A 288,358-nucleotide genomic window follows, 5' to 3' on the forward strand; every position below is an offset into this window, starting at 1 on the left:
CCACCTGCAGCCAGACATCCTTGAGCACTGAACCACCAATCAGCACCTGCCAAATACCCTAAGCCCCCAGTTCCTAAGTCCCTAGGTCCCTAATCATATGCCTTACATGAAACGACCAATCAACCTGTGCTGAGTGCCCTAAGTCTTGCCCTCTCTCTTTCCTCCCCTTAAAAGGTGCCTGCACCCCTGCCCTCACTCTTTCTCCTCTGGAAAGCAGCCAGCAGTGGTACTTTTCTCTTCAATAAAGCCTGTATCCTGGTCCCGATCTCCGGCCTCTGTTTCATCTTTCAGTTTGTAATTAACACAAAGCATATTTTAAAAAATATATATTTTATTGATTTTTTACAGAGAGGAAGGGAGAGGGATAGAGAGCTAGAAACATCGATGAGAGAGAAACATCGACCAGCTGCCTTCTGCACACCCCCCACTGGAGATGTGCCCGCAACCAAGGTACATGCCCTTGACCGGAATCGAACCTGGGACCCTTCAGTCTGCAGGCTGACACTCTATCCACTGAGCTAAACCGGTTTTGGCAACACAAAGCATTTTTGAAATTAAATGATTCATCTCACAGTGCTTTTGCAGGGTGGGAGTAGGGCAAGGCTAAGGACTGACACAGAGTTGGATTGCCTCTGTAACACTTGGTCTCTCATGGTCTTTCAGAATAAAGAGTCCTATCCCAGAACCACTCCCTTTAAAACAAGTTGATGTTTTCATTATCTGAAGCTTTTCTGGGAGACTGGAAATGAATTGGCAACATTTTAAAAAAGCCCAGAGCAGAAGATAAAAACTCACAGCTGGAAGAAGTGAATGACTACTATACCCAGCTGTTTCCCAAGAATCTAAAAGTATGTTGGGGATGTCAAGATGTTGCCGTAGACGTGGCTGGAAATTCCTCATTATCCCTCTGGCTCTGTGGGTTAAAATGGAAAACAATTTCAGAAGAACAAATAAATGATTTTCCAACCCAACTTTTTGGTTAAATGAGACCCACCACATTTTATTAGATGTAAAAGTTAGTCAAGAGGTGTACCACAGTTGATACACATTTAAGATTGTTATTTGATAAACTGGCTTTAAAAAAGTCATCATAAAATGTCCTTTCTCTGTATGTATTTTAGGCATTGCTTCCTTAATTTCGCTTCATTTGTCAAGGCTCTTCTATCTGCTTTTTGTAATATATATATATTTTTTTTTTTGGGGGGGATTTCTTGTGTGTTAATGGTTCTCATAATGTCTTCATTGTTATAGCTTTAGAAGTAAGTTTGTTAGGGGGCATTGCTGGTCCTTGGGGTAAAACTGAAGTTTTTAATGAATGGTGCTGGACAACTAACAGCCGTAGGGAGTGCAAGAGGAAGAGCATGGTTGAAAGACAGAAGGACTACTAGCTTGACTTCAGACATACCGTGCATAATGTGTGGTGAATATTTAGGTGGAGATGTCCATCTGGAAGTTAGATGCTGAGCCTGAGGCTCCAGTCAGGTCAGAACAAGAATTGAGATTTAGGTATCTCAGCTCACCAACTGCAGTTAAAACCATTGGTGAGAAGCAAATAACACCCGAAGAAAATGTGCAAGCTGAATATGGGAGCATCCATATTTAAGACACGTGCAGATAAAGAGAAGCTCACAAAGGAGATATAAATGGGATGACCAGAGAGGCAGGAGGACAACCAAGAGTGAGATATTGCCCAAACTGATTTTGCTTAGTGGATAGAGCATTGGCCTGTGTACTCAAGGGTCCCAGGTTTGATCCAGGTCAGAGGCATATACGTTAGTTGCAGGCACATCCCTAGTGGGGAGTGTGCAGGAGGTGGCTGATCGATGTTTCTCATTGATGTTTCTAACTTTCTATCTCTCTCCCTTCCTCTCTGTAAAAAATCAATAATATATTAAAAAAGATTGAGATATCACAGAAATAAAAAATGAGAGTGTTGGAAGAAGACGGGAGAAATCACCTGTGGCAAATCTATTAAGACTAGAGGCCCTGTGCACAATATTCGTGCACTGGAGGTGAGGGGTTCCCTCAGCCAGGCCTATGTCCTCTCATAGTCCAGGACCCCTTGGGGGATGTCAGCCTGCTGGCTTAGGCCCTGGGGAGTGGGCCTAAGCCTGCAGGCAGACAGCCCCTGAGGGGTCCTTAGCACTGCTGCAGAGGCAGGAGAGGCCCCTGCCACCACCGCTGCACTCGCCAGCCATGAGCCCAGCTTCTGGTTGAGCAGCAGTCCCCTTGTGGGAGTACACTGACCACCAGGGAGCAGCTCCTGCATTGAGCATCTGCCCCCTGGTGGTCAGTGCACATCATAGCTACCAGTCATTTTGCCATTTGGTTGATTTGCATAGTAGGGTTTTATTATGTAGGATGAGTACTGGGAAGTATTCACTGAATTGGAAATTAAGAGGTCTCTGAGTTTGGACTCCCATATTGAGAAGGTTAGAAGGAAGTTATAGATCACCTCTTGTGTGAGTGCATTGTTACACTCATGGGGCTACTTGAGAGAGATCATAAATCCCCATTCTGCCAATCACCATCCAATAAAAAGGCTGAACTTTAAAACATTTCCTGTTAGCTCTCTACCTATAAAAGATGATTCTATATTTCTTGACCATGTACATGTGTCTGTGCTCTTTTAAAATGGTAGATTAGTTCTACAATTGCTGACCATATGAAATACATTTCCCATCACTAATCTCATATATATTCAACTATCGTACCTTTCCCCAAACAGCCAGAGATTTATTCATTATATTGAATTGCAATCTCACCCTTTCTCTCTGGTCTTTTGTAAACAGGAAGATAATATTTCGGCAGTTTTTGCAACGCCTCAGCCTCGAGGGAGTGTAAATATAAGCATAATTGATTTTCTGAACTTGCTTCCCCCTCCCCACATCCCAGTGCTTTCTGCATTATAGGCGGAATGACTGACAAATCAGTCCTGATTGCGGATTAGAAAGCAGGCTATATGGAAAGCATAGCACATACATCCAGTTTGCTCTCAGCACAAACTCTGACACTTCTCAAAGCTCCAGTGCTTGCTGTCTAATTACCTGCTCCTTTGCTTTGTCTTCCCCATTCAGGAATTCCGCTGGCTGTGTCTGGCAGGTCAGGGGTGATTGCTAATTAAACGGCGGAATTCACTTTGCTTCACCTTGACTCATCTTTTCTTTCCCTTCTTCCCTCGGAAGTGACACTTTTCCTCAAAAAGCATTTCTTCCCTTCAAGTCTTGGCCAGATAATGAAGGCTGGCGCTCTTATCCCTGTATGAAGCCCACATTCTCAAGGTAATTTTACTTCAAGGGTTGGTGAAATAGGAATTCCGTCCTCCCCTCTTTCTAACTTTGGTATAAAGAGGTCTTTTTGTGCCAGTGCCCTTAATGACAAGGCAAGGCCCCCAGGGTTCCTATTCTTCTGTGCATCAACTCAGCAATCAGCTAGTGGGCCTGAAAGGAGAGGCCATCTTTGCCTTTGTGTTTGAAATGAGAGTTCACTACTCGCACCAGGAAATTTGTGGGCACCTGCAGCCGGAAAAGTAAGAATTGATTTTCTTCACCCTCCCACTAATCAGAATGTCACCTCCAAAGTGCTCAGGATTTAATTGATCTGTGACAACTTCACGGCAACTCTATGAAATGATTAAGACCCTATGGGAGGATTATGAATAGTTAGGAGGTTGGAGGCGCTAGAGACACTGAGGGTAGTGGGATCTGCTTCTCTCCCTAGGACCTGGTTAGCAAGCATTTGAATACAGCTTGATTCTTACAAGTGCTTTACACTAGTTTCTCTTTATTTGAAGGTGGCTTGGGAGCATCATAGGGCACTGAACTGAGTAAAATTGTCCATATCTGCATGTTTTCCAATTTCAAAGATGGCATTTTCATTGGGCTCAGCTTAATATTAGCTACTGTCACATATGTGAAAGATTGAGCCCAGATAGACGAAATAAATTCTGAGTTCCTATCCCAAATTTTTGTTCTTATCACTAATGGATTAGCAGTGTCACTCATTTATTCATTAACAAAACGTTCATTGCATATTTATTCTTGTACTGAGCATTGAGGCAAGGATGTCAATGGTTGGGTAAGTACTGGCACTGCTTAATTACCCAGTAGGCAGATTAGGCATGCATGTAAGGCCCTGCAAAATAGGGCAATATATTGTCTGTAATTTAGTTTAAAATCATTCAGCAGGGAAAGTGTAAGACATATGTGTGTGTTTAGCTAGTTTAAACCTACCTCCAGGGGCAGCTTGCTAATATTTGAAGTACCTTAGTCAGAAATCCACATTCCAGGGAGCTAAGTTAGCATTTGAAAGACTTTAATCAGGTAGCTACTGTGAATGTTTAACTCTTACCATCGTCATTAGCACTAGAGGGTTTATTAACTAGCCTGAGGAATGCTAGCAATCATTTTAAATTAGTGGAATAAGTCGTATTCCAGATAAGCATATTGGCTGGGAATATGGCGCAGGCACTACTGCCTTGCTGGAATGAAGTGTAAGAATGTAGGGTGGTATTGACCCAGGGTTCTGACTCCCATTAGAAGATTGGCTGGATTCCTGTTACAAGCAAATGGTTGTATTTACCTTGAGTAGGCCTTTTGTGGAAGGTCTTGTTTCAGTGCTGATAGAGAGAAAGGGGAAACGCATGGGACTTATAATATTGGGTACACAATAGAACATGATTGGATTTGTTTTCAGAAGAAACATTCTGAGAGCAGTGTAGAGGATGCATGGGGGTGTTCGGGGGCTGGAGAGGGAGGGAAGAGAATGAGACCAATTAGTCGGCTATGGAAGTTACATAATGGTGAAAGCCTGAACTAAGGTTGTGGCAGTATGAGTGGATGGAGAGGACAGACTTAAATTAAATAGACTTAATGAATAATTGGATAGAAAGAGGGGGCATGCGGGTAAGAGAGAGTCATAAGGACAACCTCCAGGGTAACTGATTTGCATGATGCCATTTACTAAAATATAGAACCAAAGGTAAAGAAGAGGTTGGGGGCCAGTTGAGAATAAGCTACTTAAAAATATATATTTTTATTGATTTCAGAGAGGAAGAGAGAGAAAGAAATAGAAACATCAGTGATGAGAGAGAATAATTGATTGGCTGCCTCCTGCATGCCCCCTACTTGGGCTCGAGCCCTGACCGGAAATCGAACCTTGACTTCCTGGTTTATGAGTTGATGCTCAACCTCCGAGCCACACTGACTGGGCTTATTACTCATTTTTTATGCTCCAGGCCAAGATTGGTGTAATCCTGGCTCTCATAATTATAATACTTGGCAGACATAGTATAATGAGAACATTTGAGGTCTTAAGGATGAGGTCACCTAAGGAGAGTGTAGTTAAAAGTGCAGTAGAAGGGTTCTGAATGAGTAGTTCAGTTGGTTAGATATGCCAAGATTGCGGGTTCCATCTGTGATCAGGGCACATATATTAATCAACCAATGAATGCATCAATAAGTGGAACAACAAACAATATTTCTCTCTCTAAAGTCAATCAATCAATAAAAAATGTTAAAGTGCAGAAGTAGGATCTCATAAATAATTAACATTTAAGATGAAAGAGGCAGAAAAGGATGGATGATTTGATAGTGTACGAATGAAAATGGGAAAGAGGACTGGCCAGATAGAAGGAAATGAGAACGGAATGATACCAAGAACATCAAGGGATATAAAAGTTTCCAGGAGAGAATGTCAGATGGTATCAACTATTGCAGAGATCAAATAAATAAGGAGTGGAATCATCCACTTCACGTGAGTCTTTGGTGGCAACTGAAGGAGAAAATGAGAAGTGATAGAGTGGAAATGAATTTTTAAAAAGGTTGTTCCTAGCCCTTGCTGGTTTGGCTCAGTGGATGGAGTGTTAGCCTGCAGACTGAGGGGGTCCCGGTTTAATTTCCACAAAGGGTAAATGCCAGGGTTTCTCTCTCTCCCTCTCCCTTCCTCTTTGAAATCAATAACATTTTTTTTTAAAAGCTTGTTCTTATAGAAACTCTAGAAATTATTGGATAGGAGGTTTTGGAGAGCTTCCTGCTTAATATGATTCAGGGGCAGAACTCTATAAGAGCGATTTGCACAGAAAGGAAACAGCATACAATAATCCAAACAATGAAATGCCAAAATAGTAAAGGAGACAAAACTAGGTATGAATTCCAAACTTTGTTCATTATAAAGAAAACAAATATCCTGGTAGCTACATATTATGGGATGCAACCTGAGAAGTCTGGCTTCTCTGACACAAACCTGTCCTGTGAACATCCTGTGACAGTGTCCCATGAGCACTGGCTGCAGTAGGGGGGAGGTGCCATGATCAGAGAGGCCCTTTCTCATCTGTTGGAGCTCGGACAGGCCACTTTACGTGGGACATGGTTCCAGGAATGATATTCCATTACAAGAGAGTCAGCATTTCTGGGGCTGTCACAGTTTTACTGGAAATAAGTGCCACGTTCTCTTTTGGAGCAATTACTTTGAAGAAATATGATGGGAAAAAATGTCAAAGCTCTGACCTCTCCAAATTTACTCTTTTTTAAAGATTCTCTGTAGAGTTGTTTCTAGTTGAGAATTGTTTTCATTAGAAAGTTACCAATTAAAAGCAACCAAATCTAGCCCCAGGACCAAAGGGGGAGACACTGCCTTGTAGTCCGGAACCCACAACATGGCTTTAAGGTCACATGGGCTGTATAGTTGGGATAATAAAAACAACTTTACAGAAAAGTTGTAAAATAATGTACATTGTTTTGAAGAGGTGGTTTGTTTAATAGTATCTATATATCTATCTATCTATCTATCTATCTATCTATCTATATATATATATATATATACACTACTCTATTTATATTTGGTATATGAATCTGATCGGCATCTTTGGTTAAAATGAACAACATTTGTTCAGTCTCTATGTATGATAAGCAAAGTACTCTGTCACATACACTGCAAATCCTGGTAAATAACTCCCCCCCACCCCCATTTATACCAATACATCAAGAAAGAATGTAGAGAAATTGATGCAGGAGGGATTTAGATGAAGGTGCAGCAGAATGCAATTTCAAACCACAGTGAAATGCCACCATGCCATTATAGAAAAGTCAATAAGAAACCTTGAATGGAGATTTAAAAGAAAAAGGTGGTAATTGTTACTTTGAGATGATTTAAGTGCTAGAAAATGATGTCGTTTCCATGGTTTCATGCTATCTTTATCATCTTATACTCTCAGAAAGGGCTTGGCCATTTCCACATTTTGAGGCACAAATGGGGAAATGCTAAAATAGGGTTAAAATTGTGGGATATAAAAATAATTTATATATATATATATATATATATATATATATGCATATGTATATATGTTTGTATCTATCTAGTTATAATCAATTAATTTATTTTTTAAATCCTCACTTGGGGATATGTTTTTATTTATTTTAGAAAGAGAGGAAGGGGGACAGACACAGAGATAGAGAAACATTGATCTATTGCTTCCTATATTCATCCCAACTAGGGATAAAACCTGAAACCAGGATATGTGCTCTGACAGGGAATCGAACTTGAAACCTCTTAGTGTATGGGACAATACTCCAACCAACTGAGCCACCCGGCCAGGGCCAATTGCATCTTTTTAAAAAACATATATTTTTTTTATTGATTTCACAGAGGAAGGGAGAGGGTGAAAGAGATAAGAACATCAATGATGAGAGAGAATCATTGATTGGCTGCCTCCTGCAGGTCCCTCACTGGGGACCGAGCCCACAACCTGGGCATGTGCCCTGACCAGGAATCGAACCGTGACATTCCGGTTCATAGGTTGATGCTCAACCACTGAGCAAACACTGGCTGGGCCAATTAAATGTTTTAACACAAAAATATGATGCAACATAAACAGGCTTTTCATAAGATATCACATGACTTATAAAAACTTATTCCAAAGTCCAAAATATGAAGAACATCTTCAGTCTTGCCTGTGTTTCCTTGGGAAGATATTACAGCCTACACTGGCCTGCATGTGTGTGAGATTTGAGCCTTATACAAGCATGCAGGCCATAAACTCTTGGCAATGGACTCTAAGCAGTACCTCTGAAAGCTCATCTCTGGCATGACAAAGATGCTCAAGAAAAGTTTGTTGAATTAGTCAGTGAGCTCCTTTACACTGATTATCACCTAGGAAGCTTGCTAAAGATCTTTCAGCCCAGCCAGTGTGGCTCAATGCCACAGTTTGATCCCTGGTCAGGGCACATGCCTGGGTTGTGGGCTCAATCCCCAGTGGGGGCGGGCAAGAGGCAGCCAATTGATGATTCTTTCTCATCACTGATGCTTCTATCTCTCTCTACCCCTTCCTCTCTGAAATCAATAAAAATATATTTTTAAAAAAGATCTTTCAAACGGGTGTGTTGCTAGATTGGGTAAAAGCTTGAGATTCCATTTATTTTACAAAAGGAGAGAATGCATTACCTTTGCTGGACGTTTGCACTTTTTTTATGGGTTAGTTCCTCTTAATTGGAGAGTGCTTGGTGCTGAGCAGAAGACAGTGAGGGATGTGGACAAAAAATGCTCCATCAGCTTCAGTTTGCTTGGGCTGTTACTGTTCAGACCACTGAAGGATTCTGGATTTTACAAAGCACAAATGGCACCATCTCAACCTTACAGCATGCTATTAGAAGTCAGTTCTGTCAGCAGCAGCATCTGGACAGTCCTCATTTTCCTAGAAATTAAGAGAAAAACCATATGTTTTTAAATACAAGGCTTCTTTCTAATCTTTAATCCCTGTTTTTAATAATTCAAAGGTGTGCTAACTTCAGATACACAGATCCATCTTCAGACTAGGCATCTAGGATAGACCAGGCCACCTGACCTTATGCAAATGCTTGCTCTCATTGTTTGGCCTCCTTCTCATCTCCATGTGATTCACTTCTGACAAAGAGAAAGCAGGGTAGAACATTTAAATCCTCCTCAAATTGATGCGGCTTAGCAGGCTCAGTTTTGGAGCCCTCTGAGTCCCGAGGGCCTGGTGTTTCCATTCTAGATGAGCTAATGCTTCTGTTCATTTCCCCCAAGTAGGTAATTAATTCTTGCTGGTGTCCTGGAGAGAAGGGGAAGGCAGGTTGCTTTAGTTTTGAGTCTTTAAAAGACTCTAATTTTCTTTATCCATGGGATCTTCCAGCATTCCCAGGCACCAGAGGTAGAGATAGCAGTACTAGCAATAATATTGATAATAATAATAATAATAATAATAATACCAAGACCGTATAATTTTGTATTTAAAAGTTGCCCATCTACAAAAATCTGTGGGTTGTAAAAAGCATGGCTAACCTACACATCAGCCTCCCTAAAAGCGAAAGAAGAAAGCAGACTCACGTCACTGAGGACGTTTAATTTGGTGACCATTTATTGCATGTTCAGTGCATGTTTGATTCTACAATATATTAAGTATGTTGGCTGGAAGAACAGAAATATGATTGTCGATGATGGTCTTTGTTCTTAGGCCCCTAAACTAAAAGTGGAGGCAAACTTCCCAAAGTCCCATGTCCTGTCGTCTTGCTGCATCTCTGTCTCTCCTTTTTCTCCTCCCCTCATCCCTGCCTTCAACCACCATTCCCTGAGAGCCTATTTTGTGTCACGCCTAAGGCCACGTGCTGGGGAGTTGGTTTGTAACTCCACGAATTTCCCAGGTGAAACTAGCTCCTGTACACAGAAGGCACGGAGAGACCACTCCAGATTTCATAAGCAAGGAAGCTTATAGATGAGCGTTGTCTTGGACAACCAAAAGATAAGTAGATCTCCCCACCAGCCCACCAAAATCTTAAGGGTTTTTATAGAAACCTTAATTAGGTTCAACTGCATATTTAGTTCAGATGGTCTCAACAATACATTACTTGTTCAAGACTGCATTTTTAAAAATGGCTCTGGCTTTGAGAACCATTATTCTACTCTCTGCTACTATGAGTTTGTTGAATACTTTAGATTCTCTATATAAATAATATCATACAGTATTTGTCTTTCAGTATCTGGTTGATTTCAGTTAGCATAATGTCCTTAAGATTCATCCATGATCTTGCAAATGGCAGGATCTGTCTCTTTTATATAGCTGAATAATATTGCACTGTATATCTATTTTATTTATCCATTAACCCATTAATGGATACTTATGTTATTTCAACATCTTAACTATTATGAATAATGTTGTAATGAAAATGGGAGTACAGGTATCTTTCAAGATACTGATTTCATTTCTTAGGATATATGGCCAGTAGTGGGATTGCTGAATTATATGGTAGTTTCTATTGGGTCGGCAGCTAAGTAATTGCGGATTTTTTAAAGAAAATCAAAGACAATTTTTTCATGGAACTAAATAACTTTATTCTGTAATGTATTGCCCATTTTGATCAATGACCTTTTGCCATCTTTCAGGCAGCATCATAATCCCACGTTCAAAAAACTTCTGGTTTTTATTAGCAAAAAACTGAATCAGGTACGATTTGACATCATCATCATTATTGAAATTTTTACCATTCAAGGAGTTTTGTAAAGATCGAAACAAAAAGTAATCAGATGGTGCAAGGTCAGGACTATATGGTGGATGTGGCAAAACATCCCAACCAAGCTCCATTAATTTTTGCCGAGTGACCAAAGATGTGTGTGGCCTTGCATTGTCATGATGGAATACAACACCTTTTCGATTTGTCAATTCGGGCCGCTTTTCTTCAACTGCATTGTTTAATTTCGTTAGTTGTTCAATGTAGACATCAGAATTGATCGTTCGGTTGGGTGGTAAGAGTTCAAAGTAGACAATTCCTTTGTAATCCCACCAAACTGATAACAAAACCTTCTTTTGATGAATATCAGCTTTTGATGTTGTTTGAGTTGGTTCACCTGGCCTGCTCCACGATCTTTTCCGCTTGATATTGTTGTAAACAACCCATTTTTCATTGCCAGTTATCAGTCGTTTTAAAAATGGATCATTTTCATTACGTTTCTTTAGCAAATCGCAGCTGCTAATGTGTTGCGTTAACTGTGATTCTTTCAGTTCGTGAGGAACCCATGTATCGAGTTTTTGAACATAGCCAAGTTGTTTTAAGTGATTTTCAATGCATGTATGTGATACATGAAGCTTCTCTGCAATCTCACGTGTTGTACTGTGACAGTCCGAATTGATTATTGCTTTGATTAGGGCGTCATCAACTTCAACTGGACGACCAGAGCGTCTTTCATCTTTGAGTGAAAAATCACCAGAACGAAATTTGGCAAACCAATTTTGACACTGCCGTTCTTTTAAGGCTTCGTCACCATAAACAGCACATAACTTTTTATGAGCTTGCGATGCGTTTTTCCCTTTGCGGAAATAAAAAAGCAAAATATGACGAAAATGTTCCTTTTGATTTTCCATTTTTCAACGAACGCCAAACAAAAACTACAAAACAGATCAAAAAACTTTTTTTTACTGATTAACAGCTGAATAGCCAACTATCAAATACAAAATGTGTTTTACATTTGTACTACGTCTGCAAACCTAAAAATTCAACTGAAGCCATATATGTGTGAAACCCGCAATTACTTGGTTGCCGACCCAATATGATGGTATGAAGGAAAAATGAATGATCAGGAGAGATAAAATTTAGTCTTAAAAAAAGATTCTTATTCAGAATCTATAAGATGCAATATTTATATAATCTCCTTCATATTCCGAGTGGCATGGAAAAGTTAAAAGTAAAATCTAATTAATCTTTAATGTACTAATCTAAGATTATTGTATCAATTTTAAATGAACCAAAGTGAATCAGGGAGGGCAAATGTTTGGCCCAAGGCAGTTGCGTGAGTGGCACAGGCAAGGTTTAAATGGAACTTGCTCCAGTTCTCTTTTGGAAGGGCTGGTTTTTTCTTGTTTTCCACCAGCCATCCAGATGAAACTCAAAGTGAAGCTTTAAGATACAAATGGAAAGTGGCAAAAGCTGAATCTAAAAATAGATTTGAAGGTTTCCATAAATTTATAGAAGACAGACCCATAATGGTAACCAAGGGAGATAAGGATGCCTGAGGAGCATCTTTAACTATTGTACACAGTAGCAGCACCAAGAATGGCTCATGAGGGGGCCACTGACAGAGTGAGAGAACTAGGTCAGGGATGGGGGTGTGTTTCCTATCACAGTGAGTCATCCTAAAGTTTTACTATGGGTCTTCTTCCCTTATCCATTCCCTGTTCCTTCATTCTTTCTTTTCATTATTTATTTTAAATTTTCACACAGATATAAGCTATTGCTGAAAACAAAAAGGAACTGGGGCTGTATTTCCAAATACCTCAGAACTACAGAATGAATGATGGAGAGCTCTGTACCTGTCTATTTCTTGGAACATTTGTGCTGGTCCTTGCTCTTACAGTTGGGGTCTTCTTATTGGGTTGTAAAAGTAGGAAGGGCAGGCCTACTGAAATCTCAGTTTCAATTCCAGCTTTCATTTTTTCCCCCTTCATTGATTGATTGCTTTATTGATTGAGTCATTCATGCACTAGAAGTAGCACATAATTTCTGGGTAAAATATTTGACTAGGGTCTATAAAAACACATAAATCATGATTCCTAGTCTAAAAGAGTTATATACTGACAATGATGATGACAGGCTAATAAAAATAATAACAACAACGCCATATATTGAAGGCTTTATGTCAGTCTTTGAAATAATTATATTACACTCGGATATTAGAATCCTACTCACAATGCTTCTGTGAGATAGTTGTTATTATCTCTTTTTGTAGACCTAGGAACTGGAGCCTAGAGAGGGGAGGTGACTTTCTCACTACAAGGTTAATAAGAGAGGAAGGGGATGAGACATACAGACTATAAACAAGTAAGAAAGTAAGGAGGACTGAAAGAGGAGCACACTCTGAACTGAAGGGAGTTCAGACATCAAAGGAAAGATTGGCAGAGTTTTGGTAGGTTGGAATGAGCATTCCAGGCAGATATAGAGTATTGTAGATATTTGTGGCTTTCGGTTGCCCCACCTCTGCTGTTTGTTCTTTGGGTACTAAAATTCTGATTTACTTTTGGAGAATTGTCTTCTCCATTTGGACAAAGTTTAAGAAATTGTCTACTAAGGTGCTCTTATTTTCTCTAGCCAAAGCCAGGTCAGTTGCATACTCTGGAACTGGAATCTGGGTAGTCTGGCAAAAATCAAACAGAAACAAAAGTCTCAAAAATCTTGAGCTCATTTATTTACTTTAGCTGTCTCCTGAAAAGACTGTCCAAAAGTTCCTGCTATTGAGCACACCACTACCCCACAGCTCTGACTTCTGTTCTTTCTGTGCATTGCCCTTTAGCTTCTGTGAACTTTGAACATATACCCTAAGGTAGCCAAATTCAGTTTTTGTGATTTGCAACAAAGAACTCAAAGTGGCAAGAATTAAGGCACATGTAGGGGTACACTGCCGAGTGCCAAACTATCCAGAGTGTCAGTGGTGCAGAATGCATGGAAGAGGGCAGTGAGTGATACATCTGAAAATGTAATTTGAAGTCAGGTTGTATGCGGTTGAGTGCCAGGTTAAGGAGGTTGAACTTCATTTGGTGAAAAATGAAGATCCATTGGAGCATCTAAGCTGGGGCAATATTATATCTCTCCTTCAATACTAATCTGGCAGCAATGTGATTATATAAATTGGAGAATGTGAGTATTAGGGACAGGGTGACTAGTTAGGAAGTCACTGGTCTAGGTAGGGGGTCACGGAGGCCTGCCCTTGGTGTAGACATGGCAATGAAAAGGTGCACATGGATGAAAGAGCTTCTTATTCTGCTGGATGGAAGCCAAGGGGAGACAGTACTAATTTGTAACAGAGTTGGTAGGGAGCACATCCCGTAAGTATAGAGAGCTGATGAATTCTGCTGCTTTGTACCTTAAGCACCCCAGAGAAGGAGGTTGGGTGCATAAAGAGAAATGCAGAAATTCAGTCTGGAGAGCAAGTTGGTTGAATTTGGACCAAATTAATATCTCGCATTATTGATGCCAAAGCTTTGACCACTCCCCTGACAATTTTTTTTGGTTGAGGCAGCAGGCAAGAGATGTTCCCATTTGGAAGATTTGGTAATTTCTGTGGTTTCTCCTCCTGAAAAAATTAAAACACAAGCCCCATTTTTTTCTTAGTAGCTCGTAAAAAGTTGCAAAAGGGAAAACATTATTGAGCAATAAAGGGTGTGTTTATGTGTATTCATAAGAAGTGGGCTAGGGGCCAAGTCCCATAAACGTGTTCACTTGTATCTTGGGTACTGAACAATTGCAAGAGTGCTTTAAGCTCTTATTTCACTCAGAGGATGTACTAGAGGCAGCCTTTGCAGCCCTTCGAGGCTAATCAACTTGATAGACTGAAGTGGGGAGCCTGCACCTTTTAGTGTTGATAGTAAACAAAATTGTGATATTAGCAAAGATGGTCTTTGGAGCCCAGTTCTCTCTATTTTCCTCCCCGGCTTGGAAGACACCTGTGTCTACATGCATCCCCTTTGGTTTCCAGCCAGTCTTGCTGGCTCCGAGCCTATCTCATTTGGAAACATCCAATGACATCAGGTTTGGGGACACCACTTTCAAGGGACATTTGTGTTCAGGCACTATAGCAAGTTGTTTTCCATTGTGAAAACTGGACTCTCTGATCCAAAGATATAAGATTTCCCTACAGAAAGCAGGGATATTGCCCTATTCAACTGTGATATTACTTCCCCAGTTTTCAAGGCCCAGTGGGAGGCTGGAGGGACATTTTGGGGGGAAGCAGATTGGGGACCTTATTCTTCCCCGTGAAATCACTACAGAGGCAACGGCTCATTTCATGTAAAAGCAAGACCAGCTCTGCCTTCCACAAGGAATGATCACGTAAAACATACAAGGGCCTGGGAGGCCAACCATTTGCCTTATAGTTGATTTACTCCTCTTTAATCCTCATCATTTCGAACTGTTTTGTTTGTTTGTTTGTTTTTTGTCAAACAGGATTGAAGACTTTCTTGAAGGCAGAAGCTATCAGGAAGAAAATGTCTCACTATTAAACTCCTCATCAATAGTTGAGTTTTTATTTCTTATCACTTCTGTCACAAGTTTCTATAAACTTGGTGGCTTCAAACCACACAAACTTCTTATCTTACAGTTCTGAGATCAGAAGTGCATTGAATAAAAGCAGGAAATCAATAGGAGAATGTTCTTGCCTATTCCACATTCTACTGGCTGCTCGCATTCCTTGATCTATGGCCCATTTCCATCTTCAAAGCCAGCAATGGCTAGTAATCTTTCTCATGTACCATCACTGACTCGTTTTCTGCTTCCAGCTCTTACTTCCAAGGATGTTTGTGATTCTATCAACCCAAATAATCAAGGGAAAAATGTCCCCATTTAAAGTCAACTGCTTAGCAACCTTGATTCCCCCCCTTGCTGTGTAACACAACATATCCATGGATTCCGGAGATCAGGACTTGGACATTTTTGGGAATATTATCATTCTGTCTGTCATATCGAGGAAAGATGAAAAGAAAAAAATCTGCCCCCTTCTCTTTTGTGTCCTGTTTCCTTGTAACACTTAAAAAAAAAAAGTCCTAAAATATGTTGAAACTAGTTCACAGTCTTCAGAAGTAGCACACCAACATTTTTCTCTCAAATGACTTCAGGGCACAAGTCCCTGTGCTAGGAACTATGGGAGGTACAAAGGAGAGTTTACACACTCTCTGAGTGGATGAGACAGACATGCACAGATGACACAGCAGGGCAAGACTTGATAAATGTCACGGGCTGCTCTAGCCAATTGGTGCCTCGGGAGTTCAGAAGAGGGAGCGTCGCTCTGAATCCCATTGACTGAACGTTTCCCCTCCCGACCTACAGTCACTCCTACCAGCGGAGCATTTCAATAAGGCTTCGTGGGAGCAAATTTTCTCCATTATTTTTTATTGCAGCAGGTATCCTCCGGCACGGGGGAGTGGGGAGGAGGAAGGAAAGAACAAATGCCAAGTATCGGTGCAAGCTGGCCCCAGACAGCTATAACTTACACGAGCCTCCCTTGATACTAACTAACGCTGGAGAGATTTCTTCCCTCCCTTCTAAAGCAGCCAGTTCCTTCAGACAGGCGACAAGAGTCAGCTGCCATCCGAGAGGGCTGTTCCTCGGCACAGCAGCCATGGGAAACAAAGAGAGAGGATCACTTCCTGAAAGGAAAGGTGGGAAAGAAGGAGAAACCCGTGAGCATTTTCAGACGTGACCATTGGAAAGCAGTAAGCAGCTATCAATAATTTCTACCCCAAATGCTTTGGGGGGCTTTTCAGTTGCTTTTGTCATTGAGTATCTTCTGGGACTTTCTGTGGTTGGTGAGGAGATATTTGAAGAGGGGATGGAGTGAATAGAAGTGTCTTTGGGGGTAGCTCCTATAACCACTCTACAATGGAGTCTTTGGAACTTGTTTCTTGTTGGAGACAGGGTGTAAGCTGACAAGGTCCTTGCATTCGAGGGGGCTAGCAGGCCTGGCCCTTTACCCAAACAGTTTTCCCCAGACTTGTTTGGATGGCTACTATCAGTAGAATGAGAGCAACCTTTCATGGCTTGCCAAGAAGTCTGTAATTATTTTTTTATTTTTATTTTTTTAATTTTAATTTTTATTTTTTAAATCCATCTTTATTGTTCATATTGTTACAAAGGTTCCTCATTTCTTCCCCCCTCCACCAGGTTCCCACCCCACCCTCCGCCCCCTCCTCATCCCCCATTAGAAGTCTGTAATTATTTACTGAGATTTGCTATACCAAGAATTTGTCCTTCTGCTCTGTCCCTTAGAGATTAAGAGGAACAAAGAATACATTCTTCTTGACAGAGTGTTTTGTATAAAAAGCATTGCGCAGTTAATAAACTTGCTACAGTGGGTCAATGGCTACCTGTAGTCCTCCCGACCCAGCTTTCCTGTCTTTCTTTTCTCAATTCCCACCTCCCTACCTCAGCCCAGTTCAACCTGTCAGGCTGGCCCTGGCAGCTTCTGTTCCCTCTTTATTTGTAGAACAGTAGTCCTAGCAATACCAGAAGAGGCCTAAGGTCACTGTTGTGGTTTACTGATGTGGTGGCGGGAGCAAGGACATGCCTTGCTCCCAAACCTGCTCTTCTTGGACAGGTCTCTGCAGGAAGACCTTGCCCAGTGTAACAGGATGCATGAATGCTCCTCTTCCTTAATCTACCCAAAGTAACACCCCCTGGGAACGAAAGTATGAAAACATGCAGGCATTTCAACCCTCTTAACAAACACCATATGGATGTACACATGTGGCTTTAGTTCAACATTAAACATATTTTACACTGTGTATTTTTTTAAACGATATATTTTTATTGATTTCAGAGAGAAAAGGAGAGGGAGAGTTAGCAACATCGATGATGAGAGAGAGAATTATTGATGGGCTGCCTCTTGCACACGCCCTCCTAGGGATTGAGCCCGCAACCCTGGCATGTGCCCTTGACTGGAATCGAACCCAGGACCCTCCAGTCCACAGGCTGACGCTCTAACCACTGAGCAAAACCAGCTAGGGCCACACCATGTCAGTGTAATATGAAAATATAGTGAATTTTGAAAATGTGACCATTGGACAGCAGAAATTCTCTTTCATCCAAAGTGCTTCCTCAGTGTGAGAATTTTCCCGGTCCTAGTAAACACACTGCCAAAGGATGAAAAGGCATTCTTCAAGACCTGACCTCTGGCACTGCTGAGGGGAGTCAATACGAACAAAGCGAGCAGAAGAGGCAATCTCAGGACTGGCCCCCTTCCTAGTGAATGAATGGCCAAGGCCGAAGGGCTGCCCTGATGGACGCCTGTGGTCCAGAGGGAGAGCCCGCTTGTAGGTCTGCTGGAAAATGCAGTCAGCCGCAGGTCAGATTGCTGTTCCCGTGGCTGCCTTTGAATCTTCCGTGACTTCTTCCCATGGAACTGCCCCAGAGATGCTGGAAGCCAAAAATCTATTTCCTTCATTATTCAGAATGGCAGTGAACTGGATGAAGGAAGTCAGGTGCATTACCCATAACCACAGAGGTACTGATTTTCCTTTCTGCCACTAGCAGTGCTGTCTGCATTCGGAAATGTCCTACTCATCCCTCAAAATCCAACTCAAGTACTATCTCTGTGAAACTGCCCTGTTTCGGTCTTCTCACATAGAATTTCATGTACTGTATACTGAAATCCCACTGCTTACAAACAAATAGTACTGGTAATGTATCTGTTTATATTTCTTTTTTTTTCTTTTCACTAAACCATCATATACTTCTTGAGGATAGGGACTTTCTTTTTATCATTTTTATATATCCCATGACTGTTACCCTCTCACACTGTCTCCTGCATAGTAGATATAGAATTAATGCTTATGGAATATATATATGAATGGACGAACAAATGAGTTAATTTATTGTCAGAGAAGAGTAGTGATTGGTAAGTGGTTGACAACACTTCGTTTTTCTAACACTGCTGGCCAAAATTACATGCAAATGAAGACAGAGTGTATATACGTTTACATTTGTATAATGACCAAAGTTAGAATAACAAACAACAGGAGGCTGTTTATAAATTCGGTTAGAATTCCTGAGGCTTCCACATCCATCATAAAACACTGTGTAGAAATGCTTTAATGAGCTTCGAGATTTGGTGTAAAATATCCCAAGCTTTGCAGCCTCCAATGGGTAACTCCTTGTAGGTTACAAATGTCACGGGTGTATAAGCCACCCAAGGGCAGTTGGAGGATAGATAAGTGATGGAGATAGGAATGTAATTCTATAAAACCAGCTGAGCTGTGGGTATGGTACCAGTTTCTTATGCTCAATATATTTTCTGTGCTATAAAAGGCTAGGCACTCTAACTGGATCAAGTGGAAAAAATAACACTGAGAAGAAAGAGTTATTTTTCCCTTTTTAATTTATTTAGAAATTGCTGGGTTTTGATGTCATCCTAGCCTTTATCCAACGGTGGGATTTTAATAACACCTGAAAAAATACAACATAATTTATGTCTTCTTTTTTTATTTTTCTTGCATCGGTGCAGCTATAGTGTTCCAGTTGGTTGCGTATATAGCACAGTAACACAGGTAGGTGCACACCGCTCCGGTCCTACTTTAGGCCGTAACAGTTAAAAGCCAGGCTGGAGCCCAGAGGCACTGCACCCAAGACTTTTGCATTGTGTCTTTGCATACGAGCTTTGATATCTTCAAACTGCATTTCATAAACGGTAGATTTCTAGAAAAAAAAAAATAGAGAATTTTGGTTGTTCTAAAGCTTCTTATAAATTTTATAGACGTTCTTTTACTACAGGGGAAAACAGACTGAGCTGGAGAAGTCCCAGGGAAGGAATAGGGACTTTCTGTTGTCGGAGGGTGTTGTGGGGAAGGTGGGGGGGGGTGGGTGGGTAGAAATTTCCCCAAGGCTTATGGATGCATAAACGACATAGGACCTGAAAGCATTAGGAGAAGAATGTCACTTTAAAACAATCCAGGGCGAGCCTCGCTTTGTGCCATTTCTCATGATTATAGGCTGGGAACCTGGAACAAGATGTCAGAATTTAATACCCGAGTTAGTTTATGAAAAGTACTAAGCGGCAGACTATTGCATTACTTTAACCTTTTTTTAATATTCTGGAAGGTAATTGTCCACACCAGCTCCCCCTTCCGGCTTAATGAGGTGGCGAACAGCCCACAATAGAAAAACGACGGCCTCAATCAAATGATGATAAACAGCGAAGAGAGAAAGAATGAAAAAGAACGAAAGAAAAAGAGGAAGGAAGTAGAAAAGCCCACGGGAAGGTCTGAAGTTATACAGGGTTTTTATTATCTCCCATTCTGTTGTCTCCTGGTGATGGATTGCAAAAAGCATCAGAAAAGGCACAACATGAATCTGCTCTCAGGACAATGATTGTAATCAAAAATAAGGAAATGGTACCGGCACAAGCCATTCTCCTTGCAGTTTAAAGATTATAAATCCCTTATTCATCTGTTATGATCCAGGGCCTACTTGTGGTTTTTATGGTTCTTTTTTTTTACGCTCGGAATTTTAAAACTGTGATGGGAAGGGGCTACAGCTGTTCGCTTTCGGAGTGGGATGTTTAATCCCCGCTCGGAGCGTTGCGCCCCGGTCTCCCCTCCCTCTGCCCATCTGCAGCCTGAGCCAGCGCCTGGCACACGCGGCCTCCTCCCCTCCGAGGGATGAAACTCAGCACCAACCACTCCGAGGAGCGCTTGCCAAAGGGGCTGCTCTTTCTCGGAGAACCAAGCCACTCTCATAACCACGATGCAATTTCCAGTGGTAGGGGCAGATGCCGTAGCTTTGGACCGGGAAGACTTGGGATTTTTACCTGCAATGTGTCTCTTTTTGTAGGAGTATGACCTTCCATCCCTGAGCCTTCGTTTGCTCATCCGGAGAAGGATTGCGCCGCCTGCCATGGGAGGCTGTGTGTGCAAGATCAAAGGAGCTAAGGTGTTGGCAACTAAGACCAGCTCTTCCAGTGTCGAGTGTTGTCAAGTGTTGACAGCCGGCAGTGAGGTGGAAAGCCAACAGGGAGAGGCTGGCAGTGGTGATCTGTGGCCTTGTCAGTTTCCCAAGTGCATGGTAAAGCACTTAGGTGTTCCCTGCGTATGAGAGACTTAGCCAGGCCCTTGGGAGAGCCAGGCCCTTGGGAGAACTAGTCCTTCTAGGACAGTGGTCGGCAAACTCATTAGTCAACACAGCCAAATATCAACAGTACAACCATTGCCATGTCTTTTTTCTCTCTCATTTTTTTTTTTTTATTGTTTGAAGGATTACAAATAGTAGTACACATGTCTCTTTTTTTCCTCCTTAACCTCCCCTGCTCCCTCCCATGTCTTGTATAGAAATTTCTTTGGAGAGCCAAATTTTTTAAACTTAAGCTTCTTCTAACGCCACTTCTTCAAGATAGACTCGCCCAGGCTGTGGTATTTTGTGGGAGAGCCACACTCAAGGGGCCAAAGACCTGCAAGTGGCTCGCAAGCCACGGTTTGCCCACCACTGTTCTAGGCCATTGGGAGACAGTGGGTCTAAGAGAACGGATTTCCTTAGCTGTGTCCCAGGGAACAATGAAAGTGATGTGCTTTCCGAGGGCCTCAGCTTATACTCTGGAAGGAAACTTGTTTGTTGAGTATTTTGTTCCCACATACATTTTTTCTTTCTTTTTTCTTTTTTTAAACTGAAATTCCTCAAAGAATATCAAGATAAATATTCACAACATTCCCCACCCCAATATCTACAAGTGCAGTGTATGCAGCTCTATGCATATTATCTCAGTGCTTCTCAATGGGAAATGTTTTCTACTCATCACTAGTAGTGTTTTGAAAACTTGATCATTGACACTAACTCACCACAGTATCCTCTTCCTATTCTTTGTGGAGCCCACTTTTGTCTGGCTTGACCATCCTTTAAACGTGACTATATTTTAGCTTTCTGGAGCACCATCTCCTGGCCTGTCCCCTGTGGCAAGAAATTTATGTTTAGGGCGGTGCTGTGATGCCACAATCCTTGCTTTCTAGTCCCGCATTGCTCCTTCCCTCGCAGTCCTGCCTTCCTCCCTAAGCCAGGTGGTCTCTCTATGTGTGTGGAGCTTCTCACTTCCCATGCTCACCGCTGACCAAGACCCAGCACTCTTTTTTTAAAAAAATATATATTTTATTGATTTTTCTTACAGAGAGGAAGGGAGAGATATAGAGAGATAGAAATGTCGATGAGAGAGAAACATCGACTGGTTGCCTCTTGCACACCCCCTACTGGGGATGTGCCCGCAACTCAGGTACATGCCCTTGACCAGAATCGAACCTGGGACCTTTCAGCCCGCAGACCGACGCTCTACCACTGAGCCAAACCGGTTTTGGCAAGACCCAGCACTCTTCACTGTGGGCGTCTTAGAGTCCCGAAACTTCCCCAGTTGGGAGCACATTTTATCCTGTGCCTATCTTGGTTTTGAATCTTCTAATTTTATTCACTTCAGTGTTTCACTTCTAATTTCTATGGAGGCAAAAATAGTTTTATGCCTGCCTTTTACCAGGTGGTCTCGTGATTTTAAAGAATCTCCACACATTAAAATTCCATTTTTATGTAATATCATTTTAATAGAAATGCTCATTTTATGGAGGGAAAATGACTGATAAAAATTTGAGTGATTCTTAGGAGCCTCTTATACCCTTTTTATTGCCTTTTGATGAGGCTTAATTCATTAATAAAGAAGGATGAGTTGGAACAGTGACATGTTTCGTCTCCTATTATTATTCAACAAAAGGGAGTATTTTTTTTCAGTGAAAATTATGGAGCCAATTTCTAATTTTGCTTTTCTGAAAAATACTTTAAAAAATGGAATGACCTTGGAATCAATTCAAAATTGAAGTTTTACAGGTACTCTTTTAGTTCATTTACTCTTATAATAGTCCCAGGGAGGTAAGATTTATTATTATTATTATTATTATTATTATTATTATTATTATTTCTATTTTACAGACGGGTGAGTGACATTCAGAGAGACAATGTGGGCTGCCTTTGATCACAGCAACTTCATTTCTAGGAACTAGGCTAAAAACCAATTGTGCTAAATTTTAAACTCAATTGCTAAACATCTTCCTTCACTTTTACCATCCTATTTTTCTTCTTTTCTATAAATATTTCCAGAAAATTCACACTCAAAGAGGAAGGGAGAGGAAGAGAGGAACATTAATGATGACAGAGAATCATTGATTGGCTGCTTTTTGCATGCCGTCTACTGGGGATGGAGCCACATCCCCAGGCATATGTTCTGACTGGGAATCAAACTGTGACCTGGTTCAAAGGTTAATGCTCAACCACTGAGCCACACTGGGTGGCATAAGTGAATTTTTTCCTCTTTTCTTTTTTTTCCGTTTAATTCTTCCACCCCAGCCCCACCCCCAAAACAGCTGTCAGCATGCTCTTTATCTCTGATTCTGTCTCTATTTTTAAATATTTATATATTTTATTGATTTTTTACAGAGAGGAAGGGAAAGGGATAGTTAGAAACATTGATGAGAGAGAAACATAGATCAGCTGCTTCCTGCACACTCCCTACTTGGTATGTGCCCGCAACCAAGGTACATACCCTTGACTGGAATCAAACCTGGGACCTTTGAGTTCGCAAGCCAATGCTCTATCCACTGAGCCAAACCAGGTAGGGCTGATTCTGTCTCTATTTTGAGCTGAGGCTCTGAAGGCTGAGTAGAGAAGAAGGGAAAGGGTGTAGGGAAGAGTGAGAATAAGTTAAGGAAGGCAGGGGATTGTCAGGGTGTGATATCATGCCAAGTGTCAGTGAAAAAATGGGGTAGTCCGGGATAGGACTACTCACGGGATGGACAGGAAATTTAGCAAGACTGGGTCTTAAAGTCTCAGTGCATCCTAAGTGGTCTGGCCTGATCTGCAGAAATGGGTGCTGCTGATGGTGTGAAAAGCAGGGCAGTGACTGAAAGTTGTGGGATTCTGAAAGATTGCTCTGGTCACAGTGTGGCTGAGGGTTTAGAGGGAAGAGAAACTGGGAGAATGAGGTCCCTCAGGAATAATTACAACTCATAGAGGATGATGTAAAGCTTGAGCTAAGGCAGTGACCATAGGAATCAGTGGGGTGAACGCATTTGAGATTTTGAGAGAGACTAGAGAAAAGAAAAGACTCCTCATTGCAAAGTATAAGGGAGAAGGCAAGTTTCTATTTTACAAAGATCTAGAATCCTGGCAAAACACAACATATTTAATTTATAATTGTAATTATGTGAAACAGAGCTCATTAAATACCTCAAATAATTGGTTTTTCTTTGCTGAATGTTTGTGAGGAACGCAAATGGCAAGAAAACAAGCTGAAGCTGAGTATAATTTTCTTTTCAAAGAAGCAATTCCTACAGTCCCCCCCCTTCCCCCTTCCCATCAGCTCAATTTCTTACATGTTCTGTGCCACATGGCTGCCTCCTCTTCCCTCTGAATGTCTCCTTCTGGTCGTCCTGCACTCACACACACTGGCAGCCGGGGCCCCTCCTCCCTTCCTGCCCTTGCAGAGGGACAGTTCACCACTGGCTGCAGCCCTGTCCTCCGCTATCATGTCTTTCACTCTCATCTCTCAGAGGGAGGGCACTGAGATTTTATTCAAGTGTCTTATATGTACCATACACTGTACGGACAATTAACACACATGATCAACTTAAGGCTCCCCATACACAATTGAGGATTATTGTTATTGCTTCACAGATGAGGAGTCTGAGACCCAGTTCACAATGAAAACGCCAGTGCTTTTTACATTAATTCACATTACTGTCCTGTGTCTTTTTTACATCCTCGCATACAGTTGGGTGCTCTCAGTAGACGTTTAATTGAAATATACAGAGGTAGATCTTCTCAACAACAGATAGCTTTCTGTCATGCTTGCTGGTGGATAGGAAGTCCCTTGTCCCTGGAATACATGAATAGCATTGTGTTTTGGTTTTTATTCTGAGTTAAATGCAGTATTGTGAGTTATCACAAGACTTCCACTTTGCTGCCACTTACATTTTTATGGGCTAATGTGACTCAAGGGACTAACAGTGGTTACAGATGTAACTAGCATGCCCTTGGCTTCTCCTGTGGTAGTGTACCAATAAGATCACAAATCTCAGTTTTTAAAAAAATATATTTTATTGACTTTTTACAGAGAGAGAGAGAGAGAGAGAGAGAGAGAGAGAGAGAGAGAGAGAGAGAGAGAGAGAAGAGAGCTAGAAACATCGATGATGAGAGAAACATCGACCAGCTGCCTCCTGCACAACCCCTACTGGGGGTGTGCCTGCAACCAATGTACATGCCCTTGACAGGAATTGAACCTGGGACCTTTCAGTCCCCAGACCGACGCTCTATCCACTGAGCCAAACTGGTTTCGGCCTCAGTGTTTTTTTTTTTTTTTGAGTGTCTACCTTCCTATTAGCAGGACATTTAGTCTTTCCTAGGGTCCTTCTCTCTGAGTATCCCCAGAGCCCCTATTGTGCAATGTGGGTCCCTTTGTGGTCACCATCTGACCTGAATCAAGGCAAATTCCACAGCTCTAGGGGCTAAAAAAGCTCTTTTTTAAAAAGGAAATTTAAAGCAAAGTTCAGCAAGGCGTGGTGGACATAATGTCCGCAGAAAGGTGTGCTGGGAGCAGAATACTGTGCTGAACGCAGCAGGAGGTGTATGTTTCAGGAAAGCACCTGCCTCCTTGTTGATTGCTCATCTTATAGAGCAAGCAAGAGAGCAAACTCCTCCAGGGGGATATGAACAGACTCCAGGGATTGCATAGTCAATTGTGTGGGAAAGCCAATTGCCTGGCCTCTGGGGTCCTTGGGGTCCATGGTAACTTACAACCAGGGTCAGAAGGCCAAGTTCCTGTTAGCTCTGCCTGCCAGGGAGAAGGGAGAGCTCCCAGGGCCTGCTGATGTGTTTCCAGGCCAGTGCTGCTCAACAGAAATATAATGCAAACCACAAATGCAGTGTTGAGTGTTTTAATAAGTACAGTAAAAAGGTAACAAGAAACAGGTGAAATGAATTTTTTTTAACAAATGTATTTTCTTTGAAAGACTATATTTAAAATATCATTTTGACATGTAATCAATTTAAAAATTGTTATTGAACCAATACCGGTTTGGCTCAGTGGATAGAGTGTCGGCCTGCGGACTGAGAGGTTCCGGGTTTGATTCCGGTCAAGGGCATATACCTTGGTTGCGGGCACATTCCCAGTGAGGGGTGCGCAGGAGGCAGCTGGTTGATGTTCTTCTCTCATCGATGTTTCTAGCTCTCTATCCCTCTCCCTTTCTCTCTTAAAAATCAATAAAATATATTAAAAAAATAAAAATTGTTATTGAAACATTTTACATTAAAAATACTCTTTACATTATCTCTCAATTTGGGGTAGTAAATTTTCTTTGGAAATACTTGATTTATACTTAAATATCATAAAAATTGTACTTAAAAAGTAGGTTTTCATACCTGAGTTTTCCAAATATACTTTAAAGTTTTCCAATAACTGAATTGAATATCAGTTTTTAAATTTAACTTAAAAAGTTAAGTTAAAAATTTAAAGTTTAAATTAATTTAGGTCTTTGGTTGTCCTAGGCATATTTTGGCGGCTCAATAGTCCTACCTGAATGGTGGCTACTGTATTGGACACAGAAGTGAGATCCAGGAGTAATTTTTGGGTAATCCCAAGAACGTATAAAGCTAATGTTATCTGAGACCCACAAGGTCTTAAAAACAGGAATACATTGATGAAACGCAGAGAGTAAGTACCAACTCCCAACACTGGATTTGAATGTCAGCTTTCCTACTTTCTAGTTATGAGAAGCTACTTTACCTCCTGGGCCTCCAGTTATCTGTAAAAGGAGTTATATTTCCCTTCTCAGCTTTGTAGCGAGGACTAAATAAACCAATGCTTAGCTTATAATGAGTTGTCATTAAAGATAAGGTGTTGCCTGGTTGGTGAGGCTCAGCGCTTGAGAATCGACCCATGAATCGGGAGGTCACAGTTTGATTTTCCTTCTGGGTAGATGCCCAGCTGTGGGTTCGATCCCCAGAAGTGGGCGAGCAGGAGGCAGCCGATCAATGATTCTCTTTCATCATTGATGTTTCTATCCCTCTCTCCCTCTCCAGAGCTTCCTTTCTCTGAAATCAATAAAAAACAAAACAAAAACCATATACATAAAAAAAGTAAGGTGTTTTCACCTTAGAATTTAAAAATTATTTCATATTTCAGTATCTTTTTTTCTCCTTACCGGAACCTCCTTAGGTAGGGAAAGAAGTATTATCCCATTTTACAAAAGAGCTAGGACTTAAACTCAAGTCTTCAAAATCTAAGCTCATTTTGCTTTCCATTTTATGCTTACCATCATCATAAACGAACTTGAATAGAACAGTACTTGTGAGAGGTCTTGTTCTTAGGGCTTTACATTGACTACGCCAGTTTTCCCCTTCTGGTTCTAAGGAAGCAAGGCCTGCCACAGCTACTTACCACTGTAAACCTGCTGTGCAAGGCTCAGAGAAAAGGCTGGCTTCCTATCAGTATCAGAGATGCAATCTCGCCATTGCTCATTAAATATTTGCCTTTCCACTTGCCCAAACATTTATTTAAAAAGAAAGGGAAAGTCTTGATTATTAATGCATATGAGTTTTGCACATTGCCTTGGCCAAATGGATCACACAAAAAGAGCATATCAAATATTTAGTTTTCAAGTTCCCATACCATTCACTAAAGAAGGTAAGTGGAGAGTGATTTTGAGTTCTAATTATCTCACGCAGACTGTTTCTGGCTTCTTTTCTTTAAGGCACAAGCAGAATATGCTTATATTGGTAACTTTTGGGATGTGTTTTTCAGACTGTTTTCTGACTTTTCCTACCTTTGATGGCTTGTCAAAAAACAGGTGCCAGCCCCCAGGTGTCATTACATTCCATCTTGACAATCTGCTACTTGTCAAGGCAGTACAATAGTCCATTGTATCCACGTCCCAGGAGACCAGGGAACTGCTGAGTGGATCAGGCAACTTGTGAAATATCTGATTGAACTTGGACTCCATCACACTATCTCAATGAATCAAGCCACTGTAAATCAAAGCTTTGTTCTGCCAGTGGTCTCTCAACTTTCAATACATTTTGATTTAGGGGACTTTGGTCTGTGATCATCTCGTATTTTATGAGATGATATCCCATGTGTACAGGGAAAGAATGAAAAAAAACAACCAGAGGAGAAAGTTATGAGGAACAAAAGCAAGGGGGATAGAAACAAACTGAATATAGTATCATGTTATTTATAAAGGCAGATAAAACACCCTAATTGGTGTTCTGTATAATAGTTACTTAAGTGACCTTTTGGGCTGCATGTCCCGGGATGTTTGGTGGAGGTGGTCATAAAAATTTTATGCCATAAATAATTCTTTAACAAAATATATTTTATTGTTTTTTTTTTTTTACAGAGAAGGGAGAAGGATAGTTAGAAACATCAATGGAAAAGAAACATTGATCAGCTGCCTCTTGCACCCCCCCTAACTGGGGATGTGCCTGAAACTTAGGTACAGGCCCTTGACTGAAATTGTACCTGTGACCCTTGAGTCCGCAGGCCGATGCTCTATCCACTGAGCCAAACCAGTTAGGGCTATGCCATAAATAATTCTGTAAACAAATGTTTCTCCTGGCCTCTACCTATGCAATATTAATTATCTGTGATGCAAGAATCAGAATCTATATATTAATATATAAAAGGCTAATTGATTGTCCGACTGTTTGATCAGCTGATTGTCCAGTAGGTATGATGCCCACTGACCACCAGGGGGCAGATGCTCAACTCAGGAGCTGCCCAGTGACAGCAACTGTCCCCCTCTGGGACCCCTTGGGGGATGTTGGAGAGCTGGTTTCTGCCTGATCCCTGCAGGCCAGTCCAGGAGACCCCACTTGCCAGAGGGACCCCTCTCACTCACAAAATGCCCTTTGAGCCACTGCACCGCCTCAGATGTGGCTGGCTAGGGAGAGGCCACAGGAGGTTGGCCATAGGGCATGTCCAGTCCATCTCACCCAGTCCCATCCCCCTGCCCACTTTCTAATTAATTTCCTTTCAATGGAAATTAATCTGTGCACTAGGCCACTAATATATATTAAGAAAAGCTCATATGAATTGGTATTTTGCTACAATGTGATAATAAATAAGAATATTTTAAAGGATTTTTTCTAATTTATCAAGGAACATATACTTATGGCATAATATTAAGAAAAAGATAATAAAATCACCCATAACCGTCTCCACTAAAGATAATCCATTCTTAATATCTTATTGTATTCCCTTCTAGTCTTTTATATGCATATATTTTAAAACCTAGTTATAATTGTGCTGTATATAATTTTATATCTTTTTCTTTTAACATCATAAAATTTTTATGTTATTAGGTTAAGCATTGGTTAGAGATTGTCATAAGTCATTTAGTCTATTACCTATGTTGGAAAATTTTGGTTGAGTTCATTTTATTTTTCTATTTAAAATAACGTGGTGCTGAGTACCTTTTAATTTTATTTTTTAGTACATATTTGATTATTTCTTTAGCATAGTTTCCCCAAAGTAAAATTATTGGGTAAAATATATGAACACTTTTAGGGCTCATAACTAACAACAGATTGCTTTCTAGACTTAAAAAAATTTATTTCATTTTCTGTCCCATAAGATGCATAGAAATTTTTTTTTTAGAGAAACATACTGCCATGTAAATACCAAGGTACATGTGGCTCTCTTCAGAGGAGTCACCTCAGTAAGCTGTATTTGTTTTGTTGCAGTTGCCTTTGTGTGTGTCTTTACTTCAGAGATACACATGATCCTGGACACAGAATAGCATTTATTCAGGTGAGCATTTGCTCTAGTCACCAATTTGAGTTTTGAGAAGTTTCTGGCTGTTTTTTTAAAATTGCATAATCTGATCTCAAAGAATAAGGATGTGCCACCTTTGCAACTATACCAAAGTATGAATTTGCAGCTCTGAGACTATATCTTGCCTTTGCTATTTGCTTTTTCTTCTTCATGGATCCTGCCCCTGCTGACTGCTGTTGTGACCATCAAAGAAAGGCCACAGAAAGGCCAGCTGTGAAAAGGAGGAGGGGGGCAGGGTGGTGTATGCCAGCTAGAGCCTCTTCTCCCAGCAGTTTCCAAGTTATTGTGGTCACTTGGCTAATTTGATGCAGAGAACAAATTTAGACTTGCACATTGGGGATTAGCATAGTACTCATGATAAGGTAATTTCATTAAAATATACAATTTGTTTTTTTTTCTATTGAGTGTGTTATAAAGGACTTGATGAGAGAGAGAGAGAGAGAGAGAGAGAGAGAGAGAGAGAGAGAGAGAACAATGAGGCAAGATGTTAATAATCAGGGAAATTTTTATGAAGGGCATATGTATTACATTGTAGTATTCTTGCCACTTTTCCATGGATTTGAAGAGTTGGGGAGGTAAAATAATTTTTCTTCTATCCTTTAGGAATGTATGTGTCTGAGACACCCCTGTAACGGAGGGTATCTTTCATATGGGAGATTTATTTTCAGCTTTAAGAGGAAGGAATAAAGATCAGCCTGTTCTCCTTGCCTAGACTGTTTCTCAAGTAATTTTAATTAAAAAAAATAATCAACATGCCAAATATGGCATATTTTAGGGTGACATATTCTGAACCTCTACACATGCCAGCAAACACCACCAAAATGCCCTGAAGAATGCTCAGGAATGATTGAGAATGATCAAATGCCTGGCATTTATGCAGACATGGATCAGAACACATTATTGTCGCAGGGTAATGGGTGGCCTCCTTTGGGATCCCTCCTTTGGGAAGGCAGGGCTTCTGAATTTGAACTATTTCTTACAGAAGAAATACATATCGACAGTCCCTCAGTACACATTTTATAAACAGACTTTATCAGCCCAATGTAGACAAGTTGGGAAGAATCTGTTTATATAGTTTGAAAGCCAAGGTGTCCCTAGCATTTGAGATCAGCAGAGCTCTGTGCCCCTCCAGATGTGTCAGCCAATGATGGAAGGACATAGGAAGCAGTGGAAGACAAAGGAAGTGAGATTACAGAAGCCGTCTGATCATAAAGTGTATATCACTTCTTCTTTTCAGCCAACATGCCTTTCTTTTGTTGCACTTAGTGTTTCAAAAATACTACAGAATAAAATCCCACATACCTTCAAGACTACGGCAGAAAAAAGAGCTGACATCCTATTATTACTGAACTTTTAATTTTTTTGTGTGCATAAACCTTTGTGGAAATGATATTTGGATATATTCGTTTGGACCCAAACCTAATAGTAGCTACATCATCAGTTTCTAAGTCAGGTTAATTTTGAGCTGACAGGAAAATATTTTCCAATATGGGAAAGAAGCAATTCTCAAACTTTAACATGAATATAAATCACCCAGAGATCTCATTAAAAATACAGTAGATCTGGGGATGAGATTAAAATTCTGCATTTCTCACTAATTCCCAAGTGATGCTGATGTAGCTGGACCACATTTCAAATAGCAAGAGGAGGTCAGAACAAGTCTTGGAGTCAAGCAAGTTCTTTACCTTCTTTCTGCAATTGCAAAATGGAGAAAATGCATACATGAAATTCTTGAGAGGCTGATATAAAATAACCATTCTGAAAGCACTTTGTAAACTTTCCTTTCCCTAGTATTGATTTTTTCTAATACCATATTGCTTTATTAATCATTTGTAGAAATCTTATATAATAAAAGCCTAATATGCTAAATGTCCAGTCATCTGGTAGTCTATTCAACCAATCAAAGCATAATATGCTAATAACTAGAGGCCCATTGTATGAAGATTCGTGCAATAGGCCTTCCTTCCCCTGGCTGCTGGCACCGGTTTTTCTCTGGCACCCAGGAACCAGGCCTTTGCTCTGGCTGCCACCTTCCATCTTCACTTTGGCCAGAGCCTTCAGTCTTTGCTCTAGCCGGAGAGCTGCTCCTTTGGCTCCTTCTACCCCCCCCCCCCCCTTTCCCTTATAGCAGGCGTCCCACCCTGCCTGGCTGCTCCACACCTGCATGCATACTCCCCAGAGGCTAGGAGTGGCTGGTTGGCAGGACCACCATCATCTTTGTTGGATTAATTTGCATACTCAGACCTCACTGGCTGGTGGGCATTGTGAAGTGATGGTCAATTTGCATATTTCTCTTTTATTAGTGTAGATATGCTAAGATTGCTTAACTGCTCTCTGTGATGTGCACTGACCACCTACTATTAGGTTTGGGTCCAACTGGTAGGTTAGCTTGCTGCTGGCGTCTGGCTGATCAGGACTGAGCAAGATGGGCCAGACACTCCCTGGAGTCCTCCCTCAGTCTGTCCTTGGCTGGCCAACCTCCCATGTCCCTTTCTGGCCCTGATCATGCACTGGAGGGGTCCTTTGGCCTAGCATGTACCCTCTCACAATCCAGGACCCTTCAGGAGATGTTGGACAGCTGGTTTCAGGTAGAGGGACCCGATTGGTGCATGAATTTGTGCACTGGGCCTCTAGTTTAAAAATAAACAAGGGCCCTAGCTGGTTTGGTTTAGTGGACAAAATATTGGCCTGTGGACTGAAGGGTCCCAGGTTTGATTCTGATCAAGGGCACATGGCTGGGTTGCTGGCTCAAGTCTCAGTAGAAGAGAGCATGAGGCAGCTGATCAATGATTCCCTCTCTTCATTGATGTTTCTATCTCTCACTCCCTCTTCCTCTTCTCTGAAATCAATTAAAATATACCAAATAAACATAAGGGATGGGAGACCAGGTGCAGTAAATTTTGCAGTATTATTGCTCCTTAAGGAGCTTGAAACTAATGTGGAAACCACAGCAAAATTCATTCCTATGGACATTCCTATTGCACCTATTAAGAATTCTAAAGATTTGATATTTTTTTGAAGATCTACGAATGTTGATTAATTGTGTTTTTTTTCCTATAAACAAACAGGCAGTGCTAAGATTCCAACCCAATTAAAAAACAAAACAAAACACCTGTTACTCACAGAACATAAAAATCTTTTTGTAAAATAAAATTGTAAAACTAAAGTTACAATTCAAATCTGATTCATTTCCTAGAGACATTCTGAGGATTTTTTTAAAATAATGGGAAATTCCTGGGCAATGATCAGAAGTGATAACAGCCTCAATGGTCAGATAGGAGGCTTAGCCATTCACTAGACTCCCAGATTTGGCTAGATAAAAGTATCCATACAAAGAAATGATTTTTCCAGTATGTATGAGAACAGAACTGAGAAGCCAAGCTGGTATGAGTTTAGAAATAAAAAGAAGCTTTAAAAAATTCTACTGCCTTTAACTGAGTACAAGGGTATTAATAACTAACCCGAGGGAAGCTGGTGGCAATGATGGTATTCTCTGGGTGGAGCTGAATAGAAAAGAGGAGACTATTTGATAAAGGTAAGATTAAGCAAATTTTCCCCAGGGGAACCAAGATCCTGTTTTATTCCAAGATTTTAAAATATTTATATCTTGCATAATTATGATCATACAAACCTAAAATATATTAAGACTAAATTATTGATTCTTTTACAATTGTATAAAGAATCATTCAACACTAAGTATTTTATTACTTTACTTTTCATATTGTTTATTACCAATGCACTTTGAGATTCTGTTCATTTTTCCTCCAATACCTTTAAAAATTATGTTTTCTTATTTATTCCTCTGTATCTGACTTTCTCCTTCTCATTCTCTTCAAACCCCTTTTTGATGTCAGCTGAGGTCTTGAATGATGGTTCTTGGCTCATTACCTTGTCAAATATATGCATTGTGTTGAGTCATTTAAGGGGAGGAAATATAAAGAATACAGAGAACAGAACCAAGATTTTAGTGAGATAATTTAACAGATAGCATCAGCTATACTACATATGACTATCTCTATAAGAATCAAGAAAGTCTATAATCAGTTTCCCCCCCCATTTTTTTATTAAGGTATTATATGTGTACATATTTTACCATTGCCTCCCCCCCCAATCAGTTTTATAATTTAAAAAAATTGCATTTATATTCTCTGTCCACAGATCTCCACATCTTAATAACTGCACATGACTGTGTGCATACACTGTAAGCACACTTAGGTAGTCCTGGTATACCTTAGTAAATTTTAAAAATATATTTTTACTGATTTTAGAGAGGAAGGGAGAGGGAGAGAGAGAGAAATATCAGTGATGAGAGATAATCATTGATTGGCTCCCTCCTGCATGTCTCCTACCCGGGCATGTGCCCTGACTGGGAATCGCACTGTGACCTCCTGGGTCATAGGTAGATGCTCAGCCACTGAGCCACCCTGGCTGGGCTCTTAGAGTCAATTTTGAAAGAACAAGGCAAGTGAAAGAGGCAGCAATGGTGATTTTATAAACTATTTAACTAAAATAAGATGAAGTTAAACAAGAATCAAGTCAAATTTGCTGAGAACATTTATTGCTGCCAGTTGAGATTAATGAAGTATAGACCTTCTTTGCTAAAGATGAGCCAAGGGAACCACCACCTCATTCCCTTGGCAACAGGCCTTGGTCATGAGCTGTCACTGTCAGGCTGGTGGGATGCCATCATCCCTTCCTCCGGGATATCTGGTGGCAGCGCCTGCTCCTCAGTGACTAGCTTTGCTGCACGGTCTGAAGCCGCTTCATTTTTGTCTTCTGCCTTCGAGCATTTCTCAGTTTTTTAGTTTTTAAGAAATTATCTTCTAATTGGTATAGAAAGTCTTCAACTCGTCCAACCTAGGAGAAATAGATACAAGATTTGTTGTTGTTTTCCCAGGTTTTGTATATGTAGGAAAATGGTGATGTATTTAAAATTAAACAACACATATAGGTCCATGTTGGGACAGAACTGGTAGAGACAGAAACGACTAAACATAAAAGGCTTCTTCTGTCTCTATTTTGGGTTCCCCTGTGCTAAGAATGTGAAGCAGGCAGGAGGGCATTTGCTTTACCACTCAGTCCTCCCCACTGGGTGTGAGAATCACTGGCTGTCTTTAATGGTCAGTAAAACCAGGGATTTCAAATGGAAGTGAATGGTGAAAAATTAATCTATTATCAAAATGATTGAAAGAAACAAATCTACTAATCTCAAATCGGAGATTCTTGCATTTGTGTGCCCCTGGCCAATTTGGGAGGAAAATGAGTATTCCACATTGTCTTAGGAAGAACTACTTCTTTTAAATAAAAAGGAAATTTGGAAAAATAAACAAACATTTTCTTAAAAAATTGCCACACTCCAGGGAATAAGATAAAATAATGGATACAAATAAATAATTCTTAAAAATAAAGTATTCATCTTTCTTCAAAGAAAATTTCTAATTATTCAGTGATGGTTGAATGTGTTATGTGACTTGTCAAAAAAAAACACAAAAAACACACACTATAGAATAAAACCATTTACATATATTCTGAGTTGGGCCCCCAGAAGTCTGTAGATACAACAATTCATACTTAACCCTGATTGCCAGGACCCATTTATTTTATTAGCCTAAAGCCATTTGTTGAAAACCTTATTGTCATCAAGTTAGCTTAAGGTGCATGAGCAATATCACCTACTTAAGATAAAAAGCACTTACAACTTCAATTTCCCAGTTTTGAGTTCTACTTTTAAATCACTTGATTTATTATTCATTGTGATATCAAAGAGAGTTCAGATTGCCAAAAGAGAATGATAGATGGCAGCACTAATTTATCTGCTATTTTTAGGTCTTATATCACCCAGGTGATGTAAGCTGTCCATTGATTTAAAAAAAAAAAAAAAGAAGAAAATAAGATAACTTATTCATACGAAAACAGTTCATTTTGAAAATTTAAAATTACTTCAGCTAAGTTTCTCCAAAGACACATTGTAGTTTATGATGTCCGATAATTGCAGCAATCATCAAGATAATTTGACAGAATATTTTTAGATCTTGTCATGAAATCAATACACTACTTTATGTACTCCACACATTTATACTAACCATTGTATACCAAAACCATGAGTAAAAAATTAACATAGAGCACAATCACAACAAATATAATAGATGGCTTTTTATTGTAACTTCAATAGATGAGTTGATGCACTAATAATTTATCATTTAAATCAAAGCTCTTTACAATTAGAATGTTTGTAATTAGCTCAAATACAACTTAAAACCACAATCCTAAATGCAACTGTTACGCCCAGACTTCGTGATCCCCAAGGACCACCAGGGAGCCGAGTCCGATGCAATGAACAAAAGAGCCTTTTCCATGCTAGCATGGGCTCTGTCCCACTCACAACGGCAGCATGGCAGAAGAGAGAGTGAATTTCGCCCAGTCCAGGGGTTTTACTCCAGTCGGTGGTGATGTCACTGCCTCGGCTAACCCTGATTGGTTGGGTGAGGGCTAGGGTTCAGTTACAGAATGGAGGATAACTCCGCCCTGCCCCACAGTGGAGTCAGGAGCCCATCCTCGCCCCGCCCTGCCCTCTCACAACAAAAAGCTTTCTTCAATGATACAGAAAGATAATTGTTTTATACTACCCATTAGGTGATGGCGGTCATTTATTTATTTATTTATTTACTTATTTCAGTTGTGTTTATTAACAACAATGTTGCCTGGTGGACATGGCTCAGGGATTGAGCTTTGATCTATGAACCAGAAGGTAACAGTTTGAATTCCAGTCAGGGCATATGCCCAGGTTGCAGGCTCAATCTCCAGGGAGGTGAGGGGCATGCACGAAGCAGGCAATCAATGATTTTCTCTCATCATTTATGTTTCTCTCTCTCTCTCCCTCTCCATTCCTCTATCAAATCAATAAAATCAATCAATCAATAAAAAAGAATAGTGTTGACTAACTTTGTTGCTTCTCATTATAAACATTACAGACAAAAAAGAAGCACAGATGTGTTGTTGGAATAGAGTACTGCCTAATTGAGCTGGAAGGTCTAGTGTGCAAACTATGTGCATGTCTCACCTGGCCTGTGTTCACCTCCTACCTGGTCGTTTACATGCTGACATTCCAACTCATTCTAATGGTACTGGACTGATCTTTGGAAAATGTAATCCCAATCGCATTATTCTTTTGCTTTACATACTTAATTAGACTCCCACACCCTAAACATGGCTTACACTGCTCTGGGTGATCTGGATCATTTATTTCACTTTCTGTGCCTCAGTCATGGTTCATCTTTCAGTTATCTGAGCACAGCTGTGCAATGTTCTCTGCACCCTTGATCCTCCTAATGCTCTGCCCTCTGATGGAATTCTTCCATCTGAACCCTTACACATCCTTTGAATTTCAAATTCAATATCAGTGTCTCAGAGAAGTCTTTCTGGAGAGCCCAGACCAGATTGGGTCTCTCAGTAACATATTCCCATAGCAACCCATTCATTTCTTGGCATATTGTAACTTTTTTACTTAATTGTTTATAATGATTTATTTAATGTCCTCCCATCTGGGATTTAATCTCCATAAGGCAAGAAATAGGTCCATATTGTCCACTATTTCCAGCACCTAGGATATAGTAGACCCTCATTAATCCTCCTCTCTGATAATAGAGCTGACACCAATGTGTTTTCCCAAACTCAAAGTGATGCCTGGTATGGAGCAAATTAGAAGGCTTTCTTTTCTCTTACAAGTTAAATAATCACTACTTTCATATGCCATAATTCTGTTAGTATTGTTTAGCTTTGAGACTCTTAAGACAAGGTAATAACAAGGTGTGGTCTCCACACTTGAAACTAGCCAGAGGTAGAAAGGGTATCTCATAAGGAGTAGGAGTTGTTGAGTTCTGCTCTTGGCCTGTCTTATAACCCTGATCTGTTGGCATCACAGAAGTGATTTGGTCTTTCTGAGCATCAGTTTGGTGAGGAATGAGTTAGCCTGGAAATTTCCAAGGACACACCGAGCCAAAAAATGCCATGACTTATATTAATAGACCAGTTAGTCCAGTCTTCAGATGAGCCCTCACATTTTCCAGATCGGAGATTATTCTTTTAGAGCACACCATTAGATGAATGACCCAGTAAGCAGTAAAGTAAGCCCATTTTAGCTTCTATACTTACTGAAGTGTAGGAGAGTTGCAGCATGTTTTTACTAAAGCTGGTTCTTTATTTTATTTTATTTTTTTAAGACAAAGAAAGAAAAATGCTGGTTGAAGAGAAAATAGATTCATATAACTAAGACGAACAGATTGCAAATGATAGAAATTTCTATAAAGCCCTTAGGGAAATGAAACACTAAGAAATATGTAAGCATGTAAAGAAGGAAATGAGCCAGGTTTTGGAGCAGGGGCCTAATTAGACTTTCTTTTTGGTACAGAATCTACTTGCTAAACTATGTCAGATCGTCTACTTGGTCATTCTGGGTCTAATGTTCCCATTTGCAAAATGGGCAGATACCACTTCCCTGGAAAGGCAGAGATATGGGAAGCTGACCAAGTGAGCTTGCAGAGAATTTTGGGCTGTCAGATGATTGAGGGGAACTAAAGGTCTCAGTAGGAAAGCAGATTCTCAGCTCTTGTATGGCTATCAGTTATATTCACATAAAAAAGCAAGGGTTATTCACTAGTTTCTCAGGACCTTTCCATTCTTATACACAAAAATCTGTCAGAAGAAAGATGACTATGGAACTCTAAAACAGAAGACAGCCTGAGAATATAGGAGATCCCAAAATTCGAACACTACAAAAACAATATCAATTAGGAAGAAATGTGCAGGTTGACCATATTATAGAAAAATATCTAGCCAGCCCAGATTTTAAAGAAAGTACATTCATACTTTCATGCAAATATTTTTTATCTACTATATACAATATTTGGTACTGTACTAGGGCAATAAGCAAGTATGTCAAGATGTTTGTTTATGAAGAACTCATATTCATGTAGGAGAGGCAGTTAATTATTACTGTTACAATAATGCATAACTATTTATATGTGAACAATGTACAAAAAGCTCTGTTAGCAAAAATGTCATAACAGGGAATGTTATTGTAGGAATGTGGAGGTTACAGGAGCCAGGACTTTGCTAGGACAAGAAACACATTCCAGCCCAGCAGGTGTGGCTCAGTGGTTGAACTTTGGCCTAAGAACCAGGAGGTCAGGGTTCAATTCCTGGGTGGGGCACATGCCTAGGTTTTGGGCTTGATCCCCAGTAGGGGGCGTGCAGGAAGCAGCTGATCAATGATTCTTTCTCATCATTGATGTTTCTATCTCTCCCACGTTCTCCCTCCATCTCTGAAATCAATAGAAATATATTTTAAAAAATAGAAAAAGAAAAAAAAAAGAAACACATTCCAAACAGAGGAAAAGCTATCCACCCAAACAAGTTTTGAGAGAACCTGGGCCATTTGATAGGGATTAGTTGCTTATAGCATATATAGAGGCACAAAGAGGCTGGGAGTAGAGACATATACAGTAGGAACTATAGACTGGGTCAGCTTGTAAAACGTTGAACATATTTAGCTCTATGGTTAGAAAGATAAATCTGGTGTCATTGTGTGGAGTGAAATGCAATAAGGGAAACTATCAATAGAAACAGGTGGATCAATTAGGAGGCCAGTGCAATAGGATATGAAAAACACAACAAAGGCCTCATTCAAGGATTTAAGAGACATTTAGAAAGTAAGAACTATAGATTTAATGAAAAATTCTTGGTTAGAATAAGAAGGGAGGCAGAATTAGAAATGACTGTGAAATTTCTAACTTGAGATCATGATCATATCTTAATGAGGTAAAGAATACAACGCAATGAGTAGTTTTAGGGCAAAAGAATGAGTTTAATCAGTGACAAATACACAGTATGGAAAAAAGCCTACATAATTCGGAATGTTTTTATAAAAGTGGGATTATATAATAGCTTAGCCATTGGCTAAAAGCCAAAGTGGTGTAAAACTCCAATTGGAAAAGAAAAAAAACAACTCACTGTTTTATAGTTTACCACGTGAGAGTGAGAAGCATTGTAGAATGCTAAGAAAATTCTAAGTACTAAGAAAAACAAACAAAAGGATGCTTTCAGTTATTCAAAACCAAAAGGTGCTCATGATGGAGACATGACCTATTGCTGAAGACAGATACATCTAAGTGGAAATCCCAGCTCCAGCATGTTCTTGGCATGTGACTTAGGGAAAACTTAATTGAACTTCTTGGAACCTAAGTTTATCAATCTATCCATTGATTCAAAGGTCCTGGTCAGATTAAATTAAAACAATTTACATGACATGTTTGCATAGGCCTGGATTACTATTATTATGTAGTAGTACTAATACTAGAATCTGGAAGTATAAACCCCGTAAATGGGAAAAGCACAAACCCATGGAAAAATGCATAGTAAAGTGAAGTAAAATAAAAAGCTGAACAATGTCATCTAATAGTTACTGTTTTTGGTCTCTCTTCTGGGATGGATGCTGCCTCATAACCGTGCTAAGTGTAGGTGTTTGACATACGTTAGTCTTGTACTTAGATCTCAAAGTTTCACTATATAAAAGGCAGAATTAGGAGGGGGTCAAAGGAGGGGAGAGAAGTAAGTTTCTGATAGTACATATTAGCCACAAGTTCAATATAAATCAACAGAATTTCCTGGTTACCTCATCCAGAGCTGATCGGAGTATAGACTAGTGTTTACTAGTAAAATGTATCTGTCTCAAAGGAGGCAATGGTTTTCACTTTCTCTGCTCAGGTTATATCACAACTGGGTTATCATGCTGAGTCCTGGATGGGTCCAGAGTCTGGACTCCAGATTGTATAAAGGAAGTGAAGGATCTGGAAGTGCTTAATATGAAAAAAGAGAAATATAGCAGGTATCTGTGGTGTTCTGAGTTATATCAAAGTTGTTATATGGAAGAGGTGCTAGATCTGTCTTGTGTCAGCACACACATTGGAAAGAGAGTGTTATTTAGATGTAGAGGATGCACTTGACTCACAGTTCTTTGACTAGTCACATGACTTCACTTTAATTTTCTCATATCTATTATAAATAAAAATTAATAATAAACATAGTCTAGTTTACTGTTTTTTTTTTGTGAGGGTTTAATGGCTCGATGTTTGTGCAAAGCTCTTCATAAATGGCTAAACCTTCTACAGAGATTATGATAGTACCTTTTGTGGTGCTTGGAGGTTTCATAAATAGGTTTTCAATAAAACTTTGAGAACTGATGCCAACACCTGTTTGGCTCAGTGGTAGAGCGTCGGTCTGTGGACTGAAAGGTCCCGGATTCGATTCCGGTCAAGGGCATGTACCTTGGTTGTGGGCACATCCCCGGTAGGTGGTGTGCAAGAGGCAGCTGGTCAATGTTTCTCTCTCATCGACGTTTCTAGCTTTCTATCTCTCTCCCTTCCTCCCTGTAAAAAAATCAATAAAATATATTTAAAAAAACCAAAACTTTGAGAACTGAATGATTAGCAAATGAGTAAAAAAGCAGACATATCAACATTAGGTACAACTGCTTTCCACAGCTGTTTTAACATGGAAGGGACTTCAGGGTGAGGCATGGCAATCCTCATCACCAGAGGTTGGAAATAAAACATGATTGGAAATAATTTTACTGGGCATGAAGTATTCATGAGTCATGTGTGAGCTGAAGCAACTTCTAAAATCCATTCCAACTTTAAAGTACTAATTTTATGATGTTTACTTTGGCCTGGATTCACGCTACAGAAATGTGTTTAGTGGAAAGAGGACACATTGCAATTTGCCTTGTACCACATGGTGAAGTGCAGCATGGAAAAGAGAGGGACCCAGCCACTTCTGCTGTTGTGGTTTTTGTCTATAATGAACGGTACTGACCTGGTTAATAGAAACACCCCCCGGCTACCGGGATTCTTGGGCCTCCCTCATATCCTATATATCAGACGTTTATCTTGCATCCAAAGGGTCCCTCTAATGGATCAGCTTAACACCAGAATGTAGTTAACAGCCCACTTTATTTCCTTCTCATCCTATATCTGCATCACATCACTTACTGGTACTAAAATATTTTTCAACTCATGATTTTATATTTTTGGGCATATCAAAATTTAGGATTTTCTACTGGATCCTGGGATAAAAACAATAACATTGTTACAGATTGAAATAATATACCTTCCCCACATACAACCGCTTCATAAGTCACTTTTGGTATGGGTAAGCCAAAAAGTTTTTGAAATTTTCTCCAGTAATCTTTTACCATAAAATGGGATTTTATATTATATATTCAGTTTTATATGTGGGTGGAAAATCTAGTGATGGCCTGGGGTCAGGTGACCCGCTGTGCACCTGAGAGCTTCCTAGTGAAGAAGGATTGCTATTAGGTTCATTGGTGTATAGATCCAACTTATTTTCACTTGATGATTGAAGGCATGGGAGCCAGTGGTGAAAGCAACTTTGATTATTGTGTGAAGGCTGGCCATGACACCAACGACATCACTGAGGAAGAAACTGGATTTCAGGGCAAAGAGAGTTAGGAATGGGAGCATTCTAAGGAAAGAAATGACAAGAAGCTCAACATGAGCAAAGCCGGTGAGAGATGGTGACATTCAGGGGCAGCACAGCCTACCAGAGCTTTGAAAGGGGTGTCATTCCAACGAGGCGGTTGGGAAGGAGAGTCACTGTAAAGATCTGGGCAGCTCTTTTTCCTAAAGTCATTTAACATCAAACATTACTGTGATAAGTTGAATTTTATTTTCCCCAAATTTGTATGTCGAGATCTTAACTCCCAGTCTTTCCGAATGGAGTCTCTAAGGAGGTAATAAAATAAAAATGAGAGCATTAGCGTGGGCCCTAATCCAAAATGCTGGGAACCTCATAGAAAGGGGTACTTTGGACACACACAAAGGGTGATTGCATGTGAAGATGAAAGCAGAGTTACGATGAAGATTGTCAGCAGACCGTCAGCAGTTATGGGAGAGGCTGGGGACTGATTTTCCTCATGGCCCTCAGAAGAAATCAACCCTGAAGACACTGGCTTCTAGAACTGTGAGACAATACATTTTTTGTTGTTCCAGTCATTCAGCGTGTGGTACTTTATTGCAGCACCCCTAGTAAACTAATGTTGCTACTAAGCCATAAAATAAGAGGAAGTCCAATTAAGTTCTAATTTCCCCCTTAAGCATGACTGGTACTTTTTAGAATTCACTTTCTTGCTGTCTGATGCTCTCTACTTGCTGGGTGCCCACTGCACAGGCTAAGAGTGTACCTTGGGAATCAGAGTGATTTCTTTCCAGGAATGGCAGTGAGAGGAAGTTGACCTCAAACACAAATATGGGTAGGTTACCCTGAGGCGAAAGGCACTGGGTTTGAATTGGGACTTCCTCTTGGATTTCATCTAGTCTGGATCAAGGAGAGAAGATAAGGTTTGTTTACACATGTTCGAGCCTCAGGGGTTGGGTCCTCAAAGGGTTTTTCTTTTTAGTAAAGCTTTTAAAGAGGTCTCTTAAGAAAAATGATGCATGGAATAAGAATCAGATTCTTCAGGGATAAATATCAGGTTTATATGACTGCAGTGGTGGTTTGGTGGTTACAGAATGAGGGCGTGTTTCTAGCGATCAGCAGCAGTGTGGACCAAAACCCTTCATCACAGTGGATTTGATAACATTCGTTTCTCTGCTCTGTTCCAGATTAGTTTCCAGGCCAAATGCTTTTAAATATTTATCATCCAAAATGGTTTGAATTTTAATTCTAATTAGAATTACAATTGTTTTCAAACAGGCTTGAAATTAATTTCTAAAGTAAAGTTAGTTTCTGCTATTCACAATATAATATTTTTCTTTAGCTTTTGGCTACCATTCAAACAGACAAACAAGCTCCAGATTTCCTCTTTTTTTATGTAGAGAATTTGGTATGATATTGTGTTATAGTCATAAAAGAACAACACAAAATCTGAGGCACCTACTGCTGAGTTGTTACAAAGTTTGCAAAAAACTTCTTGCATTACCAACTCAATTGAAAATGCCCATAATGGTAGCACTTTTTATTATGTTTAGTATACAGTTAAAGAACATTACAAAACCTTGCTATCACTCTGTCTGGGAAAACATGTGTTATGACTATTGAAAAATTTTTGAAGTTGAGCCCTAGCTGGGTTGGCTCAGTGGATAGAGTGTCTGCCTGTGGACTGAAGAGTCTCAGGTTCCTTTCCGGTCAAGGGCACATGCCTGGTTTGTAGGCTCAGTCCCCAGTAGGAAGCATGCAGGAGGCAGCCAGTCAATTATTCTTTCTCCTCATTGATGCTTCTATCTCTCTCTTCCTTCCTCTCTGAAATCAATAAAAAAATACACACGTTAAACAAATAATTTTCAACATTTAATAGCATAACTTATTTGAAGGTTTGAATGTATTTTTTAACTTTTTACTTGGACATAATTGTAGATTCACATGCATCAGTAAGTAGTATAGGAAGAATCTTTTTACTTTAAAAAAAATTATTGAATTTTTTTGGAGAAAGGAAGAGAGAGGGATAGAGAGATAGAAACATCAATGAGAGGGAAATATCATTAATTGGCTGCCTATTGCATGCCCCCTACTGGGAATTGAGCACACAACCTGGGCATGTGTCCTGATCAGAAAACAAACTTGTGACCTCTTGGTTCATAGGTCAACACTCAACCACTGAGCAACACTAGCCAGGTGAATATTTTTACTCTCAATGTAGTTTGCCCCAGTGTAACATTTTGTAAAATCCTATATAATAAAGAGGTATTTTGCAAATTGACCATCACTCCAACATACAAGTTGGCCACCCCCATATGGTCAAAGATGGCCACCCCTCTGTAAACACAAGATGGCCACCATAAGATGGCCAACAGGGGAGGACAGTTGTGGGTGATCAGGCCAGCAGGGGAGGGCAGTTGGGAGGGACCGGGCTTGAAAGAGAGGGAGGTTGGGGGTGATCAGGCCTGCAGGGGAGCACAGTTGGGGGGAACCAAGCCTACAGGGGAGGGCAGTTGGGGGTGACCAGGCCAGCAAAGGAAAGCAGTTAAGGGCAACCAGGCCGATAGGCCAGGGTAGTTGCGGGGGGGAGGGGAGGACCAGGCCTGCAGGGGAGGACAGTTAGAGATGACCAGGCCTGCAGGGGAGGGCAGTTAGGGGCAATCTGGCCAGCAGGGGAGTAGTTAGGCGTTGATCAGGCTGGCAGGGGAATGGTTAGGGCTTGATCAGGCTAGCAGACAGAAGTGGTTAGGGGCAATCAACAAGGCAGGCAGGTGAGTGGTTGTGAGCCAGCACTCCTGGATTGTGAGAGGACTGTCTGACTGACTGTTTAGGCTCGATCCTGGTGGGTGGTGGTGGTGGTGGTGGTGGGGTGTCCTTTAGCCTGGATTGTGAGAGGGCACAGGCCAGACTGATGGACCCCACTGGTGTACGATTGGGGCTGGGGAGGAACATGGGAAGTTGGCCAGCAGGGGAGAGACCATGGGAGGGCTCCAGGGCATGTCTGGCTCATTTGGCTCAGTTCCGATTGGCTGGCCCCCAGTAGCATGTCAACCTACCGGTTGGAGCATCTTCCCCCTGGTGGTCAGTGCACATAATAGCCAGAGGTTGAGTGGCTTTAATATACCATTAGCATATTATGCTTTGATTGGTTGAACAGATGACTGGACGACCGGACACTTAGCATATTAGGCTTTTATTATATAGGATTATAAGGTACTCACACTGCCTGTGTAGTGTTATAGTATTATTTGTAAGTGGACAGGGATTAGTTATAAATGTACATTTTACACTTTAGGGCAATCACTAAAAAAGTAAAAAAGAAGTATAAAACAATCCCATCAAAAAATGGGCAAAGGACCTAAATAGACACTTTTCGAAAGAGGACATACAAAAGGCTGAGGGACATATGAAAACATGCTCAAAATCACTAATCATCTGAGAGATGCAAATCAAAACAACGAGATACCATCTCACACCTGTCAGAATGGCTATCATCATCAAATCAACACACAACAAGTGCTGGTGAGGATGTGAAGAAAAAGGAACCCTCTTGCACTGCTGGGGGGGATGCAGACTGGTGCAGCCACTTGGAAGACAGTATGGAAAGTTAAAAAGTTAAAAATGGAACTCCCATTGGACCCAGTAATCCCACTTCTAGGACTATATCCAAAGAAACCAGAAACATCAATCAGAAAGAATATATTCACCCCTATTTTCATAACAGCACAATTTACAATAGCTAAGATTTGGAAACAGCCTAAGTGCCCATCAGCAGATGAGTGGATTAAAAAACTGGTAAATCTACACAATGGAATACTATGCCGCTAAAAAAAGAAGGAACTTTTACAATTTGTAGCAGCATGGTTGGAACTGGAGAGCATTATGCTAAGTGAAACAAGCCAACCAGATAAAGATAAATATTACATGATCTCATTCATATGTGGGATATGATGATCAACATAATTCGATGAATAAGAATTGATCCAGAGACATATGACTCTATAGACCGGCCATTAATTTCCTGATTCTTTCCTCTGTCCCATTCATTCTACTGTAGAGCCCCCCCCCCAGTGGGTTTTAAAATTTGGTTTATTATATCTTTCAGTTCTAAAATTTCTATTTGGTCCTTATATAGCTTCTAGTTTTTGTTTTTTTTTTGCTGAGATTCTAATATTTCATTCGTTTTAAGGTGTTTGTAAATTTTAATTGCTCATTAGAACATTTTTTTTAATGACAGTTGCTTTAACATCTTTGTCAGTTAGTTCTCTTATCTCTAATATCTCCGGGTTAGCATCTATTGATTATCTTTCTTCACTCAGTTTGAGATATTCCTTATTCTTGGTATGATGATTGAAATATCAACATTTTGGATATTATGTTATGATACACTCAGTCTTATTAAGATCTTCTGGTTTAGCTGGACCTTTATTTAGCTGGACCTGATTTAAGAGGCTTTTAACTTTCCCAGACCTCTTAATTGGAGAGAAGATCCTTCAGCTCCCGAATAACTCTATCATTTCTTTAAAAAATATATTTTTGATTCTCATACCTTAGGAATATGTACTTTTATTTCTTAAATTCGTTTTCCCAGTTGCTTCTAAATATCTTTAACAATATGATAAAGTGAGTTATTCGGGAGCTGAAGGATCTTCTTTCCAATTAAGAGGTCTGGGGAAATTAAAAGCCTCTTAAATCAGTAATTTAATCTCTAGGCTAGAATCTCTCTCACACAGATCCAATGTCATCTCCTCAACAACCATCTCATGCTCCTCTCCACAGTCTTTTATCCAGCACAAAGTCATTTTAGCAGAGTTCACATAAGCTTTTCACTCAGTTTGGATGATGCTAAGAAAAATGTGTTTGTTTGTGCTTACAGAATTTGTAGTGTTTTATATTACGCTCTTGTTCCTCTTCTACATGCACCATTTTAAGAAAGTTATAATCAGAATAACAAGTGACTCATATATCCTTTTAGGGATGCATATAAATGCATTTTTGTTTGTGCCCTTCTCTAAAAAGATGGAAGGTATAATGAATGCACTCTAAAAGACTGAATGAGCTAAAAATCAATTGCTCTGAATTCTGTATTAATCCCACTTTCAATACAGAATGCAAGATGTCCTATGGTTCATTTAGCTACCAAGTGGTATAAGCTATTATTCTGTTATTCTCCAGAATTACTGATTGCAAAACTTAGTGTATAAAAGACATGCAACAAAGTGCTAGGCTGTCAAGCAAGAAAATACTTTTGGTATTTTGAACAGAGTAACTTTAAGAATGAGCTGCAAACTTACTCTTCAGTTCAAAATACACTTGAGATATATACTCTTCTATTGTACCTCATGCCAGAATACTTCATTGAACTTCTGAAAGATGCATTTTGATAAGTGTTTATAAAGGTAAAAACATCTATAGGTTTGGAGTAACATGAGCATTTCTAGTTTCTGGGTTAGTAGCCTCCCTATATTATCTCCTTAGTGAGACAGGCCGAAAGAGAGATCACAGGAAGTGAAGCAGGTTAACAATATGCTGTCCAATCCCAGCCCCAGGGCTCTGTGATGTGAGGTTAGAGCTTGGAAGGCTTATGCCAATATGTACTTCTGGACTTGTGTTTTCATTGAGAACCTGGTGTATTTCAGAATGCTAATTCAGATAACTCACCAGACAGTGGCCCTCAGAGTGACAGTAAGTCCACTACAGGAACAGTGAGGCTTCCAAGCTGTTTTCTTAAAGTTTTGATGTTGTAGCAGAAGTGAAAATGGTGAGGTATAAAAGCCAACCTATACATGATATGTCTACAAAGGGAGGGATGATGAGGGAGGACAGTAAGAGTAGCATGATCTAAGGAGATAGTGTGTGCCAAAGTTTGGATTTGGTCAGGGAGCTGCTGCAAAGCAGTCTGGATAAGTCCTCTGCTGGGCCAGTGAGCTGTGATCTAGAGAAAGTCAGAGAATGCCTGCAATAGTCTCTAGCGCTTTAATCCCTCTCACTGCCCATGAGCAGACTCAAAGGTGGTTTCCTTGGTTATCTTATAGCTAGGGTCAGTCCATGTTCTTTATGCCATTGACCTTTAGTATCTGCATTTGGTGGAACTTAAGCAGTATAGCTAATGATTAAGAATAGAGCCTTGAACCCAAATAATCTGACTCAAAACCAAACCCTATCAATGCAAACTTGGACTTGATTCTGTTGTTAATTCTACAATGCTCCTTTGCATCATCTTTCAGTGGAGAATTAGTGACATCTCCCTCATAGGGTTATTGCAATTATTGAAATGATAACTTGTTGAAATGCTTGGCACACACTAAAAGATCAATAGTAATCACTGATGATATTTGTCATCATTACATTATTAACTTATTTTTTGGAGATACATTTTTCTATGCCTTGTTTCAATTGCTATAGCTATTTGAAAGCAAGCTTCAAAAACTAACATAGTTTGATAATTTGTTGAGCTATAGTATTTTATTAAGTACTAGGGGCCTAGTGTATGAATTCGTGCACCTTGAAAGGAACCGTGGGCTGCAAGGCTGCAGTAGGCACAGGGGTGGATCTCAGCCCATCCTCTGAGACCCCACGTGGCCCCTCCCACTGTGACCCTGGTCCCCTGACTGCTGGCAGCCCCGTTCCCACTGCTGCCACTCTCAAAAGCTAATGGCGTCAACCCCAACCTTGCTTGCACCTGCTGATGGTGTGGAGCAATTGGGGCCGGCACCAGCAATGGGTGCAAGCAAGGCCAGTGTCGTCAGTGGGTGCAAGTGGTGGCTGCTGCCCTGATCACCCCTCAGGAGCAGGGGGAGGTGGAGAAGCCCTCAGGGGTAATCAGGGCTGGCAGCTGCTGCTTGCACCCGCTGATGGCGCTGAGGATTAGGACTGGCACCGGGCACCAGCAGCGGGTGTGAGCAGTGGCTCCAGCACAGGCTGTGGGACAGCATTTCGGCACATGGGAGCAAAAACTTTCTAGTAATCACCAGAGGCTCGCTCTGATGACAGTGACTGGTGCCCTGCCTTGCTCTGGTGCCCCTGCTCACCTGCTCCACCATTCCTCCATGGCCAACACCTGCTATGTTCCATACACACACCCTATGGTCAGCGCACATGATAGTGACCAATTGTTTGGTTGTTCAGTTGTTCCAGTTGTTCTACTGTTCAGTTTATTTGCATATTAGCCTTTTATTATATAGGACAAGAGCACAATGGCAATTAGTTTTGTCTGGCCCTTGATAAAGTCCTGGTTAAAAATGGTAAAACTTTTGGATACATGCTCCCTAGATGCAGGCCATGCTAGGATTCCACTAATACACAGAAATTTCCTGCAAAATCAACAACATTTTAGAAGATAATACTTCCTGCCAATAAAGTATGTAATAGAGGCCTTCCAAATTTTGGAGGAATGTCCATCTACAGGTGGACAGTGAGTGATTAGCAATTACACTTGTTGAAAATGTGTAACAAATTAACCATATGCTTTTTCCTTTAAGTCAAATGAGAAAGATGCTGTTTGGTTTACATAATTGAAATGTGCCATTTAGATTTGGGATATGTTCTGTAGCTGGGGGAGATGGCCAGAACCAAAGCATTTGGTTTTCTGTACTCTCCAGGCTAGACCTGGCTTTGCTGTGGGTAACATTTGAGAATGAGGTCTTCCAATTAGGTCTGACTGCCCCAGGGCTCAGCCTGTGACCACGATAGGAGGTTTGCCTGGGCTTTGGTGGAGGCCCCCCTATTACAGCTACTGACCTGGACACCTGCTGGCACAAACTCATTTATTCCAGGAAACACAGGGATTTACTAGTATTTCCTGCACGTGGCCTCTTCATCCCCTCGGGCTTTGCCTCCCTTCTCTTCCTCAGAGCTTTTCCCCACCCTGCCCCCAGCATGGTCAGAAATCAGCACTTAGATTTCCCCATGATTTGCATTTTGCTATGGATAGAACTGCTTAGCAGTGCTTGGAGCACACACTGTAAAGGAATTTGGGGATATGCAAATGCCAAAGCCCGTAACCAGAAGCTGAGAAGATTCATAATCAAATTGCAATAAATCTGCAGAGACTCTTTAAAGAACAAGACACACAGGAAAAGCCCGATTGCTGAAAAAACTTGCAAATGAGTGGTACGGCTGCTGAATCTCTGAAAAGACAGCAGTACTTTCGGAGAGACACAAATGCATGCCCTAACCACAGATTAGTCAGACCAAATGACTGGCCAGTGAATGATGGTGCCGCCTGTGCAGTCTCTCTCAGGAGGGTTTCTGGGAGGATTTCAGGTTTGAATGCTGATGTGGAAAGTAAATATAATGCTCCAATTTGCTCTTCCTCCTCCCTTCTCAACCAACTGCCCCTGGCCCATCTCCCAGATTTGTATTCTCCCCTGCTTGCTTTGCCTGTATCAGCCTGGAACAGAACAGCGTTGCTAAGTGACATACAATTCTCTCCCGTTTTCATCCCAACAGACCAAATTAGTATATCAATGAATGTCATTTCCGTGTTCGTGTGATTTATAAGTTAAGATTTTGAGATTAAAAAAGGAACATAAAAAGCTAAATAATTTAGAATAAGTTCATATGGATGATTTAAAGATATCCACCTATACTGCACTAGTAGGATTCATTGAAGATCATGATGTACTTTGTGATATTATAATATTCGATGAAATATAAAATATAAAAGTAGCATTACTTTCATAAAAATTCACAGGACCATAATTATATGCTAGGGTATTTCTATCATTACTTTTAAAATAACAGTTTCATTCTCTCATTTAGTCTCACATCAGTGATCCAGAGGCATATCAGAATAAGAAAAAAACGTTGTTGGACGAGATTAAATTCTGATCTTCTCAGTGCAAAATTTAGACTTTGTGAGTGAAGAGCAAGTAACTTTTCTTCTAAGTTGCAGCAGAGTGTGCTTAACTATTTCTCTTAACTGATTGTCTGGTGAGAAAAAATAGAAACGTTCCAACTTAACAGTTGGTGCATTTTTTAAAAATAATTTTTTTTCCTAAAGACTCCTTTTTCTATTTATTTTCAGGCCTAGTTTATAAAGCTTTAATAGACCTTTGGATTCAATGTTAAGAAACACAAAATCATAGATTCTGAAGGTGGTAAGGATACAAATACATTATGCTTCTTAAAAGGTTGTGACTTGCCTAAAGTTTCATGAATGGGAGCTGACTTAATGGTCAAAGATTTGCAGACTTAGGCTGTGTATTCTTTTTTTGTAAATATGTTTTTATTGCATTTTTTTTTTTTAGAGAGAGAGGAGGGAGAGGGAGAGAGAAGCATTGATGTGAAAGAAGCACATCAATCAGTTGCCTCCTGTATGCACTCCAGGTACTGAACCCACAACTTGGGCATGTGCCCAGACTGGAAATCTAACTGGTGACCTTTTGGTACATGGGACAATGCTCAACCAACTGAGCCACATTGGCCAGGGCTAGGCTGTATACTCTTTATGGTTATAGATTAAAAAGTAAGGAACAGAGAAGGAGAGTCCTTGATAGGTAGATTACAAAGGTATACTAAGTCAAAAATTCCTTAGAGACTTTTTTTTTTGACTCAGATTAAAATCAATTTATTTTGAGAATTGAAGACATGACAACTAGGCTAGTTTATGGCCAAATTCCATTTTGGTTAGAGGTTATTGAAATTCTCCATTGGCCTCACACCTGAATGCTCATCTATACACAAAACAATGCTGGTAAGTCAGGAATTTTTCAGGCAGAACCCAATGTGGGATTCTATCAAGGTCTAGATCAAGCACTGGCTCTACTACTTGCTGGCTGTGTGACTTTAGACGCACTGCTAAGCTTCCTGTTTAATGCATTACTTCCTGTGAGGATTAGTGAGATATGTAAAGTGAATAGAAGAGTATTGGCACTCATGAAGAGCTTAGTAAACATTAACTCTTATTCTTTCATCTTGAAAGTCTGGCTTTCAAAACAACAAACAAACAACACTTAATTCATTCAGAGTTAGGAGGAGACTTAGAATCTTCTAGTTCAATATCTTATTTTAGATAAGAAAATGGAGGCACAGAGAAAGGAAGTGGTTTCTGAGCTTATGGTGACAGGCCAGGTCTCCAAATTGCTAGTTCAGTTTTTTTTTTTGTTTTGTTTTTTTTTTCTTTCTCTCTGTAGTAGGCTCTCTCCTTTTCTTCACTTCTCACATCCACTGCCACCACCTGGCTTTAAGATTCAAGCCATCCAACCTTGGATTCAAGCCACCATAACCGCTCTCCTGTATCGTATCATTGTAATAACCTACTAGCTAGTCTCCCTGATTCTAACCTTGCTCTCTTCAATCTATTCTTTTAAAATATATATATATATATATATATATATATATATATATATATATATATTGATTTCAGAAAGAAAAGAGAGAGGGAGAGAGAAATAGAAATATCAGTGATGAGAAAAAATCATTGATTGGTTGCCTTCTGCTTGACCCACAATGGGTATCAAGCCCACAACCTGGGCATGTGCTCTGACTAAGAATACAACCTTGATCTCAACACTCAACTACTGGTATTTTAATCTATTCTAAGCAGCAGCTTAGATTGTTTTCTTATTTGACAAAGCATTACGTCCTCTGCTTGCTGGCTTCATTTCCTATTGTTCTTATTCATTCTACTCTAGTCACACTGCCCTCCTTGCAGGTCCCTATATATGCCAGGCATGTCCAATCTTCAGGTTTTGAATTTGCTGTTTCCTTTACTTGGAATGATTTTCACCAGCTATTTGCAAGGTTTGCATTTCTTTCAGCTATTTCTTTAAAGTCACCTTGGTGGATCCTGCCCTGACTATTGTATTGTAGTTGTAATCATCTGGTATTTCCCATTTTCTTTTCCTGTCTCCTCCACCCATAATATTTACTACTTATAATACATTCCAGATTTTTTAGGTGGTGTATTGCCTACTTTTATCTGGTAAAGTGAAAACATCATGAGGGCACTGCTTGTAATAGAGTTGGACCCCGAGGAGGTGCTGGGTAAATGTTTGATGAATGCATGAATGAGCTGTGTGTTAATAGGACTTGTGAGATATTTAAAAGAGTGTTTTTCTCAGGTATTTATAGACTAAAATGAAGTAAAGTGTCATAGTCTTAATTAAAGAGTTTTGCTGTGGCAAGGGACTTGCCAATACAAGAAAATTTACCCCCCCCCCTTTTTTTTAAAAAAAACATAACCTGCTTATTTTTGTGTATATATATATATATATATATATATATATATATATATATATATGTATATATAGCTAAACCAACATGAATATATCTTTCTTGAGTTAATTACCAGCAAGAAAATAATGCTCTGTAAAGCCGAACGAAAACAAAAGCAAATAGCCTAAAACTTTATAAAGAATGCACTTTAGTTCTAGTGAGTTAAAAAACAACAACTATCTCATACTTTTTCTTTCTTTCTGGGTTGTTAGTGAAATCTCAAAGAAAACAAAATATAGACAGGAGGTCAATGCTCACGGATGGGATTTCATCTTGCTAGGCTTTTTATAGACCTATAACAAAGTGGATCTCTAAACACTGTGTTAGATAATGGGGATTCTGACAGTCCCTGTAACTATGTGGAACTAGGAGGTGCTGCTATAATTCTGCTGCTTCCGATGAAAATTTCAAGTGTTTTCATTAGGTGCAACAGCTGTTTCTATTACAGATAACAGATCTCAGAGGTGGTGATGCTGATATCAACTTCTAGTGGGCTCAGAACACAGTGTAGCTTGTACAATTAGTTTTTTTTTTTTCAAATTATTTTTTTTTCTGCACACGCCAATTAACTCTGTAGCAATAAAAGGAAATTACTTACTTGCTACCGGAATTGTCTGAAAGTGATAGGATCATCCTTCGTAGAGTCACATTAACCAAATTAAAAGCCCTTGGGAAAAATTTGGCACCCTGTTCCTTCACGTTCACATATTCCTAAACACCTCTTAGGAGCTTCCATTTAGAAAGCTAGGATCATTTTCAGGGCTTTCAATTTGGAAAGATTGGCTGCTTACCAGTGGGTCTTTCTAGACACCCAGTGGTTGGGTGGAGTGGCTCTGTAGCGTTCCAATCTCAGTGGCCTTGACTTGACTATCCTCTTGCCTCCTGCTTGCTTGCTTGCAAGTTTTCCAGCCCAGAGAGTCACAGCTTTGTCTCTGGAGCTTGTCTCCAAGACAGACACTATCATTTCATTCTCTCACTGAATGTACATATCCCCCTCCAGAGAGAAGTGAAATCTATTCCTCCAACCCTGTGAATCTGGGCTTGCCTGTGACAGCTTTGACTGGTAAGTATGGTGGAAGTCACTCTGCCACTTCTGGGACTAGCCTTTGAAAGGACTGTGGTTTCTATTTTCCTTGTCATGAAATACTGCCTCTTGGAACCCTGAAGTCACATGGAAAAGGCTACATTAGGGCACTTCAGACAATGGTCTCAGCTGACTGGCGTCAACTGTCAGCCATATGAGTGAGCCATTCTGGAGTCCAGTTCATTTTAGCTTTAAAATGACCCCATGTTATTAAAACCACCTGATTGAACTGCACGGAGACACTGAGCAGGAAACACCTGGTCAGTCTATGGAATCATGAGAAAGGAGCACATTGCTGCTAAACCACTATATATTTGGGGTGACTTGTAACACAGCAAAATATAACTAAAATAGGGGCAAAGTGGAAAGCTTCAGGCTCAGTGTTTCTACAAATGGGAGTGTGAAAAAACTAGCTGAGAATGAGGTAGAATTGGTGGTTGTTTTTAAGATGTCGACAGATATAGGTAAATGTCCATCTGTCTTCCACCTTTTTGGCTGGTCATTGGAATTTCATATTTGAACTCTTCTATTGTCATGTAGATTTGTAAATATAAATATCACTGTACAAATGTTATTTATATACTGCAAAAGTATAAATATTATGACATTATTATACAAATACAAATATTTCTGTGAAGGGTAATACTCTAAACCCGGGGTTGGCAAACTGCAGTTCGTGAGCCACGTGCGGCTCTTTGGTCCCTCGGGGGTGGCTCTTCCACAAAATACCACGGCCTGGGCGAGTCTATTTTGAAGAAGTGGCGTTAGAAGAAGTTTAAGTTAAAAAAATTTGGCTCTCAAAAGAAATTTCAATTGTTGTACTGTTGATATTTGGCTCTGTTGACTAATGAGTTTGCCAACCACTGCTCTAAACCAAGGTATAGCAAACTCTTTTCTTTATAGGAACAGATAGAAAATGATTTAGGCTTTGTGAACTATACAGTTTTCGTGGTGACTACTCAACTTGACCAAGGTGACATAGATGACAGTATGTAAATTAATTGCATAAACATGTGCAATAAACTTGATTTACAAAAATTGGTGGTTGGCCAATTTTGACCTGAGAGCTAGGAGTTTGCTAACCTTTGTTCTAAATGATTATTTTTGTAGCTAACAGAAATATTTGATTATATTGTGTGACTCTCATCAGAATTGGATTTGCTTTAACCACAGCTCCCATCTCTCTTGCCATTTCTTCTTAGTCTCATTTGTAGGGTTCTCCTCTTAAGATTGAATGTGCTCCTACAGCCTCTCTTCTTACTACGTGTTCTTTCTCAGCCATGCCACTCAAATGATTTCCATTGAAAGCAATTTGGCAATGACTATTCAGTCTTTTATCCAGAACGCCAGGCTTTTGTATTCCTCTTGGATATCTTGCCAGCACTGTAAGTTCATTGTACCTTTGTGTCAGTTACTGCCTATTGTCTCTCAACTCCAAGCCCACAATTAGTTCTTTGATGCGGGGGCTAGAGCTCTGCAAACACTACTTCTATTTTGCTAGCTCTTAGTCTCTGTCAATAGGGCAAGAGAGGGACTTGCTGTTTTCTGTTTACTTGACGCTGACTTTCTGGCTAATTGGGGTTCCTGTGAGCATCTTTTCAGTAGCGCTTTTTTTTTCTTTTCTGCAGGAACATGTTCCTTCCTGTCGTATCAGAATTACCTTCATTACCACTCCTTCTCCCCTGTCCCCCCTATACAGTGGTTTAGTGTTCACTCCTCAGAAACCGGGTCTCAGCCCTTCAGGACCCCTCCTTTAAGCTCAGCGATTTCGATTCTAGCACCAGCTAGGCAGCGCCTCCCAGTGGGAGGTCTGAGTGTTAGCCCAGCAGGGTTCCTTCTTCGAGTTTCTGTTTTAGCAATTCCAACATCTTCACCTTGATCTTCTTGCACTAATGGGTGGTAGATGCCACCTCTAATGCTTTCTTTGTGATAAGTTATTGTTCTCCTTTGCTTTCTCAGGTACCTCGTTAACAATTTCATACCTAGTTAACCATTTTTTATATCAAATCCCCGTTCAAATACCGGGCATGGTTTCTGTCTCCCAGCTGGGTTCTGAAGTAGTTCAGATTCTCTGCCAAAAGCTGCTCCTCCAACAGTGTTTGCTTCCCAAGTAAATGGCACCAGCAGTTCTCTCTCCATTCCCTGCCCAGTGGTTCAGGCCAAATATGTGGGCATCATTCTTAATTCTCTATTCTCTGAATTCCCACAGGCACCCAGTGAACGGCAAGGCCTGTTGATTTGGCTTCCTGAATAGTTCTTGTATCAGTCTGCTTTGCTCTACTGTTGTATCCTCCACTGTAGATCAAGCCACCACCTGAGAACTGACCTCCCCACATTTCTGTAGCCCCTCAATCTGTTCTCCCACTACAGCCCAGGAGGTGTCTCACACGCGTAAATTATGTCTTGACATAATTTATAAGTCTTTCTGTGAGATGGTTTCTGCCTCTACTTCATTTTGAAATATGCTCCTTGTGTCTTTGCCAGTTTTGAATCTGCCGTGCTTTCTTTGCATTCTTGGTACAAACTATTCCTTTTGTTTAGAAATCTCCCTTTCATCCAATAATGACTAAGTAGACTATAAATATTGTATAAAGATCACTTTTGGCTTTTCTGAGCTATTTGTTTCTATAGATCATTGAACATTCACTTTTTCACAAGAATATTCAGTAAACTTATAAGTAATCTATAATAATAAAAGCATAATATGCAAATCAACCAAACGACCAAACAGCAGAATCACCGTAGGAACAACCATGCTATAACACACACTGGTGCTAGGCCAGCCAAGCTAGGTGTGATGCAATTGATCTGGGGGCCCACCATTGACCCATGCTTGTTCACGGAGGGACCAGGCCACTGGCCAGCAGGCCAATCAATTGGGGGGCTCCGTGATTGCCCCAAAGAGGGAGGCCCAGGCCACCCTCTTCGAGGTGATAGATAGGGGGGCTCTGTGGAAGTGGGGAAGTGGGGGTGTGTGGCATTGGACAGAGGCAGCGCTTGGCCAAGGCAGGTGCGGGTTGGGGTGGGGCTATGGGGCTGTGAGGCAGCCAGGGCCACGAGGCAGCTGGGACTGCAAAGGCCTACCCTTGCATGGATTTCGTGCATCTGGCCTCTAGTTCTTTAATAACTGTCTTCTCCAGATGGAGGACCTATATAGACAGGGACTATGTTTGTCTTTCCCAGCACAGTCTTTAACACCTACTGTTCTCTCTGGCATAGTAAATATTCAACAAATATTGGCTGAGTTCAGTGAGTTTCTGTTTTATACATTTATCATAGCACCTCTGAATGAGTTCAGAAGGCACACATTTCCTTGGATGTGCCAGAATCCCTCATGGCTGACTGCTACCTTTCAGAGTGAAGGCTTCTTTGGTTTGCTCCTCTCCCATCTCTTGGTACCAGTTCTCCCTGTGGGTTCTTATAGTGATGGGAGGAGACTGAGTGGGGAATAGATTGAACAGAATTTATTATTTTTAGCTGGACTGGAGACTCAATATTACGCACTCCTATATTGTCAGAGGGCACTGTGGTATCACATAAGCCACCTGAGCATTGGTGGCCAGGTGCATCCTGGTGGTCACTGCATTTCAACCCCATTAGCCAATGAAGGGATCTTCCTCTGCAGCTAATAACCAGTGTGTTATTTCTCTTCACAGTGTGCTAGTTTCTCTGTTGTTCCCTGAAATGTAGCCATTTTTTCCTCAAGTGATAGAAAGTGGGGGAAAGGGTTGGCAAGTGGACTGAACATGGATGGAAGGGTTTTTATTTTACTTTATTTTATTTTTAAAATATATTTTATTGATTTTTTTTACAGAGGGGAAAGGAGAGGGATAGAGAGTTAGAAACATCAATGACAGGAATAAAGAGTTAGAAACATCAATCAGCTGCCTCCTGCACACCTCCTACTGGAGATGAGTCCACAACCAAGGTACACGTCCTTGACTGGAATCGAAGCTGAGACCCTTCAATCCACAGGCCAATGCTCTATCCATCGAGCCAAACTGGTTAGAGCTGGAAGGGCTTTTAGAAAGCTATAATAGCCAAAACCCATTTGGCTCAGTGGATAGAGCAACTGTCTGTGGACTCAAAGGTCCCAGGTTCGATTCTGGTCAAGAGCATGTACATTGGTTGTGGGCACATCCTCGGTAGGGGGTGTGCAGGAGGCAGCTGGTCAATGTTTCTCTCTCATCAATGTTTCTAGCTCTCTATCCCTTTCTCTTCCTCTCTGTAAAAAAATCAATTTTATATATATATATATATATATATATATATATATATATATATGAATAAATAATATATATCATTTTCATATTCTTCTTTTATTTTCTGCTTCTTCATTATTGGTTATTATAGCTTTCTTTTATATATATAATAACCAATAATGAAGAAGCAGAAAATAAAAGAAGAATATGAAAATGACAATGGTAAGAAGGCCCATACAAACATATGACTACAGTCTGCTAGAAAAAAAGCAGACCCGAGGGAACTGGTTAAAAAATCCATCTTTGATTTTGGTTACACTTCCAGAGAGAGAGAGAGAGCTGCATTTATTTAAAAAAGAAAACAAAGACTAAAACAACCCAAAGAACTTTCTTTTTATCTTCTAAATAGACTTGACCCAAGATGGACATTTGCTTTGAGAATCATATATCTTTTTTCCTTCAGCTGAGAGTTTTACCTTTTGGATTGCATTCCACACACGTTCTTTATCGCTTCCTCTTCCTTCGAGGGTGTCCATAGCATCTGCCATTAGTGACTGCAGCTGTGGCACCAAGATAAAAATTATCAGTGTGGAATTCACACAGAAATAAGTTCCCTAAATACACAGATTAAAACCTAATTAAAAAATCATTTGAACGCTGATGATTTTATTACTCATCTTTCCGACAATGAACATTGCTACCCCATCTTTGCTTCAGTCATTACTGAGTGTTATTGCAGATATAAAATATTGAAACAATGAAAAGATGCTTCTTGAAAATGGGTAGGAAACATATAGGATTTAATGTAGTAAGCACTGACGTTTTGTAAAAACAGATTTGGGTTGTAAAGAATGAAGGCCAGTAGTTAATTCTCTCAGGAAATGGCATGTAGTACATGAATGCGTTTTAGTATTTTCTCCTGAGGCAGATATATCATGATTTCAGGCATCATGCAAAAGCTCACCAGAGGACAATTCTGAAATTGTGCTGTCTTATTGCCTCTTAAAGGATCTAGCTCACGTTAGTTCTCCTACTATTCTTTTTCTTCTCTAAAACTTCAAAATAATCACATTTTCTTTTTAGGTTCCATTCAAAGGCAAGTTTTCAGAATTCCACCATTTTCCCCAAACTGCCACATTCCAATGTGAAATAGTCCCCTATACACCTGCTGCATATGGAGCCGCAAAGCAGAGAAGCCGCCCGGAGCTATGTGACAGTCACAGCTAAAAAGGAAAGTTCTCTAAAGAACAAATGGCAGTTCAGTTCACTGTGGCTTCAAACAGTGGGGACCCTTAGAGACTCTTTCTGAACTTTAGATATTGCAGAGTGGAGGCAGAAGGGCAGAGCGGAGTCCCTCAGAACTCTTGTGCGGAGAAGTCACTGTTTAGACAGTGCCACAGAAGGCATTACCCGGATTTATTGTCATGCTTCAAAGCTGAGAAGTTAAAATCTGTTATTTACAGCAATAAAATCTTGCAAGATGCATGACTTTTAAACATTGGGCCTCCACATATACATCCATATACATTAAATTTTTTTTTCCAGTAGGCAGATAAATTATAAAAAATATCCCATTTAATCCTATTTTCCAAGGTTAGTGGAATACTGCACTAACATGTTAATAAAATATTAATAATGCTAGTTTGGGGCCCTCGTGTATATTTTGAAATGCAAGTATTTCCAGATGTGTGATGAAGAAGGCTTAGGTGCAGAAAACTCCCTTGCATTTTTCCGTGGAAATCTTGCATGTGCTTTTCAGGAAGACAGGATCAACACTGAGCCAGCTTCTCTGATGAACATGTTCTTTGCTTCCTCTTATATCCGAGGGGCATTCATCATCTGAAATGGGCTAAAACGTGTACTTTGAAAGTTCCTTGCTTACTGCATTCCTGAATGCCATACGAATGGTATTTTAAACACACCCTTCAGGAGGTGTTCTGCAGCACACAGCCCTGAAGGTTTACAAGCATGACCGCTAGTTTTGACTTAGTAAATCCTTGATTAATAGACTTTTCCCTCCTCCACCTATAGTTTTAATGGGTAGAAAGCACCGTTTTATTATTTGGCTAGTCAGACCATTTTAAATGCTTACATTGAATATCAATATTTAACACACTTTAACAGGTTCAGATGAACACTATAAATGTTGGCAGTGCATTTCTCGATGAAATTTGTTATAACTTTAAAAACTCGGAGGAAGGATTCCTTCAGTTACCTGGAAAGTTACAGGTGACCAGTTTGGGCTGTTCTCATCCTTGCTAGGTGAATTCAATCCAGGTCTGTAATTAGCTTTAGCTCCCTTCAATTAAGGGCGCAGAGGACAGAGCCTTCCCTGTCACACATTAGGATCTCTGGAGTACACCTGACCTTTCTTCGAATGGCCAGCACACGGTTAACTAATTGTTTTTCACACTAGCTGCTGTCATTTCTAATATTGATTATGGTTATAAGAAACAAATTTGTTTGAGGATTGTTTGAGCTACTCCTTCAACTAGTTTTTGACTGCCTCTGTGTTTTCTGACTTAACTGGTCGATTCATGTTAAAAAACTACAGCCAGCCGAAACCGGTTTGGCTCAGTGGATAGAGCATGGTCTTTGGACTAAAGGGTCCCAGGTTTGATTCCGATCAAGGGCATGTACCCTGTTTCTCCGAAAATAAGACGGTGTCTTATATTAATTTTTTTCTCCCAAAATTGCGCTAGGTCTTATTTTCAGAGGATGTCTTATTTTTGGGGAAACACGGTACCTTGATTTTAGGCACATCCCTGGTAGGGGGTGTGCAAGAGGCAGCTGGTCAATGTTTCTCTCTCAAAGATGTTTCTAGCTCTTTATCCCTCTCCTTTCCTCTCTGTAAAAAAGCAATACAATATATTAAACAAAACAAAACAAAAAATACCGAACAAAAAAACTACAACCATTTGACTAACTATCAATACATTTCCCCCTCAAATAAAATAATTGTTCTATCTAAATGTACCAGTGTGTGTGTGTGTGTGTGTGTGTGTGTGTGTGTGTGTGTGTTGTGTGTTTGTATTGGCACTGCCAACACATATGTGACACTAGAAGTGCATATGAAAACCCTAAAGACTGTTTTGTACTGTTGGTTTTCTGTACAGCGGTTATTCTTTTGTGTTCTCAATTTTCCATAGAAGAGAATCCTATATTAACAAGCCTTGGAGTTTAAGAAGAAATTCATTAAAACTTTACTTAAAACAAAAAGCTTGACATACAATTCAAATAATCAGCTCCTTTCCATGTTTTTCCATGTCAGACAAGTGTTGTTATTAAAAAATGGAAGCCAGACCAACTTGCATGGCTCAGTGGACTGAGCATTGTCCCATGCACCATAGAGGTCCCTGGTTTGATTCCTTCCCAGGACACATGCCCTAGATTGTGAGCTCGATCCCCAGTAGGGGGAGGAGTGCAGGAGGCAGCCGATCTATGTTTCTCTATCATCAATATTTCTATCTTCTTTCCCTCTCCCTTCCTCTCTAAAAAGATCAATACAAACATATTTTAAAAAAATGGAAGCTAGTCCATGTGAGCAAATAAAATAAGACACCTTTCTACATTTCCCAGTTTCTTCATTAGAATGCTTCATGAGGGTTGGAGAGCTGGCCCTCAGACTATATTTATTATGACAAATTTCTTTCAGACCATATCACTTTTTCTTCTGACTCAGGGCCTGAGGAAGCCTTCATCAAAGAAAAACAAACACTTACCAATTCTGCCTCCTGGGGACTGATGTCCCGTAGATAGGGAATGGTGGCTAGCTCAGCCATTGCTTGATTGATCACCTGGGACTGCTCCTTTACTCTCTGCAGCCGGCTGAGGAGGCTGGCGTACTGCAACTTCTCCATCACACCCAAGCACGCAGGGAAGCTCCCCTGGTGTCCCAGAAAAAGGAAATGCTTTAGAACAAGACCTCAGAACTAGAGCTTTCTCTGGGGATTGAAGTCAGGGTTGGTTATAGTACATTTACATCCTTTGAAGCAATGGCCTCTAGTACAAACAAACATTTCTTTCTCTATTTTAGAGAATGACCTGGACCCTTCCTTCAAACAGATGAGTGTATGTAAAAGGGAACATATTGCAGGACTGATCTGCAGGTGGCCCTGAATAAGCAAGTTGTGCCAAGGGGAGAGGAAGGGACTGACATTGAACGTGACAGCTCTACCTTCCCAGTGGCCATCAGAAAGCTGTGTCTTTTGTGTGTGTGTGTGTGGGGGGGGGGGGGGGTGGTTATTTATGTTATCCAGGTTATCATAAGAGCTAAAAGTTGCCCACTCTACCTTGTTTATAGAAAAGAATATTTTTATGCAAGTTGAATCCTGGAAAATGTGCTGCACATTGAATTCTCTTTACCCAATGGCTTACATCAAAGCTCAACTCTGCTTTTATCTTTAGTTCTTGTATGGCCTCGGACTCTGATTCTTCTTCTTGTGGTATTATAGCACTTTATTCTGACTCCCAGGGCCATCCCAGCAACCGACATGGCCCATCTTGAAACAGACTACCGTCCACATTTGTAAGGACCACCAACCCCCATGAATCTATTGGTATTTCGGGTTGTCTCAGAATAAGGCCCTTTTCTAATAAGGTGACCTACACATGTGTTTGCTATTGCCAGCCATAAAAGAGGAGATGCCACCTTTTCTAAAAAGTTTAATACAAATTATAATGCATGATAGGAGAAGCAAAGTTTATAATAAAATACCTACATTTATATTTAGAAAAAGTGTTTCTGACATAAAGGGACCTATAAGGGTTAAAAGAAAATCCTTGAGTTTCAACTATGTGTGGAGGGAAATGAGAAATTCGGAGTCACAGGGGCATTTAGTTGGCACTTTCATTCCACATCCAGGTGCTCAGAGGAGGAAAGCTGGAGGACCAGTATCTTCTGTGGCAGGGCACCACCTGCACCACCTGCACCAGAATCACTAGGTTTGTTGGTTAACTAGCCAGAGTCCTGAGCCTTACTCAATGAATCATAATCTCTGATATGTGTCTCTCTTTATATGGATTGTAGATAGGTACCTCCTCACACCCCAAATATTCAAGTATCTCAAGAAAGTTGAAGAACAGACAACTATCTTAAAACATAGTATCTGAACAAGAATGATTTTAGTTTGTGCAAACTTATAAAACAGATTTTTCCTCCAGAAATTAGAGAAGGCAGACATTTTCCCCCTTAAAATATATCTTCCAAAGAGAAAAACGATTAGAAACTAGCATTACGAAAGAGCATTGGAATTTCAGCTTGAATTTAGAAAGCAGTTCTCCCTGAAATGTCATATGCATGTTTTAATTGACAACAAACTCTAGAAGTTGGTGCTTTTCTAGAGTCTTGTGAATAAAGGAAGGTTGAGAACCACGGCACTGTATTTGCTGTATTTCTGCCTAACACCCATCTATACCCTATGACTAATGTTCCTCTATTTCAACTAATTTGTTCTTTCAGATGAACATTTGTCTAAAAATCTATAAACCTATAGGAGCAATGATTGCAAATTGTGGATTTGGGCTCCCTTCCCTGAACTGACCCAATAACTAGCCTACACTTTTATTTAATCGTGTTGCTAAACAATGGGATTCTGACAAACAGAGGAAAGCGAGTTGCAGGAGAAATTGTTTTCTTTCTGAAGAAAAATTGCTTTATTTGTTTTAAAAAACACACACCAAAAAAAAAAAAAAAAAAACCAAAACAAAACACTGTGGTTGGTTGTAGGAAAGTGGGTAGTGGTTCAATTCCAAAGAGCAGAAACAACTGCAGCCTACATGGGAACATAATCTAGCAGTGAAATTTCCTAAACATTAGGAAAATAAAAATAGTGAAAGGCAATGGTGTTTTGTTAGCCTGATTGTTGGGTACATAACAAAACAGGAAGTACTCTATACATTAAATACTAGGAAGAGAATATACAATAATTAACTATTAATAGTCAACCTTCTTCTTCCCCCTCCCCCCCCTCCCCCCCCCCGGCAGCTTAAGACAAATGCAGTTTTGATTATTAGAAAACTACAGATGCATGCATATTTCATCTATATGATAGGGGTCTTTGAGAGATAAAGTGAAAAAAAAAAAGAAATTAATATAATGCCAGCAGGAATGTTTTAATCCTGTTGCTTTAAGAAAATAAAGGAAAGGATGAAAAGCGAAGGAATTACCTTAAACATCTAATGCTAGCAAGGGCTAAATCTAAGGGGAAGTAGCCCTCCCAGTGAGACCTCAGGAGTGATTAAAGCGCTCCTTAGCTGCTGGAAAGAGTGTTAAAAAGTGGCCATGATTGAAGCTACCATGTTTCCCCGAAAATGAGACATCCTCCGAAAATAAGACCTACTTACAGGTTTCCTTCTGAGTGAAATATAAGGCATCCCCCAGAAAATAAGCCCCCCCCCCCGCCCCCCGGCTAAACATGAGAGATTTGGTCCACTGATTCTGAAAGAAATGGAGTCACAAGAAATTCACCAGGAAATTCAGGAATTGGATTGTTATGATAATGTTCCAGAAGATGATGACATGATTGTCATTGAATAAATGAGTAAATTCTTAATACTGTAGGATTCACAGTTTGTCTGGTTTGTGTTGACAACTACTGTACTACCGTACTACCGTACCGTATACAGGTAATAAATTTCCTTTATTTTCACTTAACAATAAATGTGTACCATATTCTTCTTCATGGAAAAATAAGACATCCCCTGAAAATAAGACCTAGCGCATCTTTGGGAGCAAAAATTAAAATAAGACACTGTCTTATTTTCGGGGAAACAGGGTAAAACCTCACACAGGTACAATGAAGTTAGGTAAGTAGCAAGTTTAAATGAGGGCTTCGGTCAGAATTGCCTAAATTTAATAGCAGGAATGGATTAATATTTGGCAAATAAGTGGCACTACATATAATAGTGCTGAAAAGTATTTGGAATATATTCCCACTTGACTCAAATATATAGAAACATTAATTGCAAAAAAAGGGGGGTAGAAAAATATTATTGTTCATTTCAAATGTGCATATGTAAACACTTTATATGCTTCACTTGGAGGAAATTAAAAGTAAAATTAATGAGGTATTAAAATCATGGTTAGTTAAGTCATTTTTTGGCAAGTCAGCCTGTGATGGAGGCTTCATGCATGGCAAGAGATTTTATTATTTTGACTCTTTAACATTTAGCCCAGGAAGCTCAGTACATAAGGTTCGAAACTGACAGCAGCCAATAAAGTTAATGAATGAAAAAGTGCAGTGGCATCTGATGGCATGTGAATTAATTAGGATAAAGATCCATAGAGAGAAAACTACCAGTAAAGCAGAGTTCCTGGTTGAATGGGGTTGATGTTCACTGGGATTAAAAGCCACCAGATAGGCAGGTAGGGGAATATTTTAGATTATTCCTCTTAAAATACCAGAACCATGTTGAGCCCTGTGTGGTGTGTCTAGCAAAGGAATCTATAAAGATAAGGAAACTGATGTGGCTCAGTGGTTGAGTGTTGGCCTATGAACCAGGTCAGGGTCCCATTCTTGACCAGGGCACATGCCAGGATTGTGGGCTCGATCGCCAGTAAGGTGCATGCAGAAGGCAGCCAGTCAATGATTCTCTCTCGTCATTGATGTTTCTATCTCTCTCCCTCTCCCTTCCTTTCTGAAATAAATAAAAGTATTTTTTTTTTAAAGAGAAGGAAACAGGTGTCAGAGTGTAAGGAGAATCATTGCCTGAGACACAGAAACCTCCCTCATACCAGAATGTCCTTCATCAACTGAGTCTGCCACCCCAAGGCAGGAGTGAAAGTCCATGTTCTCTGGGAAGCCCTACTGTAGATCTGCCCCAAGGCTGGAGATGACAGCTCTAATCCTGCCTTTATGACAAAGAGCACCAAAGTACCTCAACTTTGTGACACTGAGCATATCAGTGATGCAGGAAAAAAATCGAAATCCCACAGGACATTTGCACAATCTTCATTCTAGAAGAATATGTCATTTCCAAGTACACAATTTGTATACAGAAAAAGAAAGATCTATAAAATGGTCCTTTTGTCAAAGCAAACTAAAATCCATATAGATGACTAAAACTTCCAACATTTATAATACTTTGCAAAGTGCTTCAACATGGATTATGTACTTTTTGTCTCACAACTCTGTGAGGTATGAGCCTGTTTTTAAAAAAATATATTTTTATTGATTTCAGAAAGAGGAAGGGAAAAGGGAGAGAGAGATAGAAACATCAATGATGAGAGAGAATCATCAATTGGCTGCCTCCTGCACGCCCCTACTGGGGACCGAGTTCACAACCCAGCCATGTGGCCTTGATTGGAATTGAACCTGGGACCCATTTACAGGCCGACACTTTATCCACTGAGCTAAACTGGCCAGGGCGGTATCAGCCTGTTTGATAAATGAGCAAAAGCAGCTCATAGATTAAGTGACTTGTCCTAGGGTTACACAGCCAGAGCACTGCCTTGGACTAAAGTCTTTATCTACAGGTGTCACAAAGTGGGGTAACCGCTAATAAGGACAATGCAATGTCTAAGCATTCGAGTGGATGACATTTGATATCTGACAAGATAAAAACAGACCTCAGGGGATCTTAAAATCACTGTTGAGGGCTGTTTGGGTCACATTTAATGATACCATGTAGAAATAATTTCTACTCACCAACTCATTACTTGCTTCATTAAGCTAGGTTACCTTTGCAGCAATTTTATTTAGTCCTGCTTTATGAAGCTGTGATTGGCCATATAATAAGAAACCCAGAGGCCAATATTGGAATGTACTCATGGTCCCTGGGTATCTTTGGGATCACTTACTTTGATTCTATTAAAACTGTTGGAGAAAAATCTTCCAAAAACTGATATTTTCCATAGAAGCAAACATAGGAAAGCAGAAATTCCTTGCAGCTAGCAAAGTGGTGCTGACTCATTAAAAAAAAATTGAGTTATTAATTAGATGCTAAGAATCTTAATTACTGTATGGTTTTAAAATTTCTGCTATTGACACATAATTTCCAAGTAGCTAGAATGTCTTTTTAAAGGTGAGAAGAAAATGAGTTAAGAACACATAAAAGGTGCCTAATGCTTAGATAGGTCTAATCAGCATTCACAACCCACTGTGAGATCTGAGCTGGCAACAGATGATGTGGTCATTTTCCTGACAAGTAACAAGGTTGGGCAGGTATCTCTCAAAAAAGCTGGGGCACAGACAGATCACCTCTGCAACATATGTCTCACCAGCTCTGCTAGGCTGACCACGTGTGGATGAGGTGAAATCACTTCACATGGTGATGGTTCTTGCAAGCAAAACTTTCACTGCTTGCGAGGGCCTGATGATGACAATGATGATGAGTGTGGGTGTCTAATTAGGATGGAGACGACGGTAAGGATGTGTGTCTATGTGTCTGGAGGAGGTTGTGATAGAGGGTGAGTTGAAGAATAGGAACCAAAATTTGTAGTGGACCCAGTGAGAGTGCTATAAATGGAATGTTTGTGTCCATCCAAAATTCACATGTTGAAGCCCTATCTCCCAGTGTGATGGTATTTGGACAGGGGACCTTTGGGAGGTAATGGGATGAAGTCATGGGTTGGGGGCCCTCATGATAGGATTATTGCTCTTATAGGAAGATACATCAGATGCTTTGCTCTCTGCCATGTGAGGAGAGCAAAAAGTAGCCTACTGCCAAATTGGTGGGAGGGGGGCGGCTTCATCAGAATTTGACCATGCTGGCATCCTGACCTTGGATTTCTAGCCTCTGGAACTGTGAGAAAATAAATTTCTTCTGTTTAAAAGCCACCCAGTCGGTGGTATTTTGTTATGACAGCCTGAGATGACTGAGACAGAGATGGATTTGTTATTAATAGCAATAGAGGGGAGATAATTGGGTGTAACACAGTCGTGGGAGCCAGGAAAAATCAGTAAAAATGTGCTTTTGTATTTGCAATGCTTAGAATTACAAATCATGCAAATATATGAGCGATATTACAGCTTTTCTAAAATGCTGAATAATGTTATTGAGCAGATAAACTGCTGAATAGATGTGAAGTCGCTGTTTGTCATGACCCCCTTGGCTCCCTTTGCAGGAACATTGAATCAATTACATAATACAAAATTCACCAAAAAAAAATTATTTAAAATTTTCAGTGCACAGGCCTTTTGAAAAATACTGTCCCTCCTTATCTCAGGAAGATACTTTCCAAGACCTCCAATGGGTGCCTAAAACACCATGGATAACATTGAACCCCAGGTAAACTGTTTTCCCCCCTTTTATTGTTAGTAATTGTCATTAATCTCTACTGTGCCTTAAGGTTTATATATGAATTAGGCACAGTAGAGATTAATGACAATTACCAACAATAAAATAGAGCAATTATAACAACATCTTATACTAGTACAATAAAAGCTTAATATGCAAATTGTCCCCTTGGGCGGGTGGTCAACCAGGAAACCAGGAGTTCCACCACTCGCTATGACGAGCACTGAGTACCAGGGGGCAGTGCGGAACATGGGGCATCGGTGACACGGCGCTGGCAATGGGTGGCAGTGGAGGTGCTGCTGGCCCTGATAGGCCCCAACGAGAGCAGGACCACAGTGGGATGGTGGAGCAGGTGAATGGGCGGCGCCAGGCCAAGGCTGGAGCGAGCAGGAGCCTGATTGCCCCACTAATCACCCCACAGACAGAGACCAGCAGCGGCTCTGACCCTTCCATTACAGAGAAAGGGCAAATAGAAATATCAAAATATTTCTTCTAATTATTTTCATTTCAATGTGCATGAATCTATGCACTGGGCCACTAGTATGGTAATAAAAATTATGTGAATGTGATCTTTCTCAAAATATGTTATAGTATTGTACTCACCCACTTTGTAACGGCATGAGATGATACAATGCCTATGTGACGAGAGTAAGGGAGGTACTCAGAACAATGTGCAGCTTAAAACTTATGGATTGTTTATTTCCAGAATGTTCCATTTAATATTTTTTGACCACAGTTGATTAGAGCTAAACCGTGGATAACGGGGGAGGACTACTGTATTAAAAAAGAGGAACCTGCATTTACAGGGTACTAATGAGAAGTTCCTTTAATACCTTATATTTTGTAAATTACCACAGCATAATTCAGGTCTTATTTTGTTAAGGCTGGAAAATAGAAGGGGCATACTTTTCTTGGAATAGAGGAAGGAATTAGATATACAAAGGTATACAAAAAAGCAATTGGCAATATTAAGTAGCGCTGAGTTTATTACTGTGGTGTGGTGGTGCCAGCTGAATTCTTGTGTAGGTAACAAGATGGTTATATGCAATAGCCCAATATGTGAAATAGGGAAAATAACATTTTGTTATTGACTTGCAATGAGAAATTCATTGCAACCTTGAAGTAGATATGAGGAAGGCACAAGAAAGGGCTCTTTAGAGAGACATTACTTGCTAAATGTTTGAAATTGCAAAGCATAGCATTGTAAAATATCTTTAAAGATAAAAGGAATAAAATCATTAGCTAAACTTAGGTTTGTTTTGCAAATAAGATTTACTGTGAAAGTTTCTAAAATCCCTCAATACTTGCAATATTTGCAGCATAAGCTTTCCATAATTCTAGAACTGTTTAATAGTATACATTGGAAAAATATAAAAAAACTCATATACCTACATTCAATTGGGTGCTTCTAATAAAATCCAGTATTGGCAAGATTCGCTTCCCCATTGTCTCCATCTGTCTCACTGTGTCTTCTCTGGTGAGCAGACCGAAGGGAGTTTTATATTCTAAAAATTGTAACAATAAACTTTTATACTATTTTTTTCCCCAGACTTCCATTTCAAAATGCTTTCTTTAGCAAGCTATAAATAGATATCTCAATGCTAATAGATATGAAATCTTTAGTATAGAAACCAGTCCTATCCCTACACCATATGCATAATAATGAAAAATCTATGAGGAGAGAGGCAGAGGAGAAATTGCCCTTTAAAGACTATCATTTAGTCATTTTGTTGTGGTGCTGATTGAGAGATCTAAGAGACAGCCTGTAACAATTCACTTCTCTCTGCTGAGCATGTTTTTCCTGAACTGTGAAAAAAAATGCTATCATAAATGTGTCTGATTCTTGTCTTGTTCCTCCCAGGTATTATTCAAGTGTGCAGATCCCATTGACTTTGAATGTAGCTCAGGGTTGAGATAAGCCTCAGAGGATACAGTGCCAAACAAAACACAAATCCTTAATTATGTGGGTAGAGCTGAAAGAATAAATGTAACCTGGTCATGAATTCATCCCACAAGTTTGAGAACTCAACTCCCTGTGAATATTTTCTTGATTTATTTTTTTGAAAGTTTCAACTAGAATTACTGAACACCATTTAACTATAATACTCCTCAAGAGATCTAAGCTCTTGGTTAATTACCTAACAATGGTCGGCAAACTGGGGCTCATGAGCCACATGCGGCTCTTTGGCCCCTTGAGTGTGGCTCTTCCACAAAATACCACGGCCTGGGTGAGCCTATTTTGGAGAAGTGGCATTAGAAGAAGTTTAAGTTTAAAAAATTTGGCTCTCAAAAGAAATTTCAATCGTCGTACTGTTGATATTTGGCTCTGTTGACTAATGAGTTTGCCGACCACTGACCTCAGAAGAATGGAACAAATATTAATACAATAGCAGGTAATTGAAGTGATTTAAGGTTGTCACTGGCTGTATTTTTCATTTCATAAAATAATTCTGTTGCATAATTTTCTCCTACATTCGTTAACTGATGATGATAAAAATGTGTCTTTGTGGAGTGCCCTATGTTAGTGTGGTTGGGTGAGATGGTTGAGTGTGGAAGGTAGACACTCTAGGATTGTTTGGCCTTGGTGGAAGCTTTTCTGGAACCAGAATTCCAGGTATTGTTAACTGGAATCCACTGAGAAGACTGGCAGGAGTTAATTCTAACCCAACACATAGTTTGGGGTCCTACTGTATGTTAGGCCTTGTGATGAATAAGACTTGAATAATGTACAACTCCTGCCTTATAATACTATTGAAAGATAGTAAGTCCAGGTGATTTACCTGTAAATGTTGGCAGCTTCCTACTTGATACTTTTTCCAAAAATTTCCCATCTTCTTTGTTTTTGAACCCAAGAGTCAAGAGGTATTGTTGGGGAGAAAAACATGACCAGTCAACTGTCTGAGGCAACATGTGGAGTCCTTGAAGATCTAAAATACAACAGAAAGAGAACTAAAGACTTTGCTATCATATTATTATTGTCTTCAGAGTGCTTTTTCCTAGATTCCAGGAGGTATACTTTGAAAAAATAAATACAAACATTAAAGACAAAAAGTAAAAGCATGCATCAAAAGGTCAAATAGCTGATAAATCAAAATTATATTTCATTATTTAATTTTTTCTGAAAACAAACATAAGGCATAGAAATACTCCTCTTTCCCACATTCAAAATAGTAGAAATCTTAGGACCAGCTTGCAGCTTCAATATTTTCCACTGTGACTCTTTTTAAGGGAATTTCATTTTTCTGTTCATAGTTTGAGATGACAGGAAATAATGTTATATAAAAGGAAAACTAGAAATTACCAAGTGAGAATTAAAATATAAAACGAATTAATTTAGTTACCATCCCGCCTAGTTGTAGAAAGAAATTTGAAAATGATAAATGTACTGACTTTTGTAATCAGACTTGGAAATAATTCAAGTGTCATGAAAATGGTTTTAAAACAAACTCAGTTCTTAATGACTATAAAAGCTAATATTTACTGAATACGTGTTCTACCTTCCCTTGTTTGAAGGATTCTGGATGCATTGTGTTTTTCAGTCTTCTTGGAAACTTTACAAAATTGGTGATGCTGTCCGCAATAGGAAGTTGAGGCACACAAGAAGTGACTTGCCCGAGAGCACAGTCTGTATGTGGACAAAGCGGGATCTCCACCAGGCAGTCTGACTCCAGAGACCAGAGGCCTAACCGCTGCACTCTGCTCAGGGCTTGCTTAGCTCTGGATTACTCTTGGGACAGGAACAAATGTTAGCCATAGAGTCTTAGAACACAGATTCACTTAACTCATTTCCATTCTGAGTAATAAGGCTTTGGTTTGCCGAGACCGGTTTGGCTCAATCATGCAGGGGTCTTCAAACTACGGCCCGCGGGCCACATGCAGCCCCCAGGGGAGTCTGATCCTGCCCGCCAGGTTTTTTGGGCAGTGAGCGCAGCCAAGGTGTTACAGTAGGAATTAGTAGTTCATATAGTCCGGCCCTCCAGCTCTCTGAGGGACTGTGATCTGGCCCCCACTTTAAAAAGTTTGAGGACCCCTGGTAGAGCATCTGCTTGGGGACTGAAGGGTCCCGGGTTCGATTCCGGTCAAGGGCATGTACCTTGGTTGCGGGCATATCCCCAGTAGGGGGTGTGCAAGAGGCAGCTGATTGATGACTCTCTCTCATCGATGTTTCTAACTCTCTATCTCTCTCCCTTCCTCTCTGTACAAAATCAATAAAATATATTTAAAAAAAAAATAAGGCTTTGGTTTATTGCAAAAGACGTCTCAAATAAAAGATGATGGACAGAGAGGTTAATGAGCCCTCCCTACTTACCACTGCCAGAAAGGGGGAAATTCTAAAGGTCCTGCAATTAAAATTTAGTTAAAGGTCAATTTTTAGTGTTGAATAAGAATGCAAATGGTAATGGTTCAAATAGAGCCTTCAATATTTATCTGCAATATATTAAAAGAAAATGGACAGAGTAAATAAACCATGAGTTTTTATTTACTCTCCCCATCCATATTTCTTTAGCTGTAGAACCCTTTGTTAAAACTAAAGTTTACTGAGAAGCCCAGTATATAAAGCCAATAAAATTAGAGCAGTTCCCTGGTTATGGTTTGCTGGTTTTGCTCCCTAACTTAGAAGGCCCCAGGAACTCCTGGCCATGCTGTTGATGGTGTCTCGGGTTATCCTATGGAGAGGTCTTTTGCTTCCTGAGTAACTCTGGATGTCCACAAGGTCCTTGAGTGGGTGGGATAGACTTTATGGCTGTTCTGCCCTCTCAGAATACACATAGCTTGTTGAAGTCTTTACCAGAAAGGATTTATCTCAGACATGACACCTCCAAGACTTTTAGGCCTACACTGAAGTGATCGTGGAGGCCCCAGAGTCCTAGACTTCAGAAGAGATTAGGGTGTATTGTTCATGGACTGGTGTTTTTGTGGTTTGCAGGAAGCATCTCTAGATTTGGCATTTTCTGGTGTAGCTCTATTGCCAGAAACATCCAGATGTTTGAGGGATCTGTTATATATAAATAACCTAAGGCCTTTGAGACGTTGATAGCTTCCTATTCATAAATATTTGGTGGGTTAAGAGGAGACCAATGCTAATAGTGACAGTGATTAAATAGATGAGCCAAACAAATTTGAGCATTATATATAATTTTTTATAAAATATGCTTGCAAAAAATAGAAGTACTAGTATTTTCTGTTTATTTTGACCCTCTATGTTTTATCTTATGTGTTTATTATTAAAATTAATTTCTAATATAAGTTTTAAAATGTGAGAGGTCCCTACATACATTCTGTTAAACTTAGAAAATACATTTAAAAAACTATCATTCTTATTTCATTTGTATGCAGAGTAAATTGCAGTTGTGTGAACATTTAGCCTAGCAGGTGGTCTATGACCCAAAATGACGAAACACTTACCAGATGTTGAATCTCATGTAACATTAATTTGAGTGCTAATTGTTCTCAATTTTATGCTCATAAACCTCTACCTACGTCCGCAAAGCCCTGTGCCTCTGATGGATATGAAAGTTAACCAGATTATGCTGTCCTCTGACAGGAAAAGTTGAATTGATTAAAACATCTTCTTTGCTCCTGTCATGTAAGAAAGAAACTTTGGATAAATCCTTTAATGCATTCCGCTACAATTTATCACAATTGGAGATGAAATTTAGATGACTATGACCAATTTTATTATTAAAAGAGTCAGTTTGCAGGTATAATACAGTTCCAAATTTTTACCATGTGGGAAGCTGATGCGTTAGAAAAGATTATCAAAGATAGATTATGTAGATTAAACTTCCTACAGAAACATAATATTTTAATTTTTTCATCCAAATAAAAGATGTCTAACTCTCTGAAAAAGAAGTTAATGAAAGTTTGCCCTTCATTAAAATTCTTTATTGTTCCCCAGGCAGCTGAAACTGAGCCGTTTTCAGGTCCCCAAGTCATGCATGCTCTTTGACCTTCTGTACTGTTGTGTTCTCTTTCTCTATCTGTCTTTGTCTCTCTACCTCCTGTCTCTGTCTCCATCTCCTTGTCTCTCTCTGTCTCTTTTTATGTGTCTCTTTCCTGCACATGTATACATCTGGATTTTTGTTTTCTCTTGCCTTCTCATTCAGGACTCTGCCAAGCTATCTCTGGCTCACTAATATGTTTTTCAAACATACACTCTGGGGGAATTTCTCTGTACTGTGGCTTTAACTAGTACTTCTAACCAAAGGATTGGGGATCAAAGTTATAGTCCCATTTAAAAATTATTACCAAATTCCAAAACAGCATTTCCAAATGCCAACAGAACAAATATATCCCTTAAAATGACTTATGGACACATATATAATATCTTAATCAATAAAAAAATCAATTAAAAAAGTGGCTTTTAAAATCACTACAAGTCCCTTCTTCCCTACTTTTTACTAATATGCCATAAGGATAGCCAGTGTTCACCCCAATTATTCTGGCTTAAAATTTTGAAGCCACTGTTGACTTTTCTTTCCTCAATTTTCTAACATTTAGAGAGACAAAAACAAAACAAAACAAAACAAATTAAATATTACCATTGCAATACATGTCCTACTAACCCCTTTCATTGTATTATCATTGCCCATCCTGGTCAAATTTCTAATCATATAACATCTGCATTACAACCAGCCTCACTGCCTTGCCATCTGTATCACTTCATGCCAATATATCTCCACACAACCCGGGTGAGTAGCTCTGGATTACTGTCTTTGTCATCATCACATTTATCCTGGGAACTCCAGTGACTTCTTTCCTAGCATTCAAGGCTCTCAACTGTGTGCATCTCACCATCTACGCCAGTTCCCATGGTTTCTCCAGGATAAACCTTACCAGCTGCTGTGCTGATTCCCTAAGTTGTACCAGCCTTTGCTTATCCTGCTTCAGAGCTCTTTTTTGTGCCCTTTTACCCAGAAATACCTACATTTTCTCCCCATTTTGCCTGTATTCAATTGATCATTATCCTTCTAGATGCACATAATTGAAGTCCCATCTTGTCTATGAAGGGTTTCCTGAATATTTCATTATGCCCTTTAAACTCTTAAAGAACATCTTTACTGTCTATACTGTACTTTAGACTCTAGAGTGGCTCTCCTAATGTTTCATGGGCTTTATCTTATCTTATCTCCCCAAGTTTTATTTTTATTTTTAAAAAAATATATTTTATTGATTTTTCACAGAAAGGAAGAGAGAGGGATAGAGAGTTAGAAACATCGATGAGAGAGAATCATCGACCAGCTGCCTCTTGCACACCACCTACTGGGGATGTGCCCACAACCAAGGTACATGCCCTTGCCCGGAATCAAACCCGGGACCTTTCAGTCTGCAGGCCGACGCTCTATCCACTGAGCCAAACAGGTCCCGGCTCCCCAACAAGTTTTAATCTTCCTGAGGATCACATCTCCAAATTATGTTCATGTCCCAACAACTTGGTGTTTAATCAATACTTGAATGGAATCTAAAAACAAACTTTACCAAATCATTAAGTTTTAATAATCCAAATTAAAATATGACTTTAAATAAAATGAATGAAATGCCATTTTGCGATATGGTTTATTATCTGTTACTAAAGTTAGAAATAAATATCTTTGTTCTTCATTTTACCAAAACCTTAAGTAATTTCTGTTCAACTTAAAAAGGGTAAGTGAGGTAAAATAGTCTGTAACAGATAACTCAATGAAGTAGATGTTCAAATAAACAGAGTAACTTTGCCTGGATGGAAAAATTAGTTTCAGATTCAGATTGTATCCTTGCTGCAATTTGTTCTCTGGCAAATATGGACTCTTAGCCACAAAAGAGAACTGCATTATTAGAGAGAGTCTGGTCGATAATACCAGAAAAGCATCTGTAAAAACATGAGATGTTGTTTGTAGATCAGCAGACTCACCTATATATTTGAAGAATAACGTTATTTGTTACGGAGTTAAAAATCCATAAAATAAAATTTGAGCTCTCTAGAAGTAAAGTACAAAACATAGATGCCATCATTATTATTGGTATTTTCTGTTGGACACCTCATCATAACCATATCCAGCAGATTGTAAATGAACTTTATAAAACAATTTGAAAAAAGAAAAGTCATAGAGATTTTAAAACTCTTTTAGAAACACACAAATTTGTTTAGTGTTTTATCATCACCTTTCTCTAAGTTTCATTTCCTTTTCATTTTTTGGTGTCTATGTCACTTCTCTGCCCTTTGTCCATAACAAAATGTTCTGACATTTTGAGTTAAAGCAAAATTTCATTTTTAAAGGTCCCAATTGCTCAGTGTAAGTTGGGGCCATGTCAGTTTTATATGACTTCTTTTTACTGATCAGTTTCAGAGCTTAGCTTCTGCAGTGCCTTTAGAATGCCAACACTTTGTCATTACTTCTTTCCCAGTCATTCTCTGAGTTTTATCTTGTGCTACTTTTATGCCACTACTTCCATCTTAGAAGCTAGCCACCAATTCACATCAGCAAGAAAAGAGCAAAAGGCAGCAACTTTGCAACTCAGTTATCATTATTGCCCTCCCCCCACCAAATAATAAAAGTTTCTAATTTTAAAGACATTGATAGCATATTTTGATATTTTGCATTAATGTTTGAGAAAGCTATATAGATAATGGGATACATCAGTGAACAAAACAGATAAAAATTCCTGTGTTTCAGGAATTTATATACTGCCTGAAAAACTTAAGCAAGTCAGGAACTATGAAAAGACAGAGACTGACTAAATAAATAAGTAAGTAAATAAAAGTTCAGTTATGAACATAAGAGAACACCAAAGAAGGCAAAAAATGTTGAAAGTAGAAGGATGTGAAAATAAATACCAGAAATCAGAATAAAATGAGTGCTTTTATATTAATATCAGACAAATCTACTAATAAAAGAGTAACATGCTAATTGACCGTACCTTTGTGCGCCCACCAGCCAATTAGGAATGACTATGCAAATTAATCCAACAAAGATGGCAAATTAATTTGCATACACAAGCACCAAGTCGCCAGGGGCGGTGTGGGACACTTGCATCATAGCCATGGCATTCTGCACTACCCCAGCCACTCTGAGCTTCTGGGCAGTGTGGGAAGGCAGAAAGGCGGCTCTGGGCTAGAGTGGAAAGGCTGGTCCAGCCAGAACTAAGGCAGTGCCGGCAGCCAGGGGAAGGGAGGTCCATTCTTGCATGAATCTTTGTGCATTGGACCTCTAGTATACCATAATACACAAGACATTATTAAGGCCAAAGAGCATAATTATGTAATGACAATGTATAATTCATAAGGAAAGTTTAACAATATTAAAATTATATGTACTTAAAGGCAAAACTTAAAAAGTAAAAAATGGCAAAAATTATTAGAATAAATTGACAAATCCACTACCATCATTGATTATTTAAACATTTTCTATATATTAATTAATCAAGCAGATAAGAAATTAATAGCATATCCATCAAGCTTGAGCTAATGGATAAAAAATGCATTTGACAATGAGAAAGTATATTCTCCTCAAGCATCGGTGTAATATTAATGAAAGTTGACCGTATACTAGGCCAGTGGTCGTCAAACTGCGGCTCACGAACCACATGCGGCTTGTGAGCCGCGGTTTGCTGCTCTAATGAGTTTGCTGACAACTATCATATATTACCCTTTACCTCTTTGCACACAGTATGCCACACTTGCCTAACCCTCACAGCTTCCAACTACATGGTAACTTTTACCCTACCAGTGGTCGGCAAACTCATTAGTCAACAGAGCAGCAATTCACAACTCGTGAACTGCATGCGGCTCATGAGCTGCAGTTTGCTGACCACTGTACTAGGCCTTAGGATTTTTTATAATTATATTAAATTTAGGAATTATTATAATTTAGATTATATTTTAAAATATGATAAAATGAGGTTAAAATAAATAACAATGATAAGTATACATTTCCTAACATGTAGGCGTTAAGAATGACATATGTAAATAAGCCCATGGCTCAGAGAAAATTTCATTTTGAAGGTTAGGAGATATATATATATATATATATCTCCTAACCTTCAAAAATAATATATATATATTTGAAAGTTTTACATATGTCTCCTTAGAAAATATTTTAAAATAAAATATAGTAATATTTTTTCCAAATATGTGGGATGCAACCAAAACCATTCTTGAAATTTTTTGAATCTTTACTAAAATTAATGTGTTCAGAATCCAATGAAGGAAACTAGATAACAGAATAAGTATCTAAAATCTGAAATAATGGAAAAAATAAATATAAGAACAGAAGGGAATGAAATAAGAAAACAAACAAGCAAATACACAATAGAGAGGATAAACAGTGCAAAAACATCTAGCAAAATAGTGACTTCCTTAACCTGATAAAGAATATTTTAAAAGACCTAAAGTAAATATTATATTAAATGGTAAAACTTTAAAAATCTTTTGCTTTAGAATCTGGAACAACATGTGGATATTTGCATTCACTTCTTTTATTTAAAATTGTGTTGTGGTCCTAGCCAGAACAACAAAACAAGAAAAGAGAATGAATGAGTATATATACTTGAGTAGGGTGCTATTCTTAAATGAGACAAAGGCATAAGTCATTAAAAATTTAAAAAATAACATTAAAATTTAAACTTTAACTCACCAAAAGACAACATAGAAAAGACACGCCTTTGATTGAAATAAGATATAAAGTTCTAAAAAAAAATCAATAATAAAACTATTCAGAAACAAAATGACTAAAGGATATAAACATGTCACTTACAGAAATATATAAATAGTAAAAATGCCATTTTAGTAAATTTTCAAACTTTTGAGAATAATTTTGTATACCATTTAAGGAAACACAACCATAGGTCAATGAATGACACAACATATTCAACTTGATTAACAGTCAAGGAAATATTTGCCTTTTAAAAATGTATGACACCATTTCCCATTCATGGATTGGCAAAATTAAAAACATATGACATTTTAGATTGATGATGATATATATCAATAGGCACTCTTGTACTTGTATTTGGATGGTGAAACAAAAAACCACTCTAATAAGGAATTTGGCAATGTATAAGTTGAAGATGCTTATGCTTTATGACTCAGAAATTAATTCTACTCCTTAGTAAATGCTTCAGAGAATTTCTTGACTACGTGTACAAGAAAACCATACAAAAAATGTTCATACCACTTTTGTTTGTCATAACAAAATATTGGAAACAACTTAAATGACTAGTAATATTAGATTTCATATATAAATTTTAGGTAGATCACACAAACACTGGAGATAAATGAAGTAGAGTATATTGTATAAAAAGGGACTGATCTTATAAGTATAATACTGAATAAAAGAAACTTGCAGAAATATGCAAATAGGGAAAATAGCACTTATATGAATTTTAGAAAACCTGGAGGACAATTCTACATATATTTTAAGGATATATACAGGGTGAGGCAAAAGTAGGTTTGCAGTTACACATATGGAAAATGATACAATCTACCTATAATAATAATAAAAGGGTAATATGCTAATCAGACCAGAGGTCATTCTGGATGTCCTTCCTGATGAAGCTAGGGCTGGAGGGAAGCCAGCCTGGGTCTCAGGTGCCTATGTGTGGCCTGAGAGAAGCCAGCCCGGGTCCTGGGTGACTGTGGGTGGCTGGAGGGAAGCCAGCCCAAGTCCCAGTGCTTGCTGGTGGCCGGATGAGGGAAGCCTGGGTCTGGGTGCCGGAGGAAAGCCTGTGCTGGCAGTCTGGGTTCTGGTTGTAGGAGGGAAGCTGGTGCCGGCAGCCGGGGGAAGGAAGGCCTACTCTTGCACAAATTTTCATACATCTGACCTCTAGTCTATATATATATATAAAAGCTTAAGCCACCATTCGACCATTTGACTGCTAGCTATGACATGTACTGACCACCAGTGGGCAGATGCTCAATGCACAGGCTTGGAAACATGGAATAGACAAATGAATCTCAGAGGGAAGCGGGGAAGGAAGGGGGTGGGAAGAGATTAACCAAAAATATTACATGCATACTAGAGTCCCAGTGCATGGATTTGTGCACCATTGGGGCCCCTTGGCCTGGCCTGCGGGGATCAGGTGGAATCTGTGCACTGGGGTTCTGATATAACCCGAGGGGTCCTGGATTGTGAGAGGGCACAGGCCAGGCCGAGAGACCCCACCAGTGCATAATTCCATGCACTGGGTCTCTAGTAATTTATAAATAATAATAGAAGAATAAACTCTGTGTTTCATGTTCTCATAACTATAAACCTACTTTTGCCCCAACCTATATTTCTATATAATAAAAATATAATATGCAAATTGACCAAACAGTGGAATGACTGGTCAGCAGGTGGCGGGGCCAGCGAGCAGGTGGTGCCAGGACAGCCAAGGCGTGTGCCAGCAGGAAGAGAGAGAGGACAGTGATGGGGTGTGTGGGTGGTGGCTACCAGCAGTGGGGCAATGGGGGCCAGTGCCATCCCCTGATCACCCGCTCAGTTGCTTCCCACAGAGAGAGGCCACTGGCCACCACAGGGGGGTGATTTGGGATGGGGCTGGCTGCTGGCTGTCCTGAGATTGTCGCCTCCCACAGAGGAAGGCCAGACTGTAGTTTAAGTCTTTGGGGAATAGGCCTAAGCTAGCAGTTGGATATCCCCTGAGGGCTCCTGGACTGTGAGAGGGCGCAGGCCGGGCTGAGGGGAAGGTCCTCCCCTCTGGACAGAGTGCACAAATTTTCATGCACCAGGTATAAATGTCATTTGTAAGAGTGATAAACATTGAAAAAAGTGTTGCATCTATAATAGCATAAAAAATAATACAACCGTTAGAAATAAACTTAACTTAGCACATTAAAGACTATACACTGAAATTTATAAAACATTGCTGTAAGAAATTAAAGAATAGGTGGAAAGACATCTTATTTATGTTTTGGAAGACTTTGATAATCAGATGTCAATAATACCTAAAGCAATCTAGAAATTCAATTCAATCCCTATCAAAATCCTGAGGTTTTTTTTTTTGTTTTTTTTTTTTGTTTTTTTTTCAGAAATAGGAAAGTCCATTTTAAAATTCATAGGGAATCTTAATGAACCCAGAAGAGCCAAAACAATCTTGAAAGAACAAAATTGGAAGTCTCACACTTTCTGATTTCAAAACTGACTACAAAGCAACATCAAGGAAAAAACACACACATATAAACCAATGAAATAGATTAGATATCTCCAAAATCAACCTTATATATATGGTCAAATGATTTTTGACATGGTTGTCAAGATCATTCAGTAGGGAAAGGGCAGTCTTTGTAATAACTGATTCTGGGAAAACTGGATATCCACATGTAAAACAATGGAGTTGGATACTTACCTTACACTATATACAAAAATTAATGCAAAGAGAACCAAGGACTGAATGTAAAAGCTAAAACTATTAAACATTTAGAAGAATACACAGGTGAAAAGCTCCATGACATTGGAATCGGCATTGATTTTAGCACAGATTGGAATCTGTGCTTCCTGTGTCATTCGATGACAACAAAAGAAAAAAGTAGATATATTGAAGGTCATAAACATTTAAAACGTGTTCATCAAAGGACACTATCAACAGAGTGAGAAGTCAATCCATGAAATGGGAGAAAATACTTGCAAATAATATATCTGATAAAGGGTTAATATCCAGAATATATAAAGAATTCCAAGAACTCAACAACAACAAAAACATGGGAAAAAATTTGAATAGATATTTCTCCAAAAAGGATATGCAAATGGCGAATAAGCACATAAAAAGATATTCAACATTACTAATAATTAAGAAATGTGAATCAAAAAACCACAATGAGACACTACTTCTCACCCATTAGGATTGCTATTAAAAATTAAATAAAACAAGTGTAGACAAAACGTATATACCATATGATTCAGCAATTCTACTTCCAGGCCTGTTGTTTAATATATATATGAATGTCGACATAATAGCTTTTTTGGTAATATTCACAAACAACTCAAATGTCCATCATTAGCAGAATATATATATATATATATATATATATATATATATATATAAATTTGGACTATTCACATAATGGAATATTATAAACCAATAAAAATGAACCAACTAAAGCCTTTTGCAACATAGATAAATTTCATAAAATATTGAGCAAGAAGAGTTAAATATAAAAAAAATCTACTTTATGATTTCATATTTACAATGTTTCAAAGCAGGCAAATTAAAGTTTAGGGTTTAGAAATGCATAGTTAGGTGTTAACTCCATAAAGAAAAGTAAGAAATCAGTATTCTAAGACTCAGTACAGTAGTTACCTTGGTGAAGAGTAGGGAGTGGTTTCGGATCGGGAGAGGCCAGTTGAGGCTACAGGGATAGCTGGCAATGTTTTATTTTTTGATTTTATGCTCATTCTGTAATAATTAGCTAAACTGCTTATTTGTTTTATGGTTTTTTTTAATATATGTGTAATGTCTCACAATAAAAATGCTTTTAAGAATAAATAAAAGAAAAAATACAAATGCTTTGATGAGGCTCTGTTTTAGGTGTGAAATGCAGTGATTATTTGTGGAGCCCAAGAAATACTACTAGAGTGTAAGTTAACTGTGAGTCAGTATTAAAGCAGAAAAAAATAGGACTCAAATGCTGAATATGCAAAACTAAATTTAAAAAAGGATCACACTACAAAATGAAAACTTCTAATTTTGTGCAAAATCCACATGTGGAATTTAAAACTGAGAAAGTAGAGTCATTGTTTTATATGATTGGGAGCTCAGTCTTTAGGGATTTTAATGCTCAGCTGCATGATTTATAAGATGGCAGTGCCTAATGATTGGCGATAATATTACAGAGTGGCTGATTAGACAGAATAAGTCAGTGTTTCAGAAAAAAATAAAGTCTTAATATATTTATCTTCCTGCTTCCTGAAATTAGCTCAGTCTATTTTGAAATGGTTATGAAGTTATTGTTTTTTTCCTGACTGGTATAACTGTTGATCGATAATAAGAACTTGAGAAACTGGCAAAGTGACCAAGTCCAACATTTTAATATTTTAAGATTAGAGACTTTAGATTCATATATGAGGATTTTGTTACTTTGAGAATGATTCTCTGTTTCTAACAAAAATTCTGTGGTGCAAATATGAGATGATTTATCATCTTTATAACCAATCTGACTGTAACCCTTCATAATAATATTGGGAATGTAGTTTCTTGAATTCCATAACCACTTCTATTTGAGAAAGCAACTCACAAAGAGAAAAATAGTCTTATCTTAAAAACTCTTGATCATGATAAAATTATAATATTTTAGAGAAGAAAGAATAAAATGAGAAAATTTAACTTCATGTTTTAGAGAGTATGATAATGTATTATCTTTACTGGTAAATGATGAATGTACAAGCACAAGGTTATACATTTCAGTGAAAAGCAATTTTTAAAAGTCTATTTTAAAACAATATATTTCTCTGAACATACATATTTACTCTTGGGAGTTAAATTACATTGAAAAGACAAAATATAACTCCATCCATCTAAGTGTTAAAGTAATTGATATCTTATCCTGAAAACTTTTCTATTAGATATTACTAACCACAAATCCATTACTGAATATTTATTTATTTAGCAAATAAATCTTGATACTTTCATCAAGAAAAGACAGCATATGCTTATTGTATTACTTTATTATTATTAAAATACAACCGCGCGAGAATAGGAATTACATAGAATTGCATCATTTCATTGGCATATATGAATAAAAATCTCAAGAAAAATCTTTATAAGTGAAACATAATAATTCTGGGGCTGGTGAATTATTATTTGTTTTATATGCCCTGACTATTCTGCATGAATCAAACTGGATTTTTCTTTAAATAAAAAAAAAATGGATAGCTACACTGCTAAAAAAAAAATGCAGTAATCTTTTCTCTATGAAACATAATAAAATACAATGCTACTATAATGTGGATTTAAGATTTTGGTAGGTCTCACCATATTGCCACAATAGCAAAAGACGCACAGTGAGTACCTGAGGATGCATAAGGCTGGTTGTCACACAAGGCAGATTTGAATTTTAACTTTCCTTCATCACTCTTATAGAGCGTATCAGGACAATATAGTGGGTTTTCCTCACCATAAATCACTAATTTATTTGCTCTATTCAATAACAATAAATTAAAAATATTTAGGTCTACATACATTTTTAAAAGACTTTATTTTTATTGTTTTTCCCTTTGAATCTGTTTTTCATATGGAAATCCCTGACAAGGGGGGCTGTGAGTTGGGAGCTGGCTAGAGAGAATACACTGCCTGGGGGATCTCTATCGTAGGTTCCCTTCCTGCTCATCACCACCACCTCTGCCAGCTATTGCTGGGCTCACGGCACTGTCACGAGATCAAGGAGTAATGAATCAATACTATCTAGGCTCCATGAAGGTGACCTGGAGTTGGGCAGAATTTCTGAGTCGGAGGTTCGTCTGCCAGCCCCTGCTGGAGGAATTAAATGTGTTCGTGTCCAAGTTTTAATGACAATAACTACTTATCCAGGAAATCTTTGATAGGTAGAATCCTCATCCAAGATCTTTGAGGTACAGATATTATGACCTTCATTGTTGATTGTTTATTTAAATGATCTCTATAATTTAGAAATTCTTACTACGACTTTGATTTCTCTGGCTGCAATGAAAACTTCCTAATTGTGTTCTACCTCTCATGGAGGACCACGGTCTCTTCTGAAATGATATCTTTCTGGGTGGGTCCAAACAAATGTGCATGAGGCATCCACCTGTAGTTGTCTGCAGAAGGATGAGTGAATGTGAGGGAGAAGAGAATGTGTACAGGCTCTCAATGCTCCTGAGGATGGAGTTGATTGCATCTGGAGGAGTGTTTTTAAGTTCACATGAATTCATTGTGTACATTGTATTGGAGTAGTAAGCGGCTTGCTTATTTTGATGTAAGGCAGGGAATTAGTTAGAATAAAGTTAATTGATTCAACAAACAACAACCCCCCAAGTCTCAGTGATCTGCAGCAAGAGAATTTTGATGTTTGCTACTGTGGGTATTCAATGGGTGACCTTCCACATGTTCATTCAGGGATCCAAGCCTCTTCTGTTTTGTGGCTTCTTTAGATTCATGGTCCTATCCACTTAGTCAGTGGCTAAGGAAAGAGAGCTCTGTATGGTAGGGTATTATGGGCCTGGACTGGAAGTGGCATACATTATTTCTGTCCATATTCCATTGGCCATTATTTAGTCACAAGCCTCACATAACTGTAAGGAAGGCTGAAATATAGTCTAGTTGCATGCATGAGGGGGAAAACAGTTTGGTAAACACCTGGCCAGTCTTTGCCATTTTTGGTTGCAAGGATTCTATTCCCAAATTGCTCCCTTATCTGTTTTCTCCTCTATCATTCATTAGAGTCAGCCTTCCATTGCACAATTAGAACTTAGGTTTTAATTGAAAATATTCTTTAGAAGAAAGGAAAGATATAACCTCAAATATAAATGAATAAAGTCAGATCATTTCTTAGGAGCAGGAACTACCTAGAATAGTGTCTAGCATATATGTACTCAATAAGTTGTGAATATATGAGTAAATGAACAAACTACCCATCTTCATTGTAAATCTTCTTCTTGTCCTGAAGATCTTGGGATTCTGGTGTGTGACGAAAGGGAGAAGAGAAGTAGAAGAATAACATAGCAAGTCGGACAGAGGGCTAAAACTACCTCCAATATCTAAGAGAGAAGAGAGGATTTCTAGAGTTAAGACTCAAAAGATGACAGGGTTCACAAACCAGCATTCTGGCAAAGAGAAGCAATCTCATGAGAGTAGCTCTAAATCGGGCCAACGTGTATGGTAGGGATGGTTGGTGTGTGTATATAAAGAATCATGTAAACCATGAGGCAGCATGGGAAACTCATATAGGTGCCCTTGAGTGATCTAATATGCCACACAAATGAGCCCATCACTGGCTCTGCTCAAGCCAGCAGAGTTGATTTCACGTTGCATGAGTCATGCAATCAGCAGTTGTATCCACCTGCACCAGACTTCAAAAGAGGACTCTTTCCTCACATGCCCACTGACACCTTGGATACTGGGTACATCTGAGTTCTGTGGAAATTGAAACCAGACCAGAGGGAGAAGAAAATCCCATGTAAAGTTAGGGGAAGACAACCAGTGAATTTGATTAGACAGTTAACTAAAGAGACATTAAATGATTAGATGAGACTGAGACTCCCTATGATGAGATAGAATATATTTTTTATTATCGGAAGACCAAAGATTAATAGGTGCAGGTAAGAGAAAAAAAAAAAGAGTCTCATGTTTGAAACATCTGCAGTGTGGTTGTCTAGTCACACTCACTACATGACGATTTATTGAAATACAATATATAACTGAATAAATTTTTTGGCAGCATAGAAGCTTCTTAAATTCTATTACAAGGTGGAAAGAAAGAGAACCCTGGTTTTTGGGCAGTGCCAGCAAAAGGTGGTAGCTACTCTTTTAGGCCCTGTCTCTCTTGTGTGACTCACTTTCTAACTTTTGCCCTTGGCTACTGAATGCCTACCATAACTGCCACTCTGCACCTCCTGCATCAGATATCCAGATGCTAAAGAAAACATTTCACCTGCTCTCTTCTAATGCTTTGTGCCTTCACTGACCTTGGAATTACCTGGGGGAAAGAAGTCATACTCCTAGGACTGTGCCCATCCAGTTAGCTAGAGTGGTTCCACCATCATTCCAGCAATGGCTTTGGGGAGGACATTTTCATCATTTGCAACAGAGAAAAGTATGTCACCAGTGCAATAGTCTTGTTAGCCCAAAGTACAGGTTTTACAGAGCAAAGGACCTAATTAGTCCCAAAGAGATGGAGAAGTCTAGACTGCCTTTTCTATCTCCTCTTCTTCCTCCAGAAGCTATGCCTTTCCTCTCTGGGATCTCATATAGTGCTGTCATGATCCAGGAATTAGTCATTATAAAGTAATAGAAACAATCATTAATAACTTATAATTATCTTCTCTTCCAAAGTATAAGTTCCTTTAGCATGAGTCATCTTGCCAATGGATCATAATTCATCTTGATAACAGGTTTGATAGAGTTACATGAAACATGAATCAGGCTCATTAATGTTATTATTGTTTTTAAGCTATCAGTGACAACAGTGCTCCCCAAGTATTAATTAATCTTCATGACTTCTCTGTGAGGCAAGTTAAATGTACCTAAATTCATTCTACCAGTAGAGGGTTGACAAACTGGTCATGAATCTCTCTCATGACCAACACAGTTGAGAATAAAATGGAAATAGCTGAATTTGATTAATTTCTATGACACTAGGTAGACATGACTTCTTTGTGCTATTAATGCTCCCCAATCCTCTGTAAGATACCCATGATAAAATAAAAAATGATTTATAGCAATTAGCAAAGAATATAAGTCCCAAAGCATTTTTTCCTCTACTTCCTGACAAAATGTTCAAGTGAAATAAATAAGCATCAATGGTCATTATTGCACACACTGTACTTTCTTCTCTTCCCTTTCTCTGCCCTCAAATTCTCATTGTTCCTTAGGAATTCACTATTTAATCATCACTGGTTAGATTATTTCCTATGCTTCTGAAGAGCTAAAGGTGTAGTAGAAAAAACAAAACAAAACAAGGACTCCATTGGATTTAAGTTAAATTCTTCCATCACTTCTCTGCTCCTATTAGATGGAAATAGTGTAACTCAATGACAAGGACATGAGTTCAAATCCAAGGCCTGCTACCACCGATTTGCTGTGCATCTTTGAAAAAGCTATTTGTTGTCTTATCTGTTGTCTCTGATTGCTGTTTTCTTGTTTCTAAATGAGAACCATTTTGCTCCATAAGTTATGGGAATAACAAGAGATATGGATGTAGAATGCCTGGCATATTAAAAGTGATCACTAATGGAATACATTATGAGTCCTATAAATCAGCAATGTTGACTCAAAGCCATGAAAAAAGGAATGAAGAGGCCTTAATAGGAGGATGTGATATTAGGTATGTGCATTTAGCGATTTTGGTTAACATGGTATTTATTATTAAGAGCTATTAATCCAGTACATGAAAATCCCTGTCTTAATTCAGAATAATCCTTGGTACATAGTCGGCAGTAAAATGTGTTTTTGGATGAATAAATAAAAGCAAGTGGCTTCCAAAAACAAAGAGAGGGAAAAGGAATTGTACCGGTGTTTTGTCCTCTGGGTACACTTGTCTGTCGACATCTCATATGGCTACCACTGATCCAAGAACACAAGACAAGGGGGAGGTTTGGCATGTGAGATGGATGGAGGAAGGAAAGTAGTAATAACAGGAACTGGCAAAAAAAATCTATCTTCAAGAAATACTATAATCATCTAGTTTATCGATGAAAGATATGGGGAAAGGATATTTTACTAACGGCTATTTTATTTTATTTTATTTTTTAAAAATCTTAGAGCTTCTAGGTTTTATTCCTCATCTTAAAATATAGAAACATGATGGCATTAGGAATATTGTGTTAGACCCATACTGTTAGCCCCACTTAAAACCCTAAAATGACTTTTCCATTTCAACTTCTCAGCTAAAAACACCACACCCCTAAAGCCGAAACAGAAATGGTTCTCTATTTTTGTTCAATCCTTACATGAGGATATACTTAGAGACAGGGAGAGGGAGTGTGTGTGTGTGTGTGTGTGTGTGTGTGTGTGTGTGTGTGTGTGTATGTGTGTGGAGAGAGAGAGAGAGAGAGAGAGAGAGAGAGAGAGAGAGAGAGAGAGAGAGAGAGAGAGAGAGACTGAGAGAGAGAGAGAGAGAGAGAGAGAGAGAGAGAGGACAAAACATTGATGTGAGAGAGAAAAATTAATTGCCCTGACTGGGAATCGAACTGACAACCTTTCAGTGCACAGGATGATACTCAACCAACTGAGCCACACCAACAGGCCTCTACTTTATTGGAAATGAAGTATCAGCTGGTAAGTCAAAGATATTGAATTTTACCTGTGTAGATATATTCCACATACGCAGGATGAGTTTTTGTGAAAACCTCTTTTACTTTTTCCACTTTATCAGCTCTGATTTTTGTTGCAAATGGCGTGTACATAACTGAGAATGACTCTGCTCTGGTGATGGCTTCTTCAATCATGGCCTGAGGAGAAGCAAACAACCCATCAATAACAACACATGACTTTTTAAGAATGTAAAATAATATAATTACCTTTATGGATGATTTAAAAATCTATATACTGTACTGCAAAGATAACATATATTGGTCTTGAATATTCATTAGAATGAAATTTTAATTAGTTCTTGAAATACTATTTCATATTAAGAAAACCAATTAAATGAAGAAAGTTTGTAAACAGACACTTCTGAACTGAGCTTGCTTTAAGATAAAAATAAAAATTCTATTTTCTAAGGTGTCATTTTTCACTGATTTAAAAAAATCAAATTCTTAAGTTTAACATAATTATCTTACAGACATTGATGAGCAATTTGTACTTTAAAAAAACTAATTGAAGTATCTGGATCTAAGTATTTTCTATAAATAACCTGACAAACTAGACACATTTTTTTTTTCTTCTTTCAATACCTGGGAAAGCCTTCTGGAATAAGAAAAGCTTTCTCAATGTGCAACCAGCAAAGTTTCCCTTCTAACCACATCACAGGAGCTGTTTGAGATGGATTTCGCTATTTAAGAATTTAATGATTTCTTTAATTTTTTTTGGTTCATATTACCATCCTATATAATAAAAGTGTAACATGCAAATTGTCCCCTAGACCGGGAGTTCTTTTGGGAGTTCAACCAGGGGGTGAGGCCGGCTGGGGGAAGGGAGGGAGTACCAGGCTGGCCATGTCAGCCCCTTAGTGACCTTACCAGTACACGAATTTCATGCACCGAGCCTCTAGTTCTTTATAAAGCCTGCCATCACCTTGAACTTCCTGTTTTAAGTAGGTCCATTATTATTTGAAACAGACCAAAAAAAAAAAAAAAAAATTATGAGTTTTTTTTTTTTTTTTTAAAGGAATTTATTCCTTTTCTACAATTGTTCCTTCTAATGAGGCTTGGACATTGAATTCAAAGTAGAAGTGTCTATAGTAATCTTATTTTTCTAAAAATAGCATAAAGGCATATTATAAAAATCTATATTCATGGATAGGAATAATTTGCCCTCCCCCCGTAGAGTGCCAACAACTGATAAGGCATAGTGATAGATCTGAATTTTCTAACAAAGAAAAAACCATTTAACAAACAGCAATTTATATTCTTACAGCATAGTATTTGTAAACAAGTTTTGTGTTAATATTAAAAGCAATGAGGAGTTGGCTTTAAGCCGGGAAGCCTAACTTAACTTGTTCATTGCCTACTCCATGGGTCAGTGACTTCAAATGGCCTCTATGGTCATCTCTATTATGTGTAGACGAGCAGCTTTGAAGGGAATTTTCTGGGTACATAACATCCTCCTTTCTGAGATTTGAACTAGAAAATGACATAAATTTATAAATTTGTATTTTAAATTTGTTGTGGGGCAAATGTCTGAACGGCTGCATAAAAGAACTCAATATTGTCCATGGCCCTGTCCTTTCCAGGCTGGAGGAACTGGAAGGAAACAAAGAATGCAGTTGTGACACCAAGCCCAGAGCCAGCACTCAGGTGGAAATAGCAGCGGGTTGTGACTGTATGGTAGGGTTGGGATGCTCAAGCCCGGATGCCAACATGAGTAATATAGGAGGCAGGTTTGGAATTCCGGGACGTGGATTAAGAACTTAAACAAGGTGTGTAGGCACCAGGTTCTGGTCCTCCAGCAAAAATAAATACTCTTTAGATTGTGTAGGAGAATAAATTCTCCAGATTGGTGTTTACATATGGTCACTGCTGGAACCAATCTTGGGATGGCCTATCCAGATAAGAAAAAAAAAAAAGCAAGCAAGTATTTGTCCCTACATGCATGTGGAGTGATGTACTAGAGAGGGAAGGTGTTCCAGATCTCAGTTCGAAGGTCACAATCTGACCTTGCCACCTTGACACCTGTGTAAACTATTAATTCCATATCAGTTTGCTGGGGCTGCTGCAACAAAATGTCATACTTATTTTTATAGTTCCAGAGGCTGGAAGTCCAAGATTAAGGTGTTTGCAAGGTCGATTTCTCAGGTCTTTCTCCTCTGCCTATAGATTGGCTGTGTAGCTTCTCCCTGTGTTCGCACATGTTTTTTTCTTTTTTTTTTCTTCTTCTTCTGTGTATCTGTACTCTAATCTCCTCTTCTTACGGTATTAGGACATCAGTCATGTTAGCTTAAGACCCCTCCAAAGATCTCAGTTTAACTGAATCATCCTATTTGAAAATACAATCCCAATCCCCCAAACAGGGTTAGGATTTAAGCATATAAATTTTGGGGGACACAATTCAGCCCATACTAGTTCCTCACACCCAAATAGTTTTTTTTCTGAATACCTCGGTGAAGGATATTTTACTTTAAATTCTGGATCAAAAATTGTAGTGAAGGGGCTTAATTTCCTAGTTTTCTCCCAGAAAGACATCAACAGTATCGCAGCAAGGCTAGGATGGAAGAAAAACAGTCGTTCCCTTTCATTTCTCTTCCAACTGCTGGCAGATTAAGTGCCTTCTGCAGAGTAGCTTTGCTAAGCCATCTCACAGCAGGGACAGTAAGACTCGTGCCGAAGAGCCTACACCAGCTTTTCTTTTGCAAGTGGCAGAAGTGTGGTTTTTGTGTGGCAGCTTGATCTGCTCCCTTAAGGCACTATAGTCTTGGCAGGATGCTCCAGGCATTGCATGGAGGTTTTCACAGGGCTTTCCATGTAGGAGGGAATGTGCTGGCGTGCAGCCTCCCTCTCTTCCACTCGGAGCCAATAGAAATGGGCTTCTTTTGTGGCTTCTGCTCTCTGTCTTGAAGATGGGTGAGGAAGTATGTGAGTGAGCAGTGTGTGTAAGTAAGGGTAAGAATTGAATTCCCCATAGAGATACTTTCTCAAAGGAAATTATTATAGCCCCAAGAAGAAGTATTGAAAAATAGAATATAAATGAGAATACAAATTACCCTTTTACCAGAACGTGTATATCCTTGTTGTGTTTTAATGTAGTATAACATTTTTTATTCTTTTGGAGAACAACGAATCTTGAGGCTTTGAACCTGGCTCACATTGCTCTGGCAAAGGAAATATATATATATATATATATATATATATATATATATATATATATGGTACATTATGGAATAACTCCTAATGAAACAACTTTGAAAAAAATGTAGCTTTATTAAAATCATGTGAATTTTTGGTTAAGGACCAAAATATCAGGTTTTCATTTTGTGATGGTAATTTTGAGTTGGGCTTGTCTTTCATGAAGTGTCTATTATATGCATATTGAAAAACTATGTCCTTCATGCTCATAAAGTCCATGCAAGTAGGTATTCCTAATAAATGAATAATGTGATTGTTTTGTTTTATTTTCAAAGTTAACATAATTAGCTTCAAAGGAAGCAGTACTATATTTGCAAGGTTCCGAGATGGGAACCTTTAATATTTAGTGGCCAATGGGTCTTTGTTATTACATTAATACTGACACAACTTTGGCCATAGTTGGTTTGGCTCAGTGGATAGAGCATTGGACTGAAGGATCCCAGGTTCGATTCCAGTCAGGAGCATAAGCCCGGGTTGCAGGCTAGATCCCCAGTAGGGGGTGTGCAGGAGGCAACCAATCAATGATTCTCTGTCATCATTGATGTTCCTTTCTCTCTTTCTTCAATCAATGATTCTTTCTCACTATTGATGTTTCTGTCCCTCTTCCCTTCCTCTCTGAAATAAATAAAAATATACTTAAAAATAAAATAAAACTGATATAATTTTGGATGATGACTAGAATTTTCTAGAAAATGGAAATAAATTTTGTGAGCAATATTTTCAAATTAATCTTTTTAAATATATGTGGGTTTAATTTGGATGACTTAATTTTTTTTTGAAATTTAGAATTAACCTGAGGAGCAGATTATTATAAAGATTATTATAAAGGAGCAGATTATTATATCTCAAGAATATCCTATCTTGAGATTTCCTTATAAGCCTGTATCATTTATGCAATAGCTAGATTGACATTTTTATGATGATTTTATTAGTATAAGTATGTCAGAATAATATATGAAATAATTGAATGCCTCCCATACCTTATGATCAACATTTTAAGGCTGAAATATTACCTTTAATTTACAGTTCTTTTATTAAGCTACCTTCATCATAAATTCTGTATTTTTCTAATGTAAGGGAATATTTGGCAATATGCCATTACATTTATCAGCCCAGTGATGTGAAAATTATATTTTTATGCAGTTTAAGTTATTTAAAATTTTATTTGCATTTATTAGCACTGTCCAGAAACAACCAAAGATTGTATAAACAGGTAACTTGTATATAGCAAAGTAAGCAAGTTTTTTCTATAGCTGTTTTGAATTCTCTATTTTGCAACCTGCCCTGTTTAAAAATAGTCATAACAATATTATTTTAAATTCTGAAGTATTTAATTTACTTTAGTTTTGCAGTATATGTGAATGCTGTATAATTTTGGACTACATATATCTCCATGGAGAGAGAGAGAGCGAGAGAGCGAGAGAGCGAGAGAGCGAGAGAGCGAGAGAGCGAGAGAGAGAGAGAGAGAGAGAGAGAGAGAGAGAGTCTATACTATTGTCCAATGTCCAATCTGGTTTTAATTATACACGATGCTTCCATTAGCTGAATAACTTCATAATTTAATGCTTAAAATTTACCCTGAATTTTTAATCACTTATATTTTGTAGCAGAATTTTATTTCCAGGTTCTTTCAGCATAGAAATAAGGATATCTGAAGTATTTAAAAATCACTCAATTTTATAACCAAGGAAGCTGAGAGTGATGAATTCTGTTGACATACCTAAAGTCACAAAATTAGAGGTGAAAGCAAGACAAGAACCCAAGTCTCCTAAACCAATGCTTTCTCTTACCCCGAGCGACTTTCCATCCTCCTAATTAAATTGTAAATTCCTGGGAGCGTAAGATAAGTTCCGCTTCTCTTTTTCTTTTTCTAGGACTATGTTCATCCTGTCTTCAAAGAAAGCAGTTTGACTCTAACACTAACAGAGAAACAAATGAATCATATCACATCAAACCTAAACCAGGTCAAGTTCCCCTTCACAAATTAATCCAAACACAAAACAGAGTATTCGTCCTTCACAGCTACTGGTCACAATAAGACTATTTAGTCCACCAGCCACTCATTAGATGTAGGATATGCTATCATTTTGCATGCCTGTCTCAAAGGGAAGCATTTATAAAAATTGAACGAGTGGCTTCTTTGATAGGGAAACTTAAATGGGCTGGTGTAGCTTAGTGGCAAAGCACATTTCATTTATAAATAGAATTTAAAGTATGCTCTTGTTCTAAAGGCCCTGAATAATTTTCTGCTTGTGCATTAGAGAAACACCAGCTGATAGAAACTCAGTTATCAGTGTGGGTTTCAGTAGCCTCCAGACTCTTCAGAATGCCACAGAGCTTTTATTCTTGATGATTTAAAATGAATCACCAAAAGGTATCACAGGAATAAATAGCCACATTACTGCAATTATTTCATAAGCACAACTGGGTATTACTAACGAGTTTTAGACCCTGTGTTTAGTGGTAAGTGTTAGCAGAGTTTAGGACCCCTTTTTGTTGTAGTGCATTCCAGCTCTCTCCTTTGTTTAGTTGTTTGAAGTTAGGCATCAATTTCTCTAACTGTGTGTTGTTTTCTGACCTCATTGTTTGACTGGTGGGTTTGGATTACGGTATGGCTTGCTGGTGTAAACAGCTGATTAACGGTAGGGTTGGGACAAGAACCTGATGATCTGGTCTCCAGACTTGTATTGCGCTTTCCACAAAGCTTCTGTTTTATCTCTTGAACTATAATGCAGATTACTGAGTGGAAAAAGCCAAAGATGACCTTGAAAAAGTGCATATTGGAGAAGTCAAAAGGATTCAAGGATGCTTTATTTGAAGACAAGACGTAGGCTGCATGGATTAATTTTCTGCCATTAGAAAACAAATCTGTCCTTGTACCCTATGTAAACTTCATTTAACTCATCGATTAATCTGTAAAGCTCATTTATTAATTATTAATTAAATGAGTGGTCACTGTGCATTGGGTAAGTACTGTGGATAAAGTATTCTGTTTAATTGTGAAGGCAATACAATACAAGAAAACAAGCACTGTTATCCCATTTTACAGATGAGAAAAACTGAGTCTTTGTATTATACAATATGCAATATTTCACATGCTACTTTGTGTCAGAGCTTTTTTCGGGATTCAGATCAGTTCTATCTTAGAGCCTCATGCTGTGAGCTATTTATGTTGTGGGGATGCAAAATGCAGTCCACAGCCCTGTCTGGCACTAAGAGAGGATTTCAAATATAGGAAGCGCTCCTTTATAAAGCATCACAAAGCAGAAGGAAAAATGTACTAAAGGAGCCTCCCAACGAGGGAACTGTTCATCTTGGAAGCCAGTAGCTCTATGGCCCTGGTGATGCATAGACCAAGGAGGGATGACTGTCTGTGTGGAACCCAGGAAGAGGCACTGCTGTGTCATGTAGAAAAGTGTCCTTAAACTGCTAGCATCTAGTGCTCAGTTTGTCTTAGGTGTATCCAAGCTCCCAAAATGACTTTTCTTCCTCAGGCTTCAGCTTTGCTTGGCAACCAGTTACCTCTTCTTTTTCTTTCTTATTTCTCTAATTTGCCTGCAGTTAAGCTCTTCCAGGCTGTGGCGCCTCCTGGAGGACTTTATATTTTAGAAGGCAACAGATTGCAGGGGGATGCCATTAGGGGGCAAGTGTCCTCCTATATCTGACTTCCCATCGTCAAGCCCCAGCCATTTCGTCTCAGTGGATAGAGCATCAGCCTGCAGTCTGAAGGATCCCAGGTTCAATTCCGGTCAAGGGCATGTACCTTGGATGCAGGCTTCTCCCTGGCCTGGGCCCTGGTTGGAGCTCGTGCAGGAGGCAACCAATCGATGAGTTGCTCTCACATCCGTATTTCTCTCTGTCTTTCTCTCTCTCTAAAAATCAATGGGAAAAATATCCTTGGGTGAGGATTAAAAACAAAAGCAAAAACAAAAACATGCCTCAGAATGGGGATAAATCAAATGGGAGAGAAATGAAATGAAGTGCTATCATCAAGAGACCTGCTACTATACTTTTAATCTACCAATTTTATATACTTCCAGTCTTTAGTTTTATCTGATTTGTATCTTATATACAAATGTTAAAGCAGGCCAAGCCCCACCTCATTAAGAATGGATAAAATGAAGAGTTGTCATGCTTTTTTAAAATTTATTTTTATTTATTTGTTTATTATTTATTCTTTATTGATTAAGGTATTATATATGTGTCCTTATCACCCTAATGCCCTCCCTTACTCACACTCATGCCCTAATTCCCCTGGTGTCCATTGGTTATGTTTATATGCATGCATACTAGTTCTTTGGTTATCTCTCCCCTGTACGCCTACCCTTCCCTACCTTCCCTCTGAGGTTTGAAAATCTGATTGATGCTTTTCTGTCTCTGAATCTGTTTTGTCCATCAGTTTATGTTGTTCATTATATTCCACAAATGACTGAGATCATGTGATGTTTGTCTTTCTCTGACTGGCTTATTTCGCTTAGCATAATGCTCTCCAGCTCCATCCATGCTGTTGCAAATGGTAGGAGCTCCATCTTTTTTTTTTTTTTTTTTACCACAGCGTAGTATTCCATTGTGTAGATGTACCACAGTTTGTTTGTTTTTTAATCGACTCATCTTCTGATGGGCACTTAGGCTGTTTCTAAATCTTAGCTATTGTAAATTGTGCTGCTATGAACATAGAGGTGCATATATCCTTTCTGATTGGTGTTTCTAGTTTTTTTTGGATATATTCCTAGAAGAGGTATCACTGGGTCAAATGGGAGTTCCATTTTTTAGTTTTTTGAGGAAACTCCATACTGCTGTCCACAGTGGCTGCGCCAGTCTGCATTCCCACCAGCAGTGCACGAGGGTTCCTTTTTCTCCACATCCTCGCCAGCATTTTTCATTTGTTAGTTTATTGATGATAGCCATCCTGACAGGTGTGAGATGGTACCTCGTTGTTTAGATTTGTATCTTTTGGATGACTAGTGACTTTGAGCATGTTTTCATATGCCTCTTGGCCTTCCTTCTGTCTTCTTTCGAAAAATATCTATTTAGGTCCATTGCCCATTTTTTGTATTGGTTTATCTTTGATTGAGTTCCCTGTCACTATTGGAGATTAAACCCTTATCGGTGATAACACTGGCAAATATGTCCTCCCATACAGTGTTTTTTTTTTTTTTAATTGTTTTGTTGATGGTTTCTTTTGATGTACAGAAGCTTTTTATTTTGATGTCCCATTTGTTTATTTTCTCTTTATTTTCCATTGCCGTAGGAGCTGTATCAGTGAATATATTGCTTCGTCATATGTATGAGATTTTGCTGCCTGTGGATACCTCTAATTTTTTTTATGGTTTCCCATCTTATGTTTAAGTCCTTTATCCATTTTGAGTTTATTTTTTGTGTATGGTGTAAATTGGTGGTCTAGTTTCATTTTTCTGCATGTATCTATCCAATTTCCCCAACACCATTTATTGAAGAAACTGTCTTGATTCCATTGTATATTCTTGCCTCCTTTGTCAAATATTGAGCATAGTGGTTTGTGTTGATTTCTGGGTTTTCTATTCTATTCCATTGATCTATATGTCTGTCCTTGTGCCAGTACCAGGCAGTTTTGAGAATAGTGGCTTTGTAATACACCTTGAAATCTGGTATTGAGATCCCTCCTACTCTGTCTTTCTTTCTCAGGATTGCTGCAGCTATTTGTGATCTTTTTTTATTCCAGATGAATTTTTGGAGAGTTCATTCTAGGTCTGAAATATGCTGTTGGTATTCGAGTGGGGAGTGGATTTAATCTATAGAATGTTTTGGGTAGTATGGACATTTTAATGATGTTGATTCTACCAATCCATGCACACCGTATATTCTTCCATTTGTTTATGTCTTCCTCTATCTCTTTTTTCAGTGTCCTGTAGTTTTCTGAGAAGAGGTCTTCTACCTCCTTAATTAAGTTTATTCCTAGGTATCTTATCTTTTTTGGTGCGATGGTAAATGGTATTTTTTTTTGATCATGCTTATATCCTGTTTGCCACACCTGTATGTTTTTTTTTTTTTTTTGATCATGCTTATATTCTGTTTGCCACACCTGTTTGTTTGGGCCTGAAATAGTCCTTGCAAGGTTTTCTGGATGTCATTGCCTCTCATTGGCTGATACTTCTGGTTTAGACTACACTTTATAAAATAGCACATACTTTCTTGGATGGAAATAGGCTAGCTCAATAGTTACTTAAGATCCTGAGAAAAGGTAATCATGCCATATGTTAAAGGTTGACATTTAAAATGCCAAAGTCTCATTATATGAAAGAGGGAAGGTTATGAAAAAGAAAATGATCCAACCAGGAACTGCAGCACAGGTAGAGCAGCAGGGAGTCTTCAATAATCAGTGACAAAAATATTTAAGTCCTTTATTGTTAAAAGTATTACATAAGTCTCCTTCACCCCCCTCCCCATTGACCTCTCTCCAACTGCTCCCATCCCCCAGCAGAAGCCCCCACCACCCCCTCCCATGTGTGTCCATTGGCTATGCTCATATGCATGGATACAAGTCCTTTGGCTGATCTCTTACCCCCTCACCCCCCGCATCCCTCATAGGTTGGACAGTTTGTTCAATGCTTCTATGACTCTGGTTCTATTTTTGTTCATCAGTTTATGTTGTTCATTATATCCCACAAATGAGTGAGATCATGTGACATTTATCTTAAAGAGAATTTGTTTTTAATTGGTGTGCAATAATGCCAAAAAACATGGCTAAATATAAATTTAAAAAAAACATTAAAAGCTTTGAGCTTTACACGTTATCTTGTACCTGGGTGAACACAGCTTAAAAATCCATAATTTCATGGAATAGTTATTCCATATCTCCAATTGCTAAAATAAGTGACTTCAATTTCGCTGCAAGCTTGTAAATCAATAACCCGTAAAAATCTATAGGAAATATAAAAGTTAACCAGAGAAACCTCTAAATCTGATTTGAATCACAACACTTCTTGATTTTCATATGAAAACAAAACAAAGAAAGAACCAACATGTTCACAAATTTAAACCGAAAGGCAAATCCTCTACCCAAACAAAATAACCTCCTGGCAACCTAGCTGAATAGCCTCAGGACTCTTGGGAATCAAATAACTATACCTGAATTCGTTCAAGTAAAAAAATGGTCTAAATTGCCTTATATCTCTGAAATCCATATCATTCTCAAATGAGAGAAAATGAAATGAAATTTAGAGGTTACTTTTATCTTCCCTTAACAATCGTCAGAAACCCGAAAAGCTTTTTAGGAGAGGCCTGGGAGGAAGAGTTGACTGTTTAAATGGGGTGGGGTTTCTCCATCACCTACTGAAAAACCAAACCAGCACCATTTAAACAAGTAAATATTTCTCAGGAGAGGTTGAGGATTAATTTTTTTGCTTGCTATGATGTTAGCGTTTTTGCTGGAGCTTGAAGGATCAATTTGCAGGTAGAGGGCTAATGTACAAGGGAAGTATGCTGCCCCCTGCAGGGCACATTCAGAGGCTTTGTCTTCAAAGTCATACATTATCTGGATACCTGTTTCAGCAGGAGACAAAGCCCTCTATTTTTGTGGCAAGTGGGACTTCAAAGCCAGACACCCTCTGCAAAGATGGCACTCTGACTGAAATTCACATGGAGGTGAAGTAGTTAAATGTTGGGCTCATTTTTGAAAGAAGGCTTTGGCCCCTGGCATGTCCATGTGGGTTGAGGAGGAGGGACAGACAGTGTGAGGAAAAGGGAGGGATGGGTCAGGTAAAAAGCAACCTCACCTACTTGACTGTCTGGGAAAATCAACATCACCAAATATACTCTGATTGGCCGGATTATTATGATCTCTGAAAGCATAATAATCTGGCCACTCAGTGTATATCCTATATAATAAAAGGCTAATATACAAATTGTCCCCTTGACCAGGAATTCGACCAGCAGGCAGGCCAGCCAACTGCCCATGATCCCTCCCCCTGGTCAGGCTGGCTGGACCCCACCCGTGCATGAATTCATGCACCAGATATATATATATATATATATATATATATATATATATATATATATATATATATATATATATACTGAAGGGTCAGATTATTTTGCATTCAGAGATCATAATAATCTGGCCACTCAGTGTATATAATAGTAGTAAAATGTACACATGAATTTAATATGATTAGGGTTCGGGTGCCTTCTTTCCTCCCTCCCTCCCTCCCTTCTTCCCTCCCTCTACATCTTTCTTTTACTCTCTTTCTGCCTTCCTAATGCCTGGAACACTCACAGCACATCAATAGAAGAACTACACAAAACTGTACAAACAGGAAATAATGTCATGGTCACTATCTCCTTCATGGGAACACTTACCCTTGGATCAAATACACGCCTACAGCTTTCACTTAAAAGTGAACCTCCCCTACTGGCATACTACCTCAAATAGCATCAAAGCAAAATGAAACATAGGCAGCATTTAACAACGCTGGTAACCATGGAAACACATCATTAAAGAACATATAAACAGAAATGAATAATTAGATGAGGAATTTATTTCTACATTTATCTTTTTTTCCAAGACCCAGGAAAAGCAGCTCTCTTTTACCTCTTATTTAAATTTGGTCTGTCTTCTAACTGAAAAGATATGAGAATTTATAGAATTTTAATAGTTTCCTAGCTTAATATACAAATCTCTTTGTAGGCAAGTAACTAAAAAATCTTGCAGTGCTCCTTGCTGTCTAGATGTAACGCTGAATGCAAGAAAGTCTCCTGAAGCAGCCACGGAGTTTGCCTAGGGGATGGGAGATGTGCAGGCAGACCTGACTCATAGCAAGGTGAGGAGGGGAGAACAGTTGTTAACTTTTAAAAATAGGAAGCACAGGTTGCCTGGGAAGGCTGAGGGAATAATCTGGGGCTTATGCATTACCTCACTTGTATTGTCAGGTAGTCAACATCACCTGTGCAGGACATCTGACACTCTACCTTTCCACCTAGGGAATGCTAAATTGATCATTAATTTTAAAATAAATTGTAATAGCCTTAGAGACCCTGTAGCCCACGACTGTGCATCAGAGTCACCTAGTTGGGGAGAAGTAGACAAACACAGTTCTCAGGACCTCACCCAACTCTGGGAACTAATATTTTAAATATTTTCCCAAGTAACTATGGTACAGTTGATCACTAGATAGTATTTGAGAACCACTGTCTGAGGCTAACTTCCCCATCATATTGAAGCAGAAACTGAAGTCTAGGGCAGTTGTAGATTGAGTTTCTGGATTCAATTTCCCCTCCTTATAGCAATGTCATATCCACATCTTTGTCATAGCTTTGCAGTGAGTAGATGAATCTTACCCCTTGCCACTGGGCTTGGTCACCGGGCTTGATTTGGCCAATGGGTTGTTAGAAAGCATAGTGTGAGGAGAGGTTGGAATGTGCTTACTAGTGTATAGTTTTGCTTTCTCTCTTAGACTCCTGTGTTTTGCCATAAGAAGAAGAGACATCAGGTAGCCATTGGTCAAAGGAGGATGAGAGGCATGTGGATCACACTTGGGCCTCTTGGTAGCTTGGAAGTAAGCTTAGTCAAGCTCAGGCAACCAACCTGTTTATTATGAGAAGTCACTGAGTTTTAGAGAGATTTGTTACACAGCATCACTGTAGCAGTATCTGACTGATACAGAAATGAAATGACTTATTCAAAATAGAATTCTAGCATAGGAATTAGAAGTTATATTTTGTGACTCTCAGGCCTGACCTCTTTCTACTGTTCATATTTATTTTGCTTCCTTTCTTTCACAGAATTAAACACAGGTAGCCATTGCTTCCATAAGATCCTTCTGCTCAAGATACATTCTCTATATCTTCAAACATTCTGTTACTGTCTCTCATTAGAGTTTGCATGAATTCTGTTACCTTCCGTCATCAGAGCTTACCTCTTCTTTGATCTTGTTCTTTCAGGATTCTGTTTTCATGTTTCCAAAGAGACTAAGAAATCTTAAATGAACTTATTCCCACAATTCTGTTCAGGGCTCACTAATGAATGAGTTAAAAGTTTCCAGATAAAATTATTTTCCTAAAACCATAGAGACTCAATGCCAAATAGTGAGAATGTAAACATGACACATGGAAATTGCTAGGGAGAGTTTTTTAGGTGAGTGTTTTGTTATTTCTCAAATCATATATAATGTAAATACTATAGATGAGGCAAAAGTAGATTTACAGTTGTTTGTATAAAAATCATACTACAAAAATAAACTGTTTCCTATACTCACAACTGTAAATATACATTTGCCACACTATGTATAATGCCTGCTTGCTTTCAGACACTCTGTGTCCAAATATTTTATAAACTCTCTGCCTGACAAGGACAAATAAATAAATAAATAGACTTTAAATATACACCATTAAGAGAAATGGCTCATATGGTATTTCTATTATGTTCCTTTTGGTGGAAAAATTTTTCATGTGAAGAAAATCTTTAGAGAGAACACATTTTTCTTCTCCAGAACATGTAGGTGTTTTATTAAAGTTAATAATTTTTTTTCTGTTTCCTTGACCTTACTTTGCCTGTCATTTCATGCTGAAGATTTTATTTTTATTCTGAGGTTGAGATATCATTAATTTTCACCATGTAAATGACTAATATTGGAATGATTTTGCAATATCAAGAAGAAAGAGCTGAAGCAAAAAATAATTAGAATTAACTATTAGTATAAAGAATCAACTTACGTTCAGTGCTAAGTTATGCTACACCATTCTCTGATTAGTGCAGAGAAATCCATTAGCTTGCTGCTGCCTTGATTGCCACATTTGAAAGAAGCTAATAACTAAGACCTTTGTATTTTCATGGAGACACTAGTGATCAATGAGACAAAAACTATTGGAACTCTATACCCTTCTTCAAATAGGCTGGTGAATCCCACACGAAACTAAAGCACAAAAAATGTCCACAATTATAAACTTAACATGCACACACACAGAAATATTTGTGGGATATATATAAGCACTGAATTTTAAAATTACAAATAAAACAACATTCCAAAATATTCTAAACATTATTGGTTTGAGTTTTATGTCAAACCAAAATTTAATGTAGTTGATTTATTCATTTAATAAATATGTATTGAGCTACTTTTTTGTAGTTCACTTTGATGGAAAAAAGTGGAGAAAAACATGTACAAAAAAAGAGGTTAAGAAGAAATAGTGTCTAATTTAAGTACCAGTTGTTTTTCTTCATAAATATTCTGTGTCAGAAAACATATATGTTCCTTCAAGACATATATCAGCGATGCCTATTTTGTTTAGTGACGCATTCCTAACACACAGCACAGTGCCTAACATATCATCACTAATAAGCTCTCAATAAATATTTGCTGAATGGGTATGATAATGAATGTAATTTGAGAGCAAAGAAAAAAGGTGTCTACTACTTTAAGAAGCATCTGGAGACACAGGATTGGAAAGGTTTCAAGTTTGAATGACTACAGTGCAGTTTCATCACATGGCACTAACATTCTGGGTGCTATTTTTTGCTTCAAGTGCTGAAAGCAGTAAATGTCTCTTGCTAGGCCCAATACCAAAGAGAAGAAGGGCTGCTGCAAAGAGAATGAGTCATGCAAGAGTCTTAACTCCTGGTTGTGAACCCCTGGAAGCCAAGTAAGGGCTTTAGGGGCCCAGAGATGGTGCCATCTTCTTTAAGGATGTGTCTGGGGAAAATCTTGTTTCTTGGTGCAGCCAACGCCTGATTTTTTCCACAGAGAATAATTACATCAAAGAAGTATTCCTTCTTGGTGAGCCCTTTTTGGAAACCATATATGCCATTGATATCTTGAAGATGGTGAACATTTCAATGCCAAGTACAACTTGGATTGGATGGGAAGTCTTGGTATTCTCTGCACAGATGGACAGCCTGTGAGGTTGGCACTGCCTCAGCCTTTGCTGCTTCACTAAGGAAAGATGCTCCACATGTCAGGCTTTCTACATGGGTCTATGTTGGTGTTAGCAACCCTTCCAACAATCCCCAAAGAGGTTTTTTACTACTGTGAAAGTCTTAAGCTTTCTGAGAGCCAAGAATTCAAATCAGTGCCACTTCAGTAGATCTTTGTCAAGGTACAAGAACACACACCATGAGGTTCTTGCCTATTAAAGAAATTTGTTGGCAATCCAGAGGGAAATTTAGAAATAATTTGGTTTGGTTAATTTTTTTATTTTAAATATGCATTTTTATTGATTTCAAAGAAGGGAGAAGAAAAGAGAGCTAGAAACATCAATGATGAGAATCATGGATCAGCTGCCTCCTGCATGTCCCTCACTGGGAATCGAGCCTGCAGTCCAAGTAGATGCCCTGACTAGGAATTCAACAGTGACCTCCTGGTTCATAGGTTAATGCTCAACCATTGAGCCATGCTGGCCTGCTGGTTAATTCTTTTAAAATGTTTAAGGGAAAAGAAAACCCATTTTAGAACAAATTCATAGTGAGTTTATTTCAGGACTAGTTTTTATTTTTTTCATGGCTGATATCTTAGATAAATTAGACAAATATTTTGATTGACACACTGAATTAGCTATTAGACATGCTGCTGAAAAAAACTATGAGCATGTTTTTGGTCAAGCTGCTTCTTCAAATGAGGTGGTTTGAGTCAAATAACAATATGAACTTTGCAATACTAAGAGAAAGGCTGACAAAGTTTGGAGAGTTTCTAGCTACAAAAATCTATAGAAGCCTAGCAAATGGCTTGTCTTATAAAGGTCCCTTTTCATTTAGATAGTGTTAACGTTGAAACACATTGCTGACATAGACAACTTTGATGATATAGAGCAAAGAAAAAAGGTAATCTACTAACAAAAATAAATCTCATTGACTTGAGGACAAAGGAATGATGTAATATAAAATTTGATATTTATTTATTTATTTATTTATTTTTGTAAATTCTTTATTTAATTTTGTTATTTTTGTTAATTGAGGGCATTCCCCCCCCCACCCCCATTATTTTTTAGAGAAAGAGGAGGAAAGGGAGGGAGGGAGGAAAAGAGGGAAGTGGAGTATTGAGGTGAGATAACACATAGATTGGTTGCCTCATGCATGCACCCTGATGGGCTGGGTATCAAACCTGCAACCCAGAAACATGCCCTTGACCAGGAATCAAACCTACCACCATTTGGTGCCAGTGCTGATGCTCTAACCATTGAGAATACCAGCCAGGCTGAATTTTGTGTTTTTTGATGCCTGCCTACCTGAGATATTGTGAACTATAGGAGTTCTGACTCCATTTGCTATTCAAAACTGTGAATCAGGGTTTTAGCTCTATAGCCATTAAAATGAAATGCTGACAGTGATGAGATGTCAAATATAATATTTCAATTTTTTTTTTATTCCAGAAAACGTGCACAACCCTCTCACAAAAGTGAGAAAGCCAGAGTAATCTGTAAGTGCTGCTTTGGTGTTCTGTGTGTAGGAGATCAATTTTCAATGCAGTGAGATAAAGGGTAAACATATTTTTCTATGTGTATGTGTTTATGAGTATTGTTTCTAGGTGGATGCCTGCAAATTGAATCAGATTCTCAGAGGGGCTTGTGATCCAAAAAAGAAAAGAAAAAATTTAACAGAACAGTTGAGGTGGGGAATGAGCTTCTCAGGCAGCTTGCCTGGGTAGAGAGAGAAAGGGAGGGAGGGAAAGACAGAGGAGTGGGGCCTGAGGTGAGACAGACACATAGATGGGTTGCCCCACGCATGCACCCTGACAGAGATGGGGCTCCTCTGCACTCATTGCATGGAGTTCTGCAACAGAATTAGCCGCTATCACCTTTTCTCACTCCACTTTGCTGAGTGGTGCAGACCAGAGTTGGCTCTGTTACTCGCATGGCAGGAGATAAAGCCACACAAAGATAACCCACGTGGCCGAGGCATGGCTGAAAGTGAAGGCTGGAAAGCAGGAAAACGAGACAGGAGTGAAAGAGCAGGAAGTCTTGTTTGTTTCCTGATGCCATTAAATCTAGCCCTGGACCGAAGGGGCAAAGGGCTTGGGAGGTGGATTAGAGTTTACTATGAAAATCTTCTTGGAATAATATTATTATTTTTAGGAGCAATATGTGAAGACATAAGGGACACTGCTTTAAAATAGCGAATTCTTAGCCTGCATAGGGCTTCCCATTTTGTGAATTAGTTCAGAATTGTGATGCGGTCTCCAGTGTGTGAGGAAAGGGTGGTTGATAACAGAAGAAGGGAATCAGTTGCAGAGGCATGTATGCAAGTACAGTCTGCTGACAAGTTATTTCTAACCCTCTCTAGCTCTGACGAGGTGACACTATTATAGAGTAACATGTGCAAACACTTTTATTCAAAGTGATATATCCCAGTGTGAGCTGTCATATAGTGTAGAGATTTATGCCCTTCTTTTCTTGCTGAGTGGATGATATGAAAATATTCTTAATACAATTTAAAGGAGTTCTTGAGCTTACCAAAGCAAAGGTCTATTCTTTTGCATATAAACTTTGTAACTCAATGGTTTGTAAGAGTGGGTATAGACGGGTTCTCAAATTTTTACATTGTGAAATTTCCCATTTCCTGCTTTACACCTCTAAAAAGAATAACTGACCAGAATAGGAGGGTTTTATGTGGTTGAATGGAAACTGCATAGTATCTTCTCCACTTTCAAAGGTAGTGAAAACACCCCTGTCTGTATTCAGCCTTAATGAATGTCTACGAATGTGCATGCAAATACAATTCCCAGTCTGTGATTTTTGGGGCATTCTTAAATTCAACAGTGTAGTTGCAGTGGTGTTGGGGTAGTGGGGCATTCCTACCTTTATAGGCATGGACTGGGCACTCTTGGGCAATGTCCTAAACCCCCTTTTGATTTAGAATAGACCAGGTTTATATTTATATTTGAATTAAGATCAAGGAGAGGCCAGCTAGCACAAGAGAGAATGTAGCAGGCAATACAATGATGTGGTGTGATGAGGCTGGGGCTAGAGGGGTTTAGGTTATGGAATTTACCTACAGGATGAAATGTCTAATTATGTTACTTTTTTTTCTTAAAATTTGTGATATCATGTTTGGATGTGCCTAAAAGTGTGAGATTTTAGTGCTCCCATGGGCTTTAAGAACAGACCTCCTCAAGCACTTTATGCTAGGCATCTCTTATTTCACAGCTGAAGCCCCTCTGGACACTACCCAGCCTCAGGTTAGGCGACTAGTGCTTGAGCTTGGACTGAATCACATGTGACTTCCAGACAAGGGTTCGTTTTCAATATGCCATGTTAGCTTCAAATTAAAGGAGAAAAGAAGAATACAAAGAGAAATACATTTTTTTAAAATCTTTCCTTACTACAGAATGGCAAAATAATAGTGTTTGTTTTGTTCTTTTTTAATATAGCAAACACGGATGTATTGCTAAGTGGAGATTATTTTCTTAGTTTGAGGTAAATAGTGATATTGGTGCTCTCTTAAAGATAAAGGAAACAAAATGATTAACCAATTTCAGGCTGTTGACCTGTCTTAGGATGAACTAATATTGGACCTCCCCCCAGCCCGCCCAGCTCAATGCAGAAAACACCATAGGTATTAAATATACCGGGTGTTTAATGAATGAATAAATTAAAACACTCATCTGGGAGCTGATATATGCCAGGCCTGCTAGCTATTGTCTCATCCTCAAGATTTAATTCCTGTCCCATCTCTCTCTAGAAGCCTTTGAAATCCTTTAATAAAGTTTCCTCTTCCTTTACTATATCTATAGCCCATATTATTTGCTTGTATTTCAAATCTAGCAATTTTTTTACAACTATTTACTAACATGTCTATAAGCAACTACTACTATTTTATATATTCTAAATTTCCTTAAAAAATTCTAAAACTTATCAGCAAATTAATAATTTTTTGAGATTAAAATTTACCTACCTAAAGGTTCACTTAAAAAAACAACCATTTATAGGACTCAACTATAATTATCCAAATATTTAGATGAAACAATATAAATTACTGAGAATTTTACATGGTATATTAATACTTTACTGTTTAATAAAGATAGCATTCTGTATTTCCTGATAGAAATACAGTAAATGAGGGGCCAAGACACAATAGTGAGAATGTGGGAAACATTAGGAAGCACTAGAAGATGGAAACAATTATTTCTCACTTTCATATTAGTGTGTTAGCAGATCTTATTCTAGTTGGCTCCAAAGGTTCATATTCAATTAAATGAAACTATCTTGAAACACAAAGGAAAAAATAGCCTCACATAGTCTGGAGGGCAGAAGCTATGGAGGAGGAAGGTGGCTTTTGTAGTTGATTTTCAAATATTTGAAAAAAAATATTTGGAAATGTGTTTGCATTTGATCATTGTGGCCGCACTGGGAACCGCTTGATCTAAGTATCAAGAGGGTTGAAATCCACTTTGAATGAAGAAAGAAGTTTACCTAATTAGCAAGTTAGATGTTGTTTCTTAAAGATAAGTGAGATCTTCATTTTGCACATATTTTAGCAGAAAGTCATTGACAATTTGTGGGGAATAGAATAGGACAAAAGTAGATTTGTGTGTCATGAAGGAGATTAACTTAGTACATTCTTAATTCTCCTATAATTCTAAGAAATTATGATTCTCTTCTTGATATCTAACTGACTTTTCTTATGACTTTTTGTTGCCATTTTGAATGACAAAAAAGATCTGCAGTTTGTTTGGTTATTGTTGCAAATCCTAAATGTTACTCAATGAATACAATTGATCTTTGTATTTCCATTTATTATGTAATTGGTATTACTTGCAGTATCTGATTTTACAAGTCATAGACCAAAAAGAATGTATGAAAATACAAAGTTAATATTTTAAAGAATCGTGTCATAATAGCAGCATGCCTGGGAAAACAATTCTGGGGTTGTCTAAAAGTTATAGTGGGTTGTAAAACTGAAGTATGGGCCAAGGGTTAACAACCTTGAATTTTGCCCTTAAAATGAGCCTCAGAAAATCTACTTAATTACAAATACATTAAATACATTACTACTGAGTAGTGTCCCTCTGATGAATATGCTCACAGCTACCTTTTTCAGCAGTCTTGTAAGTACTAACCCTTCATTTTGGTTCTAAAAATGAGTGGGCCCCTCTTTTGTAGTTGGGGCATCAATTTTTACCTGCCAATACAGTTTGATGAGCTTGCTTATACACTGTTCACTTCCTCCAAAAAGCCAGAACATGTAGTCAGCAACCATGGCACTCCTAAGAACAAGGACAGATAAAAAACAATAACAAAAAACAAATTTATAAGACAAAAGGAAAACCATACCAGGTGGTATATATAAATACCAAGGAAAAAGATTTTGTAATGTACAAGGAAGTCTTTTTCTGATAGCTACATTGAACTATAAGGGAAGCAACTAGCCATTTATCTTATATATATATATTTGATTATACAGTATAGGAATAGTATTTAAAGATGATGAGAGAATGCTTTGTTTTGGTTGCCTCTTACTAAGCTCCAAAGCATTTACAGAGTAACGCATTTTATGGAGTCTAAAATGCCTCTAAACCTAGCATAGCATTATAGCTAACTATTATATATTGGTATTTAAGCATATCTCCTGCTTTACCTGAATTAAAGATCATTCACCTCTGATTAAATTACCCTCCTTAAAATTGAAAATAAAAAATTTCCAATTCTACAAACACTCCCCTCCCTGTAAACTTGTGTTTAATTGAATTGGTTTTAGTATCTAGTGTGTACAACTACTGCATTAGTCTTATGAAGCTGAGGGGATATTAAAAAGTATTGTGCAATGGATATTAATTCATTGCTTAGCACCCTTTGGAAAAAACAGTTTACTTTTATGACTGTTTCTCTGCTAGGCTTCTCTATTTCTTTTCTCCAGAGACTCCAAATCCAATTAAATGTGACTAGAAGTAATTCCAAATTGTCACGTTAGCCAATTAAACATATAATAATCCTGTGTACCTAATCACTAGAACCAAAAGTTTATTTATTTAAGTAGAGCTATCACTGTGTACCCCTGAATGTTTTTCTTATCTTTGCCTGCAGATACGTGTTGTTTCTTGACATCATTGTAAATTGAATTAGAAATTTTACTTCCCTAAATGTGGGTTGTGTAAGACACAGCAGCTATAAACTTACTATGGTACTATGTTAAAAGTATTAAAATGTTTAGATTCTTGCGCAGAACAGAGAAAAATTGGGACTTTAAAAATTAACAATGGAAAATAATACCACCATTTGGCAGATTATTCAGCTCAATGTTTTTCTTTTCACACATGTGTTATTGAAAAGAAGCTGATCATTGACATTTCAAAATAAATGATAATAATTTAAGAATAAGTAATATTTCAAGAAGCCTTCCATATTTTCAGAGCTCTAGTTTAATAAGATAAAGGGAACTAGGAGGTTTTGATGTTGTATGAATATGTATGGGATAGCCAACAAGCTATAGAAATCATAGACAAGTAAGTGGTAAAAGTGGATTTCAAACATTTGCATTGTGAGAGAAACACCTGAAAACATTTTTTTTTTTTGCCATGACTACCTGAAAAGGCAGCCTATTGAATATAGAGGTACCTGTCCCTTAATAGGAATACATTTAATAAATTCTGAATTGAAGAAATAAATGAAAATATCAATTAAAAAATCAACCAATGGAAAATTTCACTCTCAAGGATAGCACACATTGTACAGATAGAAGCTTATGTGAGGACTGACTGCATTTTGATTCTTCCTTCCCTTGATTATATGGCTCAACTACCACTGTTTAACAGGACACCAGCCATTAGGTAAATGGGGGTGGGGGTGGGGGCAAACTTTACCTAAGTTTTGTAAAAAATCAAAATCAGATAGCAAATATTTGCGGGCCATGTGTCTCCTAACAACTGAGCTTTGTCATGAGGAAGCAGCTATAAACAATGCATAAACAAATGCCTGGGGCTGTGTTCCACTAAGACTTTATTTCCAAGAACATATGCAGGGCCAGACTTGGCACAATTTGTCTAACTCTAAGGCAGACAAATTACTAGGTTGAGCAACAGGTGGCAAGCATTGATATAACTGCCAGTCAATCGTCAGAAACCAACGTCTATACTAGGGGTGTCGAACTCAATCAGAGAAGGGGCCAAAATCTAAAATCCAGCCTAAATCGCGGGCCGAATGGTTTACTGAACAGTCATAAACTGACAATGTCATAAACTGACAGCGGAGTGCAGTGATGACAGCGCGGTGCGGGCCACATTGCAAGGCCTGGCGGGCTGGATTTGGCCCGCGGGCCTTGTGTTTGACACATGTGGTCTATACCTTCTGGCCATAGGCCTCCTGAAATATTTCAGTTTTCTGTTTTCTCTTCTGGGGCAATGTACAGGTTATACAAAAATGACTGTGCAGAGATCAGAAAAGAAACTTTATAACTTTGAAACATTTAAAAAAAATGTAAAAGATATTCTGGCTCATAGACCTAGTGTCTTGAGTTAGGTAAAAGCTAAATTGATAGTTTCTATTATGTGAATGATTGTCACCCTTATACTGGAATAATTGTGAGAGAAGAGGAGATAGATCAATATAGTGGGTTTCTGGAGATTGCATTTTTAAAGCTTCTGGTGCTTTGGTTTCGAGTTTACTGGTGTAAATTTAGAAATTTTAGTATTATTATTATTATTTTCCCAAAGTTGCTTTTTTTCTGTAATGACGTGTTGTCAAATTGCTAAATTCTTAAGTGTGATTTTATTACACCTGGGGGCTCAAGTCTTTTTTCCAAAGGAACATCTTCAAATTTATATTGAGACTGGGTAAAAAAGGTGAAGAGACTGAGAAGTACAGATTGGCAGTTAAAAATAGTCACAGGGGTGTAAAGTACAGCATAAGAAATATAGTCAGTAATATTGTAATAACTATACTAATATAGTAATATACAGTAATATTGCAGTAATTATTCCAGGAGGATCCTAGAATATGGGAAGGGGCAACACTTTGTAAAGTATATGATTATCTAATCACTATGCTCTACACCTGAAATCAGTACAAAGTGATATTGAATGTAAACTTTAATTGAAAAATGAAATTACATAAAAAAATAAGTGAAGAACTAAGATTCATTGAAATTTGTTACCTTCCCTCAGTGAAGCACAATTATTTTAATAGTAAAAAGGTATATAGGGCCTTGTTGGTGTGGCTCAGTGGTTGAGCATCAACCCAGGAACTGAGAGGTCATTGATTCTATTCCTAGTCAGGGCACATGCCCAGTTTGTGGGGCCCGATCCCCTGTGGGTGGTGTGCAGGAGGGAGCCAATCAATGATGTTTCCCTCTCATCGATATTTCTTAAAAAAATATTTTATTGATTTTCTCACAGAGAAGAAGGGAGAGGGATAGAGAGTTTGAAACAGCGATGAGAGAGAAACGTTGATCAGCTGCTTCCTGCACACCCTCTTCTGGGGATATGCCCGCAACCAACGTACATGCCCTTGACTGGAATCAAAGTTGGGATCCTTCAGTCCATAGGCCGATGCTCTATCCACTGAGCCAAACCAGTTAGGGCTCTCCTTGATATTTCTCTCTTTATCCTTCTCCCTTCTTCTTTCTCTTTAAATCGATAAAAATGTTTAAAAAAGGTATGGAGGTGCCTCAAAAAATTAAGACTGGAGCTACCATATGACCCAACAACCCATCTTCTGGGTAGCTACCTGAAACATTTGAAAACATTTATTCGCAAAGACATATGCACCCCTATGCTCATTGCAGCATTATTCGTGGTGGCCAAGACATGGAAACCACCTAAGCGTCCTTCGATAGTTTTGGATAAAGAAGATGTGTTACATATATACAATGGAATACTAGTCAGCTGTAAGAAAAGATTAAATACTGCCATTTGCTATGGTCCTTGAGAATATACTAAGCCAAATAAGTCAGACAGAAAAAGTTAAGAACCATATGATTTCACTTATATGTGGGGTATAAAACTGAAAGCAACAAATGAACAAACAAGATAAACAAAAACTCTTCAATGCAGAGAACAGTATGGTGGTTACCAGAGGGAAGTGAAGAGTAAAGGGGATCAAATATCAGGTGACAGAAAATGATTTGACTATGTAAACTTATGTAATCTTATTAGCCAATGTCACCTCAATAAATTTAGAAAAAAGGGTACCAGAAACAAAGTATGGTTTCATAAAGCTAACATGGGTGTGGAGATATTTTTCTTAAGTATCATGCATTTCCCTCAATACCTGACAGAGCTATGCTCATATGAAGAACAAAATTTAGCTTGTAGTTGCTCCAACAGCATTTTCTTCCCAATGAAAATGGGAGTTATTCCTTCACCACCACTTTTCTTTGTCAGGTTCCCTATCACCGCTCTGCCCTACAGCTTAGTCTTTATGAATCAGTATAAAAAGCAGTGGAAGAACATAAAAAGAGCACAAAAATAACATTGTACTATGCAATATTTATGAGGGAAGAGACTTTTTTTGTGTTTTTCAATCATGCTGAATTTATAATCAACTCAGAGCATCTACAAGGAGTCAAGTACCTGTGGGATCTGAGTTCTGGCTGACTTATGAGTCGATGTAAACAGTACCCTATCATTCTTTCTACTTTCCTTCAGGTGTCTCTGTTTACTCTAGGCTGATATCCCAGATGCTCATCAATGTAATTCAGTGTTGCTTCTAAGTGTCTCCGTTTCATTGTCATTATTCTAGCCAACTTACTTTCATTAATCTACTGAATTTTGTAGCTGCACTGGAACTGCATGATCATATTAGCCAGACCTTTTAAATTGACAGTTGATGTTTTAATATCTGTCAGTTTTGAGCCTTTAATAAATGCTAAGCACCATGCTAAGCTCTTTGCATAGCAGAATGTGAACCCACCCCACCCACACTGCTGCACCAGACCTCATCCTACCATGCCTACCCATGGAAACTGCTCCAGTTCTCTCTCTCTCTCTCTCTCTCTCTCTCTCTCTCTCTCTCTCTCTCTCTCTCTCTCTCTCTCTCTCTCACATTTCTATTCTTTCTTTCAAATTTTCCTTGGATGTTCCCCCCAGCACATAAAATGCTGTCTTTTTCACCTCCTTAAAACATTTCAAGACCTCTCTTAATCCACTTCCCTCCCTTAATCATTTCCTTCTCAACAAACAAACAAACAAACAAAACCTCTTTGAGAAAGCTGTGAGCAAATATCTAATTATCACTAATTTCTCTCTCCTAAATTCATTCCAGCAAGGTTTTCATTCTTGCCTCTTTATTAGAATGTGACTGCTACAGCTCTGCTATTTCTGGTTTCCCTCCTACCTCACTGGTTACTCTTTTTAGTCTCCTGTGCTGGTATCTCATCTCCCTGGATTCCTGACTTTGGGGCAAACAGGGCACAAGGCTCACACTTCTTTGCTTTCTTTCTGTCCTCAATCCCTTAGCGATGCCAACAGTTTCACGGTTTTAAGTATCATTGGCAGGTTGACAACTCTTACATTTATACTCTGAGTATAAACCTCTTTTTGGATCTCTAGACTCTTATAAAAGCTGCTTTTTTTGATATCTCTACTTAGATATGTGAAAATCAAAAAACAGAGACCAGCCTTGAAAATCCCCTGGGCACATAAACCAGGATAGTCATACACACAAAGCTTCTAAACTCATTTTGCAAGACTAACTTGACGGTGGGTGGTTTCTTGCTTATGCCTTTGGAAATCATAAGCAAAACTTCAACTGTTTTTCAGGTTGGTAAGGGATAACCACTGGCCGATTTGCTATCAACTGAAAAATTCTAAGATTATAACCAATCACTGTGAAGAATTAACAGTCACTGCTTTCTCATTATATCGGCTGCTTTATAACAATAGACCCCTGAGCCTCATTCCATGTTTTAGTTGGATGGCTCCTACTTTATGAACTATCTTTATGACATGTGCACAATAAATTTTGCTAATTACTATACTTCAGTGATTCATTGAATTTATAGTTGTGCTATTTCTGAACCTTTGGAAGATACCTAATAGATTTTTTTTTAGCATTCACTTTGTTATTATTTTAAAAATATTTTTATTAAATTCAAAGAGGGAGGGAGGGAGGAAGGGAGAGAGAGAGAGAGAGAGAGAGAGAGAGAGAGAGAGAGAAAGAGATATCACACCCCCTACTGGGAATTGAGCCCACAATCCGGACATGTGCCTTTGACCAGAATCGAACCTGGGATCCTTCAATTCAAAGGCTGACACTCTATCCACTGAGCAAAATTGGCCAGAGCCCTAATATGTATTTAAAACTTAACATTTCTTTATCAGAGATGCTGATTCTCCTTACTTCCCCTCCTTAGTCCCTAATCATCCATCCATTGATCCAATTTCTCAGGCAAAAAATCTTGAAGTCACCATTGACACCTCTCTTTATTTCCATGTTCTATCCAATCTAAGATAAAATTCTGGTCAGGTTATCTTTAACCTATGCCACTTGTCAGCACCTCCAGCATTACCATCTGGTTCATCATATCTCACCTGGATTATTGCAACAACCTAACCTTCAAACTGGATCCTCTGCTTCCCCATCTGTCTATTTTCAATGCAGCAGATGGAACAATCTCATTAAAATTGGTGAGCTGGTGCAGGTCACTGCTATGCTTAAAACTGCAAAGGCTACTTATCTTACCCATAGACTCCACCAGTCTTTAAAATGGCATTTGATATACTAAAAGCCATTGTAATAAAAACAGCCTGGTATTAGCACAAGAATAGACATATAGATCAAGAGAACAGAACAGAGACCCCAGAAACCAACCCATGTCTTTATCGTTAATTAATATTTGGCAAAGGAGGTAAGAACATTCATGGAGTTAAGAGAGTCTCTTCAATAAGTGGTGTTGAAAAAATTGGACAGGTACATGCAATAAACAAACAAACAAATAAAAGAAACTAAACCACCAATTAACACCATACACAGAATAAACTCAAAATGGATAAAAGACTTAATTTAAGTTGCAAAACCATAAAAATCCTGGGAAAAAACATAGGCAGTAAAAGTTCAGACATCTTATGTAGCAATATTTTTGCCAATACATTTCCTAAGGCAAAAGAAACAAAAGAAAAAATATAACAAATGGGACTACATCAAAAAAAGCTTCTGCACAGCAAAAGAAACCATCAACAAAATGAAAAGGGAACTGGCTGTATGAGAGAATATATTCTTCAATGATACATCTGATAAAGGGTTATTATTGAAAATATATGAAGAACTTAATTTAACTCAACACCAGAAAGACAAACAACCCAATTGAAAAAATGGGCAAAGGACCTGAACAGACACTTCTACATACAAATGGCCAACAGACATGGAAAAAGGCTCAAGGTCACTAGCCATCAGAGAGATGCAAATAAAAACTACAATAGGATCACCTCACACCTGTCAGAATGTCTACTATCAATAAATCAACACACAACAAGCGCTGGTGAAGATGTGGAGAAAAGGAAACCTGATGCATTTTTGGGAATACAGATTGGAGCAGTCACTGGGGAAAACCGTGTGGAGTTTTAAAAATAAAAAATGGGACAAGCTTATGACCCAGCAATGCCATTTTGGGAATAAAAATAAAAAATGGGACTAGCTTATGACCCAGCAATATCACTCTGGGAATTTGCCTGAAGAAACCCCAAACACTAATTAGAAAGATTATATGCACTCCTATGTTAGTGCAGCCTTATTTCTAATAGCCAAGATCTGGAAACAGACCAAGTGCCCATCAACAGATGAGTAGGTAAAAAAGTTGTGTTACATTTACTATGGAATACTATGTGGCTATAGAATAGAAGGAACTCTTAGCCTCTGCGACAACATGGATGGACCTGGAGATTATCATGCTAAGCGAAATTAGGCAGTCAGAGAAAGACAAATATCACATGATCTCACTTATATGTGGAATCTCATGAACAAAATGAACTGATGAACCAAATCCATCCAGAGGCATGGACACATGGAGCAGACTAACAGATCTCAGAGGAGAGTGCATGGAGAGGGACAATAAGAAAACGTATATGCATAAATGCATAGCCATGGACACAGACATAATGTGGTGAAGGCCTGGGGGGTAAAGTGAGACAATGAGGGGAAAATGGACAACATCCGTAATTGGTCACATGTTGCTCCTCTGATCTCATTTCTTACTCTCTCCAGACAAACAGCAAGATCCCCCTTACTGTTCCACAAGCCAAACAAGGATGCTATTGTCTCTGGGATTTTGCACTTGTCAATTCCTGTCCTAGAATGTTCTTTCCCCAGCACCCTTAACTCTCTTGATTACCTCCTTTAGGTCTGTATTGGGTGCTATTTTCTCATGGAGAACTACCCTGACACACTGCAATACTATCCATGTTTTTGCTTTTTACTTTTCCTCCCATACTCATCACCATTATTAGATTTGGTAGCATTTATTGCTGTCTTCCTCTACAGCATAGATCAGCAAACTACGACCCATAGGTCAAATCTGGTCTGCCACCTGTTTGTAAATAAAGTTTTACTGCAATATAGCAATGCACATTCATTTGTGCATTGCTTGGGCACTGTCTATGACTGGTTCTTGTGCAGTAATGGCAGAGTTGAATGGATATGAGACACCCTTTGGGCCTGCCAAGCCTAGAATATTTACTATCAGCTCTTTACTGGAATGTAAGCTCCTTGAAGGAAGGAATTTTTGGGCTAAGAACAGTGGTAGCTACATAGTAAACATTTGTTCATTTATTGACTAAACATTATCTTATTGATTTATTTAAACGGAAAAAATCAATTATTTTGTTACAAAGAAACCAAATCCTATAGAGTTACATAGCTCATTAGAATCCTAACATAAACAGTCTGGCCCTAGAGCCACTCCTGTACATATCTGACAGATGCTTTTGTAGTGGAGCTGGCATGGGAATGGAGTGACAGGGTGGGCTTTGTCAATTTAATTTCTGCAATAGAGAATACAATGCAATGGTAAGTCATATAAGAGCTTAATAAATGCTAATGTATGCTGATGTATTTATCACATAAATTAAAAAGGAAAAGTACAAAGAAGCACATTGGCCTAATATGTTGTTTCTATAATTACTTCAACATGATGTCTTCAGATTTATTAATCCTCTGCAAGCAAATCTATTCTTTTGATACTATATTTGAACTCATTTTACAAAATTGTTTCTGAAAGTCACATTTAATTTACTTAATACATCCGTTAAATATAAAAGGGTCAGAATTTGGCTTTTAAATATATATGCATCTGGAAAGATGGAGGTTAGGGAAAGGATGTGAGTGAGTGAAAGGGTGAAAGGAGAGTGTGGTGTGTGTGTGTGTGTGTGTGTGTGTGTGTGTGTGAGAGAGTGAATGAGGGACAGTTAAGTCCAGCAGGAGCAGCAGGGATTGGAAGACTAGGCTCTCTTTGACAGCGAGAACCCACGACTGCTGAGGACACTCCCCAGGTTGCGGGGCTCGGGAACAGAGCCCAGACCATCTTGAATGGGAGAGTAGCCTCTTCTAGGAACTCATCAACACTACCACTCAGACAACCCTTAGACACTGCCCGTGACCTGGTAGCCACTCCAGCCAAGATCTTGCTACCCGACCTGCAGACCTGCAGACCTGCAGACCTTAGAACCTCCACCTCCTGAGGTGCACCATTCTCACAGCAGTAAGTGCAACTCCCCTCTCCCCAACTGCAGACCTTCGGACACCACAGTCACACTTTTCCAGCGTGTTGCTCTTGGATACCACTGTGAGTCTCTGCTGGGTGCAATCTTATACATACAAGGGCACACTGCCCTAACAGTAGAAATTCTGAACTCCCTCTTCCTAGATACCTTCCCACAGACACCTTGAGCATGTGGCTTCAGCACCAGGGCTCTTTAGAGTGCATCAGTGTGCCATGCTGGCAAATGCACTGTGGGTGCCCCTGTGAGCCGCCACTGGGTGTGTGTGTGTCCAACCACAGAGGCAGCAGCAAAAACTGAGTCTTCCCACCCCACAGCTACAGAACTCTGGACACTATAGTCACATCTTACCAGAGCTCAGGCCTCCTGAGCCCTACCACCCTAACAGACCAGCTCCTGGATGCCTCTGTGAGCACCCGTTAGACATGCGTGATTTCAACCAAGGGCACAAGGCAGCAAATATTGGGACATCCTCCCTGGCTGCTGACTTCTGGAAACTGCAGTTGAGCCATTCTGGTTTGCTGGCCTACATCAAGAAAACCCAAATACCTCAAGTAGGGAGCTACACTAGATTACCAAGCCCAGGAGACTTGAGAGATTACACCAGCAGCACCCTCCCCAAAAGAACCTGGGCAGAAAGATGTTGGATCTAGGACACAGAAACAATTAAAATATTATAGTGAAACATGGTGATACAAAAAAGTAATCCCCAAAGGAAAGAAAAAGAGGAATCACCAGAAAGGGAGTTAAATGAAATAGAGGCAAGTAACATGTCAGAGAAAGAATTCAGAGTAATGGTTATAAGGATGCTCAAATGGCTGGATGACAAATACACAGAACTCAATGAGAATTATAAGGAGCTGAATGAGAATATCACCAACTTGAAAAGAAACAAAGACAAAATGAAAAACAACATAGCTGCAATAAAGAACACAATGGAAGGCTTAAACAGTAGGCTAGAAGAGGCTGAGGACTACATCAGTGAGTTAGAAGACAAGGTAGAAATAAACAAACATAGCAGCAACTGGAAAGAAAATTTAAAAAGGAAGAGGAGAGCTTAAGGAAGCTTTGGGACAATATAAAATGAAACAACATCTGCATAATAGGGGTACCAGAAGGAGAGGAAGAGAAGCAAGGGATAGAAAACCCGTTTGAAGAAATAATGGCAGAAAACATACCTGATATTGGCAAGAAAAAAACTACAAAGTCCAAGAAGCACGTAGAGTCCCAAACAAGATGAACTAAAAAAAGACCAACACCAAAACATACGTAATTAAATTGACAAACATCAGTGACAAAGTAAGAATCTTAAAAGCTTTCAGAGAGAGACATAAAGTTACCTACAAGGGATCTCCCATTACAAGATCAACTGATTTCTTTCTTTTTTCTTTCTTTCTTTCTTTCTTTCTTTCTTTCTTTCTTTCTTTCTTTCTTTCTTCCTTCCTTTATTTCTTTTTTTAATATTTTATTATTTTAAAAAATATATTTTATTGATTTTTTACAGAAAGGAAGATAGAGGGATAGAGAGTTAGAAACATCGACGAGAGAGAATCATCGATCAGCTGCCTCTTGCACATCCCCTAGTGGGGATGTGCCTGCAGCCAAGGTATATGCTCTTGACTGGAATTGAACCCGGGACCTTTCAGTCCTCAGGTTGATGCTCTATCCACTGAGCCAAACCAGTTTTGGCTCAACTGATTTCTTAACAGAAACACACCAAGCCAGAAGGGACTGGAATTAAATATATAAAGTGATGCAAAGCAAGGGACTGAATCCAAGAATACTATACTCAGAAAGGCTATCATTCAAAATTGAAGGTGGAATCAGGAGCTTCACAGATAAAAAAAAGGCTAAGAGAATTTATTACCACCAAGCCAACAATGCAAGAAATGCTAAAGATACTGCTGTAAAAAGAATTAATATAAAGGCAAGAAAAAACAAAAACATTAAGAATAAAAATGATGACAAACAAATACTTATCAATAATAACATTAAATGTAAATATAAATGGACTAAATGCTCCAATCAAAAGACATAGAGTAGCTGAATGGAAAAACAAAACAAAACAAAGCAAAAAAACAAAAACAAAAACAAACAAACAAACACACACCACTCATATATTTGCTCTCTACAAGAGACCCTCTAAGAACAAAGGATTCACAGACTGATAAGGAAGGGATAGAAAAAATTTTTCAGGCAAATGGAAATGAGAAAAAAAGCTGGGTTTGCAATACTTATATCTGACAAAATAGACCTCAAAGTAAAGGCCATAACAAGAGATAAGGAAGGCCACTACATAATTCTAAAGTGAGCAATTCAACAAGAAGATATAACTCTGGTAAACATATATGCACCCAATACAGGAGCACCCAAATACATAAAACAACTTCTGGAAGATATCAAGGGAGAGATTGATAGCAATACAGTCATAGCAAGGCACTTTCATATCCCAAAGACATCACTGGGTAAATCTTCTAAACAAAAAATCAGCAAAGAAACAGTAATCCTAAATGGCTCACTAGATCACATGGACCTAATTGACGTTTTCAGTATCTCACCCAAAAGCCACAGAATATACATTCTTCTCCAGTGCACATGGGACATTTTCAAAGATAGGCCACATATGACACAAAATTTCTTCAAATTTAAGAGGATAGAAAGCATAAAAAGCATCTTCTCAGATCACAATGGCATAAAACTATAAACCAACTACAATAAAAACAATGAAAAAAAATCAAACACCTGGAGGATACATAGCATGCTGTTAAACAAAGATCGGATTACCAAAGAGATAAAAGAAGAAATAAAAGCATCCTGGAAACAAATGACAATGAAAACACAATAATTTAAAGTCTATGGGACACAATGAAAGCAGTCCTGAGAGAGAAATTCATAGCTCTACAGGCCTACCTAAAAAAAAAAAAGAAAAAAAAAAAAGAAAAGAAAAGGTAATAAATTATCTAACCTTACAACTTAAAGAATTAGAAAGAGAGCAACAAGAAAAGCTTACAATATCCAGAAGGAAGGAGATAATAAAGATCAGAGCAGAAATAAATGACATAGAGATAAAAAAAACAAACAAACAAATCAACAATACAAAAGATCAATGAAACCAAGAGCTGGTTCTTTGACAGGATAAACAACATTGATGAACCTCTAGCCAGGCTCACCAAGAAACAATGAGAGAGGACCCAAATAAACAAAATCAGAAATGAAACAGGTGAAGTAACAACTGACCCCACTGATACAAAGGATTGTAAAAATATACTACGAACAACTCTATTGCAACCAACTGGACAACCTACACAAAAATGGACACATTCCTAGAAAAATACAAGCTTCCAAAACTCAATCAGGAAAAATAAAAAAACCTGAATAGGCCAATAACTACTGATGAAATTGTAACAGTAATAAAAAAGATTTCAGCAAACAAAAGCCCTGTACCAGATGGTTTCACAGAGGAGTTTTACTGAACATTCAAAGAACTAAAACCAATCCTCCACAGACTATTCCAAAAATATTCAAGAGAAAGGCATACTTCCAAGCTCTTTTTATAAAGCTAGAATTACCCTAATCCCAACACCAGATAAAGACATAACAAAGAAAGAGAATTACAGGCCAATATTCCTGATGAACATAGATGCTAAAATCCTCAGCAAAATTCTACCAAACTTGACCCAGCATTACATTAGAAAGGTCATACACTATGACCAAGTGGGATTTATTCCAGGGATGCAAGGCTGGTACAATATCCGCAAATCAATAAATGTGATACATCACATCAATAAATTAAGGGGGATGAAAATCACATAATCATATCAACTGATGCATAAAAGGCATTTGACAAAGTCCAACACAATTTTCTGATAAAAACGCTCAGCAAAGTGGGAATAGAAGGATTATACCTCAACATAATAAAAGCCTTCTATGACAAACCTATAGCCAAAATCATATTCAATGGGCAAAAACTAAAATCGCTTTCCTTAAAAGAATAGGAGCAAGACAGGGATACCCACTTTCAGCACTCCTGTTCAAGATAGTACTGGAAGTGCTAGCCATAGCCATTAGACAAGAAGAAGAAATAAAAGGCATCCAAATGGGAAAAGAAGTAAAATTGTTATTATTTGAAGATTACATGATACTGTACATAGAAAACTTTAAAGACTCTATAAAAAATTATTAGACTTAATAAGTGAATTTGGCAATGTAGCAGGATACAAAATTAATGCCAAGAAATCTATGGAATTTTTATAACCAATAGTGAACTTACAGAAAGAGAGATTTTTAAAAAATCTCATTTATCATTGCAACAAACAATTAAGATATCTAGAACTAAACTTAACTAAGAAGGTAAAAGACCTCTACTTAGAAAACTACAGGACACAGAAAAAAGAGATAGAGGAAAATATAAACAGATGGAAGAACATACATTGTTCATGGATTGGTAGAATCAACATCATTAAAATGTACATACTATCGAAAGCAATCTATAGAATCAATTCACTCCCCATTAAAATACCAACATCATATTTCTAAGATCTAGAACAAACTTTCCAAAAATTAATCTGGAATAAAAATAGACCCCAAAATAGCCACAGCAATCATGAGAAAGATGAACAAAGTAGGAGGGATCACAATACCAGATATCAAGCTATATTACCAAGACATAGTTCTCAAAACTGCTGCCTGGTACTGGCACAAGAACAGACAGATAGACCAATGGAACAGTACAGAGAACCCAGAAATAGACCCAAGCCATTATTCTCAATTAATATTTGACAAAGGAGGCAAGAGCATACAATGGAGTCAAGACAGTCTCTTCAATAAATGGTGCTTGGAAATTTGGTGAGATACATGCAAAAAAAAAAAAAAATGAAACTAGACCACCAATTTACACCATACACAAAGATAAAGTCAAAATGGATAAAGGATTTAAATGTAAGATGGAAAACCATAAAAATATTAGAGGAATCCAAAGGCAACAAAATCTCAGACATATGTCGAAGCAATTTCTTCACAAATACAGCTCCTAAGCAAAGGAAACTAAAGAAAAAATAAACAAATGGGACTACATAAAAATAAAATGCTTTTGTACAGCAAAAGAAATAATCAACAAAACAACAAGAAGGCCCACTGCATAAGAGAACATATTTGCCAAGGGTATCACCAAGGGAACTCATACAATTCAACAAAAGGAAGATAAACAACCTAATAAAAAAATGGGTCAGACCTAAATGGATATTTTTTTTGAAAGAAGACATAAGGAAGGCCAAGAGGCATATGAAAACATGGTCAAAGTCACTAATTATCCAAGAAATGCATATCAAAATGACAATGAGGTACCATCTCACACCTGTCAGAGTGGCTATCATCAACAAATCAACAGATGACAAGGGATGGCAAGGATGAGGAGAAAAAGGAACCCTCGTGCACTTCTGGTGGGAATGCAGACTGGTGCAGTCAGTGTGGAGAACAGTATGGAGTTTCCTCAAAAAACTAAAAATGGAACTTCCATATGACCCAGTGATTTCACTTCTAGAAATATACCCCAAGAAACTAGAAACACCAATCAGAAAGGATATATGCACCCCTAGGTTCATAGCAGCACGATTTACCATAACTAAGATTTGGAAACAGCCTAAGTGCCCGTCAGCAAATGAGTGGATTAAAAAACTGTGGTACATCTATACAATGGAATACTATGCTGCTGTAAAAAGGAAGGGAGTCCTACCGTTTGCAACAACATGGATGGAGCTGGAGAGCATAATGCTAAGTGAAATAAGTTAGTCAGAGAAAGATAAATATCACATGGTCTTACTCATTTGTGAATTATAATGAACAATATAAATTGATGAACAAAAACAGATCCAGAGACAGAGAAGCATCTATCAGATGTTCAAACCTCAGAGGGAAAGTAGGGGAATGTGGGGGAAAGGGGTAGAGATCAATCAAAGGACTTGTATGCATTCATATAAGCATAACCAATGGATTCAGAAAATGGGGGGGGGGGCAAGAGTTAGGATAGGATTGAGGGGTGGGGGGCAATGGAGGGATAAGCACACATTTGTAATACCTTAATCAATAAAAGGAAAAAAAGAATTTGACATGCTATCCTATATAATAAAAGCCTAATATGTAAATTGTCCCTTCTGGTGGTTGAACACCACAGGGAGTTCAACCAGGACATCAGGAGTTCCACCACTCTCTATGACACATGTGTCAAACACAAGGCCCGCGGGCCAAATCCAGCCCGCCAGGCCTTGCAATGTGGCCCGCACTGCGCTGTCATCACTGCACTCCGCTGTCAGTTTATGACATTGTCAGTTTATGACTGTTCAGTAAACCATTCGGCCCGGGATTTAGGCTGGATTTTAGATTTTGGCCCCTTCTCCGATTGAGTTCGACACCCCTACTCTATGACATGAGCTGACCACTAGGGAGTGGCATGGAGCATGGCAGGCATTGGTGATACGCTGACAGCAGGTGGCAGTGGAGGCACTGCAAGCCCAATGGGCCCGTGATGGGATGGTAGAACAGGTGAGAGGGACTCTAGTCCAAGGTGGGTTTGAGTAGGGGCCTGATCACCCTGGTTGCCCTGCAGGTGGCTACTAGTGACACTGGGAGGGGGGTAGTGCTGCTGCTCAGCTCCCAGGTGCTGAGGGAGCCAGGCAGGAGTCCCTGCCTCCACTGATAGTCCCAGTAGGGTGCCAGGTAGGGCTGTGGTACCGCAAGGCTGAGGGGATGTGAGCTGGAGCTCGATCCCCATAGGCCCCTCCCTAAGGGACCTCACCCATGCACAAATTCATGCACCAGGCCTCTAGTCATTAATAAGAGAGGTACTAGTTTTGCATTCCTAATTAATACCATAAAAGGATCACAATATATAAAAATATTTCATGCCAGATGATTTCACATATTGGATATTTCTAAAGACTGAAATTCTAGGGGTATGAGAATATACTATTGACATTTCTCAAAGTCTATGTTCAGGTTCTAAAATTTATAACATTCTACTCAGCATGGCCACATGGTGGTGTAAAACAATAAGATATGGGTAAACAAAAGAAAGCTATAGCACACAATTCGCTGTGTGGTCTTATCCGGCTGCTGGCTGGGACCTTGAAAAGTCATTCCGTTCATCACCTTGCCTTTAGGCAGGATCACGCTTAAACCTTTCAGATGAGACTGATGAGAATCTATTCTGTTTTAAAGATCTCCACAGAGGACATTGCTCTGCTTTCCTCCCGATTCCAGGGTTTCACAGCCATAAATAGCATCTTCTGCAGTGTTAGTCTGTGGGCTTCAGTTCTATTGTTAATACCACCCACAAAGACCTTACTCTCTGAATAGGAGTTCTACATATTCCCACAATAATTTATTAATCTTTTCTCCCCTAGGTTAATTAATTAACATTATTTTCTTTCATTTAGTCTTTTTCCAGGGCTCCTCTTTTCTAGACAGTCAGCTTCATAGTTGTATTTTCAACTTGTTTCATCTGATTTTCTTCTACAATGGGGAGTTGACCTCTTTCAAGAGTCTAAGAATAATCATATGTCTTTGCATTCATCGATTTCATTTATGTATCTAGTATAGGTACTTATTAAGAGTATGTCTATTGGGTAGTTGTAACTATAGAATCTTTCCTTATTATCAACATATTTAGGAGATTATTTCTATCTTTCTGTACTTAAAAAAAGCTCAATGATTCACATATGTCATATAGTTAATTTTAGATGAATAAATATAATACAAAGTATATATTATTTTTTAATATGGATACATACTATTGTATTATTAAAGAAATTATTTCTGACCAAGAGAGCTAAACTCAAATCCATTCAAGCAAACACACACACACACACACACACACGCACACACACACACACACAAACACACACATACTCTCTCAGACACACACACACACACACACACACACACACACACACAGCTTTTTGAAGGCTCCTATATTTTCCACACAGCAATCAGCCGCCATGATCTTTTAAAATATTTAAATGTAAATTACCTCAAATGAAATCCAAGCTCCCACTGTGGCCCACTATTTTCGGAATAGTCTGCCTTTGTTTTCCTCATTCACATGTTTTCCATCACCCTCCAGGTGAGTGTGGCTCACTCAGTTGCTAAAGCAAATACAATTCTCCTACCTTGGGGCATCTGTGTAGGTGGTTCCTCCTGCCTGGAATTTATTCCCTCAATTTTTCATCTGGCTGCTCCTTCTCAAGATTTGGGCCTTTAGGCTTTAGCTTAAATATTGATGGCCTCTGACCACTCCATCTAAATGAGTTCTGCCCTATTATCCCTCACTCGGAACTTGATCCTTTTACTGCATAAGCCTCACATTCTGTAATTACTTTTGGTTTATTTCTTTATTATCTTTTTCCCTAGACCTGTGTCATCCAATATGGTAATCACTAGCCATATATGGCTATTTATATTTAAATAAATTAAAATTAAAAACAGTTTCTCAGGTACATAAAGCCCATTTCAGGTGCTTGGTAGTGGCCAGTGGCTACTAAAATAAATGACACAGAATATCCCCATCAACACTGGAGTCCTACTGGTCGGCACTGCTCTTGACTGTAAGTCTCAGAAGCCTACCACTGAGTGCCTCATAGAAAACCTTGCATATAGTAGGTGCTTGTGATGGTGCATTTTAAGTGCCAACTTGACTGGGCTACGGTTTGCCAGGATATTTGATTAAATATTAATCTGGGTGTATCTGTGTGGGTGTTTTTAACATTTGGATTTATAGACGGAGTAAAGAAGATTGTCCTCCCCAATGTGGGTGTGACTTATCTAACCTGTTAAAGGGCTGAAGAGAACAAAAAAGCTGAGTAAGGGAGAATTTGCTTTCTGATTGTCTTTGAACTGGGACATCAGTCTTCTCCTGTCTTTGGACTCAGACTTGAACTATCAATAGAACATATACCACCAATTCTTCAGGTTCTCAGACTTTGGACTTAGACTGGAACTAGATCTCTAAATTAAAGTCTCCCGTTTCCTAACTAGAGAGTTTAGGACTTCTCAGCTCCTATAGTTGCATGAGCCAATTCCATATACAATACTATACATATATATAATTTATATATATATATATACCCTATAATTCTGTTTCTCTGGGAAACCAAGACTAATACAGTGCTCAATAACTTATATCTGCTTTTGTTTGCACTTTGTCCCAGTCATCCTCTCCCCAACTCCCTTACATCTAGTCATTTGATGTTCATTAAGAGGCTGAGCCCCTACAATGCTCTGGGCCTATCATTTCAATAGTTGATGAGCATTAAAGAAGCTCTGGTTCAGTCTCTGGACTTCTGCTACCAGTTTGTCTCTTTGCCTAATTGCCAATTCTAAGAGCTGAAAGTTATCCCTGAGACAAGTCCCTACCTTTTGCCAGCCAAGTCTAGTTAATGTGTTCTTGCCTTTATTGTATTTTCAGATTTTGACTGTTGCTGGGATGCTAGCCATGCTTGCCTTCTGCAATATTGTCCAGGAATCAAGGAGAGTTTTTCTTGAAGTTCACTGCCTACCTTTATTACTAGTCTGAAATTTCAAATATTGCCTGTCCCTATATTCTCAATTGACAACAACAAATAACAACGATAGTTTCATACTGCTTTTTGTAACAGCAGCTAATATTTACTGAGTGATTACCATATATATAGTAAGTGCTTTTACATCTCATTTAATTCTTAAAACTAAGCTATGAAATAAGAGAACGTGAGTTTCTTCAAATTGAGGAGACTAATTTTCAAAAAAAAAAAAAAAAAAAAAAAAAAAGCCAGTGGCAGGGTCAGGATTCAATCAAATATATTTGTTCCCAAATTTTGACCTTTAAACCATGCTGCTGTACTATGTACATATTGGTATTGTCTTTCTGTGCACCTTTTAGAAGACTTCATTATGTTTTGTTGAATTTCCCTGATCTAATTTCTTGCCAAACTTTGACCACAGGTGCACTATCTAAAAACTATATTCCTGTGGTTGATTAAATAGCACAGAAGGTAATTATTATTGCCTATTGATGCCTGGTCCTTTCCTCCTACCCCCATCCCATGATGTTTCACCAGCAGTCATGTCTTCTTAGTTCTGGCTCATTAAGCTGACACAGTCAACTTTTCTTTCCCTGGCTATGTAAAAAATGTGTTATTACTTCTACAGAAAGTATATTTGTGTTTGAAAAGGCCTAGATAAATAGGACTCATCTCAGATTATATACCAGTATAAAGCTTTGATTTTAATTTTGATTATTATTTTGTTTCTGTTTGGAGTCCAAAAACGAGGTTATCAAGTTTTACAAGTGTTTATGTTTATTACAATAAGCAAGGTTTGGAGCCATGGTATGATGAAAAAGCATGAGGACACGATGTTGACCTCTATGAACTGCCAAGTTTTGAGTATTGACATGATAGCTATATTTGAAAGGAGTAATCAAAATAAAAGGCAGTTTTATAGCCATAAAGAACTATGCAAATGTTAAGTACATACTGTTAACTAGAAGTACAGAACATATGTGCTATAGAATTTTAAAGAGGGAAATGATTACTTTTGGCTCTAAAGGACTGATTCAGGGCTGAGACCTGAAGCATGGCTAGTATTATTTCTAAGTGATGATGAAGAAAAAGGATTTTACTTCTTTTCTTAATATATTTTATTGATTTTGTACAGAGAGGAAGGGAGAGAGAGAGTTAGAAACATCGATGAGAGAGAGTCATCGATCAGGGGCCTCTTGCACACCTCCTACTGGGGATATGCCCGCAACCAAGGTACATGCCCTTGACCGGAATCGAACCCGGGATCCTTCAGTCCCCAAGCTGACGCTCTATCCATTGAGCCAAACCGGTCTCGACGGATTTTATTTCTTTTTACCAGAGACATAGCACATATAAAGGCATTGAAGCTGGAAAGTATCAATACAGAATCTGAGGAGAGGCAGAGTGTTTGTGTCAAAGAGGAGAATTATAAAACTTTTGTTGGTGACAAATTGCGAGAGGCCTTGGATTCGAGGCAGGTGAGTTTGGACTTTGCCTTGTGGAGGCTGGGGAGCAATGATGGATTTTTGACAGGAGGAGTAACATGGGAACTTTTAGTTTGAAGATCTCAGCTGGTCTGGATGCCATGTTGAGGAGGACCTGTCAGGGACCTCTAGGGACAGTGACAGCCTCAGGCAGTACTTGCAATGTTCTAAGGGTATCTCCTCTTGGTTTTTTAGGCATGTTCTTCAGGATGGAGAAGAAGGTCTGGGGAACATATATACATATAGAAAGGGGTCTGAGTACATGCTTTTTAGACTCATAGCTATGGACTTCATTAATTCATTTATTTTACAAAGATGGAGATTCTAAAGTAAATAAACCATTTCTTATCTTTAGATCTAATGGGGAGACAAACATACCCCAAAATAATTATATAACAATGATTAAAGTAAAATAATTAATATACTGCATGCACTAACAGCTGAGCCGGTCCTAGAGAACCTGGGTCAGCCTAAAATCATGATCAGGCTTTAGCCAAGCAATCTATAACAATAAAAGCATAATTAGACCAGACAGCCAAACAACCTTCTAGATGAAGTTGGGGCTTCGAGGACTGAGCCCCTTGCATGAATTTTGTTGGATAAAACTGATAAGAGCATTCTAGGCATAGAGCACAGCCTGCACACAGAATACCTGGAAGACCTTAGAAGCCTGATGCTAGATTCCAACAGTACAATGTTGAGGTTATAGGAAATCACTGTTCAGAGGTTAGAAAGAGGAGGAAGAAAGGGAAATCCCAACAGGACCATGTTGCTGAGTTTAGAGAGGGGAGGGAGGTAGGAAGAAGTCATGAGTAGCTAGGATTTTAAGTACAGAGTAACATGGACAGTTCCTGTGGTTTAGAGAGAGAACTGTGGTTACTCTTATTTGAGGGTGAGAAGACTGGAGGTGGGAGGTCCTTGTGAGCCTCAACTACTACGCAGTGAAAGTAGGCAAGCAGGAAATTGAGATATTGGAACTATGCCTAAGGACAATCAAATAAAGAAAACATCGGATAAGACCTTTGACTCCTTAAATACGGTAATATTCCAGACCCTTGAGACACACAAGGGGCACTTTCTGGTTATCATATCCTATTGATCCTGTGAGAAAAGAAAAACCTAAAACCGAATTCTTTCTGTTTCCAGCTGAATGAACCAATTTTCAAGGAAATTACAAATAATGAGAAAACAATAATGTATTTGACTTGACCCAACAGTATAATGTTTAGGTGAAACCTAACTGGTATCACAGAGCAACTTCAAATTAAATAATGTGCTGCCCTGACTCTGAAGAGCGTTGATGGGGCTTGTTAAACCTGAGAAGCTTTCTTAGTGTTCATTCTTGAAGGATTCTTCCTGGAGCATTCTTCCTGAGGATGCCCTGCCAGTGTCCCTGCACTCTCCTGCTCCACCATATCTCTGGGTCACTCCCACATGACCAAGACTTGAGCCCCCATTCTTGGAACATTTCTTCACCAGCAGAGGGCGCCCATCCCTTTGGTATATGTAAACATCCGGAACACATGTTTTTAATCTTTATCAGGATCCTAAAGTTTATCCAACTTCTTGTGGAATCAAAGGAAAGGAAAATATTAGAAAAAACAAAAAGTGTCATTAGGGGGAAAAAAACACCCCACAAAGAAGGTCATCCAGAAGAGGAACAAAAGCTAGAGGAGAGCCTGGCTGTGTAAAAACGGGCAATCCTGAATCTAATTTTGCTCTCAGTAGTTCATACCAGCAGTTTCTCTAGCCAATATGAAATGTAAAGCAGTTGGAAAGAAGAGACAGAGCAGAAAATAAACCCATTCACAGCAGAGGAACAGCTTACAGCAAATGTAGCCAAAACTAACTGTCTTGTTACCCCCTAGAAATAAGAAAAAAATTATGATCTTACTGCTTGCCATTCCATCTCTTGATCTACCCTGTTTCCCTGAAAATAAGACAGTGTCTTATACTATTTTTTTCTGCCAAAGTTGCGCTAGGTCTTATTTTCAGGGGATGTCTTATCTTTCCATGGGCTAGGTCTTATTTTCGGAGGATGTCTTATTTTTGGAGAAACACGGTAGGATTAGATAGGAAAAATCTTAAATTCTAAAGAGATTATACAGTAAACCATCTGATAAACCATCTTGATTATTTAGCATATCATGTAATTGGACTACAGCCATAAACTCTGCTGCCTATTTCTCAAGAGTCTGAGACCTACAGGTAATGAGGAAGAATATGAAGAAAAGAATATGAGGCAGATTCCATTATTGGAAGCTTGCCTTTTGGAACATGTAATCAATTTTCCAATAGAACCAAAGTAAGGTTTTCCAGGAAGCCTAGAGACACCCATTTAGAGCACAGTTTACTCAAGTAATATACATTTAACAGTTATGCAATGTTTTCTAATAAAATAAAACCAAATGAAAGAATAGAGTGACCTAATATGTTTGAATTTTTAACGAAATAGAAGCAGGTTTCATTTTCAGTGTGTCTCAATAGTGGTCACTCTTGGCGATTTTAGGTCATTACATTTTGTGTTGTGTGGGACTATCCTGTGCATTGTGGGCAGCTCAGCATCCTGGATATACATTTTACATTCCAGTAATGCCTGTCAGTTACTTTGACAACCTAAACACCCTCACTCACTTCCTATAAGGTGCAGAGGGCTGAGAACCACTCAGAGATGCTTACTGAAGTTCTGAAAGGGAATCATAGGCATTTTAAAGGTTGATGAAACAGATTTTAAATATTTTTTTAGGTTAAGTTTTACTCCAGAACATTTTTCAGTTGAGACCACTCATCAAGAACATTTTTCTTATCAGTCTGAGCAGGAAAATTTTTGGCCCCCAAATGGAACAAAAGGGACAAGCCAGAAGAAGACTGCCTGAAGCTGAAAGAGTATGTGGATTTTGGAAAAGGTTTCCTGAGATTTAATAATTTGAATATCAAATAGGGAAAAAGCAAAGCAAAGGGGGAAGTATGCTTGGTCCTATGAGAAGCTTCTTTATTCTTTTATTAGAGGCCCGGTGCATGAAATTTGTGCACTGGGGGAGTGTCCTTCAGCTCAGCCGCTCTGGAACCCCTCCAATCTGGAACCCCTGTGGGATTTGGCCTAAATCAGCAGTCAGACATTCCTCTCACAATCCTAATGGTTCCTAACCGCTCGCCTGCCTGCCTGCCTGATCACCCCCCAACCCAGTGGTTTTCAACCTTTCTAATGCTGCGACCCTTTAATACAGTTCCTCATGTTGTGGTGACCCCCAACATGAAGAATGTGAAGAAAAGAATATAAGGCAACCTTACTAGTGGTTTTCAACCTGTGGGTCACAATAGGTTGCAAACTGCTACCGTAGAGCCTAAGACCATCAGAAAACACAGATATTTACATTATGATTCATAACAGTAGCAAAATTACAGTTATGAAGTAGCAATGAAAATAATTTTATGGTTGGGTGTCACCACAACATGAGGAACTGTATTAAATAGTTGCGGCATTAGATAGGTTGAGAACCACTGCCCTAACCGCTCCCCTGCCAGCCTGATTGATGCCTAAATGCCCTCTCCTGCTGGTCCAATTGCCCTCTACTCCTCTCCCCTGCCAGCCATCTTGTAACAACATGGGGGTAGCCACCTTGTGATGATGTGGTGATGGCCATCTTGTGATGATGTGGGAGTAGCTATCTTGTGACAACATCACGCAATGCCACCTAGACTTTTATTATATAGTACTATTTGAAACCTATGAAATAATTTACAAACTTTAGGTTGATAGAATTATTACTAATATCATTTTTGCCAGTCTAAAAATGAAGGAAGAGATGATGAGGGTCAGAAGTTGAGTCACATGGCCTCAGCTCAAGCAAATGTGGTGTATGTACGGGAAGAATAGGAATGGTGTGGAAGAAGGTCAGAACCAGTTGAATGTAGAGCTGGGAGAGAGATCCCTTGTACCTGGGAAATGTCTTCTTATTAACATAATCAAAATTATTACATGGGACACTTGAGACCCAAGGCGAGTGGATACTTAATATGATTTTACATGTAGCACTTTCAATTTAATCCAAATAGGAGAACCACCACAACAAAACACCATTATCACCATCATTACTTACAACAAATCTTTTTTTTATGAAAATACAACGAAGATTCTGCTCTCCAAGTGTTAACAACTCACTGATAAAGGACAGGCTGACTCTCCCAAAAGCGCACAGGGCCATGAAAGCAATATTTAATCATTTGATAACTTGCTGACTTTTATGAGTGACATATATTCAGGGTGGACATTAGACATAGTTATAATGTGCTCTGATTTGTTTTTCTCACTTTCCCAGACTTCTATAAATAGTTCATGTCTCTATACTGTATACCTGGAACTAATATGAATGTAAACTGTACTTGAAAAAGAAAATAAATAGTTCATGTCTTTTGTTCTGGCATATTTTTTCTTTCCAAAATACTTGGCTTGTGTTCTGACCATCAAGATCCCGACAGTGAAACCCACCTTCACCTGGCCTCAGGTCAGAGTTACAGGATTCAACTTCTCCCTTTCTCATTACTTCCCTTCATTCAAGCATATCCATTCTGCCTCTAAATTTTTCAATGCAACAGTACATCTAGAAATAAATAGGCAATTTGTAAGGTATCAAAATATCCCCTGCCCTCAAAATGTTTCCCTCAATGACATGAAGTGTCATAAAAATGACACATCAGTCACTTCTTTAGGTTGAGGTATTAAATGGTATTGAAGGTAAAAGCATTATAGTTCACTAGAGGCCCGATGCACAAAATTTGTCTAAGGAGCTCAGCCCATGAAGCAGCCCTGGCTGCCACCTCAAACCTTGCATCCCTGCCTACTGGTTTTCTGGAAGGTTGTCCAGAAAGATCATTCTGCCATCTGATCTAATTAGCATATTAGCTCTTTATTATATAGGATTAATAATTTGTAATAAATTATTCTCATCAGATTAATAGAGAGGCAATACATTAATAGAGATGGAGAACTCAGACATCAGAACTAGACTGCCTTTATTTGAATCCTAATTGCCATTTGATATTTGTATGTATGAATTTGGACAAGTTACTTAATCTCTCTGTGCCTCAGTTTCCTAATATTACCATGCAGATAATACCAGTTGCTAACCTGATAGGACTGTCAGAAGGATGAAATGTTCTATTGTGTGGAATACACATTGAGCCATATTTGATGCATTGGAAGCACTCAGTGAGCGTTAGCTTGCAAATTATTATTCTGCCCAGGCACTAACATAGATATTTAGGAAAATGAAATGCACATTGCTTCATTGAGAAGCTTCTATTCAAACAGGCTTATTTAGATTGCCTCAAAAGTGTACTGACTTTCTCATTTTTATTAAAGTTTTTTTCTTGCATTTAAAAATGTATCAAAGCTTTAACTAATATATGTAGTGTAGTTTTGTGCGCCTAAAACAAGAATGCCACTTTCTTGGTACACATTCTTTAACCCTAATTATACTTAAACTAGAGGCCTGGTGAAAGAAATTCATGCATGGGTGAGTCCCTCCACCTGGCCGGCAATTTGGGCTAATCAGGGCCATTTCACTTAGTCTCGATAGGGGTTGATCGGGGCCAGTGGCTGCAGAGGGACTGCGGGAGGGACTGAGGGAAGGCTCCTGGGTATGTCTGGCCCTGTCTCACCCAGTCCCGATAGGCCGGATCCCAGCAGCAAGCTAATCTACCGGTCAAAGCAACTACCCCCTGGTGTTCAGTGCACATCATAGCGACTTGTCAATTGACTGATCGGTCAGACACTTAGCATATTAGGCTTTTATATATGTAGATTGTAACTCACAGCATGGAATGCTCAGCTCACACTTTCCCTCTAACCTCTGGTCTTGGAGACCTCATGTTCTTCCAATGCTCTTCTCACTCTCTTCAGCTGCCACACGAAATAAATTGCATCGTGTTAAGTGGAAGCCCTTCGCAGGCTCCATGGGTGCCTTTACTTTGCTGCAGTTCTGATTACCCCAACATAAGGAGAGACATTCTCTTTATCAGGCAACACCATTGTGGCAAGACCCCTGCTCAGCCAACTGCAGTAGTTTTTAATAGGCCATGGGTCATCCTAGATGGTTTGGCTTAGTGGAGAGCCGCGGCCTGTGGACTGAAGAGTGCTAGGTTCAATTCCGTTCAAGAGCACATTCCTAGGTTGTGGGCTCAATCCCCAGTAGGGGGTGTGTGGGAGGCAACCAATCAAAGATTCTCTCTCATTATTGATGTTTCTATCTCTCTCTCCCTCTCCTTTCCTCTCTGAAATCAATAAAAATATATTGACAAAAATAAAAAGGCCATGAATAAAATGCCACTGCTCTTCATCCATCCAGTCCCCTCACACCTTCTTTGTCTTCACCCTCCCCCCCCCCCCCCCCACACACACACTCTGCTGGGGTCTGTAGAATGGGGTCATGATTTGTACTTCAACCAAAGGTGATGCTTCCACATGGCCATCCTTCCCCATCCGTCTCTGTACCCTGTCCTGTGGGGTCTCTCCCTCTTCCTGCTCTGGGCCCTCTTCCTGTAACCTCCTGTCTGCAGCCTCCCCCTTTCTCCTCTGGGGGCAGAGCTCCCCAAAGGCTGTGTGGGGTGGGATGGGGCTGTGAGGGGTGGACGAGGCTGTGCAGGTTGTGCAGTGGTGTGGAGCTGTGCAGGCGAGCCCAGGTGGGACCTTTGAGGAGAACTGGGGTGACGGTTCATGGGGAGAAGTGAGGGTCATGGAGCCTGACCATGGGAGAGGCACCAGGCTCCTTGGCTGCCCCCACCCAGAAGCTTTTCTAGGCCCCTGCACAGCTGTCACCCTCCACCCCTCATTGCCTCCTGCTTCCTTTCAAGTTTTGGGTTTGGTTTCTCCAACTCAGCCCTGCCCCCCTCTATGCTGCATCCCCAGGAGCCCGAGGCCACCCCTTGGCCTTGGGCAGGCATGCCTGGACCGTCCCCCCCCCCCCCCATAATAGTGCTACCCACTCTTCTGGAATAGTTAGTGAAACTTAACAAGTAAAAAGAAGCAGCTCTGAAGATTGTAAATTGCACACCGAGAACACCACAGGCTGCGGAGGACTGCATAGTCTCTGGCTCTTGGATCACATGTAGCAGCCTCCCTCGCCACCCAGGACCTCCTGGCTCCCATTCACCTCTGCCCGGGGCTAGGGCCAAACCCTGGGAGCTTCCTGACAGCTCTCACCTCACACCTCACTTTCCAGTCCAGCCCACCAGTGCCCACAGAAAGCTAACCTATTGGTTGGAGAATCTGCCCCTAGTGGTTAGTGCGTGTCATAGGGACTGGTCAAGTGGTTGAACTCCCAGCAGAACTCTGGTTGAGGAGACAATTTGCATATTAGGCTTTTATTATGTAGGATGTTCTTATCTTCCACCCTACATTAACATATCTCTTGTTAAGCCTTCTCCGAGAGCTCTTTAACTCTCCACTGTATGCTAGCTTTGGTATTCTTTAAAGGCAATTTGATATAGGATCATTTTGTGGAGGGCAGGGATCACATTCATCGTTGTGAAATCACCAGAGATGTGCACAGTGTAGGCTCTTGTTACATTATTATCAAATGAATGAACAATGGAAAGATCCATAGGCACAGACATTTTTGAAGGTTTGCTCATCGCTTTATCCCAAGCATCTAGTGACTGGCACATAGTAGCTGTTAAATAAATATTTACTGATGATTTGGTTACATGGAGAGAGGCACAGATGTGCTGTTGAAGTTGAAATGAGATTCTATATATGAAACCAAAATTTCCATGAAATTACATGAAATATTTTGAGATTTATTCCTCCAGGAAAAAAAAAAAGTGCATTGGAGAAGCAAACTATGATGTATAGACTAGGACTTCTGCACTCCTTTGAAGATATTTCTCTGTAGGTAGGACAGGGTAGTAATATTTGTTACCCATTAGCTATACTTTTCTATCTCTAGCCATAGTTACCACCTCATTCATCACTTACTCATTTAACCAAAAGCTTATAACCACTTGGTTCATGAAGGACACTGTGGTATGAGGCTGCAAGGACATGCAAAGGTATTGATCAGAGTTTATGTCCAAGGAGCTGAGATAAAGTACAGTGTTGCCCATTGTGAATAAAGTGATGGAGTCCGTCAGTCTACTTGTAAGAGAAACTGCCTTGCCCATGCCTCCTGATGAAGGAGCTGGTTTAGGTTATCCTGATCCTCTATTCTATTTGGACCAGGATAGGCAGTCAAGTTTTAGGGACTGATGATATCACCCAGGACAAACATGTTGGCCAAAACATTGCACAACTAGCAATCATATATATATATATATATATATATATATATATATATGGCTAATATGCAGTGTCCCCCTAGGGAGTTCCACTGGGAGGCTGGAAGTTCGATTCCTCTCTATGATGTGTGCTGACCACCAGGGGGTGGCGCAGAACAAAGGAAGGCCCTGACAGCCAGCCAGGCCTAGGGAACCTAGCCATGCACAAATTTTGTGCACCAGGCCTCTAGAAGATACATAAGAATGAGAAATTAAAAGAGTAGGAGGAGAAGAATGAAAAAGAGGAATGCAGCAATCTCCACGTCCTCTAGGTCCCCTGTCCTTCATCATTCTCTCCACTTTAGGTCTTACAAAATAAACACCTTGAGAGTATTATTTTAAAAATATGTTTTTATTTATTTTAGAGGAAGAAAGATAAAAACATAAATAATGTGAGAAAATCATTGGTCAGCTAACTCCTACATGCCCCCTTCTGGAGATCAAGCCCAAAACCCAAGCATGTGCCCTGTCTGGGAATCAAACCCTGACTTCCTGGTTCATGGGCTGAGGCTCAAACACTCAGACACACCAGCTGGGTGAGAGAATTTTTTTTACAAATTGTTCTGGGCAGGAGAAAACCTCAGGGACAGTGGTCAGCACTGGGATGCACTTACTCTTGACTCCATGCTAAGGGTGACTGTATGCCTAGGCTTTTCCAAGGCAGTCCTTGTCTATGCCTGTTGTCCTAGGGTAATTAATAGGGCTCCTTTCACTATCAAATTGGTATGGTTTGGATGATAAATAATGTGGTTTCCTATTTTCCTCTTAGAGAACAAATGCATTCTGCACAGCCATCCTCTATGGTTAAATATACCTGCTTAATACTTTCTAAAGAGAATTGTTTATCTTATCTCTAGTAGCATTCTGAGCTCTTAAAGGGCAGGAATCTCATTTTCTGCTTCCCTTCCTTCTTTCTGGCAAGATCTGATTCTACAGTGGGCTGCAATAAATTCCCATTAAATAATATTTAACTTTCTCTCTGACAAAAGAGTCTATGGAAGAAAACACACATACTGTCCATGCACACTTTTTCCTCCTATAACCTATACATTTTCTTAGAGTGTTTATCCTTAATACTCTTGCTGGAAGCCCTGTATATCAGATTTATCAGGAGATGGAATCCATAGAAACCCTGACTTTTATGCTGAAATGGGGCTTTCCAAATGCTCATTTTATAGATTTTAATTTATAGATTAGAATCAAAAGCCAGCTTAATACACATTAAGATGTATTTTCACTACTTCACACACATACTACCAAACAACATACAGTAACATTTCTATACACTGTTCCTTAGAGAAAATAGAACACAAGCAATGTTGAAGAACAAAATAAAAGAGGGATTCCATATCTGCACAGCATAAAGAAAGCTACAGTGTTTGGAATGAAACAGTTACAGTTTTGCACCAGCTGGTGTGTCTCAATGGTTGATGAAAAGCAAACAATTATATATTTATTGAGTGCTTAATATGTGCAAGTTACAAGTAGTATTTGTATTATTAAGCTTTGGGACAGAATAGATAAAAGACAGAAATAGCTGCCAGATTCTAACAGTACAATGTCGCATTTTACAAGGCAATCACCTTTCACTCTTAAGAGAAGCTTTTGGATCCTTGGACTGGTTCCTGGTATTGATTTTAGGAAAATTTTATATTTCTTTTGAGGCACAGTACAACACCCATATGTTTGTTTAGATGTTTGCTTAAAAGGATTTAACATAGGCAGAGACAATGCTCTCCCCCCATACCCAAACTCCATTTTGCATGTTTCTCTTATTTAGTAGTGGTTTTAATTTTGCAAGCAAATAACAGCGGGCAAGTATTTTTTCATGTGAGTTGTTATTAAGAAAAGAAATAAACAGCTCTTTAGGCATGGAGAAACAAGCCATGCCAATTCACAGAAGAGTAGATTGTGCAGCAAGAACTGTAATATATATATATATATATATATATATATATATATATATATATATGAGGCCAGGTGCATGAAATTCATGCACAGGGGTGGGGGTGGGGTTGTTCATCAGCCCAGCCTGCACCCTCTCCAATCTGGGACATCCCTCTCACAATCCAGGACTGCTAGTTCCTAACTGCTCACCTGCCTGCCTTCCTGATTGCTCCCAACTTCCCTCCTTTGCCAGCCTGGTCTCCCCTAACTGCCCTCCCTTGCAGGCCTGGTCCCTCTCAACTGCCCTCCCCTGCTGGCCATCTTGTGGTGGCCATCTTATGTCCACATGGGGGCAGCCATCTTTGACCACATGGGGGAAGTATTGTGTGTTGGAGTGATGGTCAATCTGCATATTAATCTTTTATTAGATAGGTAGAGGCCTGGTGCATGGGTAGGGAACAGCTGGTTTGCCCTTAAGGGTACCCCAGATCAGGGTGGCCTGGGTGAGAGGCCTGATGTGGTTTGCAGGACAGCCACACCCTCCGGCAACCCAAGGGGAGGCCCTGGTATCTGGAATTTATTTACCTTCTACAATTGAAACTTTGTAGCCTAGAGAGGAGCCAAGCCTTCTGCATGCTCCATGGCTGCTGCCATTTCTGTTTGGATTTGTTTACCTTCTATAAATTTTAGCCTTCTAACTTTGTAGCCTTGAGTGGAAGTTTAGGCGGGCCAAGGCAGATGGGAAGCTTGGTTTCCTCCATTGCTGGGGAAACGCTTCCCTCCTGCTATCTGTGGCTGTAGCCATCTTAGTTGGACTTATTTGCATACTTGCTCTGATTGGATGGTGGGTGTGGCTTGTGGGCATTGCTTGTGGAGAGGAGTGATGGTTAATTTGCACATTACACTTTTATTAGGTAGGATATATTGATATCAGAGAAGAAGGGAAAGGGAGAGAGAGAGACAGAAACATCAATAATGAGAATCATGGATTGGCTGCTTCCTGCATGCCCTCATTGGGGATTGAGCTGCAACCTGGGCATGTGCCCTGACTGGGAATTGAACTGTGACCTCCTGGTTCATAGGTTGGCACTCAACCACTGATCCACACCAACTGGGCTGTAGCAGGAGCTTCTTAATAAAATTATAAGTGTTTCAAAAACACGAAGGGAATAAGTGTATAGCTTGAAGGAAAATGTGAGGCTTAAGGAGTGTCGAGGGTTGGTGGGAGTGAGGTCTAAGGGGACTGGATACATTGTAAGGACAAATATTCCTGATGAGCGTAGGGGAGATTCTGCTTCTTATTGCACCCATATAATCCACTTGATTCTGGATGGAGGAAATTTAATAGTAATCCTTAATGTGCTTTTACTACCCTGGGGATGATCAAATGTGAGACACAGGAAGTCTCAAGGCCCTGTACAGATCGATCCATTTCTGCCCTTCCTGACTCATCATTTCTGCCTTTCCTGACTCAGGAAACGACTCTTCCCATTGAAGGTCTGGGGCTTCATTCCTGAAGAGACAATGTGGTCATTAATGCCCCAGGGATTTAGATTTCGACTGTCATAGCCAGGACTTTACAGAACTTACTTGAAGAAACCAAGATCTTTCACACGGCAGTCAATTGATAGAGACTCATGATGTAAAGGCATTCTTTTAAGAAATTAAACTTAGAACACAACAAATCTATGAGATACCTTAGCATTCAGACTACACTTAGTGCCTCCTTGCCTGACTTGGGACATGTTCCCAGTTCCTTGCTGAGGAACCCAGAGACTGAAGGTTGAAACTAAAGCCCAGTAGCAATAAGGTCACCTTACACATGCATTTAATCTACTTGGATTTCAAAATATTAATGAAAACACCAGGGGAAGGTGGAAATTTAAATAGTGCCCAAGTGCCAGTTTTCCATTTTATTTAATAAGCTTAAACCCATGAAGAATGGAGTTAGTCAAATCGGCAATAATCATTGCAAGCATTAAATTTATCTTTAAAAGGGGGAGAAAGTTGTGAGTCAAAGTTTCCTCTGATTAAAGGCAAAGAAACAAACATCTACCAGTCAAGTGGGTGGACTTCCAGGCCTCACAGGAAAAAAACTGAGATAATTAATTAAAGTTTAAGTAAGAGTGAGCCTGATAATGTCATCTATGGGAGATAGAATGATGACAATGAGAAGGGCCAACAGAACAGAATTGTCATTAATTTGATGAATTTTTCAAAATATTGTGTAAAAGTTTACAAATATAAAATCTCCATGGAATTATATGCTAAACATTACAATTATATGTTTTTCTGAGAATATTTGTATACAGGTTGCATGCACAAAACCATGTACATTCTTTTGACGCTGATACTAAAAACTAACCTTTTCATAATATGCTTTCAAGTCTCTCCTTTTTTTGGATGTGTGAGTTTCAAATAAGTTGGAGGAAAGGTGAGGTCTTATAATTTGCAGGTGGAGATATAAGCTAATATATTGAGTTGTTGACATTATTATAATTTTATTTGTGTTCACAGATGGATAAGGCTTGAGGAAATTCAAATCAAATAAGATGTGAGTAAAAACCATAAGTTTTCATGGCAAATCTGGGTCAATTTATTTCCAATAAATCCTTTTGTTGACTTTTCTAAGATTAAAGAATAAGGAGCTCTACTGTTATTCTGTATTTGTATATATACACACCTGGTCTAAGAGGATCTTACTTTACTATTAGATTCAAGATTTGATATCTAGATTACATTAACTTAGGTAAGAAACCCCATTTTGAAAAATTTGTTCTTTTGTTGTTGTTAATCTTTGCCTGAGAATATTTTTCCATTGCTTTTTAGAGAGGGTGGAAGAGAGGAGAGACACAGAGAGGTAAACATCAGTGTGAGAGAGACACATCGATTGGTTGCCTTCTGCACATGCCCCGTCCAGGGCCTGTGATCAAGCATGCAACCAAACCCAGGCCCATGCTCTATCCATGGAGCCAAACTGGCTAGAGCAAGCATTTGTTCTTTATAATGCTGACTTAAGATATCAATGTGCTATATTATGAATTTAAATAACAATAATCTATCTTTCAAGAGTATTCTATCTGTGCTATGTCATGTGCTTTCCTGTGCATTCTAATTTCAGTTCTACAAATCATGAAGATAGGTAGTGAAGGCAAAAATGGTGAATTTGTCAGTGAGCACAAATTTTCTTCAGGAAACCCTGGTCTACTCAGATGAATTGACATTTAAGGAGATAATGATGACACAGAATATGCACTAGTATCCTGTTTCCCCGAAAATAAGACAGTGTCTTATATTAATTTTTTCTCCCAAAGTTGCACTAGGTCTTATTTTCAGGGGATGTCTTATCTTTCCATACGCTAGGTCTTATTTCCAGGGAAACACAGTAGCAGTAAAGGGAAGGCAGAGCAATAGTAGAGGAAAAGGGAGTAATTAACCCTATTGGAAGAAAATGGAGTCAGGGTGTCCTTCCTGAAGGAGGTGGGCCCAATGCTGGGCTTTAGAGATAAACAAAGAGGGAAAAGCTATTCTGAGCAGAAAAACATGGAATATGTAGATGTGCAAAAGCATGAAATAGCATCCTATGTTTGGCTTGGGTAGTATTTCAGTTTTGGAAAGCGTGGGTCTGCGGGTGAGAGAGGAGGCCAGAGAGGCAACCAGGGTCCTAATTAAGAGAGATGTTTTTACTTTTTTTTTTTTTTTTTTGCCAGGATTTATTTTGTAGATTATGGAGAGCCATTTACAGTAATCAGTCTGGAGACAGATGTGTTCAAATGTGCTCTATAAAGAAAGCATACTACACATATTGTTTTTTAACCTGCTTTTAAAGATGCTGGGTGTATTTTTCCCCTTTTGTAAATATTCATCTCCGTGTGGTATGTGCCATGGAGGTGCCTTCATACTCCTGGCAGCCCTATGAATGACTGATGCCTACAATGTCCTGTCCTCTCCAGCCCTGCTCAGCTCCTATAGACTCATGCCTATGGCTTATTTTATGGAGTCAATCCATCTCTTTTTGGTCTTCCTCTTTTCCTGCTGCCTTCTATTTTCCTCAGCATTGTTGTCTTTTCCAAAAAACCCTATCTTCTCATGATAAGAAGTAGGCTCATCTGTAGCATTGATTACAATGGTTGTTTTGTATTCTGTGGCTATTTTCTTTTGATGAAGTCCCATTTGTTTATTTTCTCCTTAGTTTTCATTGTCTTAGGATCTTCTGTATTGGTAAAGATATTGCTGTGACAAAAGTCTTCTATTTTTGCTGTGGATTTCTCTAACATTTTTTATGGTTTCCTTCTTAACTTTTAGTCCTTTATCCATTTTGAGTTTCTTTTTGTGTATGGTGTAAGATGGTGTTCTTTCTTTTTTATGTATCTGTCCAATTTTCCCAACACCATTTACTGAAGAGACGGTCTTGCCTCCTTTGTCAAATTAAGTATAATGGCTTCGGTCGATTTCTGGTTCTCTATTCTGTTCCATTGGCCTATATGTCTGTTCTTGTGCTAGTACAAGGCAGTTTTGAACACAGTGGCTTTGTAATATAGCTTGATATCTGGTATTGTGATTCTTCCAACTTTGATCTTCTTTTTCAAGATTGCTGCAGCTATTTTTTTTAAATTCCAGATGAATTTTTTGGAGAGTTTGTTCTAGGTCTGTGAAATATGTTGTTGGTATTTTAATGGGAATTGCATTGAATCTATATATAGTTTTGGGTAGTAATGACATTTTAATGATGTTGATTATACCAATCTGTGGCTATTTTCATTATTTAATTAACCCATCCATTATGTTAGACAGTTAAATTTTGGAGAGTTAGGTTTTTGAGAGCACTGAAGAATTTAACTTAGAACATTTGGTGATTGAGATGCTTATAATACAGTTACAATATTCAGAAGGGACTTAACTACACAAATGTGGAGATTGGAGGTAAGATCTGAGAAGTTAGGCACAAATTTGGGAGTCATTAGTATATTGATTAAAGCCAGAAAAGGGTATTTAATGACCAGGGAAAAGTAAATGCACAATTTTTATAAAAAGTAAAGGGGATAGAACTGCAGGAAATACTGGTTATTAAGCAGTGGATTAATAAATAAAAGACTGGGAAGAAAAAGTTAGAGAGAAGGGAAAAAATCCAGAGAGGATGATATCAGGGATCAAAAAGAAAGGAGAAAGTTGATTCTCCTATTAACTTCTGTAGAGCTGGGACTAGGCTCTACCATTATTGTTATTCCCTTTCCACAGAGGCCAAAGGTCTTGCTGAAACCAACCAAATTATAATAAAACTGGATTGCCAATCTTGATCATCTAGCCCTAATTCTAATGGAGTTAGCACCAGATTTCATGATTCAGGTAACTAAAAAGAGTATAAAAGAATAGATGAATAAGCTTCAGAGGCTAAAATTAAGATGGCTCTGTAGGAGATATAATATGTAGAAAAAGAACATGTTCTTAAATTATAGCAGGCAAAGGATATCCCAAAATAGGCTGAAAGGGAAAGATGATAAAAATGTCTTTAAAATGTTAAGACTTGGCTTTCAAATTTGGGAATATGGTAGATAAGATGATGAGAGATACCATGCCCAGAACAGCTGATACTCTTAAACAAGAAAACCAAAAACAAACATAATAAACAGGTATTGTTGTTTTTAAAACTATATTTGAAACAATTTTAAATTTACAGAAAAGCTTCAAAAATAATATAGATCATTAATGTATAACCTTACATGCATCTTCCTCCAGCTTTCTCAAATTTTGACAACTTATATATAATCACAGTACAATGAATAAAACAGGAAATTATTATTTGCACATTACTATTAAGTAAACTACAGATTTTTAAAATGTTCACTATCCCCCCCTCCCCCCCAATAATGCCATTTTTTTTTTCTGTTTCAGGATCCAATCAAGGATTCCACAATAACATTTAGTTGTGTCTCCTTTGTGACCTCCAACATTTGACATTTTCCAATTTCTTCCTTGTTTGTCATAGTCTTGACAGTTTTAATAAATACTGACTACTTATTATGTAGAATGTCTTCCAAATTGAGTTTGTTTGATGTTTTATCATGATCATACTGAACTTATTCATTTTGAGAAAAATACTATAGAAGCAATGTGGAATCCTCATTACATATTTTTTTAAGGATACATAGTGTTATTGGTTTATTACCAGTGAGATTAACCTTGACCACTTCATTAAAGTGGTATTTTCTGTATCTTCATTTTAGAGTTACTAGGTTTACCAGTATAATTTTGATATATTTTTGAGGGAGAGATTGTGAGATTATGCTGATATCATATTTCTCCTCAAAGTTTTACCTACTAATGTTAGCATTCATTAGTGGATAATTTTTTTAAATTTTATTTTTAAAAGTTAAGACATTTTTAAATTAATAAAACTTTATTTTTCAGAACAGTTATGGTGCATGCCAAAACTAAGTAGAAAGTAGGGAGATTTCCCATACCATCCTCTGTCCTTATACAATTACATGGTCCACCACTAACAGCATCCCACATCACCTGGTACAGTTGTTATAATCAATTAATGACATACACTGGCATATCCTTTCCATTCAGTCTATAGTTTACATCAGCATTAATTCTAGGTGCTGTACATTGTATGGATTTTGACAAATACATAATGACATCTATCCATCATTACACTATTATAAGAATAGTTTCACTGCTCTAAAAATCCTGTGCTTTGCCTATTCACCTGGCACCCACTAACTTTCAAAGATCAAGTCACACTATTTTTCTTTGTTTTGTTATCCTCTATGATTTTGCCTTTTCCAGAATGTCATATAGTTGGAACCATACATTATGTAGTCATTTCAAATTTACTTTTTCACTTAGGAATATGAATTTAGGTTCTTTTTATGGTTTGATAGCTCATTTATTTTGGTGCTGCATAATATTCCATTGCCTGGGTGTACCACAGTTTGTTTTTGATTCATCTACTGGAGGACATCTTAGTTGTTTCCAATTTTTGGCAATTATGAATAAAGCTGCCATACACATCTGAATACAGTTTTTTTGTGTGAGCATGCAAAAATTAATTTGTGTAAATACTACATTATATGGTAAGTGTATATTTCATTTTGTAAGAAACTGCCAAATTGTCTTCTTAAGTGGTTATACCATTTTACATTCCAATCAGCAATGGATGAAAATTCCTGTCTCTCCAAATCCTCTCCAGGCTTTGTAGTTGTTAGTGTTTTGGTCATTCTAACAGGTAGTGGTATATCATTGCTATTGTAATTTTCAGTTCCATAACAATGTTGAGTATTTTTTCATTTACTTGCTTGCCATCTGTAAATCTTCTTTGTGGGGTATTTGTTCAAGTTTTATTTTTTTCTCTCATTTTAAAATAAGATTGTTTATTTTCTTACTAGAGGCCCGGAGCATGAAGTTCATGCACAGAAGGAGTCTCTAAGCCTGGCTGGTGATCAGGGCCAATCAGGTTCCTACCTCTCTGCCTCCCCGTCTCCTCCTTCACTCACCACCAGTGTCCACTGCCATTCACCCTTGGATCCCTGTACCAGCTGGGGTCCTAGCCCCTATTGGGCAATTGGGAACTGCAAGTTGGGGAGGGGATTAGGAGGTTGGCTGGCAGGCCCCGATCAGGTGATTAGGGCCTGCCGGCTGGGGGAAAAGCCAGCTGCCACCACAGCCGGTGGGCAGCTGGCCGATCGGGGCCTGTCAGCCAGGGGAAGGAACAGGGGGATGGGCCTGGGAAGTTGGCCACTGGCCCTAAGGAAAGAACCAGCCCTTAGACCCACTGAGAAAGGGGCCACGTTCGCAGCCACCCACCCCCAGTTTTCCTTCCCAGCGGGGGCCTGGCCCCAATCGGGCAATTGGGGCCTGCCAGCCAGGGAAAGGGACTGGGAGGTTGGCCAGCAGACACCATTAGCAATCGGTGACTGCAGGCTAGGGGGCAGTTCCTGCGTTGAGCATCTGCCCCTGGTGGTCAGTGCACACCATAGCGACTGGTAGTTCCAGTCATTCTACAGTAATGGTTGCTAGGTTTTAAGTGTTTGTCATGGGGCTATAAAGTGCAGCATAGAGAGTAGAGTCAATAATAATGTAATAACTATGTATGGTGTCAGGTAGCTTCTAGGTTATTGGGGGAAATAATTTTGTAAATTAAACAGTATAACCACTAATCTATACAACTAAAACTATTATAAAACAATATTGAATGTGAACTTTAATTGAAAAAAAAAAATATCCTCCCCCCATCTCAAACACACATAAAAAGAAAAAAAATTAAAAAGTTTGAATACAATATAGAAAACTATCTTGATTTACTTGGGATAGGAGATAATTTCTTAAAACTGAAACAGTGCAAATTAAAGGAAGTTGATGATATTTAATTCAGCTAAAACTAAGTCTTTCGGCTTTTTTTTTTTTTTTTTTTAAAATCAAAAGATAACATGAAGAGAATGACTATATAAGTCATAAGTTGGAATAAATGACTTTCAACACATACTATACAAAAATTATCAGTACCCAGATATACAAGAAATCCTGATTCAATGACAACAAGGCAAATAATCCAATTAAGATAATGAGCAAAAGATAAATACACAAATGAATGTTTCACAGAAGAGGAAACATCTTTGGGCAATAAATATATTAAAGATGTTCTGGCTCATTAGAAATAAAAATAAAATGTAAACAACAAGACAATACATTTTTAAACAACCAAATGGGAAATATGAAGTCTGACAATGTTAGGTATAGACTTTTGTGCGTGAGTTAGGGTTTCAATGACAAAATTAATTTCAAATTCCAGATCTGCTACTTATCAGTGGTATCATTCAAACTCTGCCATAAGTTTCCTCACCTACAATATCTAGAATATGACTTCTCTGCAGGTTTGGGAGGAACAATGATAGTGCACAACCAGCATCTGCTATAAAGTTTGGCTAAGAGAAGAGGGTCATAGATAATGGCTTCTAAAATTGAGATAAGTTGGGTTGGTAGTCTAGGAATATAATGTTTAATCAAATTTCATTCAACAGAATTAATTCAGAGTTAATATATTAGGTTTTAAATATAATTTTCAAAGCTAATAATAACAACAACAGTAATAATTAATTGAGGGATTACTATGTGCCAGACACTAAGTATAGTGTTTTTATTAATTATTTCATTTAACCCTTATGTTTTCTTTGTGGAGTAGTATTAATCTCCATTTTGTGGCTGAAGAAATTGAAACTGAAAGAATTTACTGAATTAGCTTGCTCAAGGTTATACAGATCTAGTTATTTATAATCTTGGGAGTAGAAGACAGGCCTTTCTGGCTTGACTGTAACTCCCTAGTGTAGATGGTTCCTCTTCAGCAGTCAGATACAGAAACAGAACTTTTGACTTATAAGCAATTTTCACAATTAGTGGGATCAAGATTAATATATATGCATAGAAATGCCAGCATTTCTTTTTTAAGGGTGAAGAATTTTAAGGACAACAGGGGGGTGGGGGCCTGCATGGGGAGGGGTTTGGGATGTGAATGGGGGCATGAGGACAAATATGTGAAACCTTAATCAATAAAGAAATTTTAAAAAATAAAATGAAAAAAAAGACAATTAAAAAAAAAGAATTTCAGAGTTTCTGGCAGTGGCTGTTAGGATTTCTAGTCTAATCTTTGTCATAATATTGCTATTTTTTTTTGACGACAGAAATGAGGAAAAAATAAAAGCGAAACTTTGAGTTGAGACCAGGTTACCTGAACATTTGTCTTTCTCTGTTATTTGAAGTTCCACTGGCCCACTCTAGAGGACCCACAATTTAACTACCTTCAGGAATAACTGGAATATCATGCAGAATAAAAGAGAATGATAAAATTCATGATGTATCCATACACAAAGTTTATTTTTAAAAAGTCAGAATTTTGCCCCTTTAGCTCCTCGAACCAACCAAAATCTTGCCCTACAACCCATATCTTAGCATGGCTTTCCAAAGACAGATAGTTGACTCTCAAAGTAGTCTTATGATGCAATGTGTCCTGTTGTAGTATTTCAGCTAAATGACTGCTCAACCCGTTCTATGATAGTTTCAATTTTGAGAAACTCATTGTTTCTTAAGGGAGCTTCATCTATCTTCAAGGAGCTCTAATTGTTAACAACAAAAACAATGATAATAGCTCATTTTTTACTGAGAGTTTATGATGTGCCAAATACTGTGTGCTAAATGTACTATATAAATTGTCTCATTTATCCTCATAATAACCTCTGTGACATAGGTGCTATTATTATCTTCAATTTACAGATCAAAAACATGGAGGTTTCAATCCATTTATCATAATTATAGCACCTGCAGACTAAACTCTTATTCACTTGGCAACGCTTAGATATTAGAAAACAGCACAGAACATTCAGAGTTAAATTTTAGCTCCTTTGGATCACACTTTTTATGTTTAATTGGTTTCCTACATTCCATTATTGTAGAAAATGTGAAATAAGGTGGACATCTGATTGAATGGAAGAAGAAAGGGAAAATAAGATATTTACTTCTTTACACTTAAAATTTGACATCCTAGGACCTTTCTGTGTTCTCTTTTATGCAGTCTTCATGGCTCCACCTACTTTAAAAAAAGTCAAGATTGGCTCTATAGAAAAGAAAACCAAATTTTCTGTACTATGCCACGACTTTTTATAAACCAATCTTTGCAGAAAGTGGACTCAATCCAAGAATTGTGCACTTCTAAACTATTTTAGAAATGTTTGTAGGTAATGCAAATGCAAAAATATTTATGATGGTAAGCATCAGCAAGATGGAGGTATTCACAAAGTTGACCAATGTTTGTTTCTTTCTAACAAATTTTTGGATGTTCTTTTCAAGAGCCTGTGTTAAAATTTCTTTCTATATTTATGTAAAATTATGTATCCTTGAAATATTTTATTTATAATTTGAATCATGTCTAAAAGGTTCAACTTTTCTTAAGGCAACAGAATTACTTTTAAGCTACTAGATATTATTGCAACCTTAAAATTAATATTTTTGTTATTAGACATTTGTAAGTCTACAATTTAAAATTCTTAAGACATAAGAGATGGCTTTAGTATTTTTTAACTTTCACTCTTTTCTTTTGAAATCACAAACACTACCCCTTACATACAAAATAATCTGAGTGGCCAGATTATTATGATCTGTGAACCCATAATAATCTGGCCACTCAGTGTATATCCTATATAATAAAAGGCTAATATGCAAATTGTCCCCTCAACCAGGAGTTTGAACAGCAGACAAGCGGGCTAACCGCCATGTCACCCTCCCTCTGGCCAGGCTGGCTGGACCCCACCCATGCATGAATTCATGCACTGGGCCTCTAAAATATATATATACTGAGTAGCCAGATTATTATGCATTCAGAGATCATAATAATCTCATAATAATCTGGCCACTCAGTGTATATAAAAACTGGGTGAGCTATAGTTTTATAGTAAAATATTTAGTCTAAGCCATGTGAAATGGATAAATCTGTCTTTATTAGTGTCTATTTTAGAAATCATACCCAGAGAAGCCACATTTATACAGTGCTTCCAGTTCCTACAGCTTTTCCATGTCTAGGAAAGGGAAGGTCACTTAATGGTAGAATGATCATGCCCATTTTCTGCTATTCAGCCTTATGTTACATGTGATTGATTGATGCCAGCCCACACAGGCTGTGCTGGCACCCTGTATCCAAGAGAAAGAAAGCCCATCAGACAGATGGCCAGTGTAAGAATAAAAATTAGGCTACAGTCTTCATTTATTCTGTTCATAGGCACAAATGAAAACGTATGTTAACCAAAAAAAAGGAAAAAAAAATCTGTGATGTATTTTCAGCAACTTGCATGGTGAGTGAATGGATTTTATGCTTCCATTTGAATCAGAACTAAGTTAAAATAAACTCCCAACCCTATTATCCTCTCTTCAGAACCACTTGTCTTGAGTCTGCCTGTCAGTACATTCTCCTCCCTTGCAAGATACAGAATAATCTCACTTAAAATCACAGAGTTCCCTGACACTGAAAAAGCTGACACTACTTGCTGTTCACTATTATCATATTACTCCTGAGTGATTGCTTAGCTACAGCTATACACTGTCTTATGGTACCAGATTTCTGAACGAACATTTCAATTTGTTTTTGGATCACTCTTTTTTGTTTGTTTGTTTTTTGGCAGATTGAGATTTATATATGCATTATTTCCAATTTCCACTGATCAACTTTTACAAAAACAAAAACAAAATCAAACTCCCAAATCTTTCTCAGAAATCCACCTAACTCCCACCTCTACCAACCTGTATTATCTTGCTTGAGGGTGGGGGTAGACATGAATTAGTATATCATGACGTATTGTTTTGATTTACCTGAACAGAAAATGTTGCTTGGCAAAACCAAAAAAACACAAACACAAAAACCAAAACACAACCAAATAAACAACTCTGGGATATCTTGATGCTTATATACTCATATAGAGCACAGTCCCTAAGTGTTTGTGCTGATTTTCATTAAAAATTTGATACTCTGTCTAGTGTGTAACATCTTAGGCATGGTTGAGTAAACATTTATAAAATAATCAGTTTCTCCAGAAATTTATCATTTGAGGTTTTCATTCTGTATTCATCTAGAGAGCAGATTTCCAAAAAATTCAAATACTCTAAATAGTTTTAAACTGAGTATCAAAAATAAAATGAAACAATAGCTAATGTAATCACTGACCAGTGAAATCAATGGCAATCATCAAGGAGGACCAAGGGCTTACAGAGTAAATGAGATGCATTGAGAACTGCTTATTAACCAGAAGGAAGGGGATGCTTACAAGGAAGGGGATGCTCACAAGGAAGGGATATATTTTTAAGAAAGAGATAGGAGACAGGAAACAAGAGAAGAGACAAGGGCAGAGAAGGAGGATGAAAGTGGCAGGTAGCCAAAATGGTAAAATAGAAATAAAAAAAAGACACTGTCAGAGATCAAGAGTGAGAGAGATAAAGCTGAGGATTAGCTACGAGGGAGAAAGTTCTTAGTGCAGCCAATAAACTAATACAACTTGGTGGCATTTTAGCAATGTGTGTTAAATTTTAGCAATTTAATCCTGAAAGCTACATGTAATATAAAAAAAACCCTCTGCAATCTTGTGTGTCATTTAGTTCATTACTTTAAGAAGGATGAAGAAAATAAAATTTTAGACTGCATAGTTTATTATTTAATCTATTCATGGCAACATTACATACATGATAGTAAGTAAATTTGCAAAATAAAGGGTAGAACAGACCAGATTTGCTGCAGATAATATATTAACTAAAGCCATTGTCTCCTATAAAATATCATCTTTTTCTAATAGTGGACGGCTGGTCTTAGATGAAAATGTTCCCCCAAATGACCTAGCACAAAATTGACCTGGGGAGGGAGGAATCCTTTTGCTGGTAGAAGGAAGCTCAGTTTTTAGCTGTGAAGGATTAAACTCTAGAATTCAATGGGAACTGAAAGAGAATTTGATCCAGGCTGCAAACCTATACTGTGGCTCACAGCCTTCTGAGGGCTGTAGGTCAATTCATAAGATATGGAGTCTGTCAATGGCCAATTTATCAAATTTATAAACACACTTATTGACTAAATCTTTGTTTATTTTAGCTCTTTAGAAAAAATGTTAGTTGTCCTATAGATAAATTTTAAGGGAGCAGGACTCCAGGTGTCTGGGGCTTTGGTCACTCCCTGTTCTTCACTCCCTCCCCACTTTGGAATTTACAGCCCAGACTGTGTGTGGCTTCAGTAATGAAGCAGAGCACTGTGAAAATTGAATCACTGTAAATGCTGTAAACAGTTAAAATATATTTTATTAAACAGGCAAATTCGGTCACTCTCCAAAAACTGGGGAAAGAATCTTAAAGATGAAAAAGTGTTAAAAATAAAAATCACAAAAATATTAGATAGCGCCAAAACTGGTTTGGCTCAATGGATAGGCCTGCGGACTGAAGGGTCCCCGGTTCGATTCCAGTCAAGGGCATGTACCTCGGTTGCGGGCACTTCCCCAGTAGGAGGTGTGCAGGAGGCAGCTGATTGATGTTTCTCTCTCATTGATGTTTCTAGCTCTCTGTCCCTCTCTCTCTTCCTCTCTGTAAAAAATCAATAAAATATATTAAAAAAAATATTAGATAGCAATCCATGTAAACTGATAAACTTCCAAATTAAAATTATGCTTGTATTCCTGAAAAGAAAATAGTCATATAATAAGAGCAGTAAAACAACAATCTTACACATAAAAAGGATATATTTCATAAGAATAAACCAGTGGTCAGCAAACTGTGGCTCTTGAGCCACATGTGGTTCTTTGGCCCCTTGAATGTGGCTCGTCCACAAAATACCATGGCCTGGACAAGTCTGTTTTGAAGAAGTGGTGTTAGAAGAGGTTTAAAAAATTTGGCTCTCAAAAGTAATTTCAATCGTTGTACTATTGATATTTGACCTATTGACTAATGAGTTTGCCGACCACTGAAATAAACCATTCTATGACTGGCTTTTGAAAAATTCTCTAAAATCAAATAAAACCATTAATATTTCAGAAGAATATATACATAAAATGTACTCATATTAATTATTCAATAAGATTATTTCTCCAAATAAGTTTTTAGTGAATTTCAAATTTGGTGAAGTCTAAAAATTGGTCATTTGGAAAATTGATTCTTCAGTGAATTCCATTTTTATGGATGGGACCACTTTAGCTTTCTTAAGATGACAGTGTTTAAAAAACTCAAAATAATTGCCAACACTTAAAAGTCAAGAAATTTCTTGGAAAGCTCTGAATTTTTATACTATTTCTGTTAGAGTAAAAAATGTACAACACTGAACCTACATTCTTATACAGCTACATTAGCTGGACTGGAATATGGATACTCCCTTTGAAAAGGTTGATGGTAGGGTGATCATATCATCAGTATGCTCATTACAGTCATTGGTTTCTGCCTGTTTTCCTGGTATAAGTTTTAGTAGTGCCAACTTTCACTATGATAATGTTCAGTTTGACAGCCAAATATATGACCACTCTAGTTAGTGATCTCTAGTTCTCTATAGTGCATAAGATATCCTGAAGACACAGCATCTGCCTGGGCTTTGCAAGCATTGGAGTATGTTATTCCTGTTCTACTACATCCCTGTCTAGTTCATGTATGTAGAAACATATGGCTAATTCTTCCTCAGTGATGAACAAAAAGGCTTTGTTGTGCTCTCTTCTTTAGTGTTACCTTCTGTTTGCTACCTTTTACATAGCATGGTCTTAAATTAAAGAGTCTGTGCAATATCATCTATTTTTTGCCTTATGGATCTTCATTATCAGATGTATGATATTATAGCTTTAATTTCTATGTGCACACTTTCATATTTATCTTTCAACCAGGATTTTACTAACAAGTTCATATTATATCTTCTTACCAATAAAGTTAAATGGTATTGACTACCAACTCCAAAACTAGCTAATTTAATTGGCAAACCTCTACCTGGTGCTTGATCTGTGCCAAGCGCCACGCTAAATATTAAGCATACAAAGAAGAAAGACATTATACCATTCATGTTATTGAGTCACTAAATATAGTCAGTCTTGGCTTTTATTTGTTTCTCATCTCTGCATGCTTTTTCTTGTCTTATCTTTCTTATGAAGGTAGTGCTAAATGATGTGTGTGTGTGTGTGTGTGTGTGTGTGTGTGTGTGTGTGTGTTGGAGGAGGAGGAATAAATTTGAGCAATGACATTCTACTTGAACATGTATATTTTGTACGCATAGAAACAACGAGGTATTAAAGAGCTAGGCTACTTGCTATTTCAGGTAAAGCTTCAGAGGTTTCTTGTTTCTTGGGGGTTAGAGCAATCTCAATTTAGACTTCTGAAAATGTGATTTTCATCACTTTAACCAGTGCCAGTTGTCTCCTCAAGGGTGACTAGCATCCTTGCAGAACCTTAAACTGAAATAAAATATTCCTATTTTTGTTCTTTTTTCTATCATCTCTATATTTTTGCTCTTTCTTCCAGTAGGGTGTTACTGAAAAGATACTGGCCAATAAAAGGAGCTTCTCATTGTTGTGAAGCTGACTGATACTTTGCCTTCAAGCACAGGGGAATACCGTTTTCTCCAGTCTCTCTGGTTGAGACTCTAGGCTCTCATGAGGCTTTTTTGGGAATCTTTTCTGGTTTCACCAAAAATTCCTTATTTGGTAGAGCTGGTGAGGCTCTGAAAACCTCACGCAGCCCCATTTCTAGATATTGACTATAAGTACTCTAACTTGGAACAGATAGAATACGATCCACTTTACTGGGAACCATGGTTTTAAGGCATCCTAAGTCAGATAAAAATGACACCTTTTTATATTTGGTAGGTGCTGCTCACTCTCAGAAACATGACTATTGGCATCTTTGAGGAAATGACCTTGATGTTTTGGTTTTTCAAATGAGTTTCAATGTAATGTGCTTGAAAGAGTCCTGAACCAAACTACCCAAATCTCCTAGGACACTAATGATAAACATGAATGCTTTATATACTGATTTGTATTTATTGTTTTATATTATAACTCTGATAGCTAAGAGACACTAAGATATTCATGTTCACAGTTGATAGCATTCTTACCCTTGGGAGAGAAAAGGACAAACAATACTGTATATTGAGCAATAATACTACTACTATATTTTAAGGAAACCAAGATAAAAACACTTGTATCTAAAAGTAATTATATCTGCCTCTCTGTTGGAAAGTTTATATCAGCATAACTAATAATTTTTAGGAACTTTCTCAAGGAGCACTGTCAGGTTAGCTTTCACGTGGTATTAAAAAGTTATACTTATTTCACCACAGGGATATACATGACAAGGACAATGCATATTCAATGCCAATTTTACATGGCAAATACTAAAATTCTTAATTTTTAGAATTTTGTTTATTTGTTTTAGGACCCATAAAATTTTTTTGTCACCACTTTAACTCAGTTAGGCTTGATGCAATCTATAATAATAAAAGGGTAATATGCTAATTAGACGAGACATCCTTCCGGGTGTCATTCCGATGTCCTTTCTGACAAAGTCGGGTCCAGGGTACCTGCTGGCGGCTGGAGGGTTGCAGCCCAGGTCCCTGGTGCCGGAGGGAAGCAGGTGCCAGCAGCTGGGGGAAGGAAGGCCTACTCTTACACAAATTTCCATGCATCAGGCCTCTAAGTTAAATTATAATTAATGATGATACTGGTAGCCTGGCTCTACTTCATATCAAAAGAGTCTGTATTTGTAGCGATTGCCAATTTCCATAGTGTAAATTCTCCCAGGATTGTTAATTTCCCCTACAGCTTTCCAGAATCTGTACAAGCTGATCCCAGCTTTTTATTAGTTGCAATCTAGATCTGAAATTGTACATAATCTTTTCCTATTGATCTTCTGAATAGACTTTAAAGATATATAATATTAATAAATTGTCTCTTAAAAATTATTTTACATATACCCATAAAATTAAAAAAACTGATAGGAAGAAATTGATAAAGACTTATTTTAACTTTTAAAAATAGACATTAACACACAGGTAAATAGATGTTGTGGCATGTTGATTGAAAAGTGAGAGCAGAGGGACTAATTCTGCCTTTCATATTCATCATTTAACTAAGTTTCGGTAACTCCTACGACCATCTTACTCAGATGGAATTCATGTCAGTCTCATGATATAAGTATCATGGAACCTTTTATTATCTACTTAAATTCCTTAAACTTAACTTTCCAAGGAAGTGTTATTTGTAATTGTCCTAGAAACAATAGCCACCTGTAGCCTAGGCCCCTCCCCTTCCCCATTCATATTACTGTAAATTTAAATTTTGTCTTAGGAGTTGTGTTTGGAGTAGGTGTAGAAACCATCTACACTTTCTTGCTAAATTTCTGGGGTGGTAAAGTGGGTGAACAAAAAACAGCATTGCTTTTTATTATCCATTGGGAGATGAGGAAAGTTCTTTGACAGAATTCATAAAAGAGAAAGAATTCTGATATGATGACCATGACCTCGGGCCAGGTGGTTGAGGGAAGCCTTGGTTGTCACAAGTGAGGAGAAACTCTAAATATAGCATTGAGGCTGTTGCACAATTTTTGCAATTCTTTGCCATGTGTCTAGGTTCTGGGGATGAGAGTATTAAAAGCTCTTTCACTAAATTTTTATAAAACATATTGGATGCAACTGGCATACTTCGGGACACTTCTAACAATCGTTGGAGTTATAACTTCTGTCATCTCCTCTAGAAACAAGCTCTTGGGGTCCTTAATATGGTTGGATTTTACTTCCAGAACTGAAGAAAGAGAGCCACAGAATTGTGCCATCACAGCCAGGATCAGGAACATACTTGAGAGCAAGAGATTGAGTTCATTTTTAATCTTCCATGGAAGTTTTCCCACTGTTATTAGTGAGCTCATGGCTAGGAAATTTGAATTTCACTAAGAGCTATGAATACAAAATAGCTTTAATTAAAGAAAAAGATAGTCAATAATTGTTGGTTTGACGTTTACAAGACAATAATTCTGGTAAAATCAGATTCCAAAAGAGAAATGGAAAGTTCTATTATGCTATTACCAGTAGCTGAGAATAAAATTATCTTAATTTGAAATAAATCTTCATGGAAGTTATAACAAACATACCGGGCAGCTTCTGAATATCTCTCCAGACATCTAAACACTGTCGCCTGACGAAGATGGTTTCGGAAATAGGCTGGGTTTAAAACAATGCTCCTGTAAAAAGATAAAAGCAACGCAAATGTTATTAGGTTTTTACAAGACCATTACCAGAAGTGTATAGAAATGAAATAACATGCATCCAATTTTATATACTATGTATTTTAAAAGATACTAATGAATGAAGCCCTTTACTTCCTATAATTGTCTGTGAAGACAAATAAACAAGCACTATTGAAAAGCTAATTAAGTTTGCATAATAAAAACAATTTTATTTATAACACAGAAGATTTTCTTTTTCTTTCTTTTTTTTTTTAACTGGAGGTCTTTTTACCTATGACAATGGCAAAGAAGATGAATAATCCAACTAATATTACATCTAAGACATGACACTATTTTCTTTTCTTATGTTAATAAGTCAGGCAAAAATCACAGGTTATTTATTACATTTCTATGTATAACAAAGGAAAAAGTTGTCAGCTACTGAATTTCCATAGAAAGAAAGGGACTGGAATTTGGATGACATGTTCTTTTACACTCCATATTGGTTTCTGTATCTCCCCTCAGTTGGATGGAGTAATGGAATGAAAGGAACCCCACACTGCTTAAAGACTCTGATTTTGATTTTGACACTTTTGACAGGGCCCTTATTCACTTCCGGTTTCCATTTTCTCTTGAAATAACAAGTCTTGATGTTTTTTCCATCTTTTCATAGAGTTTTGGAATTCAATCCAAGCTAGATGAGACAATGATCATTTCCCACCTGCCTTCTTCCCTTAGAGGTAAACTGGTAGACATTTTCCTTCCTTACCAGGCATTGTCCAAAGCATCTGATAATAATGAGGTGAACTAGACAGATGTAGTCCATGACTTGGTCAAAAACAATAAATTGGAGTTCTTAAATACCCTTTATGGGTCACATGGATTCTCTAAATTTTGGCAATCACTACTGCTAGACTGGACTTGTTTCTTTTAACCATAACACCATCCTACACGGAGCCACAGGAATCACAGATTCACTGAATAAAGAGATAGCACTAGTGAAAGTTTGAAATGTAGCTTATATGTTGTGTTACTGATATGGGATAAAAAGTATCACTAAACCAACAGAAGATTGTTAAGCAACTTCTTATGAGCCTTTTTTAATGAGTTGATGAGAATCATTTGGAATTAGTTCATCATTGAAGTGGTTCTTAATCTTTTTTTTTTTTTTGAGAGATTCACAGTGCTTTTTGAGAATCAGATGAAAGTTATAGACTTTTGTCCAGAATAATACACCTAACGATAATTGCCAAAATTTAGGGGATTCACATGACCCATTAAGGCTATTTAAGAACTCCAGATTTTAAAAAACCACACACATGCAGACAAAATGATTTCATTCCCAGAAATATTGCATATGGAAAAAATAAAGTAGAAAAGAAACATCTATATGGCCCATGTAAAATATAGAATTATATGATGATGAGATAGATAAAGTAATTAAGCTTACTTTAAGCACCAGTGAACAAAAAAGTAGAGAGGTTAGGGGACATTTCTAAAATTGCATACAACTAGTTAGTTGAAGAGTTTCAAGTTTATTGTGTTTTCCATATTTAGCCATAGAATTTTGTATTATACCTTACTGCCTTTCCTATGATGATTTCTGAATAGACAGGACTGAGTTAATGAAGTTTTTCTGCTCTCTATAACTTAATGATTTATACAAATAAATACATTACTTGTTTTGGTAATTTCTTTGTTTGTTTTTTATATATATTTTTTATTGTTGATAGTATTAAAGATATCTTCCCCTCCTTTTCTCCTTCCCCCCTGTTTTGGTAATTTCTGATTGAAGTGTTGGAAATTTAAAACTATTGTTATGAGTATATTCCAAATTAATGCCAAACTTCTAATACCATTGACTAATACTTTATATTAATTAGAAAAAGAGTTTGTTTACAAATCATGCTTATATATTCTATCCCTGTAAAATTAATTTTGTAAAAGTAGATCTGTGTAAACAAGATCATAGCTCTGCCTAGTGGCCTGGGTCTTCCAACTCTAACCATAATTTTTTCTTTCACACAAAGGTAATTCTCCCTCCTTACTTTGTAATCATTTGTTCACTTATACATTTTTGGCAAGCGCCTATAAAATCCGTGCTGAATGAATGTTTTTATCTGTTATCTCTCGCCCATGATGTAGTGTCCTGGCTTTGCTAAGCTGTTTCTCAATAGTCTTGCTCTGCCAAAGTTCTTTGGTCCAAGATGGATTTACTCTCCTAGGAAAGTGCTGCATAGTGCTTTATAAATAGTTGGTCAATCTAGAGAATGCCAGGAATATGGAATATTTTAACTTCAACAAAGCATGATATCTGTAGGAATAAGACAGTGACATTAGATAATAGCACCACTCAATAGATTATGAGTGGTTGTTGTTATTGTTAATCCTCACACGAGGATATTTTTCCATTGACTTTTAGAGAGAGTGAAAGTGAGGGGGAGAGACACACAGAGAGAAACATTGAGGTGAGAGATACATTGATTGGCTGCCTCCCAATGCACCCCGACCAAGACCAGGATGGAACCTGCAACCAAGGTACATGTCCTTGACCAGATTCAAATCCAGGAACCTTCAATCTGTGGGCCAACTCTCTATCCATTGAGCCAAACCAGCTAGGGTTGATCAATACTCTTTAAATTATTATGGGTTATTATGAAAGAAGGAATTTAATGGCTTTTTTAGCCCTTTTTATGGACAACATATCTATTAGTAACTAAGATTCAGAAATTAAAAGGTTGCCTATGAAATTTTCAGATGGCATACATTTTACTTAACAAAAAACTAATATCACTGATGACACTGAAATTCAAAATTATCTGGAATGGTTAAAAATAACAGCCTTATGGCATGATTTTTTTTAATAGATATAATCACAGCTTGAGTATGGCCATGTGGAAAAAGTCTGAATATTTAAACTAATCACAGTGAAATGTGATATAACAATATGTCAGAGCTACAAAAACTGTACATAAAATTTACATGAAATTCATCAAAAGTATTATGTCTAAATAATAAGATATTTTCACTAAATTGTGCCATTACCATACAGTCTCTTAAATCCATCAGAGCATCTGTGAGAATCAGCATCATTTTGAGTGTGTCTGAATGTCCAATGGGTCTGGAGGACATTGTGTGAAGAATATGGGATGAGATTGATATGTTTAGATAGTTAAATGAGATAAGTACTTTCCAACACAAAGACCTACCACGTGAAAAATAGAAAAATTATTCTCTGTAATTCCAAATGAGACCAGGCAAAAGCCTAGTATTACCAAGTTATAAGTCGCTTAGTTCAACATAAGGAGATACTTATAAACCAGTGATGCAACAGGCACCGAGGACAGTTTCTTATTCCTGGAATCATTTAAGTGATATTTAGAATGCCATCTGTCAGGTTGTGTAAGAAATTCTTGACTAAATGGAAGATTAGACTAAATGACTTTCAAATATAATCACAAAAATCCCTTATAATATATTGCTGAGCACTGTGAAGCATCTGAGTTTTTCCTTTCCTTCAGGTTAACAAGTTAGCGTAGCAGTTTCATGGATACTCATGAAGACATGACCCTCCAGGGCCAGAGACAAAGGAGGGTTTCTTAGTCATAACAATGCCAGTAGCTAGTGTATCAGTCTTCTGTTGTACTGCCACAATTCCCAGACGGCAATGCAAAGGCCAGATGACACCTTCACATGCAGTAGGTTGCATCACATCACAGGAGAGGAATGCAAAGCTAAGGGAATGTAAATCTTTTGCAATGAGCTGTAACCATGCCTATCCTTTGCTCTAGCGGGAAACACTAACTCATCTTCCAAGGCTGAAGGCCAGAGGTCAATCAGTGTCTTTTTCAGAGGACATACAAAACAAAAAATGCAGGAGACACATGGAGAATTGTCTCCCTACATAGATAATTTTTGTTCAGCTATGCAACTGCTATTTGTCCTATTCATTCCATTAACAAATAAATAAGGGTTCATAGCAAAGTCCAAAAATTTAAAATATGCAAAAATGACAAAATGCCTAATGTTGAAAAGTAATTGCATTATTATCTATTTATATTCTGTTCTAGGAAAAGTTTAAAGCAGCTTATAGAAAACTTACATAAATTAAAGTAAAAATAACTCACAGGGAACAAAAGAAAAACTAGATGAATAGAATTACATCAAAATTAAAAACTTTTGTGCATCAAAAGACACCATCAACAGAATGAAAAGGCAGCCCATGGAATGGGAGAAAATATTTGCAAATCATATATCTGATAAGCAGTTAATATCCTATAACTCAACAATAAAAAAAAACAATTAAAAATAGGCAAAGGACTAGAATAGACATTACTTCAAAGAAGATATAGAAATGGCCAATAAGCACATGAAAAGATGCTCAAAATCACCTATAATCAAGAAAATGTAAAGCAAAACCACACTGAGATGCCACCTCATACTCACTAGATGACTATTAAAAACACACTCACACTAAATAAAACCCAAACAAACAAACAAACTAGAAAATAACCAGTGTTGGCAAGAATGTGGAGATATTAGAATCCTTGTGCATGATGTGTGGGAATGTAAAATGGTGCAGCTGCTGTGGAAAAAAGTATGGCAATTCCTAAAAATATTAAGAATAGAATTACAATATGATTCAGCAATTCCTCTTCCGTGTATGTACCCAAAATATTGAAGGCTAGGTTTTTAAAGATGTACTGCTATATTCATAGCAATATTATTTACAACTAGAGGCCCAGTGCATGAAACCATGCACAGGTAGGTTCCCTAGGCCTAGCCTGAGATCAGGGCCTTGTTCGGCCAGCTCGTCAGTCCCCAATCCTGCCCACCGCCACCCACCTCGGTTCCCCCTGGTTCCCTGTTCACCATCCTGTGATAGGAGCCTGCGGGTCAATGCACCTCATAGCAACTGCTCGAGCAGTTGTTCTGGTCATTACACCATTATGGTTGCTGGGATTTTATTGTATTATATAGGATTGTCTAAAGGTGGGAAATCACTAGTGTCTATCAACAGCTGAGTGGATAAACAATATGTGGCATATACATACATACAATGGATTATTATTAGCCTTAAAAAGGAAATTCTTATATATACTACAACATGGGTGAATCTTCAGGACAGTATGCTAGGTTAAATAAACAATCACTAAAAGACAAATACTGTGTCATTTCATTTATATACTAAGTTACTTAGAGTAGATAATAGAGACATCAGGTAGAACGCTGGCTTCCAGGGGCTAGGGTGAGAGGGGAATGGGAATGGTATGGAGTTTTAGTTCTGCAAGATGAAAAGAGTTCTGGAAATTTGTGGTACAACAATGTGAATGTCCTTAACACTACTAAACTGCATATTTAAATTATGAGTAATATGGTAAATTCTAAGTTATGTGTGTTTCACCATAATAAAAAATAAAAAATAAATTTAACTGAACATGGAAAGAAAGATTAAAAGTAGGAGAATTAAGATAAAGCCTGGATGAGGTTAGCACACAAAATAAGATCCTAAGAGTTTAGTTGAGAGGGACTATATATTTTCTTCTAGCCCATGTAAAGAAGGCATATAGTTTGTTTCAAATAAGCCATTTGCTCAGTTCAAATATTTCTTGTAGTGTAATCAGAACGATCACCTTCTCCAAAGATGCCCTGGAATGAAACAATCTGTCCTCAGTAACAGATTTTCAGAAAACTCAGAAAGTGTTCCATACGGTTGCCTTTTAGAGCTTCTTTCAGCATGGGTTGTTGGCATAATATTAAATCTCAATCTAGTAACCAAAATTCTGGGTAGGTGGAAGAAATGGGAATATAAAGGGAACTTATGCAATACTGCCGTCACTACACAAGGTTTCAGTGAAATCTTACTGTTTCCATCTTACTTGGTCACTCGGTTCACTGCAAAAGATTGATGATTGGAATTAAAAGCTAATATAAAGTATAACAGTCTTCAACTTATTGAGAATAACTGAGAAGACCATTGCTCACTTTAAATATCTTACATTGACAAGCAAGACAGAACAATAGAATGACCCGATTTAATTTACATGGGAAAAATTGAACTACTTTATAAAGTATTAGAGCATAAAATTAGAATTAAGGGCACTGGTTTTTGAAATGAGAAAATTACAGTAGATTGTTGTCGAATAAAGCATATAGCTCTGCCAAAACAGTAGCAGAGTATGTTTTTGCAAAAAGCATAAAAGTAAAACCTAGCTCTTTAGAGAAACAGCAAGAAGAAATAATTCTCACAAATTTCTTGAGATCCCAGCATGTGCATGGCACAGAAGGAAACAAGTTTAGAGAAGAAGCTACATAGGGGAGTAATTCAAATATCACCCCTGGTGTTTTGCCTCTCCCAACTACAATTAATTTTATGTGTAAAACATTAAATGTGAAAAATATGAATTATTCAATGGAACAGCAAATAGCTTATTTCTTGACATGGCCAAGAGTCAATCAGATAAATACTTTAAAAATTGCTATATTGTCACAATACTGAAAAATATGTAGAGGGGAGGTGTTATATTGTCTGTCTTCTTTAAAGAGTTAGAATAAATACACATTAGAGAATGATTAGGGTCTACGTTTAAGTATATTTTACTTTAGATTTTGAGTTTGAGATTTCTTTGTTTAGAAAAATAAAATGAAGCTTAAAATTCAAATAATAAACTTAATGGGCCATCAATACCAAGAAATAGGAAACTTGAGAAGGAAGCCACATAGTCTTCAGTATCTTCCAAAAACACTAATATCATCAGTTACTATACATAAAATAATTACCAAAAAAAGTATGACATGCTGCTGGATCTTTAGAAGTATGAAGTAGATACCTTTTAAGCAATTGGGAACATTTCATTTTCTCTACATTTCTTTTACTTTTTTTTTTTTTTACTAGCTTAATTACTCTGTATCCATTGGAGACCTCTCCATAATAGAAAGTAATGCTCAGCAAAATTATCTTTATATGTGTGCTGCACATAGCAAATACTTAACACATAATGGGCACTAAATGAATGCTTTTGGAATAAGACAATGTTACTGAGAGATGGAACACACTCTTCAAAAGGAGCCACCAGGGACCCTAATCTTATCTAAGATTCTCCATTGAGATCTACACCTATTGTGACCCGAATCTATCAAAGGCCTCTCTTCACTGATTTCTGAATCTATATCCCAGTTGGATGTCAGGTTTACATAATCTCCTAATCCCTAACTGTATGCAGATGTGGTCAGGAATGAAAGGCAGTTTATGCAACTAAAGGATGCAGAGATAGAGATCGATAAGGAGGGTCTTTGAGAAAAATTCAAAATACAAAATTGTTTTTCATACTTTGAAAACCCCACATGTTTGTAGACTCTAATTGTGTTTTCCCATGTTTTTTCTCCATCTGTCAAATGTCTGGATAAAATAAAAATGAAATGAATCCCCATTTATTTTTCATCTACATTGTAATCCAAAGGCTGTCCAGTAAAAGCTGTTAGTAAATCACTTGGTCAGTTCTCCCAACAAAACAGTCTTTAAGTAATACAATATATCAACCTATCTTTTGACATTTTCATTTTTCGTTCTTGACATTTTTCTCTTAAAAAAAATAATAGTGTTGTCTCTGTTATCTTTTCTTCAGGATCCATGAACCAAATACCAGCTATCAACTCTCTTGTAGAAAAGCTATCAAGATTCAGAAACCAAAGATCTGGATGTAAAGCCCTGTTCATCTGTCTGTGTGACACCGAGGAGGAGAAGGTGGATCAGTGATGGTTGGTGGTTCAAGAACAGCTTGACAAATATCACATTTCTTCCATTCTCTGTGTTACTTGGGTGGGATGCATTTTGGAATGATTACTTTGAAAAGCATAATTAATACATTCCCCTCTGTCCTAACCTACCAGAACTGATGATTCATTCAGCTATAATTAAGTATGACCATGTTCCAGACATTGTACAGTTTTTTAAGAGCCAGAATGGTAAATACAAACTTAAATTAGTACTTTGAGTAGCCCTATTGTGTGGAAACAAATGTCTTATTGCATTCTATTATTCTTTATGCTACCTTCAATGGGCAATTAGGTATGAACCTTTAAAGTGAATTGAAATAAATTGTAATGACTACTAGTAGATAGTTTCCTAGGACAATGAAATAAGATGCTATTTCTTTTAGAATTAAAGGAATTTTTATAGCAAAATCAAAACTATTTGTATATTATCAAGTACTAAAATTGCTCATATTAATATTATTATTATTATTTTGGTTTGGAGACTAATAAATGACATCTAGATAACAATATTTTACCTACTATGAGCTCACTGTAGTCCCTAACCAGGGAGAAATGTTAATGTAACTTAGGATTTGTGGAACATCTGGATTTCAGATAATTATCTGTGATTTCCCTTTGTTGAATAAACATAATTGGCAGGGTTATGCCACAATGGGCATTGTATTTATGTATACAGTGTCCATCCTGGCTAAACCCCTAGATTATGCACAATAGTTTGGAACTTTAAATCAAAATTTGAATTAGATAAGGACTTTAATTATGGAGAAAGCTCTCATTATTGGATTCCATGTTTAGTTATAAACCAAATTACCATTATTCAAAGTGACTCTAATTAGGAACGTCTATTAATTACAAATTGTGTAAATGAGAAGGTTAATGGTTTCCTTTTGAAACACAGGGAGTTTTTTAATGTGTTTATTAATCCTTTCTTTACTGACAAAGTTAACTCAATCTCCCATTTTGACATTCTATCCTCTTTGGCTCAAAGTATTGAGTTGCAACCTGTTGTGACTTGTACCAAATAAAGTATCTTTGCAAAGAATACATTTCCTGAATAGCTTTAAACTTCCTGCCATTTCTGTGAACATAATGGCAATAGCACATATCATACTTATTGTGTTTAAAAATCTATGTTAGACAATAAGCAGCTATCTCCCAAACAGAAGTACTAACCCAGTTGTGAAAAACCATAAAAGTCCATACATAACCAACAATAAATGCACTGAAACTGGAAACAGCTACGTTGTGAGATGCATGCAAAGGAGATGGAAAAACAAAAGATTTGGGGAAAGGGTCTGCAATGATGGGAACATATAAAACTTGGAACCAAATCAGGAGGAAGTGAATTTTGAGCTGCACTTTGAAACGGTCACAATTAGGGAAGAGTGGTAGAAAGCCCAAAATGGAAAAGTGGCCCCCAAATGACTTGGTGACAGAGGATGGCAAAACAAATTAAAAACTGTGTGCATTTGCCTGGCTAAAGTAATAGAACTGAGTAGAGGGGAAGGCAGGAGTCTACTAAGAATCTGTTCATTAGGTAAAGGATTTTTAACATTATAGAAGAAATTACTAATGCTTCAGAGCTTACTAAGCAAGCACATGATGGAAACAATTTTTTTTTTTAAAAAGATAGTCACTGCAACAATCTGAAGAAAGATGAGAAATACAAGCGATAGTAAGATACAAAGGACACTATCAACTACCGTGTTTTCCCGAAAATAAGACATCCTCAGAAAATAAGACATCTCCTGAAAATAAGACCTAGTGCAACTTTGGGAGAAAAAAATAATATAAGACACTGTCTTATTTTCGGGGAAACAGGGTAGTTGAGTGGTTTTCCAAGTGTGGCTTGCAGATTCTCAAGGTTCCTAGACACTTGCAAGGGGCTCACAATATTATTATTATTATAATGATATTAAGATATTATTTTCCTTCTTCACTGTGTTGACATTGGCACTGATGTTGAAAAAGCCATGGTGGGTAAAACTGCAGGTTCTTTCTCAGGAATCAAATCAGTTATAGCAAACTGTTTTGGAAATGTAGCGGTATATTCTTCACTAACTGGCCTTCCACCCCTCCAAAAATATATAAATCTCAACCCTTGAGTACACACATGTCTTTCTACTATTTGGCATGACTAGATGGGACATATGTATAAGGCACTTCTCTCTGGCGTAACAAAGTGTGACAGTGGGCTCGAAGAAAGCACTTGTGCCGGTGTTTGCATTTGTAAGCTGGCTTAGTCACTGTTTCCAGAGAATATCATCATGTTTTACTGGGAAGAACAACTAACAGACTCTGCTGATCAGACTTGGAATTTGGCAGACATTTCTCGAAAATAAAATAAGTGTGCCTGTCACTTAAAGGAACACAACTGGCAGTATTTATTGCCAGAGATAAAAGGTTGAACTTTCAAGTAAAATTAGAATTTTTGAACAACTTGTATCTCTCACTGTGAGTTTGACAGCCACCCAATGCTTGAAGACTTTTCTGATGAGATTGGTGAAATTAACATGCAATTTTGTAAATCTACTATTGCATAATTGAATTCTGCATAAGAGAAACCTGCAAATGATGCATTATTTTCCAAATAATAAAGATATGATGTCACTGACTCATGCATGGGTAAACAATCCATTCAAAGTGTAAGGGGACCAAAAGGCTTTTAGTGTAACGAGAGTACAAATTGGTTGATATAGTTTCAGATTCCACATTGCAATTAATCTTTAAGAAATTACCACTTGATAAATCTTGGTGTTATTATCAAAGAAGAATATTCAGAATTATTTAAAAAGTTCATTAACATCATCTTCCTCTTTCCAATGATACATTTGTGTCAGACTAGATTTTTCTTCATATTATTCAACCATTTTGCAACAGATTGAATGCAGAATCAGATATGAGAACCCAGTTTTCTTTTATAATGCCACACATGAACAAATTTACAAACATGTAAAACAATGCTACTCCTCTATGTATACTTTTTGAAAATAGTGTTATTTTTCATAAAATATATGTTTTATGTTAACATGTAATGGGCTTATTATTTTTAAATGAATAAGTATTTTAAAATTTCTACATTTTAATTTCTAATGTGATAAATATTTACAGATGTAACACACATAAAGAAAAAGCTCCTTGACATCCTCAATAATGCTTAAAAATATAATGGGGTCATAAGACCAATTTGAGGCGAAGTAAATAGTAAGACTGGTATGAAGGCTCTAACTGTATAGATGAAGATAAAGAGGCACATAAGACATGCTTGTTTAATAATTTGCATTATATCACCCCATCCTTTTGATCTCTCTCCTAAAACCAAAATACCCCTTCCCTTTTTGGGCTATATATATGATTCTCACATTATTTTCTTTCCATAAAAAGCAAGGCAGACTTCATCAGAGCCTATCTGTGTTGAACAGATTCTACATAGGAAGCTTACAGAAACTAAAAGTCTAAGAAAGCAAAAAGATTGAGGTTAAACATATAGGAATGTTATATATTAGACTTTTTTTTTTATCTGATAATCTCTTACAGCGAAATCAACTGTTTTCTGCGTGAAAGCCACATTTGTTAACAAAAGCTTAATGCTTGGTAATATTATAAGAACATTTATATCCAACTACAAAATTATTTTGCCCCAGGTAACTGGGAAGGGCACATGATCTGCATTTCCTCCAGTGAGGAAGACTCATAAGGAATGCATGTCACACTAACCTGTGAGCAAAGTTATAGGCAGTGCCATCAAGGAGGCTTTTATTTTCAAACTAAAGGTGTTACAACTTAGCATACGGCTGCTCCTCAGACTTCTGTGAAAAATAAGGAAAAGTCACAGGCCTGAAAGAGGATAAACATGAAGAATTTTTGCCATAACAACAGAAGAGGAAACGAAGGAGAGTTTAGATAAATACAGCAGTAACAGTACAAACCCAGGATTTGCAAAAATGTTAGTGTGGAGGCCAGTACTATGTTGCCAATTCTTGTAGAATCTCAGGTTGGTCACCTGAGGTCTTTGAAAATACACATACTATCGACCTTAAAGTTAAGATTTGCACAAATATTTCCCACTTGCAAAGCATTTCCCCATCTATGCTATCATTTGACCCCGTTGCAAGTGGGTCAAAATGGAAGATACTGTCATTTTCCCTTGTTCAGAAATGCAGAGCTGAAGTTAAGTGACTTGTGAAAGTCAAGGCTAATCTGTGATGTTGCAGGGATTTAAACCCAGACCTTTACTTGCTGAACTTTTATATAATCACATTACAAGGAAATTTACAGCTCCCTTTCTTTATTTGTATTTGAAGAATTAATTCTGGGAAATTTTGAACCTTACAGGAAGTAGATACAAACACATCGCTTCTCATTTGTACTTATCCCAGGCCAAGCAACTGACATATTTTAGAACATTTCAAGTGCATGAATGCTTTTACTGCCCCAGTGAGAATTTACAGAGGAAGAAGCTGCAGAAAGGCTAAGTCATTTGTTTAGTAGAATAATCTTACAATGACATAGGAATAGATCCACACTGAGGAGTGTCTGTGAAGCTAACTTGCCATCTTGAGGATTGGATCAAAATAGACATTTCCTAAAGGCATGTTAGCACCCTTTGCACTGTTTTCCAAGAAACACAGGGAAATCAAAAGCAGGGGAACAAACCAACAAGAACTAGTATATTTACCTTCTAAAGACAGACAGGTGCATTGTTGCGTAAGAATATCACTCCATTTCATCAATATACTGCTTTCTTATTTACTAGAGGCCCAGTGCATGAAATTTGTTCACAGTGTGTGTGTGTGTGTGTGTGTGTCCCTCAGCTCAGCCCAGCCTGCGCCCTTTCCAATCTGGGACCCCTTTGGGGATGTCTGATATCTCTCTCACAATCTTGGATTGCTGGCTCCCAACTACTCATCTGCCTGCGTGCCTAATTTCCCCTAACTGCTTCTGCCTGCCAGTCTGATCATCCCCTAACTACTCCACTACAGCTTGATTGACATCTAACTGATCCCCTGCTGGCCTGATTGCCCCCAACTGCCTTCTCCTGCCTACCCATTAACCCTCAACAGCCCTCCCCTGCAGGCCTGGTCACCCCCAACTGTCCTCCCCTGCCAGCCCAGTCACCCCCAACTGCCCTGTCCTGCCAGCCCAGTCACCCCTAATAGCTCTTTCTTGCCTGCCTGATCATCCTTACCTGACCTCCCCTGCCAGCCATTTTTGACCACATGGGGCGGCCATCTTGTGTGAGGGAATGAGGGCCAATTTGCATATTACCTCTTTATTATATAGGATAAATCATTTTTATATTAACAAGTTAATGGGAAGGAAAGATAAAAGCCAAATGGATACTAACCTCAGAGATAAGACTAAACTAAATTGTTAGAAGAGAAAGAGTGGAAGCTAGGATGAGACATAACACAAGCAAGATGATTATAAATTAAAATGCAGTCAATTTGAATATAAATGTTCAAGATGACATGTTTGGCTAAAAAACCATGGAATGAATGGCATTGTATAATGGAGAGAATATAAAAATCCTGTGAGTGGAATCATTTTAATCAATCTATTGCAAGCTCTGTATAATGAAAATATTAAAATATAATCATGAGCCGAAACCGGTTTGGCTCAGTGGATAGAGCGTCAGTCTGTGGACTCAAGGGTCCCAGATTCGATTCTGGTCAAGGGCATGTACATTGGTTGCAGGCACATCCCCAGTCGGGGGTGTGCAAGAGGCAGCTGGTCGATGTATCTCTCTCATCGATGTTTCTAGCTCTCTATCCCTCTCCCCTCCGCTCTGTGAAAGATAAATAAAATATATTTAAAAAATATATAATCATGAAAGTTTATATCCTAGCTAATAGAGAATATGCTAATTGACTGTCTCACTGTCACAAAGATGTCACCCACAGCCAATAAGGAGGGAATATGCTAATTGACTGCCACACCATCAAAGATGACAGCGCCCACAGCCACAAGATATTGGCGCCCAGTCCCTCAGCCCCACCAGGGTGGCAGGTGCATGCCTGACTCCAGAGTCTCCCCCCAGTCCCCCTGGCTCCCCAGCCGACCAGGGCCGGCCAAGGCACAGGCAAGCCTCAGATGGCGGCTTCCCAGCTGCCCAGGACCTACTTGAGGCACAGGAAAGCCTCGGATGGTGGCTGCCCAGATGCTCAGGGCCTCCTGAGGCACAGATAACCAGAGCCAGCCAAGGCTTGTGCGGCCAGCAGTGGCAGCAGCAGAGGTGTCACCTTCCCCTGATCGATAGATAGCCTCCTGCCCCTGAGGGCTCCTGTACTGTGAGAGGGGCTGGGCTGGGCTGAGGGATACCCCCTCCAGGGCATGAATTTTAATGCACCAGGCCTCTAGTACTTAATATAAAGAGTATGAGCTTTTTAATCACATATTTTGCTACTTGGACAGGCAACTTAAGGAATCCAATCTAGTTTTAGGATCTCTCTCCCTTCCTCTTTCTCTTTAAAATCAATTAAAAAAATACACCCAAAAAACAAATCTCACAAATATCTGTAATGTTTGAAGCTCATATCTCCCCTAAGCATTTTAATTATTCTCAAAGTTGTGGAAAATAAGGTCCCAAAAGTTGTATTTTCATAGGAGTTTTCAAATTGTCTACTTAATTGAGTATCTTTTGGGGTTCAAAAAGGATATTTTAAAAATAATAGTTTCCTCTGCCCTGGCCAGGTTGTTATCATCCATGCACCAAAGGTCACCAGTTCGATTCCTGGTCAAGGCACATGTCCAAGTTGCAGGCTTGCTCCCCTGTTAGGGTGTGTGCGGGAGGCAGCCAATCAATGTTTCTCTCCCTCATTGATGTTTCTCTTTCTTTCTCTCCCTTTCCCTTCCTCTCTCTCTAAAAATCAATAAAAACATATTTAAAAAACAAGACTAGTTTCCTCTATGCATATGTATAATTTATTGGTATTATTGCCATTGAAAAGAATCTATATTTGTTGTTGTTGGGACTGAAATAAAATACAAATCCAATATATTTTGAGATACAGGGATGGCTTTAAGCAACTTACTTAGATTTAAAGGTGAGAAAACTGAGGCAAAAGGAAGTTACTTGTGAAATTCAAGGCTAGTAAGTGATGAAGCAAGATTCAAACCCATGCCTTTGGTTATTTTAGTTTTTTTACACTTGACTCATAATTATTTTGATTCTTATCATTTAATTTCCAAGTATTTGAAAGGACTTTCTAGATATCTTTTTGGGCATTATTTTAATCTCTGATAGTACCCCTTTCCTGAGGCCCACTTTGATATTTAACATAGGCAAAACTGACATAAACACAGGTTTTAATGGTTACTGTATGGTATATAATTTTCCCCCTTAAACCTATTCTTTTTTATTATATAAATAGTTGAAAATAGTTGAATCTTTTAATGTAATCTAGATTGGCAATCCACTGACTTTTAAATGCAGTGTTTAATTAATGTATGATAAATGCAGTTATGAATATGGTTTTGTTCAACTCTATTATCTTGTTATTACATTCCAATGTCCTACTTGATTACTCCTTTCCTACTTATTTTGTTACTTATTCTTTAGTATATAATCTTAAACCAATTATTGGCTTTCTAGCTCTACTTTTTATATTTTTTAGCTATTCAAAAGATTATAACATGCATCCTTAATTTAACATAGGCCACTTAAGTTAATATTGTACGACTTCCTTTAAGAAACTTAGTAATACAATTTCATTTGTGCTCCCTCCCTTGGGCCTTTGTGGTATTGAGGTCCAATATTTCCCACTGAAATACTGTAATTATATTATTGGTTGTTTTTACTTTAGATAATATGATAAAATGCTATTATTTTCCTTTAAATAGTCATTCTTCTCTAAATACACTTTGAAAAGGAAAATTGTGTTTTATATTTACTTATTTACCATTTCTAGTGATACTCATTGCTTTTTGTAGATCCAAATTTTAATCTATTGTAATTTACTTCAGCTTGAAATATCTTTTTTAGCTTTTCTCCAAATGTAGATCTGCTTAAGGTTAATTAAAAAAACTTTTATTTATATAAAGATATATTTATCTTACTCTCATTTTTTAAAGAATATTTTTACTGAATATAGAATTCTGGCTTGACATCACTTATTTTTCTCTCATCACTTTAAAGTTGTTCTGTTGCATTTTGGTCTCCATTATTTCCAAGTAAAAATCACCTGTTATTTGTATCATTGTTCCATTGCATATAATGTGTTGCTTATATTTTACTGCCTTCAATATTTTCTCTCCATCTTTGAAAAACATCTTTTTTTCAAAGAGTTTCATTATGATGTTCCTAGATGTGTTTTTATTTTTTTATTTTTTTATTTTATTTTTTTTAATTTATTCTAGTTGAGCTAAATGTCTTTCTTTCTTTTTATTTTTTTTTAAACCAAATTTGGAAAATTTTTAGTAACTACTTTTATGACCCCTTTTCTTTTTCTTTTCCTTTGAGATTTAAATCACATGTAGACTAGATTGCTTGTTACAGTCCTTGAGAACAGGTCACTGAAGCATTGGCTAGTTTTTAAAAATCTCTTTTTACTCTTTGTTCTTCATATTGGGTAGTTTCTATTAATTTGTCTTAAGGCTCACTAAATTTATCTTTAACAATCTCCAACCTGATTTTTTAAAATTGATTTGAGAGAGAAATATAGACTTGTAGTTCTACTTATTTATGCATTCATTGGTTGATTCTTATATGTGCCCTGACTAAGGATTGAACTCACAACCTTGGCATATCAGGACGATACACTAACCAACTGAGCCATCCAGCTAAGGCTCTAAATTGATTGACATTAAGGTCAATCAGTACATTTAAAAAAAAAATTGGATATCATATTAATCTATACAAAATCTCTATTTGATTATTTTCTACAGTTTTAATTTTTCCGTTAAGAGTCTCATCCTCTATTCACTTATTATGACTACATTTGGTAGGTCTGTTTGGGCTTTAGAGCTTGATCCTAAGGTGTAGTCCTTTCTGAGGATATGGTCATTACTCTTAAAGCATGGCCTTTCTGGGGTCTCAAGTGAATGTCTGAGGTACTCAGTGAGGTCTCTGCATGGGTACTCCAACATCATCTAGCACTAAGGCTACTCTAATATTTCCATTTACCACTTAGACCTTTAGTAGGTAATCTCTGCTACATGAGTCTCACTACTCACATTGGTTAAGAATGTGTAGTAAATCCTCATGTAGATTTCTAACCATAACTTCCTTACATAGCAACCTCTTCTTTGCCAATTGCCCTATAAATTACAACTTTTTTTTGGCAGTGCAGTATCCTAACCTCTATATCTTCAACTCAGCAATACAGTAGTTTAACTTGATTTCCATCTCCCTGAATTAAAGCAGGAAATAACCCAAGTAAAAAGCTGAGAAAACTGTGGGGCTCACAATGTATATTTCCCTTCTCTCAAGGATTAGAGGACTGCTGTGATCATTGTCCAATGTCTGAACACAGTTTTCTCATATATTTTGTCTAGTTTTTTTATAGTAGGAAGGTAGGTTCAATATCAGTAACTCATTTAGGGCTGGAATAAAAAAAATACATGGGTTTGGATTTAATTTTTTGAAACCCTGTGAGATAGTATTTGTGAAGTAGATACTATTATTATAACCCAATTTTGTAAAGAATTAAATTTAGACTAATATTGAGTAGAGGAGTCAGAATTTGAATCTCAATAGTCAAATTCCAGATTTTGTGTTCTGATTCCATATATGTGCTGCCTCTGTAAAATGAAATTGTGCTTATTTCCTTCATAGTATTTATCACTTTCTTTTCTCCATATATGTATTAATATTTATTTTTTAACTTTGCTATTTTCTGCTATGTATAAATAACCTATATTTCCTGTTTAAAACTGCCTCCTCACTGCCAAGCAAGGTGCTTGGTCGCAAGTCAACAACTATTTGTTGAATGAATGAATTAATGAATTAATGAATTAATGTAGATGCTGCCATTATACATTTTCTTTGAAAATAGAATCTTTCTCACATAACTGATATTTGTATTTCATCTTGCTTGCCACATTGTGGCATCAAAATTCTGCAACAAAGAACAAACAAAAATCTAATGGTAAGGAATATTCAAAAAAGTGACATACATGATTAGCATCTTTACAATTATATACATCAAGACATAATTATATGATGGAAAAAAGTTACAGCAGAATTTTTACTCTTGATAAAACAGCAGTAATTAGAAATCAGCCTGGTATGTTCAAAAAATCTACTGATAAATAATGACACCAGTTAATGAAGTCAGTACAGTGTTGATATATTTGACTGGTGAATCTAGGTGTCACTCCGCTCCTCCCTCCACCAAGTGTCACTTTTGATTAAAGTGAAAAAAAAAAAAAAGATGCCAGGTTTGCCACTCTGAATATAAAATTAACAAAAATAAACAAAAACTATTTTTGCTAATAATTATTTCCAGAGACTTTGTATACTGTATTATATTTTACATGTCAATACTAAACTAATTATGTTTAAAATGCATCTTTGTTGAACTTAAAACTGTAAAGTTATGGTTCTCATAGTCTTCTACATGACAAAACAACATGCATTTATTCTTATCAGAAACAAAACTACATGATAGTTTTAAGCTAATTTTGTGTTAACAAATCTCTGAAAGATATGCTGTACACTTCACATTTACATAAAATTAAAGAAAGGATGCTTGAGCAAATGCAAATAAATGCACAAAGGAATATTTTGATCCATGATTAGAATCATCATCACAATATGATAATAATACAAAAGCAAAGTTTTGCATTCAGAGTATAACTGATGGTTGTAAGCTATTTATAGACTGAGTATCCTGACTAATTAATTTAGAAATACATTGATTGTATTTCAATATCTGCTTTTAAATCTGAGCTCCTTGAAAACATTTTAATATTAGAATTATATCCACTCACTTCCGCAGTTCCGCAGTACGACAAACCCAGCAAAATGATTTATTTCATTTGGTGCATTATTAATTGTATGAATTGACTGCTTAACCTCTATTGATTTATATTTCTTACTTAATGTTCAAGTTATAAACAGAAGCAGAAATTACTGTAAAACAGAAAAAAATTTACAAGAGTTAATTCTAGCAAATAGGGAAGATGATTTTACTATTCAGCATTATGTATCCTCCCTTCAGTAATTTTCAAGGTCTTGAAAAAGCACTCTTAGTTTTAAAATAAAAGTTTTTAAGTCTAAATAATAAACTTATTGAAGATAATCCTTGTATCCTCAAGAATAATAGCTTTTAACTGTTTATTTTTAAATTTATTTTTATTTTTATTAATTTCAGAGAGAAAGGGTGAAGGAGAGATAGAAACATCAATGATGAGAGAGAATCACTGATCGCCTGCTTCCTGCATTCCCCCTATTGGGGATTGAGCCTGCAACCTGGCCATGTGCCTCTAACCAGAATCAAACCTAGGACCCTTTAATCCACAGGCCAATGCTCTATCCACTGAGCCAAAACAGCTAGGGCAATTGTTTCTGTTTTTTTAAATTAAATTTTATTGAGGTGACATTGGTCAATTTGGATTTTAGTGGAATGTTTGTTCCATGTTCATTTCTTATAACACTGAATATGATTTTAACCTGACCATGCCAATTGTTACCCTTTTATTATTGTAAGTATTTTGAAAATTCATCAAATCATTCTGCTATCCAGGAGATATTTTTTCCTAAAGTGTAGGCCATGTTAGTGGTCCTGTTTATGTGTAGTGAAAGACATAGAGAAGGTGATATATAATTACTTTTAGTGCATTTCAATTAATTATTGCTTACATATGTCTACAGATTTTTATGGGCTAGTCCAAATTTCAAATATTTTCCCCAAAATGTTCACAAGTCACCCAAGTAACCCAGAAATCCTAATACTCTGACATACTAAAATACATGTTACATTTTCAATATTGGTTATTTTAAGTGGAAGTGGAATATAATTCTTGGACAGGCCATATGTCTTGATACTGGGTTTGGAAACTATAGGGAACTGAATTTTCTTTCAGTGTCAAAGAAAACATGCCTTAGGTTCTGTAGTTTATTTACTCAGAAAAATATCTTTCAAGCAGGTTATCTTGTGAATTTCAAAGCGATTTTGTTGTCTGCAGGTTCTTGATGTCAATCTTAAGCCTACAAGCTCGAGGTCTCCTCAGGGCTGTGAAGAATCTTGGGTAGAACTTTCTCATCTTTGTAGATGTGGAGTTGTAAGTGACTTTTACCAGGCTGGCAGATCTCCTGCTTACACAATAGGTCATAATATGATTGATGGTTACGTTTCCTAGTGGTTATTAACAGGGCAGGCATTTTTCTTTCATGTTGGTATTAGTTTTGCTGTTTGTATCCAAAAGAATATAGGCTGTGAGATCAGAGAATGGACAAGACAAATGTTCTAGGTAAATTGCTCTAAGTCAGGCAGGGAGGGACAGAGACATCATAATTCTAAGGAAAGAGTTATTTGAAAGGCATAACAGAATCACTTTATCTTTGATGTAGATTAAACTGATTATTACCTAGGAGAAGAAGAGCAAGGCTTTTAAGAAACAGGCCACAGAGAGGAATAATTTCATAGAAAAAAATATGCCTGGGGATTCTAAGAAGTCACAAGATAATGTAACAATACAGAGTTCCGAAGAGTAATAAAAACATATAAGAGAACAAACTTTTAAGGACATAGTAAAAAGTGTTTCATACCTTTGGACAGCTCTCATGCCCTGAATAGTGTCCTTTGAGTAGCTGTGTTATCACCAAAAAATAAGCAACAAACTTTCAAGCTTTTCTCAGGTTTCCCTTCCATCATTTTCCATACTTTGTGTAATTTTGGAAATCCTCTCATCCTTCAGTATCTCCTCCCTTAGTTACTTTATTGTCTCCCTCCTTTCTTTCTGCAAAAATTTGCTACCACAGTTATTTGTCTTTGTATTTTATCCTGCATTATGAAATAGTCATTTATGTCTATTTCTTTCATTAGGTTTTTTAAAGAAAATATATTTTATTGATTTTTTGCAGAGAGGAAGGGAGAAGGATAGAGAGTTAGAAACATCAATCAACTGCTTTCTGCACCCCCCTACTGGGGATGTGCCTACAACCAAGGTACAGCCCCTTGACCAGAATCGAACCTGGGACCCTTCAATCCGCAGGCTGATGCTCTATCCACTGAGCCAAACTGGCTACAGCTCTTTCATTAGGTTTTGAGATGTCCTTTGTGGTGTCTATGATTGTCTAGCTTAACATAACTCAAGTAATGAGGAAATGTTTTTCTGTTTTGTCTTTAAGTGGAATGGGAATTGATAATACAAGTTGACAGAATAGCCTCTGCTTGCATAGTTAGTACTTACTTGTGGTTATTAATATTTCACTTTACCTATGTGCATGATTCAAAGCAAGGTCAGGTTTCCTCATCCGTAGATAGCATATAACAAGCTTCGTCTCAATAAAACTTGCCACGCTTGCGATATCTTCAGCTGATGCTTCAAATGGTTTTCCCAGAACTGCTCCTTTGCTGCAAAGCTTAAACAACACACACAATACTTTAAATATCCTAATAATATTGGGATATAATTTATCTTTTAAATAAGCAAAACACATATATGTACACATACTTTTACCAAACTATAAGTAAAATAGTAGTGTTTTGATTATAAATTAAATAAATTGTTTCTGTTCACTATTATGTGACTATAATGGAAAATAAGTAACACATTTTATTGTAAAATGCTTCCTGTAAAATATTTCAGAAGTATGATATATTTTAAAGGAGTGTCAATTGCTAGGAATGTCTGTTTTAAAAATAAAGCACACAATAAGAAAAGACATTAACAGAAAACCAGGTATAAATCATATTAAATACTAGTGCTTTTATGAAAACCCAGCTGAGCAATGATCTAGCACACTATCAAGTTTGATTTAATATAATAAGAGGTATCGGAAGTAAACTCCTAGGAGCCATTAACATGATCAGTGATTAATTTGAGTCTGAATCATATTCTCTAGGATGTTATTGAAAGAAGAGAAGTAAAAATTTATTAGAATTTATTGGCAGAGGCCACAGTATCTGCAAAACATGGCCAGAATGTGGAATTCTTAATAAAAATTCCAGGAAGTCAATGGTTTCTGGACACTATGAATAAACTATAAAGAATAAATAAAAATTTTTGGAGAACCCCAAACACTAAGAAGTGTCAATAATATGACAAGGGTAGATCAGCACTTTCTACCCCCACCTCATAATTTTCTACTGTTCCTTCCATTCAAGGACGATGGGGAAGAAAAAATGCCACCTTCTGTGTAGGACCTTATTCAGGATATCTGCATCTTTGCTCTTTTCTATTGTGTCTTTTCGTTTGCTATTATATCACAGTATTCACTTTCTAGAACGTCTTTTAAAAATATATATATTTTATTGATTTTCCACTGAGAGGAAGGAAGAGGGATAGAGAGCTAGAAACATCAATGAGAGAGAAACATCGACCAGCTGCCTCCTGCACACCCCCTGCCGGGAATGTGCCTGCAACCAATATATATGCCCTTGACCAGAATCGAACCTTGGACCCTTCAGTCCTCAGGCCGACGCTCTATCCACTGAGCCAAACAGGTTTCGGCTAGAACTTCTTTTTTTAAAATTTTATTTTATAGTTTAAAGTATTACAAATAGTAGCACATAGGTCTCCTTTTTATCCCCATTGACCTTCCCCTAGCCTCCCCTACCCCTCCGGCACATGCCCAAATTCTAGAACTTCTTGAATGATTTTTACCTTCTAAATAAAATCAGCATGATCTTTTTCAAGTCTTAAGTCCCCAAACTTCCTGGACTCTTGATACAAAAGTTTACAGAAACAGCAAAGAAACAAACAAGCCACACATTTTATTATATATATTCTTTGCCCCTTCCTGTCTGTACTCCTCTTTAATATGGTGGAGGAGACACACGTCAGTTCCCAGTTCCCAGGCACACTTCCTGTGGGATAATGTGGACCATTTAGGGAGGAGTTGGGGAGTAGCTTCCATGAGGGCATTCAGATCCTACAGAGCAAGAGGAAGCCAACTTTCAGATTTAATAATATTGAAGGCTTTGTCTGTGACCACCAAAGCCAAGTGAAGAATTAGATGCCTTATCTTCTAATGTCTGCAGTATTTTCTACTTCTATGAGACCCAAGACCAGTAAAGAAATAAAAATAATCAATCTTAACACACTGAAGGGAGTACTTCATAAAACCCAACTGTAAGACAGCACTGAGAGACAAAGGTAATTTTTCAATTCACATTAAAATGGGAAACAGGCAGCTTGCTGGGTAGGTTTTTATGTATATTTGTAGTAATCTTGTTTTATCAATCAAGTATTGTAAGATAGAGGACTTCATTGATTTTATCAAAGATAACTTTATTTGTTTTTGACAAAGTGGTACATCTCTGAATTAAGCTTTGAAATAAGGCAAATATGTAGAGAATATGTTGAATTTAAAGATAGGATCATAGTTAAATATAGACAAAATACTGATATCATGATTATAAAAAACAGTCCAGATATTATACTGAATTTTAAAATTTCTATGCAGACATTTTGTAAAGACTCAGAAGTTAATTCCCTAGAAGATGGAGGACTTTAATATGGTCTAAATTTGCTTGAATGTAGGAAAAATGATTTTGTTAAAGTTATAGTTGTCTAAAACTATATACTAAGTATTTAATGAACTACATTCTGAAGATAAGAAAATAGACACTTTTACACCACCTGCTATGTCAGTGAGAAGACTTTGAGTTAGGAAAAATAATACTAGGTGTTAATTTTTTATGTCAAAATGAAGCCTAAAATATCTTTTAATCAAGAATGGACAAATTAAAAGCATAATATTAAAGGGAAAAAGCAGTGAAAACCCTTAGGGGTGCAGTTGTTTCGATAAGGAGCTAGATATTGAGATTTCAAAAGTAAAATAAAACCACAAGCTCAAATTTTATAAGAAAATACTTATTTTACAAACTGTATTTGATATTTTTCTGAAAACTAGGTGATAATACTTTATGAAATACTTTTTTCTTAAGTTTTTCTGTTATTTTAAGTAATAAATATCAAACCTATTTTCAGAAATTGTTGCACACAGGAATTTCAAGGTTTGTTAAAAACACAGATACAAATAACATACATCCTACTAATAAGATAAGTAACCAATTTAAATATTACATTGTGGGTCCTATTCTTAAAAATTCCAAACATTTAAAAAAATTAGGATCATCATTAGTAAGACTGATATTGCTAATAGATTCTCCCTTAATTAAATATTGTGCGGTGAATGTTTGCCAACTATATTTCTTGGACATAATTTTGAGTGATCTCTAAAAATCTCAGAGAGAACAATAAATATTTAAAAGCATAGCATCATCTGAGTTGTTAAATATTAAATATAATCAAATTAGGATATATTATACACCCAACTAGTAATTCTTAAGGTTTTTATATTGTTTTTTAAATTAAACTATGGAAGATTTTAAAAATTGAAAAGGCAGTATTCTTTTGGTTATTTTGAAAAAGTGAGATTGAGGAATAGAGGAAATGAGATTCTAAAGAAATTAAAAATTATATATGTGTAAATTTTAAATTAGAAGCAAAAAGTAAAGAATTAAGTGACAGAGTGAAATCAGAAATGTGGAGACAATCTTTAAAAATGAAAGATATTACACCCCTTTGGAGGGAGGTCTCCTGCTCCCATGGCTGCTTCGCTTCCCACGCCCAGTTCAGATTGAGACCCAGGTAACAGACAGAGACTTGGCCCAGCTCAGATGGAGACCCAGGTAACAGACGGAGACTTTGCCAACAGCAGCTGCCCTATATCAAAATCTAGCATAGTACCAGGAATGCTCAGGACCTACTCAAGAATGCAAATAATCCTTTCCACTAATATTTACAGGGTAAACTAATATTATTGTTAGAGTATTAAATTTGACAGTAAAATAGTAATCAAGTTTTCAATTTCTATTAAATTGGTTAATAGAAATTAGTGAACATCCAAGAAAAATTTAAGTGTACTGGACAAAAAGCTGTTCCTAAAGTATTAACTAAAATCTCTATTGGTAGTGCATCTCACGGTAAAATTGCTTAACATGAAATGAATGTAAATCAGTCTTATTTTTGTGCAAAAACTTAAAATATAAAGTTATCAAAACTGCATTACAAAACTTACAAAAGCATCCATTAAAAACAAAAAAGGAAGGATAATAGGGTAATATCATGTAAGGGAAAATACCTGTAAGTAAATTACATCTAGAAAATTTTTACTGTAGAAAATTAATTTTCATTTGTAATGCTAACAGAAGACACCCATGAAAATCACACATGAAAATCACCCATGGTGTCAAAACAAGCCAAAGGAAAATCGTTTGGGCAAAAATAAAAAGGATCCCAAGTCAATTTTATAAAAAAAGATTCCTTTATTAACTTTTGGTCAAGAACATGTTTATATATTTTCAGAAAACTACTCCAAGACCATGGGGATTCCTGCAACAGAGAGGAGTTGTCAGGTCTGCTCTAACCATGAAGACAAGAGGAGAAACAGCCCAGAGATGGAAGACGCTAAGGATGCCTGGCCACGCTGGCAGTCAGCAGCTGTGCGTTGCTGCAGGTTGCCCAGGACCAAACCAGAGAGGGCCAGACCTACATTGCCACCATCTGTCCATCATCCAGATATCATTGCTGGCATGTACATATAAGGAACTATTTGACATTGAAACTGGGTCTCAGAACTGTTGGACTCTGAAATTGGGACTCAAACATTTTTTTGTTAGTATATGATTATTTCTGGTCTGTAGTTGCAAGATTTTTCAAAGAAAACAATGGGGAAAAATGGTTATAGAGATAAACAACCATTGAACAGACTGTCAAACTATAGTGGGAAGGCAAGGGAGGTTGGGAGCAGGGGCTGTAAGAGATCAACCAAAGGACTTGTATGCACACATATAAACATAACCAATGGATACAAGACATGAGGGGGGGGGTAGGAAAGGCTGGGGGGAAAAGGGGGGAAAAAGGAGACATATGTACTACTATTTGTAATCCTTCAAACAATAAAAAAATTCAAAAAAATAAAAACAAAAAATAAAATAATAAAAAAGAAAGATATTAAATAATTCATTACTAATGAATTTTTATAATTTCTAAAAGATTTTCATGCACATAATTAATTTAGTATCTTAGTATCTCCATTAAGCAGATAAACAATCTGTTCCATTTGATAGGTATTAAAACCCATGCAAATAAAAGATTAGTGATTAGCCCCAGTTCATAGCAGAGGCTAGAACTATATTTTTAGTTTTGTTTTTAAAGAAATCTTTATTGTTGAAAGTATTACATATGTCTCCTTTCCCCCTAATGCCCTCTCTAACACTCTTTCCCCCCTAAACTCTCACCATTCTAACATCTGTGTCCATGGGTTATGTACATACACACATGAGTTCATTGGTTGGTCTCTCCCCCACCCTCCTCCGCCCCCCATCACTCCCTCCTCTGCATTCCCTCTGAGATTTGACAGCCTGATGGATGTTTCCATGTCTCTGGGTCTATTTTTAAAAAACATATATATTTTATTGATTTTTTACAGAGAGGAAGAGAGAGGGATAGAGAGCTAGAAACATCGATGAGAGAGAAACATCAATCAGCTGCCTCTTACCCCCTACCGGGGATGTGCCCGCAACCAAGGTACATGCCCTTGACCGGAATCGAACCTGGGACCTTTCAGTCCGCAGACTGAGCCAAACCGGTTTCGGCTGGGTCTATTTTTGTTCATCAGTTTATGTTGCTCATTAGATTCCACAAATGAGTGAGATCATGTGATATTTATCTTTTTCTGACTGGCTTACTTCACTTAGCATAAAAAGTAGATCCTCGAATTACTTTGGAAATCCATTCCTACATAATGGGATTTTCGCCATAAATCGAACCCACCTACATAAGCACCTACATCACTCATGTGGAGCACATACACAGCAATAATGAAATGAAACAGTAAAAAAAAAAAAAAGTTAAAAGATAACCATTCCTGACCTTTACTTATAAATAATAAAACACTTGTAAATAGTAAAGCATATATGTACATACATCCAAATGACAGAACTTTTTTTTTTTATAATAAATAAATGGGAGATGGCGACATAACCATGAAACGACATTGAGTCCAACATAATCTGAGGACTGTCTGTGCTCTTTCAGTCCGAAGGCCGATGCTCTATTCACTGAGCCAAACTGGTTTCAGCTAACAATTCTTTTTAGTATATGTGCTGCTGAAGCGAGCACATAACAATTCTTTTTAAATACCAAACTAAATGTTCAGACTGAAAGGATCTCAGAACTAATAATTTTCAATTTTAATAAATATCTTTTTATATTCTCTGAACAGGATGGAAAGAAGCTCTACACTGTAGAATAACACCCATTGGTTTTAAGTTTTCTATCATCTTGTTGCATGAAAGAGGAATGAATCAGAGAGCCCATCACTTGCAACTTTCTACACGGTGCCACACAGATCTACTAAAGTGTCTCCATGGGACAGACAGAGTATGTGAAGCTAAGAGATGCCGAGAATTATGTTCACACATCAGCAGACTTAAAAGTACCATCAGGGTTTCAGAAGCAAAGCTTTTCAGCCAAGTAGGCCGTGGTGTGACCTCTATTAAATTAATGGGGATTGAAGAAATGAGGTTACTCCCTGGGTGACAAGCTGTTGAATGACAGTAAAAAGTAATTAATCACTCCTACTCCTATTTGTTAAAATAACTTGCTTCAGTATTTTTTTTTTCCAGGTAGTCTTCAAATAGAGGTGTGGCCACCGTGTGTTCATTCCACTGTATTTCACCTTGATATGACCAGGCAGTAATTTGTTTATACTCTGAAGCATGTAGATGACACCCATTACCTTTAGTTGTTGTTATTGTTGTTGTTGTTGTTGTTTTTTGTTTTTTTTTTGTTTTTTGTTTTTTGTTTTTTTACTGGGATACCCCTAAACTCCATCTATCTAATATATAAAGCAGATTAGAAATGTGGCAGGAGTGAGATAAATTAATACAATAAATCTTCCTTTCTTCTTGCCCCTGCATTTTAGATTATAAAGGTAGTGATTTTAAAATAAATATAATATCAACACTAGGCTAATTTTGAGGTAATTATCTGTATGAGAAAGTAAATATATTATCACATACAAACTTATCTCTTGTACAATAATTATACTAGCTAGCACTTACTGAGTGCTGATATGTGTGTTTGGCATTGTGCTAAGCCCTTTATATTGGTATCTTATTTGATATTATCCTTTATAGATGGTATCTTCTTAAATATTATTACTTCCAATTCTCAAATGTGGAAATTGGGTTTAAGAGAGGGTACCAACTTATCAGACAGTAATTTCTAGAGCTAAGATTCAAAGCCAGATCTGCTATCTCATCCTCATCCAGATCCAATGTTCTTTAGATAGTATGTTCCTCAGCTGGCCATTAATGTTAGTCACAATGAAATCCTGGAACGATCACTGTGAATCCCAAGAGCTATTACTAACACTACCTTCTAACTGATAAACACTATATTTAGACTCATATACTGAGTGGTCTATAGTTATATATATATATATATTTCTATCACTGGACCATTATTAAGGAAAAAATAGAATAGGCAGGAAAAGAGAGAGAGAGCCAATATTTACTGAGCAACCAGGTAAGGAACTTTTACATTTACTAACCTCTTCATTTCTACAATTACCCATTTAATACAAAGAGTTGACTAATTCAAGAAGCAGAGGAGGCTAGAATATATAGAAATGGAGAACTAAATAGTGCATAGGAATGAGAAAACAAACAGATGGTGGGTGTATTATAGGGGGTAAGAGAGTAAACCCTTGTCAAGATCACAGGTGTCCTTGTCTGAGGTCCAGTAATGAAGGCCTTGGCTGGTAGCAGTGAGCAACCTGGATGATGACTCAAGCCAGAACTACCAGTTCCCTAGACTGAGGAGTTTCTGCTGGACCCGTTCATCTCCTTTGCTGAACAGCAGTAAAATGAGAATTAATATTCTGAGGGAATTTGATAATAATTGGGAATCTGTGGGACCCTTGGTTTTAATAAATTAATAGATTGCAGATTTCTTTATTTTCCAGTTGATATTCATGTTACTTGGATGTTTTTCATGCCTCATTTTGTTGAAGTGGGGAAAGCTGGGTTGTCTGAGAGGGTATGTTTTCTTTAGAAATGTTGGGGTAACAATACTAAAACATGCTTTTAACAGGCCGTATTTTTTTTTTTAAGAACTTAAGAATGAAAGGAAATAAAAATCCAATAATCCAAAATTCATTGCCTTCTGATACATCACGAGTTCCCTCCCATTCACTTGATTTCTTTTTCAGTTATCATGGACATTAATAGCAATATTAATTATTTTGTAGTAAACTCCTTTGGAGCAATACATAGTATTTTCCAGTGTATAAGACGACTTTTGAAATGAAAAAATGTCAACTGAAAATCGGGGGCAAAAGACCAAAATTGCACAAAAATTACCTGCAAACCTTGACGGCAAAGTAAGTCTTTTCTTTGAAGTGGGGGGTAGTCTTATACAGCGAATATAGGCCTAAACCTATGTTTTAACTGTAAAATTAGGGGTCGTCTTATACGCCGGAAAATACGGGTAAGTCAGCAATTACCATGAAAATATAGCAAAACAAACTATTCCCAAACTCACTGGCATATACTAATATGCAGTTATTTCTTATCTACGTAGCTGCAGGTTGTCTAAGGTTAAACAAGCCAGGTTATGTTCAGCTGAAGTTGGGCTCAAGATGATAGTTAACTCCAACTTTACTAGGACTTGAAATAGTAGCTATCCGAGACATGTTTTTGTTATAGAAAAGGCAGTAGTGGACAGGGTAACAACTGGTCAAACACATTGAAAGCCTTGCTCATTTCAGGTCCATTAACATTCCACCATAGTGGATCCCTTCTGTTTGCTTCTTGAATTTGAGGATCCAGTTATTTCCATAGGTTTAGGAAAATTTCATCCACTATTTGTTTGAATAGACTCTCCGTTACTTTCCCTCTCTCTTCTTCTGGTATACCTATTATTCTGATAATGCTTTATCTGATGGAGTCAGATAGCTCTCATAAAACGCTTTAACTTTAAAAAAAAAATGCTCAGGTCTCTTCTTCCCTCTGTGTCATTTCTATCTTTGATATCATGAATTCTTTCCTCCATCTGGTTGGCTCTGTTTTCTCTTTTCAGCAGTCCACTCTTAATCTCCTTAAATCCCGAGTTGAATGCCTCATCTCCAGGATTTATGTTTGGTTCTTATTTAAAGTTTCCATTTTCTTGGTAAAGTACTTGTCTTGTTCATTAATTTGTTTTGTTCATTAAATTGTTTGTCTGAACTTTCTTGCATCTCATTGAGTATTTTAAGAACTGAAATCTTGACTTTACTGTCATTTACATCACGTATTTCCATGTGTTACAGTTTGTTTTCTGGAGATTTTTCATTTTCTTTCTGAGTTGCCTCATTACTGTGGTTATTCATGGTATTTGCTGGGCTCCTTCTCTGCCTAGGCATCTATGTATTATTGGCTCTTTTCTAGTAACTGTATAAGAAGAGGTCTTTCTACTATTTTCCAGTAGGTGGCACTGAGTCACAATTTTAACTGTGAAATTCCAAAGCTGACTTCCACAGCTAAAGTCAATATAGCTCCCTTGCTTGGGGATGTGGCTTGTTTTGGCCTCTCAGTAATGGTGACCTGGGACCTCTAGGGGGTCCCCCCTTCATGGGGGGATCAGTCACAGAGGGAAATAGTGACACCAAAGAGACAGGAGGAAAGTTTTGAGAATCTAAGGGGTGGCAGGGCTCTGTGGCTCTGATCCTTTGTTTGGAACACCAACTGCCTGACTGAACAGCCACAGCAGAACCCAGGCACTGTGTCCTCACCTAGGTATTTCGGCTGGCTCAGCCACAGTTTGAACTACACACTGCTGAAGGTGTGCCCACTGAGATACTCTGCTCCTCCTAGCCGAAGGAAGCACTAGCTACAGCTGACTTCCTCCCCTCCCTTGGCTGAGCTGGCCACAAGTTCCTGGCTATAGGGCAGCATCTGTGGCCATCTGAGTTCTCCTCCCTTCTCACCTGCCCTGTTCCCATTTGCCCAACTTTGATGCTTCAATGTGTGGAATTCTCAGGCATGTCTCTATATTGATCAGGGAATCCTTTGTTGAGTTATAGTGGATCAACTTATATAAATTTTGGGAAGAGACCAAGGGAGTCTTTCATGCTGCCATTCCTCGGACATCACTCATCAGAAATAGCTCTGAGATTGTGTCTATAGCATGTTAAATTGTTACATCAAAAAATTTCTCAGATTAAATAAGCTTGTGGATATGCTTGACTGTGGGGCTACTAAAACTATTGAACATACTAAAATCCATATTGCAAATATCTAAGAGGAAGATATGGCATTCAATATTTTACAAACTTATTTGACCATAGAATCCTGTCCCTGCAACAAATTCTTTGTAAAAAGGATATCTCGAGGGCCTAGAGTTTTGTGAAATTCATGTTGGGAAATACTGTCCTAAGGTAAATTCTATCTTTCTTATTTCTGAGTTCAAATGGGACCTGCATCTGTTTAATACCTCAATTTTAAGGTAAATATTTCTAAAAATAATATGAGAAGAGAAAGAAGCAAACTTAGCACATCTGACCCCAAGGCTATCTAATTATATTGTTGATATCAGCTTGTATATCTATTTCAATTTATTTGTTACTTGTGTGACTTTGAGTTGGTCAAATCCAGGCATGTCTTACTGTCTTTTAAAATCCCCTTTTTAAACATTTCAGAGCTATTCAATGTGCATATTTAAAGTAAACAAGAAGTTAATGCTTGCAGATGCCAAGAAAATTCTATTTTTAGTCCAAGAAAGAATGGAGTTCTGGAGTCATTTACTCCACACTGTTTCATCAAGTATAAAATTATGGTTAAAAAAAATTTTTCTTTAAATTAGCAATACCAATAGATACTTCCTTTCTCAAAATGCATTTTTAAATTAACACTTTGATGTTGTGCTATGGAGAATAACACCTTTTAAAAAAGAAACACCCATGAGTCTGGGGCAGTTTTAGATTGGTAGAAAATACTTTTTTCACCTAAAATTTTATAGAATGTTATAAATCTGAAAAAACAATTTAAAACAGCTTTTAACAAACAGATTTTATAGCAATCAGGGATAATAAAAAGTTTAAAGAATATATCATGTGACATAGATGAGAGGAATATATTATCAATATTGTGACTTGTAAAAGTTTGTACTTCAAAATAGGTAAAGGCAAATTCTTCACTAATTTTTCAGGCAAAATATCAGTATGCTTTTTCATAATCCCTCTCTTATCAGCACATCTCAGTGTCCACAGAAGACTTCGTGGGGTTGAATGTTCAGGTAGCAGTGATCCTCAAACCCGTCAACATGGCGGGCAGTGTGTGGTCCTAATTGTAAAAGGCAGCAAGCTCTTCAGGACCTTTAAAAAGAGTTTCTGAAGAGCTGCTGAGTATTTAATTCTGCACTGTTAAATTTATTTCTATGAGGTTTTGGAATTTATATAACACTTCTATGCGTTACCATATTTTCTCTTCACAAAGCTCATAGAGGCAAGTCAGGCAGGCACTCACTCCCATCTTATGGGTAATAAATCTGAGACTGAAAGAGAGCTAGTGACCTGTCCAAGGTCACACAATCCATAAGAGCAGAGGAAGAAATGAAAAAGAATTCTTCTGATTTCAAATTCAATGCTCTCCCCATATCTTTGTATACTTATTTCTGAAATGTTTCTTCAGAAGGTTTGATTCCAAGTATATTGTTCATATTATAAATTAGACTGAAACTCTCTAATGAGTTTAGTTGAAAAATGTAAAGAAGGCGGAGTGGGAGGTGTTTTTTTTAAAAATATTTTTTTTCTGATTTAAATATTTTAGGAGAAAAGAGGTATAAAATGATCAGATGATCAAAATTCTGGAAAGGGACTTTGAAGCAATATTTCTGGACCTATGCAGAGGAAAATAAGTTTTTATAGTACATTCAAATAATTTCTTTATACAACAATAAAACTTTACTTAAAGCACAATCATTGACGTTTCAATGTAAAAGCAGGCATGCTGTTTCCAAGAACTGGTACTGAGACATAACAGAAAGGGGTATTTTTGCTAGAGAACTAATCAGGATTTTAAGGGACATGAGAACTGGTGATAACTTACTTTGATGGCTCTCTGTTCAAGTGCACAAGAAGGAAAGGATCACTTTCTCTCTCACCAGCTAATTCTTTCATATTACAGTTTCCTAAAGGCCCTGTAAAAATGTTTTTCATTTCTGAAAGAAAGAGTAAGATTCACCCAGACAAACAGAAAGTGAGTTTCTATACTGATATTGCTTAGGAAATACAGGTTTAACATGTAGCTATCACTTCCCATCTCCTGTTTGCCTACTATTGATAGTATATGCTGCTAACAGCGGCAGCCCTTAGGAAAAAACGTAGCAAGGTAAAAAAATTCTACCTTGATATTTTAGCTAGTCATTTGTGAGGGGAGAAACTCAGGAGGAAATATGATGATTGTAACACTTCCATAGTGAATTACTAGTATACTACAATGTAACTTAAACTTGTCAATATTTCTTACAATAATAATATCAATTATGCATTGAATATTTTTACATATGCCATGTATTGTGCTAAGCCCTTTACTTGTATTATCATGGGAGATAGGTACTAACATTATTTTCACTTTAAAGGAGTTAGGATTTAGGCTTAGGCAGCTTAAATAACTTTCTCAAGGTCACAAAGCTATAATAAACAGCTAATTTTGCATTCAGATTCACATAACTCAGAAGGCATTCTCTTTACCATTATACTTTTAAATAGTGGTTAAATACGGGGTACTACAGTACTGGCTCCCAGACAGGAAATGTACACATTCCTCTATAGTAATCTACCCCTTATCAGTGATGGCTATTGGTTCACAAGTTAGTACCTGTACACAAAAGTGAAGGAGAGACTGAAGAAAGACACAGGCCACTCTAGATTGGTAGGTGGCAGGTTTAACAACCAGGAAACTTACATGTGAGGTTATTTGGATGACCACAATACCTCTGTACCCACCCGCAAGAATCTTAAAAGTTTTAAAGGCTTTAACAGGGTCCAGTCACGTATTCATTCGGTCCAGATGGTTTCAACAACACGTTAATTTCTCAGGCTTGCACCCTTGAAATAGTCTTGGCTGTGAGAACAGTGGGTACAATGTACATTTCAAGGACAGGGGAAGGCGGGAGGATTTTGATTGTCTGGGTCTAGCTCCCAGATCAACTGGAGGTCATGTCTTCTTGATAACCTCCTCCAACATGAGAAAGTTAAATAACACATGTAGAGGGGGAGAAAAAAGTTTAACACATCATGTTTTTAGGCTAGGGAATTCCTTGGATAAAAACATACCAGTTGCTTAAATATATTTGAAAACTGAATCAATTAGAAACATGCATTAATTCTGACATTAGTTGCTGCCATCTCATATTTACTGCGAGCCATACTGAAGTGATTCTGACCATATAAATTATCTCAACACTGAAAATAATATTCAAAATGGCACAGAGGCCTGTTGGCCAGAAAAGAAAGGTGATATCAAGTATCCACTTTAACTCATCAACTCCCTAATTGTCAGATTTGCATATTATCTTAGTCTCTTTTTACTGCCAAGAAGTGATATCAGAACAAGCCAGATGAATGAGAATTGCTTTTCCCTTAATTAGTATTGCAGACCTTCCTTCTGGCTCCCAGCGAGCCCTGATGCCATGTCACTTTTCATAAACACCCAATGAGCTGCTGCAGATTTTCTCCATTGTCCATCCTTTAGGACTGTCTTTCCCTGTAGTCTATGGTGAGGACGAATAGAGGGAGATGGGTCTGGGGATAAACAGAAGAAAATCTCCTGCCGTTGTTTTCCACCTATTATGGTGGCATTAATTACAAGAACTAGCAAAAGTTTTCAGTATAAATCCATTTTGTAATTCTTGCCTGCATGTGATATCTGAAAGTGCCTATTGTTAATGTCACCCTGAAAATGTTTTAGTTTGTTAAGGAATTTCTCTAGGTGCCCAAATTTATAAAGTTACTGTCTGAAATATGATACTGTCAAAAGATTGACAGTGAGTTGATATAAATAGTTGATATAGTTCAGGTGCAATTCTCTGTATTTCTTGTGAGCTTGACACATCACAAATATCTTATATGCAGTCCTCATTATGACTTGAAATCACTTCTAGGTTCAAGGAGTGCATCATTGACAATGTTATGGTGAGCATAAATAAGGAAAACCATGTCCATGATGAGGTTCTCGTTTAAAATAAGCCAAAATGTTTTTTAAAATAATGAAATTAAAAAATATGCAATCCCCTTCCCAAAAATGAAACCCCAGGGCCACTGATAAAATAATATTGTTTCTTTTATAGAGGGTTACAAAAATTGTATGTGTCTTTTTTTATGCACTAGGGGAAAAAAAAAAAGCAATGATATTATTATACCTTTTCCACGTGAATTTACTGTATCTCCTCTTTATAAGCTTTAGCTGGCCAACATTTTATTTAATTTTAAATAAAAATATTTCATCACTTAGTACTCAGAGTTAACTAAAATAATTGGTATACACTGATCAATTAGTACACATTAAAGTTATAACTCTCAATCAAAAACAGCAAAATACAAATTAAAATAACTCATTTTCTTCATTAACATACTACTAGTTAATAAAGGAGACAATTTTTCCACTCAGTGCATGAGGTGCAAGATCGTGTCAATTTCCTGAGCAAAATTATTCCTGAATAGTTTTTTACTGGTTCTTAATTTTTTGAAAATGTGAGATTATTAGTGAGGGTATATGTAAAAGAAAACAAGCCTGTGAGGAATAACACTATTTTGGGGTTGCTATAATAGATTTAGAAAAGAAAAATACCCGATACCCAGTTAAATTTGAATTTTACATAAACAATAAGTAAATGTTTAGTATAATTATGTCCCATGTATTACTTATTCTATACTATACCACACCATACCATGCCATTCATATCCTAAAGTATCAACAATGTGTTTACCATTGTCCAGTCATGGGATTATTTGCAATTTTAATTTTCTTCCTTTTGATTACCACTCAGTGTGTGGGACTGTTCATGACTTGATTTTCTAGAACAGAACACAAAGTAGGAGACAGAACACAAAGTCTTGCAATTTGGCAGTGCCTTAAGGTAAGAGATTCCCCAGGCCCAGACAGGACTCCTTTTACCAGAATGTACTGAAGACCTTTCAGAAGGGAGGAGTCAGAAAAGAGGGAAGACATTCTTTAGAAGAGCAAGTGGAGAGGGCCTCCTGGGAAGGCACATGGACATCCTTTAAATTGTCAGCTGAGCCCGAGGCACTGGCAGAGTCCACGTCCCCGGTTACACTCCCCCCAAGAAGGCGGAGAGTGTTATTCAGTTTCTGACTTACCTTTGTCCAGGTGTCAGTAGGGGGGCGGGGGGTCTAGATATGTAAATCCAGTAATGCTAGGGCCTAGTTAAGAATGCAAATAAGCTCCTTTAACACTATAAAATAAACTTGCTGCGTGGCTAGGGTGATCGCTGCCTCTCCATCAGAGAGAATGGCGCCCACCTAGCACCCACCTTGATGAATCTATTTCTGCCTCTTGGTCTCTTTCTTTCTTTAATTTCTTAATACCCAGCTCCTCCACTCAGGAACCTGACTGTTTCCTTGTCCGTGATGGAGATGAATGCGGAAAAGAGAGAAACACTCACCGCAAGCAAGTAGTTAGAGACCAGCCAAAGACAGGAGAGAGTCAGAAAGCAGGCAAGCAAATCACAGAGTTAAATAAAGGGTTCTCCTTCGAGGAGAGCAAACCAGGATGGTCTTTCATGTTGAAACTCAGAGGAAGCCATCTCAGTGCCCTTTGCCTGTCATTTGTTTATCCTGTCGGAGACCTAGAGCTGTGTGTGTAATGGGGAGGGAGAAGAAAGGAGGGACTAAGGTGCTGGAAGTGAGGTCCAGTGGAGACACAGGGGTAAACCACTGTGGAGAATTTTGTTAGTTTACAGAAATAGTATCTTAAGAGATCTTTTTCATTGTCAATATTATTCTTGATGAGCAATGGAGGAATCAGTTTTAGGCAATTTCTGATCTTGCCTTGGCTTTAAATTTAAGTGACTAGGGCACCACTAGACAAATTCTGAATGAAATTCTTGATTTATGAACTTATAAAATGGTACTGCAGGGAGGATCATAAGCACACGTCTTCAAGTCCTGCCTGCCAGTTCATGGAGGAGAGCTCAGCATAAACATGCTTGATATCCAAAAATAATCACAGGTCCTAAATTGTGGGGGGAGAAGAGACACACCTATAAAAGCTTGGAATGAAATATTTTTTTTTTATTACAAAACATTCTGCGAGAACAGGCAGCATCCCAGTTCTCAAGGGTTCTATTGTAAAACTTGAGAGAACCAGAGAGCAACCTCAAAACTACTATTTCATAAAGATGTCTTACCTTTCCATTAGTCATTGTTTAATAACAGTCCTTCCTCAAATGTCAAATATCAAAACCTTATCTGGGAATTTATAGTTTAGAAATATGAGTGAGAAAGAGAAAGAGAGAGAGAGAGAGAATGAATCTGCATACACAGTAGCCAGCAGATGCCTGGCAGTGACCGGGAAAACAACTTTAAAATAGACCTGTATTCTGACTCAAATTAAAAATGTCATCTGACCTGTTTATATTCGATTAACTGCTTGTTCCTCATAGCCAGCCAGGCCAGAACTTCCACCACCACTCTCCTCCTTTGCCAAGTTCCTGATTATGTGTTAAGGCTGGAGGGTGTAGGGATTGCTATTTGTCTCCAGCTGATGCAGATTAATAATCGAGACACAGGAACCATTTGGGAGAGTAATGAGCTGCTTCCTGGTCTAAATACCAGCTCCAGGCAATGGTTGACCAAACAAATAAAAAAATCATAAAGAGGTCAAAACTGGTTTGGCTCAGTGGATAGAGCATCAGCCTGCAGACTGAAAGGTCCCAGATTCGATTCCGGTCAAGGGCATGTAACTTGGTTGCGGGCATATCCCCAGTGGGGGGTGTGCAGGAGGCAGCTGATCCATGCTTCTCTCTCATTGATGTTTCTGACTCTCTATCTCTCTTTCTTCCTCTCTGTAAAAAATCAATAAAATATATTTTTAAAAAATCATAAAGAGGGAAATCGAGGCTGCCATTGGATCTTGAAAGAAACAAATTTGAGATAAAAAAGTGCATTTTAGCAAGTAGGTAGTCATTTATGGAACTAATGTCTTCAAGACAAAGACTACCACCAACAATGACAACAAACCAGAATGAGGTAAAAGACGTTGGCTCTGGTCAGATGGCTCAGTTGGTTGGAGCCTTGGCCCATATACTAAAGAGACTGTGTGTTTGATCACCAGTTGGGGCATGTGTGGGAAGCAACTGATGGCATTTTTCTTTCTCACATTGATGTTTCTCTCTCTCTGAAAATAAACTTTAAAGAACTGATGGAGTGTCTTAGCTGGTTTGGCTCAGTGGATAGAATGTCAACCAATGGGCTGAAAGGTCCCAGGTTCAATCCAGTCTAGGGATAGAACATACCTCTATCTTGGTTGTAGGCTCAATCTTGGTGGCCATGTGTGGGTGACAATAAATAGATGTGTGTGTGTGTCTCCCCCTCCTTTCCACTTTTTCTAAAAATCAATGGAAAGCAGAGACTGGTTTGGGCTCAGTGGATAGAGTGTCGGCCTGCGGACTGAAAGGTCCCAGGTTCGATTCCTATCAAAGGGCATGTACCTTGGTTGCAGGCACATCCCCAGTAGGGGGTGTGCAAGAGGCAGCTGATCAATGACTCTCTCTCATCATTGTTTCTAACTCTCTATCCCTCTCTCTTCCTCTCTGTAAAAAATCAATAAAATATATATTTTAAAAAAAAGTTATTTAAAAAAAATAAAAAATAAAAATAAAAATCAATGGAAAAATATCATCACGTGAGGATTAATAACAACAACAAAAAGTGGTGGAGTAAATGAAAACACTACTAGAAAAAGAAAAAAAGCAATGAACATCTGCCAAAATGAAGTGGCTGAGAAGTTAAGACCCAAGTGAAATAGTTGCCTTTTTGTCTTAGGTTAAAGTTTTAGGAATGCAGATGGGTGCAGCAACTGTGGGAAACAGTACTCACTTTCCTCAAAAAGTTAAAAATGAAACTCCCTTTTGACTCAGTAGTCCCACTTCTAGGAATATATCCCAAGAAAACAGAAACATCAATCAGAAAGGATATATGCACCCCTATGTTCATAGCAGCACAATTTACAATAGCCAAGATTTGGAAACAGCCTAAGTGCCCATCAGCAGATGAGTGGATTAAAAAACAGTGATAAGTTTACACAAAGGAATATTACACTGCAGTAAAAAGGAAAGAACTCTTATTATTTGCAATGGCATGGACGGACCTGGAGAGCATTATGCTAAGCAAAATAAGCCAGGTGGAGAAGATAAATATCACATGATCTCACTCATTTGTGGAATATAATGAACAACATAAAGTGATGAACAAAAATAAATCCAGAGATAAAGAAACAACGAACAGCAGTCCAACTTCAGAGGGAAGGCAGGGGAGGGCTTGAGGTTGGGGGAGTAAGAGAACAATCAAAAGACTTGTTTGTGGGCATATTAACATAACCAATGAACAGGAACACTGGGGTGGTGGGGGCTTGTCCTGGGGGGTGGGAGTAACCAGGGAGGGGTCAATGGGGGGAAAAGAAGACATATGTAATACTTTAAGCAAAAAAGAAAAAGAAAAAGCAGAAAATAAAAAAAGTTAAAAGCAACACTGCTAGAACTTACCTTTCATGAAAGATGTCAGTATTTAGTTTCATACAAATACCATTTATTATGCTAAGTAGGTTGTTGTTATTAAGAGTTAATGAATTTTATCAAATGCATTTCTTTAGCATCTATTAAGATGAGCATATGACTTTTTCATCTTAAGCCTACAAATACAGTGTGTAACATAAGTAGAATATCTATGGCAGAGCCTACTCTGCTAAACCTACTCTGCCAAACCACGATCTACTCTGAGAGGCCTTCTACGTAACCTTGTATCAGCTTAGATCTCCCGTGAGGTGTCCCCATAGCACCTTGTACCAGGCCTGCCCCAACATTTGCAGGGCCTGGGGCAAGAATACAAATGAAGGCCCACATTCCATATGTCTAACTACTTTATAAAGCCATAAATCAAGCTAACAAACCATCAAATAAGTTCCATCCTCCTACCTTGACAAATATATCTTTAAAACCACCTGGAAAACTAGGTCCAAATTAGAATTTCCAGGATCTTTGGAGTTCTGCCCTAGAACAATGACTTTGGAAAGAAGTGGCCCCAGCTCCTTGTTCTCAGTCTGGCTACTCCTCTTTCCTCTCCTGCTTTTACCTCCATCCAGAACTGTGAGCAGCTTCTCTAAGGGAGTGGGGACAGCCCAGATGATGCATTCAAACCCTGTTCACAACCTCCCCAAGCACTGAGTTTGTGTGTCCACCAATGGACATAAATACAACCTCTATTTTCTGGAGGGTGGATCTAGAAAAGTCTGCTCTGGTCCTAGAAGTGGATTTGAACTATTTGATCAAAGAATTCTGGCATCCCTGCTACCCTGAGGGAGTCTAATGGGGATTATGGGCTCCAAAGGGGAGTACCCAGGATGCCCCACAAATTCCCACGATCTCTTTCCCTGGTGAGAAGGGGAACAGATAGAGAAGGGCCAGAGTGGAGTCCTTTGCAACCTTAGGCCAGGGGCAAGTAGTCTTTTATTGCCAGAGTCTAAGGGTAGTAGTGTCTTGGACCATCAAATCATAACACATAACAGTTTATCTTCTCTTCTTTATTCCTTATTAGACTTCAGATCCCCTAAGGGCAGAGTTGTTCATTTTTGCATCACAAGTTCCTAGCATAGTACCTAGTATCAATTAGGTATTTATAAATATTTTTGAAATGAAAAAAAAAAATACTAGTCATTTTAAAACGAAATTATGTAATTTAAAGTATACCTATGACATTTATAAAAATTGGAATGTTTTAGAGATTGATAAATAATTCTAATTAAAAGTCAAAGTTTTATAGGCTTCACTACATATAAAACTAGAAATAAATAGCGTATATATGCATAATTCATACATATGGAAACTTAAAAATCCTCTTAAATGCTAATTGAGAGAAGGAAATATGGAAAGATACTTAAATATCTATATTTTTAATAGTTTAAAATATTTTAATATTAAATCTATATGTATATAATATTCTTAAAACATTCTGTATAAGAAAAAATCTGGAAACATTTTAAATCAGTGCTAATTGGGAATGGTTAAGATATATCAAGTTGATGGTGTACTATTAAGCTCATGAAATTATAGTAATAAAGATTAGTGATAATATGAAAACCATGCACAATATAATTTTAATTGAAAAAATATAATATAAAATGTATACCATATACTTACAATAACTTAAAGTTATTTTTATATTTGAACAAGATGGGGAAAAACAGAAAAATGGTAACATGAAGAAAGATGGTAGAATTGTGATCCAAATTTTTCTTTTTTAAAATATTTTACTGATTTTTTTACAGAGAGGAAGGGAGAGGGATAGAGAGTTAGAAACATCGATGAGAGAGAAACATAGATCAACTGCCTCCTACACCCCTCCGCACTGGGGTGGTGCCTGCAGCCTGGGACCCTTCAGTCCACAGGCCAATGCTCTATCCACTGAGAAAACTGGCCAGGGCCAAATTTTTCTTTTAAAAATAGTTTAATGATATGATAACAAAGCTTCTGTCTAAAAATAAAAAATAATTTAATAGTATTAAATAAAACCACTTAATAGTGAGTAGATTTTTAGTGCCAAAGTATATTTCTTAAAAGTTAATGCCTGCCTTTAATTAGTTTGCTTACTCATGCTCTATACTTTCATGTAGCTTTATTTAGAAAAGTAGGTTAAGTGAATATATATAACTATATACATAAAATATATTTTCATATCTTTTTTTGATGTTTTGAATTTAGACATATTGTATTGAACTTTAAACTTTTCTTTATGAGAATTAAGAACTTCTGGCCTGAAGAAAATATTCATAAATGTTTTAGATACAAGGTGCTATCCTGTAGAAGAGACTTTGTTCATTCATTCATTCATTCATTCATTTAAAATATTTCTTAAGAGCCTACTGTGTTTCAGGAGCCTGTGCTGGATGCTGGAGAAGCAGTAAAATGGTCAGGCGAGAGCTGACCCCATAAGCTACTGTGACATCCTGATGGGAGAGAGTATAACAAGAGGATGGAACATTCAAGAAGGCAGATTTCAGTGAACTCAGAGATGTTTAGGGATGGACAGACTACCTATAATGAAGTGAATTTCTTTTCAGGCTGCACAACCCACTGGAGGGGATGGTACTTTAAAAAGAGATTCACCAGGGAATGTATATGCACATATGAATAGACCAGGGACACAAACAGTAGTGTGGTGAAGGTCTGGGAGCTGCCCATGTGGGGTGGAGAGAGTCAATGGGAAAAAAGGGGACATCTGTAATACTTTCAACAATAAAGATAATTTTAAAAATATATTTGAAATAGTAGATGTGTAATTGGACCAGATAACTTTTAAACTTTGAGATTTCCTCTATCTCATGCCCAAATCAGAGATAAGCTTTCCAGATTAAAAATGAGACTCAAACCAGAATGAGTTTGGACATAAGGGAAGAGCTTACTTTTGGAGCAATAATTCACTTCTGGTTGTGACTAAAAATTAGTTGAAACAGTGAAAGCGGACCTGAAAACACACAACTTGTGTGACCCCATCTCTCCTCCTCCAGAGACAGGAGGCCGCACGTTTATCTCGGCTTAGCTACTGAAATGTTATCTGTGGATAGCTGAGGAAATTAGTACCTAAAAGAAGCTTTGGGACAAAACTGGGAGGCAGAGGAAGCCATGGAGTTAACAGCAGAGATGAAGAGTGTGACCTTGGTGTCAAGGACAGCCACCAGTGAAGACAAGGGTGAAAACCCATTTGTTTCTGCAGGAAGCGAGCCAGAGGAAGTACCGGACAGGGGAGTCTCTGTGGCTTGAGGGGAGCTGAAGAAATGGTGGTGGCCCTGGCCAGTATTGCTAAATGGTTGGAGCATTGGTCTGCCCACCCAAGGGTCTTGGCTTCAATTCGCCATTAAGCTGGGTTGCAGGTTTTTATCCTCGGCCTGCTTGGGCGTGAATGGGAGGCAACCAGTCGATGTATCTCTTTCACATCAATGTTCCCTTCCCTCCCTCCTCTCTTCTTCCCTCCCACACTCTCTAAAAATCAATGGAAAAACATATCCTCAGGTGAGGACTAACAAACAAACAAACAAAATAGAAATGGCTGTGGCAGTTTGTATTGGAGTGTGAAAAGCAAGGATGAGGAGCTTTCATGGCCAGGGGTATATACAGTAAGCCTTGTGGAAATGGAGAGTGAGAAAGGCACTAAAGGGAAAATGATGAGCAAGAGGGAGGGAAGACACTGGGCAGCAGGCAGGCAGAAGGATGTGGGGAAGTGCCAATAAATTGCAGAAGTGTGGCTCCTCCTGGAGCCAGCAGTGCAGCCCTCTCTGCAGAGCAGGGCCAAAGGCTTGGCTGGGATTGCGAGACCCGTGCGGAGACTTCTGACCCAAGCAGGTCATAAATTGTGGCTCACACTCCTAGTTTCTCAACTGTGCTATGTACTAAAAAGCCTGCTGTTAACAAGTGCTACAGAATGCCTGCAAAGAACATTCCAGAACAAAAATAAAACGAAAAAGATGAAACCCAGATTTAAAAAAACCACCACCTTACATGTAGGAGTCAAGGTTGGTTTCACAGATACGTATCATGCCACCTTGAGATCAGAGACAGAGCAATACATTCTCATTCAAGAAACTGAGACTTACTAGTAGAGCTCACTGAGATTGGATTCGAGGAGCCAAGATTTAAAACTCAGAGTTTCTGACAGCAATTCCTAAATGCCCCCCCCCCCCCCCCAGCACCTGGATTGCTGCAGCATTTACCTGTCAAGGAAAGCTCCTGTAGTTTGTCAAGCTCCTTGGAAATTTGTAAGTGCTTCTTTTGTTAATATGTTTAAACTAATAAATTTAACATAGGAGCAATAATTTATTACAGCACAAGGGTATGGCAAAAGTAGGGATAGTGCATTACCACAAATTTTTGAGAACTATAAGTGGGATAACAAATTGAGTGGGAAGATTGTAATTGATAGAATATAAACACAATCTAGTTTTCTTGTGAGCAACTCTCTTTTATGAATAAAGTCTGCCACCTTTCCCTCGGTCTGACATCATAATGTTGGTCTTAGGAGGATGGGAGGATATTGACAACTCACCTTGTGTATCACCACTAACGGGGAAAAAGGTGCTCAAACAATATGTCTTGTTAATATGTACCTACCACCATCACTTCTGCATATAGAAGATAGAATATATTTCTTTTTCTTTTTTCTTCTGACTTAGCTCATTTTTGCCATTACATACTTTAATATTTTCCTTGTAGCTTTCTTTACCCTTAAAACTAAGAACATCTGTAATCAGTAGCTTTAACTTAGGAGAATGTAAGAAAAAGGGGGTGTAAATCCATTAGTAAAAATTCACAAAATGTTGATACTTTTAACATAATCACTTGTTTATATAATCATTTGTTTCTTTAACTCGTTGCACCATTGCTTGCTTCCAGAATGGGTTTAATTTAATGTGTAGAAATGGATTTGGCTGTCTTCCACTTCTTAGGGAAGGCCCCTCTCAGTCACTGTTTTTGGAGAATGTCACTTCACATCAAGGGGATATTAGCACCTGGCTTTTCCCTTCATAATTACCTGTTTGTATCAGGGTTCTAATTAGAAAATTTGCTAATATTTGTTTCCTCATTATGCACTGAGGTCAAGTTGTCATTTTGTGTTAGTAATTTATTTAATTAGCCCAAAAGTCAACATGTTTTCATATAGAATTCTCTGATAAGACAATAACTAGACAAAGAGTGGGCTCTAGAGAAATATTTAAATACAGTGTATAAATGAATGAGGCTCAGTGGAACAAGTAAAGAAATGGAGAAAAAATGGTATTTAAAAAGAGAAAGCCAAATCTTTTAACGTACAACGAACTGATTTTAAAATCATTTTCAAAGAACTAGTCCTACATTTGGGAAACTGCAGACCAGGCTAACTCCATGCAGATGCAGCATCAAGATATTAGAGGGCAATTTTCCAAGGATCTCAAACTTCTTTTGCATGTCTGGCCAACAAGGTAGTCTTTTCAAGGAAGTGTGTATATTGAGCAGCCTTGGAAGAGAGAGGCAGTGTCTCCCTCCAGGAGAAAAAGAGAGGCGTGCTTACTGACCATCATAAACAATTCAGGTTCGGTGAGCTGGAGGTTCCTCTCCTACAACGCAGTCTATGATACATGCAGGCATCCATCAGGCTCACCATGGGACTTGGAGACAAGGGAAGCTGATGCAAATGTGATGATGCTTATGCTGCTGCTGTGCCCTGAATAATGAAGCCCTTTGTTTCTGACCCAGGAGTCTCATGTCTTCCATTGCCATCCATGACCTCCAGCGGGCTGCCCTGTTAGCTTGCAAGTCAGATAATGTCGCACCGCCTTCACAGTCCTTGGCGAGCCAGTATTCAAAAGACAGGGGGAGTTAGCACATACTCTTTTTTTAAAAAAATATATATTTTATTGATTTTTTACAGAGAGGAAGAGAGAGGGATAGAGAGTTAGAAACATCGATGAGAGAGAATCAGCGATCAGCTGCCTCTTGCACACCCCCTACTGGGATGTGCCTGCAACCAAGGCACATGCCCTTGACCAGAATCGAACCTGGGACCTTTTGGTCTGCAGGCCAATGCTCTATCCACTGAGTCAAACCGGTTTTAGCAAGCACATACTTTTGTCTCCATTAGGCAGAGGGTGTGGCAGGCAGAGTAATGGCTTCCCAAAGATGTCTAAATCCTACTCCCTGGAACCTGTGAGGAAGTTATGTAACATGGCAAGGAGGATTAAGGTTGCAGATAGAAACATGGTGGCTAATCAGCTGTCTTTCAAATAAAGGCCTAGTGCATGAACTATAGGCCTAGTGCATGAAAATAGTGCATAGGGGGATGAGGGGTCCTCAGCCAGCCTGCACCCTCTTAGGGGATGTCTGACTGCTGGTTTAGGCTGGATCCTGGGGATCAGGCCTAGGTAAACCATAATCGTATCTCTCTCTCACAATCCTGGACCACTGGCTCCTAATCACTTACCTGCTTGCCTGCCTGCCTGGTGGTCCCTAACTGCTCCCACTGCTGGACTGGTTGGCCCTAACTTCCCCCCGCTGCCGGCCAGGTCACCCCCAACTGCCGCCTCCCTGCCGGCCTGGTCACTCCTAATTGCGCTTCCCCCTCCCCACCCTAGCCAGCCAGCCTGATTACCCCTTACTACCCCCCCCCCCCCGCCAGTCTGGATGCCCCAAGTGCCCCCCGCTGGACTAGTTGCCCCCAACTGCCCTTGCTGGCCTAGTTACTGTTCACTGCCCCCCGCCCCCCGCCCCCCGCCCCGCACCAGCCTAATCACCCCCAACTGCCCCCCCTGCCAGCCTGGTTGCCCCAACTTCCCCTTTCTGCCAGCCTGGTTGCCCCAAATTGCCCCCCTTGCCAGCCTGGTTGCCCCACACAGCCTGCTGTTTTGTCTTCTCTCACTAACTCCCCTGCCAGCCTGGTTGCAGGCAGCCATCTTGTGAGGTGTGAGGGTTAATTTTCATATTACCTCTTTATTATATAGGATTATTTGAGTGAACTCAATGAAATCCTAAGGGTTCTTTGAATGTGGAGTAGGGAGGGAAAAGAGAGAATGTCACAGTCAAATTTAAAGATGCTACACCGTGGATCTGCAGATGGAGAAAGGGGCCATGAGCTAAGCAATGTAGGCAGCTTCTGGAAGCTGGAAAAGGCAAGGAAATAGCTTCTCCCCTAGAGCCTCCAGAAGGAACACAGCCCAGCAGACACCTTGATTGTAGTACAGTACAACTCTGAGATCATAAATCATGTTGTTTAAGCCACTAAATCTGTGGTAACTTTTTATAGCAACCACAGCCCAGTACTACAGGACAGAAAAAGTTAAAACATTTCTAACAGGGAAAGTTTTGTTTTTTCCTTGTTGCACATCTGATTTACGCTTATCCCTTGGGCCTCATTATAAATATTGTACCTTTCCTAGTAGAGTTCCATGTTCACTTTGAAGTATCCCCCTCTAGTTATTACCTATCATAACACTATACTTTGTGTAGCACTCTCTACAATTGTAATAAAGATCAAGTGTTGTTGTAATTTTTCTTCAGCTAAAACATTACATATATATTGGGTTAAGATTGCCAGTTATCTTTGTCTATTATCTTTTTTGGTGACAATACATGTTTTATTCCAAGACTATGTTTTTCCTATATTTTTAATTTAAAATGTCCTTCAAATGGAATTATGTTTGTTAAAAGGCAGTGTTTCCTCTTTTTTTTTTTTCTCCCCTCTTTTAAAGATCCTTTCTTGGTTAATAAAATGTTGGTAACCTATGTTGATCCCCATTTCAAAATATGTACTGGTTCATTTGACAGCTCTCGATGCTGTCAAATGTCATAGCATCTTATCTTTCTTCACTGAAGCACATACCACATTTTATTTCAATTTTTGAGCTTGTATCCTCACAAAGGGAGAGAACAACTGTTTTGGATTACATTCTCAGATCCTAACACAGTATCTGGCATAAGACAGGCATGTAATAAAAATGTGCTGCATGCCATGAATTAAGAAATAAAAATTAAGAAATAAATATGTGTATGATGATACCATAAAAATTTCCCAGAGATTAAATATGTGTATGGCCGGGACCAGTTTAGCTCAGTGGATAGAGCGTCGGCCTGTGGACTGAAGGGTCCCGGGTTCAATACCGGGAAAGGGCATGTACCTTGGTTGCGGGCACATCCCTGGTGGAGGGTGTGCAAGAGGCAGCTGATCGATGATTCTCTCTCATCGATGTTTCTAACTCTCTATCCCTCTCTCTTCCTCTCTGTAAGAAATCAATAAAATATATTAAAATAAATAAATAAATAAATAAATAAATATGTGTATGATGATACCGTAAGCATTAATATCACATTCACCATGCAAGCACCCCAAGCTAAAAACCTGCAAAAGTTATGTATTTGAAACAAAAACAGTGCCATTGCTTTTGCATATAGTATGCTCCTAAAATTATATTTATATTCCCAAGTCAGTGACCTCAAAAGATATTGATACTCTTTATACAGGTTCTTATGTAGCAAATATCTTTTAGAGCTCAACAGTAATAAAAGACTTACCTTCTCATGAATCGGTATTATTTAAAATTAGTATTGTGATCTGGGTAAACGAATTCCATTTCTCTGCTCACCGTGGCTCCTTGTAAGCACAAAATACCAGGAAGCACAGAACAAGCTTTCTGATTTACTCAGTTTCTTCTCCCCCATCTTATTTTCTCTGTCCTTTTTCTATTCAATTTCCTTGTTGCCTTGAATTCCTTTGCTCCCATTCTAGCTATGTTTCTTTGTATAGTAAGCTACCACAAGTACTTTCTGAAAAAAGAGAAATTGAAATGCTAACTAGATCAATTACTGTTGTATTGAGGCCCCAATACACAAGTTTTTACAATTGCCAAGCTTTCTTCTAGATTTTGTCTGACTTTCTCACAGTAAGAGAAACATCCAAAAGACATCATGCCATTGTGATATGCATCTGGTAATTATTTAAATAAGTGAATCATAGATGTGTAAAGCCAAATCATTGTTGGGACATTGTATTCTCTATTTAGCACTTTAAAAATGAAAATAATTTTGAGTCAATGGAAACTTATAAGCATACTAGAGGCCTGATGCACGAAGATTTGTACAAGAATGGGTCTTTCTTCCCCTGGCTGCCTTTTTGCTCTGGCCCAGAGCCACCTTTCTGCCTTTCCACACTGCCTAGAGGTCCAGATTGGCTGAGGTGATGAGGAATGCATGTGTTGTCACATGGCGATGACACAAGCATCCTACCTGGCCCCCAGCAGTTTGGTGCCTATGTATGCAAATTAACCTGCCATCTTTGTTGGGTTAATTTGTATACTCCTGTTGGGTGTTGCAAAGGTATGATCAATTTGCATCTTACTGTTTTATTAGTGATGATTAGTGTAGATAGTTGTGACTCTCCAGTAAATGACCATAAAAAACAATATATTTCCAAGCAGGTATATGTTAAAATGTACAAGGACACACTTCCCTATGAAACAATACTAAAAAATTAGAAGTAGGCCTAGTCAAAAGACATTTGAAAGGGATTTGAATGAATCTATATCTTTATCTCCAATTACTTGTGAAGAATACAAATAAGAACATATTAGATTTTAAAATAATACAAACAGAATGAGGCTTTATGGGAGGTTTTTTTTTGTTTTGTTTTTTTGTTTGTTTGTTTGTTTTTTTTATATATATCAAACCCCTGTTTCTGTAAGGTAGAGACTAGAAGGATAGAATAAGCTTTTTCTAAAAGTTTGTGATGGGAAGGCCATAAGGTGAGTCATGGGTCTTTGTAGTAGCTTCAGACGGTTTCATTTTATTTTTCTAAATTAATTAATTTAATTTTTAAAAATTCTTGTTAAAAGTATGTTTTTAAAAAAATTTTTATAGAGAGAGGAGGGGAGAAGGAAACATCAATGTGAGAGAGAAACATCCATTGGCTGCTTCCTGCACTCCCCTTCCTGGGGATTGCCACAACCTGGACATGTGCCCTGTCTTTTGGTGTTTTGGTGCACGGGATGAGTAGCAAACAACTGAGCCACACCACACACCAGCCAGGGCTGTCTTTCTAAATTTATTGAGCTCATATTCAAACATTGGTTGTAGGCATCTGTTCAGATTAGTGTGTGCCCTTTTTATGATTGTTCAGTGATTTGGCTATGCTGATTATAAAATATTTTGACTATCGCTCAAGTTTCTCTGTAAGATTTTATTTGAAAAAGGGCTCCACTGGTAAGTAGGCTGTATGCATAGTGGTTATAGTTACTACGTGTTTGGAATTACATAAGCCTGAGTTCAAGCTCTAACTCTACTATTTACTGGTAGGGTGATCTTAAGCAAATGACTTGACTTTCCAGAGCCATAGTTTCCATATATGCAAAAGGGGTTAATAATAGTCGTACTTATTTAGGTGGTTGTGAGAATTAGAGGAGGTGCAGTAAGAAAATCGCTAGCACACACTTAATGACATAATAAATGTTGACTGAAGTACACAAGCAACAAAGCAAACCAGAGTTAAGAGCAAGTTTCCAAGTATTTAAATGAAAGTGATCTCAGAAAAAATGATAGAAAATTTTTTTTTGTTGTGTATAAAAGTGATTGGAGATTAATAATGAATAAAAAGAATTATAAAATCTACCTATGTATTTGTAATCTATTAATAAATTTTAGAATAAAAACACACAATATAATAAATTAATTTGGCAATGTAGCAGGATACAAAATTAACACCCAGAAATCTATGGCATTTTTATATACCAATAATGAACTCACAGAAAGAGAAACTAAAAAAGAATCCCATTTACCATTGCAAAAAAAAAAAAAAAAAAAAATAGAAGATACCTAGGAATAAACTTAACTAGGAGGAAAAAAGACCTGTACTTGGAAAACTACAGGACATTGAAAAAAAGAGATAGAGATAGAGGAAGGCATAAACAAATGGAAGAATATACCATGTTCATGGGTTGGTAGAATCAACATCATTAAAATGTCCATACTACCCAAAGCAATCTATAGATCCAATGCAATACCCATTAAAATACCAATGGCATATTTCACAGACCTAGAACAAACTTTGCAAAAATTCACATGAAATAAAAAAAGACCTTGAATAACCACAGCAATGCTGAGAAAGAAGAACAAAGTTGGAAGGATCACAATGCCAGATATCAAATTATATTACAAAGCCACATGCTCAAAACTGCCTGGTACTGACAGACATATAGATCAATAGAACAGAACAGAGAACACAGACGTCGACTGAAGCCATTATGCTCAATTAATATTTGACAAAGGAGGCAAGAGCATACAATGGAGTCAAGACAATCTTTTCAATAAACGGTGCTGGGAAAATTGACAGATATATATTGAAAGGAAAGAAAGAAAGAAAGAAAGAAAGAAAGAAAGAAAGAAAGAAAGAAAGAAAGAAAGAAAGAAAGAAACTAGAATACTAACTTACACCACACACAAAAATAAACTCAAAATGGATAAAGGACTTAAACGTAAGATGGGTAACCATAAAAATCTTAGAAGAATCCATAGGCAGCAAAATATCAGACATATATCCTAGCAATATCTTTACTGATACAGTTCCTAGGACAATGGAAACTAAGGAGAAAATAAACAAATGGGACTACATCAAAATCAAAATCTCTGCACAGCAAAATAAATCATCAACAAAACAAGAAAGCCCACTGCATGAGAGAACATATTTGCCAATGATATCTCCAATAGGGATTTATTCTCCAACATTTACAGGGAACTCATAAAACTTAACAAAAGGAAGATAAACAACACAATAAAAAAAAAGGGCAATGGACCTAAATAGACACTTGCCGAAAGAGGACATAAGAAGGCCAAGAAACATATGAAAACATGCTCAAAGTCACTAATCATCCCTAGGAATGCAAATCAAAATGACAATGAGATGCCGTCTCACACCTGTCAGAATGCCTATCATCAACAAATCAACAAATGGTAAGTGCTGGGGTGGGAATGCAGACTGGAGCAGCCACTGTGGAAAACAGTGTGGTTTTTGCTCAAAAAATTAAAAATGGAACACCCATTTGACCCAATGATTCCACTTCTAGGACTATATCCTGAGAAATCAGAAACACCAGTCAGAAAGGATATATGCACCCCTATGTTCATAGCAACACAATTTACAATAGCTAAGATTTGGAAACAGCCTAAGTATCCATCAGCAGATGAGTGGGTTAAAAAACAGCAGTACATTTACACAATGGAATACTATGCTACTGTAATAAGGAACTCACCATTTGCAACAGCATGGATGGATCTGGAGAGCATTATGCTAAGCAAAATAAACCAGTCGGAGAAAGGTAAATATCACATGATATCACTCATTTGTGGAATGTGGAATATAATAAACAACATACACTGATGAGCAAAAATAAGATTTAGATACAGAGAAATAGCAGACAGTCCTACCTCAGAGGAAAGGCAGGGGAGTGTGTGTGTGGGGTAAGAGATCAACCAAAGGACTTACATGCAAGCATATTTGCATAACCAATGGACACAGAGACAGTGCCAGTGGGGGCTTGTCCTGGAGGGTGGGAGTGACCAGGGAGGGGCTGATTGGAGGGGGGGGGGCGGCGGGAATGAGGCTTATGTAATATCTTAAACAATAAAGAATTTAAATTAAAAAAATAATGGAACAAAAACAAACAAACAACCCCCCTTAAATACACACACACACACACACACACACACACACACACACACACACACAGTATTACTTGGAGGCAACTGATACTCAAAGTTCAGCACTGATCTCTGATGTCATGAGAGAAAAATAGCATTTCTCTCAAATCACTGCCACTAATTAGAGAGAATTCCAAGTTAGGTATCATGGGTGACTTAGCCCTTATTGACAATCTCTATATTTCCTGTTCTACAGTAAATATGTAGTAGGATAGAGCAAATAATTTTCCTACTTAAAAGTAATGGTTCATACCAGACACAATTAAAATGTAGAACTTTCAACAAAAGTTCACGAGAAAAAATTCACCCAGAGTTAACATAACTGTGCTACCATATGCTACCTATAAAACACATCATTAGAGGAACAGTCTGGTGAAATCTACCTTTAGCTAGCTATTAACCTCTACCATATTTTCCCTCTTAGGATTTCTAGGAGAAATGACAATGCTGGACTTGGCACATTAGAAGCAACACCAAAATCTAAAATGCCACAATCTCAAATAATAATTCCTAAATTACCAAAGATTTTACAGTCTCCGAATGTGTGAGAAATAATGCTCTTGTACAAGAATTTTACTGCTAATAAAGGTTTTTCTGATTTTTATAGATTAGGGATTTTTTTTCTCTAAACGTTATTGCTTAACTACTATCCCATTTTTTAAAAATATAAGCATGCACTTCACTTTACATTTACCGCATACTGTAAGGGATGGCTGCCCAGGTCAGCCTGGCACCACTAAAGAATGGTAATTGGGTTCTAATACAAGTTTACAACCCAACACAAATTAAAAGGGAAAGTTTTCTTTTACTCTGCAGAAATTTACTGGAATTATATAAAAGAAAAAATGTATTTGTCCCAAAGGAACTTTTCAAACATGTTTTGAATTAAAAACCACTGTATTCCTAAGAAAAACCAACAACTCATTAGGAACTTGGGGTGAAATAATATACATGGAAATATACAGAAAAAGTAAATGTTAATGGCTCTTAAAATATAGGAAAAAATGCTCAACTTACTCAATAATTAGAGAAATGAAAATCTGTCTATGCTCTCATTTTTTAAATGTATTATCCTGGAAAGGATAAACAACTCTGATAATACACTGTTTTGGTGAGAGTGAAAGAAACACTGGGTTGGTAGCTTGGTAATATCTATTAAAGTTTGAAACGTGTAAAACTCTTAGAATTCGATTTAAGGAAAGGCCTGCATTCTTGCAAAATGACACGTAAACAAGGTATTAATTACAGTACAATTCCTAAGAAGAAAATACTGGAAAAAATACCCCTAAAGGTTCAAAGGAGAATATATCTTTAATATAGTGGAATATTATGCAATTAAAAAAACCAGGAGAAATATGATAAACACTGCTAGAGAATAACCCTTAAGATGTATTTTGATGTAAAAAAAATCAAGTTACAGAAAGAATATTATATACTAACATTTACAAGGAAACCAGGTGGCTCAGGATTGGGGTGGAAAGGAGACTTTGCATTCAATTTTTTTACCTCTTGCATTTTGAACTGTGTGAACATATGACCTATACAAAACTAAACGATACGTTTAAAACATGTAAAACAAAAGCAGTGAGTGGCACGGAACAGCTCCCACTTGTGATAGTCAACGCTGTGCGTGGGTGAGCTGACAAGTGAGCTGAGGATTCCACTGTGCATGTCACTGTCATCAGGGCGCTCTTAAGTAGAGGTCAAACACCCATCACAGCCACCTACACCTCCCTCTAGCTTCAGCTCAGTCTCTTGGCATTCGTTTTCCTTTCTTCAGATTCCTCCCTTGACAGCCTAAATTAACAAGTGGCGGTGGCAGCAACTGTGTGATGCCTTAAATGGACATCCCCATGTGGAAGCTCTTGTTCTCTGGTCGCCCCCTCGGAGAACTCTGCCTAAATCCATCACTTAGCAGTTGGGGCCTGCGTTAGAATGCACCCTCAGTGTTCATGACACGATGGTGGAGGGAGATGTACAATAACTCAGTCTTAAAGTATCTGTGAAAAAAAAACTCTCCGTGGGAGCCAGAAATGCTGAGCAGGCCCGGAGTGCCAGCTCTAGCTTCCTGTGCTCTGCGATGACATATGTTCCCAGCGTTGGAGAGCATAATATTTTACTTGCTTCTTTTGCTTGAGTGGCTATTTGATTGCTGTTCCCATAACCCATACAAATGGTAGGACATTCCTTTTATTCCTAATTTGAGATTAGTATCAGGATTGGGCTACTTTAAACTATCTCCAGCATCTTAATTTGGGTCTGCTGCTGAGTGAACTCTTAGTGATAAAATGATTAAAATAAAAACAAAAGAATTAATTGGCATGAAGTGACTGGCTTTTGACATTTACGCTTTATTAGGGCTCTGGCAAGTGAGAATAATTATTATTTCTTTAATTTTCATTTTTTTACCATTTTGCTTGATATATAAAAATGCTAATTTATTGTGCTTAAAACTTTGCATGGCAACAAATAATTATCACCCTTATCTAAAAGCTGGCTCTGCGAAACACCCCAAATAGAGTGTCCCAAAGGCACAGAGAACACACATACACAGGGTGGTAACAAAGCCACTGAGAATTATTATTTATCAATATTTTAAATTAATTTTTAAACACTCAAAGTAAATTAGGCTGATGTTTCTTTCATTAAAAAGATGTGATTACCACTACATGTATTGATATGTTTCCTCCTGGCTAGTCATAAACAATTATTCAGTAATATTTCAAATATTAAAAACAAGAGGAAAATCCAATAAATATAAATGAACATGCCAAAATATACAAACAACCTCGCTGACTAACTTTAGAGGTGTATTCTAAAATCTATTTATCATTGTACCAGTTTACTTAATTGTAACAACCTGTGCTGTGTTTTTGATTAGTCCTGTACATACACAGGAAAAAAGGGTGCAGTGACAAAAAAACATTATTTTTTGCTGCGTATGGAAATCTCTTTCATCCTTTCCCCCTTCAGACCAAGGCTTGCTGAGCTTTCCAAGAAGCTGGAGCACAGGTGGATGACATATGACCTTGACCTGGGCTAGACTACGGACCTGTCAGGATGGAGGAGAGGGATAAGTGATAGTTGCCACTCCAAACATGTTTCAACCCTTCTTTGAACAAGACATTCCCAAAATGTCATTGCTATTGTGCTCTGTGGTTTCCCCTCTGAAATCTGCCCTCTACAGCTTCCACTATGCATAATCCCCCCCATTGTAAACCGATCACATTTAGTTAATCAAGAAGTTGACTATTCTCTCCGCATTCTTCAATTCTAGCTCACTCTCCAAGAAGCCCCGGTTCCTTATAGCCTCTGTCACACGGAGGTTTTTATCCTTCCTGTCCCTTAGCATGTTATTGCATAACACTGTGTCAGCTAGCTATTCCACCCTAACTGTGTCATTTACCAGACCTCTGAGATTTCCCCACATTCACTAAACGTTGACACCTAGACAATGGTCTTCTATGCTCTTTGCCCCAGGATTGTCCTGAGTGACTTCAGTTATCCACCCGAGGACTCCGCAGTCATCCACTAGTATTCTGGCCTCTCACTTTTTTTTTTTTTTTTTTAAACCCTGTAACTCATCAATTTCTTCTGATTTAGCAAGCACATCCCATGGAATTTAACATCTCAAATCTTATACTCCAGTACTACTTTTTGACCAAAACTAGCTTTTCAGCTAATTCACTTCCTTATACCCAGTCTAATAGACTTTAGTCCCTGAAGCACCATGTCCTCTCAGTCTGATGGCTCTCTTCTGCCCTTTTCTACCCAGCCCAGACCCACAGTCCACTATTATAACCACTCTTTCTACATTAAAGACAGTGTAAAATGTCTCCTAAAATGTATATACACACTTCAAGTATAAAGGCAGTGTTTATTAAAATACATTTCATTCTATCAATAACTTAACAGCTATCAAAGTGTCTATACATTTTTTGGGGATACCCTGTAGTTTTGCCCTCTTATCCTTCTCATTAAAACCTCAAGTTGAGTCATTGAGAACTTTTGGATTCTCAGAGAGACATTGTAGAAAATCATATAACACTGCAGCTTGTTATTTTCATAGATTCCTGGTCCCTCTCCTTAGAGAGGTCTCAAATGCTCCGCCTTAATCCAATTTAGTCCTTGTCTAATGTGTCTCTGTTGTCTGTCTAGTCTTTGGTTTCAAGTCTCAAATTCCTAAATTGCTTCCAACTCAATTAAAAATTCTACGCTAAGGATGCTCTCAACTTACCCTCTACCCATAAAACGTCTCCCTGTCTTGATTTGCATCTCTCAGATAATTAGTGACTTTGAGCATGTTTTCATATGTCTCTTGGCCTTCCCTCTGTCTTCTTTCGAAAATATCTATTTAGGTGCGTTGCCCATTTTTTTGATTGGGTTGTTTATCTTCCCTTTGTTAAGTTGTATGAGCTCCCTGTAAATATTGGAGATTAAACCTTATCGGTGATAACAATGACAAATATGTTCTCCCATGTAGTGGGCTTTTGTTGTTTTGTTGATGATTTCTTTTGCTGTGCAAAAGCTTTTTATTTTGATGTAGTCCCATTTGTTTATTTTCTTTAGTTTCCATTGCCATAGGAGGGGTATCGGTGAAGAAGTTGCTTTGGTGTATGTCTGAGATTTTGCTGCCTGTGGATTCCTCTCAAAACGACAATGCAGTACCATCTCACACCTGTCTGAATGACTATCATCTACAAACCAACAAACGACAAGTGCTGGTGAGGATGCAGAGAAAAAAGGAACCCTCGTGCACTGCTGGTGGGAATGCAGACTGGTGCAGCCACTGTGGAGAACAGTATGAAGTTTCCTCAAAAAACTAAAATGGAACTCCCATTTGATCAGTGATCCCACTTCTAAGAATATATCCCCCCAAAAAAACTAGAAACACCAGTCAGAAAGGATATATGCACCTCTATGTTCATAGCGGTACAATTCACCATAGCCAAAATTTTTTAACTTAAACTTTTTCTAACGCCACTTCTTCAAAATAGACTCACCCAGGGCCGTGGTATTTTGTGGACGAGCCATGCTCAAGGGGCCAAAGAGCCACATGTGGCTGGCGAGCCACAGTTTGCTGACCATGACCCTAGGTGACTTTAATTATGTCAGGAATCTATGAATTTCATAAAATGTAATTATTTCATTTGTACAGTGATACAAATTATAGTATATAGTCTTATTTCTTGAAAATTCTTCTTCTCACCCCTCTCCCACACTTTACCTCTATGGGCAACTCAGTTCTCCTTGAGATAGTCAGTGCCTGCCTTGTGACCTTCAGTTGCTCCTCTTTTCCACTCTACCCTGACTTTTGATTCTCCCACATCCAGTCCCACAACTCCTCCCCCATATTATGGGTGCTGAGCACACATAAGAATTGTTGCTTCTTTTCTTTTTTTCCTTTTTTTCTGTGTCAATCAATGACTGCTCCTGTGCAGGACAGGGAGAGGGTTTAATAGGAGTCAGGTGAGTCAGATCCCAGTCATTTGGATAGAAAGCTTCAGTAGTAACAAGGGCCCATTAAATTGAGGAATCACCTTAGGCATTCTTCCCATTTCTCATCTCCTTTTTAATAATATTCATCCTAAAAAATATTGTTAAATAAAATTTTTTAAACAAAAAATCAGCTCTCTTTTGTATATCTTAAATCTTTTAGATTCCACGGGATCAGGATGATGGCCACTGGAGTTAATGAAATTACAGTGGAATATGTAAGAAGTCCTTTTCAATGACCACTTAAAGAACACATTTCAGAAAAAAACATTTTGAGATATAAATGATAACAACACACTAAATTAAAAAAGAAAAATAGGTAACCTGAAAATGCAAATGAAGTCCTGGAACACGGGCAGTGACCCAATTCCTTCTTTCTAATCTCTGACTCCTTGAGGGCAGGGACCGGGTTTTATTTATATCTGGACCCGCTGCATTCAGCTCTCTATCAGGCTGAAACAGCTGGTAAATGGTAGTGGTATCAATACACTTTTTTCTTATAATGGTAAATCCTGTTTTTCTAGAGATTTGTTTTACCTAGTATTTGATTATAGAAATATAATTTTACTATTTCATTTTTTGAGGTTACGAGAGACATCCACTTTGTATTTTTCTGTTATGTAAGTTTGCCAGCATTAAAGAGATCAAGTTTATCATTAAAAAGCTTACTAGTTATGGTGTCCTTGGATAGGATTAATATGGCAAAAATCAAGTTAAAATCTGAAATGTTTAATCCTCAACATACCAAGCTCAACAATCAGTTTGTACCTGACAACTAAGACAGAATGAACTATTTTTAGCATAACAATTTGTGCTTTAAAATCTTATATTTTTTTTTTATCAAAAGCCCCTCATAGTTCAAAATAGTGTTTAATTTAGATAATTGATAGAGTAGAAAGCAATTAATTACTTTGACTCTTAGTTCTGATTGAATTTCAAGTATCATTAAAAGAAAATGATACATTTTTAATATCAACCAAAGGGGAAAATGGGTATGGATTAAAACAATGATGATAAACAATGAATTGGGAAAAATCATTGAGAGTGCTAAAGTTTATTTTAAATAATACTGTACAGAGAAATGGGATGCTTAAGAGGTACAATGACAATTTACACACAAATTTAAAGTTCATCTTGCTTTTCAACAAGCAATCCTTGCTGTTGGGCATTATCATTATTATTCCTACTTAAATGGAGTTCTGAGGGGTTAAGAAAGTTGTTTGAAGTCGAAGCCACATGAAACACTGATAATCTAATGCAAAATCTGGTGCTCTGTCAAACAGAGCTCTGGGTCCTGTGGCCCCCCAGGGCTGAGTGAGCTAAGTAAAATGTGGAAGTATTTACTGCTAACTTGCTAGAGGGGCTATGATAGGCATCTTCAAACCTACCAGTGAAATGACACAAGTCTTTTCTACTCAAAGTCATCCCTGGCTGAAACTGGTTTGGCTCAGCGGTAGAGCGTTGGTCTGTGGACTGAAAGGTCCCAGGTTCGATTCCAGTCAGGGGCATGTACCTTGGTTGTGGGCACATCCTCGGTAGGGGGTGTGCAAGAGGCAGCTGGTCGATGTTTCTCTCTCATCGATGTTTCTATCTCTCTCCCTTCCTCTCTGTAAAAAAATCAATAAAATATATATATTTTTTAAAAAAAGTCATCCCTGGACTAGTAGCATGGGCATATTTTGGGAGATTATTTGGAATGAGGTATCTGATTTCCCATCACAGACCTAACCTATAAGAATCTGCATATTTAATGGTATTCCTATGCAGTTATTACACACGTTAACGTACGAAAAGCAATAGTATATTGCTTTTAAAAGCAATAGCAATAGTATAAGCAAAAGTAATCTAAATGTGAATGAGCACCTCAATTTAGTCTCAGCCTTGCCACAAACTAGCTGTGGCACTTTAAGTTGTATTCAAGGTGATGAATAGCAAGAACCTACAGCCAAAAATACTCTACCCAGCAAAGCTATCACTCAGAATCGAAGGCCAGATAAAGAGCTTCACAAATAAAAAAAAGCTAAAGGAGTTCATCACTGCCAAACCAGAATTATATGAATTACTGAAGGGGGTTCTTTAGGAAGAGGAAGAAAACAAAGATAAAAATTATGAACAACAAATACATAACTATCAACAAGAGAATCTAAAAACCAAGGGAATTAAAAAACCTGATGAACAATATTAACTGGTGAATATAATAGAATCAGAGGTATGGAAGGGGAGTGAACTGACGATTCCCGGGAAAAAGGGGAGTGGGGGGTGCAGGAAGAGACTGAACATAAACTGTGCACCTATGGATGAGGACAACAGGGGGTGGGGAAAGGGCAGAGGGTGGGGTGGGAACCTGGTGGAGGGGAGCAATGGAGGGGGAAAAATGAGGAACATTTGTAATAATATGAACAATAAAGATTTATTTTAAAAATTAAAAAAATAATAAAATAAAAACAGACATTTTAGAGCATCAGTTTCTTTTTCTGTAAAAGGGGGGTAATATCTGTCTTTGAGGGTCATTCTGATTCTCATCTGAATAAAAGGGCCCGGACCCCAGCATGAGTTGAGAAGTGCATACTTGAATCCACATGCAAAGCCACAGATGTGTAAACAGACAGCTCAGGCACTCAGAAAATTTGGTGAGCTCTTGATTTCTTGATCATGTTGCACTAGGAACTATCTGTGTTAGAATCCATTTAAATTAAGCTTTCTGGGATGTCCACATTTTCATGCCCTAGAGATTTGCTACAGAACTATTCTCAGCAGAGCAATTAGAGGTGAGGCTGCCCCATAATGAGATGTCTTTGCTACTTCATTAGATAAGCCCCCTTGGATGGGCTCCAAAATGGACCTGCCTCATACCAAATTCCATTACCCTGGGAAGTAATCTCATAAGAAGGCTCTGTGCAGGTTCACTCGTCCTGGATACCTAACGTTTACCATAAAGGGAATGTGTTCTAGAACAGTGATTCCCACAAACTGGTTCTCAGACTGATGCCTTACTGATCTCCAAGGGGAAATAAAAAGTAAAGACAATTTAGTCAACTTTTCATCAAATTAAAATGTAATCTACTTTTTAAAATCCTTCTTTTGGAGAATATGCTCTATTTTCTTTTTACTTCATTGGTCTTAAATTACTCCATATTTTTATTATGAAATAATGGCACTACTAGATGGTAACTTTTGTAATATTCCTACAAATACAACAGCAGTCCTCCTCCGTAACTTAAAAAAAAAAAAGTATGGGTCCTTGAAATTCCAAAATTCTAAACCATTGTTATAGGAAACACTGCCTAAGAGGGAATTATTTCCTTAGAAATTAGTGAGAGGCGTAGAGAATTTTAAATGAGGGACCCAGCTGCAAAGTTTTAATTGGAGGGCAAATCTGTTCCATGTTGGCATATTATAGAGTGCCATGCTCCTCAAACTGCAATGTGCACAGGGACCACTTGGGATCTTGTTATAATGCAGAGACTGATTCTGCAGGTAGGGCCCAGTCCAAAATTCCGTTTTTCCAACAAAGTCACACTTAGAGTGGCACAGGCATAGTGGTTCAGCTGGTGAGCCCTGCGTCACATCACCCTGATTGGCTCCTGGCTCTACTGCTTCTAGCTGTTGATTCTTGAGAAAGTTCCTTAACCTGTCTCTTCCTTAGTTTTCTCATTAGTAATACAAGAATAATAATCGTCCCATTTCATAAGCTTGTTGTGAGAATAAAATCTCTCTATATAAAAGCCTAAGTGATCATTTGACCGGTAGCTATGATGTGCACTGACCATCAGGGGGCAGATGCTCAACACACGGGCATGGAAACATGGAACAGACAAATGAATCTCAGAGGGAAGGGGGCAAGAGGTTGGGAAGGAAGAGATTAACCAAATATTTTATATGCATATTAGAGGCCCAGTGCACGGATTTGTGCACTGGTGGGGTCCCTCAGGCCAAAACTGTAGTCTGACAGCCCCCAAGGGGTCCCAAATTGCCAGAGGGTGCAGGCCAGGCTGAGGGACCTCAACAGTGCATGCATCCATGCACCGGGCCTCTAGTGGAATAATAAATGTAAACATTCCCAGAATGTAAAATATAGTGACATCTGACCTGTATAAAGAGCTCCATAAATGTGAGTTATTACTCTAACTTCACAGATCAGTGACTGAAGCACCAAAATATTATTTTAAAAGATTAATACTTTAAGCCAATACGTTCCTATGTGATGAAATGAAAACTGAAAGTTCCATTTGGTGAGGGATAAGCTGGCTCAAAGGGATTGTTTGAAGCTGTGGATTTTGAAGGGTGTGGATATTAGTAGATCTAATTCTAATTCAAAAGGTGGAAGCCTCTTAATTACGAAGATCCTATGAGTAAGATTGAAATGATGATACTGTTTAGATTGCACATCACAAACTTAGAAGAACCTTTTATAATGAGTGTTTTTTTTTTTCCTGTAAGAGACAAGAAAAACCTGATTAGTACATCCTCACAGCTTCAAGCTTTCTTATAGGTCTTTATTAATAACTAGAGGCCCAGGGCGCATGCTCACTTCCCCTGCTAGTAGCTCACGCTTTGCTCTGCCCAATGCTGCTGCTCATTTGGTGGTGGCGGCATGACGACCACAGGCCTTTTATGATATAGATATTTTCTCTTTCTATGAAAGGGAAGTTAGATTGTTCATTAATTATTTTTTTTCCTACTTTTTAACTAACATCTAAGCCAGTGTTTTCAACCTTTTTTGGGCAAAGGCACACTTGTTTCATGAAAAAAATCACGAGGCACACCACCATTAGAAAATGTTAAAAAATTTAACTCTGTGCCTATATTGACTATATATAAAGTAATTCTCTTGAATAGGAATCAAATAAACACAAAGAAAGTATTTTATAATTACTTTATTATGAAATATTAAGTAAACAAAATAGTGAAAAATTATAAAATTCTTGTCTTGTCTGCACCTACGGCACACCAGGCAACATCTCGCGGCACACTAGTGTGCCGCGGAACAGCGGTTGAAAAACGCTGATCTAAGCAATATATTGAAAGTAGTGTGTATTGCCTATGACACAAATACAACCACACGGGGCCAGTGTCATATATATATTTCCTTATAGAAAGCCCCCTACTATTTTTATAGTGGGTGAATTTATATACTTATCCTCTAAAACCTTACAGGGAATAGCATCTAGGCATGAAAATTTACTATGAATCTGTGATTTTGCCTTCAGCTTATATCTTCTGCCCTGCTAGTGTGACTCCTGATGTGAATACAAACACAAGAGCAAATGACTGATTTTAATAAAACTTAACAAAGTTTGATGAGTTGGTCATAGAGCTCAGGATTAATATTACCTACATAACTTCTTCAACTTTATATAGTAAAAAGAAAACATTGCAAAATAAGTTTCATTAAGCACATTTAATAAATGCCTCCTGTGTTCTGAAATCCCAAAAGACTAAACTTGACTGCATTTTGAAAGTTGTTGTCTTCTCAATCATTGCATACCATTTTATCATAATCATTATAAAATATTATAATAAAAACGAGTTAATAGTTTGTTAAGAGCACAGAGAAACTAACACTAAGCATAATATTCTTTTTTTAAAAAATATATTTTATTGATATTTTACAGAGAGGAAGAGAGAGGGATAGAGAGTTAGAAACATCGATGAGAGAGAATCATTGATTAGCTGCCTCTTGCACACCCCCTAACGGGGATGTGCCCGCAACCAAGGTATATGCCCTTGACCAGAATCGAACCCAGGACCTTTCAGTCCGCAGGCCGACACTCTATCCACTGAGCTAAACCAGTCTCGGCAGCATAATATTCTTAAAGTGATTATTAGATGCACTGAAAATTATCATGTCAATTAATAAATATTTACAAATGTCCAGGGCCTTTCCCACTCTTTACTTTTCTGTTTCTGGACAGTCCTACCAGCTATCTTTATGACACCCATTTAGCAAGCATCTGTATGTTTTGCAATACCTCGCAAGTAACAAGCATTGTAATGGAAACTTGCTAGTTATCTCTCAGTATTATTTGTTTTACCAATAATCTTCCTCAATAATAGGACCTGAATGTTAGGAGCATCTGGAATAAAAGCAATATTTTTCAGTCTCTCTTGTAGATTTGGGTGGCCACATGCTTCAATTTGGGTCAATGAAACAAAAAATGGAAATGGTGTGTGCAAACTTGTGTGAAGTGTGCTAACGGAGACACAGTGTGCCTCTGACCTTCTTTTCCCCACTTCTGATTGGCTAGGCTGTGGATGCAATGACAACAATAGGGGCTGCCATTTTGGGTCATGAGGTCAAAGGCACATCTTAAAGAATATACCTGATACTCTGATGACCTCCCCATACCTGCCCTTCTCTACCTACATTTATGTAAAAGAAAAATAAACTTCCCTCTTGCTTTGTTATTTTGGATTTTCTGTCACTTGCAGCCAAACCTAATCCTAACTTACACACAAATAAATAGAAATTGATGCACCTATCTTTCAGGTATGATTCTTATCATTTGCCTTTGTCTTTGTCAACCATCCTATTTTACTCAAAGCCATGCTAGGACCAAAGGAAAAGAGAGAGATGATTAATTGATACCTGAGAACACTCAGTATTGAAAAAGTTTAATTTAGGAGAAGTTAAAGTCAGGAGAAGAAAGGGTTAAAGAAGTTAAAATTGTTAAATTGTTTCTATTCCTGGTAGCTTTAGCTTATTAAGAGACATTCTAGGTAAGATTTCAAAGTTAACTCCCAAGATAATGAGACAAAAGCTAGACCAGATGTCTAAGCTAAGCTTTGGTCTCAAAATAATTACCTTTGTTAATTATCAGTAATTAGTGTCAGCATCCAATACTTTCCTAAAACTTTAAGGGGGGATATAGAGGGTGGAGAAATAGAGAGAGAGAGAGAGAGAGAGAGAGAGAGAGAGAGAGAGAGAGAGAGAGAGAGAGAGAGAGAGAAGTGGTGGGGGTAGAGAATGACTATCATAGAGTCAGAATATAAGCATTTTCTAGTACAATTACATTTTGGGATCATTAAAATCTGGCTGCCAGATTTTAATGATTTTAATGACCAAAATTTCCTCTCAGAGGAAAGTCAGGGGAGGGTAGTGAAAGGAGATCAACCAAAGGAATGTATGCATGAATATAAGCCTAACCAATGGACATGAACACCAGGGGGGTGAAGACATGTGGGAGTGGGGGGTGGGCTGGGGAGTTAATGGAGGGATGAGTACACTTATGTAATACCTAAATCAATAAAGAAATTTTAAAAAATCTGATTCAAATATTACAATTTTGAACACCAGGTTTTACGGAAAAACTGGATAGTTTCTTACAGTTAATGCAGATAGCTTTTTTGTCTACCTTGGCTTAATTGGAAGTTTATATCCTTTCTTAATTATGCCTTTCTTTTTTCATCAACAAAATGATTATTTATATTTATAAAATCACACCTTTAACTATGCCCTCTGTTCCCCTGACAAAAAAATATTTCAGCTGAAAATGGCTATAGCCATTTCAAGGATCTTTCTGAAGCCTTTCTTTAACATCCTTTTCTTAGCTAGAGGCTACTGGTCTTTAGGTCAGAGGACAGCAGAGTGCTCTCAGTGCTGTGTGGATAGCTTGATTATTTGGGCACTTTTTACCTAGTACATCCCCCTTCCCTTCTTTGTGTAGATAACCCCTTGTGGACAGAAATATTTACAGATGCATCCATTTGTGCTCCACCTCATCCTTTCATCTCTCTTTGGGCCTCTCTTTTTGCACTTAGACTTTCTTTTTAAATATTTAGGGGCACCATTATCTGGTACTGTCCATTAATAATTCATTGTAGATGTAGTCACTTTAACCTGCAAGTACCAGTGGATATACTTTACTCTTTAAATCTCCATCACAAACATCTCACACTTGACTCCTGACCATGCCCCTTATCCCAGGGTAGATCAGTCTCTATTCCTTCAAGCCACCTCTACTTAACTGTTTACTGGTTTGTCTCCCTCATCAGACTATGAAAGGAAAGAAACCATGTCTTACCTCATTTATAACATCTCCAGTGGCCATCGGGCATATATAAATAGTGCATTGATTTTTTTTTTTTGTATTTAATGAAATGTGTAGTTACCCATATTGCCAGACTAATGGGACTTCTAGTTATACACTTTGATCCTTTTATAGAATTAGTGAGTCAAGAGATGAAGAAAAATTTTCCTACCATTATTTTGTGTTTTAGTGGTGATTCTCAAGTTCATTTTAGTCCATGGGCTATTTCTTTATACCAACACTAGAGTTCCGGTGCATGATTAGGGTGCATGATTTGTGCATTAGGTGCATGAAATTCGTGCATGGTTAGGGTCCCTGGCGGCTGCTGGCTGGAGCCTCCCTTTCCCTGGCTGCTTACCACTGCCACCTCCTAAAGTGGTCAGCACAAGTCTAACTCCCAGTTAGTCAAATTCCCCCCCTCCCTTCGTGGGAACACTTATAATATTAGCCTTTTATTATATAGGATACTGACCAGCTTACCTTCCTGCAGAAAGAAAAATAATTATTCACAAAGCTCACTAGGCTAGGAAGGAAAGTGCATTTTGATGATAAAGTAAAATGGTGTCATTTTGTTTTTAATAAGTATCACATATAAGTTATCAGCCCATACTAAAAAATAAAGATGGCTACATTTAATCATGAAGACTACATCAAAAGGGGACAATTCATATCCTTATTAACTGTCTATGTCTAGAAAATATATATTCTACTCAGCACTGTTATATTAACACGTTATGGCTTTTATAGGTATAAATTACAAAACCAACTACATTTTTTTAAATATGTTATCATTCACTTCAAGGTTTGTTATCAGAGAAAAAGCATGAGGTATGTCAAGTGCACACAGGCATTTTAATTTGCAGGCATATCTTATTTGCTTTATGTAAACTGGGAAACCACATAATCCTCATGTCATTCAATACTTTCACCCCATGATCACTATTTATTACAGTGTGATCAGAGCTGCTCCATGTAATCACACCTGTTCATTTCACAGCCTCCTCTCACCGATCTATCTTTAATCTCATACCTCCAGTGCTGTTCTGAACTGTCCTGCTGCCACGGCGTATTTCTTTTGTCTGTAGCACAAGCTGGCGTCCTTTAACGCTACTTGAAGCCATTTGTCAATCTGAGGCAGAAAGTTGAAATTAGGTCCATGCACAGGGTCTACTATTTCAGCCTCCTGGCATGTTGGCTGAATCCCAGTGGATGTGAAGGACTCTACAAACTCATAGCTCACATCCTCTTCATCCACATAGACCAGCTTCACCTCAACATCCATGATGCTCTTTAAGGGGATGTGAGGCAGAGGCAGGGTGATCAATGGGCTGTCAAGTTCCATGATCTTTGCCTCCTTCCTTCCAGCTGGCTTCTCTTCACCTTCTGCCTTCCTTTTAAAGACCAGTTTCTCTAAATCATTGCTTTGTTTTTCTTTGATGCTCTTTGCCATTTTTATTCTGTCGACTATGGTTTCCACCTGTTTGTTGCCACAGCTTTTCTTAATTTCCTGTGGTATTTCCAGGGTGCTGGGTGGGTTTGCTAACGTGGACATTTTCTTGCTTATGTTTATCTTTGGAACCAGCTGATCAGAATAGACCCTATTTAACGGTATTCTTTAAACTCACACTGCTTCCTGAATCCATTGATTCTTCCTCTGAAACTCCTATAGGGGTTAAGAGGAAAAAAAAGTATTAAAACAATATTTTGAAATGCCAATGGTTTAAGAGTATAGTCAAATTTATTTAAAATACTGTTTTACTCATTATAGATATTTATTTGCCATAAAGTAAAACTATATGTACATCATCTGCTGTTTTACTAAAAAGTGCATGTTTTAATCTCAAAATTCACCAAGCATTTGTTGAAAACACACTTAGACAATGTCTTAAAAAATACTCACTTATAGCTGAACAACATTGAATGAACATGTTTATGGGGTACCCAAACTCACTAAGTAGGAAAACCTTATATACAGCCACTGAGGACAAAAAAGACACACACAAAATCTCGATATTAATTTCCTGAGAAAGGCAGGTGGTCTAGAACTCATTATAAAATATACTGCTAACCTGCATAATAGACTTGGGAGTTTAAAGAAACCACAGCTGCTTCCTCTGAAAAGCTTTCAGAAATGTTGTAAGCACAATGTTTCTTCAATTTGTTTCTTCTATTAGAGAGGAAAATCTCAAGTTTAAACCACTTTAAAGGTAACTATTATTCAGACCTCACTTGAAAGCTGAAGAACATGACCTTCAACCTCTCATTAATGTGGAGCCGCATATTCATCTTGATTCTGCTGTATTAATATTTTGTAGCAATGACTTCAATACTGTGTATTATATGAAGACAATGCATTTTCATAAATCACTAATGTTCAGGAATATAATAACCAAAAGCCTTTTGATTCAAAGGTTTCTGCACGCTATCTCTAGATTGGCTTAAAAATATAAAACTCCCAAGACCTGATTATATAGTATGGTTGGTTCCTATTTTTAAAGACTTTTTCATCTATCATATTCTGTCCTGGAAACTACTCTGTAGGAGAAACAGGAAGAAGGAACACATTTTTCGAAGAAACTAAGGGATAGAGAGGTTAAGTTGCTTATTTAAGTCATGTATTTGGTCACTGGCAGAATCTGGATTGCTATTTCCTCCCTGGAACTTGCCCTCACTACCTCCTAGCCTGGGAGTACTTCCTTTCTCTGTAGGATTGGAGAGCTAATAGCAGACTTACATCAGAAGGCAAACAGAAGAGAAAATGCAAGAAGGAAGGGTTGGGTATAAGATAATGAGAAGAGAGCTAATATTCTTGCTTCTTTTCACCTACCACAAGGACACTGCCTGACATCAAAATCTTAAGTAGCTTTTCAAGATTGATGATTAGGTTAATATTGCTGATTATTTTTATTTGTTTGCTTGAAAGGCAGCAGTTTACTTATAGAAACCATTTAAAATGCATTGAATTTTGACCCAGTAATTTTTTTGTTTCTTTTTATTTTTCAATTACATTCAGTATTATGTTTTCATTTTTCAATTGACATTCAGTATTATGTTTCAGGTGATAGTGGTTAGACATTTATATAACTTACAAAGTGATCTACCCCAAAGAGTTTTGGCCTATCTGGCCCTATACAGTTATTATAATATTATTGACTGTATTCCCTATGCTGTACTTTGTATTCCCATGAATATTTTATAACTAACAATTTGCTTTTCTTAATCCATTAACCTTCCACTCAGCCTCCCAACCCCCTTTCCATCTAAGATTAAATTCCATATAATCATTTTGTTTTTTGTATATATAAGTCTGTTCATTTTTTATTTGTTTTTGTTTGTTTGTTTGTTTGTAAATTCAAGCAAAATTATATGGTATTTGTCCTTTTCTGCCAGGGAAACAAGTGATAAAATAAACAAATGGGACTGCATCAAACTAAGATATGTTTGCACAACAAAGGAAACCATCAACAAAATGAAAAGACAACTTACTGAATAAAAAAGATATTTGCTAATGTTACATCAAATAAGGGGTTAATATCTAGAATTTATACAACAATATCAATAAAAGCAAACAATCCAATTAAAAATGAGGAGAGGACCTAAACAGATATTTCTCTAAATGGGATATACAGATGGCCAATAGACCTATGAAAAGGTGCTCAACATAACTAATCATCAGAGAAAATAAAAATTAAAGCTGCAATTAGAAATCACCTCACACCTGTCAGAATTGCTATCATCATTAAGTCAACAAAGTGTTGGCAAGAATGTGAAGAAAAGTGAACCCTCGTGCACTGTTGATGGGATAGCAAGTTGATGCAAACGCTATGGAAAATAGTATGGAGGTTCCTCAAAGAATTAGAAACAGAATTACCTTACCACCCAGCAATTCCAATCCAGAGTATTTACTGAAGGAATCCAAAACACTAATTCAAAAATATATATGTATCCTTATGTCCACTGCAGCACTATTTACAATAGCTAAGCTATGGAAGCAACCTAAGTGTCCATCAACAGATGACTGGGTAAAGGAGACGTGGTACTATATACACTGGAATATTACTGAGTTATAAAAAAGGAATAAAATCTTACCCTTTGTGACAACATGAACAGACCTAGAGGGTTCTCTGCTAAGTAAAACAAGTCATACCCAGAAATTCTTTTTTTCTTTTTTTTTTTTTTTTTGAGGGTGCACAGCCCCAATTCCATGCAGGGGACAGGAGAAGGGCCCCAGGAAAAATAGTTCAGTCTCTAAAGTTTCATTTAGGTTGGAGCCCAGCGGTGGGTCTGCACTTGACACACAAGGGACTGGATTTCTATCAACTCCCATCTTTCCCGGGCAGACAGAATCCCCAGTGATTTTCACAGCCAGATGATATGTGAGCTACTTTTCCCAGCTCTGGACTAGGGAGCCTGAATGGAATTGACACCCCTTGCTCCTCAGGGGGAACTGTGTAGCTGTGATATCTCTCCAGATTCTCAACCACTGCACATGGGTTCAGGGTCAGGCTTTTCACACCTCCATCTTCCTACCAGTCTCCATGTGACTTCTTCTATAAATCATTGGTTATAGGACTTCAATCCTCCTAGTTGTCCGTTCATTACTCAGGTTGATTGCTCTATAATTTAATTGTAATTCCGGTATGGTCCTGGAAGGAGGTGAGTGTAACTTCTACCTACTTTGCTGCCATCTTTGATCTTCTCCCCAGTAATTCTTTTTTTTTTTTTTTTAAATATATTTTATTGATTCTTCACAGAGATGAAGAGAGAGGGATAGAAAGCCAGAAACATCGATGAGAGAGAATCATCGATCAGCTGCCTCCTGCACACCCCCCACTGGGGATGGGCCCGCAACCAAGGCACACGCCCTTGCCCAGAATCGAACCCGGGACCCTTCAGCCCGCAGGCCGACGCTCTATCCACTAAGCCAAACCGGTCCCGGCTCTCCCCAGTAATTCTTAAGGAGAGTAAAGGAAGAAACAAAATAATACATATGACTCTAACCTTGGAGGTACTTTCCTCATCCCCACAATTGAACATGTGTGTCACCAGACAAGATTGAGTTCAAAAGTGGACATGTCAAAAAATCTACTGTGAGGTCAATATTACTGTATTAGAGAGATCAAATTCCCATAATTCCAATAACAGCCATCTTGGATATTAATTTGCAAAAGTTTAATAGTAGAATAATATTTCCCTAGTGATTTACTAGAGTTGTGTTTCTGTGGGGTGAAACACCTAAAAGAATAAAATTTTGGGCTGTGATGCTTAATAATTAAGGAGATCATCATGGCTGGAAAACAGCTTTACTTGTGTGGATGGGGCCGGTGATTTCCAGCCATGATGATTTTATTCCTCTCTTGGAATCATTGCTGGCATCCAATATATCTTTTGTACCATTAATGTGGCTAGATGGAGTGGTGAGGAAGAATCTATCTTGGCCATCACTCTTGTGCCATATATGCTTTGGGTTGAGTGAAAGTTAGCTTTAGTCCTTGAATTAAGATGTCTCATGGATGGACATGTGGGATATGCATCTAGTAGTATACCAAGAAGTTCTTTCAGTAGCAGACATGCAGAAAAGAAAGTAGCACAACTCCAACACCCCATGTGTGCCTTGTATGTTTTTTTTTAAGTGTCATATGCACTTTTGAGTAAAATTTATATGCCACACAGTATGGCTAAGTTCCAAATAAAGCTTGGTTATGATCAATACTATAGAAATTTTCTATGTATATGTCCCCCTCTTGGTTCAATGCTATCTGTGAAGCCAAAGAAATGTGAAGCTCTTGAAAATTGTTTAAAGCTCAAAAAATAACCAGATTTTAAGGATCTTTAATTCATATTCATTCTTAAAATAGACTGCAAAAAACTATAAACAGAAAATTTTGGTGGGTGAAATATTCCAAAATTTTCATAAGTCCCAGGTATGTTTTCTGAACTCTCTCTCTACTTCAAGCACCATTGGCTAAAATGTGTCAGATTATCTGTAATTGGTTATACTTAGCAACATTTTTAGCATTACCTATCGCTTTTACCTTTCTTTCACATCCCTTAAACACGTACAAATGTATAAACTTATCTTTACAATCACTTCTTTTAGAAGGTTCTCTCTCTGTCTCTCTCTAAATCTCTTTCTCTCCCTGTCTCCCTACTTCCCTCCTATATTCTGCCTATTTTTCCTTCAAACTTCTCCACACCATTCTTCCTCCCAAATGTCCCACACCTTCCCTTTTTTTCTCTTTAAAAGGAGGAAGGTTTTGTTGTTTTTATGAAACAGACTTCTGAATATTTCTGCATCAGTCCTTAAACCTCTATACAGAAATGATAATTTCGGTTTTCAGTGCATATTTGTATACCAAACAATAATAGAGAAGGGCAAAATGTACACGGTACATAGAGCACTCAGAAAGAATAAATTCTCAAGAAAATATTTCATTTCAAACATCTGGAAGGTCAATTACTACAAATTTGTCCAAAAGACAATAATTCATGTAAAAACCTGTCCCTGTAGAAACCTAGAAAAAATATCCTATTATCTAAAAGTGGCCTAGATGTGCAGGCTGTAAAAACATGGCCAAACCCAAACAGTATTTTTAATGTTGGTTACAAATCAAACCTCAGCTTCAGATTTAGAGCCTGTTCTTTATAAAAACTGTTTCACAGGAGAGTTTTAGATCTGCTCTCCCACAGCTCTTAAAACAAATTATAAAACTCCATTTAAATAATCTGGAATTCAAGGCCTTTCACCACCTAGCCCAATGTGTGTTTCCAGACTTATTTAGCACTCCTGTAAACTACTCTGAAGTCAATTTGAAATTCTTGTTACCTGCAAAAGATGCTCATTTTCAGTCTGTCTGCTAAGAATTCTCAATCTTCCTAGTCCCACCTCATTCCACCTGTCCAGTCCTAGCCAGAAGTTATGCATTTATCCTTCCTCAGAACACCAATGGCATTTAAAGCACTTATTTTATTCATTGCAGTTATGTATGAATGACTTATTTCTTCCAATAAACTCTCTAAAAGCAAAAATATGCTTTACCTATTTTGACATTAGTTCAGCGGTTTGCATAGAGTAGGCATTCAATGGACTTGGATTGATATGGATGCTGTGAATCAAAGGCTAATTTATAATTTTTTTGAGAGAAACAAAATTGGATTTTTCTTAAGGGATGGCCTGTACATTTTTAAAAGTTGTTCCTGAGGTGTTTTGCTAGATTTCTGTTTGTTTTATATTTGGTTCTGCATAAAATATATTTCCTTCTTTGACAGTTCAAATGAATAATGTACCAACTAGATTTAAACTATCAACCTCTTCATTTCTTTTAGTAGTCAAGTTGATTAACATGACATTAGTCAGTGTTCTGAGGCACTGTGTTAACCTTTAATCATGACTTCAATAAAAATACTTTTAGAGAAAACTATTAGACAGTACTCACTGATAACATTCTTTGAAAATGCCCATTCTTTAATTAAGAAGACAGCACTGTAAAATTGATTTCCTCCCAGAGAAAAAAAATGATCTCCAGCAAATATTGATATGAAACATTAGAACAATCTCCAGGGTTTTATAATAAATACAGGTACAAGAAACAAAGAGAGGTTAATGTTCAATCATTTCCAGCGGGTAACCATTTAAAATCTATTTGCTGGATTTTCAACACATTTATTTTGTTCTTCAAGCATTTCATCAAGCACTCTGTTCTATGTGGGAGTTTCTATTGCTTCATAGATACAATCAGTGGTCTGTGTGGCTATTAGTACCACAGATTACTTACTAGAATTTCAATTGAAATAGGCAGCTCCAACATGGGGAATTTAGAAAAAAAGAATTCTTTAAAAATGTGCTCTCTGAAACATTCAACATCACAGTTGCCATGGTTTTCTTTCCTTTTTTTTTTTTTTTTAAAGGATCTAATTTTAACTTGCTGTTAAATGTAACCAGAGAGACATTATAAGGAAAAACATCTTGCTTGTTAGTCCACTAGTACACCTTGATATTTAGAAAAAATACTACCAAATATTTCTTCAATCCAATAATCATTTATTGAACGCTCACTCTGAGCAATGTATTGTGCTACATATTATAAAGGAGACTAAAAATGAATTAGAAGGGTCTTGGTACTCTAGAACTCATAGCAAAAGATGGGGTGGAGGATGAGGAGGGAGGATGTACAGATAAATAACTTCATACAGAGGAGACTCTCTCAGACTGTGAACTGCTGAGGTGGAAATGTATTACAATCCTTTTTCTACACTGATGTCAAGTTCTTTCAGGGCCTGGAATGTAAGAGGCCCTCAGCGCACATTTGTTATGGGATAAGTGCATAGCTGAGGTGAGCCTGTGGTAGCAATAATGGACATGCTTCGGTGGGAACAGGGACTGATGCAGTTTCAAGAGATTTACTTGTTACAAGAGCCCAACTGGGAGGTGTCCCTACATAGGTAATTTTTCTTTTCTTTCTTCCAAGTACCCATAAGGCACTATTTCCAGAAGGGAGAGTGAAATTGGCTCACAATGCTCATTAAGAAACACAAAATGAAACATACCGTGCAGTGTTATAAGAATAATAATAACCAGCAGGTACCCCAAGTTTACCAAGTTATCTCACTGGGTTATCCCATTTGTTTCTTGGAACACTTCATAAATACCTTTACTCTCATTTTACTGAGATTAGACTACTTGAAGGTGACCACCAACAGAGTCTACCAGGCTTAGGACTAGAACTCAGGACATTTTGGACTGTAGGGTAATAAATTCCTGTGCACAGTACCACTATTGACTAGGATTTGTATTTACCTACCTTAATATTTTTTTTGTTTTGTTATTTTAACAACTAGCTATTTAACTTTTCTGTGTGATTGGGTGGGACTCCTTTTAAAATGGCAACAAAATAAGTTGGTTATTTATGTTTAGCAAGTTTATGAGAAAAGCATTAGTTTTTAGGTGTTTGCTTTTTTTTTTTTTAACAAGATTTTTAGTTGCAAGTGTAAGTATGGCCCTGTTATATTCCAGCAGTCATTAAATTCAGAGAAAAATTGATGTGGACATTAAACTTCTACATGAGTGGGTTCCAGGGATATCAAACTCGAAATTACCAAACCATTTGCTGGTTATTGAGTCACCAAATGTGAATAATGGTATTAAAGCAACTTTACTTGTTTTTACTTGGTACACTGTCAACATTTGCCACCTTGCATGGAAAGAGGATGAGAAAGAGGCTCCATCATGGAATTAAGTAATGGAAAGAGCATTCCATTTGGGGTTGCAAAAGTTAGAATTCTAGATTTATTATTTATTAACTGCATGTTGTAGGAGAAATTGTCCAACCTCTCTAAACTTCATTTTCCTCCCTTGGAAAATCAAATGAGAGTATTTATGTAATGGCACATGAATTAAGAGAAGAAACGAGGTAATTACAGAAGCAACTTCCTTGAACAACCCTCTACTCTTTCCAGGTAAAAGGCTAAATTCTTTTATCTGGATCCCATCCCTCCATCGTCTCAATGACTGGGCTCTTGCAATAGTCATCTTTCCACACCCCCTCTCCTGTTCTGCTGAATCCTGTTATTGCACACAGACTGATCTAACAACACTTTTAAGAAAAGCAAACAACTAAACTCCCTTGCCTCTACTGCTCCTTCCCACAGCTCTCCTATCACTGTTACTTATGCTGCACAATGACTGAAACATTTTTTAACATTCTGTCTCCACTTTTTTTTCTCCACATTTTCTCTTCCCAATCCACTCTCTTGAGGTTTCAGTCCCTTCCATTCATTCTATTTAGACTGCTCTAGAGGTCTGGCAGATGATAACCTGGAAATGGCAACATGAAAATCATCATGAGCAATCTTTCCAGAGGACACTCTCTTTTGTGGAACCCTCACCCACCTGCTCTGATACCACGGTCATCCAATTTTTCTGTCACTTCACTGGATACCCATTTTCAGTCTTCTGGGTTGGCTCTTCCTCTTCTGTTCTACCCAAGAGCTGGAGTCACTTCTTTTCTCCAACTACATTCTCTCCTTAGGTAGTCTCATAGCTTCAAATACTGTCTTATGCTCTTAACTCCCAGGGTTACAAACACTAGCCCTTATATACTCCCAGAACTTCAAAATTGTATACCCAGTTGTCTGTGACATATCTATTTGCAATACCTTAGTATGCATCTTAAAATTAACAAGCCCCAAATACATCTCTTAATGCCCATCCCCTCAAATTGCCCCTCTCTCAGTCTTCTCCATTCTAGTACATGCCCTCACATATATGCCATTGACCAGAACAGAAATTTATAGGCTGTTTTCATTTCCTTCTTTCTTTCACTTCATCCTCATTTTCCATTCCATCATGTAGACTCTTTTTTTCAAAGGCCCACCTCTTTGCATATCTATGACAACACCTTCCTGCAGACCCCATTATCTCATGTCTAAATAATTGCAATTATTTCCTCCAACACAGCATTCTGTCATCCTTTCAAATGATAGTCAGACTCCACCAAGTTCTCCTTTAAACCTTCAAATGGCTGCCCCTAACACCTAGAATAGAATATAATTCCCTTATGCCTCTGCTTCCTCTAAAATCTCATCACTTGTTTTTCTTCCCTTATCTACTGTGTTCCAGCCACCTGGTTTTCATTCTGTTCTGCCTTTTGCAATAGTTGGGCTGGAATAGTCTCTCCACTATTTTTCATGATTATTCAGATTATAGCTTAAATGTATGTTCCCCAGGAAGCCTTCTATGAATTCAAAAATAATCACCCCTCAGTCATATATTGATTTTAAATCTCTTCATACTCCCTATCACAGCAATAATCACTATTTACTTATGTATATTTCATTCATATCTATCTTCCTCCACCATAATTTAAGCTCCATGAGAGAATGTGCCTAGTATGCCCAGTTCACTGCTAGATATTCAGAATGTGCTCAACACAGAGTAGATACACAATAAATATCTCTTTACTGGATAAATGAATTTATTGTATCTTATCTCATTATATATCTAATAGAAAATAAAAATTATCTATTTTATTTCTTGCTGTACCATATTACAAAAGCTTATTAGAAATCTAGTGGGAGTCACCTACACATAAGGTAGCATTTTACAAATTGGCTTCATCATAGAAAGCTTCTTGTAACTGCTGGTCCTCCCTCCCTCCCTCCCTCCCTCCCTCCCTCCCTCCCTCCCTTCCTTCCTTCCTTCCTTCCTTCCTTCCTTCCTTTTTCCTTCGTTTCTTCCCTCCCTTCCTCCCTTCCTCCCTCCTTCCCCCTTTCTTCACTCTCAGTCTCTCCCTCTTTTCTTTTATTTCTTTTATTTTTTTTAACTTACTACTCTAAATTTAGAATATTTATAATATAGTTACCCTGATCTCTTTTATTTTAGTCTGTGTTGTTAGGAAGTAAATAATTTCCTCAATTCTTTCTTGACATAAAGTATGGTTCATTCAGAACCAAAAGAAAAATCAGAAAAATCAAATCTTTTGGGGGAAGTGATAATGGTACATCTTGCTATCTTTATGAGTGTGGTCCATGAGGACACAACTGTACTTCTCTAAAATCCATCATCTAATTTGATTGTAAAAACAAGAACTCATTGGTTGTAACTGGAATATGAGGGTAGGAGAGTAATGTTTCAGTGTAAAGGTCAAAGACCTTTGGATATATTTCTTTTGAAACATAAATGCAATTGGCCACCAAATTCATGGGCATCCTAAGAGAAAGTTTTAAAGTTGTTCTGTTTCTTTGCAAACATTAATTTGTCTTTCTATAAAAGTGATCCAAGTTTCTATTTGCTTAACAGGCTAAGACTGTACAGATGTGTAAGGAAAAAAAAAACACATTCTTTAACTTTGGTCTACTCTTTAATTCTGTTGATATAGGTCTTAATTTTTAGAATTTATTATTTTATTTCTTAAACTATAACTCAGAATTGTAGGAAGGTAGATACGAAGAGGCTTTCAACATACTCTAATCTATTCTCCTTAATTTGCTGATGAAGAAAGGGAGTCTTGGCAGGTGAAATGACCTGCTCATGTCACACAGCAGATCAGTGCTATTAACCACGTTTTGCGGCTCACAGAATTCTTTCTGCCTCTCTTCACTGCCTACCACCATAATACACAAGGTAAATGGTTATCAAAATTGTCATATGGAGAAACACATACTGAATGACTCAGCACTTTGTTTTCAGAGTCACAAAATTAATGAACAGTAACCATGGAGAGTCCTTATCTTTTGTATTACTCTTTAAATTACTTAACTAGTCTGGACATGTGGTGCCTGTGAACCAGGAGGTCAGGGCTGGATCCCCAGGCAGGGCACATGCCTGATTCTCAGTTGGGGGCATGCAAGAGGCAGCCGACCAATGATTCTCTCTCATCACTGATGTTTCTCTCTCACTCCCTTTCCCTTCCTCTCTGAAATCAATAAAATTATATTAAACAAAATTACTTTACTAATTGTTATCAAACATGTTTAAAACTTAAATCTACTTAGAGGCGGGAAATGTATCTTAAAAAGAAAAAGCACAACTTTTTATTGGAAAAAAAATTAAATTTACAGAGAAGTTGTTTAAGAATAGTGTCTAAAACTCTCATTTGCCTTTTAAACATATTCACTAATTTTAAATATTTTGGCCACAGTTATAATTCTCTCCCCAATATGTAAGTGTGTGTATGTGTGTGTGTGTGTGTGTAGCAGGTTATACACACAGATATATATATATATATGCATTTGTAATATATTATTTTCTTAAGTCATGAGTAGTTTGCACACATCATGCCTTATTATCCTTTACTATTTCAAAGCATATTTCTTAAAATCAAAGATACTCCTCTTATGTAACACAATCCACTGATGTTGACATTGATATACTATTGCCTAATCTATAGTCACTATTCCAGTTTTGTCAGCTGTCTTGATAATGTCCTCTTAGTATTTTTCCCTCCAGTATAAGATTCAGTCTATGATAATATATTGTCATATCTCTTTAGTCTCTGATTTTGAAACAGTTTCTCAGCCTTTTCTTGTCTCCCATACACTTTTTTGAACAGTATAGGCCAGCTCTTCTATAAGATCTATTTCATTTTGAGTTTGTCTGATATTTCTACATGATTAGATTCAGGGTAAACATCCCCAGTCAGAACACTACAGAATATTGTTCTGTCTTTCTCACAGTATCTCATTCAGAGGCACATTTACCCACTTGAATTTTTTTTTTTTTTTTTTTTTTTTTTTTTTTTTTTTTTTTTTTTTTTGTGATGCCAATTTTAAGCACCTGGTCAAGATCTTATCTAGTTTCTTCAGAGTATGGTTAAAGATTTCCTCATTGCAACTTATAGGCAGTCTTTGGGGAAACACTGAGACTATGCAATTATTACGCTCCTCATCTAACATCCTTCTATTCCTGTCTCGATTTATCATCCACAGGAAGATTCTGTCTGAACCAAACTTAACTATGATGATTGCAAATGGTGGCTTCTCCTTCCAATTCATGGTACTATTAGAATGCTTAGACAGAGGGTTGGCTACCACTAACTACACTACATTGCTTCCTCTCCCAGCATCACAAACAAAATAGGTGAAGAAAAATAAATTAATTTCTTATTTGTATACTTTTTAAAGTACTGTTATTTGATGATTTCTTCTGAATCTTTTTCTAGCATAAGTACTGATACTTATTTTGCAGAAATGCGTTTATCTATGGGAAATATTAATTTTGGAATTAAGACAGAGGAGATATCAAAATAGTTCACAAACCTTTTTTCTTTTTCAATCAGGTTTCAATGACATATAATGAAGATTTATAGGTTTTTGAAGATGAGAAATATTTGAAAACTAACTGTATATCAATCATTCACAAATATTTCCCAATTGATCTCAGAAAAAAAGAACTATGAAGTCAAACAGCTGCTTAGAAAAAAACTTTTGATATGTATCAAACTTTTAAAAACAAAGCAATACTTTTAAAATTATCATATTGGTATTTTCAATGGGCCAAAATGTATTACTTGAATTATTTGATTACATGTTAGCTTCTGCTTGTGGGTAGAGTGAAGTAGTTTGTATCAGATCAGTACTGACTTTGGAAACAAGCAGAGAGGCAGTATGCTGGATAGCTTGAGAAATGCAGAAGCTATGTCTCCTTAATTAAAATGAGCCATTCTTTACAGCTATTTTTATCCTGGGGGCATTTGCGAATTCCAGGGGGAGAAGGCTGAGAATCTCAGCTTTTCACCTCAGTGTGTTGGTAAAACCAGTGCAGCTTTGGGTAGATATTTGGGGAGTCTCAACACAGATGTTTATCATAAAAAAAAAAGAGATTTTCTGAGGCCAGGTGTGACAACATACGAAAGACCTGACTGGAAAGCCTCTGAAAAAGCAATGCAGAGTTTTGGCAGTCTCATAAGACAAGGTTCCACAGGAAGAAGGGCCTTTAAAGAAACATCAGACTTTCAGAGGAAAACTCTTGAAAACCAGAATGAACTACAGGTAGACTCTTTTCAGAGCTGCCATCAAGCCTCCACATTGAAAAAGCCTCTGATTAAGATGATCAGTGTGTTATCTGCCCAGTGAAGGGAAGAATGAATCCTTTATAGAGTAAGATACATAATCTGTATCCTCTATCATCCACAGTATACAATATTAAGCACTTAATTAGAATTATTAAATACTAGAGACCTGGGGCACGAAATTTGTGCACTGGGGTGGGGAGTGGTCCCTCAGCCAGGCCTATACCCTCTCACACTCCAGTAGCCCTCAGGGGATATTCAACTGCGGGGCTAAGCAGTCAGTCAGACCACTTTAGTGCTGCTACGTAGGTAGGAGAGGCTCTCGCTACTGCTGCTGCGCTCACCAGTCATGAGCCTGGTTTCTGGCTGAACTATGCTCCCCCTATGAGAGTACACTGACCAACAGGGGGCAGCTCCTGCATTGAACATCTTCCCCCTGGTGGTCAGTGCACAACATAGCAAGCCGTTGAGCGGCCTTAGCATATCATTAGCATATTACACTTTGATTGGTTGAATGGCTGAACAGATGACTGGACACTTAGCATATTAGGCTTTTATTATATAGGATGCCCCCAAGTACTCCCAAGATAATATAATTAAAAATCAAAAGAAAAAATAGACAATAAAAACACAATAATAGATGATTAACTCCTATATTTAAAATAAATCTGACATAATCAAGACAAAAAAAGGGAGAGATAATAAAGATGATAAAGATAAAGAATTTTACCAGAGTATAGGAGTTTGTAAAAAAGAATCAAATGAGGAGTCTAGAACTGAGGTATATGGTATCTGAAATTAACTCAGATTTGGTGGATTTAGCAACGGATATAGATGCAGCATAAAATAGGATTAATAAACTTAGGGAAGTTAGTAGAAAGTATCTAAATTTAAGTAGAGAAATAAAATAATAGAATAAACAGGAGAAAAAAGAATTTTAGAGACCGAGGAACACAATGAAAGGGTTTAAAAGAAGTATAGTTGAAGCCCCAGAGGAAGCACACTGTGAAAATGAAGCAGAAGCAAGAGAGAACTGCAGTTAGGAATGAAAAGTAATAGTAAAAGTAAAGATGTGAGACTACACATATAAAAATAAATACTGACTGACTGTTATTTGACTGCATAAGCAATAACAGAAGTGTCTCTACCAAGCTTAAAATGTTTGTAGAATTAAAAAGAATGGCAATAACAATATAAAAGATGAGAGAGGATAAATGGAGTTAAAGTATTCTAATCTTCTAAAATTATTAGTAATTTGATAAAAATAATAATTTGTACTGGATTGTAATAAATTAAGAATTCATGTAATTTCTAGGATAAAAATTAAAGGAGAATAAAATAATGTATAACTAACAAATTAATATAGGGGAAAATGAAGTAGTTTGAATAATTCAAGGGAAAGCAAGAAATGAAAAAGGATCAAATAAAAAACCAGGTAGGTTTAGGAAGATATAAACCAAAATGATCAATACTTAACTTTAGATTTAAAAGTACAAATATTCCAATTCAGAATCTAAGATCATGGTACTAAAAATAAAATACAAACCCCAGCTATATTCTGCCTATGGGAGATACACCTTAAATATAAGGACACAGAAAGGTTGAAAATAAAAGCATGTAGAAAGAAACAGCATGCAAACACCAACCACAAGAATCAGAGGGCTCTACTCTTATCAGAGTAGTTTATGGCAAGAAGCTTTACTAGATATAAAGAATATGTGCTAGTTACGTATTGTCTCTCAGTCGGAAAGTAGTTCTCATCCTGTATTCACTGGAACCGAATCCTGCAGACCACATTTCTTTTCCTCCAGCTGGCTGGAGGACCCTGCCAGTAGAGGGCACTGGAAAAAAAAACCTGCTAGGCTGAGAGGGCAAGAAGGGACTTTTCCTTCTGATGTTCTTGTTTGGGCCAGTAGCAAGTAGATGGGTTTTCAGGAGTCCAAGCAGCACTGAGCTCCAGGGATGCAGCCTCATGTTTAATGGAGGTGTCCACTGGCAAGTTTCTTTATCAATACAGTTTTGCTGCTCTCCCAGTTCTTCAGCAAATGAATACCACCTTAGTCACGATTTCCAGGGACAGCCAGGTGCTGGAAGCCAATTCCAACATGTCATAATGCAAGAGTTTCATCGAAAGGTTGATGGAACTTGGGGACTCAACAAGGGCTGAGTCACATATGTTGTTACATGTTGGGAATGGTTAAAGGCATTTCCCCAAACCTGAAAAGGATGATTGTTTGCTTCCAGACACCTCAAGTAATCTTAATCTCCATGTTATTGCCTCTTACTGGCTAAACACATGAACAGCCATAGTAGTTTGGATTATTCAAACTACTTCATTTCCCCTTATATTAATTTTTTAGTTATACATTCTTTTATTCTCATTGTTATTCCCCAATCTGAAAATGGATTCTGTAAGAAACCCTACCCTTTGAAGTGTATATCTCTGCCTTGCCTTAAGACAAACTGTATTAATTAAAAGCAAGGGGTCCTGAGACGAGGAGAACTTGGTTTTGTCAGCCAAGCTCCTCTGCCTTCCCCAACATGCCTTTCAAAATTATGTTTTGTCTCTAGATTCTTATTTAATTTACACACAGCTTCCCCCCCCCCCCCCCCAGGTTTCCTGAACGCTTCTAGATGCTGGATCAAGACCACCGGCATTAAATGACGTCCTACATCTGGTAGCCAGGTGTGAATTTTAGCTTTGCAGGACCTCTTCTAAGGTTCTGGTTCCTTCTTTGTTCACTTTCTCTCAGTCCCAATAGGACTAATTTGCTGCAGGTTCTATGTCCATAATGTTTGGAGTTCTCTTTCTACTCCTTAGTTAGCCACTTTTTAATCCAGTTAATTATTTTTGTACTAATCTATTTAATCTAGTTTCTGTTTTCTGACTGAACTGATACAAAAGAATATTTTATAACAAAGGAAGTTATACAAGGAAATGACAGCACAATTTCATCAATAAGATGGCTCAATAAGATGGTTTTAAAATGCATAAAACAAAAATTACATTTCTCAATAAAAAAGACAAATTTCTAATCCTCATTGAAAATTCTAATTTATATCTATCAATACTATTTTTTAAAATATATTTTTTATTGATTTCAGAGAGAAAGTGAGAGGGAGATAGAGAGATAAATATCAATAATGAAAGAGAATCATTAATTGGTTGCCTCATGCATGCCCCACACTGAGGATCGAGCCCCCAACCTGGGCATGTGGGCCAACTGGGAATTGAACAGTGACCTCCTGGTTCATATGTTGATGTTCAACCACTAAGCCATCCCAACTGGGCTCAATAATGGATTTTTAAAAAGAAAAGGAGTAAATAAAATCCTTTTAAAGACAGAAGCTCTGAACAACACAGATAATAAAATTAACCTAATTGATATATGTAGAATCCTGCACCAAACAACATCAGTATATATGTCCTTTTTCAACTATACCTGAAACTTTTACAAAAATTGACCATTGCTACATCATAAGTCAAACAACAACAAATGAGAATTTTATATAGAAATACAGAGCATTAAGAATAGCCACGCTAAACTTGAAGAACAACAAAGCTGGAGGGCTTAAACAGCCAGATTGTGAGAATTATAATAAAGCTATAATAATTAAGCCAGTGTGGTTTTAATGCAAGAATAAGTCATTAGACCACTTGAATAGGATGGACAGTCCAGAAAATAGACAAATACATAAATTATCATTTAATTTGAGAGTGACACCTCCCTTCCCTAAAACCCCAACCACATTCCATTGTTTTTGAGAGCTTATTGCAGATGTGGAAGATCTGGAAGAGCAAAAAGGTACTGAGAATTAGAGAGATGGAGACATAAGTGGAAAACAGAGGTAGTCACCTGCCACTGGTAGAGAAGAACAAGGCCAGGTGATCGATTTAGGGTTGGTACTAGTTGAAAAGAGTCTACATAAATAGAGTAACATGAAGGCCCATAGACGGTAGGAAAATGGGAAGAAATGGCAACTGCATGAGGAGATAATGCCCTAAAGTAGAGACTAGATATGTTAGGCTGAGAGGTGACGTGGAGGCCATGGTACTACTGCAATCCTTTCTTTTTCTCAGCTTTATTGATACACATATATTGCAAAATGATTAGCACAGTAGAGTTAGTTAACATCTCCATTGCCTCACATAATTATCATTTATTTATTTATTTTTTTTTTTGTGATAAGAACATTTAAGATCTACTCTTAGCAACTTCCCAGTTTTGTTAACTGTATTAACACAGTATTTGTTAGCACAGTATTGTTAACTATAATCACCTTGCTGGACATCATCCCCAGAATTTATCTACACTAATAAAAGAGAAATATGCAAACTAACTGTCACTTTGTGACACCCATCAGCCAATCAGGAGTGAGTATGCAAATTAACCCAACAAAGATGGCGGCAGCCCCGCTCTCCAGACACTCTAGGACTCTGGGCAGCGCACATGCAGGCCAGGTGAGGGAGATGTGGGATGCCAGGCAGAGTGGGGGATGCCTGCTATGAGAGGGAAGGTAGGGTCTGAGGGAGCTACAGGAACGGTGCTCTGGCTGGAGCAAAGACTGAAGGCTCCGGCCAGTGCGAAGATGGAAGGCAGTGGCCAGAGCGAAGGCCTGGGTCCTGGGTATTGGAGGAAAACCAGTGCTGGCAGCCAGGGGAAGGAAGACCTATTGCATGAATCTTTGTGTAATGGGCCTCTAGTCTTATAACATGAGGTTTGTACCCATTGAGCAACATGTCTCCACATCCCCCACTCACCCTTGAATCTCATAAATATAAACAACAGAATGGTGACAACACTTTCTTTCTGTAACTTAAAACTTAGGTTTCCAAATGTCTGCCAAGAGGGATGTGAAGTAGCTAGCTATTAAGCCATAGTTTTGCTCCTTACACCTTCAAGTTAACAAAATTTATCTGAATTCTAAGAAGTTAAAAACACACTTTTTTTTTTTGAAGGGGTGACAATACAATGTCTTCTCAAGTTGTAACTTAGGTGATCTTTAAAGACAGCATTCGATTCTTCTGCTTGAATTATGCTGGCTAGCAGGAGTGTAAGTGATAACTGGTGCGAGAGCACTGAAGCATTCATGCATGTGCAATCAGATGAACACCCACAACCTGGAGAAACACAGGCCCAGGTTGAATGCCAATAGTTTATAAGCTAAACTAACATACGGAGCTATCATCTTATTACGAAAAAACTAACGGTGCCTGAAGAAAAGCAAGACCAATGTTTTCAAGTCTATATTTTCAAACACATTTAAAAACCCCAGCTCAAACAAAGTTATATACAATTCCCATCCTCTGTTGAAGGGCATTTAATCTTATTTTTAAATTTTGATTCTCTTTCACTCTTTTTTTAAATATATTTTTATTGATTTTGTACAGAGAGGAAGGAGAGAGATAGAGAGTTAGAAACATCAATGAGAGAGAGTCATTGATCAGCTGCCTCTTGCACACCCCCTACTGGGGATATGCCCGCAACCAAGGTACATGCCCTTGACCGGAATCGAACCCGGGGCCCTTCAGTCCCCAAGCCGACGCTCTATCCATTGAGCCAAACCGGTCTTGGCTCTCTTTCACTCTTGAAAGACACATATGCAACTTACTTAAGTAAATCTTAATAAATCAATCTTAACTTTAATATATGTTATTTATTAAGATTTAACTTATTGGTAATTAAATTATTAGTTTTAACATTTATTTATTTTGACTTAATTTAGCTAATTTATTTAAATAAATATCCAGATAGAACAACTAATTCATCCAAGAAAAAGAACAGAAATTAAGAGCTTTGATTTCTATAAGTTATTTCTATTTCTATTCGGTGATTATAATATTAGTCTTCCCAAAACACTTCCTTTTAAATAATTACTTAAAACCACATCAGTTTTCCACTTGTCATGCATTTCTAGATTGCAATGTGACGTCAGCTTCAGATTGAACCCATTTAGATTATAGGGACACATTCTAACATTTATCCTGTGTCAATTCAGTTCATCTACCTTCAAAGTTGCCTAAATTGTAGGAAATATTAATGGTTCAAATATCCGAATCCTGAACAGTTCATAATAGAGATACATAGGTGTACACAGATGTGTATCACATCATTTAATGTAGAAACACATTTACCCCTTAAGGCTTTCTAAAATACTGTAGGGAGGTAAAGCTGAATCTTTGCCATCACCTTTACTTTACAAGTTTTCCCATCATATGGAGAATGTGGAGTTATATGGATAACACTCATGGCCACTGGGTTCTCAGTTTCCTCATTTACAAAATGTGGTTAATGATAATATCTGCCTCATGTCGTTGAGAAGAGTAATAGAAGGTGGCTTAATAACAGTAAGTGCTCGATAAATGTTAATTATTATACTATTGTTATCGTCATTTTTATTATGGCTGTTAGTGCTCAGCAATTTTTAAAAATTAGACAATTAGAAAAAAGCTCTTTCTATTGGACACTTGGCTCATGCTCATTCATCATGTATATTTTGAAATTTAGCCAGCGCTGTGATAAGTTATAGCTTCCTCTTCAGTGATCTTTAAGCTAGACTGCTACAATATTTTATTTTATTAACCTCCCTAAGAAAAATTCAACAAGGCTCTTCAAGGGTGCAAAATGTTACAACTTGAATGTTACTTTCCAGAAAAATGACTCAATATATTTTACACTAGTTGAGAGACAATATTTTGGGCTCCCGGTTGTAAAAAGATTTAAAAACCCTTGATCATATGGTGTTCGTTATGGCTTTTGTTACCGTAGCCTACCACTGTTGGGGTACCTGCTAATCTATTTTCAACTGATGTGTCACATAAAGGAAAAAATAAAAAGGAAGAAATAGCAGTCAAATAGAGAAATGTGGCTTCTAGTCATTATGTGTCTTAATTAGAAAATGTTCTCTTTAGTAAGGAATAATCCGGTGTGCTGATGCCTGGTGATCATTTTAAGGTTCTGAAGCTCATGGTTATGATTCATGTTCATTTTTTGTTGTTTTCTTTTAAGTTGTAATCAATTTTCAATGTGCTAGTTTCACTACTGAGAGATGAATAACTTTTTGAATTTAGGGCCGTTTCTAAGCAGTTATTTTCCATTCTGCACAGTGGCAAAAATTTTTTTTAAAAAAAGGCTTTTAACAAGATTTTTCATTTGGTTATAATTCCTGAATGGTTTTTAAAACTATTTCTCATTTTGTTATAATAACACTGATGAGTAACAGATTGAATAGGTCAGTGTTTTTCAACCTTTTTTGGGCAAAGGCACACTTGTTTCATGAAAAAAATCACGAGGCACACCACCATTAGAAAATGTTAAAAAATTTAAGTCTGTGCCTATATTGACTATATATAAAGTAATTCTCTTGAATAGGAATCAAATAAACACAAATAAAGTATTTTATAATTACTTTATTATGAAATATTAAGTAAACAAAATAGTGAAAAATTATAAAATTCTTGTCTTGTCTGCACCTACGGCACACCAGGCAACATCTCGCGGCACACTAGTGTGCCGCGGAACAGCGGTTGAAAAATGCTGGAATAGGTGCTTCAATGAAAAGTCCACATTGGAAACAAAGAAATCTCAGCTCTCTCTTGATTTTGTACTTGTGTTTCACATCATGACCACTCACCAGTTTAGATTGATTCTGTGGCTTTAAAAAAGAGGCTTAAAAATCATTTTAAGCTTCTCTGAAATACTCTACATCACAGAGTTGCCTCCAGTTGATTCCCTTTCTTCCATATCAGAATCAATATTTCATTCCTTGCTCACATTAAGGCAATGAAGAAACTACAGGCTGTATGCAGAGTTAGGCGGTTGGAAGGATTCCAGCCCATCTCTTGCTTCCAATGTGTTCCTTTTATCTTCCTTTATTTACTTTTTCCTTCTACAAATATCATTGAGCACTTGTCATACATGAAGAAAAAGAACCCTGCAAAATATTATTTTTGGGTCCTAATTGAAATTATTTTTCCATCTAGAGGAAAATAGTCCATCCATCCTGCAGTATTTAAAAGTAAGCACCTATAAACTGGGCAGTATTACTCAGTGGTTGAGCTCTGACATATGAACCAGGAGGTCAGGGTTCAATTCCCAGTCAGGGCACTTGCCTGTGTTGTGGACTCAATTCCCAGAAGGGGACGTGCAGGAGGCAGTTGTTCAATGCTGCTCTCATCATTGATGTTCCTAAATGATTCTTTCTCTCATCATTGATGTTTCTACCCATTTCTCTCCCTTCCTCTGAAATCAATAAAAATATGAATTTTTAAAAAAATAAAGCACCTTTATGGCTTTCAAAGTCTTATTGGTAAAATTTGAGAGATCCAAAGAGCTTTGGTGTGAATAACATTATTAGCGTGTTACATTTAACTGTAAGGGGTTAAAAAATATTTATCAATACAAAGCAAGTTTTCATTGATTTATTTCAAACTAGTGGCCTATTGAAACTTAAACACTTTGCTGGTGTTCCAAAAACTGGGACTTTTACCGCTACCCATAAATATTTTATGGACAAGGAATGTGAAATTTTAAACAAGCCTGACAGCCATTTTTCAGGGACCATGCTGAACCACCTTTGAATGGCAGGCTCATTGTGAAAGACATTCATTCATCTGTTCACTCACTCACTCACTCACTCACTCTCACATCAAACATCTCAGGGAGCACATTTTCTGCCAGGCATAGTGTTTGAACAACACACACAGTTGAACACACACCAGGCATGGTGTTTGAACACACACAGACAGGTCTGTGTATTAGAGAAGAGCTCAGATTGTCTCTCTACCCTACTTAGTGATAATTCAATATCTGCAGTCCACGGTAACACGGGTCATGAACACAACAGCCCATTTCATGAAGATTCAACAAAAAAAATCTGGACTCTGAAATAGTTATCATCTTTCTCTTGACCAGAGGTAGATGCCCTCAAATTATACATGGTATTAAGGAATAAACGTTAGGTTAAAGCAAAACGGAAAAAAAAAAAAAAATCTGTTACTTGGAGACCAAATAGAACCTTGGCCTCCCCTGTCTCCTTAAAGTGGAAACGGGGTCAGGTGGGCCCATTTGGGGAAAGGTAACCCCTGGGAATACCCTTTCTTGTAACTGCCTGCAGGAAACGACACCTGACTGCTTGTTAGGCTTATGGATAAGCAACGTTCCTGGTCCCTCACCTGGGAAGGAAGAAAGGAGCCTCTGTTCACCCCAGTTTATTGAGCTTTCCGAGCTTCCCCCTGAAGCTCAGTCCACTACCCACTCAGGGAAGGTGAAAAGTTTCAACTGAATCTCCTCCTACCTGCGCAGCTGTGGCTCAGCCGGCTGGGACCCGGAAGCTCGGGACTCCTCCCAGCTGAGCATCCGCCCACTGGAGGGTCCAAACGTCCCAATCTGCGTGCTCAAGGGTGGGGGGCGCCCAGGTTCCAAAGGTCATGTTCCAAGCCCCGCCCCTTCGCGTGAGGCCCCACCCACTAGCCCCTCCTTCACTAGCAGTCCTCTGACTATTCTCTGTCTTGGCGCCTGAATTTTTTTTTTTTAATTGTAAAGTAAATTTTTATTCTTCCTTTCAGATTCTAAAAGTAATATTATTGTTGCCCCTAGCCGATTAGCTCAGTGCGGTATAGCATTCTCCCAATAAGCGAAGGCTGCTGTTCAATCCAGGGTCAGGGCACATACAAGAATCAACTAATGGATGTACAAATAAGTGCAACAACAAATTGATGTTTGCTTGTATTCTAAAGAGGAAGATTAGGCATTTAATGTATATGTTTGCAGCCTTTTTACCATGAATAGATAGACAAAAAAATAAGTAGATCGTCCCGCTTGTCTGTCTCTTTCACACACATAAATAAATGCACAGGTCTGAGTTACATAAATAGACTTTCTGAAGCTTTATATATATTTTCTTTTTTAAGGAAAGTTTTTAAAAATTTATTTTTACTCTAAAATACACAAATGTAGCAGTAAAAATCCTATTTGTGTTTATTAAAGAGAGTAGCCATGTATCTTGCACACAATTTAAGAAGTGGAACTTTATGAATACACTTGAAGAACTCTGCATACCTCTAAGGTTTGCATCTTCCTAACCAGTATTATGAATTGTATGACACATTCACTTGCCTTTCTTTATAGTTTAACAAACCATCTATGTAGTAATTTTTATTGAAATATAGTAAACAAACAAAAAAATGAAGTAAGCTGCAAGTGTGTTCAATGAATTATCATAAAAAGAACCCAGTAGGGTAATCACCACCCAAATGAAAGAAATAAAACATCCCAGAAGGCCCTTCTAATTACTACCCCTTTCTAGACCCCAAAGGTAATGACCATAGTTTAATTTTATTTATTTTTGAACTTAATAAAAATAGCCCCGTTATGGTTTTACTGCTCTAAACTGTTGTAAATTATAGTTATCTTTTACAAAGTACACTCAATAGTGACTATTTAAATTGTAAGCCTACCTCACAATATTATATAGGGTGCATTTTGCTTGCCATTGTGAAGGTAGGGTTAGGTAGGTGGGAGGGAAGAGATCAACCAAAGAACTTGTATGCATATATGCATAACTCATGGACACAGACAATAGGGTGGTGAAGGCCTGGGGGAGGAGAGAGAGGGAAGGTGAGAGGACAAGCTAAAAGAGGTCAATGGCGGGTAAAAAGGGGACATATCTAATATTTTCAACAATAAAATTTTTTTTATAGAAAGTGGAAGAGGATGATAGAAAAGGAAGTGAAGGTCAGGAAAACTTGAAGGTGTTATGCTGAGGACTTTGAATATTGGGGGTGGGTCTATGAATCAAGGAATGCAATCAGCCTCTAGCTAAAAAGAACAAAGAAACTAAATTTCCCTTAAAGCCTCCAGAAGGAAGGCACCTTGATGATTCCATGGTTTTAGCTCAGAATCTCAAGTCAGACTTCTGACCCCTAGAACTGAAAAATAAGAAAATTGTGTTGTTTGAAGAAGATATAAATTCTGCTGAAAAATTATTTTATTTCTGTATATCCTATTGGGTGGATGTACCATAACTTTATTGATATATAGATTCTATTTTTGTTGTTGTTGTTGCCAATTTTCCTTCAAGTACTTATATTCCCATGCAAATCTTTTTCCCCCTGTATATCTCTGACTTATTTCTTTAGGATTATTCTTATAAGTGCAATTTCCAAATCAAAAATCACTAACTTTTTAATAGTCCAGTGTCTTGCTGTCACATTACTTTACTAAAAAAAATGATGCCAATTTATAGTCCTGCTAGTGGTGTAGGATGGAATCTCATTTCAACTTCCCAACATCAAATTTTTTTTTCATCTTTGTTCATTTAATAGGTGGGAAATATTTTTCCACTGATGTTTACATTTGCATTCCCTTGATTATAAGTGGGGTTAATTACCGGTGTCTATTATTAATTTATATTTATCTTATTATGATTTATTTATACATATTTCCCCAAGTCTCCTGAAGTTTTAACATTGGTTTCTCCATGAGTAGACAGCTTGCTCTGAGTGGGTCTCTTAGGTAAACACAAATGAATGAATCGTAGTCCCTAAGTCAACAACTGGTCTAAATCTTCAGGGTTCTTTGTTCTCTTACTTTCACATTACAGCTGAAGAAAATAAGATTGAATCCATAAATAATTTGCTCAGGTTCTTGGGTGGGGATTTGAACCTGTATCTTCCTACTTAGATCACTACTTTTCATAGTCTTGAGCTGAACGTTTTCCCTGTCATCACAGGTCAAGAAGTTGTAGTTTGTTATTCATGGAGCCTGTATAATTGAGACTCAGGGGGAGAATTTGCAAAGTGGGGCAAAGAGTAAGTAGTTGCTGGAGAGTGCGAAACACATGAGATTGCCTCTCATACTCCATAAATACAGGCAAATGAGCCCCCTAAGGAGATGATGCCACCGTGCGTGGCCATGCAGACCGTATGTGATTCAATTCTAGAGGGGCCACCATCCCCATCCATTATGAAGTGCAGAACCACACCTACCTGCATTGTTGTATGCAACCTTTTCAATATTTATTTAATTTTTATAATCACAGGTGGTTTTCAAGCACAGGCCAGTGTAAACTAGAAGTAAAATACGTCATGTTATGTTGGAAGCCTCTTTCTGAATTTTGCTTTTATGTTATATCTGTAGCCTCTTTTTGAACTTTGCTTTTAGTTGTCAAAACAATTGATGCAAAAACTTGATGCATCAAGGGTCATTGTTCCAGAAAGCATAAAATAATATCAAGGGCAGGAAATGTAAAGCAAGATCATCCCTGTAGAAATACAGTTAAAACAAGCCCTCTCATGCACCAGAGGAGAGTAGGACATTTTCATACCAGCACCAGGTAAATGTGATACAGATCCTCTAACACCTGTTACCTAGTGAGTCAGTGAATAGGAAAATATTCACATGGGCAAGGAAGTGACATGCAGTGAGTATTGGGTGTTTTATTGTAGAAGCCATTTTAGAGACTATCTTGTTTTGCAATGACCAATGCTGGTTACTTGGTTAAAATAACTCAGCATGAAGTTAGGAGGAAAGAACAGATATTGCTGAGGCGCTCTTGGGTTGCCGAAGATAGGAGCAGGAATAATCCAGGCATCACCGTTTTTTACTTTCAGTGAACTTGCTTCGCCCTCAATCCCCCTGAATCGTTAAATACACCACACACTTTAATATTTTATGCACCTCAGTCAGTAGGTATTAGGTTATTTTGTTTCAAGGAAGCAGTGTGTCAGAGTCCTAGAAAAACGCTGGATTCAGAGCCAGAAGAATGGACTTGGGAGCCTCGTTAGCAACCAGTTTAATTTTCTCATCTGTAGGATTTAAGCTTTGAATTAACTGATTAGTAAGATAATATTTTTGCTTTAAAACTGTTTATATATGTTCTACTTTAAAATGGATATTTTCTTTAATTATGATTTAAATATAATTTTTAAAAAAGAAATATCAGAAGGCTTTAACATAAGCTCAAAGTTAAATAACCAGCACAATGCCTGTGCATGCGCACACACACACACACACACACACACGCACACACACACACATGCACACCACATACTTATTTCTAATATTATCCTCATCATTCTTTTACAGATCCTTTGTAGAATGACTATACAATTTGCATTAGTAAATAAAATAATTTCTATGGAGGCCAACGAGATGAATGGTCTCTTGCACATGCAGAACAATTTTATAATCAGTTGTCTTTAAAATCCTTTATCGGGAACTGGCAAAACTTTTGGTACAGAAAATACAAGAAATGCATTTCTTTCCTGTCCTTTGCAACAGGCTTGGCAATTACCTTTTGCTAAAGTGCAAAAGCAATTACCTGCTTGCCCAGGCAGACACTGATTGCTTAAAGTTTGTCCTTATCTTGAAGTTGTAGGAAAAGCAAATTAATGAGCAATTTTTATATCCTTGAGCAAATTCAGGCGCTGTCCCTGTGGGTGCAGTCTGAGGCCTCCTTGTTACATTTGGGGCCTGCACTCGGGTGCAGGGGTCACGTGGAGCCTCTGAAGACAGTTTTGCAAATTCCAGGTTCAGCTTTGTTTGGTCAAATAGCTATTAGTGTCCGTTTGAAATTGGGCAAAGTTTAACTTTGCATCCTCCTTGGCCATTTCTTTCCTATTTCCTAGCCTAATTCCAGCAACCTCATTTGGGGTGATCAAGACTAAGATTTAGACACAAAACCCTGAAACAGCAAAGACAGGATTTGAATATTCAAAGAAAATTTAGGAAGGAAAAAAAATAAATATAAAAAAATGCACACGTTTTCAGAGCATTCATTTCTAAATATTATTTAAAGTTCCTACATTCTCTCTTTTTTTCTGCATCAACATAATTTAAAATGATCTTTTTAGATTTCTATTGTGAATTATGTTTGGATGAGTAGGCCTTCTAGATCTGGGGAAATTATGCTCACTCTTATTTCCATTTCTACGTCTGGGTTTGCCTCTCTGGCATCCGGTCATTTTTTTAAAGCATCTTGGGCTTGTTGGTCCTGTACTGCTCCTGTCATGTTTCCTCTGCTGGGTGTTAGGTAGTGGGCAGTGCTGTGCTTGTAAACTGGCTCTCAGAGAAACAAACAATCAGTGATTACAATCACTTGTCAATTTTCACATATACATTTTCCTATGGTCACTGCACACAGCGTTGGGAAGAGAGGTGAATAATTGACTCCAGCACTTCATATCTGCCCATCTATACAGACAGCTTCTGAGTTTCCATCTTAGATGTTTCTGTGCCTTATAACCCATAAGCCACTTCTCTCTGTCTTCTTTAATTTTGATCCATTATGTTTACTAGTGGACAGGATCTTCTTTATGCTTGGTTGGTTGATTCCAAGCTAAGTTCTCTGCACAGTCTGCATGGTCACTGGGACCTCTGATTATGCACACTGCATTTCTCTTGTGCGTGTTTCTGTCACAGCATTGCAGCCACCAGCACAGTGCAAACCTGCTGTTTCTTCTTCTTCCAAAGCACATGGCTACCTGCTAAACTCCCACTTCCTGACTAAGGAAAGCTGCCTGTTTTCAGTCTACTTATAGAACTGGTAGGTTCTGGGCTTTGTGCATGCCTTTCTCTGCTTCGAGTGTTATTTCCATTGATTTCTTAGATGACTGCATCATTCAGGAGCCTGGGGACAAGGAAGGGTGAACTTGATAATCATCTGCTTGAGATTTATGGTAGTAAAATTACATTGCTCATTAGGAAAACATGACATGGGTGATGTAGATGGATGGTTTACCTGTGGTGGAGTAGAGTGAGAGTTCATGGGGAGAACACCAGGCCCAGGATTTGACCTTATAGAGGCAGTTGTCTTCAAGCTTAAATAAATTCAATGAGTTCTGATGCACATGTATCATTTCATGTTGATTGTTTTCCGATGTGCCCGTACATCTGTGCCACACAGAGCCCATTACTGGGAATATAAAGCCTCCTGTGCAGTTCAGGAGAGAATCCATCAAGGTCTCCAGGGGCTTCTCTGTCTCCAGGGACATGTAGACACCACTGCCAGCTGCTAATTCCCTTTTCTTCTCGCTGCACCTCCATTTCCATACCTTTACTCCTAGGTTAGCCAGCAGTTTGCTTAGGATTATATTGCATGCAAATCAATCTGGAAGGCATTTACATGATTTTTCTTAGGATCTGTAACCATACCCCATCCAACCAAGCTTAGTTAACTTTTGTTAGCGGCATCCTTACAAAGAATGGCACTTTTAAAAATAAACTAAGACCTTGACCACGCAAGACTTGCAGCTAACAACAACAATGACAAACTGGGACTTATCCCAGCGCTGCTATCTCATTACTGTGTGTGTCCTTGTTTAAGTCACCAAACGCTTAACTTCTGTTCCCTCAAGAGAAAATGAGGAGGCTGGGCTTGGACTTGGACTTGGATAGCCAAGTCTTTCCAGCTGCATCACCGAGTGGTAACTTTTATGACGGGTGCTTTCAGGTAAGAGATGAGACAGTGATGAGAGTGGGTGAGATGTGGCTTCCTGGGAAAAGGGAAGTGATTTCTGAGGTGGTTTCTTCCTGGCTGCAACCTTCACCACTAGTGTTGTCCGTTAGCAAGTAAAAATGGAGGGTGCCCAGTTGGATTTGAATTTTAGATCATCAATAAGTAAATTTTAGTATAAGTACATTCCAAAAACTGCATGGGACATACTTACACTAAAATGTGTTCCTTGTTTATCTGATAGTCAAATTTAACTTGGTTTCCTGCACTTCATCTGGCAACTCTGCATAATGGTGGGTAATAACGTCTCCTGTCTCAACAAGTTGGGCTGGACAAGTAGGGCAATTCAGCAAAAAATAGAGGAAGACAGAGACTGGCTGGTTGTTTGGTATCTCTGCAGCATGTGGTGGGGAAGGTGTCATTTTTTCTTTTTTTGCCCAAGTTGTAATAGCACTTCATGGTTTAAAAAAACTAACACTAACAAACTGTGAGACACTTTCATACTGACATAAGAAGTCACCAGGCTAATCTCTGAATAGACCTAAGGACTCTACAGAGAGTTGCAGATAGGAAAGGTCAATTACCGGAAGAGAAAGATGAAAAAAAGAAAAAAAAAAGGTTGTTAAAGGCTATAAGACTTTTCACTTCAAGCAGAAAACACTAAATTATGCCTAGCTTATAAATTGACTTGAGTAACTTTGTAGTCTGTATCTTACAATGAAGAAAGAAAATGGATGATGGAAGAATTTAAAAGTTTTAGTAATTATTAAGTAAGTATAACATTTCATTAGGATGCTGTCCAGTGCATTTTTAATCTTCAACTGCCTGCAAAAGATGATGGTCATGCATTTATGCAGAAGATTATGGTAATGCTTTCTTTTATTAATCTCATGGACATTTAGTAGATAGGGTCTGCCACGCATCATAGATTGCGACCACTGGCATTTCTCTTATCAACCCTACCGGTTGGGAGGCCTTATTACTGATGGCAGTGAGAGGTGACCCAGTTCCTGACTTGCCTGACCTGCCCATAATAGTCTTAAACTATATCCAGGTTCCATATACCCTCAGTCTGCCCCACATGCTGACAGATGATCACAACTTCAGGTTCTCTGTTTTAAAATGGATACATTACTTATTTTTGTCTAAGGAGGACAAAAAATTTTACCTTCTCTTTTACATTTCTTTGAAAATTAATTATGTATAAAGTACAAACACTTGTACAACAAATGCTTATCTGTGGGATGGCTTCATTATGCATTCATTCAAAACTGTTTCCTTAGCACTTACTCTGGCCTTGTCTTGATGCTAATCTATCTATATATATATATATATATATATATATATATATATATATATATATATATATATATATATATATAATGTGCAAATAGACCAAACAGTGGAACAACCAGAATGACCACTCAACCAGTTGCTATGAGGTGCTGAGGTGCACTGACTACCTCTCGGTCCCTTCCCCTGGCTGGCAGGCTCCAATCCCCCCATGGCAAACAGGGAAGCAGGGGTGGGTGGCCACCAGGGATGGGGCTGGCTGCTAGCAGCAGGAGAAGATAGCCCTAAACACAGGCCAGGCCTAGGGACCATACCCACACACGAATTTAGTGTGCTGGGCCTCTAGTAGGAGAAATAAAACAAGTGAACAGAAAATCATGATGCACTAATAAGTGGATAAAGCACAGGGTATTGAGGAACTGCTGTAGAGGTCAACTGTCCCATAGCAGGGAGTGTAGCAGGAAGGTTTTCTGCAGGCAATAACTTCCAAATTAAGATTGGTGAAATTGGAGTAAAAGGAAGAGAACAGGCTGAGTATGCAGACACAAGGATCCTAGACAGCGGTATCCACAAGTGCTAAGACTTGAAAAAGAGAACATGACACTTGAGGAGCATTTCAAGGAGTCAGTTTGATGGGATAGTGGATGGAGTAGCAGTGACAAGGGAGGGGATGTAGGGCTGAGCAATGGATGTGGGAGCCATAAATTGGAATTGGAATCAAGCTGAATAGTAGTATGATTTTCTCCATGAGAGCTCAGAAGTGCCGATAAAGAGGCTAAGGAAGCAGGCAGTGAAACTTATTCAGGGCGGGGGTGTGCCAGGCAGTGTGACGAATGGCAAAGCTCCTGGACAGAGAGGCAGAACTGAGGGATATGAGGACAAGGAGCTTCACATCTTCAAACAAAGAAATGAAGACTCAAGGACATAACATGAGCAACTGAGGATGGAAGATTGAGGGGCACAGAGAAGAACTTCACAACTTCAAAGAAAATGTCCACATAGGAATTTAGTTTTCAAAGACAGGTGCTCGCCAAGACTTTCTTATGAAATTTGTAAATCTAGAAATAAATTAATTACAGATTGTAACAATTAGCCAGTCATGTTTGAAACACCACATGAGTGTCAAAACATGGGGGAATAGAGCACTTCCGGGGGCAGGTAGACAGTCACAATGAAATTCAACCCCTTCATGACCTCATAGCGCAGCAAAAACTGCAAATGCCATTTTTATGCACCAGATCACATCGTCCCCTCTCTAGGGAGCTGCGGCAGAAGTACTATTAATATAACTTCCACTCCACGCCCATCTGCAAGGGTGATGAGGTCCCGGTGATTCGAGGTACTACAAAGGTCAGGAAATTGGCAAGGTAGCCCAGGTGTACAGATATGTCATCTAGTTGGGCGGGTGCAGCATGAGCAGGCTAACCACACAACTGTCCACCTGGGTAGTCACCCAAGCAAGGTGGTTATTTAGCACCAGGGTCAACTGGACAAAGATCGGAAAAAAATTATTGACCACAAGGCCAACTCTCAACAAGTTATAAAAAATTAAGGCAATATAGGGAAGAACTTATAGAGAAAATAGAAGAATAAATATAACCTCTTAGGCCACCACTGTTTAACTACGTTTTTTTTAGCCTGATGTGTATTCCTTTGAAATCTTTCAAGATTCTCTGGAATACTTTGTTTCCTTCCTGTTCTGTTGTTGATATGGGGCTCTGTACATCTATTTTTGCTCTTTTGATTAACTTTACGAATAAAAATTGGAAATGTTCCTTTAAATAATAGTGGGATGTTACATGAAAATGAAAATTGCTATAATGTGAATGGCAATTTATGGTACATAAACATATTTTAGTTGGAGATAGGTGTAGCACTTTTCCAATAAAGGGACACATATTACAAGCAATAGAAAATGAATTTTTAAAGTTGCTACAAGATAACTACTGAAAGTTAGAAAATAAATTATAATTGTTCATATATAATATATAAAGTCCATTAACACTTAACAACTTAAATTATGAGCATAAATGTTTATTAGGACCAGTGGAGTTGGAGAAAAATGGGGTTATATATGGCACATGAAAAATAGACATTTTGACAATATTCAAGTATGTGATATTAATAACAATCCATGTATGAAGCAGTTTAATGTTAACATTTTAATATTTCAGGTTAGAAGCAAGTGATTTTGGAAATAACACATGAGATAGGGAACATTTGTTGGATCCTCTAGAATCTATATAAATACTATTAGATTTCTCAGTATAAAAACAGTATAGACATCTTAGTTGGAGTGTGTAGTTATTCTCATTAAAATGGATTTTAAATCAGAAAAATACTGGAGTCTAAAGTTGCTAAAATATAATAGCATCACCAGGATAAGTCACTCAGATTATATTGGGCTGCTTTTTCACTGTTTCACTTAATTTTTCTGAATATTGCAAAATAGTTGCTTTCCATACATTTAGACTGTCTCCAGGACAAAAAGTGAAAATATCAATATATCTGGGCAATCATTCACCATATGAATATAAATCTGGCTGAACTATATTTTAATTCAAATTGCTATTTAATACCACTTGGAGTTCCATGTTTAAAAATGAGTACTGCTCATATTAGGTAACTTTGTTTCATAAACATCTTAGTGATTCCAGTGTAGAACTTCATTAACATTAATGAGAGCCCTACAAATATATCCATGAGCCCAGAAATTATCTTTAAGCAGTTTGGCAAAATAAAATCAAATGTAGATGATGGGCATGTGCCAGTGGTCACTGCCTTATTCTGTGAGTAGTGCTGCAAAACCTTTTACTTCCTCCAACACTCTAGTTCTTCTCTGATGTGTTTTCTATTTTACACTGCCCATAATCTGTTCATAGTAGCAAATTCATGGGATATGCAAAGGGGGACACTATCTTTTGGAGCCCACCAATAAATGACTAACAGAAGAAAGGAAGATCTTATGTCCCTCCATAAGCCTTTGTCCCTATATGGTAACCGAGGAGTAAGTATACATAGATATGGACACCTTCACATTTTGGTTGAGTGTAGAAAAGGGAGGAGTTTGATAGAAGAAGAGAAGGCATTTGAATATTCACAGTAACTGCAGATATGGATGAGAAATAATGAAAAAGGTAAGATATGAAATCTAGTTTGGTCTGACTTACAGTTTTGCTTAGGGTTAGTTCCTATTCTTTTCTGCATTAGAGAAAGCAATATAAAACTTTGAGGCCAAAGATTGCTTAATATGTAGGTAGGCTTTAGAATAGGGGTGTCAAACTCAATCAGAGAAGGGGCCAAAATCTAAAATCCAGCCTAAATCGCGGGCCGAATGGTTTACTGAACAGTCATAAACTGACAATGTCATAAACTGACAGTGGAGTGCAGTGATGACAGCGTGGTGCGGGCCACATTGCAAGGCCTGGCCAGCCAGATTTGGCCCACGGGCCTTGTGTTTGACACATGTGCTTTAGAATTTACAAAGGATTTTTACATACAATAACTCTATTGAACTGTATTATAACCTGAATTATAGATAAAGACCTTGAAACTCATTTACAATAGCCAAGACATTGGTATAACCTAAATTTTCACCAATGGATGAATGAACAATGAAAATGTGGTATCTGTAAACTATGGAATATGATTTAGCCATAAAAAAGAATTTAAAAAAGAATAAAATATTGCTATTGGGAGAATATGGATGTAATTATTATGCTAAGTGAAATAAATCAGACAGAAAGACAAATACTTTATGATTTCACATATGTGGAATCTAACAAAAACCTAAACAAACAACAACAAAGCAATTCATAAATGTAGCATAATAATTGATAAAAACCTGAAGTCTGTGGTAGGGGGTGTGGGTGAAATGGGTAAAGGGGGTCAAAAGGTACAAATTTCAAATTATAAAATGCGTAAGTCATGGGACACATGGTGACTATAATTAATAATACTGCATCACATATTTGAAAGTGGCAGGAGAGTGAATCTTGAAAATTTTCATCATGAAAAAAATTTGTAACTATGTTTAATAATTGGACTTAAGTATTTATACTATTGTTGAATCATTATGTTATATACCTGAAACTAATATTATAATGCTATATTAATTACACCTAATGTTCAAGAAGACCTTAAATCTCAAACTAAGTGACTTATTCAGCTCTCATAGAACAATCCAGTCATTTGAACTCATTTTCTGATCTTAGAACTGTTTGCATTACTTGATAATGTCCTTTAAAATAAGTGGCCTTTCGAATACCTAACTATATCAAAATTATAAATGTTAACTTTACTTAATTCTCCCTCCAAGCATTCATTACTTTTCCTTTCCTTTCAGCTCTCTTTATTTAAGACTTCTATATCCTGAGATCAATGCCATTTTATTTAGCACACAATTTTTGCAAATGCTTACCTTTGATTTAAAGAGAGAGAAAGTAAAGAAACTTTTCAGTGAAACACTTAGAAATTTAAAAGAACACTTTTTAAATTACACATGGGTTTAAAATTTTTATTCTAAATAAAAATTTTCTAGGGTGTAAAATCCATGTTTTATTCTTAGCCTTGCCATGAGTCATTCTCTGTCCTTAGACAACTCACTTAACACATTGTAACCTAGTAAGATTTCCCTTAAAAAAATTAGATTGTGTTTGAAAAAGAAAACTTTACTTTTCCTCATTGTGCTTTTCCTCTGTTTTCCTAAAGTATTTGAGATTCTGAGCATCTTACGATGATTTCCTCAAGCACAAGTTTTAACAGAAGAAAGACAGGAAGGTTTCTAGACTTTGGGAAGATCTCTTCAAAAGGAGTCTTTAAATTAAAGTTGGAGTATGGCTAACCTATCATTTTTTTTCCTATTGCCTTGCTTGGGGTCATCCTACAACAAGCTAACATGCAAACTATCCTTGCCCATGTCCTGGGGAGGCTGTAACACTGGCTTACTTTGCAACAAAGAGAACTTGACTACCAACATTTTAACCTGATCTTTGCTTCATAAGTGAGAATAAGATTATTACTTTTGTCTTTTTAAGATTAATAAATTAGAATCCCCTGTGGCTATTTTCTATTCATGTTCCATGTGTTTTATGACTAGCCCCTTCATTTTCCATCTCCTATCGTTAGGGATGTCTACACTTAGAAAATTAGGCATTTATGCCGAAACCGGTTTGGCTTGTGGATAGAGCATCAGCCTGCCGACTGAAGGGTTCCGGGTTCGATTCCGGTCAAGGGCATGTACCTTGGTTGTGGGCACATCCCCAGTAAGGGGTGTGCAAGAGGCAACTGATTGATGATTCTTCCTCATCGATGTTTCTAACTATCTATCTCTCTCTCTTCCTCTCTGTAAAAAATCAATAAAATATATTTAAAAAAAAAGAAAATTAGGCATTTACAGTTGTGTAAACTAAGATCACAAAGATTGTTCATTAAGCTTGATTTTCTTAAACCTTTTTTTTTTAATTCCATGTGGACTTTGCAGCATAGTCATTATTGATTTTTTTTATTCATTATTAATTGTAATTGGTGTTTTGGTTTTGATACAAATTTTCCCTATATTTGAGTATTCAACAATTTATTATGTTGAAATTAAAAAAGGCTCATTAATATGTTGGGTAGGTTATATATCAGATGGCTAGAAGGTTAAAGTAGATTTAATGGTGAAAGTTTGATTTTATTTTTGTAGAAGTCAATGTTTCAGATTTTTTTGAGTGACATCTCTAAACTACGTATACTTTGATTGCTATAAATATTCTAGAAAACCAATTACTTCTTTTGAGATACTAATGATCTTGCTGACGAAATATTAAATTTATATGAAATATCAGTGGGAGGTGACAGCAATATTCATAAAAGAACTATTGCAAAATAGTATGTGATTAACTGTCAAATAAATGATATAAGTAATAAAATATCACTCTGAGCTGAGAAACAGAGAGGTCTAGATAGAAGAGATGGGTAAAAGGATTATGAGAATTTTTGTTAAGAAGCTAGAAATAGGAAAAGCCAAGCAGACATTTTAAATAACCTGAATAAAGGCAGGAAAGTAGCAATAAATAGATTAGTTTAAGGATAAAATTCTTCCCAGGAAGAAGACAAATTAAGGTTAATTAAATAGAATAGGTCAGGAAAACAGAGGAGAGATTAGAAATCAAGAGCCAAAAAAAGAACAAAACAAAACAAAAAAATAGGCTTTATGGGAGAGGAGTTGAATGATGAAAATATAACTTACAGAAGGAAAATAATCTTAAAGGCCCACAGAATAAGATGGAAGAGATTCATGGAGGAAAATTCAGTTAACTTATCCTATAAAATAAAAGCTGAATATGCTACAGTATGGGTCCGTCATCCAGTTGGTTGTTCAACCAATCAAAGCGTAATTCTCACTCCGCTATACCCACCAGCCATGCCCACCAGCCACACCCACCCACCAATCAGAGTGAGTATGTAAATAAACTCAACCAAGATGGCTGCAGCCACAGAGAGCAGGAGGGAGGCTTGGGTTTCCCAGGCAATGGAAGAAGTCAAGCTTTCTACCTGCCCTAGCCAGCCTAAGCCTCCACTTAAGGCTACAAAGTTTCAATGATAGAAGATACATAAATCCAAACAGAAATGGCAGCAGCCACTGGGCTGGAAAGAGCTGGAGGTTAGTGTTTCCCCTGGCAATGGAAGAAGCAAAGTTTTCTGCACACTCTGGCCGGCCCAGGCCTCCACTCCAGGCTACAAAGTTTCAATTGTAGAAGGTAAATAAATTCCAGATACCAGAGCCTCCACTTGGGTAGCCAGGGAGCATGGCTGGCCTAAAAACCACCACAGGCCCCTCGCTCAGGCTGCCCCATGCCCCAAGGGAACCCCCACCCTGATCCAGGACACCCTTCGGGGTAAAACAGCTGTCCCCCACCCATGCACCAGGCCTGTATCCTATCTAATAAAAGAGTAATATGCAGATTTACCATCACTCCAACACACAATATGGCTGCCCCCATGTAGACACAAGATGGCCAGCAGGGGAGGACAGTTGGGGGTGACCAGGCCGGGAGAGGAGGGAAGTTGGGGGCAAACAGGCTGGCAGAGGAGTGGTTAGGGGGTGATCAGGCTGGCAGGCAGAAGCTGTTAGGGGCAATCAGGGAGGCAGGTAGGTGAGCAGTTATGAGAGAACAGTCCTGTATTGTGGGAGAAATGTCCAACTGCCTGGTGGGATCGGGTCTAAATGGGCAGTCGGACATCCCTCCCAGATTGAAGTGGTTGCAGGCTGGGCTGAGAAATAACCCCTCCTGCCTCCATGCATGAATTTTGTGCACCAGGCCTCTAGTATGCTAATGATATGCTAAGGCTACTCAACTGTTAACTATGACATGCACTGACCACCAGGGGGCAGACAGTCAACTAGTTGACCAGTCACTATGAAATGCACTAATCACCAGGGGGCAGGCACTCAATGCAGGAGCTGCTCCCTGGTGGTCAGTAAGCTCCCACCGCGGAGCTCCAGTTATCCAGAAACCAAGTTCACGACTGGCGAGAGCAGCAGTGGTGGTGGGAGCCTCTCTTGCCTCTGCAGCAGCTCTAAGGAGGGCTACCGGACTGCAAGAGGCACAGACCAGGCTGAGGGAGCCCCCCAAGTGCACGAATTTTGTGCACCGGGCCTCTAGTATAATCGTAATGATGCAAGGAAAGATATGTCTATAATAGTGGCAAGTGATTTATAAAAATACAAAATTTACTCTTTTAAAATTATTTATTTTTGTCATTGCAGTAGGAAGTTTATAAGATGGTGCTCAGTGACTTCTGCCTCCTAATCCTGTGTAAACCTAGAGTATGGGCTACATTTTATGGCTCTCTTCTGAGTAGACCATGACCAAAGTGATGGGATGCCATTTCCAAGATTAGGTTACAAAGCGATTGTGGCTTTCATCTCCCTTACTCTTTGTCTGGTTTGCTGTGAGGGAAGCCAGCTGTTATATTGTGTAAATGTTCATGAGGCCAGGAACTGATGATTTGGGCCAACAGCCAATGAAGACCTCAATCAGTAAGTGATCGTGGAAGAATATCTTCCTCCAGTCCAGCCCTGAAATGACTGAAGCTCTAGCCAACACATTGATTTGCAACCTTGTGAGAGACCCAGAGCTAGAGGTATCTGGAATCTATGCTGGGATTCTTGATCAATAGAAATTATGAACTAATTAATAGTTTTAGGCCACTGAGTTTGGGGATTAGTTGCTAATATAGTAACAGATAACTAATAAATCATTATAGAATTAAATATTCTTCTACTTCTACTAGTGACCTTAAATATTCCTCCATCTTTCCTCATCCCCTCCAAATCTCAATTGCCAATCACTACATCTTTCTATTTTTTGCTGTCAAAAGTATTATTACTTACCGTCTGTTCTATTGCTGTATATCAGTCTTCCTCTATATGCTTATAAGTGGCATCTAAAAATAGAAACAATGGCCAATATCTATTAAATATTATGAAAATATTCACCGCAAAACAAAAAATGAATTTGAATCTTTTAAAAGGAAATGGTGTGCTCTTCCTTTAAAAACCTGTGCTGCTCAAAAAGAAGCATGACTAACAGGAATGAGTGGATGTGGGGAGAGGGACGGTGGGAGGGCACATGTGGTATCTTATAATTACTGCATTTCATTCGTTTGAAGATGAACTTTCTGTTTTTAACATTTGAACATCTCTAAGTTTGGGATGTACCTTATAATCACTGTTGGTGAGATAGTGGTAGTTATCTAGTAGTTATTGACTATTCATGTGAAAATTTGACCACAGCTGCTCATAATATCATCATTTCAGTTGAATAATTCACAGCATTGATACTACATAGATTGAATTTAATTGGCTTTTAAAGCATAATCAAGAAGAATATACTATGAGTCAGCCTTAATATAAAGAATTATTAAATACATAGAGAGATGGGAAATAGAGCAGCAGATATGTTCTAAAATGTCTATATACATAAATCTAGAAGTTATTGCAATGAGTACAAAATAAAAATTGTAAAAAAAGAAAGCATTGTGCTGTAGTTTAATTAGGAATATTTTTCCTCTTATGATTGATTATAAGATAGTATTATATCATGTAATTGAAAGCTTTTTCTTTTCTTTCTTTCTTTATTATTTTATATATTTTTAATATTTGATTTTTTGTTAATAAATTAATTTGTAAAACAAATACTGGTAAAACTTGAAAAAAACTGCTATTATTTTCCACCTTAAAATACATAAGTACTTATAAATTGGATGTTGTAGATGTATTTTGGTTTATGTGATGCTGACAGTGATGAAAGAAGGTGAGGTAAAAATTATAGGAAATAAGGTAATATCCAAGATTTTTAGAGATAAGAGGAGAAACTAATTGAAAAAGGAGTTGATACTGCCTAGTTTTTCCATAACGCAAAACATTTAGCTTAATTAAAAAGTTAAAAGTAAAAAGTACAAAGTTAAAAGTAAGAAGAAATAAATAAGATAATTGATAGCTTTTTAAAGTCAACAAAACATGAATCTAAAATGTGTATGTTATAGTATGACTTTACCTTTGCAGTAAGATCTTTGATCTTCTGTATTTTAGTATTTATTATAGAGAAGCGCTTTCTTATTGATTTTTAAAAAATATATTTTTATTGATTTCAGATAGGAAGAGAGATGGAGAGAGAGATAGAAACATCGATGATGAGAATCATTGATTGGCTACCTCCTGCACACCCCACACCTGGGGTCGAGCCCTCAACCCAGGCATGTGCCTTGACTGAGTATTGAACCATGGCCTCCTGGTCCATAGGTTGATGCTCAACCATGAGCCACACTGGCCTCACTTTTTTGTGTGTTTCTTTCCAGACCTCTTTAATAGCCTGATCAACTTTGCTTTGCAAACCTCCATGACAGCAGCAACCTCTGTTCCAGCCCTCTCATCCCTTCCCATATCTATTATCCCCTTTAGAAGCTTTGGCTGGACATATTTCCAATCTTCCTTGCAGCTTGACAACATGACTAGGTTTTGCCCAGGTTATATGAATAGAAGTGATTTATGCAATTTCTAGCTGGTGCATCTAGAATAAAAGAAACTTCCTCCATTGCTTTCTCTCCTTACCTTCTCTTGCTTTCCCTCTTCTCTTAGGTTGGAGTGTAGGTATGATGTCATCTTTGACAAAGAACCCAAGGACCAAAAACCAAGGCTTTCAAAATAATATAAAAACAAACCAACCAACAAACAAAGCCCTAACACCACTGACACACCTAACTAGCATTGGATCTCCTACACTTACTGATATATGAGGAAAAGAACAATTATTTTGTTTAAGTCAATTTATTTTAAGAGACAATAAGATTGCTATGTTAGCATGAGGTAGGGTCACAAAAGTTTGGAGGATTAACCTTAAAGAACAGATGAGATATACCAATGTCCAACTTCGCCATTTAAATAATTTTTTTTTCCTAGAGGTAGTTATTGAGGATTAATTCCCAAATTACATTCCTGGTAAATGTTATTAAATTCTAATTTTGGGTATTAGGAATATTTGTACAAGAAATAATTATTCCGCATGTGAATGTAGAGACCCAGTAATTACAGAAGCAGGAAGGCACCTGTAGTATTTACGGTAAATGGCATATACAGTAACATACACTCTGAAAACTCAGAAACATAATACATATTTACATGTTAATTTTTTGCTTATGTCAAAATATAATGTGTTCCAGTTGGATAAGGATTGTTCCCTTACAAGTCCACCCAGCCCTTGCTATTCAGCAGAAGAAGGGGGAGAAGAGTGAGGGTCTTACAGGAAAGCTCTAATGAAAATGGCTCTCATCACTTTCGTGCATATTACCTTGGTCAGAGCATGAAAATATGGTGTTACCATCAGTGTACAATAAAAAAAAAAGAACCTATTTTAAAGACCTAAAACAAAGAATTGGTTATAAGAAATTTAATTCAGGGATTTACACAGGGGATAAAAAAGCTGAGAAATCAAACAAAAGGCAATAAGGCACCTCAGGGATTAGCCATGGCAGTAGACTCTTACATCCTGTAGTTAGAATAGGCAGTGTTACCAGAATCGAGGTTATGTTACATTTGGATTGAAATCATGGTGTGGTTGTGTGGTGGGGTCTAGAGTTCTGCAGGGGATGCAGGCACTAGTGTAAATGCCATCTTGGTCTTTCCTTCCCTCTGTCCCTCCCCTTATATTCTTCCAGTAGCACTCATTTGCAAATCCAGCGTGAAGCTACTACTTCTGCAAGCCATGGCAAGACCTGCAAGGATCAATGCCCAGCAATGCAGAGCTGGTCAGAGAAAGGGAAGGGTCTGGGAGCAAACAGGTCAGAGACAGACACCTTGTCAAAAACTTGGTACAAGCAGGCTAGAGAATATAATTTGTTTGCTCAGAGGAGAATACTGATGCTGATGAGCCACAAAAACCCAAATTAAGGGAGAGGTTGAGGACATCCAAAATCACTTGGCGAATCCCTATTAAAATGTACCAAATCCCTATGGGCAGTTTCTATAAGCCAGCTTCTAAATATATAATTTTTGTGTGCTAAAACCAGCAGAGTTTAATATCACCTACATTTTAAAGAAATCTGACAGATTTTAAATGTATTTTTAGTAATCTTGTAGTAAATACTGGGATATCAAAAATAAATAAAGGTTTCCATTTGAGTTGAATTGATTGTGTTTAGATTCAAGTTGTAGTGAACATGGCAAGATAAGTCTGAAAATATTAACTTCTCTAATCTTAGTACATTTCATATCTTAAATTTTGGATTCTATAGCTAAAATTTCATTGGTTGTTTACTTTCAGCTAACAAAAAAGGCTTCTGTTACTATTTGTTAGAGAACCTAAGAAGGAGAATTTATTCTCTCTTGCTGCATGTTCATTGCAACAAGTTTTTAAGAGTATACAGATGGCAGATACACTCTTCCTTTCTCTGACTACTGCTTTCTCTGACTCTGTTCCCTTCATTCAACTCTTCCACTTTATCTACACAGACAACCATTGCATTTTTATTTAACAGTTATTGGCATGAGTTACTGATCTGCAACAAGGGATGGTTTCTAGTTGAGAAGACCAGAGGGCAATTACTATCTACTAAATTGATCACCTTGGAGTAAAAGAACTTAAGTTTCAAAATGCTGAGGAATTAGACTGAGATGACTAATGAACCACATTAATGATAATTTTTGTTCTAAATGCTGAGTTTCTTATATTAGCAATACATGGTAACATTGTGAATCTGGGGTGGGCATATTAGAAAGTCTATTTCCAAGAAGGAATAGTGCTTTAAAAAGTAATTACTAAAAAATAGAATTCTTTAATATAACAAATAAGGATATACCTTTCAATTTAATTCCAGATATTAGAAAGAATCATATAACTGAGTATCATTTGAGAAAACCTGCCTGTTTTTTTCCATTTTTCTAGAGGTGGAGAAATAAACACTTTTGAAAATAATAAAGCATCACTGCTCACATTCAGCCTATGTCACCAATTGCGCTCAAAAACCCTAGCAAATCGTAATTCATTTTAACTCACAGGGTCTCTGTGTCATTGGAAGCTAGAAGATGCCAAGATGGTTTTAGTACTGTACTCCTGAATCCTTGATTCAAATCATAAATATTATGCTCCTCACTTTATAGCTATAGAATCTTGATCAAGCAAGGTCACACTAATGGAAATTCAGAACAAGATGGCAAATAGTTTCTCACCATGATGGTAGTGTCTGTCTCAGATGCTATGATGGAAAAGATTCTGAAGCCATACCTGGCTTGCAGATGGAATGTGGTGATTAATACAAATGTCTTCCATGAGGGTGTGTGTGTGTGTGTGTGTGTGTGTGTGTGTGTGTGTGTATGTGTCTGGGTGCATGCGTTTCTCTCGTTAGCTCCTTGATTTCTCCTATCTTCCTTAGATAATAAATTTCTCTCTGATTCCTTTCCCTAACACCCTTCTTCCTCTTTACACTCCAAAGAGGCCCTGCACACTTCAACGGAGCTGCTTTAACTCTCATTCTTTCACACCACCTCCCTGCTTTCAGTAATCACTCCCTACACTTGGTGAATCCTTATGAGTGAGAATTGGCAGGTAGATGCAGATTTATTCTGTGGGTTGCGTTCTTCCAAATTATAATATGCTATTCCATCCTACACATTGCTGTTAACAATTCTTTAAATCTGTATCTAATTTCTACTTACTTCCACCTACTTACCCTTCACCCGCAGCTCACCTCCATGGCATATTTTCTCTCTGAGCAGCCATGGGTGTCTTCTCTTGTATGAAGGACTTGGCCTCTTTGGAAATTATTTTAAGTTTGTGTCCTCAACTTTTCAATAAGTTTTCCAAAGTATAATTTCTGTAGCTTATCTTACTTTTCTGGTTGCTATTGCTAGAGTGGGATAACAGTCTCTTGTCACTTTCTTATCTGATTGGAAAAGAAACTCCATTTATTCAATTGTTTTATTATTATTTTTTATTTTGAAATGCCGTTATTATGCATGGGAATCTCTGGAGTAGGAGCAAGTGGGACATATAACAGAGGACTCAGACAACTACAACTCCCTAGTCTCACTAGAAAATGCTCATAGTAAATTAGGTGTTTTTGTTCTCTGAATTTAGCAAACTGGATTTTTAGTACAGCAGGTACTCGAATAATGTTTCATTCAATCTGTTTCACAATAATGTTGATGAGGAAAAATATGATTCCTAGTTGGGGCTACTGTCTATGTGAAATTTTCACATTTTCCCTATGCCTGTGTGGGTTTTCTCTGGGTGATCCCTTTCCTTCACACATCCTAACGACGTGCACATGAGGTGAGTTATCATGTATATGTCGTCTCAGTCTGAGTGTGTGTGTGTGTGTGTGTATGTGTGTGTCAGTGTGTGCTCCTGTGGAAAGGTGCCTTGACCAGGGTGGGTTCTGCCATGGGCCCTGAGCTGAGGTAAGAGGCTCCAGCCACCTGTGACCCTGAATTAGAATAAGCAGTTGAAAATAATTATCTTAGTTGTTGTTATTAATCTTTCTTGGATGTACATATAACGCACATTTACTGCCGTGTTTAGTGCTATGGATCTTTATTTAGGAGTTTGGTGAAAATTTTGTGACCAGAAGTATGCCAAAGGAACTTAACTCTAGTTTGTATCAATTAGCCTCTGGTAAAATTGGCTACATTATATGTCATTTCACTTAAAGACTCAGTTTCCGAGAACTAATCATGGCATTCAATGAACACTTGCTGCTGTACTTAAAACATAAGGGAATTCTGAAGTAGGGCATCTCACTACTCATACACTCTTGGCTTCCTGAACATTACATTTGGAAACTGGTAGAGACAATATTTTGGTGTTCTGATGATGATGGTGATGGTGTTTGTAAAGCCCTAATTGTTGCTAACGCATTTCAGAGGAGATTTTTCTCTCTGCCTTCTATTTCCTATTTCTCTGACTACAATAAATAGTTCTGATAATTAAAGAAGGCCTGCAATTTTATATATTGCTCTTGTTTTACTTTACAAATTAAGCCTCCATATTTATGGCTACAAAATTTTCAGATATTACTCATGTAATTATGCTGTTAAGCTTTTTATTTCTAAATTTCATATATGTACCTATTTAAGTCATTTCTTACAATCAGTGCCTTTATCTTTTAATTATTTTCACTGTTACTTGAGTATAACTCAGATTGTTTGTATAAGATTTCTGGTGCAGTTACCCAAAGATAGACATATATATTTATATATTACATGCATATTTTACATGCCCACATTTTAACAGAACTTCAGTATTAACATAAAGCTTTTCATGTTACATTAATACTATGTAGACACTGAAATTGACTAGACATTTTGTGACTTGTTTCTCCCATTCAATATCCATATACTCATATATATTGATAGCCCATTTTTCTTTCTGTGGTAAAAATTGTCGTATTTATAACTCCGATAGATCATCATGGCAATTTGATCAGGCACCTTGCCCTGATTGCATTCTGCCCGGACAAGGATTAAGTAGCAATTTGACACACATTTGTTTTCCTTTAGTGAATATAAATCTCCCATTCTTGGAATGGAAATGGAAGTCCTTTAAAATTTATTTTTAAAGCATTTGCTTGCAAAATCTTCAGAGTAATTTCCATTCCTAAAATCTCTTTTATTGCTTTTGTATTGATGAGTTTTCTTGGTGTAATGGAAAATAAAGTTGCCTAGAAGCGGTGATGAACAGCTTTCTTCCTTTTTTTCATATAATAAGTATATCTTAGTCTGATTGTCCAGTGTTGGATGGGACCCAATGGACATTGCTCCACAGCTGATTTACTCTTCTGGGTAAGCAACGTACAGATGGGGCTGGAAATATCACATACCGTTGCCAAACAAATTGGACAAAAATAAATCATATATATGGAAGTCTTGATTAGATTAAACTTGAAACAGCATGAAGGGACTTCTCCAAACTTCAGGAATTGGGTGCTTTTTCAACAGAATCTCCTTTGACATTGAAAATAAACTGTGACCCCAGGCTCTCGACCTGTACAAAGGGTTCTGCAGGAGCCTGATGCGGTGGGGATTTTCCTTTTCAGTGTCCCGGATAGAAAGAGAGATGAACGATAGAGAGATGAACGAACCGGTTCTAAGTGGAGGTGGCCAGGGATTGAGAAATATTAGAAATAAAGAGAGAAGACACAGAGGTAGATTTTAAGCTGGGAGCTGGGAGGGCCACCGACCTCCTCTCCTGGAGAGACAGACTGACGACCTCCTGAGCCACGCAACACATCTGTTTGTTTTCCAATGGAACAAGGGAATTTCACAGGAAAACAAGGAGCCTGGGAGGGCCCAGGTCCCACCCACTCCTTCCTCCCGGACGAAGACAAGCCAGGAACTAAGAACATCTACGCACTCTTAGGGCGGGAGTGCAACTGACATGACTCCACCAATATCCCGGGCCCAGTCAACAATAAAAAGAATGTCCAGGTGTCTTCCCAGGTGGCCCTCTACAGGGGTCCTCTTCATTAGGCCAGCACTTAGATGGTCCTGTAAAACACAAGCATATACAAAACACAAACAAAATCAAAGACCTGGCTTGAGATCTAAGATCTGGCACTCAGCTCTGGTACCACAGGGTCCATCGTGCTAAATATCTGTTCTCGTGGCCAACTCTATTCACACCCCATCGGAAAGCTTCTCCACATGTTTAGTCTTGTATCCTAAAATCATAGAAGACAGCCTCCAAATGTAGTAGAGCTTTGAGGATTATGCCTGCATGAACATCGGAAATTGACATTGCTTTATAGTACAGGAAGGATTTGAGAGGCAGAAGTGCTTCATGGGCAGAAAAGACACATTAATTAACTTGTCAAATGCTTCCTTCCAGATAGCATGACTGCAATAGATTTTACAATATAATGAAGAACTGTTTCTCAGCAGTGATGAGAGTCCTTTATTTTGCTTATTTTTCTGTTCTAATTCATGGTTCTGAAGGTACTAATGAAATAGTGTGAAATTTACAACAGTTGCATATGATGACAGGCATTTTTATAACAAGAAACCATTGATAGCTAGCTACTCTGAAGCTTGATATAGGTAGATCTAGAGGTAATTTGAGTGAAGTTTAACACCAATATTTTATATTGGCAATATGATAGACATTGAATGCAAAAATTGAGAATAGTTATGGTTTTATCAAAAAGTAATGACAATTAAATTTTCAAGAAATTAACCAGAAATGTCAGATTTTAAGCAATGTAATTTTAATATTTGTTAATTTTACTAGATATGTTATAATTTTAATAGGTGATAGAATATTTTACAAAAGTATCTTTTTTGGAAAACAAAAAGTTTTAATTTTAAAATCTGACAGCATTTGATAAAGTATATTCAAATTTTGTATACTTAAAAATGACATCATTTTATTTAAATAATTTTCATCAGTAGAAAACAAACCATGTTAACTCAATCAAAATGATAAAAATTAATGTTTCTGTTGTATTAAAATCAAGAAAAATAAATTTTAAGTAATAGATATCTAACATAAATTATGTATATCTGTATTTTATTATACATTCAAACATTACCAGCTAACCAGGGAACACTCAGATGTATGCAGAAATAGTTACATCTAGTCATCATTTTATATTTTTTAAAACTTTTCAGTCATATAAAATCCATAGCTCTACACATATTTTCCAAGTTTTGTGTTATATATAAGTATATTTTGTTGAGGTAAAAGGGTACATATAATATATATAATAATTTATTAGCTTGATATCTAATTTGAAATGATTAATTAGTTCGTGGTAAAATATTTATCATAAAATTTTAAATATTCAATTATGGCATATGAGATTCATTTGGCCTCTGGTATGCTAATTTTTTGGATAGAACTGCACCTAACTTTAAAACAATTAAAAGTAGACCAGTTATTATATATTAAAAGCTATCATTAATTTTCTTAGACATAGTAATAGTATTATGTAATTAACGATCTATATTTTTATTGATATACTTACAGAATTATTAAACAATTGAGGTGATATAAGGTCAGAAGCTTACTTTAAAATATGACCAACCGAATAATTGTAATTTTTCTTGTTTTGATGACCTCTTTGGAACTCTGTTCCAAAAGAAAAAAAGTAGGTATATTCTCCATTTGAAAATGGAGTATGGAAAAAAAGAAAAAAAGTCCATTATTTCAATTGATCAAGAATTTTATTTTCATCTTTACTTCATGTTTAAAGTCTTTTTTAAGAAGTCCTAAATGTGGTACATCTACACAATGGAATACTACACTGCTGTAAAAAGGAAGGAACTCCTACCATTTGCAACAACATAGATGGACCTGGAGAGCATTATGCTAACCAAAATAAAGCAGTCGGAGAAAGATAAATATCACATGATCTCACTCATTTGTGGAATATAATGAACAACATAAACTGATGAACAAAAACAGATCCAAGAATCACCAACGGACATAGACACTAGGGGGTGAGGGCATGAACTGGAGTGGGGTGGAGGGCAATAGAGGGATAAGGACACATATGTAATACCTTAATTAATAATAACAAAATTGATCTAGAGGCAGAGAAGCATCGATTAGATCGTCAAACTTCAGAGGGAAGGCAGGAGAAGGTGGGGGGAAGGGGGAAAGATCAACCAAAGAACTTAAATGCATGCATATAAGCTTAACCAGTGGACACAGACACCAGGGGGGTGAGGGCATGAGCAGGGAGGGGGGACAAGGTGGGGATAAGGACACATATACAATACTTAATCAATAAAGAAAATAAATAAAATTTTAAAAAGAACTGAAGATATTAAAGTATGTGGATTTAAACCATGTGTTTTAAAATGAGTCTGACCTAGGTTTTAATTCTACATCTTTACTAGCTTTTTGACTGTGGGTAAATTATTTAGCCATCCTAAATCTCAATTTCCTCATTTTAGAAATGACAGTAATACTATTAACACTGATTTCATAGCATCATAGTGAGGATTAAACAAAGTAATGTATTTTGCTTGACACAGAACAAGCACACAGTGAAATGATAACTACTTAACAGTGTCAGCCAATATTAGTTTTGGATCATAAGAATATTATTTAGGTAAGAACATTATTGTTTCCTTTAGTTTATGGAAATAAATATTGGTAATGTTTATAAAGCATTTATTTTTTTTCTTGGCATTCAGTTAATTGAAGGGCTAGTTAAAATGCACCTATTCTTCTTCTAATGTATGTTCCTGAAAAGAAAGTGAACATTCCTGGTTTGGAGATGGTGAAGCTCAGAAATGCTGGGATTCTCTCATTGGGTGTTTGTGGTTGAGAAGACATCACTGTCTTGTGGAACTGGGATGGCTGGTAGTAGAAGAGGGGTGAGGAAGAGAAAGAAAAGAGAAAGAGAGAAGGATAAGAGAAAGAAATAAAGAAAAATACTGGTGTCTGTCACATAAAAATGGCAGGCAATAGGAGAAACTGTTCAAGTTTTTCAAATAAGAGAAGTCCTCAGACTCTATAATGTAAGCTAATTTTAGTATTAGACATAGGAATATATAAGAGGGAAATACATATTCATATATCCATATCTATATGGAAGTGGAAAGTCAAAGAAAATTAGAACACAGGTGTAAAAAATGAACCATGATGATTCTGCTGCCCATCATCTGGAATCAAGGAGGCTGGGAAATTTGCTTATGGTATCACTTAGAGCCAGAGATTGTAGACATTTAGATACATAGATTGTAGACATGCTGGCTGGATACATAGTTTAGCTTGCTGCTACCTGATTTTGAGATGATAGAAGTACAAACAGAAACTTACCATAAGTAAGTGCTATGATACTTCCACATTCAATAGGCCAGTTAAGCAACACACCAATAGCTAAGTGATTCTTCTGTAGTATGACATGGTATTAACTGAACAAAAAAAGCACTCCAAATACTCCCAGAAACATTACACTGGGTTAAGCTGCTTAGTTTGGATGCCCATTGGACAAGCCTGTCCTCCTCAGCTAGTGTTAGGGGCTTCAGCTCTGGGAGGACTAGAATATTATTCAGAAGTCTTCAGTATACACTAAAAATCTTAATAAGATGTGGACTGTGTCTCTTAGACTTTCTGACTTAAAACCTCAGAATCACTTTCAGCATCACTCTCCCAAACTCACATTCTAATGCAGATATGATCCTTGCATCGAACTCATTTCTCCTTTGCAGGTAATCAAGAACACAGGAACCAACGTATTCTCATGCTGAGGTCTTTTGTTCCAAATTCCATGTATCATCGGAGAAGCAGGAAATGCTACAAAGACAAGAAAGCAAAGATGTGTTACTATGCAGACCAGCCGCCCTGTGAGAAAGGTGAATTCTGTTGCAAGATTCTGTTGTATGTGCTCTGAGGGTAAGGGTACTAGATTCAGGGTCGAAATCTTGTTTAAAGCTCCCATTCTACAGCAGGTTTGCAAGTTAACAAGTAGAAGGGGATGGGTCTTAAGTAAGTAATAAGTAGCAATAAGTAGTTCTTCCCTCTGGGAGCAGGAGTGACGAAGAGGCAATTCCCACACAATTTATAAGGAGAAATATATCAGGGAAGCTAACGAATTACTCCTGAGACCCGTTGCATTTGAGCATGACAGCATCTGTTCCGGTGATCTCTCGCTTAGGAGCTGTGCATGTATTTTTGCTCTGGATAATCACAGCTCTCTGTGCTGCAAATGCAAGTTCATCTCCCGTGCTGCAGGAGAAGGTGAAAGGAAACCTTTGGGACATGCTCTCTTATAAGCAGACTGTCAAATTACAGCGGGGAGGGGAGGGAGATTTGGGGGAGATAATAGATCAACCGAAGGACTTGTATACATGCATATAAGTACAACCAATGGACATAAAACTCTGGGAAGGGAGGGTATGTATGGGAGGGAGGGGGGCAAAAAAAATCAATAAAATATATTTAAAAAAAAAAAGGTGAACTGTTCCTGGGCAGGTGGGAAGAAGTAAGCCAGATAGGCATGGGAGCGGAGAACATCAGCGACAAGAGGTTTGTGAATGGAAGTTTGTAGCTCAAAGTAAAAATGGAGAAGACAGTAATAGCAATAAAAGGCACATCTAGAAAGCCGGTCCAGTTAACAGGACTTTCTCACTGGAGTGCATGGGGCTGCTTGAGGAAACCGTGTCCTCTTCTCATGGATGCTCAGGGAGCCACAGGATCCACCAAATGCAAAGAATCTTGTTAACAACCCGCCAGGAAAAGATTTCACATGCCACCCTCCTGTAATAAGTTCAGTGACAGCTGCAGGTGGGCTTGACATGGCTGCGAAGGTGGCTTTTCATTTCATAGCTAGAATGACAGAAACATAATTACTGACTCCTTTGCCACAGTGCTCTGTCCCGCAGTCAGTATATAAGTCTAATCAGATACTTCCTGAATTCTAGCACAGAGAATGTTTCCAGTTTCACCTTCTTTTCATAAACTTCAATTTTCCCATTAATCCTATTGTGTTTTGTCAATTTTTTGATTCATTAGCTCCTGACCTTCTTCCATTAAGATTTAGATCTCCAGCCATTTCACTTCCTTTTGTTTGCATTAGGGCAGTGGTTGGCTAACTGCGGCTTGAGAGCCACAGGCGGCTCTTGGGCCCGGTGAATGTGGCTCTTCCACAAAATACCATGTGTGGGGGCGCATGTACAGTGCAATTGAAACCTCGTGGCCCATGCGCAGAATAAATTTCAATCATTGTACTGGTGATATTTGGCTCTGTTGACCAATGAGTTTGCCGACCACTGCATTAGACAGTGGACTGTGGACCCATGTAAGAGGCCGCTCCTGGTCACTGCTCTGTGGTTCTCTAACTGCCAGCATGAGATTCTGGGCAGAGCCCTGCTCCCCGGATCACTGCTGGCTGGGTCCATAGTTCAGCTTGCTGTTACCTGATTTTGAGATGATAGAAGTACAAACATAAACTTAACATAAGTAAGTGCTATGACAGAGGTACAAACTAAGTGCTGTGGGGACATAGTAGGTGGAACAGATATCTAGGTTCATTTGATTGATTGATTGATTGATTGATTATGGTATCACGTAATTGTCCTCATTCCCCATTCCCATCCCAAACCCCTCCCCACATATACCTCCATCCCCCTGTTATCCATGGCCACTGGTTAGGCTTATATGCATGCACACAAGTCCTTTGGTTGATCTCTCCCCCTTATCCCACCATCCCCTACCTTCCCTCTGAGGTGTGACAGTCTGATTGCTGCTTCTCTTTCTCTGGGTCTGTTTTTGTTCATCAGTTTATGTTGTTCATTATTTTCCCTAGATGTGTGAGATAATGTGATCCAAGAAATATCCTTGAAGGAACTGAAACTGAAACAAGCCATAGTGGTTATGCTGAGAGGCAAATGAATCAGTCTGTAGTGAGTTCCTTTCTGGGCCAACAGTTCTTTTGAGTCCCAATTTCAAGGTCAAACAGTTCCTTATGTGTACATGTCAGCCATTGTATTTCAGATCTGGTTGGTGGACAAATGGTAGTGATGCAGGTCCGACTGTCTCTGGTTTGGTCCTGGGCATCCTTTAGTGACACACAGCTGCTGTCTGCTAGTATGGTGAGGTGTTTTCAGTGTCTTCCATCTCTGAACTATTTCTCTTCCGTATTCATGGCTGGAGCACTCCTGTCAATTCCTCTCTGTTGCAGGAATTCAGATGATCTCAGAGTTGTTTTCTGAAAATATACAAACATATTCTCGACCAAAAATTAATAAAGGGATATTTTCTATAAATTTTACTTGGGATCCTTTTTTTTTTTTTTTCTTTTCCTTCTTTCCCACTCCTACCCCACCCCAGGGATTTTCCTCTGGCTTGTTTTGACATCATGTGTGTTTTTTCATGGGTATCTTGCTGTTAGCATTTCAAATGAAGGTTAATTTTCTAAAGTACAAATTTTCTAGATGTAATTTATTCACAGAATATTTTTCCTTACATTATATTTTTCCACTGTCACCCCCGTTTTAATTTAAATATTAGAAGGCTTTTGGAAATTTTATAATGTAGCCTTGATAGCTTTTACATCTTGATTATTATCTACGTAGGTTGTTAAAACCTCTGAAAAATGCACCACTCATCCAGTGGGCAAAATGGGGGAAAAGTGGATGAAAAAGAGTTAAGTACATGTTTGTGTAGTTGGCCAGTTAGTCCCAATGTTGATCAATGAAGTGAATGATGGAGTGAAATCTTGAATCACAGTACTTAATAACAAGCAGACAAATAAAACAAGTTGTGACATTGACAAGGACTAATGCTTGGGATGTAGCAGCAACAGCTACCATTTATCTGATACTTGAACTGTTCTGGAGCTTTACATATATTATCACAGTTAATTATTTCAAGAATTTGTGAGCTATTCTGAAACCAGTTTGGGTCAGAGCGTCAGCCTGTGGACTGAAAGGTCCCGGGTTTGATTCCTGTCAAGGGCATGTACTTTGGTTGCGGGCATATCCCCAGTAGGAGGTGTGCAAGAAGCAGCTGATCGATGATGATTCTCTCTCATCGATGTTTCTAACTCTCTATCCCTCTCTCTTTCTCTCTGTAAAAAATCAATAAAAAATATTAAAAAAATAAAAATAAATAAGTAAATAAAAGAATTTGTGAGCTAGGTTGTTATTTTTATTTTGTAGATTTAAGAAGGGGAGGTAACTTGCCCAGGTTTGCACAGGCAGCACAAAAGAGGCAAGATTTTAATCTAGGTTCATCCACATGGAGGGCCTTTTACTTGTGTTAACGCATTTCATTCTCCTAACAACCCAAGAAGTTATTTTCTGTCATTAGCTCCCTTTTACAACAAGAAGATTGAGGCAACTCTAGCTTCAGAGCTTGGTTCACCACTAGAATGCAGTGTTAGTCGTCCGTATAAACATTTGGTCTAATGTAATAGCAAAGACTTGGTTAAAATAGGAATTAAAGCTTGAAAACACACAAATGATTTATTATTTTGTGGATCAGAAAAGAGGAGACCTGCGTTGTAGCTCTATTTTATCATTTATTAGCTATATGCCCTTGGGAAAGTGCGTTAAACTCTCTGTACCTCAGTTTCATTATCTATAAAAGTGTGGAAAATAATACTAGCTTCCATACCTCATAAAGCTTTGGAAGGAGAAAAGGAGACAGGGTATGTGAAATAGATTTGAAACTATGAGTGTTATGCAAATCTATGCTTTTGTTTCTGTTATTATTTGGCAAAGGCAATTGGTAGGAAAATAATAATATAAAAATGGTGCAATAAAAGGGTTATTTTTATGCTATATGAATTAAAATTATTCAGACACATAATTTCAGAGACCCAAGGAGACAGATGTTTGCCTTTGCAATGAAAATGAAAATTAAGCACAGTTTAAAAGCCAAACCTAATAAGATAACATAAAATTCTGACATATACCTGTCTCCTTAAAATTACTGGGACTTTTTACTCATTCAATTAAAGAAAAGAAAGAAAAGAAAGCATGCAAACAAGACAACCTATGGCTAGCCAAAATACAAAGAAACTAGACAAGTACACTAGTATATACTTTAGAGTAGATTCTTTTGACTCTCTGAGGTGAGTATAAATCTACTTATTTATGGAATTGACTATCAACATACCAATACTATATATTCCAGGCATACTATTCCTAAGAGAAAAATAATTATAATCAATAAAGTTTTGTTTTCCTCAGTGCCAGAAGCCATATCCAGCCTCTCATAACTGTAAGAGTTTCATTGAAAGGTTGATGGAACTTGGGGACTCAACAAGGGCTGAGTCACATATGGTATCCCTTGCTGGAATAGCTAAAGGCATTTCCCCAAACCTGAAAAAGATGATTGTTTGCTGCCAGACAGCTCAGGGCATCTTAATCTACATGTTATTGTCTCTTTTTGGCCAAACACCTGAACAGTCAAAGGCAATTCCCCAATGTGACAATGCTTCTTAGAAACCCCACCCTTTGAAGTGTATATCTCCACCTTGCCTTAGGACAAATTGTGTTAATAAAAAGCAAGGGGTCCTGAGACAAGGAGAACTTGGTTTCTTCAGCCAAGCTCCTCTGCACCCCCATATCCTTTTCAAAATTATGTTTCCTCTCTGGACTCTTATTTAATTTACACACAGCTCCTTCTCCAAATTCCAGATTCCTTCTAGATGCTGGATCAACCACTGGTATGACACCCAATGTCCAGCCTTACCTCAGAATCAAATAAAGTAAAATAAAAGATAAGTTCATTGAAAACTGATGTAATTCTAGCAGCAGAATATATATATATATATATATATATATATATATATATATATATATATATATGTGTGTGTGTGTGTGTGTGTGTGTGTGTGTGTGTGTGTGTATTAGAAAAAAAAATATATAGACTTTGAAGTAAGATTTGAATTTCAATTTATAGTTTCCCTTCCTTTTAAAATATGGAGACTTTCCCCTAGTTTTTTTCTTTTTATAATATTCACCTAAGGATTTTTTTCCCCCATTGATTTTTAGAGAGAGTGGAAGGGAGTGGGGGGGAGAGAGATAGATAGAAATTGATGTGGGAGAGACTCATTGATTGGTTGCCTTCTACACTGCTTCCTAACAGGGGCAGTGCAATCCAATTATGTACCCTTGACTGGAGATCAAACCTGAGATATTTTGGTCTGCAGGCTGAAGTTCTAACCACTGAGAAAACTGGCCAGGGCTCCCATAGGTTTAATCATTATATTCCCAAATTTTTTAAACAAACAAACAAACAAACAAACAAACAATTTTTCTGTTTTCTTTTGCTTTAATCTTTGTACCCATCATGGAGAATGATCATGGCATAACTCAGAATTTACTTCAGACAATCTTCTGGATATTTTTTGTCTTTAGAGTTTTTAAAATTAGGCTTTTACTCTTATAAAGTAAAGAAATAAATGTCTACTATTGGATAGAAAAGAGGATGTATGTTGTATTCATAGAAAATACTACAGAATAAGAATTCTATACAAAATTGATTACCTGTGGTCATCTTTTGAAGTTGTGACCATATGGGTCTAAACAAGAATTTCATTTCTGTGAAAGAATATAAGGATGAAGCCATATCTCCCATTCTCTAAAACTCTGTATCTCAAAGTTACATACCTCATAGGTCTATTATGAGGAATAAGTGAGATTTATTAAACCAGCTCATTGTAAGCACCTAAAAAGCACATAAGCATTAGCTATCCTACCAAATAAAAGAGTAATATGCAAATTAACATCACTCCACTACACCACAAGCCACACCCACCAGCCATGCCCACCATCCAATCAGAGCAAGTATGCAAATAAACCCAACCAAGATGGCTGTAGCCACAGAGAACAGAAGGGAGGCTTGAGTTTCCCAGGCAATGGAAGAAGCCAAGCTTTCCACCTGCCCTAGCTGGCCTAGGCCTCCATCAAGGCTACAAAGTTTCATTTATAGAAGGTAAACAAATCTAAACAGAAATGGTGTTAGCCATGGAGCGAGCAGGAGGCTTGGCTTCACTCCACAGCTGAAGAGCAGGATGCTAGGGTTATCTTTGGCAATGGAGGAAGCCAAGCTTTTGGCACACCCTGGCTTGCCCAGGGTTCCACTTAAGGCTACAAAGTTTCAATTGTAGAAGATAAATAAACCCCAGATACTAGGGCCTCCACTTGGGTTGCCAGGGGGTATGGCCATCCTGAAAACCATCACAGGCCCCTTGCCCAGGCTACCTCATGCCGTAAGGGAGCCCTCAACCCTGATCTGGGACGTCCTTCAGGGCAAGCAAGCTGGCCCCCACCTGTGCACCAGACCTCTATCCTATCTAATAAAAGAGTAATATGCAGATTTACCATCACTCCAACACACAAGATGGCTGCTCCTATGTGGTCAAAGATCCTTCCCCCATTTGGACACAAGATGGCCATCACAAGATGGCCAGCAGGGAGGCCAGTTGGGAGGCACCAGGCCTGCAAGAGAGGGCAGTTGAGAGGGACCATGCCTGTAAGGGAGGACAGTTGGATGTGATCAACCCTGCAGGGGAGGGCAGTTAGGGATGACCAGGCCAGTAGAGGAGGGAAGTTGGGGGCAAACAGGCTGGCAGGGGAGCAGTTAAATATCAATCAGGCTGGCATGGGAGTGGTTAGGGGATGATCAGGCTGGCAGGCAGAAGTGGTTAGGGGCAATCAAGAAGGCAGGCAGGCAAGCAGTTGGGAGCCAGTAGTCCTGGATTGTGAGAGGCAGTTGTACATCCCTCCAAGGATCCCAGATTGGAGAGGGCACAGGCTAGGCTGAGGGACATTCCCTTACCCCCTCTGCATAAATTTCGTGCACCGGGCCTCTAGTTTTAAATATTAGCTTACAGAATTCCTTCCCTAATTCATGACTTTCTTGTCCTACCATTTCTCTTCTTTCCCACACATAAATACAGACTTCCCCTCCCAACTTAATTCCTCTTGAGCCTTCTTCTTTTACCTTTATCAACCCAGTCTACTGCAGAATATATTCATATATATACTAGTAGCCCTGCACATGAATCCGTGCACCAATAGCTCTCTGTGGGGCCTGGCTCTTCTGTGCCTGCTTCCCAGAGGCCCTCTGAGTCCCAGAGGCCCATCGGGCCTCAGCCTGGCCAGAGGCCCATCCATGCCCAGCGTGGAATGCTTGCCTTGTCACTGTGGCAATGAAGCAAGCATTTTGCCAGGCCACTCACACTGCCCACTCTCAGCAGCTGCCCATCTCCCCCTGGTACTGGGGGACTCTGGCAAAGCTGAGAGGACTGGGCACCACCATCTTGTGGCTATGGGTGTTGCCATCTTTGTGATGGAGTGACGGCTAATTTGCATATTGGCCTTTTAGTAGATGGGGATATATATATATATATATATATATATATATATATATACACCATCGCCAATGATAAAAGAAACATGATCACCTAGTTATGTTGAGAACCAGTATATCTGGAAAAAAAATAAATAAAAAGGGACTAGGTGCACTGAGTTGAGCTGAGGTTTCTCAGGGTTGAGTCCTAAAGGAGGTATAGGTATGACCTGTTACTGTGAAGCATGGAATCTACGGGTATCTGAAAAATTGAAACCAAGGGAAAAATATGTAAAAATCAAAGTGGCCAGCCTAAAAAACCATGTCTGAAATAAATGGATGACTTTTAAGGAGAGCAGGATAACAGGAACAAGTTTAGAGAGCACACAATTGACTGATGTTGAAGAATTCTCCAAAATTTTCCTATTTAGACTCAGGAATGCACTTACAGATACCTGTGGCCTCACCTATGGTTAGTGACGGAACTGTAAAGGACACCATGCAGATTCCAACTGAAAGTTGGCATGCTACTTAGGTACCAAATTATTAGAAATTATGAATTAGGGCAGGGATGAATTTTATTCTGTAGACAATAATGACCTCCTGGATGCTTGGGTACAATTACTGATGTAAGGAAATGATAAATGTAGTGAGATGACTTGGGAGGCTATTTGTGTATTACAAGTTAAGGGGTCATATGATATGAACCAAAAAATGAGCAATGGAAATGGAAAGAATGAAACAGATCTGAGTCATTGAAAAAAAATAATTCAGATTCAGTGATTATGTGGCTTCTAAGAAAGAATGAGATCAAGAAAAAAAAAAAAGAGTCAAACATAATTCTAAGGTCTTGAGAATAGGTGACTGGGAGAATCTTGAAGAGGGGGGAGCAGATGGAGGAGACAGAAGGTGAAGATTACATTGCTTTCAGTTGGCAGGAATTGAAAATAAAGTTGAAAGATAAAATATTGCACTGAATTTAATCAATGGAGAATTCATAGCCAACTACATTTCTTAGGCTTTGCTATATTAAAAAGTTAAAATGTACATATATCTATTAATAACTGTAGTTTTATAATTTTGATTTTCCTTGCAAGCTGGTGGACAATATCCAGTATCTGAGTCAATATAAATTAAGCTTGACTCTAATGGTCTTGGTCTAGTTTCTTAGGAACAGATGTTATTTAACTTTTTACAAGTATTCTCTGAACTAGCTACTAGGATGGAAATGATATTACTGAAGTCAAAGTTCACTCCACCACTGAAATTTTTTCAGGTCATAGGTCAATTGTGGTTCAACACAACATTGAACATTTTATTGAATTATAAGAGGAAGCGCTTCTAGGAAAGACATAGCAATTCAGTGGCCAATGAGTGAGAGACAGGAGAAGAACCGATATAATAAGATTTGAGAACAGTGTTTCTGAAAATTTAATGCGCATACAAATCACTTGAAGGACGTTTTAAAAATGCAGACTTAGATTCAGTAGTTCTATGGAGAGGCCCAATACTCTGAATTTTTAACAGGCTCCCAGAGCTGCCGAAAATGCTCATCCCTGAACCACATTTAAATAGCAAGGCACTAGAAACCAACACAAACAAACCAAGCAGGTTTCTGTACTGCACACTTTTCAGTTTGTCTTTTCAGATTCACGGTCCACTCTTCTCTACCCAGCCCTGTGCCCCAGGAGGCTGACCCTCATGGAGTACATCAGTGGGTTTCTTTGCGCTAGTATCTTGTTGGTTTGGGTCAGTAAGAAAAATCGGCTGAACCTGGAAAGAGGTATGTGATGAGATCTGAGTATGTATATAAATCTTTTTTAAATATATATATATATTTTATTGTTTTTTTACAGAGAGGAAGGCAGAGGGTTAGAGAACTAGAAACATTGATGAGAGAGAAACATCGACTAGCTGCCTTCTGCACACCTCCTACTGGGGATGTGCCCGCAACCAAGGTTCATGCCCTTGACCGGAATCAAACCTGGGACCCTTCAGTCCGCAGCCCAACACTCTATCCATTGAACCAAACCAGTTAGGGTTCACCTCTGAAGTCTTAACAACCTGAGCAATGCACATTAGACTAGACATGCAGGCCAATGGTCCATCCAATGAGCCAAACTAGTTTCGGTTGTACAATCATTTTTGCTATACCCAGACATGTGATATGCTAAAAATTATCACACTGTGAAATTTTATTCAATCAAAACCATAGGGCTGTGGGGAAATGTGATTAGGAACACAGCACTCACTCAAGATCTGTTCACTCTTACACATACAAAGATGGGCGTCTAATGAAGACTGTAGCACAGTTACATATTACAATTACTATGGCACTTTATCTTGAAAAGGACTTGAAGTTTGCTTGTAGAAGTGGGCATTGAAAAAGTTGCAGAATGTGAGTTATCATGAAGTGGTGGAAGGAAACTTGTAACACCAGATGTGAATAGATGTGGCTCATCTCACACACCATGAACTGAGATAGCTGTTAGATATTGGAGGTGCGTGCATGGGTATGTTTTGTGTATTCCTACTCCGCTAAGCAGTTTTCTCTGTTCACTCCATATTTCTCACGGGTGAAATTGTGCATAAGCCAACATCAAATTCACTTATGTTTAAATTGCTTCCTAATGTATCAATTGCATTGGAACAAATTTGCATCTTCAAAATAAGAGTTTTGCTGCGGGTTGCTGCAGGTTGTCTGCATTTCTGTGTTTCGAGATGTGGCTCTTACAGGTGTCCTCTCCTAAAGCTACAGACATTACTTCTGGGTTCTGGTAAACACCATTCACCTTTCCCCTTCAGCTCTGGCGGGTGGCTACAGCTCCCTGCTGTTACCAACCCTGTGCGATTTCACCATTGCTTGTTAGTTTCACTTAACCTTGCCCACACCTTTGTAAACAGTCGCTCTACTGCACACCCATCACTTACCAGTGTTGTTTGGATTACCATGTGTCCTTCCAGGCCTGGACAATGTTCAAACATAATTAGTGATGTGAAGAGGTGAAGGGGAATGAGGGCTTGGTGGAGGACTTTTGATTTTATCTTTTGCCACTTCAAAAAGGAAAGTGGATCAAGCCCCTCCTTTTCTCTTATCCTCACCATGACTTCCCTTTACTCCTACAGCAAGAGTGATTGTCCTTTCCGTGACTTACAAGACCCTGCATGGCCTGGTTTCCTGTCGCATCGCTGAATCCATTACTCTCCATTATCAATTCTCTATTTTGCCTGGTTTGTTTCAGAGATGTTGGCCAAATTATGGTCTTGGCACATACCAGGAGGGCTTTTCAATAATGTAGGCAGGTGTTTGTGGAGGCATCTTAACTGAAAACATTTGAAAGCTGTTTTTTTTCTGGATTAGGAGTACAATTTGTAATAGGGAACACATTTTCTAAGCATGAAGGCACTTGACTTTTTTTGACTGGGTCAGAAAATCCATTCATCCACTTGAAAAGCTTAGTGATATTGTTCAAATGGAAATGTTTCAAATTATGCAAATACAATTCCAATAAAAAGGGAGGCTATCAGAGTACCAGGCTATCATCCAAGAAGTTCAATGTCTGACCACAGGTAGGAATCTTATTCCTGAAGCCGGACATCTGGTCATAGCCTGGAAATATTTCATGTTTTGTTTTATATTTTATTAGAATTCAATTACAAATCATTTTTGAGTGAAAAAATGTGTGTCTTCCTGCCAAATAGCTCCAGCCAGGCACTATGGCAATAAGATACCACAATTTGTTTCATTAAAATCAAGAACTCCTTTTCTATTTAAGGTTCAATTCCAAAAAATTCTGAAACCCAACAGTTTTCCCTCAACCTAAAGCTTCATTCAGCTTTGCCAAAATACAACCAGAATCTTGTTCACTCTTCATGGTTCATTTATATGCTGGAAAATGTTTTGTTTTCCATTCTTATAACCATCACCAACATCATAAGCCCTTAAATTATTTAAGGCAGACAAATAAGAAAACCTCTTCTAAAAACACAAAAACAATACAGTTCACAGTTTGAAAATTTAAAGAATGTGCCTTTTTTCTTTCCAAGATTTAAAAAAATATTTATTGTCGAATGTATTACATATGTTCCTACCCCCACCCCCATTTACCTCTTCACTTTAGTTAGAATAAATGAATTTTCCAGGTTTGTAGTTTCTGTATGTTTACACATAAGAAAACCGAGGGATCTATTTCCTCATATTTCTAACTGAAACTAATTTTTATTGAACTTTCAGGAATAGTTTAAGATTAATTTTATTGAATTCACTGAGTGACCTAGAAGAGCAGGCTACATTTGATTTTGATGCATATACATAATTATATGAAATATTTAAATTAGGGAACTATTTCACGTTCTTAATTTAATGGTTGAAAACAAAGATGAAAGTAAAACTTTAATTCATATATTTTAAACAGTTTTTGTGCATAGAAGTTATTAAATTTTTTAAATCATAGCAATATTCTTTCATTCACTTAATGGTTTTAAAACATTGATTATATACAAATATTGTACTAAAATAGCAAAGGAGAGTTGCATTTATACTGTTTTGTGTTTTTACATCAGCCTTAAAATTGATAAAT

General features: G+C 37.9%; 1 protein-coding gene across 1 annotated transcript; it reads right to left on the reverse strand.

Annotated features, from left to right (window-relative positions):
• Positions 1 to 34,071: 34,071 nt before the first annotated feature.
• Positions 34,072 to 226,888, reverse strand: SPATA16 (spermatogenesis associated 16; the record flags this gene model as incomplete). Its single annotated transcript, XM_084874171.1, is given in 11 exon segments — positions 34,072 to 34,194; positions 58,809 to 58,892; positions 62,055 to 62,219; positions 69,964 to 70,076; positions 71,352 to 71,498; positions 89,522 to 89,669; positions 109,807 to 109,891; positions 159,192 to 159,281; positions 180,425 to 180,570; positions 226,260 to 226,832; positions 226,834 to 226,888. Coding segments are annotated over 11 exon segments (1,713 nt in total). The 5' UTR covers positions 226,873 to 226,888.
• Between the last annotated feature and the right edge of the window lie 61,470 nt (positions 226,889 to 288,358).

This window comes from Pipistrellus hanaki (assembly GCF_964339955.1).
Source record: "Pipistrellus hanaki genome assembly, chromosome: 2".
NCBI lineage: Eukaryota > Metazoa > Chordata > Mammalia > Chiroptera > Vespertilionidae > Pipistrellus > Pipistrellus hanaki.